At 44.4% G+C, this 288358-nt stretch overlaps 1 protein-coding gene and 1 pseudogene across 2 annotated transcripts; one reads left to right on the forward strand and one right to left on the reverse strand.

Annotated features, from left to right (window-relative positions):
• Positions 1 to 47784: 47784 nt before the first annotated feature.
• On the forward strand, positions 47785 to 197348 carry LMX1A (LIM homeobox transcription factor 1 alpha; the record flags this gene model as incomplete). The annotated part of the gene is made up of 8 exons (XM_081226197.1): positions 47785 to 47864; positions 50089 to 50271; positions 152867 to 153099; positions 189067 to 189239; positions 192170 to 192247; positions 193000 to 193069; positions 195022 to 195192; positions 197188 to 197348. 8 exons carry the CDS (start codon positions 47785 to 47787, stop codon positions 197346 to 197348), a joined length of 1149 nt encoding a protein of 382 aa, XP_081082323.1.
• Positions 122582 to 123040, reverse strand: LOC308612237 (small ribosomal subunit protein uS10-like; annotated as a pseudogene). The gene has a single exon. The product of its transcript is annotated as a small ribosomal subunit protein uS10-like (transcript).
• Positions 197349 to 288358: the final 91010 nt, after the last annotated feature.

A 288358-nucleotide genomic window follows, 5' to 3' on the forward strand; every position in this document is an offset into this window, starting at 1 on the left:
ATCAATTATGCTTTTTTTTCCTTTTGTTTTTCATCTGCATTTATTCGTGAACCATGATGAAAATGATTGGGATGAGAGGAGACTAGAATTTAATGCTGGGCTCCCTGACCTCTTCCCTCTGCCAGCATAACTCACTGGACACCTTCAGCTGCCTTATAGGTAACATGGGGCTTCCATGGAAACCCATTATGCCCCAGGTGTGGTAACCCGAGTTCCATTCCAGTATTTGATCCCTTCCTCACTGAACCCTAGCTCTTGCCTGGAGCAAAATTCAGGCTGATGAATGCCCAGCAGGGCGTCTGAACATAGATCACGTGGTGTCTCCTGGAATTGCTGCCACAGAACCCTCTGAGCTAGGCAGGAGCTGGGCAGGCATCTCTCCCCAGGCTGGTCCCATGACATTCGGGGTCCCTAAGGCCACCTCCTTCCTGACCTGGTCCCCCTCACACTCCAGGATGAGCAACTGAGTGAATGTTCAATATTCTTTAAGGCTCTGATCCACAGCAGCCACAAGAAGCTTCTAGAGCCTACAACCCTGAAGAGAGAATTTCCTCATTCAGCTCACGTCACCAACTAGAGGAGTCAGCTCATGGAGAGAACAGATTGTCCCAGCAATGCTGATTAATGTTCCCTGAGACTCACAGCCCCATACTCCCCAGGCTGACTTACACAGATAACAAAATCAGGGGAGTCAGTCTTGTGTTCCCAAGAGTTCTCATGGAGCCGGAACCCAAGGCTCCGGGGTGAAGAGTATGGATTCTGGACACAGCCAGCCAGAGCCTGGCTCCTGGATCCACCTGCTGGTGGTCTTGTGTTTGGAAGGAAGTTGTTTTACCTTTCTGGCTCTTCTTTCTTTCCCTTATTTGCAAACATCAGATAATAATACCCACCTCTTAAGGATAAAAGATAAAAAGATGCAGGAAGCCCAGTGTAAGAGCATGTATGTACCTTGGCACAAGACATACTTGAGTTTGAGTCCTGATTTTGCCATTCGTGATGGACATCAGTCTTGCCAAGCCTCAGTGACCTGATCTGTAAATTGGGATGATTATACTCTTTGCCCCAGGATTCTTGCCAAGATGATATAGATAATGTGTGCAAAGCTTTTATCATAGTATCTGCCATAGAAGATGGGTAAAAGTATTAGTTAATTTTCTTCTGAAGTGTGAGATTGTAGTTAAAACTTAATCTCTGGCTCTGAGATTACAGATCATTCTATTCCACATTCTGGTCAGGATCATCCAAAATACTGTGCAAAGAATCAAACCATTCTGGTTTCTAGTTTTGGTTTAACACCTGTATTCTAGTTCGTATGTTCATAAGTAAAATGGGACTAAGGACCCACTTACCTATCAATGCTGACACTACACATCACATGGGAGAGCCTTGTGTGAGCTGCAAAGGCTACACAAGTGGAAGAGGTTTGGAAACTGTAGAGCCTATGTTCTGAGTTACACGCTGGAAACTAGTTTAGGATGTTGCCGTGGTTATAAACAAGGGCTCTGGAGTCAGCCCAGCAGCTTCCATTAAAATCCCATCTCTGATCACTGAGTGACTTAACCTCCTGGAACTTAGTTTTTGCAAACTTAGACTTTGTAAACTGGGAATAATAATATTACCTCCTCACGGGGCTTATTGAGAGATTTAAGTGAGGGGATCTATGAGACACACAGCACACGGTCAGCTCTCAATTAATTTCAGTTACAGTACCTATTATTACTGATCCAGATATTTTCTACAGGATTCCTGCTCTGAAAAGAAAGTCCTAGACTCCATGGAAAACCCCCTCTCCACTTCTCTCCTCTGCACACTTATTCTTCAGCCTGATAGCTCCCCATATTAGCCTCCTCCTCTGTGTTTACACTTCATCAGTGAAACACAGTCCCCTACCTTCCTCAGATGGTGGCTGTGGAAATGGGTGAGATAATGTAATGTATGTAATGTTGTACGTTATGAGGGGTTATTAAAAAGATGTCACTTGCACAGCAAGCATTTCTTGGCCTTGGCCACTCCTGTTCATATCATTCAGTGAAACTAATCAAATGATATTTGATGATAATTTTATGTTACTTCCTTGCTCAAAAACTTTCAATGACTTCCTTTTTTCTGTTAGGCAGTAGTTCTCATCAGGAGGCAATTTTGCTACCTCCCTGCCCCCCAGGGGATGGGAGGTTTAACAATGTCTGAAGAGATTGTCACAACGGGGGCGGCGGGGGGGGGGAGATCTATTGGGTAGATGCCAGGGATGCTGCTAAACATCTATGACACACGGGGCAGCCCCCTACAACAAAGAACTATCAGCCCCAAAATGTCAATCGTGCTGACAGTGGGACTCTGCCCTCAAGCATCACTAATGGAACAGAAAACGGAATGGAATTTTCCTATTGTTTTACAATTTTGGCTCAAGCCCCAAGGTGAGGCCAGGAGGTCCCCTCATAGTCTAAAGAGGAACTACGAGATGCTTTCACACAGGACTTATTAAGATAGATGAGCTGATGTATGCTATTTGTAGGAATGCAAATTGGTGCAGCCACTGTGGAAAACAGTTTGGAGGTTCCTCAAAAATGTAAAGATAGAACTACCATATGACCCAGCAATTCCACTCCTGGGTATATATCAGTAAAAAACAAAAACACTAATTTGAAAAGATATATGCACCCCAGTGTTCATGGCAGCATTATTTACAACAGCCAAGGTATGGAAGCAACCCGAGTGTCCATCAACAGATGAATGGTTAAAGAAGGTGTGGTATATATACAATGGAATACTACTCACCATAAAAAGGAATGAAATTTTGCATATGAAGCAACATGGATGGACTTGGAGGACATTATGCTAAGTGAAATAAGTCAGACAGAAAAAGACAAATACTGTATGATATCACTTACATGTGGAACCTAAAATAAAACAAACTAGTGAATATAACAAAAAAGAAGCAGACTCACAGATATAGGGAACAAACTAGTGGCTACCTGTGGCTGTGGCAGGGAGCGGGGCAATACAGGGGTAAGGGATTAAGAGATGCAAACTATTGGGTATAAAATAAGCTACAAATATTAATTGTACAGCACAGGGAATAGAGCCAATATTTTATAATAACTATAAATGGAGTATAACCTTTAAAATTTGTGAAACACTATATTGTACACGTATAACTTACATAATATTGTACAGCAACTATACTTTAATAAAAGAAAAAAAATGTTGAGCTGATTCTGTGACTTTTACCCTATACTTCCTGAGCCAATATTCATAGAGGATTGAAATTTAAGAATAAGGGGTACTCGGGGGCAATGCTGTGGCTTTACCCCACCCCTTCAGGGGGCCCAGGAGAGGGAAGGGACCCTGATACCCAAGCCAAGTGAAGGGGACAGAAAAGAACCCCTTCACTGAGACTGGATGCAGGTACCTATGAGAAGGGGAGGCTGGTCCCTCATTCCTGGCTGGATGCTTGCTGAGTGACAGAAACACAGAGCCACATTGATGGGGGTGATAGAGTGCTTGGAGAGGAGATACCTGTGAACATACAGACTGATGCCTTCTTCTTGACTAGAGCACTCTGAAGACAGGAGTCCATCTTGAGGGTGATGGTGGGGTAGAGAGAGAGGGCAGCAGTGCATGCCTTATCCCCCGTACTTGGTATGGCCAGGATGCGTTATTTTCTTTCAGTCAAGTGAATATCCTGGAAGTCATGCTTAGAATACCCTAAAGGTACCAAGGTCAAGGGAACGGCCAGTCAATTTCAAGTGACCCCCTTAGTGAGAGGCCACTGGTTGAACTCCTATGGGCAGTGACTAAGGGTCAAACAGAGTTTGACATCGTCTCAAACTGGAGGTCAAGCTGAGCATGCATTGGCCATACCTGGTTACTGGGCAGCGTAACATCCCAGCGGGGCCTCTTGAAGAACTCACATATGCCCCTAACAAGAGACATCTGGCGGGGACTTGCTACACGAAGGCACTGATAGCACTCCATTCTTAAGAACTTTCTTAAGAACTTTCCCTGTCTTCCCATCCTTCCTCCAGGGCCCCGATTCCCTGGTGGAGAGAGAGAAGGAAGACCCAGGAGAGGAAGGAGGGAGAAAGGTGGAGGAAGAGTGAAAGAATAGTCCTCACCTTCCTCCCAGAGCAGGTCTCTGGGCCAGCGGTCAGGCCAATGGGAAGGGACTTTGAATTCAGTGTAAGACTGAAGTTCAGATTCGACTGGATGTTTTAACGACCAAAGTGAAATGTTCTAAGCATTGCCTGAGGCACCATCAATGGGCAAAGAAAGGAGATACCACAGGGCAGTTTGGAGGCTGTAGCTGGAAGAAAGAAAGCCCTTTCCTGTCTATATCCCACTGACATTAGAGGCTTCACAGTACCACCGCACTGGTCAAAACTGGGGCCAGGCCTGCACCACCTTGACTCTGCCTTCTTTGGTTGCCTTGGCAATGCCATGCCCACTTTCCCCTTGGAGTCAGCCCAGATGGCCCATCTGAGCCCTTCAGCTGAGTGCATCAGCTGTAATGATTTCATTTCACTTCTGAGAGGAGCCAAGGCTTTCCAGCAGGAAAATCAAGGTCCCCCAAGGCTAGGTCCCAAGGCAAAACTTGCCAGTTTTCTCTTTCTTACACGTCGCCCAGCGCTCACTTCCCCCCAGTGTAATCTTTCTCCAACAGCCTGCTGACTATGTCTTTGCTGACTATGTTTTGCTGATAATAGAAGACTATTGTCTTCTCTGCCTGGCACGACTTCTGCACCAGTTGCACTTATCCAAGGCCTACTCATCCTCTAAGGCCAGCTCAAATGCAACAACCCTAGGAAGCTTGCCCTGGTCTCTCTGTCTTTGTAATTTTATCGTTATTTGGGGCCTCCGCTTTGATTATAATAACATGGTGTTCTGCATTATTGGCCATTTGTATGTACTATCCACTTTACTTGTAAACTCTTTGAGAGCAGAGATCATGTCTGATTCAATTGTGTATCCACAACAACTCTGAGCAGAGTGCAAGGTGGTGTTCAAAGCATGTTTAGTGAGATTGGTACCTTTGGCTTCAATCCCAATAGATGGCAGCCTGTTGCAAGTAGAAGTTCCATAGCAAGCCCAGGAGCCTTCCCATTGGAGCCACGAGTCAGAAAACCAGCCTTGGGTAGACTGCTAACAGAAGGTATAAGGTCCCCACAGTCTTTTGAGTTACTCTTCATGGCATGGTGGGCAGTGACCAGGAAGTTGAGGCACGTTCTTTGCCTTCAAGGAACTTATAATTGAGAAAATGGAAAAAACAAGGATCACAGGATACTAAGAAATGAAATGTCTATAGCATTCTGGAGTTCACAAAGCACATAAAGGTCTGCAATTGTAATCTGGCCTCGGAGAAATAGGCAGGGGAGCCCTTGTTATCTCCACCTTAAAGATGAAGAAACTGAGACCCTAGAGATTCATAACTTGCCCCAGGACCTCCAGGTGGGCAGTATAAGGACCTCAGCTACCCTCACTGCCAATGCAGAGCAAGTGCCACTGAACTCCAGGGTCTCTGGTCCTATATCTTCAGCACTACCTTTGTATCTGATGCCCAAGAAATACACGTAGATTAAGGGATTGATACATACAATAAGCAAATATAAAATAATAAGGTGTTTTGTAATAAATGTGGAACTTGGGCAAACAAATCACATGTATGTTTGAAATCTTCGAAACTTTTGCTGCAATGATATATTCTTTGGATAGTTCTCTTTTACATTTGTCTTCAGAACCGATTTAAAGGTCACCTAAGAAAAATGGTCTCACGGTTCTAAATAAAAAACTCATTAAATGACAACTGCAATAACTACCAGCGGACCCAGATTCACGTCACCCCCATCTACCCAGAACCCACTATACACTAGGTTCTGGGCTCTGTACTTTCGTACCTCCAGCTTTATGTCATCCCTTATTTAATAGATTTGGCTGCTTCCAAAAAAATCAAATATACCCTATGTGAGTACTAATTTGTCACCACTGATGTAATTCAAAAGACTGGGACTCAGGCCCTGGAGGATGCTTCCCCTAAATGATCTCAAGGCTTCAGGCAAAAAACCAATAATGCCTTCCCCCCTGGAGAAAGATTGGGGCCCCTGATACAGGATTAATTTAGGGCGTTCCTGGGAGGGACTGAGCAGGGAACAGAATAGAAAGCACTCCCCTCCCCCTTTCCCCAAGGCAGGCAGGGAAGGAGAATCTGGGAAAGGACCCTCATCCCTCTCCATGGAAAACTCCATGGAAATATCTCTCGTGACAGTTTTGGAGCGCACAGCCATCTCCGACCACACTGAGCTGGCCCAGGTCCAGGCCCCCAGGGGAGGATCTTCTCGGTCAGCGCAGCTGCGGGATGCTTGTAACCCACTCAGCCCCAGCTGGACGTTCAGTGCCAAGATTGTTAGGCATGGGCTCCCTCTGCTGCCGGCTCGGAGCATCACAGTCACTTTCCGGAGAAAGCGGCTTCCAGGAGGGGCGGGATTTTTTAAATGGAAAACAAATAAGAGTTTGAAAAATGAACCTCAAATAGACTCAGAAGGTCAAATAGGCACTCACTCAGTGGAGGTTTAGCTTCCGGAGAAATGGGCTCAGAAGAGGAATCTCAGAGAAGAAAGAATGGAGAATCTCATGGAGGATGCTTAGAAACAGGAGTCCATCTAAGCTGGGAAGGAACAATCTTCTGGGTAAAGGAAACATAGACCTGTAACTGTTAAACCACAGATATTACATATGGAGTCCAAGGAAAAGGCCACATCAGGACTGGTTCAGTGCAACAAGGGACGTTCCCATGGCAACACTGACAATTAGACTTCTTTCTCAGAGGTAGAATTGGGGACTTTTGAAAGTGACTGAATGTGAGTTTTCAATGGGACTGTGTTCTAGGGTCTGTTGCTCTTTTCCTATAGAGGCCATGTGCCAATTGCAGTGTAGAGTGTTAAAGTGCTAGATCAACCCTTCCTAAATGTGCAGAGACAGACATGGACATTCAGAGCAAGCTGAAGTCGTGGCACACTTGGAGGTAGCAATGCTAATGTCAGGCTACCTGGTGGAAAAAGCAAAGGAAAAGGAGTCAGAAGACTAGGGTCCCCCTCTGGTCACAGGCAGCAGGCTCCATGTCTGACCTTGGGCAGTTACTGGACCCCTCAGGACTTATATCCTTCCTTGGCAGGGTCAAAGATTCTGACAAGAAGATCTCTAAGGTTCTCTCTACCTCACTGAATCAATAATGTCTTTTAGAAATTGATTGATATTTTATTCCATGACCTTATAAGGAAGCAGGGGATCACCCTGAGCTCTCAGCACTGATTCTAGAGAAAATTCTGAAAGATCCTATATCTTAGAAAGTCCAAAATTTAAAGGATAAAACAAATAGATTAAAAATTGTTTTTTGAGCACCTGCACCTACTATGCTATGGGTTAGTGTTCTGTCAAATGATAGAGCTATATAACTGGCTTCTAACCCCAGTGGGCATAAATGAGTTTATCCTTCTCAATAGATTGCAAAGAAGACCACTCAAGGCACTTCTTTTGTTTCTTTTTCCCCTCCATCTGCTATCTCAAATCAAAATCCTCCCAAAGGTACCCTCTTCTTATGTATTTATAGTAGGTCCTTGAAAATCCACCTTCCATTTGTTACATCTACATATCACGTCTATGGGAAATATATAGTATTGTTTTGTATGTTTTAAAAATGTACATGGATAAACAACAAGTTCCTACTGTATAGCACAGGGAACTATATTCAATATCCTGTGATAACAATAATGGAAAAGAATATATATATATGTATAACTGAGTCAGTACAGCAGAAAGTAATGCAACATTGTAAATCAACTATACTTCAATAAAGTTTTTAAAAATGTACATGAATGATGTTTTTGCTATCAATCTCCTTTTGATTCCTTCTTCTTTGTTTTACTCAGCATTATGCTTTGAGATCCATCAATGATGTATGTAACTCTAGCCAATTCCTTCTGATTGCTGCACACTATTCCTGTAGAGTCCTCAGTGGTCTAGAATCCTTTCCCATGACAGGCACTCTTGCTTAGGGTCTCCTTGTTTACCTGTATGGGAGTTTCTCTGGGGCGTATCCCAGCGGCAGGACTTGCCTAATTGTAGAGTAGTCACATGTTCATTTCACTCATACTTCCACACTGCTCTCTAAGAATTTCACCAATATATGCTACCACCAGTGCTTGAGCGGCCCATTTCTACACATCCTTCCTTGCATTTGGTCAAATTCTTAATTTTGTCAGTGTGTTGCACATCAAGTGAGACTTTTCTCTGAATTTCCTTCCTCTTACTACTGAAAAAGTTGGGTTCCATTCAGAGTTCTTCTTAGCCATTCAGATTTCCTCTTCCACGAATTTCCTATTTACAGTGTTCTAAGGGACTCAACCAAATTCTCTTTAGTGACCCAAAGCCCCCCAACATTCCCAAAATTGATTATTTTTTTCTTTCTCACCGGAAACCAATGGGCTCAGTAAGTTGTTCCTGTTATCTCTTTACTTAAATAGAATACAGCAAGATTTATATGCTTCCTCCAAGAGATAAATTTCACATCTTGGCAACAAACAGAATATATCATGCATGCAAAGATCCTATGAGAAATTTTGTTCAAAATGTGGACCAGCTTGCTGTTCATTGCAGCTGCTAAAGAACAGAGAGGAGGCTGCTTGTTTAATGAGCCTCAGGTGACCAATTGGATTCTGACTAATTGTTATCACTGCCAGTCATTGCCACCCTAAGAGGGTGCTGGAATAACCATCTCTCACATTCTGAAGCAGACACATAGGTACAGGTAAGGCCCCTAAAACTGTTTGGGGGAAGGGTCCAGGTTTGCTTGGGCACAAGAAAAAGTAAATCTCAAGAAGAAGACTGAAATACAAATGGTAAATCTCTGGGTTGAATGATAATGTGTTGGGTAGAGACTAAAGAGGAAACTGAATTAAAATTTGAAAGGATCTCGAAGTTTCTGCTTTGTTGCCTATCTTAATTAAAAATTAGGCCTGGCCTGTGGGGGGCAGGTGTTGCTCTTTTTTGGCAAGTGCCCAATATATATGTCCCTCGTCCAGGTTTCTATTGTGTTTCTTGACCTTTACTTACAGAGTGGCAGGAGTTCCTTAAATAATTTATGTGTTATACCTTTGAAAACTGTAGATGTTACAAGTGTGTTCTCCCAATCTAGTATCATTTATTATCTTGAATAGAATCTTTAATTTTCATGCAGTCAAATCCATCCATTTCCCATTTTATGGTGTGCAAATCTGGAGTCTTGTGGGAGAAATCTCTTTCGCCCCAAAGTTTTAGAAACATGTTCTCATTCTAAAGTATGTAGTAAATTAACCTCACCACAGATTCCAGGAGTCAAGCGAGGGTCCAAGTGTCTGCTTTGTAAGGGGTAGATTTAGACTGGAGACATGACAGGACTTTCTTCCTGAATTAAAGATGTCCAGATCTGCAGTGCAGGCTGACTTGATTCACCCCAGCCCCTTCCCAGGTGGAGAAGCTGGAGAATGGGCACCTGAAGTGGTGCGAGTGGCCCTGCTCGAGGGTTCATCCCATGGGTCCCTGGAGCACGTGGCTCATGCACTTGAATGCACACAGGACTAGGCAGCAAGTCAGGGCTGTGCTGATCCACATTGCCGGAAGGGTAACATGGCTGAGCGATTGCCTGCTCGCTCCATTCACACCAGTCAGACTAGTCACTTTCCTTTTCATGAGGAGGAACAAGTGACAGGACAGAGAGGGAAGCTGAATGGTTTTTCCAGTACTTCTATCTCCAGTCGAGAAGCAGAAGCCTTTCAGCTTTGGGCTGAGATGGCAATGTGAGATTAGGAAGAGAAGGGAAGTGTAACAATTCCTCTCATTAGGTAGTCTGAATGTCTTCATATTACAGTTGAAAAGAATGAGGCTCAGAGAGGTTGATAACTTCTCCATGGTCACACAGTAATAGTACAGCCAGAGTTCAAAACCAGCTCTTAATTTCCCCTCTGTGATCCCAAACAGAGGGATGGACTCTGATCCCCTCCATGCTCTATCTTCCTCAAATCATTGCCTCCCAGGATACTGGAGCCTCAGTGGTCACTTGTCACAGTGGCCTGATCTTACTGCTGAGAACCTAGAGAGTAAAGGGACTTGTCTGAAGCTGCCAGCAAATCAGAGGCAGAGGATGTGTGTCTTCCAAACATGTCATGAAGGGTTCTGCCTAATTGCTGGATGCTTTTAGCCTTGAGCTTCTGTTCTAATGAGACCAACGTAAACAACAGAGACCCAGCTCAAACTGACTTAAGCAAAAAAAGGGAATGTATTGTCTCCCCAAACAGAAAAGTCTAAAGGCAGGTCCAGCTCTAGGCACAGCAGGATCCATGCACCTGGATGGTGCCTTTTGAATTTCACGTGCCATCTCTTGGGTCTGCCTTTCTCTCTGTTAGAGCCATTCTTGGTATGTTTGACCAAAGAGGACTCACCAGCAGCTCTAAGTGGGCATCCTGGGAGACCAGCGACCCTGGCAGAAAGAGAAGACTATTTCTCTCTTCCCCTATTCCAGCAGAAATCCTGGAGCAGGCATTCACAACCTCTAATTGGTTGGAGTCTAGTTCCAGAACAACACATGGGGAGGGCGGTAGGAACAGTGACACCTGAATCACGGGGGCTGAGAATGTATAGTGGTGGTTTCCTAAGCTGAAATGAAAAATGAGGTATGGTCACCAGAAGAGGTGGGAATGGATGCTGAGAGGCCAAAAAAGCAAGATGTCAACAAAACTGGCAAATGCAAGCTGGAGTCACCTGTGTTATTCCTCTGTGGCTGCCTCTGCTGTACTCCCAGGCATCTATGCTGCACACACATGGCATGCCAGACGCTGGGCTCAGGGTTTTATATACATGACCTCACGCTATCCTCCATGCACTCCTGTGAGGTGGGTACCACCATGAGCCTCATTTTAATGATGAGGATAGCAAAGCTCAGGGAAGCTATATGACTAACTCAAGGTCACATAGCTAGTAAGGGACGGAACCCAAACTCAAACTCAGGAATGCCTTCACTTAAATTACATACCATTCACCGCTACGTAGACACTGTTGGAATAAGACAGCTAATCCCAGGGAAAGAAGACTGCCTGCATTCTGCAGATAATATAACATGAGCCCCCCCCCACCCAACCATTGTCAAATTGTAGAACAGAAAGCACAAATCCATACTTTCATTGCCTCTGATTTCTGTCTTGAAATTCTGGATTTCCACTCCACTCACAGACACTTCCTCCCTTGGAAAAAGCTGACCACCCATGTGGGAGAGCCGATGTTATAAGGGGACAGCTGTTTGGGGGTTGTCCGTGGACGGAGACACACTTTGTTTTAAAGCTGAAGAAAAATATTCTCCCCCCAAGCTGCCTGGTTCCAAACTGGCTAAAACACTTTTGTTCAGACTTTCCAAGCAATTTCATCCCTGGGGTGGAAACAGAGCATAGAATGATTTGGAGCAAAAGGACAATTTGGGGACAATTATGAGTGAGTGAAAACAGAAGGTTATAATGGATGTTGTCTTTCAACCCTTAACTCCGGCATTTTGTAACCAAGAATTCTGTCCCTCAGGTTTTGGTGGTGGGAACGTAATGCCGAGCAGTTGTCTGGAACTGCTTCTAGATGTTCAATAATTAGAAACAGGGACGCTGACTCAGGAGCGCATCAGTTGGGTTGCTGAGCACCAATTCACACACGAAAAAAAGAAAAAGAAAAAATGTGGAAATGTGCAAAGATGAAAGTTGAACAAAAATGAACAAATATTTCTTATATATTTTTAAAGTGACTTGTAGTTCTTTCAAAATTGAATTGTCAAATGTCTAAAGTAAATTAGTCCTATATGAGGAATGAGCTGGAAGCAAAGTTGAAAATTTTTCAGTAATGACGAGAAGGCAAAATCTTCTATTGGGGGCACATGGTCAGTGCAGGGAGACGGCGGGGTTTAGGAGAAAGTCAGGTGACACACTAGGATGTTGATTTGTCTGCAAAAATGTATGTTGAAATTTGGTCCAGGATGGGATCAGGCATGTTTCCATTTCCTCAAAGAGCTTTAAAAACTGGAAAACACCCAGCTATTGTCCATGACCTAGATAGTCTTCCTGGAGGCAGAGGAATGCTTTTTGGGGTGTCCCTTCTAACTCAATGATTCTTCAGGGCCTTTCCACCTTATCATGGGTGCCACAGCATGAAGCGTGTGGAGAGTCTGTGCACATGCACTCACTCGCACATACACAGGCACACAGGCACACACAGAATGTAATCATTTAGGCAGCGCCACAGGATGCAGTAGAAGAGAGAACAAGAGGCTTCGGTGGAAATAGGAATATTTCCCACAGCGTGGAGCAGGGCTGGCTTGGGTTTTCCACACATGTAGGAGTGCATCATTTGTAGCAGCTGCAGACGTCACAGCCACTGTTTTCTGTCTGAGTCTGTGCAGGGCAGATGAAACCATGTAACAAGTAGGATGCAGACTCCTGGATCTTTATCTGTCTCGTATGCCATTCTGCTCCGTTCTTAGGAATATTCTGTAAGTAGACACGACCAGAGCCTGGCACACTGCTAGTACTGGGTTGGCCAAAAAGTTTGTTCGGGGTTTTCTGTAACATCTTATGGAAAAACCCAAATAAACTTTTTGGCCAACCCAATATACAACCTACTCTGCAAATGTCTGTTAAGGGAATAAATGACACTTCTCAGACCAGGGTTAAGGGCTGGTCTGGGGCCATCCCAAATCTTCAACCCAGAGTCTTCTGCATCTCCAGGGAGTATTGAGTGATGGAGTGCTGGAGCCAGGGCAGAGTTGGCGGGAGGGCAGAAAAGACTCTACACATTGAAGTCTGGGTGCCCTTTCAGGAGGAGCCACCCAGACATCTCCCAGGCAGCTGACTGCTGCCTTGTTCAACACCCCTTCTTTGTACCCAAGGGGCTCACCAGAGCACATGCCCATTAACAGAGCGGCCAGAAGGACCTAGCCCTGATGCTCAGCCTTAGGGGGGCCTTTGGAGAAGTTTAAGAAATTTAATACTCATCAGACAGCCACTATATGTAGAACAGACGTTTACTCTATGTGAAATCCTATGCCAAGTAACAGGGTGATGCGTAAAGTACTATTCTATTTATGAAAAAATAACTGTATATGGGTTTATATGGTATATGTAAATGCATGGAAAAAGAAAGGATGTACATTATTAATGACGGTTACTTCTGGGAGCAGAGTGGAATTAGAGGTGGTACTAAAATGTACTTTTACTTTATAATCATCTTTTCTACTTCTTTTCACAATGAGCTTGTATTTATATATCACTTCTGAAATTCTCCAAGACATTTGTCATTTCTTGTCATTAAATACTTACAAATGTATGCGTATATGTTTATTTTCTGTCTCCCTCATGAAGACATGAAAACTATTTGGGGGATGTCAAGGACCAGGAACATCTATTTTGTTTACCTTTGAACCCCCAGGACCCCAAATAGTTTCTGGCACACAGTAAGTGTTAAATATATATTTATTGATTAAATGAATGAATTATTTATAAAATAAAAAAATTCAAAAAACATATGTGCTCCAAATGGAGGGCTTAAGTCTCTGGAACAGAGCCTGGCTCATGCTAAGTAATTAATGTGTGAATTTAAATTAAACACTTTGGTGTAGAAGGCTCGGTGCCTGCTCTTAGAGATTTTAAAATCCAGACATCCACATTTATAAGCATGTTACGAAACAGATTATGACAAGTCTCATAAAAAGGTACAGGCAAAGAGTAAAGGGGCTCAGAAAAGGGAGCTGCAGTTTCCAGCAGAGGTAATCAGAGCAGGCTTCATGGAGAAGGTGAGGTCTGAGAAGGACTTGAAAGATGATATCATAGTTCCTGGGTCTGCCATACAAATTACTACAAACTTGGAGCTTAGAAATTAGGGCTTCCCTGGTGGCACAGTGGTTGAGAGTCCGCCTGCCAATGTAAGGGACACGGGTTTGTGCCCCGGTCTGGGAAGATCCCACATGCCGCAGAGCGGCTGGGCCCGTGAGCCATGGCCGCTGAGCCTGCGCGGCCGGAAGAGGCCACGGCCGTGAGAAGCCTGCGTACCGCAAAAAAAAAAAAAAAAAAGAAAGAAAGAAAACAATAGAAATTAATTTTCTTGCAGTTCTGGAGGCCAGAAAACCCACATCAAGGTGTTGACAGGGCTGTGCTTTCTAAAAAGGCTCCGGGAGACCCCACTCATCGCTCTTCTAGCTGCTTGTGGATGCCTGGCAACCCTTGACATTTCCTGGCTTGTGGCTGCATCTCTCTGATCTCTGCATCTGTCTTTACATCACCTTCTCCTCTGTGCGTGTCTGTCTAATATTTCTCTGCCTCCCTCTTGCAAGGATACATGTAATTGCATTCAGGGCCCACCCAGACAATCCAGGATAAAGTGCTTCTCTCAAGATTATTATTAATCACTTCTTTTGCCATATAAGGTAATATTCAGGGTTCTGGGGATTAGGAAATGACTATATTTTTGGCAGGGGGGGTGGGGTGGTGGTGGATTTTTCTACCAAACATGGATGGAGAGGACTTCGCGATGTGGAGGAGAGAAGAAAGGTGTTCTAGGTGGAGAGATCAGTATATACAGGGCTCTGGGAACAGGAAATCACGAGTCATGTTCAAGGACTGGTATGTGGTTTGTTCAATGTAAACCTAGGTGTGTGAAAGGGAAGAGCGAGCAATTCCATGTCTTAGCACAGTCCACCCTCCATATCTGTGGGTTCCACATCCACAGATTCTACCGATGGTGCATTGAAAATACTGAAAAAAAATTCCAGAAATTCCAAAAAAGAAAACTTGAATTTGTCATATGCCAGCAACTATTTACATAATATTTATATTAGTTATTATAGGTAATCTAGAGATGATTTAAAGTACATGGGAGGATGTGCATAGGTTTTATGCAAGTACAATACCATTTTATATAAGGGACTTGAGCATCTTGTATTTTGATATCTGCGAGGGGTCCTGGAACCAACCCGCCTAGTATATTGAGGAATGACTGTGTACACCCCCAAGAATTTGAAAACAGAGACTCAAACAAATATTTGTATGCCAGTGTACATTGCAGCATTATTCACAATAGCCAAAAGGTAGAAACAACTCATGTCCATTAACAAATAAATGGGTAAACAAAACATGGTATATCCATAAAAAGGAGTATTATTTAACTATAAGAAGGAATGAAGCTCTGATACATAACTAAAAAATGATGAACCTTGAAAATATTGTGCAAAGTGAAAGAAACCAGACACAAAAGGAAAAATATTGTATGTTTCCACACATATGAAATCTCTAGAATAGGCAAATCCATTGAGACAGAAAGATTAGAGATTACAGGGCTGGGGGAATTGGGGAATGGGAAGTTATTCTTTAATTATCATAGAGTTTCTATTTGGGGTGATAACATTTTGGAAATAGTGGTGATGGTTGCACAATATTGTGAATATAATTAATGCCACTGAAATGTACACTTAAAAATGGTTACAATGTACATACATTTGTCAACACCAAGAGTGAGCCCTAATGTAAACTGTGGACGCTGGGACACATAATGGACATATAATGCTGTGTGGGTGTAGGTTTATCAGCTGTAGCAAATATACCACTTTAGTCGAGGATGTTGATAATGAGCAGGGGTATATGGGATATCTTGGTATCTTCTGCTCAATTTTGTTTTGAACCTAAAATTGCTCTAAAAAATAAAGTCTATTCTTAAAAGGGTACAACGGCACATTTTCTGTTATACAAGTTTTACCACAATTAAGAGAAAGAAAAAAAAGGAAGGAGTGGGTCTTATGGGTGAGTGGGACAGGGGCTTGCATACCAGGCTGAGGGAATGGAGTAGAAAAGGGATTCCCTGCCTAGAGGCTTCCTCAGGGTCCACACAGCCATCTCCCTGATGCTGGGAATATCAGGCACGGATGTCTCAGAGCTGCATCTCTCCCTGCACTGGAGGGGGTCGCCTTGCCCAGAGTTATGCCCCCTTCCAGATGGCAGACTGTGACCAGTAACTGGCTGACGTCTGAACTCTTGTCTTAATTTGGGACCACTCTGCAGAGCCATCCCAGATCCAGAATGCTCCATCAGATCAGCAGAGGCCTTTGTTACCATTGCATGTGGTCCAGCTTCCCCACTCCCCAACCTCTGGCCCATCCTGCCCTCATTTCCTTACAGGTCTCTCTTCTAAGAGGACTCCCCAGTAAACCTTCTGCATGCAGTTCTCCCATTCAAAGCTGTTTCAAGAGGACCTAACCTACAACAGGAGCAACTGGGAATTTTTTTTGGTTTTTAATTTAGGGGTGGCAGTCTGAGAGTTTTGACTTGGGGAGATCATCTTGGCAGAAGCACGTAGGATTAGTTGGAAGAGGAGAGAGCAGGGGCAGGAAGGTCATTTGGGATCCCATCAGAGGACCTAAGGACCTGCAGTAGGATGTTGGCAGGAAAAGGGAGAGAATAGGAAAAACAATTAGAGGCAGAATTGGCAGGTGAGGGCGGTTAACTGGATAGAGGTTATAAGGTGACGTTGAGATTCCGAGCCTGAACCACTGGCGGTGGTGGTTTTGACCATCACGGGGCATGCGGGGCAGGACAAGGATTGCAGTGAGACGATGGCGGGTTTGAGATGCTGATGGGGCATCCTTGTACCCCAGGAAGAAGAGAGAACATGGTAGTTTAAGGTCTCCCCCAGGATGAGAACAGAGGCTCAGGACAGAACTTTGGGGACTATGCACCTTTGAGAAGAAATAACCAGTGAAGGAGGTGAAGAAAGAGCATATACAGCCAAAGAAGCCCAAAGGGGAAGCTGAGTGAGAGAGTCAGATGCTACGGTGGGAACCAGGATGGCTGTGGGTGTGGCTCTGTATGTGCTTGTGTGTTAGCAATTTTTCTCAAGAACAAAATGGTGTGTCCCTGATTGAAGTGGGAACTGGCTCATTGTTTTTTTATTGAAGTGTAGTTGATTTACAATGTTGTGTTAATTACTTCTGTATAGTAAAGTGATTCAGTTATACATTTTTTTAATATATTCTTTTCCATTATGGTTTATCATAGGAGATTGAGTATAGTTCCCTGTGCTATACAGTAGGACCTTGTTTTTTATCCATTCCATGTATACTAGTTTGCATCTGCTGACCCCAAACTCCCACTCTCTCTCTACCCCCACCCCCTCCCCCTTGGTAACCACAAGTCTCTTCTCGATGTCCGTATTCTGTTTCTGTTTCATACATAGGTTCATTTGTGTCATACTTTAGATTCCACATATAAGTGATATCATGTGGTATTTGTCTTTCTCTCTGTGACTTACTTCACTTATTATGATAATCTCTAGTTGCATCCATGTTGCTGCAAATGGCATTATTTCATTCTTTTTCATGGCTGAGTAGTATTCCATTGTACATATGTACTACATCTTCTTTATTCATTCATCTGTTGACGGACATTTAGGTTGCTTCCATGTCTTGGCTATTGTAAATAGTGCTGCAATGAACACTGGGGTGCATGTATCTTTTGAAAGCATGGTTTTCTCCAGATATATGCCCAGGAGTGGGATTGATAGATCATATGGTAATTCTATTTTTAGTTTTCTGAGGACCCTCCACACTGTTTTCCACAGTGGCTGCACCAACTTAGATTGCCACCAACAGTGTAGGAAGGTAGAACCTGGTTCTTGAACTCTCATCCCTCAACCACCCTCATCTATTCTCTCCTATACTTTACCTACTTACACCTTCCTGCTTTTGAGGGTTCGTGCAATTTGAAACCCAGATTGCCATCCTTGGTTTGACCCCCTAGAAGCCATTTCAGGCCCCATAGAAGCCATAAGTATGTATCCATAATAATAAATACCCAGCCCAATCACTGCAAACTATAATCCTAAAATATATTACTCTACATATGGAATCTAAAAAAAAAAAAAAAGGTTCTGATGAACCTAGGGGCAGAACAGGAATAAAGACACAGACGTAGAGAATGGACTTGAGGACACGGGGAGGAGGAAGCATAAGCTGGGACAAAGTGAGAGTGTAGCATTGACATATATACACTACAGGTATTGAAGAAGGCTAAATGTAATAAAATAGATAGCTAGTGGGAAGCAGCCACATAGTACAGGGAGATGAGCTCGGTGCTTTGTGACCACCTAGAGGGGTGGAATAGGGAGAGTGAGAGGGAGATGCAAGAGGGAGGGGATATGGGAATATATGTATACACATAGCTGATTCACTTTGTTATACAGCAGAAACTAACACAACATTGTAAAGCAATTATACTCCAATAAAGATGTAAAAAAATAAAATAAAATTGAAAAAAATATATATAGTATTCTAGCTTCTTATAGAAATATCACCACAAAATGACAATTTATCATTGTTCTTTCTAGACAAATCCCTTTTGGTGAAACTAATTTGGGAGATACTATTTCATCATTCAGTGATATTTATACAAAGATCTTGAAAATAAAATGTTCTCATCATTTCAGAGGTAGGAAATGCTTGTCTTTCCACACCACCTCTTATATTTTCTCTTATAGAAAACTAAGGCCATTGTAATGTACCTTCATTCCTATTTTTTATGTTGTCCATCAGGATGCTTACGGTCAACTGTGGGAACACCTTCCATTTGGTCTTCTGATACAATCACTCTTCTTATCTCCCCCCTTCACCCCAGCCTTCTTCAATACCTGTCCCTTGGTCTCCTTCCTTTCTCTTAATAGTTTGATGGGTAAAAATGTCATTTATGGTACATCTCTTCAAATTCTTTTTGGAGGTTGACAAGATGTAGAAACTAATTAAGTGGGTGATGAAATCAAGTTTTGGTACCATGATGGGCAGATAACTGAGTTATTTGGGATCTCGGGCTTCGTCAACACTTCTCAAGTCACACCACAGAGGCAGTGGCCAAGATATAGGTGTGGCTTGTGGCACCAGGACTGTGTCCAAAACATGAACGTCCCTGGCACTGTGTAGCATGGAGGAGATGGAGGTTGCATGAGGTTGCTATGCCAACAAGGGGAGCAAAGGCATCCATTGGCTGATGGATGCCCTAAGTATCTTCAGACAAGAGAGACTGGCCTTGGAGAGAAAGACCACACTGCTGATACCACCCTGGATGTTCCTGGTGTGACTCAGGAGCCACAGGGAGGGATGTGGAGCCAGGTGAGGCTTTTCCTCTGTTATATTATGCAGTACCACCTGTGTTGATGATGAAGTAGGTGTTAGCCTTTGGTTGCCTTAATTGGATGGCTAATTTGCAGCATGATCCTACTAGACTCCTAGGAACCAGAATATACTCACACATCAAAACAGCCACACACTCTGCCCTCCACTGTGGGGTCTGGCACTAGGGCTGGGCAAGTACCCAGCAGCTTGGCTGTGGCATGTCAGCCAAGAGGCCATCCTGAGCTCTGCCAAGAGGCTGCGGGGAACTGGAGGTTGTCTCTGCTGGCTCACTGGCACTGCTGTGGTTTCTCCTCCAATGAACCCACAGCTAATGCCCCAGGTGTCAGGAGGACAGTTGTAAATGAAAGGAGGCCCTGGAGTAGGGCTCTATCGAGAGCCAGATCTGAAGAAGTTTGGAGGTTGGCTGCTAGTTTTGTGTGGGTCAGGAAAACATGGCCTGGAAGATGGGACTTGAGAGTGAGAGTGATGTCCAAGGCAGGAGTGCAAGGACCATCTTCATGATGAAATCTCTCTGGTCCAGAAGCATCACCTACCATGCATGTTTAGGTGCTATCCCCAGGAAGCCTTCTGCTTACTAACATTCCTAGCCCCACCAGCTCTTTGTACCCAGAAAAGGAGGCCTTGTTCACAATGGTATCACTTGAGAAGTGGGTTTGGAGCCCCTAGGAACCCCACTGCCCTTCTGGAGCCTCTGACTTTGAGTGGCCCCCAGAGTTCTGATGGACCTGTTTCTCCCAGAGGTCTGAGGTGGACTCTGGAAATGGCTGGAACACATTTGACCAAAAACAGACCCCAACAGTGCTAGTCCAGTGGCCTTTCTGAAATAACAGAAAGGTGTCCTGGAATGATCTAGTCCGATGATACCCAAATCTGCCCATGTATCAAGTCCTTTAAAAAAAAAAAAACCTTTGAAAACTATGTAGTCCTGTGTGCTGCCCGAGCCACTGAATCATAATCTCTGAGGGTGGCTGGATATTTGTCTGTTTAAAGCTCCCCAGGTTATGCTCATGTGTAGGCCGTGTTCAAATCCAAGATACTTCTTCCACTTCTGGGCAATGGGCCCAGAAAGGTGACTCACCAAGACTGGAGGGGCCAGGCCTGGAGCCCGAGACTTCCAGCACCCAGGCCAGTCTTACATCACCCGTGACTCTCAGGCTGCCCTGGCTGAAGCCTGCACGCCCACCCGCAATGCACCCTCAGGGTCCCCCCTGACCAACCCCCCGACCCCACTCAGCTGAACAACAGTGCTCTTCCATGGGTTCATGCTGTGCTTGCTCTTTAACCTGCTTTTTAGGAAAAAAAAATGTGTTTACTTGTCTCTCTGATTCCCTCATTAAATCATAAAGTCCATGAGGCCACAGACCACAACAAATCAAACTCTAAGTCATCATTCCAGGACAAGGGCTGAGGACCCCATGGGGTCTGGAGAAATATAAAAGTTGACTCTCCTCCAGAGTAGGAGACGTCATTGTATTGTGGAGGGGGAATCAGCTTTGGAATCAGTTTCTGAAACCGAGCTTTGAATCCCGGCCTTGCTGAGCTTCAGTTTCTTCAAGTGTAAGATGAGGCTCAGAGGGTTACGGTGCCATCACAGGAATTAATGTAGGTGGAAGCATCTGGCTTATTAGGTATACGATATTGGTCAGGATAGGCTAGGTTTGCTGCTACAACAAAATCTCAGTGCACAAGACAAGGCTTTGTTTCTCTCACACACTACCTGCTCAAGGAAGGGGCGGTAGATGGTGGGACTCTGTTGATGGTAGGCACTCTGGGACCCAAACTGGCAGGGTCTCCACAAGCAGCTCAACATCAGGCTTTGGGGTTCACAGTGGCAGGGAAACAAAACACGGAGAATCACACGCCGGCTCTCAAAAGTTCTCCCCTAGAATTAACATACATCATTCCATTCGCATTTCATTGGCCAAAGCCAGCTGCAAACACACATCTAACATTGAGGGATGTGCTCAGAAGGAGAAGAGAATCTGAAACCTTGATGAGCACTAGTAATGCCCACCCCTGTATGGAAGGACTTATTATTGTCCAGGTAGCAGAAAGAGACGTGACCACACTGAGGCTAGAGCCCAGCCTCCAGGACTCTCTTCAGAGGCTGAATCTCATTCCTAGCATCACACAGCTGTCGATGGGCAGTTTTCTGTTGCACGAACTCCACTCCCTTCTGAGTCGTTTGCTTCTCCACTAGTCAAATGCCAAAGAGAAACATTTCCAATGCGTTACCAAAATGTCTGAGCAAATAGAATGAAATTCCACTGTCAAGCCTTCCAGTTCAAGGATTGTTCCTTCTCGCAGGGTTCATAACTCCTGTCATATTTCTAAATGGCTTATGCTTGTCAGTAATAGTCCTTCCTCTGTAAACAATGGAATTTGAGGTATGACTTAACAAAAGATATATCGTTTTTCAATACATGCTTTTGACTTGGGGTGTAAGTTTACATTATGGGTCCCTGAGCAGTCATTTGCAAAGACTTCCTCTTACAGCCAGCCTCCTCCAGAAGAATTGTCATCATTCTCACTGGGGGAGCCCTGAATTTTGGGGGGTGTCCCAGCTCTGCAGAAGCTGCTCTGACAGCAGGTCCACTGAAACACTGATGAATTAAAATAAAATCAAAAAGCTCAGGGGGAAGAGGGGAGAGATTCAGCGACCGAGACTCTCCCAGCTTACATAAGATTCTTCCCTAGGAATCACAAACATACCTGGAAGTTCTTTTAGTGACTGCTTATATATGCATATTATATTCTGCTCCTGCTATAAGTCAGCTTTTGATTTAGATTTCAGGATGTGCCAATGAGTGAAACAATTCTCTGCTCTCATGGAGTTTACATTCTGAGAAAAGAATAGGAAAACAAACAGGGGCACCCATAGGTAAAGAATTCTATTTTATGTAGAGTCCATGAGGAAGACAATAGTGCAAGGTAAGGGAAGAGAGCATGACCTGTGTTGGGGGAGGGCAGTGCTATTTAGACAGAGTGGCTAGGAAAGACCTCCTGAAGAGGAGACGACTGATTAGAGAGGTGAATGAAGAGAAGGTGCCAGGAATGCTAAGATATGACAGAATATTCCTTTCAGAGGACATGTGTATGTAAGTGTGTGCGTGTGTGTATACGTAGCAGTGGTCACAGGCAGGGCAGGTTATAAGCCATCATATTTTGTGCAGGTTGGCACATTCTTGGGGCACTAAGTTGTACATGCCATACAGACAGGGGTGACAGCAAGTTTCAAGGCCCTGAGGCAGGAAGTAGCTTCGCTTGTTTGAAGAGCAACAAGAAGGTAACAGTGACTCAGTCACCTGGTGAACAAGAGGAGGAGAAGGAGGGGATGAAGGGCCATATTGAGGGGAGTGTGTTGTCCGTGGTGAGGCTCAAATTCTGATGCACCAAAATGTAGCCCTTTTCAAAGCCCACACAGACCTTCATCATCCAGCACCACTCTGCTGTACAAAGGGGCATGGTTGCCATAAACAACTGGGGAGATTCTGGTCATGGCTGCCTCTCTCCGGCAGGAGAGAGTGGAGCTCCATGAAGACCCTCAGTGTCTCCCAGAGGCATTTTAGCATGACTCAGTGGCTGGCGTGGGAGGAAGGCAGATGCCCTCCCCACTCTCCTCACTTCTACCTACCCCATTCCACCACCCAGCCTTACAATTCTCAGTGTTTTTTTTTTTTGTTTGTTTGTTTCCTTTTTTTTTATTTTTTGCTTTATAACAAATTTAATCAGTTATACATATACATATGTTTCCATATCCCCTCCCTTTTGCGTCTCCCTCCCACCCTCCCTATCCCACCCCTCCAGGCGGTCACAAAGCACCGAGCTGATCTCCCTGTGCTATGCGGCTGCTTCCCACTAGCTATCTACCTTACGTTTGGTAGTGTATATAGGTCCATGCCGCTCTTTCACTTTGTCACAGCTTACCCTTCCCCCTCCCCATATCCTCAAGTCCATTCTCTAGTAGGTCTGTGTCTTTATTCCTGTCTTACCCCTATGTTCTTCATGACATTTTTTTTTCTTAAATTCCATATATATGTGTTAGCATACAGTATTTGTCTTTCTCTTTCTGACTTACTTCACTCTGTATGACAGACTCTAGGTCTATCCACCTCATTACAAATAGCTCAATTTCATTTCTTTTTATGGCTGAGTAATATTCCATTGTATATATGTGCCACATCTTCTTTATCCATTCATCCGATGATGGACACTTAGGTTGTTTCCATCTCCGGGCTATTGTAAATAGGGCTGCTATGAACATTTTGGTACATGTCTCTTTTTGAATTATGGTTTTCTCAGGGTATATGCCCAGTAGTGGGATTGCTGGGTCATATGGTAGTTCTATTTGTAGTTTTTTAAGGAACCTCCATACCGTTCTGCATAGCGGCTGTACCAATTCACATTCCCACCAGCAGTGCAAGAGGGTTCCCTTTTTTCCACACCCTCTCCAGCATTTATTGTTTCTAGATTTTTTTTTTTTTTTTCTTTTTGTGGTACGCGGGCCTCTCACTGTTGTGGCCTCTCCCGTTGCGGAGCACAGGCTCCGGACGCGCAGGCCCAGCGGCCACGGCTCACGGGCCCAGCCGCTCCGCGGCATGTGGGATCCTCCCAGACCGGGGCACGAACCCGTATCCCCTGCATCGGCAGGCGGACTCTCAACCACTGCGCCACCAGGGAGGCCCTGTTTCTAGATTTTTTGATGATGGCCATTCTGACTGGTGTGAGATGATATCTCATTGTAGTTTTGATTTGCATTTCTCTAATGAGTAAAGATGTTGAGCATCCTTTCATGTGTTTGTTGGCAGTCTGTATATCTTCTGTGGAGAAATGTCTATTTAGGTCTTCTGCCCATTTTTGGATTGGGTTGTTTGTTTTTTTGTTATTGAGCTGCATGAGCTGCTTATAAATTTTGGAGATTAATCCTTTGTCAGTTGCTTCGTTTGCAAATATTTTCTCCCATTCTGAGGGTTGTCTTTTGGTCTTGTTTATGGTTTCCTTTGCTGTGCAAAAGCTTTGAAGTTTCATTAGGTCCCATGTGTTTATTTTTGTCTTTATTTCCATTTCTCTAGGAGGTGGGTCCAAAAGGATCTTGCTGTGATTTATGTCATAGAGTGTTCTGCCTATGTTTTCCTCTAAGAGGTTGATAGTGTCTGGCCTTACATTTAGGTCTTTAATCCATTTTGAGCTTATTTTTGTGTATGGTGTTAGGGAGTGATCTAATCTCATACTTTTACATGTCCCTATCCAGTTTTCCCAGCACCACTTATTGAAGAGACTGTCCTTTCTCCACTGTACATTCCTGCCTCCTTTGTCAAAGATAAGGCGACCATATGTCCGTGTGTTTAACTCTGGGCTTTCTATCCTGTTCCATTGATCTATCTTTCTGTTTTTGTGCCGGTACCATACTGTCTTGATTACTGTAGCTTTGTAGTATAGTCTGAAGTCAGGGAGCCTGATTCCTCCAGCTCCATTTTTCGTTCTCAAGATTGCTTTGGCTATTCGGGGTCTTTTGTGTTTCCATACAAATTGTGAAATTTTTTGTTCTAGTTCTGTGAAAAATGCCAGTGGTAGTTTGATAGGGATTGCATTGAATCTGTAGATTGCTTTGGGTAATAGAGTCATTTTCACAATGTTGATTCTTCCAATCCAAGAACATGGTACATCTCTCCATCTATTTGTATCATCTTTAATTTCTTTCATCAGGGTCTTATAATTTTCTGCATACAGGTCTTTTGTCTCCTTAGGTAGGTTTATTCCTAGATGTTTTATTCTTTTTGTTGCAGTGGTAAATGGGAGTGTTTCCTTGATTTCACTTTCAGATTTTTCATCATTAGTATATAGGAATGCCAGAGATTTCTGTGCATTAATTTTGTATCCTGCAACTTTACCAAATTCATTGATTAGCTCTAGTAGTTTTCTGGTAGCCTCAGTGTTTTTTAATCTACTTAACTTCTGGGAATTTTCCAGGGCTCTTACTGAGCCCTGCTAAGAGTTTGAGGATCTGAGGGAAACACAGGAGCCTCTCCCTCTTTGGATGGATTGTAGGACCCTAGACCTCAGTAAGTGGGGAGCTCTGGGAGCTTCCAGCCAAAGGTCCTGCTGGTCAGCCCTGAGGTGGAACGGGAGTTCAGAAAACAATCCCATATCCTTGTCCAGCGCATCCTCGTCCACCATCTGCTGACTGAGCTCCATCGGCAGCCCGGTAATTGTTTATCTTGGCATTCCGGGGTAGTAGGTCAGGTTAGATTCTTTTCTTTCAGATATTCTCCTGACATCAAAGTGGAAGGGATGTAAGGTAAAAAGAAATAAATCGGGGAGGATTCCGCGTGCTTCACAACTGCTTTCATGTCTGGGATGCGCAGGAATGCCGGGGTGGGCACAGATTCTGTTATCTCCCCCAGTTCAAGGAAGGGTGGTGGGTGGGAGTGTGGTGTCCAAGGGGAGAAACGATCTGGACAGATAGCAGGGCAGCAGGCTGCATGAAAGCAAGAGTCAAGGGCAAGATTTTTCAAATTGAGATAGCGCGGTGGATAACACAGGGCTCAGGCTGAGCCATAAAGCATGCAAACTGGTGGGAGGTGGCCCATGGTAGGAGGAATGCAGAGTGACTGGGAATGTTGATAGAGGGGGCTCTATGGCTTATGTGTGACCTCTGGAAGGGCCCAGCCCCTGCTGCAGCCCCCATTTTCTACCTGTGAAGTAGCATCTTTAAGTATGGCATTTTTGTGTATTCAGATCTTCTTGAATACGTCTGACTTGGGGACAATTAATTCTCTTCCAAAACAGCAAATGATTAACCAAAGACCTCAAAGCGAGTTCATTTTCCTAGCTTAGTTTTGGTCTTGGGCCTCAGAAGTTTACAGTCTGATGGAGGAGACGGTGGGAGCATGTGGCAGAGGTTGCAAACATCTCAAGCTACACACGGTGAAGAAGCAAAGTGTTCAGTAGAGAAGGGTGTTAAAGAAGGGGTCCCTGGAGGAAGCCATAGAGGATCTGTCTAGGAATACTCCACGGAGGAGGAAACTTTTAGGAGAGGGAGGGAGCTTGTGGAGAGAAGGCTGGGGAGCAGCCAGATGACAACATTTGAAAGGTTGGGAGGGTTCACTTCTGTCCCTGTTCCTGAATGTGCCTGTGACAGCACTGGCACACAGGGCTCAAGGCAAGTTCAATTTTTAAAAAATTTCTCCGTACCTCCTTCTTCCTTTAAATGAAATTTATACAGTTTTTTTTTAAAAAGTGCAACTTGGCAGTAGCCTCAAAAAACTTCAAAATGGTCAAACCACTTCACCGGAAAGTTCTACTTCTAGGAATGTATTCCAAGGAAATAATCAGAGTTAACAACCACCTAGGTGCAGGCATGATCAAAGCAATTATTTTATTATAATTTATTCTTTATTTAAATAAAATTTTTTTATTTTGTTCTCACAATAACCCTATATGGAAGATACTATTATCACCATGCTGTGTGTGAGAAGAATGACATCTATGAAAAGTTAGTTAATTTGCCTAAAGTTATAGTGAACAAGTGGTAAAGCCAGGATTTGAATCCACATCTGAGTGATCCCAAAGCCTATTTCCAACCTCCACAATTTTCTCCCTTTTTAGGGACAAACACCATGATTTATGTATAAGGATTGATTAAACCAATTACAGTTCATATGTCATATATTATAAAGATGTGAAAAATGACATTGTGGAACACTTTGATGTCATGGAAAACAATGTACAATATGTTATACTAAGTAAAAAATAGGTTATGAGACATTGTGCACAATGTGAGTCTAATTTTTGGAAAAAACAGAACAGTGGTTAGATCATAATAAAATAAAATGATATTTATTATATGTTAATATTGGAACTGTGGATGATTTTTATTTTCTTATTTATGTTTTCTGTAGTTGCAAAACTTTCTTAAAAGAAATGACAGAAAAGGTAATTTTTTTACCTTTATTTTTTACTTTTTGATAACTGTTATCACAAAACAGTTTGTTTCTTTATTATAAAATGAATATGTGATCAGTATTAAAATCTTGGAAACTACCTAAAAGCAGAGGAAGGAGATAGTTACCCTAATCTGGATACTTAGCTGTCCAGGGACAACTATATTGGTGTATTTCCTTTCAGTCATTCATCTGTGCATGTCTGTTTAATGGTTTATTTTACATAGCTGTGCTTAGGTTTAAATATGAGCTATGTCATTTCAGTAGCAATTGGGAGCAAGAAAATTTCATTTCTTTTTTTTTTAAACTCTGTAGTGACATATATATATATATATATATATATATATATAGGGTCTTCATTGGTACACACGGGCTTACTCTAGTTGCAGTGAGCGGGGGCTATTCTTCGTTGTGCAGGCTTCTCGTTGCGGTGGCTTCTCTTATTGCAGAGCACAGGGCTCTAGGGCGCAGGCTTCAGTAGTTGTGGCACACTGGCTCAGTAGTTGTAGCACACGGGCTCTAGAGTGCAGGCTCAGTAGTTGTGGTGTGTGGGTTTAGCTGCTCCGCAGCATGTGGGATCTTCCCGAACCCGTGTACCCTGCATTGGCAGGTGGATTCTTAACCACTGAGCCACCAGGGAAGTCCAAGAAAATTTTCTTTCTTAACTGTCTTGCTCACTTGACCCTACAGTCTGTGAGGGCGGAGGTGATTTTTTTTCTTGTTCTTTATTGTATTTGCAGCCCATAGTTCAGTGTTGTCACTTTGTAGATGCTCAATAAATACTGACCAAATGACTAAGTGGTGGGACAGGGGAGGGAGTGGCTAAAAAGTTTTGCATAATCGGAGCAGTTCTGCATTGGAAGAGTTTGGAGAGAGGGCCTCGAGGTGGGGCAGGCAAGATGGGGAGCTGTGGAGGAGGATCTGAATGCATGGTTAAAGATTGAGACTTGACATATAAGGCCACTGGGACCGAATCCGATCTTCCACGTGGGGATGTTACAAGATCAAAATCAGGCAACGGAAACGCGATTCTGGCAGCTGTGCCGTGGCTGGCGGGGGGAGGGGAGCAGCAGAGGGAAGGAGGCTGGAGGCAGGGAGGCAGAGAGGCTGTCCTCGCTAGTTCTAGCCAGAAGACTCTTGCCCAGATCACTGCCTGGGGAGGTTGGGCTGGGACTGGGACTGTGAGAGCGTGCATGGAGAGGAAATTTCACTCTGAGCTCTGCTTCTCGGGACCCGTCGGTCTGAGCGGGGGAAGGAAGAGTCCAAGAGGATGTGGGAGGGCGGGGCTCAGAGCTGGAGAAGCTCCGGTGCCAGCAGCAGAGTGAAAGTGCCGTTTAGGCAGCACCCCGATCCCCCCACCTCTTTTGGCTTCTCGGTTGCCTGGGTGTACAGAGGAACAAATTTGTGGTGTGGAAGGATTCCAGGCCAGTCATCCATCATCCACAATGAATACTCACTGAGCGCTCATCACACACTCTGCAGCCTCACCCTTTCCAAGAGAGAGTTCTGGAAGTGGTCCAGGGGTCTGCCCAAGGTGACTCGCCAGATTCTCCCTTGAACTTTGCTCCCTCTCTTGCTCTGTTCCCCGGTTTTCTTTTAATTCAGAAAAAGCAACAACAAACAGTTCCCATCGCCCTCCCTCCATCGGCCTCGTCCCTCCCTGTGGTTTGGCAGGAAAAGTGCCTTGGCTGTCCCGGAGATTATCTAACGCCGCGTGCTAAAGGCTGAGCGGCTGAGCCTGCGGGGCGGGGCCCGAGCGCCCCCGGGGAGCCCCGAGTCTCGCCAGCGCCTGCCCTCCACGGGGCGACTCCTCCCTGCAGCGTTCCGGGCCCAGCGCAGCGGGAGAAGCTGGGCTGCCTGCACTGGCCACTGAGCGCCAGCCGCCCTGAGCAGAGGGGAGGAGCGGGGCTCAGCCCACCAAAGGCAGATCGACAGCTCATCCAAGCCTCAGTTTCTTGATCTGTAAAATGTGAGTGATAGAACCCGGCCTACTTACAGGTTTGCTGTCAAACTCGGATGCAGGAAGACTTCTTGTAAGCGCTCTGAGTACTGTGATTTGTATTAAACAAGTACTAGTTTTTAATATTATTAATTATAAGTGGGAGTGTGCTCAAGCACTACCTTGAAAAGTAATATGAGGGGTGCAACGGGCGATTTTCTTCTCATCCATTCTTGTAATGCTGTGCTGGCTTGTCCTGACAATGGGCTTGCATGCTCCCATGTCTTAGAACTTTTTACGGTGATGTTTTCCATTGATTATTTATGCACTATTATGGACCGATCAAATAAAATATTTCATGTTTTAAAAAGCAATCACATTCAAAGCACAATAAAAACCCATAAAATTAGAAAGCCTTGCTTAATGGGCTTATCAAATTTAACTCAATAGACATATGGGACAGTTGAAAAATGGAGATATAATAGCAAGGAAGGGGATTTAACACAAAATGCTAGAAGGCAAAGCCATGCTTCAAGGATTCCATGAACAATTTTTTGAGGGTGTCATTCCATGCCACTTTGGGATGACTGAAAAGCACACCTGGCTGGGTCTTACTTGGAGGCATCACCCTATGCTCCCACCACACCTGTGTCCACCTTGAAGTACCCACTGCCCTGTTCTGAAACCTCTGCTTTCCTTGGCAGTCTCCTCCAGCAGTCTGTGGGCTGCTTGGGGGCAGGGAGGGGCTGGCATGAGGCAACCTTGCAGCCAGCTGGGAGCCATAGAAAGTGCCCCACCAGAGATCAATTTGCATACTGAATGGGTGGATAGGCGTGGCCAGCGAGTACAGTGGGGGTGGGGCACATTGTGGAGGTGGGTGGGATGAGAGGATCTTTTACCCAAAAGGTCCCCTCTCCTCTCCTTTCTTCTCTCAACACGCAGGAAGGCTGCAACATCTCAGCCACATCCGGTAAATACAACAAAGGTGAGATGTTTGCTAGTGCGATTGACTCAAAAGGAGACAAGCTCTAATTGTTGCCAGGCTTATCTTGTGATCCATTTGGGTAATTTCCTTTTGGAAGGTGATTAACTTGTGAGCGTTCATGAAATATGTTTTCAGCCCCTCTCCTGTCGGCTGATGGAGCCCACCCTTGATGACTCTCAAGGGAGTTTGGGAAACATATCAGATGATCACAGCCCAGGGGGATCTGTCTTAAAAGATGGGAACAAAAACCTGCTGTCAGTACTTCATGAACTGGGAAATCCAAGGGCATTCCACGCCCAGTAGCTGGGTTTTCTCACCTGAAAAACTGAAACTACTGTGTCTGGCCTTTGTGCATCTCTCAGGATGAGGGAAAACATGAACTTACAGAATTTCCCATGGGGAGCTTTATGGACAGAACATGCCAAGTCTCAGGCCTGTGTGCTTTGCCCTGCCAGTGACAGCCAGCCAGCCAGGAAAGGGAGAGAAGGTGCCGCCCCTCCCGCTTAGGTGGATGGAGGCGAGCAAGTCTGATGATGGACATGCGCGGAGCTGAATCACGGATCTGCCAAGTAAATAGGTCAATGTATGAAATATAAATATCTACTCTTAAATAACACAGACTTGGAATAAACCATTGGACATCTCTAAAACACACACGGAATCAGTTCATAGCAAATCTAAACTCTATATATTTCTTTTTACTAAGGAAAGTTGTTTTTCTTACTGAAGGTAATATGTACACATGAAAAATTCGTGTTCACAGAAAAGTAAATGGAAGGGAAAAAAAAATCCATCCTAAGTCGTCTAACTCAAACTTTAACCGCTGTTAACCTTAGGCAACCGAAGTCATATGCGAAAGTGTTGGAATGCTGCAAAACGTCACCAGCGTGATCTCTAAACCAAGCCTGAACACAGGACTTCATCTGGCTCTGTCTTTTGGAGGCTGGAATTCTTTGGGGGTCCCCAGCTGAGTCAACAGCACTCTGGAGAATGAGCTAGATTCTCTGGTCTCTGTTAGGCCTCCTGATGAGGACAAGCAGGTTTGAGGAAAAAGGCCATCTGCTACTGGAAGGGGTGGTGACACCCCAAGTTCCGTCCTTAAGGGGAAGGGGGTTTGAAAAGAGGACATAAGCCCCTGGAAACATCAGTATACATGGGCACCACGAGGCAACCGAGACTTTGAATATCCATGACTTGATTTGGCTCCAATGGGGTGGTGATGGTGGGAGAACCAATCCTAAATCCTGGCTTGTGATTGGAGAGGAGACTCCAGTGTGCTATGAAAGTGACGAGGCCCAGCTGGGCCCCTGCAGCCCTTAGTGATCCTGTCTTACTGCAGACCTGGTTTGCTCTTACCCTTGTCCTCCAAGAGCAAATGGATACATTTTAGCCTTGGGGTCTGCCCTGACATTGAAGTACTCATGACATGTGTGGGTGAGAGGCTTGGCTTACATAGGGTACTTTGGGGCCACACTATAAATTAAGGGAAGAACTGAGACTAATTTATGAATAGAAATAATAACTGAGAGTTGCTTCACAAGTTACTCAAAGAAATCTGGAGGGGAAAAAAGCAGTCCTGGGCAAGAATGTTCAACATGCCGTGGACCAGATGTAAGGGCTAAAAGGGTTTCTTTTAGGGATTGTTTAGGACACTTCCCAGGAATTGTAGGCTGTGCATCCCATCAGCTCCGTATGAACAACTTGGAAAGAACCATGGCGACCTAGAAAATTTCACTTGTCCTGCTTACAATTCCAGGCTGAGCGTTGACAGATTTTATGTAGGAGTGGCAAAAGTCCACTTGTCACACCCTAAACCTCCAAATTACCACCCACCCCCTGCCTCTGCTTTCTCCCAAAGCAATGGGGAAATTCACTTTTGAGGGTGGTTCCTGCTTGCAAGAGCTGATATCAGCTTTTGTCAGAGGATTCTGGACAGCCCAGGTTTGCAGGAGAAACACACACACACACACCCAGTCTCCTGCATTCAGAATTGGTGATCATGCAGAAACGTTCCCACGTGAAATCCACCTTCACACTGAAAAAAGAAAAGGAAATACAGGTGATTGGCGAGAATAAAATTATGGAGATTGCTTAAACTACTTGAGAGCAAGTAACATTCAAGGCATTTTAAGGATATTCTTTGCATAAAATAAAATGTATTGGTTACAAGAATTCAAAAGTTTAAAGCAGCTCCTCAATAACTTGAGTTGTCAACACATCTCGCTGAGAAATTGTAGACAAGTAATATTCTGGATAATTGGTTTATGAAAATTCAAACAAATTGAGTGCCCTCTCACCTTAGTAATCACTCTGGAGGTTTTATGGGAGAGGGCTGACTTAGAGACTCATTACTGACCTGTCCAACAGAATAGCAATGCCCTTAGAATTACTGAGGGGGCCGGACACTGAATGCCCCTCCTCTGAGCTTTCTGTGTAGTTGATGTATTCAATTTTCTTCCCCTCTTGGCCACCTGTGTTCTCCGTTGTCATTTCCTTTGATTGACAATGTGTTTCTAATCTAAATTGTCATTTCAACCTTTGTAGTCGTAACTATCTAAAATTTGGTTCCTTTATTTTCTCTTTTTTTCCCCTTAATTGCTATATTTTGTGCCTCAGTGTCCTCATCTGTAAAATGGGGACAATAGTAATACCTATCTGATTTGGTTGTTACATGGATTACTTATGTAAACTGTAAAGCAGTTGGAGTAGGGGCTGTCATTTAATAAATTCTCAATAAATATTAGTTGTCAATGTTGTTTGATGTTACTAGTATATAATTATTATGATATTTATTTCCTCCTGCTCTTCTTGATTTGGATGCTGGCAGAGTTTCACTTTATAGGCATTGACAGTCAGTGAAGCCCCCCTTTCTTTTGGTTAGCAAGATAACCAAATCTCAGCAAATTTCCTGCTTTTGGCTATTTGGGGAATATTTTCATTGCTGCTGATGCCTGAAGGACTCTTTGATTACCTCTAGGTTTGTGGGTTTTCTTGGCAGTTGAATTGCATTAAATTGAATTGAGAGATTAAGTGTCTGAGTGCTGAATAATGAGTGTCCCTGAATTTGAAAATAATAACAAAAGTATATTTCATTAAGAATTTTAATAGTCTGGACTTTCCAGTAATTCACTTATGCCTTATTTCCAGGGTAAGAATGGGACAGGCATGAAGAGAAGCAAGTGCAAGGGCCCTGAGGTGAGATTACGTTCAAGAACATATGGAAGGAACTAAGACACCCACATTTTCAAAAGGATGGGGAGGGATTTGAGATATCTACAAGGCCATAGTTAAGCAGATTTGGAACTCAGATTTGGAATAGTGAATGTTACAGATGACAATAAATCACACATTTATGTTTACATTTATGTTTTAAAATAGGCCAAGATCAGCGAGAAGGTTTTATCTCATTTGTCAAATCCAGCTGATTAGAAGTGGCTGTGTGGAGCTCGCTGTGGAGCAGCGAGTGCATGTCAGCTGAGTGCTGTGAGCATTTACTTGTGTGTCTGTATGTGGGTGGGTAGGATGGAAGGGAAGCCTCGTATTTGCCATCCCGGAAGTAGGATGGTCTCAAGAGAAGGCATTTATGTTATATTCAGGTTTCCAAGAGGTCTCTTTGTTAGCTGACACTGGAATAAGAGCTGGGAGAGATAAATACCTACAGCTATTCCTGTCCTTTCAGCCCTGACCGTGTCCACCTCACCCTGATCTGGCCACCGCACACACCTGCGCCCTCTAATTGGACAGCCAGAGTGAAGAGGGAGAAAGGAGGGCAGAGGAAGATCAGAGAGGTGCTCAAGAAATATTTGCCTCCCCCAAAACTTCTTGGGAAGGAGACTCAAGCAAGAAAGTTGAATTCTTATTGTTCATTAGAAAATGAATTCTTGAAACAGGGATCCATACCTAAGTCTGCTGGGGATGGGTTGTATTTACCCAGGCACATACCTCTTCAGAAGAGGTGAGAGTGGTTGACCAGTTAGCTTCTCTGGTCGGTCCTAGGATCTTGGAGCCTGAGGTCAGCTGAAGAGTGGGCCTGGGATGATTTACCCAATGTAGTTTCAGTGCCCTAGTCCCTAGGGTTGGTTGTCTTCTTACAGGCCTCTAAAACCTCCAATAATACAACCCCTCCCATCAATGACCCAAGAGCTACTCTTGGTAGTTGTAGGAGCCAAGGCTTGCCTGGGTTAAGTACTCAGCCTTCAAACAAAAAGGGGACTGAGGTGGGTCAAGCAAAGCAGTGGCCAGATGGAGAAAAAGCTGGATAGAAAAATCAGAAAGAAGAGGGAGACGAAGATGCTAAGATTTGCTTAACTCCATAGGAATGTGGGAAAAGAGCATAGAGATTTGGGTAAAGTAACTTTCATCTTCAGTGCAGCTGAGTGCTCCAGTGGGCATGGAGGCTGGGAAGATGGCCCTCATGCCTTTGCGGTGATCTGCCACCAGGGGGCGCTCTAGTTCACAGCAATGTCCAGTGCTGCTAGAACCTGGGTGGGAGGCATTCTGGGAAAGGAGGGGCAAAGACTTCATTAAAAAGAACCCAGTAAAGTACTTTGGTTGAGTCTGTGCTTCCCAGCGAGGAGGTTCTGTTTTCTAAATGCCATTGGCAACACTGTCTTTTCAGTGGCTCCTGAAGAAAGGGTTTGACTACGCTGGTGGCGTTGATCTGCGAAGAGCCCAGCTGGGTTTTAAGTGGAGACACATCAACCATGACCTCCCTTTCCTGCTCAGTCCCTGCCGGCCTCCTTTTCCCACTCTTCCCCCGGCACTGATCCAAATCTGCTGCCAGGCATTGTTATTTCAAGTTTTATTTTTCACTGGAAAATAATTTTTAATTGAGATCCTATCCGCTCTAAAATCTGCTCCTGGCATTAAGCTCCTCCTTCCTTTGTAGTCTGGTCTTTCTTAAATGGTAACCACTAGACAGGTTTAGTCAGGTTTGAGCAGGTAGGGAGTTCTGTGCCCCCTTCTCCCCTGCCCAAGGTGGCTGCTTGCTCTTTCCTCAGTTATGGTGCTGCCTGGAAGGAGCCATGCCTGAGAATTAGGGCTCTCTGCCAGACCGGAAACAATTTCACAGCGAAAGTTCGACTCTCTCACACCAGGCCATTGTGGGGCGCTGGGTACTTTTATTTTTCTGGGTTCCTTTGTCAGGATGGTGGGGTTGGGTGGGCTGGGTGAGCCTGAGCAAGAGGGACAAAGGCCAGCTAACCTGCATTCTTTAACTCCACATCCCCCCCGCCCCCGGCACAGTCACAGAGCCGCCCTGCTGGACAAGGGCAGAGAGGGCTAGGGTCCCAGGCAGTGTGGAGGGTCCCAAGAGTATGAGACCTCGGACACCTTGTGGTGCCCATTTCTCAGCTTCAGGCCCCGTGTCTTTCCCATGTAGGTGCATATTAGGCATTTGTAGACTTAATTTTTCAGGTGGGCCTTAGGAACACGTCTGTGATCTAATAATCACAGTTAAATGTCTTGTTAGTTTTAGACCTGAGAAGAGTTATGTATCAGTCAGAGCCAGTTAGGACACAGAAACCACCCCAGTTACTTGAACAGTGAGAATTTAATATAAAGAATAGTTAACTAGGCATCACATTGCTAATTACATCACTGAAGAGGCAGGAAGAGAACACTAGGTTATCACATATGTAGCAGTTGCAAGAAGCTCTACCACCCATAGGGCTCTGGGGACAAAGGGAAGAAGTTGGAACTATAAAAATTAGAACCTTGGAGGAGAGGCCTAGGGAACCCAGGCCCCTGACCTTGGAGGATGCGGCACGGCCAGCTGGTTTGAGTGTCTCTGAAGTGGACACGGGTAGCTGGCTCTGTGATGTGGAGAAGATGCAAAGTGGATTCTGCTGCTCTCAGGGGAAGGCATCATTACTACCAGGGTGAGGAAGCATTGCTGGGGTGTCCCTTAGAGCAACACGGAGGAGAAAGGAAGCCCAAAGAAGCAAACTTCTAGGATGAGGTGAATCCCTTCTTCTACTCTCCTGACCTAGCAGAGCCTAACATGGAAGCACCTGGAAAACAGAAATGTGGTTCGCAGAGTCCTGGCCCCAGCATGACAAGGCTGAGTTTAGATCTGAGAGAGAACAGCCTAAAAACGGGTACAGTGTGCTTGACTGGAATAGCAGAGGGGGGTCAGGAGTGGGCAAGATGGGAGAGGGACTCAACCAGAATTTTTTTTTTTTCGTTTCCTTTTTTTATTGCTGACACTTCAAGACCAGCAGGTTTGACGATCAACCAATAAGACGTCAGACTGGCTGCCTGGGGCCAGGAGGCTTATGTGGGTTCCTGCACTGTAAGATGGCCCCATTCTTGACCATCAACCTAGAGAAAGTTCTGTGGAAGCTGGCAAGGCATTGAGGTCTCTGAGGGCTGCTCTCCAAAGCTGGGAAGGCCATCAGAAATACTGCAGACAGGAGAGGGCCGCCCTCTTGTGGAAACCTGTGGTTCTGCAGGAGGGTGCTGTGACCTGTGGTCGGCTGGCGACTTCACCTTCCCATCTTGAACTCCAGGAAGGACCAGCTGGGAAAGGTCAATTTGATCCCCTGATGCAGATGAGAGGAGCGCTCACCACTGATTCATGGTGGCGATGCCTTTCTTCAAGAGGAATAAAAGTCTCATCACTGAGATCTGGATCTACTGCCCAAAGAACCTAATGGCCTGTTTGTCCAGGTATAGACACTCAAAACTGAGAGAGACAAGACCATCTCACACAGATGTCTGCTTTGGGTCTTGGAGCATCTTTTAAAACAGAGGTTGGCAAGCTTTCTCTCTAAAGGGCCAGATAGTAAATACTTCAGGCTTGCGACTATACTGTCTCTGTCTCAGCTACTCACTTCCACCATCGTACTGTGAGAGCAGCCATTGCCAGTCACCAAATGAGAGAGCAGATTGTGTTCTGATACAATTTTATTAGGGAAAGCGAAATTTAAGTTTCATATAATTTTCACATGCCACAACATATTATTCTCCTTTTGATTTTATGAAATTATTAAAAAATGTTAAAACCGTTCTTAGTTTGCAAGGCTTACAGAAATAGGCAGTGAGCTGGGTTGGGCCCATGGCTAGAGCTGATGGGTCCATGACTTACAGCCTTTAACAAGTCATTCATTGGGTGGTGCCATTGTGAGCTAAACTCACTGAAGCAGCTTCTGTGTTACCTTGCAATTCTAGGAAGTAGCTGTGTACCAACAGGATCCGGCTCCTGGGCTCCCATGGGCCATGGGGCCAGCCGTCTCTTGGTCCCCTGTTTAAAGGTTTGAGGGGGTGTCCGTGGGAGAGACTAAATTTTACCCTTTTCCTAACTAGACTGAGATCCTCATTCTCCTTGAAATGTGTCTCTGGGTTCTAACAAATCAAGCTGTTAACAAAGCGGAACCTAATATAGTTTGAGGAGTGCCACAGTACTCAATTTCCTGATTGATAAGAAGAATCACACCTGGATATCTTTAAATAATATACCCCTTAACCAAAAATATGGGTTTAATGACAATGTGATTTTTATATGGTTTACTAGGAACTCAATCCTTTTGAAAAGCAACCTGCACCTGTACTGTAACTTGCATTAAACGTGTGGTTTTGTTTCGTGGCTATTGAAACCTACAAGTTGGAGATTTAAATGGAGACAGGATGAATATGAAGAGCTTTGAAGGGTTTAAAAGGATTTCTTGGTGGAAAAAAAAGTTTCGAGCAGTATTACCTTTTAGGTAACAAAGGGTGGAGTTAAGGATCTGTATCTGTGTTTTGATGTACTTACGTAAAGCAACTCTGGAAGGATACAGAAAAACTGAATATCTGATAGATGTTGGGGAGAACTGTGGGAAGGGTGTGCAAGGGCAGCCTCCCTGCATCTGTTTTTATTCCCTGATTTTTGAACCCCATCAGCATCTGCCTTTTCCATTCTTCCTCCCCACCTGTCAGCAGGGCCTGACTCTGCCAGGCTCTGAGGACACAGAGCTCCATAGGACACAGATGTGTGTGTTTCCAGTGAAGGAGGCAGGCATCTAAAGAAAAACTGGTCATGTCATATGATAAATGGGAAACAGCCTGTGAAGGGACCCAGAGGAAGTGCTAATTACCTGTCGGAGAGCATCAGAAGTAGCTATTCAACAGGCCAGAGAAGAAAGCTGGGTGGAGGTGTTCCTGACTGAGGACACAGCCTGCACCCAAGCACAGGGATGTGCTGGGGTGATGTCCGGGCAATGTCTGTCTGAGGCACGGGTGGAAGCAGAGAGTTAGTGCATGGAGTTGAGTGGGAGAGGAGAGAAGAGAGCAGGGCAGAGGGAGAGATGATGCTAGAAAAGTTGATTGGGGCCAGAGAAGAAAAAACTTGAGACTTTTCTTGGGATGGGGGATGCATCAGAGGACTCCACGTGTATGTCTGAACACCAGTGATGATGGCATGGGGCAGCGGCTGCAGCCCGGAGGTGCCCTCATCTTTGAGGTGGGAGGTGGGACTCGCTGAGCCCGGTGACCCTTCCTTCAAGGGCTGACTTTTCATGACTAGGTCAGTGTTTCTTCTGTTTATGTGATTGCCAACCCTGTCAGCTGAGGCTCTGCCAGGTGCACGCAGAGCCCTCTTGTTAACACCCTACCTTCTCAGGGCGTGAGAAATACTATCTGCCCTGGGGCTCCGGGGAGAAGATGCAGCCCGGAGTGAAGCCACTTTGCTGTGCCTGGGAGTGAGTCAGTGATGAAACCGAAGCCCGCTACCCAGTGGGAAGAAAGATGAGACGCTGAAGAAACTCTAAACTCTGATGGCTGTGCTCCGCCCTCCCCACCCTGCCCAGATGTTCTGGGAGACTCTGGCTGAACTTTGGGGCACACCCATCCGTTTTCCTGGCAAGCATGGCAGCCCGGGGTGTTTGCACTACTACCTGGCTTTGAGCTGCTGCTGGCCCAGAACCAAGATGGTGACTTAGTCCTGGTGAGGACACTGGGCTGCCTGGAAGGTGTCCGGCACCTGCAGGTAGGTGCCCTGCTGTCGCCGTAAGGATCCGAGGCCAAGGTTTGTCCTTGAAACTTGGCAGCTCCAAACAGGGGCAGCGTAATTTTTCAGGCTGACGTTTAGGGTGGGTCTTACTCCACTTACATATGAAATCAATGAGATAATGAATGTGAAAACATTTTGAAAAGTCACCAAACTTCTTATTGCACCCCATCCAGCTGCTTTTCCTCCTGCATTTCCCACTTCTGTCTCACCATTACCCCAAGCTTCTTCCATTCCTTTTCTCCTTCCTTCCTCCTCACCTCACAATTAAACAGACACTGAGCTTTTCTGACTTGGCTTCTGAGATGTCTTTTACATTCATCCCCCCACCTTGATTTCATGTCTGCTGCCCCTGGTCCACGCCCTGGATTTCTTACTTATACTAGAGTAGTAAAGTGTATCTGTCTACCTCCCCTTTCTTTTTCCTTTGAATTATCAGCCACACTGTTACCAGATTTAGTCATCTTAGACTATATGCCTAAGTATTTTACTCTACCAGTCCCAAACTTTCAAAGGCTATTACCTACAGAGTAAGAAATTCTAAGGTCCGGTATTCAGCCCTCCTGGCTTGCCTCACTTCCCTGTGTTCACAGAGATCTTCCAACTCACCTTGGCTTTTTGGCCTTTGCACTTTCACTCAAGCCCTGCCATCTGCCTGGAATGCCTTCATTTTCAATAACCTCCTGACAAATTTCCCCTCTACTCTTTAAGGTTCAAAAAGGATTGTAGATAAATTATTTATGGGATAAGAAAGGTGGAAATGACTATATTTTAGATGCATCAAAGAATCTTTCTTTTTAATGGTCTTGTTAACATATTCATGCAGGAAATATTCATTTTGTGTAAGAAACTGTGCTGAAGATTAGGGTGGAAAGTTTCACTGTTTACCCACTTGGGCACAGGGATCTAGAGCTATGAGGATTAAGGTTACAAACAAACCCACAATCACAACTCTAATACTGGTGCAAAAATATCTGTAGAGTAGCTGTTTCCCTTTTTGCTCTAGCTACCAGGAAGCTCAAAGGCAAATTTGACTCTCAGTATTCATTTGCTCATTCAGACAGTCACACATAACAGGTGCCAAGAATGTACTCAGAACGATGTTAGATCAAACTCGGTGAGCAAGAAATAGACATAGCTGCTGCCGGCAAGATGTGACCATTAACTCATATTCAGCATATCAGCATTATCCATTTTCTCTTCCCAGGCTTGTAGTTCTATTTTATTTGTTTGTTGTACACAGCTTCAGTTTTATGTTAAATTCTTTTCGGAAAAAGAGAGATACAATCAGTATATAAAGGTAAAAATGTTCCAGCACTGTTAATAAGGTCACAGATTTGATCTCTATTGCCATGAGCTATATAGTTTTGTTCTTTTATTATAGACTTTCTCCTAAAGCCAACTAGACATATAAATATAATTGATACACAGTTAGATGTGATCAGAGCAATTTTGTAGGGCTTTACTTTTCTCTGTTTCGCCTTGTAAACTCAAAGTGACATTTAACATTCTATCACGATCAAAATATTAGCCCCGGGTTATTATTTTGGGGGTGATTTGCTTTTCTGTTCCCGGTATATAATTTTAATTTTTATAAAATCCATTTCAATATTGATAGTATTCATATGCAACCTCAAATCTTTTTTGGAAACCACATGGGATATATTATGTAAATAAATTAACAGTTCAATAAACAGGGCATATTCATCAGAAGAAATGAGAGAGTATGTAGGCTAAGGGGTAAGGGGTGTCCTCAGTGTTCTGGCAGCAGCCACTCTGGCTTCATATCCTTGATGGGTGAAGATGCAGGTGGGGTCCCTTCAAAATACCTGTAAGTAGCTGGGGTCTTACTCCTGGGTTGGTGGAGGCGGTCTCTGCACCTGCTTATTGCAGAGCTGCCTCTGGGCATTGCCTGCCTGAGGGGCTTGTTCAGAGCTGTTGTACCCTAGCACTGGACACCCCAGTGCTGCAAAAGGCTTTAGCCAGGCCCCCCAACTGTTCCCCTGGGCCTTGAGTCCAGGGCTGTCCTCCCAATCCACATACACATTCACCATTCACTGCACACAACTGAGGTGAGGTGGGCAGGGGAACCAGGCGCAGGATGCTAACAGACACGTCTCTTCACAGATCCTTCTCTATTTAGGTGCCTGGGGAGTTTACTCCTTGTAACCCGTCCCCCATTACATCCAAGTTCCTGGTACCTAGTGTGAAGTATCACATGTAGATGTCAAGAGGGGGCTTGTCAGAGCCCAGGAGTGAGAGGCTTATGCAGGAAGCCTGCAGTCTGGGGGCTTGTTAGGAGCATGTGGGATTGTTGCAAACGAAATCCCTTCTCAGACTGTAGGTGGAACTGAGAGCCAGACAGCACCTGAACTTCCCTCAGGGCCAAAGACTGTCTTCAAATGAATTCAGTATTCAGTTCAGTTTAATTCCAGTCATATTCTTTGGATACCGCTGCCTAAGTGCTAGGTACTAGGGCCACAGATGTATATAAAACACAGTCCTAGAGATGCTTGTTGTCTGATGATGGTGATGATGATGGCAACTGAAATTCACTGAACTCTTACTACGTGCCTATTACTTAGGTTGCATGTAGTTTTCATTTAACACACAGAGAAAAAACTCAATTATTTTATCAGTTTATTAAATGGGGAAACTGAGGATTGGAGAGATGAAGAAACTTTGCCCAAGGTCGTCCTGAGTGGCAGAGTCAAGGCTCAGTCTCAGGTCTGTGTGACCCCAGGACTCATCCTGTAACCACCCTTGCATCCTCCCAACCAGAAGGCACAGCCTACCCCAGGCACAGAAATGCCTCAATTACTCAGTGACAACTATTGTCATTAGACACATGGGCTCTGTCTAAATTCTGGCATGGCTCCTGTTCGCTCATGAGAACAGGGCAAAGCCAAGATAATTTTCCTTGAGAAACTATATCTGCTCATTCATGGGGAGGTTAAAGCGAGACAGAGAGGATATCTGAACTTCAGGTTAACCAGACAGATAGTTAGATGTTTCACATCCATCATCTCTATTAACTCTTGAGGAATATTTTATTCCTTTCCTTGTACAGGTACGGAAATTGGAAAATGGAGAGGTTGGGTGATTTAAGATTAAACCATTTACAAATGTCCCAGCGGGGATTTGAACTCAGACCTCTCTGTTCCCAAAGCCCAGGCATGTTCATTCCAGTACACCCAGTTATGCCATGGAGTAGACTAAAACTTTAGGGCATTCCCCATGGAGTCAACACATATTCATTGGGTCTCTTTGGTATGTAAAGCATCTTGCTGGGCACAGGAGAATCACAGATGAATTCGACATGGATCCTTTCCTGAAGGAGCTCACAGTCCAAGAGGGAGATGAAGTGGGCACATAGATGAATCGACTACAAGATCCAAAGAATGTGGTGCTTTAAATGGTGCCTTTGTTAGCCAGGATGAGTCTCCTCCGTGCCTCGGGCTGTCCTTGACATGTTGGTGGGAGAATCTGGCATAGACATCACCTGATTTCCCTCCTTTTCAAGCAGCTGGTTTGGGATACCCCCTTTCACCCCAGAAATCCCCAAGGCACCTTGTCCTCCAGTTCCTTCGAGAGATCTGAATGTCAACGCAGGGCCAGGAGGTTCCCAGGAAAAGAATCCAGAGGTCAGGAGAGTTTGTACTCCCAGTGTGTCCCCCGCCACACGAGTCTTTAGCCACCCCCGTTAGCGTATTGCCTTCTCTGTCTAGGCAGTAATGTGTCTGCTTTTTTTCCTCTCGCTTGAAATGCACTTTGACATTTTTTAACAAATAACACAATTTTCCCTTTGTGTTTCCCTTAATAAAACACAGAAATGAGAGCAAGAAAAGGAAAGTAAAAAAACATGTTCCTGTCATCTCCACTCTGTAGCAGGACGTCCTTTTCCCTCACTTTCTGTCTCCCTCCCACCAAGCATCGGTCTTCCCACCCCTCTCCCCAAATCTCAGCCACAAAGATTCATGAGTCTCAGGGTGTCGCCTCTCTGTTTTCTGCCATAGAAAAGGGGTAGCTCCACAGCTGGTCTACATGTCTCGCCCGCCATCTTCCACAGGTCGCTACTTGACCGGAGACAGATGATGGGAGAGAACTTGAATGGGATCAGGGCGCCTCCCACTTGAAGAAGTACCCCCCCAACCCCGGTTACGAGGTTCCTGCACACCCTCTTGGGGCTCCATGGTTACTCCTCATTCGTTGCCTTTGCCTGTCCTCCCATGATGGCAACTTCTGGACCAGCCTGACAAGGACTCCACATTTTCTCCTTAAAGCGGAGTACTAGGCTTAAGACACAGTCCCTGGATCTCTTGGAATCTGCTTGAAGTTGCAAGATTCCTGACGTTTGGAACAGCTGCCTATCTCTTACCAGGGATAAATGGAAGTTTCCACACTTGAGGCCAAACACCAACTGTATAATTGCAATCTGGGGAAGATGTGGCCTACCAGCAGCCCGTGTGAAAAAGGACTGAGCAGGTTTTGTTAATAACATGTACAATGTGAGTCAACAGCGGCCAGCCACCGAAAATGCTAACATAAAATCAGACCATGCTAATGAATGCTTTATGGCCAGAGAAAGGAGAGGAGGCCCTGAACACAGGATCACTGGAAAGTTGCAACAGGTCTGGCTGCCATAATTTATGAGAGATAGAGAAAAACTGGAGCGGGTTCAGAGAAAAGTGAACAGGACGGGGGAGGCCGCTCTGCCCACATCTGACAGATCTTGGAACTAGGATTTGACATTGTGAGTGTCCAGCCCTGAGCAATCAATGGACCTGAGGTGGCAATCCTAGGGGAATGAACTTGACCATATAAATAAAATAGTTGTACCAGATGAGCTTTAAGGTCACTTCCAATTTTGAAAGTCTGTAATTTGGGAAGTCTCTCCTACAGCCTGTTTACCTCGCTTCCACAAATTCTTGGAATAAAATACTTCTTTCTGATAAAAGGGAGAACACGGCTTATTTTTCATAAAGAGCTTCTGGACGGTGGCTCTGTGGTAACTTTTTTTCATTAACAAAGGTAAAATAATGGTGTTTGAGTTAAAAATGGAAAACCATGAGGCATGATCAGGAGGATTGTTCACAGATGGAAATATGCCTGTTCACTCATTCATGTCACTGAGTTGACTAAGGGCCAAAGTGAAACAATAAGGGGTAGGAGTGGGATTCATGATCCCTAATTCATTGGTAGAGGTAAAATAAATCACAGAAGATAAAACTCTGAATAAACAAGGTGTATCTATATTGGTTTAGACACATCACTTGGACACATCAGCTAATCCACACCCAGACAAATTCTGCAAAGCACATAAGGATCCACTGGTTCTACTGGCTATCCCATTGTCCAAAGGAAGTCTGATTCTACAAACTTTAGACTGTGGGGGGCCTTACAGACCATATAGTATAGCCTTGTCATTTCAGAGGGGAAGTATTGCTGCCCAGAGAGGTGAACGGATGGCCTGACTGACCCAGTGGCAGAGATGGGAATGAAACTGAGGTCCTTTGATTCCTGACACACTGTGTTTTCACCTTTACTGCAGTGCTTCCTCCCTCCCCCCCAGACAGTGAGTGCATCCCTCATCCATCAGTTAAGTAAAGGGTTCTTGTTGATCACATATATGTGCCTAGCTCTGCACCGAGGACCCTATGACTTATAATGTATCATGAGATACAACTCTGTCCTGGAGGTGCCCAAGGGCCAGCTGGGGAAAGACATTCCTACCAAACCCTTGTGTAATTTACACTAATCAGGCTGCCTTCCAGATGCAAGGACCACTGGAAAAAGTTGGGTCCCAGCTCCAATGAGAATCTACCCACTTTCAGGATATTCTCTAAAAGAAGCATTCTCACTACTAGTTAACACATTGCATAAATTCAAGACCTTCAGTGAAACCAAAACTCTGCTGGACATTTAAAAATATTCTTTATGATTGTATTTGCCTAACTCTTTTTTTCTTGCCTAACTTCTATTTTATGTATTCTCCTAAGAATACTTGTCATTCATATACATTTTCTTCACACCCTGCTCTACCTGGGGTGACAGAAAGGACAAAGGACAGGTGTCAGGGGACATGCCACTAGCCATCTGGTCAACATCAGAGAAATCTCCCAGCCCTGCTAAGCCCCCCAGAATCATCTGAAACAATGGATAAAACTATTTGTTCTGCCTACCTCACGGGTTTATTGTAAAGATCAAGCAAAATCATGTATGTGAAAGTACCCTGAACAGTATAAAGCAGCGTTCAAATGTAAAGTATTAAACTCTTTGCCCTTTTCCCTTGTTTCTCTGAAGTGATATTCAGTGTTTGGCTTGTGCTTGCTGGCATAAAGTACTGAAAATGGGGTCACTGCCCCTAAGCACATTGCAGCAAGTGCTGCCAGTACTTTTTCTTTAAAAATAAGCAAGTGGTCCTGTCCTTGGAGCAGGTAATAGAAAACGCTTGCTCTGTGGCATGTCCTCTGCTCAGGTTCACCTTGCCAAAGTGCGTGGGAATTCCAATTCACTTCTGTTCGGTTCAGGAACTGAGGGGCCCCCAGAGAACCCCAGAGAACTGAAACTTCCCGTAGTATTCAGGTGCCCTCTGTGCTCTGTTTGCCTCACCTGTAATATTGGGATAATGTCTTCACCTCATAGGGTTGCTGTAAAGATTCAATGAGTTAACTATGTAACCAAGCCTGGAACAAAATAAATGTTCCATAAATGTTAGCCAGTGTCATGATTTTTTTTTATTGAGCCTCCACTTGAAGCCCAGGACAGTGGTAACCTCCTGGGATACACAGGAGACCCAGTTTCTGCTCCTGCAGGGGCTAATGTTCTATCACTGGAGGCTAGGGTTAGGAGGTGTAGTGAGTTAACATTTCCCCCCAGATACTTTGCTCCCCTTAGAATGTCCCCTTAGCTGACTTCCAGCGCAGTGTTACTTCGAGCTCACCTCCTGGGGGTCAGATCCCACCAAGCCGCTACCAGGAGCCTGATTCAAGCTCTGGCCTTGGATCCTAGGCATCTGCATCTGTGAACGGCTTTCGAACTGAAACGGTGAACGGGGTTTTGAGGCCAACGGAAGTTGGAAACTTGCGGGAGCCCTGGGTGACCAAGAAGGGGTTTGAATAGCTCGGAGCTGCAGGCTCCCGCAGCCACGCGCGGCAAGTAGCTTCTTGGCCTTTCCGGCGGCCCGGGTGAGGTTTGCGGTGCTTTTATCACTCGCAGTGGTTGGAGAGCGTCCAGGGAACCAGCGTGCCGGCGCCGCGGTCCAGGTGGCGTGGAGATCTCTGCGAAGGCGCAGCGGGGACTCGGGGCCGCGGGCGGCACTGGGGCCAGCGCTCCCGGAGGTAGCGATTACACGTGGAGGGGAGGAAACTTTGCGTGCCCGGGAGGTTGCAGCGGCCGAGGGGCGCACCCGGTGGTGGCCGCGAGGTTGGGCTGCTCAGCCAGGCTGGGAAGCGAGCACCACGGGCCCTCCACGGGACGCGCTCCCAGCCCCCTCCCTGCGCACCCCACCCCCTTCCCTCCGCCGCGCACGCAGCGCCGCGGCCCCTGTCAGAAGCGACCGGATCCGCCCCAGCCAAGCAGGGCCCGACTCGCACCCAGGACCGTGGGCCTCCGCCTTCCCTCTAGCCTGGGAGAAGCATCGGGCCCTCCCCTCCTCCCGAGGAGCGACGCGGGCGGGCAGGACGTCCCGAGAAGGCCGGCCGCCCGCGGCCACGTCCCGGCCCGGCCCGGGCGCGCCGAGGAGCGGAGCCAGGGGCCGGCGCTCGCTCCGGCTCCCTCCCGGGCGCGCCGGAGCCGGGGGCGGCCGCTCTGGCTGCAGTCTCGAGGGCCTACGCCTCCCCCGGCCGAAGCTTCCCGCGGCGCTCGGCAACTTCATTCGGCTCCTGACACCGGGAGCGAGCTCACCCATCAGGTAAGGAAGGCTGCCTGTTCCTAGGCTCCAGCTCGGGCGGGCGTGTTTCTGTAAGTTGATTTGAAATGCATCCAAGAGTGAGCAGGGCCAGCCGCGGCTCCTCCCCGAGGCGACTTCTTTGCTCCTGCAGACATTCCCGGCACCGGCCGACCGGCGGGAGGACCTCCCCGCGCGCCCAGCACGCCCGCTCCTGCGCGCCCCCAGCAGATCCCAGTGCCCTGAGTCCGGGAGCTGGCGGGACGCTCTCCGGGTCGCTTACTCTGCCCCTCCTCGGTCGGGGCAGGTGAGGGACGCAACGCGGCCGGTCTGGGCGCGGGCTATAGACCTCGTAGTTCCGCGTGCCTGGGCCGGGCCCCGCGAGGGAAAACACCCACTCTTTTTAATCTCCATCTTACCCCAGTAGTTGGGTTCCCGCAGAGGCGTCCCTAGGGCCCCCACTAGTATAGGTTGGGGCGGAGTCGAACTCGGAATGGGAAACCTGGGCTGGGGACCGGGTGGAGGGGGTTGGGGGGCAGGGGAAGGAGAAACGCAGTTGGGGGGCGGAGGCCTAAGTACTTAACGCGTTGACTTCGAGTGAAATCAGATCAGTCAGAGCAGTTCGCTGTGACTCGTTTCTCTTCTCCCACCCCACATTTCTCTTGGCTGGACTCTACCCTCCCAGCTCATTCTGGTCACCCTGGACACTCCCTCCGTCTTTTCCCAAGAGTGCGGCGGCTACGGGCGCCGCGTCCCAGAGAGCACAGACGCCTAAAGCGTCGTCTCCTCTCCTCTACAGGTCCTCCCGGCCCGGCCCGAACATGCTGGACGGCCTGAAGATGGAGGAGAACTTCCAAAGCGCCATTGAGACGTCGGCCTCCTTCTCCTCGCTGCTGGGTGAGTATTCAGGCCATGCGCCTGGGCGCACCGTCTTTCCGCCAGGCCCCAGCTCTGGAGCCCAGCTTGCTTGGACCCGGTCGGCAATAGGGGAGCTAGCGGCCCGCTTCATGCACTCAGTTGAGCCCACTCCCTGTCTAGCCGTCAGTTTCTGTGGGTCCTTCCTACCCTTAACCGACAAGCCACCCCAGGCCTCACGCATCGGGCACCGAACTCCCCAGAGCCGCGAGGGGCGGGCGAGATTGCTTGCAAGCGTTTGAGTGGCAAATCATTAAAAATACCCAGGACTGGGTTTTTAATCACAGAGCTGATCGACGTCTCATAAATGCCGCCGTCTTCTCCGAGGCTTAGGGACCAGCACACAAACCCCAGTCACGGAGCACCCAAGTTCGAGGCGGCTTCTCGCCTCCACCAACTCCAGCCCCAGTCTCAGCCTCAAGCACCGCGGAGAGGCTTTTCCGGGCCGGTGGGCAGAGCAGCGCGGGGATTAGCCCGCGCGGCAGGGCCCTTGCCTCGGCTTTAATTAACTGGAGCCGGATCTCGGGTCCGGCGTGTCGCCCTCCCTCCCGGGTCTCCCCAGTCTCTTCGCAGTGACCACGGAGGAGCGGCGAGCCCAGGGCCTCGACTCACACGCGCGTCTAACCGAGCTGAGGCCAGGGATTCCCACCCTCCATCCTGCACCCCGACCTCGATGCTTTTCAAGTTTGGTGAATGGGTGTTTTAATTTTTTTTAGCGGGAGGGGTTTTCGTTTTGTCAGTTAAGCCTCTTGCCTCTTTCCCTAACTCGGAACCGCTAGAGCGGGGTGGAGGCGGAGGATGAGGCTGCTCGGCTAGAGAAACCAGACCGAGGGAGGAATCCCCCCCAGCTCCCCAGATGAAACGAAATCGCGTGCACCGCTTTCCCCTTTTTCAACCGCCCTTTCGGAAACTTACCGACCCAATACAGCCTCGGAAGATCCAGGGCGTCCGAGCTGGCCCAGACCTGGCGTTCAGCGGGCGTCGCGGCTCGCCCGGTACTCCCTGCCCGGCCCATGTCCGCTCTCTGCGCCCGGGTCGTGGCCCTACACGCCGAGACCGGGCAGAAAGAATCGGGAATATTTTAAAGATCTCGCTACTTCTAGTCCTCCCTGCCTGAGCGCCAAGGTGACCGGCCCCGCTCCTGAGCCGGTGGCTGCGTCTCCTGAGGGGAAGGCGACCGAGTAGCAGGGAAACTGGGAAGGGTCAGGCCCTTTGGGACACCACGCGCAAAGGTATTGTTACCCGGGGGAATAGGCCTTCTTTAAATAGCTGTGAAACGTGCCGACATAGCGACAAAGGTGGCTGAGCATCCCACCACCCTCAAAAAAAAAAAAAAAAAGCCCCCGCACCCGCAAACTAAAGGGACAAAAGTGACACAAGTGCAAGGGTTGGGACAGAGAGGAGTCCCTTTCGCGCTGAGTCGCTTTGGGTGCGGTTTCGCCCTCACGCGTGGCTGCTGAGCTCGCCTGATTCCCGGAATCCTGGCCGGACACTCCGCGGCGTCTCCGAGTCCTGCTTCTTCCTTTTTTTTCTTTTTTTTCTTCCCTCCATTTTGATGCTTCTTAATTATGAAAAAAAAAAAAAAAACATCTGTAATTTGCGCTCCAGCCAGCAGTTTGGGGTTCATTGGTTTGAGCAATACTTAGTTTGCCTAGAGCGAGAACAGTATTTTTCTGCACGCACGGGACTTTTCAGGAAGCAAAGAAAATGTAAAGTTTTCCTTCAAAAAATAGAACAGAATTGCGTTTTAGCAAAAGACAAAACCAAACAACAAAGTAGAAAATTCTTTTTGCACACTCACAGTTTTAATAATAGACAATAGAGACAAGCGTAGTGAGTGATTTAGTGATTACGTGATAAACCTGGGAGCACAAATTTATTTGCAGGCCGATTTTACAGGATGTGCGCACGTTTGCACGCATACCAGGGTAGGTTTGATCATTAAAGGCCACTTATTGATTTCTACCCCCTCCCCTGGTAGAACTGAAACCTTCCCACATAGTCCCTGTTTATTAGAAATGCCATTTGGTTTGATTTTGCTCTGTTCTCCAAAACTCAGCTTGGATGTTTTGCAGGGGGCTTCCCAGGGTGGGAGGACGTGGGGGTAAATCCGTGGGTGTGGAGTGATCCATAGCTGGTCCGGGCCGGGTTTGGCCGGGATGCTGGGCCGGCTCGGCTCACAGGCGGACGTCTGTTGCTGCTGTAGGCAGAGCGGTGAGCCCCAAGTCTGTCTGCGAGGGCTGTCAACGGGTCATCTCGGACAGGTTTCTGCTGCGGCTCAACGACAGCTTCTGGCATGAGCAGTGCGTGCAGTGTACCTCCTGCAAAGAGCCCCTGGAGACCACCTGCTTCTACCGGGACAAGAAGCTCTACTGCAAGTATGACTATGAGAAGTAAGTGCCCGCGCCTCGGAGCGCGTCCCACACACTGGATCAGCGGGCAAGGGAGACTTTGTCCTTCTTCACCCCCTCATATGCTTCTGGAAGGAGCAAGATGCACCCGAGTGCCCAGATAAGCAGGTGCCCATTCACCCGCATCCTCTACGCTCCCCAGGGCGGCAGAGGACTGCGCGGGTGCACGCAACAACGGCCCAGGCCCCGCAGGAGCGCAAGGGATGGCTCCCGCTGTGGTCTGCTCGCCCAGTTTTCCCGACCTGGCCATTCCCCGAGGACACTCCTTTGTGGGTACTCCCACCCCATCAACGTTGTTTCTCCCCTCCCTGCTTCACGAGGGTGCCCTTGGGGGCGACCAGTGGCTCACCTCTGCTCGCCGGCTCCCCCTCTACCTTACCCACCTGTCTGCGCCACCCACGCGCTTATGCGCAGAGCTGAGGTGGTCCTGATTCCATAGCTTGGGTCCCCTGTGCTCCTACCTCGCTTGGCTTTGTCCACTGGGGTCCCCAACAGATTGGGCTCAGAAACACCGCTGCTGCCCCTCTGATCTCCGCGGCAGCGCCCACCCCTTTTGCTTTTTCTCTCAGTGTATTCTCCCCAGCCCCTTCCCCGTTGTCTGCAAAACCCTCGGGCCATAAGAGCAGTTAGGCCAGGTCCTCCATCCTCCGCCTCCTCCCTAATTCCCATCTGGGTATGCGTTTCTGCCACGCCGCAGGTTCAGTTCCCTCCCGTCGACGCGAACGTTCTGGTATGTTTTGAGGAGAACTAGGAGACAGGTATTTAAGAAAGTGGACTATTTCGATTCTAGATCTCCATAGTGAGATCTAAAGACTGGATGAGGCTGGGGAGTGGGAGTTTGAAGGATTTCCTGGTTCTGGCCAGGCAGGCCCGGAGTTGCTTAGTAGAGCTAAGAGGGGGTAGGCTGGGGGGGTGGGGGGGCTGCCTTTCCTGGTCAAAGTAGCTCAGTAACAGGGACACTGACTTCACCGAGCTGTGCGGGGTATTGAAGCAAAGAAAAGTGGCTGAAACGGAGGCCTCTGTTTTTGTACCCGAGGACTGGATAAGTGACGGAGTGCCCTCGGGGCATGGGCAGGAGAATTCTGCATTTGTCACTGGTGAATGAAAGGGACAGCACTATATGAGGATAATCAAGGGAGGGTTAGTGTTCCTGAAAAGCAGTTCCTATCATGTTATTAAAAACACACCATGAAAGGAGGTGTCCAGGAGAAGTCTCAGTATAACAAAAAGCTCCGAGAGAGAACAGAAATTCTTCTTGTCTGATTTGCCTGGGCTCTGAGGTTTACTACAGACTGACAAAGCAATCAGATCCAGTGACCACACACACAAAAAAATTCTTTCTGCTGCTCAAGCTCCTTTGCTATAGCAAGCTTGAATTTTACCCCCATGTGGATAGAGTACTGGGCATTTTGTTTTGTTTTGAAAAGATAATTTTACATCTTTCAGCACACAAAAAAATAAGTGTTTGATTTTGGATGAGTTGGGCAATACAGAAATATATAAAGAAGTGAAAATGCATCACCATTACCCAAAGTGGTGATTACGGTTTCAATTTTTTAAAAAAGAAGATGTGGTTGTATCTGTTTTTGATTGTTTAGTGCTCTTGTGTCTGAGCGAAAAGTGCTGTTTTTGGTAATTAAGCAGATTTTGTGCACACAACTTCAAGTACCACCTTTGGATAAAGCTTCTGGTTGATTGCTCTTTTTTTCTTCTTTTCCCCTGTTGCTTTTCGTCTGAAGGTTTTGGGATTGTGTAGTCCCAATCTTTATCTTTGTGCTTATAGATTACTGAAATGTCCACATCTTTCAGGCACAACACTAGCAAATTCAAAAGTATGGGAGCTTAGGAAAGGATTTGGGTGGTGAATTTCTATTGTTTGTGAAAAAAAAAATCACGAATCAAAGAAGGCTTAAGGGTCAACACAGCTGTCTGGCCAGTCAAATCTTCTTTAAGGAAGTCAGGCTGTGTCAGGAGGAGAAGAAACAGTTGTTGTAAAGTACTTAACACAACAATGTCCCCTCCATTTCAGCCTCCCAGGTTTGGAGCGGTTTGGGCTTATTAGCCCACTAGGGTCAGTTCTCCCCGCACAAAGCTATTTCTGCAAAGGGAAAATTGCAGGGATCAACTTGCCAGCTGTTGGCCAGAACCAAGCAGATTTTACAGAGTAGTGTGAGCTACATTGTTTGGAGAGGTGTTGATGCTACAGTGAGGGTTTTTAATTTTGATTTTAACGTATATTTTGGAAACACAGATGGCCAAAATGGAGTTGCTTGTCTCTTTAGTTCACTGTCAGCCCTTGTCTGTGCCCAGAGCCTCCACTGTTTTTTTCTGATTAATTTTATTCTGTTTTTCTCTCCTCTGTTCCCCATCCCAATCCCATTCTTCTTTAACCAAGCAGGGCTGTAATATATTTAATAATCTTAATGGCATTCATCTGCGTGGTAGTTGCTATAAGAGAAGAAAGCGTGGTTTGTTTGTTTGTTTGTTTTAAAATTAGGCTCAAGACAAATTCCTTTATTCAACAAGCTCTTTGAGCTTCTACAGGCAAGGCACTAGGCTAGGGGATAGGAGGACACTGAGAAAAAGTCTCGGAGCCTGCCTTCAGGAGGCTTATATTATAGCCTAGCACTTTTTCCATCTATATTATCCTAACTATTGGGTATTTCTTGAAAACCTCTACTGAGACTGCAGGACTAAGTATTGAATAGAAGTTGTCTGGAATGACCAGAAATTTATCCTCCAGGAGGATGCAATTCAATTTTAGATAATAGTCATGAAACAGTCACAGAGAGCACATTTCCTCTTTAACGAATACATTTGTAGAAATAATTTTTGCTTCTTTTCTTTGGATCTTTTTAAAAATTTGAGGCCCAGCCAAGGCAAGTGGAAAGGAAATTCAGATGGAAGTTAAAGTGATAGGACAATGGTGGTGGTAAATTATGGAACAGTTCATCGAAAATGAATATTCAGGCAGTGCCCTTGTCTACAAAATTCATGGAGTTCAAAGGCTATTTTTACACATCAAAATAAAAGAACATGTAGCTAATGTACAGTCTTCAGTGAAGTTCATAAACATAATATTAACAAAGTGGGCTTATCCCGTTTATGTTAGCCATTTGTATGTGCATTTCTGGCCATTGAGCACTGTTGCATTTGAATTATTAGCTGCCTATTCATGGTGTCAGGCAGCCAGTTAAAAAGTGAAAATTCTACTCTGTCAACTAGCTGTTACACCTTCTTGATGTCAAACACCGTATTTGTCTAACTTTAAAGAACTGAATTGACAGTGGCGTCTTAGACGCACAGCCATTCATTTGAAGACTTCAGGGTATTTTGTTAAATATTTGTCTCATACACTGTGACACTCTTAGGAATAATTTATCTCCTCAGCATCCAAAACAAATAAGCATTTAAGGCTGGAGTGCAGAAAACTGATTTATCAATGTCCAGAAATTGGGAACTGGAGGTGACCTTTATGGTTTGTGACGTGCCGTCAAAGAAAAATAACTAGTTTGGTGGGATGGTACACGCACAGAATTGATGAAGGGGCATCATGTCATGTAAAACATCAGGATGCTATAGGTGTGCGCGTTTAAACGTTGGACTCAGCTGCCTTCAGTGTTCCCCAAAGTTAGCAGACAACCAAAGTATTTTCCAGCCTGGGGGACTTCTACTTACATAACTCTTGTTCCCTATTTAACTGAGTCCTCTAGGATCTGGTTCGTTTGGAGTTTTCCCTGAATTTGTTCCAAACAAATACTGTAGTTGGACATATACGTTGGAGAAAGAAGAGGCTGCTGAATAACAGGAATGTGGTAATACAATAGATAATTAAGCCTTCTGGAAGGGATCCCACATTTAAATCAAGTTTATATTGTTTCTTTCATGTGCCTGGCGGCTCTGTGTGTCCGGCGGGGCCCTCTCGCCTCACGTGTGAAGTTTATCATTACCTCTTAGATTGTTCTGGACATCCTAGGAGCAGTGTGGGATAGGACTGCTGTCATCAGGGCTGCTCTTATAACATCATAACTTCCCACGTGTCAGCAAAGTGCAGGCCTTGGGAAACCTTCTCTCAGAGGGCCAGTCCATGTTTTCTCCCCTTTCTTTTGGAGCAGACCAGTTTTTCTGAAGAAAGGGACTCCACTGAAGCAAAGTACATATCCCTCACTTAGAGCTTTCTCTGTATTTTTCTTTCGACCTGCTGATTGGCAGCCCCGAGGAGAAAATGGCCGAGGTCATGATTTCTTTTAGGATCAGTAATGAACGAATACTGCATTTTATCAAGGTAGTGTAGGCTGTACGTGTAGGGGGGAGGGTTAGTTTGGTTTTATTACTGTGACATTACTAGGAGATCAAAATTGGACATCAGTTCCTCATAAAAGAAGCCCACAGATGAAATTACAGAGGCAGTTGTTAGATTTTTACTCTATCTTTTGTTGGCCTCACTCCTGGCATAATAAAATTTAGGAATATAAAAATCAAACACAGCTAGGTAATAAATTGATGTCTGCATTAAATTGCAGGGGGGCTTAGCTTGGGATAAGCACCGTCCATGGGCTGTGGCTGGGTTTGTGCAGGCTGACTTACCTCTTTTTTTATTTAGAGGGTGATTGGAAACACTCCTTGTCCAGAGGTGTTTTCTCTTTTTATATGTATTGGTCCGTAGGTAGGACTTTCTGAATCTCAGACTTAAAATGTTGAAATAAAATTAGAGAGCAGGAGTAGATATTAATAGTATTCTGGGGATTAGATATGAACATTGCCTTTCAGAGTAGACTTGTGGGATTCTTTTGATCCTTAACGTAAATGGAGCACATTAAAAAAGTTATTTATCCAATCCAGTCTTACGTATTGTAGAGTTCTGGGATTTTGTCATCCACCTGGCTAAGGAGTTGCTTTTGCCGTTCAGATTTCAGTGACAAGAGCTTTTCTGATAGTTCATTGTTTGTCTTGCTTTTTAGTTTCATTTTTCTTATTTATAACTTTCGTGTGACCTAAAATACTGTTACTAATTTTAGAGAGCCCTCTTTATTGTTGTTTTTTAATTCTGGGGAGGTTTTTTGGAATTAATGAGTAGGTACTGTTTCTCTAATGAGAACAATTCCATTCATTAAATTCTCAGCTAATTAATTTTTATGGTCAAAGAAATTATTTGGGTCCTACTGTTCAGAAGTGAGAAAATAGACAAGGATTTAAAATACTCATTATATTGCCGGGAATTTATTAAAGCTTCTTAAATTGATATACAAAATGTCATTGTTGCTTTATATCAAGATCGAAGTAAACCATATTGAATCACGTTAATCTGATTGTTAAATATAGTTGTACAATACTGGGAAGTGAACTATGGGGGAAAAAGTGCAATCACACCCACCATAGAAAGGTTTAAAAGTAATTTCCACCTTAACTATGAAATCTTAGCTTTACTTTAATGCTTTGCCATTTTTTTTTATACCTTTCTAACATGGAAATTTAAATGCCCATATCTTCAGATGGGAGTTCTTGGTAAGCCACTTGCAGGGTGGGGTATGGAGGATTGGGGGCTGTATGGGGTGGGCAGTGCCACCCCTCAACCCACCCTGCACAGAAGCAGAAAGGGTCCTATGTGGGAGAGCCCTGTCCAGTTTCCAGCATGCCTGAGGCTTCCCCCTAGGAACGAATGCCCTGTATGTTTTTCTAAAAGTTTCTTAGCAATGTGTAGATCAGCGTTGCCAGCAGCCTTTTCAGATTCAGTTTGGGGAAGCTGGTAATTTTAGGAACAAAATGTAGAAAAGGTTCTGGAGAAAAGAGGCCCTTTTCTCCTTTGTGCCTGTTTTCTGGAACCCACAGAAAAACTTGGTACGCCTCACGATTTACGTTTTCTCCTTCGTCTTCCTTGACTAGTGCGATGGGGGACAGTTTAGTCAATTTATCACAATTAGAATTAGTTATGTTATCATTGACCAATGTCAGCGGCAGCTTTGTGTCTCTTTGTCGTATATTAAATGAAACCCAGCCAACTGTCTTGCTGAAATGAAGCAAACACCTTCCAAATGTCAAATTGTTATTTTAGTCAAGCACAATTATCTGTCTCTATATTTTTAACCAAGATGAAATTAATAAAATTGCTGTGGCCCTGGCATTAATTAGCAGGAGGATTAGAGCTATATCAGCTAAAAAGGAGGTGTAAACACTATAATCTTGCTGCATGTTTGTTTTCACACTACTGAAAATAAATAAAATGAGACTTAGGATAGGGATTAAGTTTCTTTGGGCATTAGACAGCAGATGCAGTTGGAATGCAGCAGAAACAGTGAAGTATTAGTGAAGACATTATCAGAGGAATAAAACTGTGGCCCAACACTGGTTTCCTACCAATTTCTGGTAGACTTGGTCCCATTGCAAATAGCCCCATCTGGGCAGTTAAAAGAGGATTTTAAAAACCTACTTCCGTGCTGTACTTTTCAGTTGCGAACGAAGGCGACCAGATCATCTGTAGAGCTTGTCACCTGGCTGCCATGCTCGGGTTCGCTAGAATTTAATGGAACCCTTGCCAGATCCCCCATTATTGCACCGTAATGTCATAACAACTAAAAATACAAAACGGACTGTGCTTCTCTTAGTCCTTAACTGAAGTCACATGAAAGAGTTTGGTCTCTTCTAGCCTTTCAAGATTCCAGTTGGAGGATCCTATTTTTGGATAACAGTAAATATGTCTGGCTTTTCTGACTCTCTAGGCCTCCAGTGGCTTTCTACCCTGATAGATTTGTATTTTATCATCATTACCCTATAATGGACAAACCCTGGTAGGTATCTGGCCACTGTGGATTGGACTACCTTGTCTCATGGGCCAGTTAAACTCTCCATATTAAAAAAGATCTTTGACATCCAGCAGTGCTAGGAATGGGCCACATGCCATATCTGACTTCACATCTAGGCCCATCCCATTCTGCCTCCCCCTCGCTCCCCTATGTCCTGTGGAATTCTACTAACTTGACTCTTGCAAGCACATGCTATTACTTAACACCATCTCATCAACTGCCTCATTTCTCCCCCATGCCAAGTTTATGGACTGTTAGTCCTCTTTTAATTTTTCTCACTTGGAGGAAACAAATTCATCTTTTAGATACACAACATAATGGTCTACCCAGTTGTGGAGCAGGGCTCAGCTACAATACCTGGTGAGGGGCGTTACGCTCAGGTTTGCATGATCCCATGACCACACTCTTTGGGTGACCAACTGGGGCCCCTGAACATCTTTCTGAGTGTGCCTGGCACCTTCATGGATGCTGGGTTATGGTTTTCAGTGGATCGGAGAAGTGCCTGAGTCTGATGTTGTCGCCGGTAAACCAGGATGAGGAGTCATTTGGTGAGAAGCCTGGCTAGCACTCTGATAGAGTGTACTCACTCTCAACTTTTTTTTGCTGCTTCTTTGGGTGTCACACTTCTCCAAGCTGGAAAGAACCATCCCTTATCTCTTGAGCACCAGGGTCTGCTGCTGCAGTGAGAAGGGATCTTTGGAGCAGCCTCCTCTCCTAGTTCCATCTGACCCCTTCAGTTACAGGGTAGCCACTCCTTGACTCACAATTCTCTTGCCTGCTCCCTGTCAAGCCTCAGGAACTTTTAAAAGGATTTTTCAAAACAAAACAAAACAAAACACCCCCTCCTGAACTCCAGATTAGCCTCTTAAGCTCATTAAAGTTGCTTTAAATACCAAAATGTTGGGCTCCTGGGGACTCTCCCCCCAAACCATATTTTCATTCTTACCATTGTTGTCATCATTTGGTGTGCAGCAGATTAGGGCCAGCTCCCTCTGGGCCCATAAACAGTCCCCTCACTCTCTGTAAGAGGGTCCAAATATGTCTTTGTTTGAGTACTCAACAGCCTAAACCTAGTGGAAGCGGATGCCGGCTTGGCCTGGGGCCCCCAGCTCCAGGGTAGAGAAAAGGTTGATGTCACGGGGGACAGGGTGGGGCCCGGAAAAGGGAATGGGCAGGTGAGTGGACAAAGTGTGGCTCATACAGTTTTCAGGAGTTTGGTAGTCTTTGAGCCCTCTCCCAGTCGCTGGGGAGACCCAGTAATGGGCGAGATTTAAAGGCTCGTCCTTGCCCTAGAGAGTCAGCATGGCTTTGGGATCCCTTTTGACTAGGACCCAAGAGAAACACTAGAGCCCAGTTTCTGTTCAGCCGCCAGGCATTGCTGGCCATCATCATACAGAGGTGGATTTTTACAGCTACACCTGCCTTTTGCCTGATGGTCTCTCTTTTATTGCAGCCTCTTTTCCAAAGGGCCTCCTTAATACATCCCACCCCGGTCTCTGTCATTTCAGGCTTCCTTCCTTAAAGCTGGCTCTCGGGGAGAGCTTTCTGGTTTTGACAGTGGAACAAATCCTTTTTAACATAACCATCGAGAGTTTCCTCCCCTGCTGCTGGCTCTCCCTCCCCCCTTCTCCTCCTGTCCCTCCTCACATTGTAGCAGGGATTCCTGTTGTGCACGTATTCCCCAGTACCACGCGCAGTGACGGATACCGTCTTCCCAGGGATAAGGGCTCAGCTCTTCAGAGACATAAGCCATGCCATGCTAGTGCCTCATGGGCGGTACCATGAAGTAGACATTGGAAATCCAACGGGGAAGAACATCCCAGGAGACCCTTCCCTGTGTGTCTTTGGCTGGAGTGTTGCTTGGTCTCTGCAACTATCTTTCCCCTGGGTCTCTATGCACCTGGAAGCCCCGAGTTCAACCACAGCATGGGTTTTCCAACCCCATTTTCAGAATCTCAGCTCAGCCTTGCCTTCTTGCGTGTCTTATGCTCAGAAACCTATCTCATGACCTTTTAATTTTCAAATTATGCTGTGTGCAGGCTAGAGCCTGCTCTCCGCTAGCTGTCAAAATGGAGAGGATGTTATGAAATAATTCACATTGGGATGTACTGTGATATTCTTCCAAAGATACTTTTTAACTGGAAGGGTGTTCAGTCAAATTATTTTCTTTGTGTTCTGTTATTGGTTGGGTTCTTCTATTTTAGAAGTCCACGTCCATAGATGGAAGGGGTTGGACAGGTGGATATGAATGGTTTGGGCACTCCACAGCTCTCTGCATTACTGGAAAAATAATATGAAACACATGTCCTACTGTCAAGAGATATCCAAGCCACAATTTCCTCATCTATACAAAGGAATAGAATAATAACAACCTCATAGGGTTATTGTGAGGATTAAATAAGGTAATGAACTTGAAAAGCCTTTTGGTAAAATGTGGAGAACTATACAGGCTTGGGTATTATTATTGTTGGTTTTTTAATATGAGTAAAAGAATACATATTCTTAGAAGCTGTGTACAATAACACAGCCTAGTGGTTAAGAGCATAAACTCTGGAGCCAGAGTGTCTGGGACCAAATCCTTGCTCTGCTGCTTGCTAGCTGTGTTACCTTGGGTGAAGGTCATGCTTTCTCTGTGCCTGTTTCCTCTCTCTAAAATGGGGATAAGAATAGTACCAGCCTCAGAAACTGCCAGTTATAACATAAATAAGTACTAGGGATGTAATGCACAATATGATAAATATAATTAACATTGCTGTTTGTTCTATATGAACATTATTAAGAGAGTAAATCCTAAGAATTCTCGTCACAAGGAAAAATATTTTTTTCCTATTTGTAAAAAGTTTGTATCTATATGAAATGATGGATATTCATTAAACTTACTGTGGTAATCGTTTCATGATGTATGTAAGTCAAGTCATTATGTTGTACACCTTAAACTTATGCAGTGCTATATGTTAATTATATCTCAATAAAACTAGAATAAAAAAATTGTACTAACCAACATCATAGGGTCATTTTGGGTTAATATTTTTATAGCATGCAGATCAATGATTGGCTCATAGAAAATGCCATCAAAGGATGTGTTGAAAAAAAAGGTATCATTTTGAATTTTCAAAGAGCCTTCACAGATATTATCTTTATTGGACCTTACAACAATTTAAAAAGTTAGATAAGGAGAAGTGTTTTTTTGTTTTGTTTTGTTTTTTTCCCTTGCATTTTGTAGCTGAGAGAGAAGCTGGGATGCTATCCGAAGCCTCTGACTCCTGGTCCAATGGCCTTTCCACTAAATCACACCATCTGCTCCTTGAATTCTGGTGTTCACACCCCAGTGAGATCACAATTCTCAGTCTGTCCTATTGAACTAGCTCTTGGAAAACAAGTCCCCACCTGCTAGATACTTGAGCTTTCCGGCAGCCTTCCGACGGTCAGCTGTTTATATATTCTGTGGTTTTAAAGGAAGTTTTTTGGATTTGGGGAATGCCTGAGTGAGTGAGTGTGTGTGAGTGTGTGTGTGAAAGCTGCTAGTGTACACTCATCACTCCTGTTTATCAAACTCCTCCGCAAGCGCAAAGCTGTCCTACCCATCCCTCCTATCCCATCCCATCTGCATTGGTCTCCACTGTCCGCCAGCATCGCTGTTCTTCCACACCAGAAGAATGACACAAAGGGAGACAAGCATCCGTTTTCCTCCTCTCCAGCTCCCAGAGTTTGCTATTGGTGACTTTTGTTCTGGGAGCCTGTCTGCACATTTGGCAGCAGAACTGTTAACTATCAGATCTGGAGCCTTCTAGGCATACTTCCATTGGGACTAGCCAGCAGCTGTCCATCCATTCCTCAGATAACCCCTTTCCAAGTTTTCTTCTGAACTGTGCTGTATTTTCAAACAAGCCTCAGCCTCAGCTAGGAAAGTTCCCACTGTGCCCCCGTGTGAGGCTGATTTCCCAAACTATTCACTCCCTCTTGTTTATTACTTGGCCTGGCTGTATCGAAAAAGGGATAATGGAATCTTGGGTTTTGAGGAAATTAAGTGTTCCTGTATTGTATTATTTCTCTCACCACTGCCGACACTTGGTTCTCTTAAAGGTAGGTCCAGTCAATTTTAGAGAGATGAAATGTACATTTGAATTTAATCTCTGTAAACTGACGTTTAATGAAACTAGAGATTTCAGGTAATACACCAGCAATTGGAATGCACTTTACCTAGTTGTATGTGCATTTCTCAAATTTAGAACTAAATGGAATCTTATAAACAGTTGGTTCATTAATTAAATTACTCATGCATTCCTTTAATCATCAGACTTATTAAATTCCTGTATGTGACAGATACGTAAAAATGAATAAAACAAAGCACTGATGTATTAACAGTCTAGCAGAGATTGCTTAGAGACATGAATTAAACAGAGGCTTGAAAGAAGAGTAAACTTGTTTTAAGAGAGGCATGGCCACTGGGACTGAGTACCAGCTTGTCTAAATTCCTTGGTTCCCTATTGCTATGTGCTATTCATTATCTCTATAGTGCTTATCATAATTTGAAGTACATATTTATTTGTTGGTTTACTATCTGTCTGTGTCACAAGATCATAAGCTCAGTGAGGGCAGGGACCTTCCTCTTTTCGTTTCCTTTTGTTTTTTAACTCCTGTATCTCCAGCATCTCTCACGGTTCTAGACAGATAGTAAGCATTAGACATGTTGGCTGAATGGATAAATGCATCAATGAATGACTTGCTTGGGGTTGTTGAAAAGGCTTCGTGGAAGAGGTGATATGTTAATTGGCTCTTGGAGCATGAATGGGAATGTGAACCATTCAGGTGATGTCCAGGAGGCAGTTGTAAAAGAAGATCTAGAAACTGTCCTGGACAAGAAGCTTTAGGCTATGTTGTCATATAAATATGAGAAGTGCCCAAGGGGATCCTACACAGAGTGAGAAGAGGCCCAAGGGTGTAGCTTTGGGGAGCCCTGGGAGAGGCTGTGATGAAATGGCACGGATGCAGGAGAAAACGCCAGGGTGAGTGGGCTTCTGGAGGACAGGGCAGAGGTGGGGAATTTTAAAAAGTAGGGCCACCTATTTGCTCTTGGGATTGCCAGTTAGTCAGTGGTAACCTTATCAAGAATAGCTTTGTCAGAAGCTTGGAGGGATCAGGACAGCATTTTAATGGGTTTTACAATAAAAGGAAGAAGAAATGGAGTGATATGGCCAACGTTTTTGAGAGGTGGAAGAAAGATGGGAGGGGAAACAGTACCTGGGGTAGAGGTAGAATAAAGGGAAGATGTTTGAGGATGGGGTAGTTTTGAGGCTATATGATGGCTAAGGTGAGTTTTGCCAGGAAAGGGAGGAGGCTGAGGATCCGGGAGAGAGAGGGGCCTCCAGTTGATAGAGGAGAAGCTTGGGGAGGGTCAGGGATACATCTAGGGTCCATGTTGAACTCCTGCTTTGGTCTTTCCTAACCATTCATTCCCTTTGTTCTTTTGTGCATTTCTCTGTGGATTAGCCAGAACTGATCGTCACTGAACAGAGGCCAGCAGAAGGTGGGTCCATTTCCCATCTCTCCTCAGGATCTCTTGTAAGGTGGCTACTGCAGCTTCCCACGTAGCTTCTTTCTTGAGGTCACCCTGGTTCATGGGCCAAGGGCTGACGGCAGAGTGGGGCTTCAAGCTTGAGTCCTTCTTCAGATCCAGTTGTCTTGGTGTAAAACTTACTTATCATCTTCCTGTTTCTGCTCCTCGTCCGTGAAGATCTGTATTTGGTTACAGCATGGTCCAAGGTATACAGTATGCGGCTGATTCCCCAGGACACGTGTTCACATCTCCCCAGGCCAGGAACTAGTCAGTTGTGCTTGGCAACTAGACCATCCCTACACCTGTCCATTGATAGGCTTTTGCTTCCCGTGATTCTCAGGAGAACGATCAAGAGACGGGAGTCCAGGATGGGGGCACCATCCTCCTTATTGACCAGACCTCGGTGGCTTGGTCTCTTAACCCACTATCACTCTGTTTTACAGTCTTATTCATATGGTTGGTTCGTATATTTTCTTTCCCAGACTGGAGGCTAGAGTGACCTATAGTGGAGAACCGTGGGTTTTCAGAATCCTTGAGCTTCAGTAATTCCTTTGCCTCTGCTTTATCTGGGTGGGCCTGGGCAAATCATTTAACCTCGTTGAGATTCTCCCATTAGCCTCAGCGCCTTTACCACGAGCTCTCTGAGGTCTGGAGCCTGATCACAAACTGCCTGATGTGTACAGTGGCGGAGTGGGAATGCTTTTGACAAGGAGTGGGAGAGCGGCGTATGGTTGGGTGGGAATCCTTCCTTAGGTCTAGGGCTGCTGTATCTGTGTGACCCTAGGAGAGGAAAGGTGACGGCGTCATAAGAGGCCTGGCCACCTAACTTAGAAGGAAATTAAACTAAAATTGGTGCTATCAAGGAAGCTGAGTATTTTCCAATGGCTCTGCCTCTGTGGCCAGTAAATTCAGTGGAAAATATATCATTCAGTGATGTTATTTGATATCATAGACACCCAACCGATTCATGGGATGAATTTTTCTGCTTGTCACCTGGCTGTAAGAGCTCCATTTAGACCGAGCTCAGTAGTGCTGGAAGGGAGAATTGGGTGGAGAACTGTAATACAAACTGCAATACTTCATGATGTATTATTTTTCAGTTTCCCTCTTGACAGTGAAAGGGCAAGGGCCAATGGAATGTACTCTTTTAAATGGCAACATGGACACAGTGGGATTGCTGGAAAGCCATTAGTAGCCAAACCTGGTTAATAGCAGCTCAGGTAAATGCTCTTCATCACTGGCCCCTTTTCTCCAACTCAATTATTAAGGGAGTCCCCCAATGAGCTCCTTTAAAATTTTAATGATGTACGGTATTGCGGAGGTTGAACTGTTACGATGAGGTGATTTCAGCTTTACCCTGACGTTGCTGGTTAATTAGAGAGGAAAGAAAGTTCTGAAGCTCATATTACCTGTAACGTGGTGAGACCCACCATCAATAAAGTCGCATGCCATGGAATCCAGGGAGCTCATATTCCTGCCTTTTTACCAGATTGAGCTAATTCTGGGGACAAGATGGAGGGAGAATATGTCCTGCCTGTGGCCCTCCAATTGTTTGTGGCTTTCGTCCAGATAGCACTTATTCTTAGAATTGAATAGTGTTTTTAGGAGAAGCTAATGGAGACATTTGTATCCAGGGCCTTGGTTTGATGTTGTAGTTGTGCCTGAGGAGGTCGGTCAGTCCTCAACAGCCACCTGTAGCCTTCTTGAACATGAAGCATGTGCTTTGAGTTGCTCTTTTTTGGGGGTGGTAACACAAACACACATAGACCATATTCTGTCCCTTTGTGTAGCTGAGGACGTACATAAGTGGGATCACTGGGCAAGGTCAGAGTTGTAACTTGTGGCCAGATAACTGAGTCAATGTCTCTTGGTTTCCATGGAGACCCAACCCATGTCTTCAGACTTACCAGAACCAAGGGATAAGTAAATGAGCTGATCAGCCACAACCAAGCTTAAAATCCAAGGGCATCAGTACACAGTGAGTGATCTGCATTTTCAGGTCTGTAATGGGGAGTACAGCTGGGGGTGAGGATGGTGTGGCACAGTGGCTGGCACTTTCCAGGTTGGTGGCTTCTGTCTTACATGGCACGTCTCCATGTACCTCACTGAGAGCCTAATTGAAGGATCATTCAGCATTTAGGAGTCCTGTATTTCAAGGGTCATTTATAATTTTAAAACCCTATTTGGTATTGGATATCCTGGGGCTTTTTTAAAAGCCCATTTCTTATTTGGCTCTTTAAAAGTGGGAATTCAGATTATTAGCATTTTTCATGTAAGGTCAGTTTTCAGTTTTCCCTTCTAAAAGGTGACCCCCAACTTGACTCGGTTTCTTTTCTCTTTGCTTTGAATTTACTGTTTAATTAAGGAGGTTGATGATATATTCAGGGTAAGATTTAGGATTGTGGCCCATCCCTCAGTTTTGGTCAGCCTGAAAGTAAATTTTAACTTTCATTTACTTTACTTATTCAGCTCATATTTGTTGAACACCTGCTGTGGGCATTGTTATAGGCACTTGGGGTAGAGCAGTGAACAATAAGAGAATTCCTGACTTTACGGAGCTTACCTTCTAGAGGGGAGGAAACACAATAAACAAACAAATAAAATATGTCTCCCCCCAGATCTCCCCAAGTTTGACTCCTTCATGTGTTTACTCAGATATCCAGGTATTTAATATTGCAACCCACCCTGACACTCTTCATTATCCTATAACTTCTATATATGTCCTTTTACCAGCTGCTAATCACCTTCTAGGTTACACTGTAATATATTTCTTTATTATGCCAATATATTGTTCCCCCCATTAAAATCTAAGCCCATGAGAACAGTGATACAGGTTATGCCTCATTTAATCAAACACTTTGCTTTATTGTGCTCCGCAGAGATTGTGTTTTTTTACAAATTGGTTTGTGGCAACCCTGCATCGAGCAAGTCTGTTCGTGCCACTTTTCCAACAGCATTTGCTCACTTTGTGCCTCTGTGTCACGTTTTGGTAATTCTCGCGATATTTCAAACTTTTCCGCTATTTTTAGATTTGTTATGGTGATCTGTAATCAGTGATCTCTGATGTTACTATTGCAAAAAGATTACGACTCACTGAAGGCTCAGATAATGGTTAGGGTTTTTTAGCAATAAAGTATATTTATTTATTTATTATTATTATTATTTTTTGCGGTACGCGGGCCTCTCACTGTTGCGGCCTCTCCAGTTGCGGAGCACAGGCTCCGGACGCACAGGCTCAGCGGCCATGGCTCACGGGCCCAGCCCCTTCGCTGCATGTGGGATCCTCCCGGACGGGGCCCGAACCCATGTCCCCTGCATCGTCAGGCGGACTCTCAACCACTGCGCCACCAGGGAAGCCTGCAATAAAGTAGTTTTAAATTAAGGTATGCACATTTTTTTAGACATAATGCTATTGCACACTTAATAGACTATAGTATAGTGTATACGTAACTTGAATATGTACTGGGAAGCCAAAAAATTCGTGTGACTCACTCTGTTGTGCCAATCGCTTTATTGTGGTGGTCTGGAACTGAACCTGCAATATCTCTGAGGTGTGTCTGTATTTATTTTGTTCACTGATGAGAGCCTGGAACATAGTTTTGTTTACTAGTCTGATGCCTGGAACATAATAGGTACCCAGTGATCGTTGTGGAAGGCTTGGAGTAATTTGATTCATCAGTAAAGCTGTCTTAGACCCATGGTGGACAAAAGTGAAGGCAAGAGGATGATTCCAAGATATGCCACCTGAGCTGAGTACCTTTACTGAGATGGCCAAGATGTGAGGAGAGTAGGGGAGAGGCAACAGTGGGGGAGGCCAGACTTTTCTTGTGTGTGGACAAGATAACACATCTACTTCTTAGCTCCATTATTTTATTCCTTAAAAACTTACATAGAAACCAAAAAGGAGGGGGAAATGTAAAGGAAGTGAGTGAAAAACCCAGCAGTGTTGATGTTTGGAAACCCTATTTGGAATAGAGGTTTTTAAACCCAGGTTTTGCGTCACGATATTCATGAATCCCTTGCCTTATTTTCCCAGAAGAGAGAGAGAGAGAGAGAGAGAGAGAGAGAGAGAGAGAGAGAGAGAGAGAGAGAGAGAGGGAGGGAGAGAGAGTGTGTCTGCTTCTGGGGGAGAGGGTCCATAGACTTTCATCAGATCCTGGAATCTTCTTGTGGTCCCCAAATGGTTAGGAGTTAGTAATCTGAAAGAAAAGGAAAGTTTTAGGCAGATTCTCACATGGAGATGGCAGCATCTTAAGAATGGGTGGCAGAAAGACCCCCTGCTTCCCCACACGGACAAGGGTTCAAATCCCAGCTCTGTTACTTGGCAAATTAACCTCTGAGAAATCTTTCTCCTTATTGCTAAAAGGCAGAAACTATCTCTTTACCTATGTTATAGGGATTAAAAATTATGCATGTCTATCCAGCATCTAGTAAAGATCCTCACTAGATGGCAGCTAATATACTAATAATTTACTCACTAATGTTTGCACTGCCAGCCAATTGTAGATTATGCCCATATGGGCAGTTTTATTCTCAAACCAGTGGTTTGTTTCTTTCATTACTTTTAAACCTCAGCATTACTTTTCTAAGAATTCTCAGTGGATATACCTAATATTTTAAAAAGATATAAAGGCAGAGGGATTGCCTTGTGAAGTAAAAACACACATCAGATTCCAGAAGGAAAAATCAAGAGTAAGAAGTACTTGGTTTGAGAACAGGAACTTTAAAACAGGTAAAATCTACTTACCCTTGTTGGTTCATATGAACTGACTGATAAACTTAAGCTGCAGGCATCCAGTATTTATTTGTTACATTAATCCTAAACTGAAAGATAATTAGCAAATTTGTTAAGTAGGCTTATGTTTACTCTTCCTTGCCAACAATTATGATCATTTGTTGGCAACTGAAGGTTGAACTGAGTTCTACAGACTTGATTACAGCTGTCAGGAGGAAATAATGCATTTGAATTTCACAAACCTGTGAACTTTCCAGGTCTGGTATGATATTTAACAGAGGCTCAGTCTCTCTCAGAAGGTACCTGTAATGACAAGACTTATCAACTTATTGATCACCCTTTTTAAACAAGGCCATAGAATAAACCCTAATTAATCAGTTTGCTAATAGTAATTTTGTGAATGGGCGTATATGCCAATTTTCAAATGTATCTATGGCACTAATTAATTTATGCATATGCTGTGTGTTTTAGCTTTTATGAGAGAGTCCACAATCTTTGAATTTGTATTGTATTTAAAAAATCCCATATGATTTCTCTCAACCTTTCTAATATTTACTTGGAATCTACCATGCCAAACTAGTGACACTGGACTTTGAGAGCCTAAAAGAGAGAAAAGCCTAGAGAGTCTGTGAAAACAGACACTATCATGTGATCATCACCACAGTCTCATTTGAGATGAGGAAATTGAGGCTCAAAGAGGCTAAATGATGGTCCCAGTGTTACATGGGTTCTGAGCCATGTAGATGGGAAGCAGGCGCGGGCTTTCTAATGGCAAGTCCAGTGCTCTTTGCCATGTCACAGCTGCTTTGTCTGTGTGGCAAAGCCCTGGAGATGCTGCCTATTCTAATCATCAGGCTGTGTGGAAAGGTCATGCCAATTTCTTCTGTGAAGGTTTAAATTCAAGCAGTTCTGGGACAGTTCTGTTGCTGAGCAGATAGGTTTAAGTTGCCCTCCGAGAATAAGTGAAGTGATTTTTCTGGACACAGTAACGCAAAAATTCCATCTGATTACCTGACACAGTGAGCGTCGATTGAGAAACAAAACCAGCAATGATGCTGTGTTAACTTGGAAAATTGTCCTTTCCATCATTTCTTCTGGGTTTGGGTGCACGTATAGATTTGACCTTTATGTATCCTGAGTGTAAAAAAAAATTATATTATTATATATGAACTTACGTATATATGCATATACACTTATACATGTGGAATCATTGGATTTTAGAGATGGGAGGTACTTCATAGGTCATGGATAGTATAATAGTTAAGAAAAGAAGATTCCCAGCAGATTTCCTGATTTTTAATCTTTGTTTTTAAAGTACCACTCCTGTGGACGGCATTTACTGAGTCTTGCTTTTTTATCCATTCTGATAACCTCTTTCTTTTGATTGAACTGTTTAGTCCACTAGCATTTAATGTAATTATTGATATAGTTGGATTTCAATCTACCATTTTGCTATTATTATTATTATTTACTTTCTATTTATGCACTCTGTTTTTTTGTTCTCCATTTCTCCTTTCGTGCTTTCTTTTGGTTAATGGAATATTTTTTTTAGAATTTCATTTTTATTTACTTATTGGCTTTTTAATTATACCTCCTTAGATTATTATTAATTTTTTCTTGGTGGTTGCACCCAGGATTACAGTATGCATACATAACTATTCACAATGTCCTTAGAGTTAATATTGTACCACTGCACATAACATGTAAGAACCTTGGAGCTGCTGTATACATCTATTTACTCTTTTACCCTGTTCTTTTTTGCTATAGTTGTTAGTCTTTTTAATTTTTTTCTTTCTGTTTGTCAGATTGGATAATTTCTACTTACCTATATTTAAGTTCATTAACACTTTCTTCGTCATCTCCACTCTGCTGTTAGGCCAATCCAGTGAATTTTTATTTCAGATAGTGTACTTTTTAGTTCTAGAGCTGCTCTGCCCAGCACAGTAGCCACTAGCAACATGTGGCTATTTAAATCTAAATTCATTAAAATTAAATACAGTTTAAAAAATTAATTCTTCGGTTGCAGTAGTCACATTATATACAGTCAATGGCCATATGTAGGTAGTGACACATTGTTTTGGACAGAAAAGATATAAAACATTTCTATTATTACAGAAAGTTTTATTGGACAATGCTGTTAAAAATCCCCATTTGATTCTTTTTTATAGTTTGAATTTCTGTGATGTTAGTTCCTATCTTTTCATTCTCTTTAAGCATGTTTTTCTTTATGTCCTTGAGCATAGTTATAATAGATGCTTTAAAATACCTATGAGCTAATTCTAAAATCTGGATCATTTTGGGGGTGATCTCTGTTGATTTTCTTTTCTCTCGAGTATGGGTCATATTAATAATTTTATATTGTATCCTGGACATGATACATTATAGATAACCTGAATCCTTATGTTCCCTCAAAGAGTATTTGTATTTTATTTTAAGAAATTTCCAGTTGGTAGTTAACTTGGATGAACTCAAACTGCAAACTCTGTCTTCCCTTTGGTGGGCCACACATGGAATCTCAGTTCAGTTCTCTGATCCTTAATTGGCAACTTGGAGTCTACCCAGCACACATGGGGTTCAGGGACCAGCTAGAGATTTGGGGCTCCCCCTCTCTGGGTAGTTCCAGGTTTCTTTTCTCACTTTTAGCTGCTGTGGTTGCCCTAAATTCTGTCCTTTGGTCCTTTTGGCCAGTAAGACTGTGGCTTTTTCATTTGAGTTTCTGAGTCACTCTGTGTGACTAAAAGCTGTAAAAACAGGAAAATTACCCAGTTCTAGTCAATTCCTCCATGCACTGATTCCTCTTCAATGTCTGCCTGCTTTGGGTCATCATCTGGTGTCTTCACATAGTTGTTTCCTATATTTTGCCTAGAGTTTCTAGTTATCTGTGGGAGAGCTGGTTTGATGGGATCTACTTAGTCATTGCTGAAGAGGAACCTTATTTCAGATCTTGAATCAGCCACTTACCATATGACCTTATGCTTCAGTTCTCTTTTTTGTAAAATGGGAATAATAATACCTACTTTGTAAGATGAAATAAGTGCAGTAAGGGCACTTAGAGTTATTTCTGGCATAGAGACATTGCTCCAAGTTACCTGCTGTTAATATTACGAGGCCCACCTTCTCATTTAGCATCTGTGGAAATCATATAGCTGATCGGTGACAGAGCCAGCACTGGAACCCTAATCTCCACCTGGGCTGCACATACACTCCATGTACATACACAAGAAATATAGTAGTCTTAAAGATAACCATTTGCCCATCAGTAACATTTTTAATTATTCAGTGTGTTATAACTCTATAAATTATTTTGTTTCCATGAGAATGATTTTTTTTGAGAGGTGTTTCCATGGAAATGATTCTTTTGAGGGGTGGGTGAAAGGCCAGTCTGAGAGATCCTAGTAATAATAGCCTTTTCTGTTAGACTCCACCAACACTTTTGTTTCCCATTTTGTTCCCCTTTATTCACCTACATCACTGTGAGGCTTTTTGGGGGGAGTTATTTTGGCATATGGGCACTTACTACCTTCAACTACATTGTTCTGTTTTCTTTTCCTGTTTAATGGGACTGTTCAATTCCACTCTCTTTACTTTGTGCATGAATTAATCTTTCCAGACCCATGTCATGCTCGTTGCCCTTCACTGAATGGCCTTCAGGTTGCTGACCTGATTTAGGGACAGAGAAGCCCAGTCTTGCTTAGAGATCAAGCCAGGTCTTTGCGTATCCAGCTCTCAGCTCAGGGCTCTCTTTTACCTTGGGGTAAGGTCTTCCCTGATGCACGTTGATACAGTCATGCCCACCATTTTGTAATTTGAAATTTCTGCCCCAGAGAAATAAATTGCTTCTCTCCTGGCAATTGTACCATGAGCTGAGATTGTCCTCGGAAGCCATATTCTTTCCACATGGGCTTGAGATAAAACAGGAGACCCAAGAGAGTTGGGGAATACAGTATGCGTTTCCCTTTGTTATGGAGCAGGAAACCTAGTACACACTGAAAACACATTGGAAACCTAGAACACACTGGAAAGGTGAAGTCTGCCCTAATTGTGAGTATGACTTAATTGCATAAACTCAGTCACTTTGCAGAGCCTCATTCTCACAGTTGGGCCTCCAGCAGGATGCCGGCCATCATGGGCACAGGTGCACAAGCCCTAGAGCTGGCCCTGCCAGATGAATCACCTGTTTGTCTTTGCTGGGTTCCTGGCCAGGTGCCGGGACAGACTTGCAGTGGGGTGAGGGCACCGTGGAGGTATAACAGAGAGCTTGCTTTCCAGCCTGTGGGGCTTGTATGTTGGGCTCACTTGTACCCACTTGTCCACATGTGGGAGATAGCCCTGTGCCCAGCGACAAGATGACAGCCATGCACATCCCTCTGCGTCCACATGCTGACAGGCTGTTGCTGTAGCTGGGATTGACATCAAGACGGTGAACCCACAGTCCCCAGCACTAAACACAGGAGCAGATACTTGGCCCAGTAGGCACCTGGTCACAATACAGACGCTTCTGTGAGAACTTGTGAGAAAGAGCTGAATGGGGGCGCAGCTTGGCATTTTGGTTAATGAGTTTTCCTTTCTCCCACTTTGTGTCTCATGCTTTCCTCTCTCCTTCCTCTCTCATTGCTCTTCCTCTCCCCCAGTTTCCACCCCAGAGCCAGAATGAATGAAGCCATGCAATTTCCAGGCCTCCATGTTTGATGGAAATATTTTTCCATTAAAGTTCCTTGTTGGACTCGCTAAGTAGAGATGGTGGCTGCAGGCAGCTTTGGCCTCTCCTCACCTTTGAGAATTGCCCAGTCATGGCCTCTTAGGGAGAAGGATTTACAATTGAGACAATGCGGCTTTCACAGCTTTTAATTACACTTGACTCCTTCCAAAGCCTCCTGCTGGCAGTAGCTACCTTGTTGAAAAGGGCCTGGATTTGGGCTGAGAGCAGTGTGGGAGGCCCTCCCTGGCTGGGCCGTGTGTCCAGACCCTGAGTGGCCCCTGCCATCCAGCTGAGTTTCTCTCCCTGGCGGTGGAGGGCTTCAGGGAGAGAAACCCGAGGCTGTCGGTGGGGAGGTGAGCCCTAAGGGTGGAGTGTTCAGAGCAGCTGAGGAGGGCTGCCCTCGTGTCCTGTGTCCTTTTTTGTTTGTTTGTTTTGGCCGTGCCGCATAGCTTGTGGGATCTTAGTTCCCTGACCAGGGATCGAACCCGTGCCCCCTGCAGTGGAAGTGCGGAGTCCTAACCACTGGACCGCCAAGGAATTTCCCCCCATGTCCTTTGAGGTGGATGCTGGGATAAGATTTGGAATTTGGTGCTACACTCTGAGATTCAGCAGCACCTTGGTTGCCCTGCACACCCAGAGGGCTGGCGTGACAGTCCATGGCTCTCTCTCTGAAGTCAGGCTTGGTTCTGTTGAGGTCAGGAAGGCCTGGGGCCTCTTCTGGGTGTCTACATCTGCCGTCACAGCCCCTTGAACATGGCCTGGGCCTGTAGCTGTTTCTGGATCATGTGCAAAGGTTGAGTTAACCCAGGGTTTGGGTTGCATTGGGGTCTTTTCTCTCCTTGGGGTGCTGCTTCTTTCTCTTCTTGGTCCCTCTGTGGTCCTTTCCCATAGTCCTCTCTTTCTCTCTCTCTGTCTCTCACCCGCCTTCTCCCAACCGGTGAAAGCATCCACTCCCCTAATTGCAGCTGGCATCCCTTGGAGAGTGATTTTTGAATCCCAAACGTAAAAGCTGACCTCTACCTTAGTTTCTGGACCCATGTTTTCAAATTTCTAGCAAGGAGATTGAAACCAAGTGGTTGAACCAGTGAGTTCAGTAGGGTTTCTTCATCTCAGCCCTGTTGACATTTCGGGCTGGATAATTCTTTGTTGTGGGGCACTGCCCTGTGCACTGTAGGGTGTTTAGCAGCTTTCCTGACCTCTCCCTACTAGATGCCAATCTCAACTGTGACAATCAGAATATCTGTGACCATTGCTGTGTCTCCCCTGGGGGGGGCAAAATCTCCCCATGGTGAGATCCACTGGGGTGTAGTGGTACTAGTTACTGAAATGGGGACCACATGGAACAGAGCAGGTTTGGGGAAATAGATGAGTTAGGTTTTAGAGCTATGATAGCAAGGGTGTTGGTGGCAGACAGGTTGAGGAAGGCCTAGGGAGAGCTGGGGAAGAAAGATGCGGTCACTTGCAGAAAGAGGTCAAAAGGCCAGGGTCCAGACTCGGTGTTTCTCCTAACCAGCCAGCCTAGTCACTTGACTTAGTTGAGCCTCCGTTTCTTCATCCATAAAACGAGGAGTTGGCCTAGATGAATGTTCAGGTTCTGCTGCCCGGGGACTCTTTCTCCACTTGTTTCATTCCATTGACCATTTCGAAAAGGCTGCCTTCTTCATGGATGGAGCGATTCCTTCAAAGGGAAAGAAAACAGGTGAGGGAGGAACACACTTGCTGGGAGGCTGGAAGGCATTGTGGTTAATATTGCCCTTATTTGCAGGTATTCCTAGTTGATCCTAAGAGAACCACACATTGCCTAGAGGGTGCAGCGAAATCCTGAGCCTCAGAAGCCATCATATGGAAATTGGACTCCTGACAGCTCAGGCATGTCCAAAACCCAAATATCTTCCCTCCTATCTCATCTGCCCACTTCCCCTCCTCCCTCTCTCCAACTCCTTTAATCATCATTTCCATCCAGCCTCCTCCAGCCTATTGGAAAGATCTGGGAGGCCGGTGATGGATTTGACTGAACGGTGTGTAATATGAAAGGGCAGAGCTGAGCCTGAAGGGACTGGGGGCTGCCCGAGCTCCAATATTGCTTCCTCCACCAGGGCAGTGCTGGGGAGCCCCTCTGGGATTACTCACACGATATTACTGCCACCGGTGAGGGTGGAGGGAGGAAAGGGAGGCAGGCAGGCGCGGGGGAGGGGCTTAGGAGAGCTGCCGCGGAGGCAGAGAATAACAACAACACAGATAACGGCAATATTTGAATAATAGTAAAAATAGTAATAATTATGTTTTCCAGGTTTATTAACTTTGGGAAGTCTGGTTTATTAACTCTCCTGGCTTATTAACTTGGAGAAATCTATGCTGGTTGCTGCAGATGCCTGAGGCTGGTGGGTGTGTTTGAGTTCATCTGTCTCAGGCAATCCAAGAGAAAGAGGGGCACAGGAGAGAGGGAAGGAGGCAGGAGCAGTGATATTTGAAGTAATTAGAGAGACTTTATTGAAATCAAATGCACAGGCAAGAAATGGTAATTAACCGAGGGAAGAGGATGCTCTGTTCTCTTTCATCCAAGGACCGTGGGGCTGTCATAGATAATCCGCATCTTGGGGGCACTGGAGAGATTGTGTAAAGGCAGCGCTGGAAAGAATACTTAAAAAAAAAACCCAAAACAGAGATCTAAATTGAACAGAACAGGAAGGAAGCATACTTTTCCTCCTCTAGTTACCATTGGTACAACATGTCAAAAAAGTAAAAGTAAAATAAAAACGATAGAATGGTTTAATTGGAAATTCAAGTTCCTTCCCAGAAGTTATTCACTCCTACGAATAATCCAAGACTCACTAAATAAGGGAAGAAACTGATTATACAGATCTGGGAAGGTCAGATAGAAAACTTTTGATGAGAATTACAGTGAAGAGTGGGATCTTGGGGGGGAAATTTCAGTATTTTGAAACTGACATCATGGTATTGGCATTAGGAATCCAGAAGGTTGCATTTCCTTGGGTTCCCTTTGGGGGCTGTGCAGGTGCCTTTGGAGGGTTTTGGAGATGAAGGGGTGGTGGCCATCGGCGCTAACGAGTGGGATGGGCTCCTTGGAGAGACATTCAGCTTAACCTAAGGAAGACTTTCTAACATTGCTTTTGAACTTAGAGTCAGCCCTTTATTATGATGGTGGCATAGAAGGCACTACAGAATCCTTATACTGAATATATATTTATTATCTACTGTCTTTCAGTACAAAAAAGAACACTAGCTTAACTAGATGAGTTTGAGATCAAAAGAGCACTGGATTTGGAGACAGAAAAGCCAGGTTTAATGACACCCTTTGAACCTCAGTTTCTTCAGGTGTAAAAATGGGGCAAATTATGTCTCCGGCAGGGTTGGTGCAAGGATTGCAGGAGATAATGAAATCTGAATAACGCTTTGTAGGCTGTAAAGAGCTATACACCTTTAAGATTAGAAACAGTGATTGTTATTATTACTAGGTATTGTTGTTTTATGAATATGAGGCTCCATGGTTCTAGTTGCAAACACTCTTTTTCTCCCAGCATCTCTGGTGGTTTTGCTTTATGTTCACCGTCCTGGAGCTGGACTATAAGGAGCTGCTCTGTCAACATTGACACAGGGATTGCTCTGTGTCTGGATGTATTCAATCGGTAATTTTGCTTGCAGCTTCCTTTGTCAGTGCTTTGAGACTCATGCCCAAAATACACTGTGGACACGCAAAGTCTCTCCTGTATTATAGGGATTTACTTCTAATTAGGAGAGTATCAAGTTGAGAACTGGGCCCCTCATCAGGGTAGAGCCACTCTTGGGCTGTTGGAAGGAGGCTTAAGCTAGAGCCCTGGGTTGAGCTGTGTGGTCCAGGCTCCCATTAAGCCCAGACATTCAGCCCCAGGTGGGCCTTCATCTTCCCACGCTGACTAGTCTGTTCTCATCACTCTTACCTTCTGCAGGTGGTCTGTCCGAGAAGGCAGGGCTTTCTAACTATTCATCCCACTTATTCAGCATTTATTCCCCCAAATCTACTGAATGCCTGTTATGTGCCAGGCTTGAATCTTATTTTAACAAACCGTCCTTCTCACTGATTGGTGTCTGAGTTAGGCTGTTGATGCGGCCACACTACAGACTAGGAAATGATGTGGGTGAATTTTGCTCTGTCTTTAAAAGAGAGATGATAAAAAGATAACTACAGGTATTTAGTGGGCACTTTTCATTCATTTGAACCTTTATCCATTCAGCAAATGTTTGCTGTACTGTTGTTGGGCTTATGGGAGGGAATAAAAGAAACAAGATAAGATCCTTGCCTTTCAGTGTTTTGTGATCCAGTGAAGGAGTTGAAAGCACAGATGGGAAAGTATTGGGAACAGTGAAATCAACAGGTGCAAAAGTGATGGAGTATAAATTAAACATGCAAGGCCTTACCATTTGGGAGCAAAGGAGCCACTAAAATGGACTGAAAAATAAGTCAGGGAAGGTTTTCTAGAGGAGGTAAGTTTTGACTTATGTCTTTAGGAAGGCAGTTGGCCGAGACCAGTGCTTCCCAACTTTGCTGCCAGTGGCGGTACAAATGGTGGTTCGTCCATGCCATAGCATGTATCAGTACATTAATTCCTTTTATGGTACACCTGGCACGCAGTTGCACGTTTTGTATGGCAATAGGACTGTTTTTACTTTTAATGTGTATAGAAAGATGGTAACATCAAACCAAGGATGTCATGGTAGTGATATAAGGTTTCTGTTTTAAAATATATCTGTTTAAGTAAAATAAGTGAATTGATTACAAATAAAGGGTTACAGTAGTACAGGTGGTGAGAGGCTTGGCGTAAACCACGTCTGTGACATGAAAATTCTTGGAGCTTAGGAAACACTGGCAGAGATGATATTATCACCTTACATAGGTTTAGTGCTTTACAGTTCACAAAACATTTTCATATATTTTATGTGGTGTATCATCGTAACTGCCCTAATAGTCCAGTCCACTGACTGGGCAGGTAATATTACCCTGGCACAAAGTAGAATTTTAATACGTACGTTTATTAACTGAATTTTGACTAGCCATTTACACGTAAGGAAACGAAGCTTGGAGAGGTTGACTTACCCAAGGTGAGATACCTAGTAAGTAGTGGACTGGGATCAGATCCTGAACCTTTTGGTTCTGAAACAGTTACTCCATGGCAGAAGAGTAAGGGAGGTATTCCAGGTAATGGGGATGGCATTTGAAGAAATGGAGTTAGTATTAGCAAATTGTGGTCTGACCTAATGGGTACAGCAAGACACTGGTGTACTGAATTAGGGCACGATTACACATGCATTGAAAAATCAGGAAAGATAAGGATGGGAATAATTGGAGAAGAGTTTTCAAAGACTAGGTGTTCAGGAAACGTGCTGGGTTGTTCATTATTATTATTATTATTGTGGTAAAAGTCACATAACATAAAATTTACCATTTTAACATATACAATTCAGTGGCTTTTAGTACATTCACATATCTAATTACAGCACATTTCCATCATCCCCAAAAGAAACCTTGTACCCCTTAAGCAGATATTCCTCTTTCTCTCCTTCCCCAGCCCCTGGCAAACACTGCTCTGCTTTCTGTTTCTATGGATTTGCCTATTCTGGATATTTCATATCAATTGAATCATACAATATGGCTTCTTTCACTTAGCATAGTATTTTCAAGGTTCGTCCATGCCATAGCATGTATCAGTACATTAATTCTTTTTATGGATGAATAATATTTCATTGTATGACATACCACATTTTGTTTGTCATTCATTCGTCAGTTGATGGACATTTGGGTTGTTTCAATCTTTTGGCTGCTATGAATAATACCGCTATGAACATGCACGTACAAGTTTTGTTTGAACACCTGTTTTCAGTTCTCTTGGGTATATACCTAGGGGTGAAATTGCTGGGTCATATGGCATTTCTATATTTAACTTTTTGAGGAATTGTCAAACTGTTTTCCACAGCAGGTACACCATTTTTTATTCCCACCAGCAGTGTATGAGGGTCCCAATTTCTCCACATCCTCACCAACACTTGTTATTTTCCTTTTTTTTTTTTTTAATTATAGTCATCCTAGTGGGTGTGGAGTGGTATCTCATGGTTTTGATTTGTATTTTGCTGATGGTAATATTTTTATACACAGTTGACCCTTGAACAACATGGGTGTGAACTGCACAGGTCCACTTTATACGTGGACTTTTTTCAACAGTAAATACTACAGTACTACATGACCCTCAGTTGCTTGAATCTGAGGATGTAGAACAGTGGATGTGGAGTAACTGCCCATAGGGAGGGAGGGCTGACTCTAAGTTATAAGTGTATTTTCGACTGTCTGGAGAGTTGGGTCCCCTAAACCCTGCATTGTTCAAGGGTCAACCGTACTTGTTAGCCATCTGTATGTTTTCTTTGAAGAAATGCCTATTCAAGACCTTTTTGAACTGTGTTTTTTGTCTTTTTTTATTGAATTGTTAAGAAGCTTTATATATTGTGGATACTAGATCCTTATAAGTTATATGGTTTGTAAATATTGCATTCTGTGGGTTGTCTTTTCATGTTCTTGAACATGTCTTTTGATGCACAGAAGTTTTTAATTTTGATGAAATCCAATTCCCATTTTTTTCTTTTGTTGCTTGTTCCTTTGGTGTTGTATTCAAGAATCCATTGCCAAATCCAGGGCCTTTAAGATCTACTCCTATGTTTTCTTGCAGAAGTGTTATAGTTTTAGCTCTTATGATTGGGCCTTTGGGTCTATTTTGAGTGAATTTTTTGTATATGATGTAAAGTGAGGCATGATTAGGTTCTTGACTACAAAACGTTACCCAGCAGTAGTATAAGGAGGATTATTCTGGCAGTTATTTTTCGAATGAAATAGAAAAACTGGGAGAAAAACAAGGAAGCTGTTGTGGAGAACAGAGCATTCAAACCATGTGGTTTATTTTTAAAGTAGAAATTTTAGTGAGGTACAATTCACTTACCGTAAGATACGCTCTTTTAAATTATACAATTCAGTGATTTTTAGTGTATTCATAGTGTTGGGCAACTGTCACTCCCACTTTCATTTTAGAACATTTGCATCATCCCCCAAAGGAACCCTGTACCTATTGGTAGTACCTATCCACAACCCCCCAGACCGTGGAAAGCACTAACCTCCTTTCTGTTTCTGTGGGCTTGCCCTGTTGCAGACAGTTCTAATAAATGGAATCATAAAATATGAGGTGTTTTGCATTTGGCTTCTTTCACTAAGCGTTCAAAGTTTATCCATGTTATAGCAAGTATCAGTACTTCATTCCTTTGTATGGTGAATAATATTCAATTGCATGGATAGACCACATTTTGTTTTGTTCAGTTGGTGCACATTTGGGTTATTCCCAGTTTTTGGCTATTATAAATAATGCCGCTATAACCATTCATGTAGAAGTTCTAGTGTAGATGTAATGTTTACCTTTTATGTGATACTCAGTATTACATACTCAATAGTATTTTGTCATCACTTTCTACCTTTATCTTTCCTTATGATGTCTTTGACTAATCTGATGGAATTATTATTCAGGCACTCCAATGAGAGTTCCTGTTGCTCCACATCCTTGCCAGCATCTGGTGTTGTCAGTGTTTGGATTCCGGTCATTCTAATAGATATGCAGTGACATTCTCGTTGTTTTTCATTGACCAGTTTTTATTTACAAACATGTGATGATTGATAGTGTTACATTGCATTTTTAGATTACATATGTATTTGAAGAATTTTTCAAATGTTTAATGGCCCTTTGTACTTTTCTGCTTTTCTTATTCCTTCTTTTATAACATACTTTTCACTCTCTTTCATGTGTATATATAAATTAACCCTTTATTGTATTTAATAGATATACTTTCCCCAGTTTGTAATTTGCTTTAAAATTTTTATCATATACATACATTTTATCTTATAATGAAATATTCATTTTCTTTTGTGATTTCTTTCATGGCATTAATGCCAATTAGTTAGTAAACAAATATGTATGGCAGCCCTTCTCTATGCCAAGAACTGTGCCAAACACTCGAGAAATTATAGTGAAAGTCAGACGTGGTGCCTGTCTTCATGGAGCTTGGAGCTCCTGAGATCACTTATACTTAATTCTTGCCTTTAGGGTTTCATTTTTTACATTTGACTCTTCCATCCATCTAGAATTATATTACTGTATATTGTCAAGTGAAGAAATTACTTTTCTCCAATATCCAGTTTTCCTGATGTCTTTTGTAGAAAAGCTTCTCTCTTCTCCATTTGTTTATGATGCTTTTGTTATCATCAGTTGAACTCATAGCCATGAGGGAATTTTTCAAGGGGACTTAAACTGTTTCATTTATTTGTCTATCAATTCTAGGTCTGTCAGTGTCATACTATTTTAACTTATATAGCTTTATAATATATGTTTTAATATCTTAATAGAGCAAGACTACCCTTGTCACCATAGTTTTTTTTTTTTTTTTTAGTAAAGACTTTTTGGTTTTCCTTGATTCATTCCTTATGCTGTATGTTTTATTCATTTTGTCAAGTTAGAGAAAAAATATGATTATGATTTTGACTGGGATTGTTTTAAACTTTGGGAAATTATTGCCTTGGTAAACCACTCTTCTCATTAAGGAACAGGACATGTCTCTCTATTTATTCAAATATTTTACATCTTTCAGTGAAGTTGCATTTCATCATAATGATCCCACATATTACTTTTTAGGGTTATTCCTATATATTGTATGTTTTCCTGCTGCTGTGATTAAAATCCCCCTTTCTCTCTGTCATAAATTTTGTTACTAACAACATAGAAAAATTATTAATTTTTTACACATTGTCCTCTATTTTACTAAATTTATTAATTTCAAGACCTTTTCATTGCTCTCTTGGTTTTATTCACTTTCAAATAATGACTGTAGTATCTTCTTAATTCCAGCTGTTGTATGTCTCTGTGTCTGTTTTATCTACTTTTTAGACAGAACTTCTTTAGTGGTGGTAATAGGGAATATTCTTGCCTTTTCCATGGATTTTAAGGGGAAATGAATGCCTTTTGATTTTTTAAGCATGGTGTTGGCTGTAGGTGTAAGGTTGACATTCTTTTCTTTTTTAATATTATTTATATTATTTATTTATTTATTTATTTGTTTATTCATTCATTCATTCATTCATTCATTCATTCATTCATTCATTCATTTTTGGCCACGTTTGGTCCCCTTGCTGTGTAGGCTTTCTCTACTTGCAGCGGGCAGGGGCTACTCTTCGTTGTGGTGTGTGGGCTTCTCATTGCAATGGCTTCTCTCGTTGTGGAGCACAGGCTCTAGGTGCGCAGGCTCAGTAGTTGTGGCTCATGGGCTCTAGAGCGCAGGCTCAGTAATTGTGGTGCACAGGCTTAGTTGCTCTGCAGCATGCAGGATCTTCCTGGACCAGGGCTCGAACCCATGTCCCCTGCATTGGCAGGCGGATTCTTAACCACTGCACCACCAGGGAAGTCCCCTGACATTCCTTTTTTTTTTTTTTTTTTTTTTTGCGGCACACGGGCCTCTCACTGTTGTGGCCTCTCCCATTGCAGAGCACAGGCTCCGGACGCGCAGGCTCAGCGGCCATGGCTCACGGGCCTAGCCGTTCCGCGGCATGTGGGATCTTCCCGGACCGGGGCACGAACCCGTGTCCCCTGCATCGGCAGGCGGACTCTCAACCACTGCGCCACCAGGGAAGCCCCTCTGACATTCTTTATCATGTTAAGGAATAGTTTTATTTTCTATGAAAAGGTTGGTGGGCACTCGTGTGTGTGTGTGTGTGTGTGTGTGTGTGTGTGTCTGCGAGAGGGAGAGAGGGAGATAAGAGGTGGGGGAGAGAGAGAGAGAGATCTCAGCTAAATTACTTTCGGCTTCAAATAACAGAAACCCAATTAACCTGGCTTAAATGGAAGTGGAATTGTTTTTTTCCACATTATAAGAAGTCTGGGGGTAGGCAGTACTGAGACTGTGCCGCGGCTCATCAATGCCATCAGCAATCAGGCTCTTTCTCTATTTCTTCTTTCCATCCTTAGCTCATAGACCTTTATCCTCACGGCCAAGAAAGGCTGCGCAGCTCAGCCTCACAATCACATTCAAGGCAGGAAGAAGAAGAGGATAGGGCTAAAAAGGGAAGGGTAAGAGGCCAAAGAGTCAAACCAGCTGAGTCTTTTCTCCTAGGAGCCACCCAGGGGCTTTCACTTTATCTCATTAAGTCAGATGGATAACCCTTAACAGTACAAATTGGGAGAAGGGGCGTGAGCACGTGGGTTGGGTCAACCAAGCAACAGCAGTGCCGCAGCTTGGAAGCAAATGGCTTGGAGACCCTAGAGAAGAGAAGTAATAGAATGCCTTAGCATTCAATACTCTGAACCGGGGGTCATTGGCTTTTGTGTGATTTTGAACTTCTCCTCTGACCCTCTGTGCCAGAATGGGTAAGTTACTTAACCTCTCTGTTCATGGGGTGATGTCTGCCTTGGCTATCTAGGAGGCTGCCTGTGAAGTGCAGGTGAAGTCAAATCCTAAGAGTGCCCCTATTTTCATTCTTTTTTTGCATTAGGATAAATTTTTTTGTATTTATGAGTACACTTCTCTTTCTTCCTGATTTTTATGGTATTATTAAATTACTTTTGCCTGAACTGAGCCGGAAGGTGAACAGGATGTCAAAAAAGGTAACATGGACGGCTGTTAGCAACAGGGATGATTCCTTTGAAATGGAGTGGAAATAAGGTGCTAAGAGAAAAAGTCAGAAAGTCATACCAACTTCTGCCGAACCAGGGGAAGGAGGCGGATAGAACATTAACAAAGCTATTTAGTACTTTGCCCCAATCTGCTTTGCCACCCTTCTCTGCCTTGGGGTAAGAGAAGTGCCTTGCTTCACAGTTTTATTGGGAAAAGCACCCTCAATCATGTTGCTTTGTGGCAACTATTAATTGCTTCCTGAATTCAGACAGCATAAATAAAGTAGGTTGCCAGGGAGTGAATTACCCAGCGGATAAATGGTGGGTCATTAATGTAGTGTTGACCCTGAACCTGGAGGATGACGTGAGATCTACAAGAGCTCTCAGGAAATTTACCAGAACCCATTTCAGCTGGAGGTGATGTGTTTTAAATCCCTCTGTAATGCAATGAGGGGAATCAAATTAGATAATAGTTTGCAGAAATCTTCTGGGCCTGGAGCCCCACTCAGAAGGATTTTATCCTCTTGTATTATCATACTTCACATTTTAGGACTATACCTGTGTCCCAGTGTCTCCCAGAATGGCTTGATTTTCTCCCACATGGTGAAACTCAGAACTGACGCATCTGAAATGGCTTGCTCTGTAGGTGTTCTCTGTGCTCCTGTTTTTATAGTTATTTTGTATTAATAAGTAAATTCCAGTTTTGTCTTATTCTGAAGCTCAAGATTTTAACCAATACAAAGAGAAGGGTAAGTTTAATATGTAAGTTTATCCATCCTCCTGCCTTCTTTGTAGCTTTCTCCTGTAAGAATATGCAACATTTCATTCCCCGGGTAGGTAAAACATAGTCGGAATAGTTGCAGTGTGTGTATTAATTGTATTTCTGGGTATTTGTATTTATATAAGTCTTAAAAACTAGAATTGGAGCTGTTTGGGGGTTTCATCTCTTTACTCTCTTCACTCTGCCTGGGTTCCACAAAGTCAGAGCACCCTCGAGGAACAGAATAATTAACAATGGTTGAGGGCTGTGTGTGATGTATATGCTGAGTACATGGTGATGGGGTGGGCGGGGTCAGAAATATAGGAGAGAGGTCACTTTCTTCTTGGGCATTTACAAGCATCAATTCCATAAATGATCCTATCGGGTAGTTTTTTCTTGAGTTTTTTTCTTTTTTTTTTTTCTTCTTCTTCTGGTTTTTCTAAACTCACTTTCACTGAACCAGATCCTGATCAGGAATGTAAATACGCCAAAGGGGAAGGGGCACCTCAGTCCTGTTGAGGGTAGCAGGAGGGAAGGTAGAAGCCTTGCCTGGGTCCCGGGTGCACCTTGGGACCCAGGTGCTGACTCCTGCCGGCTGCTGGACTTCCCTCAGCCTCTACCTTCTGCACGTCCATTTTTCCTTGTGCTGTAAAAGGACAGACACATCTGGCTCCACTGCCAGCTGCATGTGTGGAACTCAGGTGTCCCTGGGAGCCCCACCTGCATGTGCATGCAATTGGGGGCAGATTAACACTAAAGATTCCTTCCTCTGGCTCCACTACCCATGTGGGACCTTTAGGACCCTGCAACTCTCCTCAGGCCCCTCCGCATCCCCAAGACACACACTCCAAAGTATTTCTGCCTGTGGCTGTACCGCCTGTCAGCCCCAGCCTCCAAGCAGAATTCTCCCGACCTTTCTGTTCTGTTCCAGCTCCCTCTGCATGAAGCATCTTGAGGGAGAGTCACAGGCCCTACTGCCAAGGGTGTCTACTGGGAGGCTGCTGGTGTGGGTCCCAAGAGGCGGTGCCAATCCTCGAGGTGACGCGGGGTGATGGTTTCTCGCAGAAGCGGGTGTTGTGCTCTGTCCCTGGGCCCTGAGGCAGCAACACTGGTGCTCGCAGCCCTCTCCACTCCGTCCTCACCCATCTCCCCGTCAGCTCTCAAAAGAAGTTCTTGGGGCTGGGAAGGGGCAGGCGCTGTGTGACCCCTTCTGTCTCCCGGTGTCTGCCTGTCTCTCTCTCAGACCTGTGTGTGGTCTCTCTGTCTCTTTCTCTCTGTCACACACACACTTGTCCATACACAAGACAAAAAACCCACCATAAATGACTAAGCCACACAACTAGATAAGAAGAACCTTCCTTTTTTTAATCAGGAAACGAAACACCCCATGCCGCCATGCCACACAAATAGACTGTGGGTGACGGGTGTCTGGTCATAACAGCCTGACTGATTCTGGCCCTGCTTTGAGAGACAGACAGCGGGTCCTCACCTGAACAGCTCTCATCTGCCTCCTGTGAGTGTATCTGAGACACTACCGTGGAGAATAGCCCTGTAAGAATTTCCATTTTCAGAACTCTTGATTTAAACCCACTACTGCTGAGAGGGGCACTCCTTGAATACTTTTTAGGCAATATCGTGGTGAGGATTAACTCTCAGCTGCTAGAGTCAAGGTTTTCTAGGAGAGGGGCAGAGGTACTTAGCGGGGGGGGGGTGTCACGCGTGTCAGGAGATGTGTCAGGAGCGCACGGGACTCTCCAGAGCCTCTTGTGCCTCCTTAGTGGTTTTGAGTTTCCGCCAAGGGCCCCTGCCAGCCAGAGGGGCCAGATCTCGGCGCTGTCAAGCGAGTAAGTACAGGATGGGGAAACCCTGCTCTGTGCTTCAGACTAACACAGAGTCAGGGTGACAAGGATTTAGTTTTACAGTGTTGGATTAAGGACCAAATACAAGTTGACTTGGATAATTTTCTCCTTGCTGGCTCCTTAGCTACAAGTAATTTATTCTAACCTTCTTCCATAATGCCAATTACAGCTGTTAGCACATACTTCAAAGGCAAGATTCAAAATACAAAGCTATGGTTAGGATTTCCTGCTCTGATATCCCAGGGGGCTTTAAACCAAGGTTGAAGTTGGTGGAGATGAAAGGGAGTGGGGCTTTTCCTCAGTGTTCTTTGGTTAGTGTGGATGTTGGGGGAGCTTAGGGAGGGTGGGTAGAGCCAGCCCAAAGAGGGTGTGGCCAGAGGCAGGACCAGTCAGGAGCTGTGGATGTGGCCTGGGCTGACATCGCCTTCCTAAACATAAAGGCTGTGGTTTACTAGAACGCTGATTTTCACTAAACAGCTAGTAAGGGGGCCGGTCTGTTCTCTAACCTTCGGTTACTGTACCCTGTCTCTTGTCGGATCATCAAACCAGGAGAGGGTGACTTAGGAAAAAGCTACCACTGACCCGGAGGTACCCTGCACTTAAAATGCAAGCACAAAACCAGGGTTGCTTGAGCCCATTTTAAACCATCCTGGGCCGTTTGATTCTTAGAGGCTGACTCAACGAAGCCCTGTATCCCTTTGGCCATGCTCACTACTTTGGCCTCCAAGGGACAAGCTGACAGTGTGTTCTGAAGCTCAGAAAAAAGCATGTGGTGTCTGTTCCTGACCCCCACCCCCCAAGGCATCTCCCACACAAATGGCTGAGACAGTATTTATTTCTCATGGAGGTGTCAGCTTGTGGAGATGTTTGCTGCCTCGTTTAGGCGCTGGCTTGTGTCCTCTCTCTGTTTGCTGTTAACCCTCCCTCTCGTGGCTGTGGGCTGAGGGCTGGCCCCGGCCAGTTCTGGCTTAACCCCTCACTGCCTTCATCGCCTCACTGCACAGTCCAGCCCTGGCTTCTGAGGGCAGAGATGGCAATCAAAGGATTCCTCCAGTGATTTTTTCTTTTATCTTAGATGAAAAAAAAAAAAGGGGGGGAAAATGTTGAGATTTTCTAAAGAAGGCTTTTCCAGCTTCCTAATGAATAAGAGTTAGCTGTCATGTATGCTCCCATGAGACTGACTTGTGCGTTCTGCCTCTGTGGACTCACCTGGCCTCTGGCTTCTCTTGGGTTTGACCAGAAAGAGGCGATGATAGAAGAACTGAGGCCAAAAGGAGGAGGAGGCTGGGTATCTATTCCCCTGACTCCATCCTTCTACAGTCCTGACATGTTGGCTCTGTCCTTTCACCAAAGCCATAGCTGCTGTCAGATGTGCTTTTCACACAGCTCTCTGGGTGCCCGTAACTGCTTCCTCTCCTCCGCCCGACCCCAACCCCCAGGCCTAGGGATGGGCATGCTCCCTGAAGCTCCCAGCCGTGGGCTACTGTGCCATCCTTGGTTGCTTTCCTTAAACCCTATCCCACACCATTGTAAATAGTCCTTCTAAAAACTCTTCTCTGTTACCTAGCCCAACAACAACAAAGAGGAGAGGATATGTGTTTGCCCAAGTATGAAGTTTGTCAATCATTTCTAAAATGGTTCCTGACACTAGGCAGCTTCTTCTGTCAGTTTTGTCCGGCTTTTTCTAAATGAAAATTTAAATGTGAGTTGGGGTAAGGAACGGAGGAGGTGGGTTTCTAGAGTTTAGGATATGTGTGCCTCTGATGTCAACCTGCTGGGCCATTCAGCTGGGATGCAGGGCCAGCTTCATGGGTGTGGGACCCGTGCAGTCAGGCAGAGCCCTGTGTTCAGAAGGGTCCCACCTTTGGTTTAACTCTTTGCTGTCCCATCTTGAAATTCTTAATAATTGTCTATAATTATAAGTCTTAATTTTTATAATTCCTGCATTTTCACTCCATCATGGGACCCCATAAATTATGCTGGTCCTGCTGGTATAAACTTGCCTATGGACTCTATCTTGTCTCCAACTGGCATAAGTTGAGCATGACTCATCCTCTGCCAGCCATGGGGATATAAGGCTGCAACTAGAGTGTCATTTCTTCAGAAGACATTTTTATTCCCCCCGCTGGTATGTAGCCTCTTTGAGACAGAGAGCAACCATTGAAAGATAATTCCTCTGTATTTTGTTCAGTCTCCTTTTCTCCACTTAAAAGTCTGAGTATAAGTTCCCATTATTTATTGCTGCATAGCAAATCACCCCAAAAGTTAATGGCTTGAAACTATAGCTGTTTGTTTTGCTAATGAATTTGCAATTTGGGTAGGGCTCAGCAAGGATGGCTTGCTGCTGTTGGATGTGATGTCGGCTGGGATGGCTCAGCTGGAGACAGAGGACCTGTTTCCAAGATGGCTCACACATATGGCTGGCAGGTTGGTGCTGGCTCTTGCCTGGGGGCTCAGCTGGGGCTGTTGGCTAGGGGGCCTGATTCCTCTCCATGTGGGCCTCTCCACACAGGGTTGCTTGGGCTTCCTAACAGCATGGTGTCTGGTGAATGATCCAAGAAACAGGAAGTAGAAGCTGCCAGTCTTAAAATCTGTACCCAGAAACTGGCATGCTGTGACTCCCATGGTCACTTTTACTGTCACAGTGCCCACCCAGATCCATGGTGAGAAGATATAGTCCCAGCTCTTGATAGGAAGAGAGTCAAAGAATTTACGATCAGATATCTTTTTTTTTTTTTGCGGTACGCGGGCCTCTCACTGTTGTGGCCTCTCCCGTTGCGGAGCACAGGCTCCGGACGCGCAGGCTCAGCGGCCATGGCTCATGGGCCCAGCTGCTTTGCGGCATGTGGGATCTTCCCAGACTGGGGCACGAACCCGTGTCCCCTGCATCGGCAGGCGGACTCTCAACCACTGCGCCACCAGGGAAGCCCCAATCAGATATCTTTAATCTTCCACAGTAAGCATACTTATTTTATATATGAAAAAATTCAAGGCAACAATGCAATGAAATCTTTCTCAGGACAACCGCAGATGTGGGACAGAGCTGGACTCAGTGCCTGTAAGCTCCTGATTTCCCAGACTGTGCTCTCTCTAGCATATCATACTGATATTTTGCATAATCTAATAAACCGTAATAACTCTTCTCTGTCCTTGTGGCCCCATTTTTCAACCTCAAAGCACATTAGAATAGTAGTAAGGGAGATATTCCAGTACTTTTGTTTTGAAGTGCTGAAACAGAGTCTAGGCATTTAGAAGACAAAGGAAAACACCAAAACCATAAAAACAGAAGCAGTTCTCATTTGTCTTGGTTGATTAGGTGATGTGGGGAGGATGTAACAGCACGTGGTAACCTCATGTTATAATGGCAGAGTGGGTAGACCAGGGCCACCTGCTTGAATGCCCATGATGGCACTAGGAGGCCCCTTGTGGGTCACTTTGAAGCTATAAGTTAAGACTAAAGGCTCTTGGGGAGCTCTCAGGCCTCATGAATGGCAGGCCACACACTGTGCCCTCTGAGAAGCTCCTGGGGGAGTCGGGCCTTATGGCAACAGTTGCCTCCCCATCCTCTTTCAAAGAGCTTGGGTACCTTTGTGCTGATGGAGCCCAAAGATGAAGAGCTCACTTTCCCAGGAGCCTCCGGGGCAAGCATACCTTTATCCTTCTCCCGCAGTGCAGGGTCTACAGATTAGAACTTTCCCAGCCCAGGGTGATAGCCCTTAATCTTTGATGACAATTCTGGGAAAGAGATTGATGATCTCCAAACTCTGGAGTGTACGGCCCTTTGTTATGGTACTTGGGATACCGTTTCTATCTTCAGGCATTTCTATGCAGTAACTGCAGGGCCATGAAGTAGTTAAGAGCTAGCTAGTGGACCTCCACATCTATCAGTTATAGTACCTGGGGTTCTAAAGGAAAGGGTGCTCCTGTCCTGCCATCTCTTAGGTGGAAGCAGAATGGGCTTGGGAACTTCCATTGGTTTCAGAATCCAGTTGAGTGTAGGTTTCTTGCCACACAAATCCACATGAAGCTGGGAATGTGATATAAGCATGACTGGGCCCAAGACTCTTTTTACACATAAAGATACTTTTCATGTGATTATGAACCTCTGATAAAGTACTTATCACTTCAGGCCTATGTGCCTCTCATGTTGAAAAACCCAGATGAATAGAGGCACTTTTATTCTGACCACTCTGATTCCAGCCAGGCATTCCTAGGGAAGAGTAAGGGACCCCGGGGAAAGAAAAAATGTGAATCCTGTTGATTGCAATGCTTAGTTCTTGGGATTCCATTACATCTGCGGAGGAGATTCCAGATAAGTCTTAAACTCCTAGAATGTCAGAGGAAGTGGGAAAGTCAGAATAGAAAGAGACTCCCAGATTTGGGGGACGTTATAGCAAATAATGTCAAAATGGCCGCTTTTGTATAAAAAGTTCTTTCCCTGTCCTGTGGATGATTAGATTTACCCAAGATTATTCTAGGAGTCATAATCAAATACAATATCCTTTCCCAAGTCCTCGTTCACATAGCATCCCATCTGTATTACCAAGTACCTGAGTCTGTGCAGATGAAATGCGCTGAGCTCTCCCAACTCTTGGTTCTGCCATTCAGTTATAATTACTTTCCAACCGACCTCAGGGACCCACACTGCATACCTGCATGACTCCCCAAATCATTTGCTAGGATGTGACAAGACCAAAAATACAGGGGCGGGGCTTCCCTGGTGGCGCAGTGGTTGACAGTCCGCCTGCTGATGCAGGGGACACGGGTTCGTGCCCCAGTCTGGGAGGATCCCACATGCCGCGGCGTGGCTGGGCCCATGAGCCGTGGCCACTGAGCCTGTGTGTCCAGAGCCTGTGCTCCGCCACGGGAGAGGCCACAGCAGTGAGAGGCCCGTGTACAGCAAAAACAAAAAAACAAAAAAAACAAAAAAAAACAAATACAGGGGCAGAGAGAAGGAAGGGCGGGAGAGGGAAGGTATGTGGGCCACATCTGCACCTCTGCCCTGTTGAGTGCAGGGCCCCTCCGTTAATTGTTCATTTTACACAGGCACTGATCTGCTTTGTCTCCAGTTCCCTCGGGGTTGTGATGATGTCCAGGTACCCTTGATAACTCACTTTGATGTACTGCTCCATCTTGGGTGCCCTGTGGATTTTGATGGAGGCAGCTTTGAGGTTGAAATGCTCCATCTGGTGACTTTCTACTAAGTAAGAAACAAAAGGAACAGGCAAAGGAGGTGCTTCTTATCCTCTTGCCCTCCTCATTTATTTTATAACTTGAAGCATGCCAACTCTTCCCATCTTGGAAGAGAGCTTCGGTGGGGAACAAAGTGAGGATGAGCAAGAGACCAAGTCTGGGTTGGAAAGCAAGTATCATAGTCACCCATCACTGGTGAAGAATTTGAATTTATACTGCATAAAGCTAGGATGAGTCAGTGGGGCATCAAGGGTCCTTGCCTTCATGGAACTATCAGGCCACTGTAAGGGACAAGAGTCTAGAGAGCCTGAAACTCTGTGAACTAGGCAGAGGGCAATAGCCTTTGGTCACCAGACCAGGATTCATATGATCACTGCCACTTACAGGAAGTAGAGCTTTGGGCAATGTCTTGTATTCCTGAGGCTTTTGTTCATCTGTAAAATGGGGAGAATATTTGTGCCATGAGAGTGTTGTGAATATATGACACATCTTTGAGAAATGACCATTCAGTGCAGGTAGACAAGCATTTTTCTCACTTCTGTTTCTTTTTGCTCATTGAGGCAGCAAGATCGGACATGTCTTCTCTCTGGGCCTTTGCAATGCGGTGATTTTTGCAGAGGTTGGATGCTGTGGTTTGCTTTGCCAAGACCAGCCCCCTACCACCAAGTTTCTAGCTCCAGACACAAAGAAGTGTTGGTTCCCATGGGTCATGGGGAAGGTGGATGGTTCACTGGTCTTCTTGAGCACCTGGCAATGTCAGATGCCCAGCAGTTTTGGATTCTTCCCTGGAGAAGCTTCTGAGAGCCATGCAGGGAGTGCAAATTACCCTGAGAGTTTATAGCAGGAGATGAACCTACAGGAAGAATTGGGTGGAACTTGGCTAGAGGCGGGGGAGGGGGGGTGCGGGGGTGGGGAGGGTTCCTCCAGGGAAAGGGGAAGAAGCCATCATGCAGACCATTGTTGCTATTGTTAGATCCAAGGCAGAAGCCCTGGGAGAAGATCACAGGGTGCCCTTGCATCTTGGACTGAGAGGTAACAAATGAGCTGACCGTCTGCCCTCCAGCCCCCCACCAGGACTTCTTGGTTTTGCCACTGGGAGCTCTTGCTAGGCAGCGATTCCTTCCCTGCCAGGTTTTTGTTATTAAAGTTGATCCCATGTATCAGAGAGTGGAAAGCAGGCCTTGGAAGTCAGCATCCAAGTGGGATTCGAGGCTCTCTATAGCAGCGTGTGCCAAGGGCTGGGGGTGGGGACGTGCGGCGAGCTCTCCGCTCAGCATCCAGGAGCGAGCCCTCAGCATCATTCACTCTGTCAGGGTATCTCGGTGGTAATCACTTCCAAATGGCTGTGGGGTGGGGAGGGGGCTCCCCTCCAATCACCCAAGGAATGCCTTGACTCAGGACGGAAAGGGAGGTTTTCCATAAGCAGCTCCTCTTTCCAAAGGGGACGGAGGGTAGAATATGAGACGCCTGGGAGCCTCTCTCAGTGTCATCTAGAATACTCTCCCTGTCATCAGAATGAAGGGGGAGGGAACGATCATCGAGGGTACTGTCAGGTCCCGTCATCTGACCTGGGAGGTGCTTTCAGGATGAGCAGCTCACCCCTCTAGAAACGACCACTACGTCTTGAGCGTCTTCTGGGTGGAGATTGTAAGAGTGTGTGCACAGACACAGACTCTGTCTCTACCTGATAGACAGGTGCTGTAAAAGTCGCCCATCATACACATACGGACCAGAGCTGGAGAACATAGTGCAAGGGAATCCAAATCACATATCTGGGTGACCAAACCAGCACTGTTCCTTACTAGCTATGTGATTTTAACTGAGTCACTTAACCTTTCGATGCCTCGATTTCTCTTACCTGTAAAGTAGGGAGTATAATGTCTGTTTGGTAGAATTGTTGCCAGGACTCAGTAACAACACTTGGCAGAAAGTGCAACTCACCAAGTGCGTGCTTAGCATAGCTTACAAACCTGCTGTGGGAGATTCAGTGCCTTTCCCAATGCTTTACCTTATACACCTTGCTGCCTGCAGTTCCTGCTGGGTGCTTGGCAGTGTCACACATGAACGTCAGATCCAAAACCTGTCTGGAGCTTTCTTGCATTCAACACTATTTCCTCTGTTTCTCGCTGCAACCCTTATCACTTCCATCTGCGGTGAGGAGACGAGAGGACCTGGAGGGATTTGGACATGTGGCTCATGTGTAGGATATCCTGGGTGTTCTCAGTTCTCCTCCCAGCCACGGGTCCTCAGAGGGCTGACCCTGGGTTCTCTGGAGTTCACTGAGAACCCACAAATGGCCGCCGGCCTGGCCTCCTGCAGTGAGGATGTGTTAGATGCATGTATTTCACACTTGGACTAATCCTTTCTTCATTAATATGCTGCCTGGTTTTTCCTCAGAACTCTTTCTTCCATGGGTGATCCTTTCCTTCTTTTCCCCTCACGTTGGCAAGCAGTCTCCAGAAGTCCTTCTCTGGCTGCTCAACCTCCAGAAATGGTTCTGTGTCTCAACCTTTATTAAGGAGGAAGGGGGAAGTAGCATTCCTAACCATGGTTAGTGGTCTTCACTGTCTTTTCTTGAAAGTTAAAATTTTAAATGTGCTGTTGCTCAGGGACTATTTTCATTTAAGGCCTGAGTCCAAATACCAACGGTGGAATGAGGTACGTGCTGTTAACTCACTGTACTTCTCCTAGGTCCTTCCACGCATGGGTCAGGCTCCTCTGGGTGGAAATCCCCAGGAGGTATGTGCAGAGTTCCAGGACCAGCTGACCTAGCAGAGGGTGGCTGCTTAGCCGCAGACTCAGAAGGATCTGTCAGAAGGGTATTATTGAGGTCCAGAGGTCACAGGCAAATCACCTAGTATCTCACCAGCGTCTTTATTAAGTATGTACACACTGCACTGCATATCACCCCAGAATTCCTTCTGTGCGTAGCATGACCCTGGGGATGCAGGTCCTGATAATCTTCTTTATTCTGTCTGTGACACAGGCATGTTTGTGGCTAATAACTGTCTCGAGTTGTACTATGGCCTTGGGCTTGTTCAAACCAACCCCTCCCCCCACCCCTTTTTAATTTCTATCTGGCACCTGCGCTATCCAAAATTCTTGTGGAATGGCAGTCCAGTTTTCTGAACAGCAGATATCTGTCAGATTTAAGCCTTTTTGGAACTAGATTCGGTGAGGTTTGGATGGACAGAGTTATGAGGGCCAGTGATGTAATATAGATTGATTTTCACACAAAAGTTAGAGTTCCTCTCTCACTTTCTTTGTCTCTCGTTCCCTATTATCTTTCCTCTTGCTTTCTCACCACTTCCAGATCTGTGCCCTGGCATTGCTTCCTGTGTTGGTCAGCAGAATGAATTTCCTGCCATTTGTTTCACTGTCATTTCTGGAACGAGAAGGGAAGTTTGGCTTGCCTTGCCTACACCGCCTGATTCCCTTGCATGAAGCCACAGGGAGTTCTCATTACCACTGCCCATATGCACAGGCACAGCATCTGTCTTCTGCCCGGGAGGACACAGGGAGAGTGACTGCCAGCAGCTCAGGCCTGAGCCCCATCTCCTGCTGACCACTTCACTCTGCATGCTGCCCGGGCAGGGGGACGGGGAGGAGAAGGAGGAATGTGGCATGGTACACCCAGCTTCCAATAAGGACTGGAGTGGAAATCCTGCTGATGGTGGGAAGTCGGGCAGAAGCAGCCACCACCAGCCACCTTATCTCTGGGCAGTATCAGGAGCTGTATCCTGGGTGTGAGATGGTGTGAGAGCCACCGGCAGGCTAGCGGTGAGGTTCAGAGACCATCTGCGCGGACTGCACTTGGGAAGGAGCCATCACCGTGTGATGTAGATAAATGGGGGGAGAACAAGCAGACGATCACGTTTAGCTTTTAGAGAGTGTATTGGTTAGCTATTGCCACAGGAACGCAGCATAACAAAGCATCCTGAAACTCAGGGACTTAAAAAACCAAGCGTTTACTTTTCTCCCTCGTGGGTCTCTGGGTTGGCATGATTAATTTGTTTCAGGCTTTGGGCCACGTGGACTTGGCTCCAGGTGTCAGTTTGGGTTCGGGTCTTGTCTACATTCCCTTTGGATCAGCAGGCACTCAGCTGTGTTCCCATGGAGGATGATGGCGGCCAAACCACATGTGCACATTTGCTCACATTCCATTGGTCAGACAAGTCTTATGGTGAAGCCCAAAGTCAATGGGGGAGGGAAATTTACTCAATCTCAAAGGGAAGTGGTGGGAGGGGAGTAAATATTTATTGTGTGTAGCTGGGGTACAGGTCCAGGTGGAATTTGGGCAATGAGGAAGTTAGCTTCTTTGTACGCACATCTGGGTGTGAGGGCTGCACTGGTTTCCCATGTGCCGTGGCTCTTGGCAGATCAGTCCTCGTCCTCCACACTGCACCTTATCTCTTAGGCCTGAAATCTAGTCTTCATGCTCACCCTGCTGTAGTTCTCAAGGAGCTGCCATTATGGGCTTTATGCCTGTCATTGAGACCAGTAATAAAGGTAGAAACCAGGTTTGAGTTGGATGCTGCCAGCACTTGGGTTAGATTTCTGCATCTTTGTACAGTTGGACCTCTGTGTCCGTAGGTTCTGCATCTGGAGACTCAACCCTGAGGATACAGAGGGCCAACTGTGCTGCAGCGTTTTATATAAGGGTCTTGAGCATCTGCAGATTTTGGTAGCTGCAGAGGGCGGGAAGCTGGAATCAATCCCCCGCGGATACCGAGGAATGACTGTATTTCTTTTGAACTACCAGTGGGTATCCAATTTGACCTTTCTGCTGTGGAATGTGTATTTGGCCAGCTCCACCCAGGAGCCGTGTCAGGAAGAAGAGTGGTTGTAGGGTCTTTTCTGCTTCCCAACACTTACCCAGCAACCTGGTCTTGCCTCAGCCCTGAATTGGAGGGGTTTCGTTTTAGGTGCAATATTTGGCCTACTAGGTCCTTTCAAACTTAAGCCTCAAAATTTTCCTCTTGGAGTCTTTTTTTCCCCTCGTGCTAGTTTTCTAGAACACTCCATCCCAGAGAGTGCCCCTTCTCCTCTCTTGCTTGCTCAGTCATGAATTTCTAGCAGAGGGACCCTTTCTCCAGGGCCCTGCCACTGCTGGCTGGCAATGAGTCCATCAGATCCCGTTACTTGTGCAGTGTGCTATTCATCTGAGTCCCTCCTACCTGTAGACCAATCCAACTGCATATTTCTATCTCCTTCCTTCCTGTCCTCCTTTCCATGAACACCTACTTTGTGCTGGCACCTGTGTCACACACACACAAGCCACACTCCTTGCTCTTGGGATACTCATACTCTGGAGGGTCCATGAGACAGGGAATAAAGATCAATATAATTCAAAGTAGTAAGTGTAGTTATGAAACAATGTACAAATCACAACTGGAACTTGAATTAGATGCACCCCAGCCTGCTGGCGGGGTTTGGTGTGGGGTGGTATTGCGTGGAAGGTGTCCAGGAGGAGGTACTGACTGAGAAGAATTGGCCAAAAGGAGAGGAGAAACTTTCCACGCTGGTGGGACAATGTAAGTTGAGGCATCATCAGGCAGGAGGAGTATGCCAAGCACCAAGAAGGAAGCAGCAGTTCAGCAGTGCTGGATTAGAGATGTCAAGAAAGATGGGGACTGGCAGGTGATGAGGCGGGGAAGGCTGATGGCAGATCACAATCCTTGGATGTCATGGAAGGAGGTCTGTTTGGGGACCCACTGAAAGTGGCATTTGAAGCAGGGGAGTGACATGGTATATAAAAGTGTTAACCACGTACAATTAGTTATAATTATCTTGGCTTGGGGGGTAGAAATAAGGCATAGACTCAGTAGCAAATAATTTCCATCTTTCACTGCACATCCAAACCAGTCCTGCATGCCTCAGATGACCAAGTTTAGAGGAGGCATATCTTGGTGAGATGGTCCCACAACAGGAAACATAACGTTTTTGCAAATAATGGAGAGAAGACTGAACTAACTCTAATGGCGATTGTGTTCCTTTTTCTCTCTGAGACTGAGCTATAATCTTGGAGGACAAGACTTTTTTGAGAAGGAGAAGCTAAAATTTACATGGCACTTGCCCTGAACCCAGCACATCCCATGGTCCTCTCGATCCCATGAGGTGGTTTCCGTTATTGTTCCCATTTTACAGATGAGGAGACCAAGGCATGGAGAGGTTAAGTAACTTTGCCAGAGTGACCTAGTTAGGAAAGAGTGGAGCCTGACTTCACCACCTCAGTTCTGACCCCACCTCCAGACCTGAGCTTCAAGCCAGTATGTGGCACAGGGTCTACCTGTCACCCTCTTCTCCCTCCAGGCCCAGAGTCTGTACAACTTGGATGGAGGGTGTGATAAACTCTGCATTTTAAGAAAATAACATCTGGTCTAGGATAATCCCACAGAGATACCAGACAGGACATCCTGTGTAGAAGACATGGAAAGTTTTATGTTCTATAGCTACTGCCTTGGAATCCCCCCTGAGCTCCAGAGCTTGGACCAAAGGCTACTTAGAGAGATAATTGTTAGGCAGAGGGGTCTTAGAATCTGGCAGAGCACCGAGTATGGAGGAAGTGGCTTCTTTCTCAGTCTTAACCTTGGCTCCTTACATTCCTTTCTGGTACCTGTCTGCTTCCCATCATGCTTTCCCTCCTCGGGACCTGGAGAGCTGGCTGTTGGAGGGGAGAAGGCTTGGGCGTAGGCGCTGTCTGGAGGAACAAGTCATTGGGCTGCTGAAGCCAAGTCCGTGACCAGCAGGATCCCAGGAGGGTCAGCAGTTTGTGGTTACTTGGCCACTCTTCCAGCTGAGGAATGTGCTTCCCCCTTCTCATCTGTCTTGTGCTTTTGTAAATTTTGACGAGGATCCATGAACAACCCAAAGCTCCAGAGTGGGTACAAGGTCAGCCAACCACAAGCATTCCCAGCCCCCAGCACATTTGGAGTAAGTCAGATGCCACTTGTGAGCCATAAAGGAGATGATCACGTGTATGGATAAATGCCACAGGGTTATGGAAAGATGGGTGCACAGGGAGCCTGTCCCAGATTTACCTTCACATCTGGGATCATCTTGGAGTTCTCTGTCTGTCTGTCTGGTATTGTAATCTTAGCACAAAAGGAATGTTCTCACCAGCTCTGCATTCCTGGTTTTGGCCCAAGATGTATGAAAATTATACATTATCTTTCTCCTCAAATCTTGAGAGTTTCATTAATATTATTTATATGATACCCTTCCAAAGATGATTTGAGGCATTTATAATAATATCAAATGCTATGGACCAAATGAATTTGGGGGAAGGGGCAGTCATATGTTGAACCTTAATCCCCGATGTGATGGTATTTGGGGATGGGGACTTTGGGAGGTAATTAGGATTAGATAAAGTCATGAGGGTGGGGACTGCGTGGTGGGATTAGTGCCCTTATAAGAAAAGGAGGAGACCTGAACTCTCTCTCTGCCATGTGAGGACACAGCAAGAAGTCTCCATCTGCAAACCAGGCAGCAGTTTCTCACTAGAAATCAAACCTTCCAGCACCTTGATCTTGGACTTCCCAGCTTCCAGAACTGTAGGAAACAAATGTTTGTTATTTAAGCCACTCAGTCTGTGGTATTTGTTATAGAGTCTGAAATGACTAGGATAATGATTCAATAAAATGATTGACATAAGAATAAAAGAAGGAGAACAAGGGTGGTGTGGAGCAAGAGGTATTCCATAGAACACAGGCTCAGAGGAGTCATTCAGGTGAACATATGAAACTTAGTTCTGAACATTGGAAGCCAGAGGAGAAAGCAACTGTTCTGAGTTACATGGGGCTCAATTGCTAGCAATTGGCAGCCTCCCTGGGCATCTGGAGAGAGAAACTTCCCCTGGATCTTTTCTCTAAGGAGGAGGAATCATAGGGACGATTATCCCAGGGTCACTGGGCAACTCAGTGGGCAGTGATTTTGTGAAAATACCTTTGCCACAAATTCAGTAAGAACCGCTACCTTATCCACCTTCATGGCACTCAGGTAAAGTCAAAAGAACTGGGCACAGACATTTTTGTTGGGTGATAGAGGACACTGAAGGCAAGGACATGCAATATCACTGTCAAGGGTAGTCAGGGAGTGAGGAGGAAAGGTGAGACCAGCATCACGGACATCTCAGAACATTCTCTTCTTTCGGTACGCCAGTGCGAGGGAACACGAGAAAGGCGGGGAGGGGTTGAGGGTTTCCTCTTGTCTCTGCTGTCAGACTGTCTGTCTGTGTGGTGTTGGGAAAGTCACTTAACTCTGGTCCAGCACAATGTGGGCCTTGCAGTCCCCTCTTCTGTAAAATGAGAAGACAAATGATGTCCTGAAGCTCCCTTTGTACCCCAGCCTTCTATGATTTGGTATTTTTTCCCCTTTCCTGAGAGCCATAAACTGGAACCCAGTGAAAGAAGTCATCCCACAAAGAAATACTTCACCTTGAAAAAGCAAGTGGCTTTCCAGGGATAAATAACTCGGCAACAGCTGAAAACAAAGGAGAAAGAAAAAGAACCGATTTAATCCGTGTTCTTTCTTTTTCAGTCCTTTCTGTTTTCACTATCCCATTGCTTTTGCTCCTGATTTTGTTTTCTTCTTTAAGTACCTCTTGGAACCTGGCTGTCAGTTTTGACACTGGGGGAGCGTATTTAGCAAAGCGTTCTCACCTTTTTTTTTTCCTTTTGATGCTGAATTCCATCAGGTTGGAAACCGCTTGTCTGTGTAAACAGGGAGGAGGGCAGTACTTCGGATGGTGTTGAGGAAGCAGAGAATGGTTACGTGAAGCGATGCGGTACATTCCCCAGCTCCTTCTTGTCCTCTGTGTGGGCATGTTTATGTAAACTTCAGGTCTTACAGAAATCATAGTATGTTACAGTATTGCATTGGCAGAAGAGTGTATGCTTGAGACGGATGTGTGTTGGACCCAGGCTAGTTTGGGGGTATGTGTATGTGCATGTATATATGTGGGGGACCTGTGGGGTGGCAGTATTCAACCATACAGGCGCCAGGTGGGATGACAGGCAGGTGGTTATAACACCCGATAGAACCCAAGCCGTAGAAAGTTCACTTGTTAAAGGGAAAGTGATATTATTATGGCCCATTGGGGGCTACCACAGATGGCACAAGGTAGCTGTCCCATGGCTTCTCACCAGGTTTGGGATTGTGTTAAGCCGGTCCTGAGAGTTGGCAGTTTTGAGTCAGCATCGTGCACATTTGCACAGTGGGCGGTGAGGAGAATTTTACCATGATTTCAAATGTAAGGAAACCAGATAACTGGGCTCTAATTTATTCGAGGGTCAGAACCTACTGCCATCAAACTCTTGATCCTCAGATTCTCTTGCCCTTAGATGCCACCCAGGAGCTTCTCTGGTTCAGTTCCCCAAGATGCTAAGTCCCTCTGTAATTTGCCTGGGTCCACAGGCGTCCTGGGATTCGTGGATGCAGAGAAGCAGGTGGGGTGGGGAGGGGGAAGGGAGAGTTCTGGGCATTTCTACGATATTATATGCAAGTGCTGTGCAAATAAAATGCAAATTAAAACCCAGTGCTCGAGCACTACGCAAAGGTGATGCAGATTTGCTTTTAATTTCTCTTCTGTGCAGTTGCGAGCATCGTGGAGGCATCCGTGGAGCAGTTGTGGGGCGGGGGAAGCAGGGAATGGCAGGGAGAAGCTGAGGCTGCTTTGTGGTCAGTTGTGGACTTGACAGTGGGTCTTCCTGTTTGATGCTTGAGTAAAGTATAAAGTGCAGCTCTTCTGAGAAGAGCTTGTGAGAACTGCTTTCACCCTGGAGTTTTCTCTGTACTTAGAAATGAGGGAGGCTTTGGAGAAGGGAGGAGAGGACTTAATTGGGGTCAGGTCAAGGTTCCGATGGGGAAGAAGGTTGTGTTGGGCATTTCTTGCATGTCTGGAGAACTCCACTGAGGAAGGCCCTGGAAGCTGCCTGATCCAAGAGAACATCAGTGATGGGAATGTCCTTTCTAGAAGGTCAGTGGGAGAGTTAAGACAGTGCTGCGTCAGGCCTAAGGTTGTGAGTACATTTTAGTTGATGGCAGCCTCTGATCGGCCCTGAGCTCAGAATGATTTGAGAACTCAGGATGTCAGCTGAGAATGGTGTGGGCTGGGAAGGTTGGATTGGTGAGGCGCTGGCCTGCTCCCATCTCTTGGTGTCAGGCTCAGCAAGCCTTCTGGTGAATCGGAATTACTGCATGACTAACTCTTCCCAAAGGGGCCTGGGGGAGGAGTCTTCTATCGCAATGTCCTTTGTCCCACAGAAGGTTCTAGGGCAGCCTGTCCTTGATGTCTAAACCAGTGATCTGACAGTCATGCTTGGTCAAGGCCAGGCCCCTAAGCAGGACTTAACATTTTCCTGCCGGGGAGGAGGTCTAAGGGGGCAAAGAAAGGATTTGGGAGATGAAGTTAGGCATCAGTCATGAAGAGCTAACTGCCACCTCTTGGAAGCTACTAATAGTATAGTTCCAAAAAGAATACTTTTCTTTCTTTCTTTCTTTCTTTTTGTTTTTTTTCAGTGTGTTTCTTCGTTGCCCCATTATCGGTCATACATGCAGGAGCTCCAAGAGAAATATGTTTTAACATCCTGAAACTGAATTATTAAATGGGGATTAACTTGGTATTGACTTTTCTTCATGGCTGATTTGCAGTATAAACTGGGTTTAAGGCATCTTTTGCTAAACCTTCTGGATTTTAGTAGATCGCGTTGGATGAGCCATTCATTAAAGGTTTCATGCTGATGTTATTTGTTTAGGCTTTGATGCCCTTTTTCTGTCTTCCCTCCCCTTTCATTCAATAATGATATCTTTCAGGCAGAGAATACCTTCCATCCTGTGGTATTAAGGGCTTTCCATGATGGAGAGCCTGGCCTCATGGCCAGCGGCTAGGCAGGAAGTCAGAGGACTTTGGTGCCCTCGCTGCCTGACCTCCTGATAACCAAGCAGCTAGGATTGCAAGGATGGAGTGGGTGCCAGACTCCCTGTTTGGTAGATGTCTCCTCCAGCTGCTTTGTAAAGACTGGATCCATTAACAAGGGAACTCACCTTTACATTTTGCTCTTAAATTTTACTCTTAAATGCCCAGAGAGAAATAATGGCTTAAATTCATATGGATATGTAAATGTCCATTACCGCATTCTGGTCAGGGAGCCGATATTGAAGGGAACAGGAAGGATAGGGTGTCTGGGGTTGACATATACCAGAAGGACACTGGCTTTTTAAAAATCATGAGTCTGAAACATGAGACTCTTTGAGACTCATTATTTTTTTCATCTACAAAATGCGAAAAATAAAAATCTCTTGGAGTTGTAGGGATTAGTTAAAATTATTCTTGTAACGAGATCAGCAGAGAATAGATGCTCAATATCCCCTTCCCATGTGCAGACACAGTTCACATAGCTGAAATCAGAGTGTTGGCATCACTTTACATATCAACCTTCCAAAACAAGCACCTTTTTTGATTCTGTAGTCCCTCTCTTTTTCATTGTGAGTTGCTGTGCAATATTATGTATGGTAATTTGCTAGACTCACTACCGTTGGTTAATTTGGCTGTTTCTAAAAGCTGCAGTCCCTTCTGTGGGCTTTGGAGCCTCCCTTTTCAGCGACGATTCAACCTCGCGGGGATTCGTAACACAAAGTGCTGCCTCACTTTACTCTGGAACACGGTGAAGAGAGGTGATCTTAGCTGACGTGGAAGCATTTCACACAGACCTCAGCCACATCACACCCTGGTCAGAGGTCAGCCACCAAAGTCCAGAATGGCACTTGGAATGTCATTCCCAGCCCTTTGGGCCCCACATTGTGCAGCTGAGCCTTCGGACTGTATGTGTTGGAGCCCCGGGCTGCAGCAGCACGGACATCCTGCTGTCTATTTAGAGCCCTTTGGCTGACTGTGCAGAATTCCTCCCTTTGACCCCACTGACAGCAGCCTCAGCCCCTGGGCCACACACCTTTCAGCTGAAAGTTGCACTTGAGCCTCCAGAGTCCTTTCAGCCTTCAAGTGATGGAGGCCCTCGCTGGCCATAGATCTTTGAGACGTCTACTCATTCATACAAGAAAGAATATGTGTGAGAGGGGAAAATGTCCAAGGCCTGGACCCCACTGTACGAGATCTGATTTAGTAACTTTGTGATGGGTGGCAGGCATCGGCTGTTTATCCTACATTCAAGGTGTAAAGAGAATGCTCTAAAGGCGCGTGGAGAAGAAACAGTTAATTCTGAATGGAGGCAGTGAAGAAGGCCTCGCAGTCAAGGTGATGTCTGGAGCTGGCTGTCTAAGAACCAGGCTCTTCTCCACTGAGCCACACACATGTATTACGGCGCTTGACCGGACAGGACGTTTGCATTTTGCAGATACCTCTCCTCTGAGATGGTAAACTCTAGCGTGCCCTCCAGGACCTTCCCAGTTTCCTCTCCTGCCATGCCCTGCCTCACTGTTTGTGCTCTGGTGTGCCTGTATGTACCTTGCGTATGCTCTTCCCTGTCTGTGATTCCCTTCCCGCTTTTTCTCAACTGACTGACACCTGTTTGTCGTCAGACTCTTTTTGCACCGAGATTTTGCTATAGTTGATGAACATCCTATACAAGTTTGACGCTCTCTGTTTCACTGTTTCTTTTGAAAAGAGATGTCTAAGGATGGACAGGATTTGACAGGAGGAGGTGAAGGAGGTTGGGAAATAGCATTCAGCAAAGGGGAAAGGTGTAAGCACCAGAGGACAGAGTTTTCGCAAGGACTGGCAGGCCCCAGCGGGCCTCAGGGCATAGGGTTCGGTCGGGGTGGTGTATGAGGCTGGGATGGGGGTTTTAACAGGCTAAGCTTGGACCTGGTGCTCTGGTGTGGGGTTTTCAGCAGTACTATGAAGTGATCAAATCTATTTTAGAAGAGAAAAACTGCACTTTCAATGGCAACGTGGAGCATCTGATTGCTTCAACAAATCTCGACTGGAAAGCCATTTTGGAACTAATTAAAAATAAAGAGAAGAGGCCATATTTTTCAAATGTGTGTCCTGTGTGTGCATGTGTGTGTGTCTCTGTGTGTGTGTGTGTATTTAAGCAAGTTAAAAGAACTCACAAGCAAGTTAGATTTTATCAGTTTCTGTTTATGTATGTATTTTGAGTGGGATTGCTAAACTGGATTTTTAGTCAATTCTCTCAAGGTTTCAACTATTTCCAACCAGACTTTTCTAGCCAAAGAAATATTTAGGTGGAGAGAAGAATAAACGTGCAATATTTTCTCCTGTTGTTCAGGGTGGTGCCCCAGACTTGGTGTGCAGATTTCAGGTCCATATGTTCGATTGGCTCCTACCAGCCACGTGAGCTTTATGTTTATCCCGGCTCTCCTCCCATCTGCCCCTGGGGAGGGAGTTTTCTCCTGGGCTTGCGGCTGAGAACCGCCACTTGGAGAATGTTTGCCTTAAAGAGCTGGGAACCCCTGCCTTTTCATTTATGGATTTGATATCCAGTGTTTCACCCCCTCTCTCGAGGAGAAAAGTATCTCCATTTTTACATACAAGTAGGTGGAATTTACTATTATCCACTGATCATGCACTTCGATTTTTTTTTTTTTTTCCCCAACACAGCACAAGCTTTATTCAGTGGCCAAAGAAATGGAGAAGCGGGAACTAAGTTCACAGGTCAACTTCTGATTTTGGTTTTGACGTGGATGCCCTTGTCCTTGGGAGGCCTGGGAGCTTATATTTGGCAGTGGGAGAAAAATGAAACTTCATGCTTGTTTAGGTGATATCATTAGATTCTTTCTTTTTAAAAAATCATTATATTTGATTATAAAAGGGCTTCATATTTATTATAAAGAATTCAGAGCACGTAAAACATCATGAAGAAGAAACTAAAATCATCTATCATCTCACTTTCCAGAAATCTCTATTAATGTTTGGATTCCAGCCTCCCATATCCCATGGTTTTTTTTTCCCTCTGCCTATGTATTTTTGTAGGGATCATATTATAACATTTTATAATCTGCTTTCGCATTTGACAATTTATCATGAACACTTTCTCGTGTCATTAAAAGTTCTTTCACATTTCCAACATTGTTTAAACGGCTGCATAATATTAAATTGAATTTATGTACCATATTATCCAGGTGTTGGACATCACTGATTTTCTCTTCTTTAGGGATTCGGAGCTGAAACTCATGGATAGATTTCAGATGGGCATCCATGAATCCTCTGTAATTGCATGCAAACATTCACGCACATTTGATTTTTATGGGGAGAAGGACCATATCTTTTATTAGAGAGTCAAAGGCTTAATTGCTGAAGGGTCAAAAATGGAGGAGACATTTACTTAAGTCAAATTCCTAGAAGGGAAATTACTGGGTCTAAATGGTCTGTACACTACCACCAGCAGTATCTAAGGGTGCTTGTTTCCCTGCACCCTGGCCAACCCTGACCAACCAGGACCAGCCCTCGGCATTACCCCATTGAGATTTGTTTGTTTGTTGGTTTTGTTTTGTTTTGTTTTGTTTTGTTTTTTGTGGGCCCTCTGGTGTGAGGTGGTTCCTGCTGGGTTTCTCACCTTTTTATGATGTGGGCCTTCTGGTGTGAGGTGTCTCCTGCCTGCTTCCCATCCACTTGGTGATGTGGGCCCTCTGGTGTGCGGTGGATCCTGCTGAGTGCCTCATCCCCTTGGTGAGGCCCTCTGGTGTGACGTCACAACTGCTGGGTTCCACACATTTTTATGATGTGGGCCCTCTGGTGTGAAGTCACTCCTGCCTGGTTCCCATCCCCTTGGTGATGTGGGCCCTCTGGTGTGAGGTGGATCCTGCCTGGTTCCCATCCCCTCTGTGATGTGGGCCCTCTGGTGTGAGGTGGATCCTGCTGGGTGCCTCATCTCCTTGGTGATGTGGGCCCTCTGGTGTGAGGTGGATCCTGCTGGGTGCCTCATCTCCTTGGTGATGTGGGCCCTCTGGTGTGAGGTCACTTCTGCTGGGTTTCTCACCTTTTTATGATGTGCCCATTGAGATATCTCATCAGGTTATTACTCATTGTACTGGCTCTTTACTTGTAATTTACCCTCAAGCATTGTTGAGTTAGTGCTGCAGTTGGAGTCACAAGCACCCCAAAATGCTGAGGTGTTTGCCGAGGTTCAGCTGAAAGAGCCTGGGTTTGTAACTAGAAGATCTGGGTTTGTGTTCTGTGTCATCATGGCCACTTCCCTTGCTGGGTGGGCCAGACAGTGTGGTGGGTAGGAACTTGGTCGCTAGGTTCAGACTTGATCGTGTTTCCACTTGGTGCCTCTGCTTCCAGCTGTGTTACCTTGCACAGGGTGTGTAAGCACTCTGTGTCACAGTTCCCTCATTTATAGAATAAGGGTCTAACATTAGTGCCCATTTCACTTGCAGGGCTGTAGTGAAGACCAGCAAGAAAACCCTTGTATGGCACTTAGCTTTGTGTCTAGTGTGTAGCGCGTGCTCATCATTCATTACCGATCACTGTGGGGTGTACCATTCTTCAGGTCATTTCCTCTCTCTGAGTCTTAGTGCTGATATTGAGCATCATAGCCTTTTAGAGTTGGAAAAGGTCTTAATGATCTTCAGCCCACATCTCTTTTTACAGATGAGATAACTGGGTTAGGCGTGGTGATGTGACTTGCCCACATTGAAACAGGGGTGATCATGCCTCCTTGTTCAGAGGGTTCAGAGGACCAAATGTCGAGTGTGAAGTTCTTTTAAACTCCTACACATTAATCCGGTGTTAATTAATAATGCACTGTCTGTATGGCCCCTGAAAAAAATAAAACTCAATAGAAACTGGCTAAGTGGAACTCTAATTGGTTAAATGGACGCTTCTTTAAGCCCTTTGTTCCCCTGAGGACACCTGCATATGGCTTTGACCCAATAAGTGTTTTTGATATTGCCAATGAGTAGGAAAAGGGCGTAAATCCCAAGACACCAGGCTGGTGTAGAGGGTCATCTCTATCCCTGGGTTGCATTTGCTTGTCTGTGTAAGTTCCTGGGTCTTGTTCATCTCTGAGAACCAACGCTTTGCACACATTTCGAGGGAATGAGCAAACGAATGATTATATATCTAGAAGAAATAAAGGGGAATGATTTTCATCATCAGGTGTTTTTTAAAGTACAAATCAATCAGACCTGTTATCTGGTAGGTGTGGATTGATGCCACAGTCTGAGCACTCCTGCTGCACAGGTGGCCTTCTAGGTGAGAGGCTGCCTGCTCTGCTCTGTATGGGCCTTAGAACCCCCTCACTTGTCTAACCTGTCTTTTACTTCCCTCTCTGCCTTTTGGTGTATAACAACTAATTCTACCGCTGATTCACTTTCCTGAGCCTGGCTTCCAACTTTTAACACAGACCCCTCAGTGCGGTTCTCAGAGCTTTTATTTATTTTTAATTTTAATTTTAATTGGAGTATAGTTGCTTTACAATGTTGTGTTAGTTTCTGCTGTACAACGAAGTGAATCAGCTATATGTATACATATATCCCCTCCCTCTTGGACCTCCCTCCCACCCCCTCCCCAGCCCACCCATCTAGGTCATCACAGAGCACCGAGCTGAGCTCCCTGTGCTATACAGCAGGTTCCCACTAGCTATCTGTTTTACACATGGTCGTGTATATATGTCAATATGAAAACAATGTTTCCAGAATGGGCAACTATGATTTAGAGCTGCTGTGAGAGAGATGTTCCCGGTAGCTGTGCTCATTTTGATTCACTCCACAGTGTTCATTGCAGCACTGTTTACAATAGACAGGACATGGAACCAACCTATACGTCCATTGACAGATGAATGGATAAAGAAGATGTGGCACATATATACAATGGAATATTACTCAGCCATAAAAAGAAACAAAATTGAGTTATTTGTAGTGAGGTGGATGGACCTAGAGTCTGTCATACAGAGTGAAGTAAGTCAGAAAGAGAAAAACAACTACTGTATGCTAACGCATATATATGGAATCTTAAAAAAAAAAAAAAAAGGTACCGATGAACCTAGCTGCAGGGCAGGAATAAAGATACAGATATGGAGAATGGACTTGAGGACATGGGGTGGGATGGGGAAGCTGGGGCAAAGAGAGAGTAGCATTGACATGTATACACTACCGAATGTAAAATAATTAGCTAGTGGGAAGCAGCAGCGTAGCACAAGGAGATCAGCTTGGTGCTTTGCAATGACCTAGAGTGGTGGGATAGGGAGGGTGGGAGGGAGGCTCAAGAGGTAGGGGATATAGGGACATATGTATGCATATGGCTGATTCACTTTGGTGTACAACAGAAACTAACACAGTATTGTGAAGCAATTATACTCCAATAAAGATCTATTTAAAAAAAGAGAAAAAAGAAAAGAAAATCCCCAGAATCCTGCAGAAACATGATGCCAAATCCTGCTTTTTATAGTTGGTTTATGTTGGTTGTCTTTCAAAGCCAAAAGGAAGTGTGACTGCCTTTGCAAGGCATCCCTGCCCATCTTAGTCAGCTGTGAGCAGCCGTACAGAAGAGTGGTTGGGAGTACAGGTTCAAATCCCAGTTCCACCACTTACTAGCTGTGTGATATCAGGAAAGTTATTTCTCCTCTCTAGCCTGTTTCTCATGTATAAAATGGAGATGATGACAGAACTGACCTTGTGGGGTTGAAATGAGGACCAAAATGTTTAAAACAGTACTTGCCACAAGTAAGCATTCAGGATTAAGCATCATCATTATTTTTAATAATAATAAGAGAAGCACACTTGGCCACACTAAAAGTCATAGATGATTAGATATTGTCCAGTTCACTTGCCTCATTTTCTAAATGAGTGATGGGCCCAGACTCAGTCAGCTGGTACATCACATACATGGAAAGAGGCAAGCCCAGGCCCTGAACCCTCCTCTTCACCTCTAAGCTAGGGACAGAGATCTGCTACTACTTTACATCAGTGTTTCACATACCTTTGATCGGTTTCTCCATTCTGATGGTCACATCTTTAAAGCCACCACCTGTGCATTATATCTCCGTCAGTGCCTAGGACCGTGCTGTAGACCAGAAGTTGGCATTCAGCATTAGCTGGCTGCTGGGCTACTCAAGCATGGGGCTGTGCAAATTGGAGTTATTGCTAAAATGGAGAGTATTAGCAACGTCTGGAGTGTGTAGGGTAACGATAATAAAATTCTTAGATCTTATATTAGTAACTTTAAACCATTTCTAACCATTTTAACTGTGAGCAATGGAACGGGCAGTTATATAAAATGGTGGGTTTTTTTTAGTTTTCTAAGAGTTTATTTGATCCATAATGAATTTGTGTTTTTTGTTGTTTTTTTACTTTATATAACATTATTTTATTTATTTATTTATTTTTGGCTGTGTTGGGTCTTCATTTCTGGGTGAGGGCTTCCTCCATTTGCGGCGAGTGGGGGCCATTCTTCATCACCGTGCGTGGACCTCTCACTGTCGCGGCCTCTCCCGTTGCTGCAGACGCACAGGCTCAGTAGTTGTGGCTCACGGGCCTAGCCGCTCCACGGCATGTGGGATCTTCCCAGACCAGGGCTCGAACCCGTGTCCCCTGCATTGGCAGGCAGATTCTTAACCAATCTCTTGTGGAATCCTGCTTACTGCAGTACCGCAGGGAATGCCATGCTGCACTGAATTTGTGTATTTTATTTTTTAATTTTTTTTTGCGGTACGCGGGCCTCTCACTGTTGCGGCCTCTCCCGTTGCAGAGCACAGGCTCCGGACATGCAGGCTCAGCGGCCATGGCTCACGGGGCCAGCTGCTCCGCGGCATGTGGGATCTTCCCAGACCGGGGCACAAACCTGTGTCCCCTGCATCGGCAGGCGGACTCTCAACCACTGCGCCACCAGGGAAGCTCAATTTGTGTATTTTAAATAATGGTTTCTTTTAAAAACATTTTCCTTTTTCACATTTATTACGTATGTCTTTAATTCATCTGGAATTTATATCTGAATATTTAGTCCATCTAGTCTTTCCTCACTGAATTGCATTGCTCTTTCTATCACATATAATGTTCCTATGTCTACATTGGTCTATTTTTGAGACTTTTTTGTTCATTTTTCTATTTTTCCAACTCTGTGCTAATGCCACACTTTCTTAATTGTTGTAGATTTTTATAAATTTTGCTAGCTGTTTCTATCACAAAAGGTAAGGTAAACAAGGAGTCCTGGTCATCATCTGATCTGGGTAAGAGTGCCCTTTGCCAGCCTCCAACCCTCTACTGTAGAAGTCAAAAACCTCAGTGCAACCAGCCTCCATCCAGCCATACAGCGTCTGTCAGCAGGAGCCCTGGAAATCTTCCCATGAGATGCAGTTAAAGTGGTGGTATTTAAGCAGAAGCTGGTTATAAATTTAGCAGAGATATTGGAAAAAGAAGGCTAGAATAAAGGAACTCCATAACCTTTAGTCCAGTGGTTCTCAGGCATTACCATGCATCAGAATCACCTTGTTAAAACAGGCTTGATAAAACATGGATTGCTGGGCTTCACCCCTGAGTTTCTCATTCAGAAGAGAGGAAAGGGCAAGAATTTAGTTTTCTAACAAGTTCCCAGGTGATGCTGATGGGCTGGGGACCACACTTTGAGAACCTCTGCTCTAACGTCTCTTAAGTCTGAGAGTCTGTAATCCTTAACACTCCTTGAGAGGCTCTTGTTGTCTGCTGTGTTCTCAGCACCTAGCACAATGTCTGACCCATAGTAGGTGTAGTGGTCTGAAGATGTCCCCACAAGCACATCAGGTCCTAAACCTTGCAACCCGCCAGTGTGATCTTATATGGAAAAAGGGTCTTTGCAGATGTGATTTAAGATAAGGATCTGAGATGAGGAGATTATCCTGGATTATCCAGAGGGACCCTAAATGCCATCACAAGTGTCCTCATAAGAGACAGAGAGAGGGCTTCCCTGGTGGCGCAGTGGTTAAGAATCCACCTGCCAGTGCAAGAGACATGAGTTCGAGCCCTGGACCGGGGAGATCCCACATGCTGCAGAGCAGCCAAGCCCGTGTGCCACAACTACTGAGCCTGCGTTCTAGAGCCCGTGAGCCACAACTACTGAGCCAGCTTGCCACAACTACTAAAGCCCACGCACCTAGAGCCTGTGCTCCGCAAGAGAAGCCACCGCAATGAGAAGCCCGCACACCACAACGAAGAGTAGTCCCCGCGCGCCGCAACTAGAGAAAGCCCACGTGTAGCAACGAAGACCCAACACAGCCAAAAATAAAATAAATTAATTAATTTTAAAAAAAGGAGACGGAAGGAGATTACACACACACACACACACACACACACACACGATGTGAAGACAGAGGCAGAGATTGGAGTAATGCAGCCATAAGCCAAGGAATGTCAGCAACCACCAGAGCTAGAAGAAGCTTTTTCCCTTGAGTCTCTGGAGGCAGTGTGGCTCTGCTGATACCTTCATTTCAGCCTAGTGAAACAGATTTCATACTTCTGGCCTCCAGAACTATGCGAGAATAAATTTCTGCTGTTTTAAGTCATCAAGTTTGTGCTAATTTGTCACAGTGGCCATAGGAAATGAGTATAGTAAGTATTCAGTAAACATCAATGAAATGAATCTAGATGCAGGTATTAGGATGCCCATTTAACTGATACATAAACTGGGGGCTTGATGTATCTGGTCCAAGTACTGTACATGTTTACTGCAAGGGAGACCCAGATCTGTCACTTGCTTCAGTTTCCATTCCTCCAGCCTGGTGGTTTTCACCCCCAGTTGCTCATTAGCACAGTTAAATTTGAATCCCTGGCCATGGGGCCTATGCTTTGTTATTTTTTAAAAGTTCCTCAAGTAATTCTAATCGATAGCTAGGGTTGAAACGGCTGAGACCAGGCTCGTCATAGAATCTGGCTGATCCTCACGATGACTATTAAGGGAGGCTCTGAGTCTGCAAAGTACTCCTATAAAATTTAACCTCCACCGCGGCCCTCTGAGGCAGGCAGGGTGGGTGCTGTCCTCTTTTTCCAGATGAATTATGAGGCCAAGGAGAAGTTAGATGATGCAGAGTGGCTGGTCCTCCACCCAGACTCAGACCTCTGACCCACACCCAGCGCTGCTTGTACCGTGTGGCACGTCACCAGCCCAAGCAGTAATTTATGATTGTGTGCACCTAATGACATATGCATGGATTGTTGGTCCTGAGATTCTGGACATTGGAAACAGGAACACTTTTGTATATTGAATCACTTAAAATGTGTGATGGGAGAAAAGGTCGGTGAGCTTTGAGGCTAGGGAAACTTAGTGACATTTCTTCAGAAGGCATTTCCAATTCATCCCACATCAGTTCCTGGGGCACTCTGAATCTGACTCTTTGGCCAGGCTTGGGTGCCCAATGGCCCCAAATATGTGTTAGCGTGCTCATCAGCCCTAGGATCCCATCTGGGGACAACTCGATCCGCAGTGCCATTTTGTTTGTATAAATATCAGGGCTGCTGGCTCTCGTTTTCCATCAATGATCAGAGAAAAGTGGTCGACCACACTTTTTAGGGACTTTGGGTCCGGTTTTTAAGGTGTATCAACAGTACCCCTCCCCTAACTCCAGATGGACACATAATCATAACTTCATAAATGTAACCACAAAAGATTAGATGAAGGCACAGGGCAAGGAGGCCAGAGTCTCTGGTGTGGGTGTTTTGAAAGACACCCCCTGCAGGGGGCCAGAAGCCTGTTTGCTCTGTCCACTTGGCCCAGCTGCCAGCTCCTATGATTCACTCTGCCAATCAGATATTACCTAGTGATTTTTATGGAGTTAAAGCTAAAGGAAATTTGAGGAAGAGATCACTTCCTCTATTTTAATTAGAGTTGTGAGACTGCACCACTGCACATCTGTAGCAGACTGACTGCTGGGCCAGCACTGAGGCCCCATGAATTTTAAATATCTGGAGAGGTTTATTTGAAGAGCTGGGTCATGACTGCCGCTGCTGTCTGAGCGTGTGTGAGCACGCGCGCGCGCACACACACACACACACGCAGGCACGGTGTACCTCGTACAGATGTTTGAACAGTCCCTGGAGAACACACATTTTGTGTTGTAATAAAGGAAAACACAGTCCTCAGCTGTAACCTAGGAGACATGGGATCCCACCAGAGATGGAATCTAACCGCATCTTGGCTGCTTGCAGGAGCAGCCCAGGAGGGCCTTTCCTCCTGCAGGCGTCCCATTGCCTTGTAGTTCCCGGTGGCAGCTGCCTGCTGTTCGCTCACACATAAATCCCTGGGGAGAAATAAGAGCTAAGTGGTTGTTACAAAGGGGCGAAGGCTTTGACTCCCACGGCTAGTCACAGAAATGTTTCTGGCTCTAACACACGACAGGCACTGCTCATAACAAGACACGTTTCTGCCCCTCACCTCTGAGCATATTTTGGAATCACAGGACTGGAAGGGGACTCAGGGGGTGGGGACCACCTACCCATTCCCCCAGTGCCTGTCAATTCTTCCTCTGTGTTGGCCCAGCCCGGGAGAGCTGTCCACCCAGGCCCCAACCTGGGATGGGCATAAATATTGTTATCTCCATTTAATAATGTGGTGCTAGAGCGTATTTGTTCCAGGGGAAATGACAGCGGTTTTAAGCCTAGTGACTTGGAGGTGATTTAACCCCCCTCATCTCTATTTGTTCAACACACTTCAGTTTTATTATTCGGTTTTCATACAGGAAGTTAATGAATAACTCAGTCTGGCTCTATGGCTATATAACCAAACAAGGGACCCTGGCTGGGAGTTCATTCTCAGGACAGGCGTACCTCGATTTACACAACAGTGGCATTCTTGGGAAATTGGCTCTACATCAGATATTTGAAATAAAAGAGTTTTTAGAGGAATTTAGTGGTCAATTGGTTTGTTGTTATTGTTACTTGTTTGCTGTTGTTTAGTAAAACCAAGAACATGGATAACTTTCCCCTAATTGACTTCTATAGATTTATTGGGAATAGAGTATTCCTCAACAAGACTCTTGTATTTTCAAGACTCAGGTGGCAGGTGTGGCCCGTGTAGGAGGTGTTGCCTGGGAGGTGAAGGAAACAATACTATTAGCGTCTAGAATTTTGGGATGGGAGACCTGGGTGGGAAGACCCAGCTTCACTCTTCCCGGACAAATAACTGGAGTCTACCAGAGCTCTAGAACACAAAGGAACAAAAGAGTTAACAGACGTAACTCACTGAGGGCCCAGTTCCAACTAAATCTTGTCACTGCCTCATTTTTGGCAAATTAGTTTCTGAATTTGGGCTTCTCTCTTTAGGAGAGGGGTAGTCCATACGCCAATTTACCTACTGTGTGGAGTGAGAAGGACTTCAGTGCTTCAGGCCCCAGGGAGAAATGAATTTCCTTGTATGTGAAGAGGAATTCTCAAGTCACTGATCATATTCTGCCACCAGAATAGTCTTTAGGGTCTGATGAATTGGGCTGAATCAGATGGATTTTATGGAGGCAGCCTGGCCCACGCTACCTGAGGCAGCTGCCTAGGCAGGGAGTAGGAGGTCATTTAGACAATTAGTAGTTTGCATTTTTAAAGTTTCTGTGCTTCCTATTATCAAGACAAATACAATGGGACATTCTTTTATTTTTCCTATTAACCTAGTCTTACTATTAATTCCCATTGTATGTATCTCCTGGATTTTAACCTAGTTGGGTGATAGGAGGGGGCAGAGAGATGGAGGATTTAAGGTAGATACACCTTGGAATCTTCAGTACTTAAGAATTGCTGGTTCCCTTCCAGCATCAAATATTCTTTGTAGACACAATCTTGCAAATGCTCAGAACACCTCTTAGAGGTAGTTAAAAATGCAAAAGGGGTTGTCTTCAGAGCTGGAGAGGCTGCAGTTGAATCCTGGTGCCACACGTGATCTGTGTGGTCTCTGGCAATGTGCTTTTGTAAACCTCAGTCTCCTTACCTGTAAAATGACTCTACAGTAATAACCCTGCAGGATTCTTGAGGATTAAAGGAAAGTATGGAAAGTGCTAAGTTTAGTGCCTGGTACATGGTGGGTACTCTCCCCTCCACCCTAGATACTCTTGTTCCATCTTTACTGAATCAAGGGAAACTGAGGCACAGAGAAGTCAAGGGAACTTGATCAAGGCAAAGCCGAGTGTGGAATCCTCAGATTCTGGTTTTTGAAGCTGTGTGCTTTCATTGCCCAAGTACACAGCGTTGGGGTAATTTAGACCTGTTGAGGGTCCTTCACGAAATGAGTCAAAGGAACTGGCAGGTCGACCCACTCTGGCTCTTCCCTAGCTCCTGTCTTCCTGGTGTGACCTCTGAGGTCCATCAGGGCACTTTCTGCACAGATCCAGAGCCTGCCAGGAGGAAAAGAAGGACACACATATTTACTGAGTGTCCACGTAACGGGTGCTTTACATAAGTTAACTCATCTAATACAAGAACCTTCCAGGGTGGGAATTATTGAACCTAATTTTATAGATGAGGATATTAAGGTTTGGGGGTTTTAGGTAATTTGTCACAGAAGTAGTGAAAGTGGTGACTGGAGGGGTCAACTCAACCCCCTGGACTTGAGACAACAGCCCTGCCGCCAACCTCACCTCCCCCTGCACAGCGATTGCTCAGGGGTCCTGCCTCCTCTTGGACTGAGCCTTTGAGTCTGGATAAGTCCTGTTTTTTTTTTTTTTAACTGGCCAAGGAGAGGGGCTGCCATTTCTCTAATTAGCTAGTCACACTCTGACAGACTCGTGAAAGCGGCATCACATGGCTGGCAAAGGTGGGACATCGCATAGCCCCTGCCCTTCCTCCCAGTTTCACTCCAGACAACTGAGCCACCTCAGACATACAAGGGCCCATCAGGCCAGAGGAGGAGTTTGAAAAAGAAGCTTACAGTGCTTCTGTTAGTAACCCGTTGCTGTGTTTAACAACCGTCCTGGCTAGAAACACTTCCCTACTTGCAGCCTAAGCCCAGCCCGTCAGGCGGAGCCCGTTCCCTTTCATTTGGTCCTCGTTGGAGATGGTGAACAGCTGTTCCTCACGGGCTCCTTACTAATCCTTCATGGGAAAGCCCATATGCATGCATTCACCTTGGAGATTTCAGCCTTCTCTTGTCTTCTGGGCAAGAAGTCTATCCTCCCTGGCAGCCCTGAGACACAGAGCAACTCTTGACCAGGAAAGGCCTGAGGCCTCTCGGAGCTGTCCCTTATTTCTTTTTAGAATGGTCCCTGGTTTTGTGGGTGTCATGGGAAGGGACAAGAAGAATTATAGAGTGATAGTGTTTAGACTGGAAGGAATGTGACCTGCTATCTCATCCACATCTCATTTTACAGAGGGACCTCATCCCACAGGTCCAGACTCACTCAGCTTAGGTAGTAAGTAGGGAACAGAGTTCTTGCACAACTTTCTCTCCCTGAGGATTTCCTTCCAGGTGTGGGATGGGCCATAACCGTGAAGTGGAGATGAGAATTCTTTCATTTTCCTCATTGGATCCCTGCATCCTGGCTGGAGATCCTGCTGCGCATTGCACGTGAACATTTAAATCTGAGAAATACATTTATTCTTTTTAAGAAGAGTACTCTGGGTGTGTGGCTAAGGTTTAAAGGACATTCTTCCAAACATCAAGCCCTTCTTACCTGTCAGGGCTTGGCAAGGTCAATTTCCATTTTTCCTGTCAACCCATTTCACAGATGGAGAGACTGAGACCCTCTGGTTCTCCTGAAGGCCATGGGTGTTTACCCGCTTCGGTAGCTTGTGGTGCTGGGGGCCATTGCAGGCCGGTCAGAAATCTGAACACTTTCTGCCAGGTCCCTACACGCTCTTCTCTGCGGGAAGGAAGATCACCCAGATGGAGCCTGCCTTTCTTCCCACCCGGGTGCCCAGGCGGGCACTGTGCGGCCAAGGCTTTATAAAGGGAAGGACTTGCGTGCTCTGGCAAACCTGCTTGCGCTCAGCAGAGGTGCCCATAAATCTTGCTGAAATCAAATGCTTTAAAAGAGGAGGAAAGTTTAAGAGGCCCTGTGGGCATATTCTAATCAGTGCTCGCTAATATCAGCCAGCTCGGATTTAGAATGTGGTGTTCCCAGTGGAGGGGGCCTGGGTAGGCACCATGTAAAATGCCGCCGGCTGTAATTAACTCTGACCTCCTCCGCCTGCCGGCTCCTGGCTCTTAATATTAGCTTTGACTCCCAGAATGAAGCTTCCGTGTTTGTTGTTGGGATGCGTTCTTTAAAATTCATGGTTAGCAGCCCTTCTTTCGCTCCCATCCTGACCCAAAATACACACACACACCCTGAGCCAAGGTGATCGATGGTATCAAATGAAATCAATAATCAGGTAGATCTTTGCAGTCACTGAAAATTCCATTTATCTCAATAATGCCAATAATCCCTACATTTATAGCTTATACTTTACAGTGTGCAAAGTGATTTCATTGTTCCTCATTACAACCCTTTCAGGTGGGTAGGGCTGGTAGTATGTTCATCCACCAGATGAGAAAAAACAAAGGCCAGAGAGGGGGACGGGTGTTTGGCATCCCCTGTGTAGTGAGTGGCTGAACCCCTGATTCAAACTTAGGTCTTTCGATCTGAAAACTGTTCCTTAAATACTGGTGTTCAGATGGACCATAGAGATAGTTTGTCATGACGGAGGTTGGGGTGAGGGGGAGCGAATTTGGTCTTTTCCTTACTTCCTGCCAATTGAGGCAATAATTATTCAGCAATTTCTTTCTTCTACCTCCTGGCAACAAAAGGATATTAGACATAAAGTAAGCATAGGCTTGTGGTGTGTAATATCTTTTGGACAATGAGAATAATGAGAAAATTCTATCTAAATGTCTGTGACCATGAATGTGTGTTTGTGTGTATTTTATTGGTTAGAAGAGCCATACATTTGAAAATGTTCTGAGAACCTGCTACATCCTGGGCTCTGTTCTGGCCACTCAGATGTGATATCTCTGTTCATTGAGTTACATTAGAGCTGGAGGAGACAAACTAGGAATAAAGATGCAAATAAGAAAAACAGTGCTATGTAAGGTGATGTATAGTGACCAGATGGGTACTTTAGGGTGGGTGATCAGGGGGCCTACTGGGGCTGAGATCTGAATGCCAGAGGGAGCCGTCCATGTAATGGAGGAGGAGGAAAGGGGGGGGAGGGTAAAGAGGGAGGGGAGGGGGAGGGGGAGGAGGAGGAAAGGGGAGGGGGAGGAGGAGGAGGGGGAGGAGGAGGAAAGGGGAGGGGGAGGAGGAGGAGGGGGAGGAGGAGGAAAGGGGAGGGGGAGGAGGAGGAGGGGGAGGAGGAGGAAAGGGGAGGGGGAGGAGGAGGGGGGAGGAAGAGGAGGGGGAGGAGGAGGAAAGGGGAAGGGAGGAGGAGGAGGGGAGGAAGAGGAGGGGGAGGGGGAGGAGGAGGAAAGGGGAGGAGGTGGGAGGAGGGGAGGGAGAGGAGGAGGAGGAGGGGGAGGAAAGGGGAGGGGGAGGGAGGGGGAGGGAGGGGGAGGGGGAGGCAGAGGTGGCAGTGGTGCTGGTTGTTCCAGGCAGAAAATAGGGCCAGTGAAAAAGCCCTGTGTTGGGAACAAGCTTGACCTATTTGAGCCCAGAAAGAAGGCAGTGAGGCTGGATCTGAGTGAAGGAGGGGAGAGTGGCATGATATGGGGTTGGAGTTGGTGTCAAGGATCAGACTGGAAGTTTAGTAAATCAGAGTAGGGATTTTGGATTTTATTCCAAATCCAATGGGAAATCCCTGGAGGGCTTTACACAGGGGAGTGAGCTCTGATTTACATTTTCATAAAGACCCTCTGACTGCCCTGTGGCAGAGTTTAGGAGGGCAAGAAGTGCAGGTACTGGTGGAGACAGTGAGAAAGGGAAGAGCTCTGGACATGATTCAGAGGCCTCATGGGACTGGTTGACTTAGATGGTAGGGTGTGGATGATAAAGTGACTCCTAGGTGGGTGGAGACCCCACTAACGGCCACGTGGACAATTTGGGGAGTAGACAGGGGCAAAGAGTTCGAGATGTGTGTTTTACATCCAAGTGGAGATGTCAAATAGCAATTGGATATAAGTTTGGAGTTTGGAAAAGTGTCAGAGATAGGGCTTTGGGATTCATCAGCCTGTAGATGGTATTGAAAACCATGGGGATGGATGGATGAATTGGGTAGAGTGTGTGGAGGGAGAGGAAGCAGAGGCCCAAGACCCAGGGTTTAGTCTCCAGCAAGAAGCAGGAGTGTCAAGGTAGGGGGCTGGGGGTAGAACACGTTATGAGCTTCCTTTTATCCACTGCCGGAACCCCACTCAGCGGTTTCACAACTGTGGGCTATTGATCACCATGGCCTGAGTGAGAGGTTGATTTATCAGTGAAAACCCATTGCGATCTCTTAGGGGAAGACCCTTAAATTATGTGGATAGTTTAAAAGTCTGTAGAATCATTTATCAGTCAACAGGTAACTTACTGAACATACACTATTGGTTAGGTGGTATTCTGGGCAATATAGCTTCATTTTCAGAGGACAATGCATTGTGGTTTCACACACACACATACACATTTACACACATATGTGTGTGGTATTATTACTTGTGGGTCCATGTGCCTGAGTGGGCGTTCTGTAACAGACAATCACTGTATACACATAAATGCAAAAATGCACAGTTGCAGCCATCATCCATAAAGCCTGCTTTCTGCTCTGTGTGGAGCCACCCTGAAAGTTCCCTTGTCCTCACCTCCAGCAATCCTAGAGTCTCTTCTGTCTCCTGGGGATGGAGCTGGACTCTGTTGTTAAGCTCTGTGTTTGACATGTTTCCTGGCTTCCATGTTTGCTGTGGTCACCTCTTAAATCTGCAGACCTGAATCGGTGAACATTTAGGTCACCGGTCCAAGCAGACTTCAGCTCACAAACTGGTTGGAGGTTCTGGTCTGTGCTTTGGGGTTGGGTGTAGTTTCTCAGCTGCAACTTTTCAGTGGAGATGAGGGTTCAGGGAAGCCACATGCAAGAATCTTCAAGAACTAGAGTCTTGGAAATATTTTAGGAAGTTTAATATCTTGCATTTGTGGATAAAAAATGTCACCTGCTATATCAGTAAACAAAGGATGTTGCAGCCATCAAACCATTAGCCACTGTAGCTGCCCCCAGCTATGCACCGTGAGGGGATTCAGGATGGAGGGAAAAGCAGGATGCTGGCCCTAGATAGTTAAGGTGCATATCAAAGGAGTGATTTTAATAAGCCCAGACTTTTGCATCTTCCCATACATAGGAAAACGCTAAATTCATTAACTTGAGATGTCTGTTTTCTCTTTAATTAATAGTAATCTTTTGATTTTCCGACTACCTGATTTTTGTTGCAAAAACTCCTATATATCCTGGCCCCTCCCTTACCTCTTCAGAGCGGTCCCTCAGAGCTATCTGAGAGACTGCCTCCCGGGTGTAAGTCCTCAGCAAGTTTTCTGAATAAAACATAATTTAAATTTTAGGTTGTGCATTTTTTTTCAGTCAACACATCTTTCTCAGAGGCAATGAAAATATTTTCTACTCCTTATCCCATTCACCCCTGAGAGAGCCCTGGAAGTTCAGTGAGAGTAGGAATTGTTATTCTGAGTTTATGGAGAAGGCCCCTAACAAAGAATCCCGTGTGAGGTCCCAGAGTTAGCAGGGGATGCTGGTGCGACTCTAGCCACCAGGGCCAGTTCTCCATATCTTGGAGTGAAGAGGTGCTTTCTCCTACAGGAAAAGTATTGCTCTCATGAAATTTTCAGAGTCCATATGTAAGGGCCCCAATCTAGTCTCCGGACCTTAAATTCCTGTTCTCCACCAACTGTTACAAAAGGGTCCAACTAATACACGAATCCTGGGGTATTTGGGTACAGGATAAATGGGATAACATGGAGGGGGGAGGGGGAGGAAGGAGTGAAAGCTGTACTAAGTAACAGTGGAGTTCAATGACGTTTATGTTTGATCTGAGATCTATAAGCCTGCTTCCATACCTTTTGCCCTTTCTACCTAGCCTTATACATTCTGCAGCAAAAAACGGACTGGACCACAAAAACATGCCTACTAGTTTATCAAGCTGGCTTTCTACTTGGGTACACAAATGCTAGTAATACTAATGATAGCCATGGCTTTAAAAATAACATTGACAGTGGCATTTCCAAAAATAAAAAGAACTTCAAGTTTGAACTTTCACGATCCTGGTCATAGAAAGTCTACGACAGCATTGAATAAATGTAAGAGGTGTCGTTTGAGGTGGAATGGTGAGACGTGGAGGTGAATCCGAGAACTCCACACCCTTCATCTCTAAGCGGTCAGCCTGCAAACCGCTGAGGACCGGCCTCAGAAGATGGCTCGTCAGAGCAGGGGGCTTTGGGGTGGGGGGCAGTTGTTCTTCAGGGTTGGGATCAAATTTAAAAGCACCACCATTTACCTTGGTTGCTAAGCCCTCCTGAGCCTGAAGTGAGGAATTCTGATTGGCAGAATCTGTAGGAATTTAGACAAGGGGAACAGCACGGAAAAACGGGAAGCTTAGGATGGGGACCCTGGCTGCAAAGCAACTCAGTGCTTCAATAAGCCCGAATCTGCTGAGAATACATTTTACGAACATGCAGCTAAGTTGGCTGCCTTTGTTTGGGGGTTTGTTAAGCATTATCTAAAGAATGCCATGGTTCAGCCTGCTCGGTGTGAAGTCTAATTCTTCCCCTTTCTGGAGCCACGGCCTGGTGTGTTCAATTTTTCTCTCTCCGTAGGGCTGCAGGCGCTCTGGTACTCCAGCCAAAAAAACACTCATATTTTAGCAAGCTTAGTCCCAGTCTGGTTGCCAGGCAGTAAAACGAGCACTTGCCTGCCCCAGGGAGAGGGGGACCGCGAGATGGAAAGGGGTCATGTAAACGGCTCACTCGAGCCCTCCCCCTAAATCTCCACTTGAGAGTCTTTGGGGCAGTTGATATGTTTATTGATGTGGAGAGACACTGCTGCATAGGCCCAAACTGTGGTCGTTTGTCAGAACTAATACTACAAATTATTTTTATTATTATAGAGATGCTAATCAGAGGATAAGTTTGCCCTCTGCCGCTTCTGGAGGGTGTTAGATACACTCATTTGACTGATGTGGTTCTGGATACGCAGCATGGACCCCATTTAACTAAAGGGCAAACTGAGGCATAAAGCAGCTGAGTTTCTTGCACTGAGAGAATAGATGAGTCAAACATCAGCATCCCGTTCCCCTCAAGGGAGGGCAGCATTGCAGGTGGAGTTCATGTATCTTCTCTCTGAGATCTTCTCTCCAGTTTCCCTGCGGTGCAAGAGGCTGCAGGAGAGATGCCCTCCAGTCCTGGAAATACTTCTCTGTGACTGATATTAAGAAGAGGGTGTGGGCTTCCCTGGTGGCGCAGTGGTTGAGAGTCCGCCTGCTGATGCAGGGGACATGGGTTCGTGCCCCGGTCCGAGAGGATCCCGCATGCCGTGGAGCGGCTGGGCCCGTGAGCCATGGCCGCTGGGCCTGAGCGTCCGGAGCCTGTGCTCCTCCGCAACGGGAGAGGCCACAATGGTGAGAGGCCCGCGTACTGCAAAAAAAAAAAAAAAAAAAAAAAAAAAAGAAGAGGGCACTGAGATAGGCCCTCTGGCTTTTCTTCCAAGTCTCCGCTGGAACAAGAAGCAGACTCAGGCCAGTGCTTGCTGACTGCAGTGCTACTTTCCAGGGACAAGACCTCTGCTCACTGGATGAAGTCCACACCCGTTTATTTTTCACAGACCGTGGAGTTCCCGTCAGGGAAGAACCGAGTTCAGCCACGACTGGACAAGTCTGGTGAGTTTGCGACCCACAGTGGAAAGGCTCCTAGTTCTGGCCTGGAACTCACTGACACAGGAAAACGTACTGAATGCCCACAGGATGTACAGCTGGTGGTGGACATTTAACTTCCAAGCTCCTCAAGCCCAAATTCCAGAAGAGGCCCTCACAAACAGAGAGGAGGCTGCCTCCTTTGTCTCCTGCCTGGTGCTCTCGGGGCTGAGGTTCCCCGTGGGCCTCAGATAAAAAGACTCATGCCTCACCTTCAGGACCCTCGGCACTGGGTCCTCTTTAACACTCTGATGCCTTCCTCTTGGCCTGCAGGTGAGTTTTCTCTGGGTGAAGGCTTTTTAATGCTGTGCTCCCCACTGAGGGCCTGTGTACTGACTTTTTTTTTAAACAACTGATTATCAATTTATTAAAAATGTTGATTTAAGCATCTGCAAGGGTGACTTCAACCTCAACTCCTGGCTCAATACTGATGGAAGCGATCTGCTTGACAATCTCAGGAGGCCTGTGCAGGTCAGTGAGTCGCCTGTGGATCCTCATCTGGAAACGATCCCAAGTCTTAGAACCTTCACCACCAGGAGTTTTCCTTGTAGTTATTCTCAGAGTCTTGGTAGGCATCCGAACCGGTCCTTTCACTTTGGGATTCTTTTCCTTCGCACCTCTGATCAGGTCAACACATACCTTCTCCAAAGACTTCACGTTGCGGCTGGTGAAGGTGATTCTAATCTGGTGAATCGCCATGCCACCTCTGGCTCCACGGAAGTCTTTCTGGCATCTTTAAAAGCCATGGCTGCGGCGTGGCTTCCTGGCCGACTTGTTCCTCAGTGGGGGTGAACAGCGGTGAGGCAGGGACAGGAGCTGGTGGCCCGAGGCTCTGCTGCAGTGGCGACCGCATCTTCCTTAAAGAGCCTGTGTACTGAATTTTATCTGGTCTTGCCACCTCCCATCCAACTGCCAGTCAAACCAGGAGGTAGTCCAGAATCAGGTGGTATGGGCCAGCTCCGGGGCGTATGGAACCAGTGAGGTTTGGAGAGACTGCAGGTGAAGAGGGAGGACAGCAAGAGAGGGGATGCAGCAAGCGGGCAGAGAGAGAACACCTGTGGCAGGGAAATTCCTGTGTTTGATGAAGAGCTTGGCGTGATGGAGGTGCCGGGAAGAAGTGAGGGGATGTGAGAAAGGTTGCTCTGAAAGGCAGGAGAAACCTACTGAAGGAGAGCCTGGATTATCGTCACTTTTCATTCTTTCATAGAGGGGCTGCTGAGTGTCTCCTGGGTTCCAGGTGCAGTGCTAGAGTCTCGGCATACAAAAACGAATAGGGCACAGCCACATGCTAGATGTTGATAGCTAGGTGCCTCCAAGACAGTTAAATGTGGTGAGGTTATGGACCTCTCTGAGAATGTGATGTAAACTGGGACAGTAAGGCAAGGTGGTTTCGTGAGTGGGGGCTCTGCAACTAGAGCCCCTGGTTTGAATCCTGGCTCCACCGCTGGTTGGTTCTGTGACCTCAGCAAGTTATTTAGCCTCTTGGTACTACTGTTTCCCCATCTTTAAATGGAGGATAAAAGCAATCTGTATCTCCTGTGTAAGGACTAAATTAGCTGCTATGGGTTAAGCCTTTAGAATAGCAACTCGTGCATGGTAACCGACATTAGGTATGGTAGTTATTCCCAGAAATTCACATTAAGCACCTACACACAAAACCATACAATTTCTGGGGGGTTCATAGACCTCCTGATGCCCAATCATAGACCCCTGACTAAGAATCCTAGTTATTTCTTCACTTATGTCACCCAACCAATCAGAAGAAGCTGGATTCTTGCCCTGAAGGACAACAGATCCCATTCTTTCTCTGCCATTCTAGCAGGAAGCATTTTAGGTGCTGTGGGGTGCCGTGGAGGGTGGAGGTAGGGTGCACCCAGCAGAAGGATGAGACCTGCCTGTGGCCACGGTGGACGGAGGGAGGCAGATTCCAGGAATCTGAAGCCCAAAGAGGGCTGATGGAGCAAAGGAGGACTTGGGTGTTCCTGGCAGCCGGGTGCTTTGAAGGATTCACGTGGAGCAGTGACAACCCATGTTAGATCCGTCTCTGATCCGAACATACACTTGCCCGCGGTGAGAGGGAGTGTGAGATGAAGAAGACCCAATGAGTGACGTTATTCCAGGTCTGGTTACCCTGTTTGCGGCCCCTGAACAGTCTCCCAGACGCTGCCACAGCCCTGGAATGCCCCTTCCTGGGCGGAAGATTTGGCAGAGATGCCCTCTCGAATGAAGCTGGCACTCCTGGTTGTGAGCCCTGGCGGAGAGTGGAGGGATGGGCAGATGCCAAGACAACTTCATTGAGTGGACGTGCCACCCACAGAGCGTTTCTGACCCCCACCTCCTCCTGTCGCCAGCGTCTTGCCACTCAGCCCTGCCCGGCCTTCGGGATTCCAGCAGCCCCAGCAAACTGGCCACTCCACCCCGACTTGACTTGCAGCTCTTACCAATGAGCCATGCAGGTCCCTTCCCTGGCACTCCTCATTCCTGTCTCAAACAGTCGAATATAGGTCCCAGAGCTGTTCCACAATTGCACCTTACTTGCAGCTCATTCGTACCCTCACCATACATTGCTAGGAATCATGAACACAGTTGTGGCATGCCTTGAATTTGGCTGATTAAAGATTTTAGTTCCGAAATCTTGGGCTCAGTGGAGGCCCTTACCTCTACCTTTCTATATCTCTCTACTGCTCAGTGCCCCGTTTCTCCTGAGGTCAGTTGGAGTTACCAACAAGAACGCTCACGACACCAAATGATGTGTATGGAGTTCCCACGTCCTTTGTAAAGTGTGCTCACGTGCGATATCTTACTAATATCATCCTCCGTCTTCAGTCATGAGTAAATGCTTTTTACCAACCACTCTCTTAAGAGCTGAGGAATTTATTTCAACCATGGAAGCCTGTCATCAGTCACACTTTAAAAATCTTTTTGCTTTTCATGACAAATGTAGAATAACACTGTCCGAGGTGATTTTAGCAGCCGAAATCAGGAGAGAGTGGTTATAACCTCCAGTTTTGAATCCTGTGTTCACCCTGGGTTCGAGCATATGGTTGTGGGACCACTGGCCATCCATCCTCTTTAAGTTACCCATCAAGGTGCATGTGCTGATTCTTCCTGGGACCCACGGCTGCATGCTGGGGCCGGGCTTTGCCAAAGACTGCATGGGGGAGAGTGGAGGGCGGCTGCCTCTTGGGCAGCGCAGTCTGGCTGGAATCTTTTTATGTTTCAAGAGCTCTTCATCAGCAAGGTTCTGATTTTAAAATGTCGGCAGGCTCTTGTTATCAGAAAAAGAGGGACTTGTCTTAGCATTAAAGACCTCTTGAAGGGCAGGAAAAGGCAGAGAGGGTTTTCCAGGACAGACTGTGACCGGGGAGTTGAAGTTTGGTGAGGAGAATCAGAAAATGCAGTCTCAGGGCGTGATACTGAGTGCAGAGGAGGGGCCCTAGCAGGGGTATATGTGAAGGAAGGTATTGTGATGTGGTTAGAAGTCACCTGTAAGTGAGGAGATTGCTGTCACCCCCGTCAGGTTTAGTGTGACATCCTTTGGCATTTTTTCCTGGGGTATTGCTCACAAATGCTAATGGGCAGTTGCATTGGGCTCTCTAGCAGAGCCCAGACTGCTGCTTGTTGGGGGGTGGGACTGTTATTCACACTTGCTAATGAATAACTTCCCTTAGTGTATTAACCAACCAAGTCAAACAGGTGACTGTGGGCACCTAGAAGCAAATTACTTGCCTGGTAGAGGCCCAGCCTGGGACTGAGATTGGGAAGACTTGAGTCCTGTAGCTCTTCAGTGGCAGTTTCAGATGTCAGTCTGGCTGTGTTTGATCAATGCGGAGGCTCACTGATTGGAAACCATAGGGTTCCTTCCACCATTAACCCCAGGGTTACTACAAACCCTGGTCTAGTGTGATTAAATTAAAAACTGAACTAAGACCCCAAACACTTCACTCTGGTAAGGTGACAGGATACTAGACCTCCTAAAAACAGGTAAGGAAATGGGAATTGCTATCAATTATTGAAGGCCTACTATGCTTCAGCCAGTGTGCTCTCTCTCTATTGTTGTATTAAATCCTGCCAACAACCTTATGAGGCAGGTTATCATCTCTACGCTACAGATAGGGAAACTGAGGCTCAGAGAGGTTAAGTAACGCACTCTTGCCCGTGAATGGGTTCCCACCAGTGTTTCACCTCTAGGGGAGTTTCAGTTTTTTGCCTCCATGGCACGTTACGTCCGTGACCGCCATGGCAACAATGCCATAAAGTTTCAAGGGACTTAGCAGCCCTGAGGCTGTGGCTGGAGACTGCGTCCCACAGCTCTTTATGAGGGTGGTGGCCATCCATCAGTCCCGCTGCCACTTCTGATTTCTGCAGTAAATACTCACCCCTGGAGTCCAGCTCTGGGTAGGTGGATTAGCTAAGGGTAGCGTAGTCATGTCTCAGTTCTTGGAGAGAATCAGCAATCAACCCTGACTTCTCTGCCCCAAAACCAAAATCCCATGTTAGTTCAATTCAGTTCATTTTAATTCAATCTGACAAACAGTTAAGTACCTACTGTACTGTACATGGCTAGGTACTATGCTATGTACTGGGGATTTAAAAAAAAAAAAGGAATATTGTTCCTCTAGGGACACAGTGTAGTGAGGAAGACAGATATAAGTTGATAGTTATAAATTCAGTGACATAGACCAAAGTAGATGCGTAAAGTGTTCTTAGACCATGAAGATGAGAGTGTAAATACATACGTGTGTAGAGGTCCTGAGGATGGGAATGGAGGATGGCCAGGGGAGGCCACAATTGGACCTGAAAAGTAGAGAAGAGAGAAAAAGTCATTCCAGGAAACTAGGCAGGTGCGCGCTGCCCAGGACTCAGGGGACTCAGGGCAGATACATCACCGTCAGGCTAGGATGAGATTACGCTCACTTAACCTCTCTGTGCCCAGTTGCTTAGTCTGTAAGATGGGTATGATCACGGTGTCTGACTCAGGGTGGCAATGAGGAATAAATGACTTCATCTAGCGCCTTGAGGAGTGTCTTGGGCATGTAAAGCTTCAGCGAGCGTAAGTTGCTAGTGCTTTTTGTTTCTTGTCTTCACGTGGTGCTACCTTGTGGCATCGCTCTGTGATCCTGTGTGTTCTCCCAGAGGTGCCAGATTTGTGGTCAGCAATCTATTGAATGTCTTTTTGCACCCTCATCTTATTTAACTCTTGTATCATCACTTAGCTTTTCTCATGCTTGTGCTCTGAACCACCAACTAGATGTTAGACTTCCCTGTGTAAGGAACAATCTATGTTTTTGTGATACTCATCACATGGAGTGACTCAATACAGTGGGTGCTTAATAAATGCATATTTATTACAAATAAGGTAATGTATGTAATAAGATGCAATGTGTTTGGTGGGGGCAACATTCATATCAGGAGAGACAAGATAGCAGAATTAGGCAAGTAGGTGCTCATTGTATAGGAGCCCAGATGGGAAGGTGAGATTTGCCTCGGTGGACAGGCTCCAAAGGATCCCTGATGGGTTGACCTGCCTTTCTTGAAAAATTTCTCCCCTTTGAGTCGATTGCACTTTTTTTTTTTTAAAAATGAGATAACAAATTTCCTTTTTTTAAAAAAAAAAAATTATTTATTTTTTTATTTATTTATGGCTGTGTTGGGTCTTCGTTTCTGTGTGAGGGCTTTCTCTACTTGTGGCAAGCGGGGGCCACTGTTCATCGCAGTGCGCGGGCCTCTCACTGTCGCGGCCTCTCTTGTTGCGGAGCGCAGGCTCCAGACGCGCAGGCTCAGTAATTGTGGCTCACGGGCCCAGTTGCTTCGCGGCATGTGGGATCTTCCCAGACCAGGGCTTGAACCCGTGTCCCCTGCATTGGCAGGCAGACTCTCAACCACTGCACCACCACGGAAGCCCTCGATTGCACATTTGTATCTGCTGGATGAATGGTCTTTGTATGGACACAGAGTATCTCAGGACTTGCTGTTAGGGGGGGCTTCTGGGTGGTATTGGGTTCCTATGAAGCTGTCAAGCAGGCTCCCTTCATTAGACCACACATGCTACTCATCCTTTGTACAGGGTGGGGGAATGAGTCCCTAGGCATGACAGGTCACTCAGGGGTGGTGATGGCTTTACACATCCCTCCTCCAAGAGCTTGCTCAGAAAGAGGTCTCCATCAGCTGGACACAGCACATTTGGACTTGCCTAGATGGCTAGTGCACAGAATCCTCCTCACACACCCTCAGGGGTGCTCGTACCTGTGCCAGAGCAGTTAGTGCTGTGGCTCCTCCCACCTTGTGTCTCCAGCTGGGCTGGTGCAAATCCAAACCACGAAGTGCTCCTCCCAGGACAGATGGGAATGTGGGTGCAGTGCATAGGCTGAGCTGTAGAAAGTCCTCTATTTCCTCTCCCCATGCTGCCAGGGATGTGCTTATAAATACCTCTCTGTGGGCCATAGAAGAATGTTCACGGAAGTCCTGCCTTCTTCACAGCCGTCACTCTGGGGACTTCCCCAGGGCTGCATTCACAGCTGAGGGCCTTGTCAGCCCTAGGCTCACCCTCACTAGCCTCTTCCTAAACCACACCATCAATAACTATCGCTCATATGTCCAGGCGGGCCCCTAACAAACTAGCCTGACTGCTCTGGGCCTCCTGGGGGCTTCTGCGTTTCTCTGTGCCTCTTATTTCACCACTCACCGAACAGTGGAACACAGCCAGCTCGCTTCCCAGGCCATCCTCATCCTTCCGCCCCTTCCTGCCATCACCTCTCCCCACCCACGCAGCCCCTGTCCTTCCAACTCCCCCACAGTGGTTTTCCATCTGTGCTGATGGAGGTGAGGGCTGTTGCACACTCTTGGGCCTGGGGTATGCACTTGTTTGAGCCCAGCGGAGGTGGAGACAGGCTGGATGGCAGGGGAGGGAGGAGTGGGTGAAGGTCCTTTCCACAGTTTGGTTGCCACCCTCACGTTGGCCCTGCTGCTTCTGATGAGTGAATGAGGCTGGTTGACGCTTTAGCCACCGGTGTAACCAGATCTCCCAGGGCTCTTGAAAAATGGAGTCCTCTTCAGCAGCAAATGTTTGCAATTAACTTTAACATATGGTGGAATTTGTTTTTGCATCCGTAAAGCATGATAGGCAGTGAGGGTCTGGCAGGGAATGCACCCAGCTTGTCACGCCCCGGGCCGAGCTGGTGGGCGGAATCTTTCCACTCGATTTACAGCACGGAGTCACTTGGTGAACTGAGTGGTCATCGATGGGTCAGCTGGGGCCCTGAGCCCTCCCTCTGGCTTGGTGCCTCCTCTTCCTTCCAGGTGTTTCTACCTGCCCAGCAGCAGGGTAAAGTGTGGTTCTCTTCCTTTTTTTGATGGGGTCAGCAGCCGCTGGTCTTAGTGACCCTTGCTTCTCAGTTTTGGCCACTATCCGGTTCCTGTGCTCTTGGAACACTGTGCCTTCTGCTGTTGGGCCATCCTGCAAGATCCACAGGCTTTGATCAGCATGCAATAGAAAACATAGGTCAGCTCTGGGACCAAATCCCAGGTGAACTCTATGACTTAGTAGGTATTGGGCTGCAAGTAACATGAAAATGAATAATCGTAGGTTTATACCAACGGGAGAGTGATTTTTACTTAAGCAGAAACTGGGAGGGATGCATTTCTGTGTTGGTTTGGCAGTTCAACCGTGTCATCCACAGTTTGGATCCAACCTCTCTCCAAATTCCTACCCTCTATCCTCCGTGTGTTGACTTCATTGTCCTGCTTGTCACCCAGTGCCTGTAAGGTGGCTTCACATCCTCATAAGATAGGGCCCAGAGTGAGAAGGAAAGGGCCGGGACTAGAGCTTTCTTCGTTGTTTGCTTCTGAGAGGAAAATCTTTCTTTGAAGTCCCCAGCAGACTTCCCCTTATATCACTTTGGCCACATACCCACCCCGCCCTCCAGGTTAGTCACCGGCAAACGGGGAGAGATTGGTCTGCCTGGCTAAGATCACTTGTGACTTATCCCTGGAATGGGTTACATTGCTGCCCATCAACATTGGGGTTCCCTTAGTGAGGTAGAAGTGGCGACTGGGAAGGCAACCAATGGTGTCTGCTGTGGTGCTCCTCCACTGGCAGAAAAGGCAAGGGTCACTGGGCTCGAAACTGCAGGAAGGGGAGAAGTCACTCCTGGGAAACAGAAGTGTGTGGGGTATGAGATGGCAGTGGTCCGCACCTCCCCAGGATTCTTTTGCATCTATCCTGCATGCTGGCCTGACAGAGTTCCTTCTACAGTGCTGTTTGTCTCTGCTCAAAAACGTGTGGACTCCCATTTCCTATGAAATAGAGGTCAGACTCTGCTTAGCATTCAAGGCCCTATCTCTCTGGCTCAAGACGGCCTCACATCTTGCAGGAAACACACATTTCCTATTGTATCTCTTGATACTCCTCTGTGCCAAGCAGGTAGCAATCAAGCTAGTCTACTTTTTTACCTGCTTACCTCACCTTGGGTTTTTTGTCTCTGCATCCTAACTCACTCTAGAGTCTCCATTTGGCATGTATGACACTGTAACAGGCCGTTCATATTTTCTACGTATTATTTAAGGTTCTCGTTTAAGTCATCATTTCTTTGGAGAATACTGCCTTGATTGTCCCCAACTGGAAGTTTCCTGAGTCTTCCGTGAGTTTCTGTAGCTCTTGTTTTCAGTGTACCTACATGAGCTACAGAGAGTGCCGAATGGGCAAGGAGCGGCGTTTGAGGCTTGAGCTGACCCTTAAAGGCCGGGCAGGATTTAGTTTGCTGAGAGGACAGAAGCCATGCCACGTAGTTGAGGGGCCAGGATGCAACTGTGAATAACACACCAGGGTCTTCACATTCCTGCTTTTGCCTCACCTTCAAGCATCTTAATACTTTCTCTAGGAGCATGTAAAATTGGCTCATGGCCACCATACTGGATAGCACATATATAGGGCATTTATATCATTGCAGAAAGTTCTGTTGGACAGTGCTTATCTGGAGGGTCGCCCGGGGAGGTGTCTAGTGGGGCTGAAATCCTGATGTCCTCTGGTGCAGGGACAGTTCCCACATTTACTCTATTAGTTTGCTGAACTCTGACCTGGCAATCTCTAGTGTGGGGATGGAAATACAGAGCTGTACAAACAGGCCTTTGAGAAGCTGGTTCTCAGCAGGATATTCCCATGTAGCCCTGCTCCCAGCACTGGGATAGATAACACCCTCTGGAGCCAGTCTCCAAATTGAGAGTCCAGAGTATCTCACCCTCTTTTGTCTCCAACCCTCCAAGGGACTGAAGTGTGCTTAAAGAGGTAATAGGGGTAAATGATGAAAGAGGAGATCCATCTCTGGGTAGCTCTTGGTGAGCCTTTGGTGGCTTAGCCAGGGATGAGGTAATGAGTCTAGGCTCTTGAAGAGGCCACACACCTGAGCTGTTGGGGATTTCTCTCTGTCCTGTTCTTCAACTTTGGGTCCAGTATATAGAAAGCATGGCTCCCTTCTGGAGATTCTTGTTGCCTGTCATAGGGTCTTTGCAGTTGCTTTCAAAAATTTTCATAAAAATATGAAGCACATCTAGATAGCTAAAACCAGGCTATGCACATGTACATAAAACCTGGTACGTGGACTGTTTTACAAACTGTTTTTAGTGATATCCTCTCATTTGCTGCTGAAAACTGGTGACGTGGTTTTCATTAACCCCATTTTTCAGTTGAGAGATTCAGGCTCAGAGAATTAGTTAGCTTGACTGAGGTCACACGGATAGTAAGTGGTAGAATGGGGTCTCAAACTCATGCCTTTCAGTGCTCTTCCCACTACACTATCATTTCCCTTTAAATTATATTATAAAAAGACATTTAGCATCCCTTCCACCTTACTTCCTATTTGTACATATTGCAGTAGGTGTGGGAATATTTACTAGCAATCCTACTGAGACAGTAACAATCTCTCTCAAAGCCATTCCTAAGGCCTCAGTATTTTGCATGTTGTGTGAGGTGCAGGGCTTTGTTTATCCAGTCTCTCTGCTCACTCTTGAGCCAGCTGCTCCACCATTCATGACTGTGGCTTTAACGTTAGCCCAAGAACATCACAAGAAGTGTAAATCTGAGGCAAAGGAAAATTACTTGGATAGAATTACCATATGACTCAGCAATCCCACTACTGGGCATATACCCAGAGAAAACCATAATTCAAAAAGACACATGCACCCCAGTGTTCATTGCAGCACTCTTTATAATAGCCAGGTCATGGAAGCAACCTAAGTGCCCATCGACAGGCAAATGGATAAAGGAGATGTGGTACATATATATAATGGAATATTAGCCATAAAAAGGAACGAAATTGGGTCATTTGTAGAGACATGGATGGACCTAGAGACTGTCATACAGAGTGAAGTAAGTCAGAAAGAGAAAAACAAATATCATATATTAATGCATATATGTGGAATCTAGAAAAATGGTACAGATGAACTGGTTTGGAAGGCAGAAATAGAGACATGGATGTAGAGAACAAATGTAGGGATACCAAGGGGGGAAAGTGGGGAGGGGAGATGGTGGTGGTGGTGGGATGAATTGGGAGATTGTGATTGACATATATACACTAATATGTATAAAATAGATAACTAATAAGAACCTGCTGTATAAAAAATAAATAAAATTAAATTTAAAAAATGAAACTATAATTTCAAAAAAAATTAATAAAGCCCGAGTTTTATCAATTGTCATTTAATCAACCAAGCAATCAGTCAAGATAAAAGTTACCTCAAAAATCCCATTTAAGGAAAAAAAAAAGGAAAATTACTTGGCATATTCATTGCCAAATATTAGTGCTTTGATTTATGTGGTTTTGACTTAAGCTTGGCTCTGCTTTTGATTAGATCAAACAATCCAGAGTGGTCCAGACTTGGGCTCCTTTCAGTATGACTTTCCAAGAATTCTACCTGTAGCACCCAGGAGGCTTACCTCGCTCTAAGTTAAGGCCAGTTCTTACTCCATGTGTGTGCTGCGTCCCATGGGATACCCACTCCTTCAGCTGGATGTTGCTCTAGCATGTCTCTCCTACCTCTGACGTCCATCCTGAAGATTCCCCTCATATCACATCATTCCTGTCGGCAAACATTCCATAATTACTCCCATTGAAACCATCCTGGACCCTATGTCCCCCTCCAGCTATCACTCCCTTTCTCTGTGCTATTTCACAGAACTCCTTGAAAGAGCTGTTTACTCCTATGTCCCCATGTCCCCCACTCTATTGCACCCCTCCCCCGGCCATCCACCCTCCCTCACCACATTGCCGAGCCCAGTGGTCAGTGCTCAGTTCTCATCTTCCTGGACTTGTCAGCAGCACTGGATGGGTTTCATCCCACTTGTTTCCTTGAAACATTCCCTTCACTTGGCGTCCACTACACTTTCCTGTTCTTTCCCCTGTCTCCTGGTCACTTCTTCTCAGTGTCTGTCTCTTCTTACCTGGAGTATTTAAAGAACCTCCTATTGGCTTTCCTCCTTTTGACCTTCCCCTCCCTACACATAGCTCTCAACACAGCACTGATAGTGATCCCATTAAAACTTTATCCCATTAAAACTTCATCCTTATACCCCAAAGAATTGAAAACAGGAAGCCAGTCAAGTTCATGGACATGCATGTTCATAGCAGCATCATTCCCAGTAGCCAAAAGGTGGAAACAGCCCAAATGTCCATCAGTAGATGAATGGATAAATAAGTGTGGTATATCCATTCAATGGAATATTACTTAGCCATAAAAGGAATGGAATACTGACACATGCTTCAACATGGATGAACCTCATAAACATGCTAAGTGAAAGGAGCCAGGCACAAAAGGACAATATCCAGAATAGGTATATCAGTAGAGACAAAACACAGATTGGTGGTTGCCCACGTTTAGGGTCAGGGGAGAATGGAGGGAGGAGAAACTGATTAATGTGTTAAGGGGTTTTATTTTGGAGTAATGGAAATGTTTTGGAATGAGGTAGAGGTGGTGCTTCTACAACACTGTGAAGGTACTGAATGCCCCTGAATAGTTCCCTTTGAAATATGTTACGTGAATTTTACCTCAATAAATTAAAAACGAAAAGAAAAACTTCATCCGGCAAATCACTCCTCTGCAAAACACCCTCCACTGGCTTCCGGAGAAAAAGGTGAAGTCCCCACTGTCATCTGCAAGGTCCTCTCTGGTCTATCTAGCCTCTCCCCCATAACTTCTCCAGTCACAGCTCTTACCACTCTACCCCTTGCCCACATCATCCAGGCACACTGGACTCCATGCTGTTTCCTGCTTCTACCCCAGGGCCTTTGCACCTGCTATCCTCTCTGCCAGGAAGGTTCTTCCCACAGGTAGTGGTAAGGCTCACTTACCTCACCAGCTCCTTCAGATCTTTGCTCAAACATCAGCTACTCAGTGAAAATTACAACTCCTCACCCTGGCACACTTCTCATCCTCTTTTATGCCTTCCTTTTAATCTACTGCACTCATCTGACATTCTATTTGGTGTCTGTTTGTTTTCAATCAAATGTAAACTCCAAGGGCTGGGATTTTGCTTGGTTTGTTCACTCTTATATTTCTAGCACCTAGAATGGTGCCTCGATATCAGCAGCTAGAATCGTAGGCACTACACAGTTATTTGTTATATGTGTGAATAAAACCTTTTCCATAAGGATCTATAATTTGAGTTTCCCAACTTCCTTTTCAGTATTTGCTAGTTGTGAAGACCTTGTGTCCCTTTGTGAGGAATGCTGCAAAATTCATTATTTTTTCCCCAAGCGTACCCATAAATTAGGTGGTCATGACCTTTATGTTGTTTTCTGGTTAGTCAAGATGTGTTGTGGTGTATGTTCCCCCTCTTTTTCTCTTCCCCTCCCATGGCTGCAGTTTGGGCAAAGAATTTTTTTTTTCCACGGGGCTACTGACCTGTTCTTAGAGGGATTCAGCCCACGACTATAGTCTAGGTAGCAGTATGTTTCAGCGACAGTAACAATTACCAAATGTTCTTCCCATGTGGCTCTTCTTGGTACAGTTGGGATGGAGGTTGATGCTAGTATATGCAGCTCCTTCCTCACAGTGAAGAAATAAGCAGGGCTCGGAGAAACACTCATGTTCAAGTGCAAAATAATTCTTGCCTTTTCCTTAGAAGTCCCTTCCTCCTGGTGGACTGGGGCAAGGTCTACAGGCCTTTTGAGAGGCATCTTTGCAAAAGCTTCTCTGCCTACTCCCTTGCCCAAATAAAACACAAACCCCTGTCTTTGTGCCTAGTTGAAGTAATCTGCCTGGCATCCAGTGATAAAGGCAGGCATTTCTCCTGTAACCGGCATGAGGTCCCTCCAGCCTTAGGTTTTGGCTTGGAAGAACTGGTCTTCAAATTCCTAATTGTCCTTAAAATTCTACCTGGGAACCTGGAGTCTCTGAGAAGCAGGGAAGTGGTGGACTACTTTATTAGCATCCTCCCGTTGATCCCTTCTTATAGACTCTGAGAGCTCACTGCCCTAAGTGGAACAGAGACACCCCTAAAAGCTCATGTTCCCTTCAAGACTTCCTCTGGCTTGGGGACATCCTAGCTGGTCGTTATTTTATTCCCATGGTAGGGAGGGGTTGTTATAAATTATTTTTTTTAACTTCTGACTGTAGCTACGAAACCAAAGTGAATCCCCCAAATCTAAGGGAGTGTGTATGCACTCACATCTGTCCACATAACTGGTCACTGTGATTCCAAGCCAGGAATCCTGTTTCACAGAGATTTTTGTGGTTCTTTAACTCCTCGTGTCTGTCCCTGTTCTCTAATCCTCTGAATGGGGCTGGCTGTGGGGATCAGAGCCATATGAAAGGCATCCAAGATGAAAATTATATCCCAGACTTGCACACGAATATTGTGGTTGGGGTGGAGGTTTGCTGGCTGGTGCTGCACACTCGCCACTGTTCCTCCTGGCTTTTCTGTTTTTCCCCAATTCCCACTCGCTTGTTTCTCACACAAGTTCCAAGGCTCTTCTGGGTTAGACCTGGCCTGGGCCTTTGATCTCAGTGCCTGGGCTCTCTCTCTCTCAAGAAGTGGAGGGCAACATCTGGCCTTTCCTTTCTAGGTATAACATTTCAGTAGAGTTTACTGATATTACAATATAGGTGTAGATGAACCTCATTCATCTACCTTTACCTTCTCTGGAGCTTGGGTTGATAATGGTGGTTGATAAGCATTGCCTTGTAGTCACATAGACTACATTTGTAAAGTACCATCCTACCATTTGATTAGGCAGCCCTCAGAGCTAAGTTAAACAATGATACAATGGATCTTTGGTGGGTTTTAGCATTGACAGACTTGATTTGAATCCTGCCCCCTGCCCCCAATTACTAGCTGTGTAAAGTTGAGCAAATTACTTAAACCTTCACAAGCTTCTATTTTCTCATCTATAAAATGGGAATAAGTTTTGAGCAGATGAGTGACATGCTCTAATTTAGTTCTTAATGGGATCACCCTGATTTCTTGTTGAAAATCAACCTGGCAGGTGGCAAGGAGAAGCAGATGGTCCATTTAGGAAGCTGTTGAGGTAATCCAGGGAAAATATGATGGAAGCACAGCCCACAGAGGGAGTAATGGAGATAAGTGATCAGATTCTGGTTATACTTTCAAGGTGGAACAGAAATGGCTTGTTGACAGTTTGAATATGAGGCGTGTGGTAGAGAGGAGTCAAGAATGATTATGAGATGTTTGTCTTGAGCAACAGGAAAGATGTACGTGCCGTTCATCAATAGAAGAGTGGAGACTGTGGTTGGTTGGAGCAGATTTGAGTCAGGGTGAGGTAGGTGGGAAAAGATCAGGAATTCTACTTTAGTTTGAAGTTTGAGATTTAGAAATTAGAAATCCAAGTGAAGGTACTGAGTGGATATATAAGTTCAATTTAGGAGAGTGATCTGGGGTGAAGATAGAAATTTCAAAGTAATTTAGCAGATACATGATACTTAAAGTAATGAGATTGGATAAGATCACCAAGGACAATGAGTCTAGGCAGAGAAGGGGATGAAATATTTCTAGGTTAGGGAGATGAGGGAAACTAGAAAGAAGACCAAGAAGGAGTGACCAGTGAGATAGGAAGAATACCAGAGAGTGAATGGTCCTGAAAGCCAAATGATCCCAATGTCAGATGCTGCTGATGGGCTCAGTGAGATGAGGACTGAGAAATATGGAGGCCATGAGTGACTTTTACAGGGAAGTTTTGTTAGAAAGAGTAGAATAAGTGCCTGATTGGATTGGCCATAAGAGAGAGTAGAAGGAGAGGAACTGGAGATAGAAAACAGAAGTAGGGGCTTTCCTGGTGGCACAGTGGTTAAGAATCTGCCTGCCAATGCAGGGGACACGGGTTCGAGCCCTGGTCCGGGAAGAACCCACATGCCACGGAGCAACTAAGACCATGCGCCACAACTACTGAGCCTGAGCTCTAGAGCCTGCATGCCACAACTACTGAGCCTGCGTGCCGCAACAACTGAAGCCTGCAAGCCTAGAGCCCCTGCTCCACAACAAGAGAAGCCCCCGCAATGAGAAGCCCATGCACCGCAACAAAGAATAGCCCACTCTGCTCCAACTAGAGAAAACCCATGCACAGCAACAAAGACCTAATGCAGCCAAAAAATAAATAAATAAAATAAATAAATTTGTTTTTAAAAAAAGAAAACAGAAGTAATTTCTTTTTGAAATTTTTCTACGAGGTTTGTCAAGCAAATTAGGACATAGTTGGTGGAGGAAGTAGGATCGAGAGAAGGATAATTTTTTTCCTAAACAGGAGAAATTAAAAATATATATATTAAAATGTTTACAGAGAGGGAAAATATATGACATAGCTTTTGAGTAAGCCTGAAGTGGTGAAGTCTAGTGTCTAAATGGAGAAGTTGCCCTAGATAGAGCTTGGATGGGATGAGGAAGTCCTTCATATAATACTTAGCTTCATATAACTGTATCCTGACTACAGTGGGTTAATTAAAAAGGGATTTTATTTTTCTCACTGAAAGGGAGTCAAGAAGTAGGGAGTCCGAGGATGGTGCAACTGCTCACAAAAGTCTTCAAGGATCCAGGCTTCTCTTCTCTTGCTTTGCATCCTTAACAGGCAGCTTTCATCCTTTTGGTACCATGATGGCTGTTTCATCTCCAGATGTTATATTTTAGTTCCGGACAGAAATAGGGAAAGGGTGAAGAGCAAAATGTACACACCCACTGAGGCTGTCTCATTTCATCAAGAGAACAATAGCTTTTCCAGAACTTCCTGTTCATACCTCCACCCCCAGTAGAACCCCATGTACTGCTTCACGTGGCCACTCCTAGCTGCAAGGGAGCCTGGGCAAGTGAGATTTTCAACTGGGAACACAGTCACCTAGATTTTGGTTACAGGAGGTAGAGTATGAACAATCATTGTGTCTTCCAGTTTTTTTAATTAATTTTTTTTAAAATTGTGGTACAGTACACATGACATAAAATTTACCATCTCAACCATTTTTAAGTGTACAGTTCAGTGGCATTAAGTACATCACATTGTTGGGCAACCATTACTACCATCCAACCACAGAATTCTTTTCATCTTTCAAAACTGAAACTTTTTACCTATTAAGCTATAACTTCTCAATTCCTCCTTTCTCTACCCACTGACAACCACTATTTTACTTTCTGTCTTCATGAATTTGCCTACTGAGGTTATCTGAGTGAAATCATATAATATTTGTCCTTTTGTGACTGGCTTATTTCATTTAGCATAATATCCTTATTATGTTGTAGTATGTATCAGAATTTCCTTCCTTTTTAATGCTGAATGATATTCCAATACATTCCAAAGTATGTACCACATTTTGTTTATCCATTCATCTGTTGATGGACACATGTGTTGCTTTCCCTTTTTGGCTATTATAAGTAATGCTGGTATGAATATGAATATACAGACATCTGAGTCTTTGCTTTAAATTATTTTGGGTATATACCTAGAAGTAGAGTTGTTGGATCATATGGTAATTGTATTTTTAACTTTTTATGGAACTACCATACTGTTTTCTGTAGCAGCTGCACCATTTTGCAGTCCATAGTGCACAAGCATTCCAATTTCTCCTCACCAAACTTGTTATTTTCCACGTTTGATAGTAGCCCCCCTAATGGGTGTGGTGTCTTCCAGTTTTTAATGGGTGAGGAGAGAGATGAAGGATAAAAAAGGGTAAAATGTTGAAGGGTAAAAAGAAAAAAAATAAAGTATAGAGATAAAAACTGTCTCCCTTCCATTGGGTCATACTTTGTTGAAACCTTTCTTCTGGAGCTCTCAAGACATATGGAGTCTAAGTCAAAAGGAAAGCAATGCAATGTTATGGGAAAGAGGCTGCATCAGAGGTTCAGGACACCTGTTTTTTGTTTTTTTTTTGCTCTGGGCTCCACCACTGCTGAATTTTGGTGCTGTTATACACCAAAAATGCCACACCCTGCTGTGATGCCAGTTTTTTGTGTGATGAAGATAATAGAATCAGATAATAAAATCTGACACCCCACCCCCTTTACTTCAGATCTGAGATGTTACATAAGATTGCATATGCTTTGAGATCTTTGAACTAAAGGCATTCTGGAAATTCAGATTATCCGGAGATATTTTCCACCCCTCACATGGAAAGGGAAAGTTCTACATGGCGCTCCCTTTGGCTTTTATGCCACAGTGGGAGATTTTTACTCAGATGGTCAGTCAGTGTTTGTCTTTCCTTGTCTCCCCTTCGCCCAAGAGTGGGTGATCCTTGAGGAGAAGTATTACAAGTGAGGAGGAGGAGGGTAGTAGTAACTGGCAATGTTTTAAACCAGGGATGCCCCCCCAATCCCTGGACCATGGATCAGTGCTGGTCCCCGGCCTGTTAGGAACCAGGCTGCACAGCAGGAGGTGAGCGACGGGCAAGTGAGCGAAGCTTCATCTGCCGCTCGCCATTGCCCCCCTTGCTCACATCACCGCCTGAACCATATCCCTCCTAACCCCATCGAGGAAAAATTGTCTTCCATGAAACTGGTCCCTGGTGCCAAAGAGGTTGGGGAACCGCGGTTTTAAACATTATCGGGTGCTGGTCACACTGCACCAGATGATTTAGAATATCATCACTGGTCTTCAGAATACATCTAGTTCCCAATATAGTGCAGTTGATATCAGTTGGTTCTATGAGGAGCTTTGGATTGTGACAATATGGCTTTTTCTTTTTTTTTTTGGACATATAGCGCAGTGGTAATAATGAAAAGTGATGGTGACAAAAAGCAAATGGGATTCATGGAGAGCTCGGTGTTACCCCTGCTGGGATCTCAGAATCTTTCCCATCAAAACATCATCAATAATGTCCTTGTCCTTCTTACTATTAATACACACACACACACACACGCACACACACACACAGAGCCCAGGAAACATACATTCTTTGTAAGCATATACATTATATTGGCCACGTGCCATCCAGTCAAGCCAAAAATTGTGGAACAATAGGAATCTGTGCCCAGAATATCAGCTAAAAATACCTCATTCCCTCTGCTCTGTTCTTTGCTGGGTATGTTTAAGAGTGTCCCAGGAGGCTAATGAGGATGAAGGGAAAGGAAAACTGACATTTTTCAAAGGAAACCAAACCTTTAATTCCCTAAAAAGGAAACATGTATTTTCTGTATGTCTGTTTTATGTTTCTTGCCATTTTTGAATATCTGTGTGACAATATGGAAAGTCTGTAATATAAATCGTGCCACCTTGGCTTGGATTATTGGAATCCATGCTTTTACCGCAGTCTTTTGCTTCATGGCCTGACTGGTAGACAGCTTCCCAGGTTTCAGCAAAGAAGAGGGAGAGAGGAAAGCGAGAGCTTCTAAGCAGGAGAGGCTCACTGACACACACTGTCTGCTCATTCAGCTGGTTAGGAGACTACTTAAGAGCCTGGGGGACACATTTCCATCCCTAGCTGGACCATGTTATAACCTCTTTTATTTCTTTCTTTCTTTTTTTTTTTTTTACGGTACATGGGCCTCTCCCTGTTGTGGCCTCTCCCGTTGCAGAGCACAGGCTCCGGACATGCAGGCTCAGCGGCCATGGCTCATGGGCCCAGCCGCCCTGCGGCATGTGGGATCTTCCCGGACCGGGACACGAACCCGTGTCCCCTGCATCGGCAGGCGGACTCTCAAGCACTGCGCCACCAGGGAAGCCCAACCTCTTTTATTTCTTGATCGTTAACCGAGCCTCAAGTTCTGGCTGGTCCTCTCAATAATCTGAACTTTCTCTGTGGTCAGGGGTAGTCACTGCTCCTTCTCTGGCCTTGGTTTCTTTCCATTTATAAAATGAGGGGAGAGTTGGACTGATCTTGGGGTGGGGGGTCTGACAGTTAGGGGCACAAGGCAAGAATATGGGCATCTCAGTGTAGGTCCATACAGTGATCAGCAGCCTCCATGAGAGGCAGTCATCTGAGAACTGAAGTGATACGGGCAAAGGGTCTGTTCCAAACATTTGTCAGATAATGTCAGCATTAACCAAATAGCAACTGTTGGCTCTGGTTGGTCAAACATGGAGCTGCCAACTTCCTGAACATATGTTGGGTGTTGGGCAATGAAAGTGGGTGTTGGTCGACACTGGTTGGCTAATGTCAATATTGACTTTGGGTTAGGGTAGACCATAGCCATGGTTGCCTGAATGAAATGCACCCTGTTTCCTCTCGAGTATTTGTCCTTTCATATTTGTCCATTTGTCTCTTCTCTGATAACATATGAAAGGCTTGTTGAAGTTTGATTTAATTTGTTATAATAATGAAGAACAGGGCCTTGAGATGCTCATGAAGTTCTATTTTTGGCTCAGTTGGCTGTCTTGAAATAAATGATCTTATACAAATATGTACATGGGCAGATATGTTAAATTGATTTCAATAAAGGGAGTTAAGAGCTGCCACTTACTGAGAGCAGCTAGTATGTATCAGATCCTTCTGATACATTATCTTATTTAAGCTCCAAAACATCTTGTGAGATAGTTATGATCTCATTTTTAGATAAAGAAACTGAGGCTCCAAAGGAGTCTATAGCTTGCTCAAGTTCTCAAAGGTGGAATCAAGACTTGAATCCAGGTTCTATCAGACTTCAAAAGCCAGGCTCTTCCCACTCTGCCTGGCTGATTCTGGAACAGATGCTTTGTGAGAACAAGAAAAGTACTTAGTCCACCATTTCGAGGTAAAAGCTGCCCATTGCCAGCAACATTTGCCACCAGTGATGAGCTGTTTGTGTTATCCTGCACTTCTCGGTGAAGCCAGAGCCTCACGGAGCCTCTGGGATGTGCAGACATCACACTTAGCAGTTCTCATCCCATTGTATGGTCCTTCTTACAGCTCCCCAGGAGCCCCAGGGAGACCGAGACTCTGATTGGCTCTGCCGGCCACTTATTGTTTTCCATTTTCTCCCCACTGCAGAGTCTTGAGACTGTCTCCTATAGAAGATCCTGCCACTCCTATTGTCCCTGCAGACTTTCCCACCGCCCCAGGACCACGGGCTCCATTGCTTATTGTGGTGGTGTTGGCTCAGCCTCAAGGACAGAGACCTTGAGCCAGCTGACAAGGTTGCTTGTGTCACTACTTCTAAGGCCACAAGCCATGCTTTTGGTTCCCAGTACTTTTGAATACTCTTCTCTCTCACCATCTCTCCTTCTTTTTAGCCACATGGTCTCCCAGACTCCCAGCAGCAGATTTTCCCGACAGACAGTTTTGGCATATGGCCAATCCCTGTCTCGGTGCCTGGATGACCTCAGTTACCAAGTCAACATGGTAGTTAATGCATGCTGCTATGCTGCCCCCTGGTGGAGAGGGTGGAAACTGAGTGATAGGCCGATTATTGCGTTCTTAAAGAGCTGTACAAAACCCCCCTCCTACTTTCTAGACCAAAGTGTTCATATATCTGATTAAAAATAGTGTTGTCAGTGTCTGTGGAAAGGTTGCATGATCTGTAGTTGTCTGCTGTCCAAGGCTAAAAGTGGCTCTGATTTCTTATTTTGGTGGGAAAGAACCAGTACCCAGTCAGTTGGCCTTAAGTTGGCATTAGGGTTTTTCATGTATTTATTTTGTTTTCCATCCTTCCACTTAATTGTCTATGGTGTGGAGGCTTTGAGAGGCTCCCTTTGAGGTCTGCAGTACTCTGGGTCAAGGTTAATGAAGACCTCAGTCTATCCAAACGTACTCTTGATTTAGGAACCTTCTACAGTATCATAATGCGGGCTCCCCTTATATTTCTGCTCAGCCTTCATGAGTCTCAAAGCCCTTACCCTGGGATAGATCTGGGTTTGCATGAGGCTGCCATGTTCTTTTGTATTTCTGTATGTTGGAAGTTGTGTCATCAGCCTGGAGAGTAGATGTAGGGATAACATGGCATCTAGTGTCTGGTTTCTAGAGGATGATGTGGCAGGAGGTGGGAGAGATTGGAGGGAGTCATGGGAATTCATGGGTAAAAAAATCAGATGCATTGATACTGAGAAGAAAATTAAGCCTCAATCAACCTCCTGGATTTTACTTTGATACACAGAGCAAGGAGGCATTTCATCCGGCCATGCCAGAACCGTTAGTTGGGTAAATCCAGACAAATCCTGTGTGGATAGGCAGCATGCAAACCCTACCGTGAGGCCATTAAACCATGTGGAAACTCATACCCTAGTTCCATTATATTAGCAGGACTGGCCCCCAAATCCACAGCCAGCACCACCAAAAGACTGACTGCTGACATTCTTGCATTGTTTACAGCCTTGGTCCTAAACTGTTTTCCCCAGTCCTTCTCTTTCCGTGCTCCTTTATCTCATCCTGATTCTCCCAGTCTCTGACATTATGATCCATTATCTCTTCTTTTTTCACTAATTTATCTCTCCTATTTCATATTCAGCTCTTTTTCTCCATCCTCCTCCTCCCCCTTCTCCTCATCATAATGGTTACCCTTTTTTTTTTTTTTTTTTTTTTTTTTTTGCGGTACGCTTGCCTCTCACTGCTGTGGCCTCTCCCGCTGTGGAGCACAGGCTCCGGACGCGCAGGCTCAGTGGCCATGGCTCACAGGCCCAGCCATTCCGCGGCATGTGGGATCCTCCCAGACCAGGGCACGAACCCGTGTCTCCTGCATCAGCAGGCAGACACTCAACCACTGCGCCACCAGGGAAGCCCAATGGTTACCCTTTTACAGAGGATTTACCATGTGCCAAGCACTACGCTAAGCAGTTCTAATGTGTCAGTTCAATTAATTCTTATTGTGTCTCTCTGAGGTAAGTCCCTTTATTATTTCCATTTTATAGATGAGTAAACTAATGCCGCCATAGCCTGATCAAGATCACATAGCTAATAAGTGGAGGAGCAGGGACTTGGATCTAAGTTTATTTGATTATACCATGTTGCCTCCTTGTCCTACAGCTCAGTCTTTCTGGATGGGCTTTCTTGGGTCTTTCTGGGTCCAACCCCCATGGCCTACATTTCTGCCTGTACTCTGAAAACAGTGACCCACCAAATCCCCCAGTGACTGGGATTCCAGCAAGAATTATCTTGTTTCCCAATCTTTATGGAATCAGAGTAGACTCTTGGGCATGGTGGTGTTGGGCCTAAGCATCTACTGGACACTGTTTGTTCTTAACCTAAATCCACAGAGGAGAGAGCTCTTTTGGGGATCCCTTCAGAAGGGATGAGTAGCTTGAAGGAATCAACTTGGTTCCTAACTCCTGCCTTTCACCTGCATGTGGGCAGCAGGGTCTCAGGACCTCCTACAAAGCCATGGGCCTATCCAGGAAACTTCAGAGGAGCTCAGGCCTCCGTCTTAGCTGCTTGATCTTTTTACTTATTTCTCCTGTGAAAAGAGTGCTAGAGAGGATGTATAAAGAAGAACCTATGGATCAGCCCTCCCAGAGTCTGTCTGTCTTGTGGAAGAGAGGCATCATGAACCAAGCTGAGCTGAAATATGGTGAGGTTCTCTTTGAGTTCATAAAATAGTCCTGTTTGCTCTTACCCCATAAATTTAGTGAGGTAATGAATATAAGAAGCACCACAGTTCTTGGCACCAAGTGACTATTCAATGAAGACCAATTTCCTTTTTTCCTATCTTCTACAAGCTTCTCTTTCTTTGTAGTAAAATAATTTGGGGGATGAAATATATTCTAACCATTAGGACCCCAATATTCTGAATGTGGAATGATTTTCTTGAGCTCACATAACCAGCATCGAAGTCCAGGTGTCCACAGGGGGTCCTGGCACATGGTCGTCTTTCTGCTATAACTCCTACAGTGCAGGATGTGCTCTTGCTTCCCAGAGGTCTGGCCTCTGTCTTGATTGCCTTAGACGTGTTCTCTAGGAGTTTCTCAAGTGTCAAGCCTTCATATCTGCTTTGGAAACATTCTTATCTCCTTAGCTACAGAGCAGGATCCCCAACCCTATAATAAAAGCATGAATCATAAAAATGGGAGTGAATTTAAAAAGTATGTAGCCTATGGGCTTCCCTGGTGGCACAGTGGTTAAGAATCCACCTGCCAATGCAGAGGACACTGGTTCGAGCCCTGGTCCAGGAAGATCACACATGCTACAGCGCAACTAAGCCCGTGTGCACAACTACTGAGCCTGCACTCTAGAGCCTGCAAACCACAACTGCTGAGCCCGCACACCCTAGAGCCCATGCTCCACAACAAGAGAAGCCACCGCAGTGAGAAGCCCGCGCACCGCAACAGAGTAACCCCTGCTCGCCACCACTAGGGAAAGCCCACGTACAGCAATGAAGATGCAACACAGCCAAAAATAAATAAATAAATTAGTTTTTTAAAAAAAGAAATTATCCCGCCTAATGGGTTTGAAACACGCCTTAGGAGCAAATTGATTTCTTCTTGTATATTTGTATAAAATATATCTATATATACATATATCTATATATGTATGTAATATAAATCCTTTCTGGAAGTACGTATATATTTGTACCATACAGATAGGAAGAAAGGGACTATGTGAATGAGTTGTTGGTTTTAGCTGGTGTGTATGTATGTATGTTTTGTGTGTTTGTGTGTCCGTTCATACATAACCTCATTTGGCCTTACCTGTTCCATATATGTATATATATGCATATATATAGGTGTATCTGTGAATGATATGGTTCTGGAAAATACCTTGTTTGGAGAATTACCATAGCAAGGCCCTGTCATGCTGAAACACCATCTGGAGACCTGGATTTAGGTGCGGGTTCGCGGAATAAAGACTCTCCCCTTCCACAGCCTCTAAATTCTTGATGTAACACACTGATCTAGGGCAGTACTTTTCCATTAAAGATAAGAAAACTGGGGCTTCCCTGGTGGCGCCGTGGTTGAGAATCTGCCTGCCAATGCAGGGGACACGGGTCCGAGCCCTGGTCTGGGAAGATCCCACATGCTGTGGAGCAACTGGGCCCGTGAGCCACAACTACTGAGCCTGTGCTCTAGAGCCTGCAAGCCACAACTACTGAGCCTGCGCGTCTGGAGCCTGTGCTCTGCAACAAGAGAGGCCACGATAGTGAGAGGCCCGCACACCACGATGAAGAGTGGCCCCCGCTCGCCTCAACTAGAGAAAGCCCTCGCACAGGGCTTTGAAGACCCAACACAGCCATGAATACATACATACATACATACATAAATACATAAATAAATAAAAAGCTGTCTGCCCCTTCTCAAAAAAAAAAAGATAAGAAAACTGAGGCCCAGGGAAAGATGGTGGCTTTTCTGAGGCCTCTTGGTAAAAGAAGAACCCATAAGCCCAAGTCTTCCTACATCAAGTCCTATGCTCTTTCCCTGAATCAGGTCACCTTTTCTTTTCTTCTTTGCTACCCTCCATGGCACCTAATACAAGAAACACTGTTTCGCTTGCATTATCTTGGCACATTGTTGTGGGAGGTTGTGCCTTGTCTAAGGCGTGTGCTCCGTGTGGCAGCCCTGCCAGCTGTGCATCCCCGGGTTCATCTCCTGGGTCAGTGCCACACTCTTTGGAGAGGAAGTCATGCCAATGTCAAAGCTGGGAGAAGTCAGCAGAAGGACTCCGGCTGCTGAGGAAGAAGTGTTCTCTCAGTGTAGGGCTCAGGAAACTTTTGAACACAGAGAGCCACCTTCGGGGTTAAAAAAAAAAAAAAAAATCCACAAAGGTCAAAAGACAGAGGCCAGGCAAATAAAAAGAACTAAAAATTGTGCTCTTCCTTATAGGTCACAAAGTCCTTATACCTGTTTTCATTTAGTCCCCAGTAATCCAGGAGTGTCAGCATCATCATTGCCTCTTCCATCTGAGCAGACTGAGACTGCCAAAGATTAAGTGATGAGCTCCAAGTCACACTGACTGCTTGGAAGTGGCAGAGCCTGCCGATTCCGGCTCTCTCACCAAAACTACAAGTTGTGCATATTAGAGCTTGTGGCTGTACTGGGAGAGAGGTAGGCAAGGCATAGAATGGAATTTCAGCCAGCCTCTGTTTCTCTGCCTGGTAGAGGGAATGGGAAAGGGCCAGAGGGAAGAAGAGAATAAATAGGTGTAGAGGGAGGGAGGGAAGGAAGAGAAAGAAGACTCGGTGACCTCTAGCCCAAGCCAAGTGGACAGGGCTCTGCTTTGGGCCATTCTGGCTAGTCCTCTCCTACATACCCCAAACACACCCTCCTATGGTCATTGGCTGGAAGCCTGCTGCCTGCTGGAGAATGTGAGCTCCCTGAGGACAGGGCAGCATTGTTTAGCACTCCATCCCTACGCCTGCCCCACGGAGAGTGCTCAGCAGAGAAAGGAGAGCATTATTAGAGAGCTTGGGCTCTGGACACTTCTCCACCAGCTGGATCCTGTTATCCCCATTTTACAGGTGAGGGGATCAGATGCAACAAAGAGATAAACAATCATTTGAAGAGATTTCAGGGGTGGGTGAATTTCTAACAGTGGGCAAAGTTGAGAGTTGTTATGTATGCCCAGAAGAGCTGGGTATTTCTGGAAACCGTGCTTAGCTTTCTAGGGCACAGGCAGGCTGCCAGGCTCTGAACCCAGAGTGAGGTCTCATTAGCATTCAGAGGCCAAAGTCACCGTGGGGGCCGCCATCTAGGGCATTGGGAAGAGACAGGCTGTGTTTTAATTACGACCTGGACTTTTGAACAAATCCTTTTCTCTGCTTGTCTGAGCCTTAGAGAAAACAACTTGTGGGAAGTGTGTAGTCAGCAGCTGGGTCCACAGTGGTACCCATACAGCTGTGTACACATCTGGCACACAGGTGGTGGACTGCGTGTGCCTTTTCTCCTTGGGTTGCCCTGGGGTTAGTGAGGGTAACAAGAGCCAAAGCAGTAAGGTGAGGTCAACCTGGTCTTTACCCAGAATGGGGCAGCCAGTGCAGAGAATGGAGAGAAATGGGACTGCCCCCCTCTTCTGGGTCTGTATCCCACCCCTTACCCAATCATGACCATTTCACGATCTGAGCCCAGACAGTCCTGCCACTTCCTCTGGCCGTTCCTGAGTCAACATGGTGAGATTTCTTTGTTGAGCTCACCCTAACCCTCCCTTCTCCAACTTGGGGGAAATTTTTGGAGTGGGGGATGAAATTAAGAAGGGAGGAGGAAGAGGAGGAGATTAACAGGGTAGAAGTTAGACAAGCACAGATGCCACCACCTGCAGCTGTGGATTCTCAAGAGCTTGTTGACTCCTGGGAGCGTTTGCCTTGAGTCTGTTTAACAGTTCATTCCTGGGGAAGGGGAGGAGAAGGAGGGCTTGGGGACAAAGGGCCTTTGACCAGCTCCTGTTAAAGTACTGATTCGTTTGCTCAGGTTGGCAAACAGTGTCTAGAGACTCCGGGCCAGGGATGAACTGGGTGGGTTTTCTGTCTGATGCACAACATCCAGCATGGGGGGAGGGGAGTAAAGGCAGTTGTTCAAGGGCCTGGGGTGCCCTGAGGTTCAGACATGGAGAGCAAAACCACCCTGGGCAGCTGGGGGAAGGGAGGGGGCAGGGTCAGGGCTGCTAGTACCTGGGGTTCTGTTTTGGGGGCTGTCACATACCTTGTTAGTGGTGAAAGAGCTGCACCAGCCCTTGAACTGTCTCCCAACCTCACCCCCCCTTTCTGAAGCTGAGAGGCAGAGGGAAGGTATATCAGGATGGGTGTTTTTAATGTGCTTCTGGCCCAGGGCAGGGAGGATTGGTGTTGGGGCCCAAGGCCCGGGTTAAGAGTGAGACCACACATGCACTTCTCATCCCGACCTGTGCTGGAGTCACCTGCAAGCTGGCCTCTGTCCAGGGAGGCTGTTCCCTAGTAGATTCATGGGAGGCGGCTTCAATCCCTTCTCCAAGCCTTGGCTTCCTTCACTCAAAGACTTTGAATGGCTTCCCTCTTTCTTGTACCAGTTCCCTCCTTGGGAATTCCTCCTTACCTGCTTTTCCACTCTACCCTCAAAACTCTTTACTTCATCCAGGAAGCTTCCAAGATAAACACACTGTGCACGTGTATAGACTTAGGCATCAACTAGTACAGCTTTAGAGCTAAGAAGTGATTAAATATTATAAACAGACTATGGCTTTATGCCACTCTGTTTTGTATTCTTGAAACATTGTTTTGTATCATTCTTATATTCTGTTTCCCAAAGGTCAGTCCCTCTGGGTAGACATTATTTATCTGTTTGTTTCTTTGTTTGCTGTTTCTCTCACTATCACATGAGCTCCATGGAGGACGGGGACTTTGTTTTGTATCATCTGTGCCCACGATACTGCCTGACACATAACAGACACTCCACATAGGCTGGTTTATGAACATGAATGTTGCTGGGTGGGGCTTTCTTTCCCCACCTCCCTGTTAAGACACAGTGTCTTGTGTAGTGCACAGCGGATTCTTCTGAATCAATGAGAGAATGAATGAAGACTAAATGAGTGAGTGAATGTATGAACGAGCTTTTGAGATAGGATTGGCCACACTTAGGCCATCATGGCGGATGGCCTGTCTATAGAAAAATGCTCTTCAGTTATTTGTTTCCTTGTCTCCTGCCGAGGTAGGGCTCATGAGCAGAGCAAGGTGCCTTCAGCCCCCTGATATCCTCTGAGTCAGCTTGTGTCTGCCTTTGTGATGAGAGGAGGGGTGTTTGGAGCTTTATGAATTCACTCTGCCTATTTTGTCTCCGCTTGGCACCATCCTCTCCCTTATACCATCTGACCTTCCCATGTCTAGTGACACCTCTGGTATGTGGAGACAAACAGAGAGTGTTTTTGAGAGAGATTTCCCCCCTATTGCGCTACTACTTTAAAAAAGAAAATAGCTCTTTATTTTGGAAATAAAAAAATGAATGCTATAATGAATGAATCCCAGAGATATTTTTAGAGTCTGTTATCTCTGTGCTTATACCCAAGGCTTTGACAAAGGCGATTATGTTATCATGAGGCAATTTTAAAAAGAGAAAGAAAAACGGAGAAATCTACTTTAGATTTTAATCTTTCATAGACTGCCCTGAGCTCTTACTGATCTGGGGTGACGGGGAAGAGATGGGCCACCTTTACTGGGAGCCTACTGTGTGTCAGCTCTGAGGCCAGGCTCTTTGCACATCTTATTTCAGAAGAGGGTGAGCAGGTGAAGTCAACAGGTCAAATCAAATCAACTTTTATTGAGTACCCACCACGTGCAAGAGGTTGTAGGGCATATAAATATTCCATAGGCCTAGTTCTTGGAATACAGGCTGTTGGCAAGATAAGTTATAAACATGGGAAAATTAAAAAATAAGGCAAGATTAAGATTTTTTTTTTTTTTTTTTTTTTTTTTTGCGGTACGTGGGCCTCTCACTGTTGTGGCCTCTCCCGTTGCGGAGCACAGGTTCCGGACGCGCAGGCTCAGAGGCCATGGCTCACGGGCCAAGCCGCTCCACAGCATGTGGGATCTTCCCGGACCGGAGCAGGAACCCGTGTCCCCTGCATCGGCAGGTGGACTCTCAACCACTGCGCCACCAGGGAAGCCCTAAGATATTTTAAGTCAGCATTAGGAAGCAATGCTCTTGGGACTTTTGGAGCTGGAAGAGATTGTCTGGCCTCACATCTTTAACAACAGCAAGGTTTTGCAGACAGTTGTCTGCAGAGCGGGCGGCAGAGCCCAGGCTTCCAGATCGGCTGTTCTTGTGTCTTGAAGCATCTCCATATAACTGCCCAGTGACCAGCACAGACAGGTCATGGTGAAAGTGTTCAGGGGAGGTGTGGCCACCCTCCGGAGGGGTGTAGGGGAGGTCCGGGCAGGATTCAGGGAGAAGGTGGGAGCAGTTGTGTCCTGAAGGGTGTGTTGTATTCAGGTAGATTAAACAGGGAAGAAAGGGCTTTGCAGGAGGGCGACAAGGCATAACAAGGCCCAGAGGTAAGAAATCAGGAACGTTGTGCGCAGGTGTGGTGACATATCACGATCCTCCAGCTCTGGCCGCCAGGAGCCTGGGAGCTGACCCCACGCTTCCCAGTCTCCAGGCCCTGGATCTGCCCCCTCCTGTCTGGCTTCCCTGCTGCTGCCTTAGTGCCGCCGCTTGTCACCACTCAGCTGCTCTCCCTCACTCATCTCTCCAACCCCAATTCCCCTCCACCTTTCATATTGCAAAGGGTTCCTTTTCTAAAACAGGCTCTTAGCGTGTTAAAATTGTTCAAAGGCTTCTGGTTGCTCCTCAGATGCTGTCCAGCCGCAGTGTGCAATCCGGTCATGACTTGCCTCACCTGTCACCCTTCTCCAGGCCCCCAGCCTCCAACCTGGTGGAGGACACAGCATGCTCCCAGCACAGCATGTACTTGCAGGACGTCAGGCCTTTGCCCAGGCTGTTCCTTCTGTGGGGAATCCACTCCCCAACCCCTTCAGGCCTGCTGCCTGCCCACCTTCCTGTCTTCCGTTTGACCAAGATTTATTGAATGGGTAATAAAATGCAAATCCCCCTGCTGACTCCCTGACAGTTAGTTGTCTTCTTTTCTGTGTTCCGGGACCCTCTAGTTATTTGGACATGTTTGTCTCTCCCATTAGCCTGAGCTCATTTCTGGAAGGGATTTTCTTTTATTCACCTTAATATCACTAGTACCTACTGCATCCGCCTGGCATAGATAGACACCCTCTTCGTGGTTGGTTGAAAGTAAGTGAAATGAGATAAGAGTTAAGTCCCGAGAGCTGGGCTGAATGCACTGAACGTCAGGATGGGAAGTTGGGATGCAGTTTATCTCTCAACTAGATTACACCTCAGAATGCCCTGGGAGCTTGTTAAAAATTCATATTCTGGGGCCCATCCTTTTGCATGCTGATTGGAGTGGACCTGGACCTTATTGTTATTTTGTTTACATAATCACCCCCCTGGGGATTCTGGGCAGCCTGCCTGGCACCAGTCTGTAGGGCATCCTTTGGGAACACTGTGCCGTGGACCACACCAAATACACGCTGGGCTTCAGCTCACCCTTCTTCCAGCACCTCTCACCCTGCTTTTCTTAAGCCTTTGAGAGAGTAACTTAACTGAATTCTCTGGTGCAACCTCCTCAGGGAGTAAATCATCTGGATTTAAAACCTATTCCATTCCAAGCCTCTTTGTCCCAGTTCTTGAAGTTCCTTTCGCTGTTGACTTGAGAGGAGACCTGGGACCCAGCCATCTTTCTCACCGACCTTGCTTTGCTTTCTCCCATGCTGCCAGGCTGTTTGCTGTCAAATGCGGGGGCTGCTTTGAGGCCATTGCGCCCAATGAGTTTGTGATGCGGGCCCAGAAGAGCGTGTACCACCTGAGCTGCTTCTGCTGCTGTGTCTGCGAGCGGCAGCTCCAGAAGGGCGATGAGTTTGTCCTGAAGGAGGGGCAGCTGCTCTGCAAAGGGGACTATGAGAAGGAGAGGGAGCTGCTCAGCCTGGTGAGCCCGGCAGCCTCAGACTCAGGTGAGTGCCGTGTGGTGGGCAGGGGGGGTGTGGGAGAGTGGGGTGCGGTGGCAGTCTGCATTGCTTTCTCTTTTAGGGGGCCAGCCACCAGGGCACCCTGGTCCCATGGCAGAGCAGCACTGTGCATTCCAGGAAGTTCCTTTGTGAGCTCGGAGTAAGCTCTTATCAGTCAGGTATTGCCGTGATGATGCTGCATAACAAATTACCCCCGAATTCTATGATGTACCACCAGAAACACTTATTCACACATCCACAAGTCTCTGGGTTAATGGAAGTGACTCTGCTTCACACTGAAGGTCTTCAAGTCACCTGGGATCTGCTGATCTCAGCCGAACTTAGCTCTAGGCTGTAGACCAGGTTCAAGTCTGCTCTGTGTGGTTCATGCTGGGGTCCAGGCTTGAGAAACAGCAGCTATGGGGCATAATTTCCTGGCAGTGGCAAAAGTGCAGGAAGGCATGCTCAACCATGCAAGTACATTTCAAACCTCTGCTCATATCATGGCTGCTAATATTTCACTGGCCAAGTCAAATCAGAAGATGAAACCCAAAGTCCAGGGAGGGGAAATACACTGCATGTACTTCGAGGCCCTGACAGGGTAAAGATACATAAAACTATTAAAGAGAATGATGGATTGGAACCAATAATTCCATCTGCCACAGTCACTGAACTACTCTCGCCTTTGTTTCCTCATCTGTCAAGTGGGAAAGCTGGAATCTCTAAGGCTTGGTGGGTCACATAAAGAAAGCATCTAGAATATACTTGTTCCACTCACCCAAGACCCACCCACCCTCCCTGGAGAGGGAAAAGAGAGGAGGTGGCAGAGGTTCAGAGTCCTTTTAGAGCAGGTATTACAAGGCCAGAGAAATTAAAACTGCCCAGGTGAAGCATGGAATGCCTTCCCAGGGTGTCTGTCCCACAGGGCGGCGTGTGTCTTAGCCTGGCCTCCCTTTTCCTGGAAGAATCTGGAGATCCAATTAGGTGATATCCATGTAAACTTACTAGTTTTTGCCACTGCCAATTACAGTCCAGTTCCAAACACCCTACCATGGCTTACAAGGCCCTTGGAATCTCACTCTGCCCAACTCTTCAACCTCGTGGGAGCCTCTGACCCCTCCCCTCTACACTCAGCAGACATCAGTGTCTCCACTCACTTCCACATCTTAAAAGTTTCTTCCCTCTCTGCCTCTTTCCCTCACTCTTTTGTCTTGCTTGCACATCTTTTAAGCTTCTTTCTAGGGCCTGCTTCATCGAGGAAGACTCCTATTCCCATGTGCCGGGTGAGTTTACCCTTAACCTCTCCTGCCGTGAGATGGATCCTACTTGATTGGAGTTGCTTGCCTGGCTGTTTGTTGTCCTTGCCAGAGTGCTAAGCCCCATGAGGGACCGTGTGTGTCTTTTTTACCACTGTATCCACAGGGCTTAGCACAGGCCTGGAACGCTGAGGGTGCTTGACAAAATCTGTGTTAAAGGGTGAATAAACACATGGAACAGAAGTCCTCTGGTGTGATGCTTGAGTCCGAGAGCTTTGGAGGTAGTCAGGTGGGCATTCTGACTGCACCACTTAGATCTGTGTGTCTTTGGGCAAGTTTCGGAACCTCTCTCAGCCTCAGTCTCCACGGCTGTAAAATGGTGATCATCGTGCCTACCTAATCATTTTATTTGGGGGAATAAAAGATAAATGTATGTAAGTGCTGGTGCTTATTTACCAAGTGCCTGCTGGTGTTGGCATCTTCATCACAGTTGTGTTTTGCTTTCTTTACCTCCCAGCTGGTTCTTCTTGCCTGACTCTGCTTGCAGCCACAAGTAAGCTGACACCAGGACAATCCCAACTTCTATTGGATTCATTAGACTTAAGTTTTCCTGGATGTTTTAATCTGAGGGAAATTTCTCCTTGTCAGTAACACTGCCACTGACAGATTGAATGTCTCACTCTTGGGTAACTGGGCCCATCCTAAACTGAGCTTCATGGCCTCCACTTAGTGGGTCATCTCATCCTACTTTTCCTTTAGGTGTCATGCTGTACCCACTCACTAGGTCTCTTCTGCAGAATATTGCACAATCTTCAAATTCCCAAGGGGCTTAGGTGCTATGGTGATCAGAATACCAGCATGACCTCAGAAAAACATGCAGACCCGGAAGGACATACCATTCTTTCTCACACAGAAATAAATGCTGTGGTCTAGCCTTTCTTGCTACACAATTGTGTGGGTCTTGACCAGTGTTTTCCAATTACAGATTTTAATTAGCTACAAACAGTATGAGTCACTAGTGTATTGCCCTCTCCCCATGTGCAAAGACAAAAATAAGTTGGATCTAAGGAGTATTAAAAGTATAATGTTCAAAGACTTGTTGTTGCCAAGGGGGAGGGGTCTGGAGGAAGGAGGGATTGGGAGTTTGGGATTAACAGATACAAACTATTATATGTAGAATGGATAAACAACAAGGTCCTACTGTATAGCACAGGGAACTGTATTCAATATCCTGTGATAAACTATAATGGAAAATAATTTTTAAAAGAATGTATGTATATGTATAACTGAATCACTTTGCTGTACAGCAGAAATTAACACAACATTGTAAACCTACTATACTTCAATTTTTAAAAAAGTATAATGTTCAGAGTAAGAAAACTGCAATGGGTCCACTTTTCTAACCACATTTTCAGCAATATGTTTTGTAGTTCCGGGCATTTCTTTCTGGGGCTGATATTCACAAACTGGAGCTTTCCAGGTCACTTATTCATGTATTCGTTCAGTAGACGTATCTTGAGTGCTTGCTTTATGCCAGGCATGGTGTCAGGCTATGAATGACAAGAATGGCATGGAGGTGGGGAGGTCTCCAACCCATGTCAGATGAAGGAACTGGAGATATTTAGGCTAGAAAAGTAAAGACTAAATAAGGACATAATTATTGCCTTCAAATGGTTGGACCAGACCTGTTTTTTTTTTCTAGCTTCAGAGAGAAGAATTAGAATTCATTCAATTCTTTAACAAAATCACTGAGTATTTATACTATAGATGAAAAGGCAAAGGGAAGTAATTTTGACTCAACATAGGGGAAGTTACGATGTCATTCTAATTATAAGGTCTAACACAGTGTAACTACTCAGGAGATACCCAATTGTTGTGATCAATAAGTACCTAATGAGTTGAGTTAAATCTTCAAGAAAAGAAGTCCACCTCATATTTACAGAAAACAAACAATTTTAGGATCTGTCCCAATACAGATACAATTTTTCCTCTCATTTCTGTCCTGAGTGTTTTACATATTGTAGGTGCTTGATTAAACATTTGTTGAGTGAATGATTGAATGACTTGTCATCTCTAACGTTTTTATCAATAGCTTGGATGAAGACACCGAAGGCAGGATTATTCGATTTGCAGATGACACAAACCTGTCAGGGAGTGCTGGTGTGGCAGCTGATATTCACGATGTTCAATAAGATTTTGACAAGCTAACAGAACAGTACAAAGTCAGCAAGATGAGATCTAACCATTGGGTTCCAAAATTCAACAGTAATTATATGCAGTGGGGCCTCAGAATTTCACATGGGGTTTTAGCTGATCATAAAGTCAATAGGAACCAAAAGGCCATATACTGCTTTACTAGAACTATGATGTCCCTAACATGTAATTACAGTTCCATTTTTTTTTTTTTTTTTGCATTTGTCAGAGTACATTTAGGATTTTTGGTCTAGGTTTAAACAATGCATTTTAGGAGATCACAAACAAATTAGAGAAAGTCTTGAGGAGAGCGATTGGCTCGTTAAATGATACATATCTAAAGAAACTCAGTATATTTAGTTTTGTAAAAATAAGACTAAGGAGATATGAGAGTCACACCCAAGGGTGTAGACCCATGTACTGGGAGTGAAATGACAGATTTTGGCTCAATATAGGATAGAACTGTGTCCAAAAAGGGTGCAGACTAGACTCCCTTTATGGGGAACAAACCTGCTTGTCTTTTAACATTTTAATTACAGTGGGTGGGTGACTGGGTTAGTGACCTCTAGGGCTGCTTAAATCTAGGATTTTAGAATATATGCTGCTGACTGTTCCAACTTGCACAAAAGCATGTGACACGTTTAGAGCTATATGGGACACCAAACTCAGGAGATACTCAGGTGCTGGATGTTCTTTTCTTGTGTGGCCAGAAAATCCTCCTTTTGGTCCCTGCTTTGCCAGTGGCCTTGAAGGACCCTCCCAAGCAGTGGAACTGTATTTGTAGCCAGAGTCAGACCGTTTTCTTTGGGTTTATTGGGCAACTTGGATGCCGAGGGCCTCCAGGATAGACCTGGCAACATTCATGCCTGTGCTTTCTTGATCAGAGAATCCTGGGCTCTGACCATAATTGGTAGGCACATTAGAGGTTATCTGGTTCAGACTCCCACCAGGAGCTCATCCAGCCTCTGTTTGAGCCTGTCTGACCATGGGGAGCTCTTGACCTCACATTCTGAGTGTGGATTGACAGAATTGTTAAATTGAGCCCCAATCTCTATTTCCATGTGTAACCTCGGCCTTGGCCTTGGTTCAGCTTTCAGAAACTCACAAAATACATCAGTCTCCCTGACATGTGGTAGCCCTTCGAGTTAGAGACAGAATCCCTTATGCTCCCTAAGTCTTCTCTTTTCCTTTCTAGTTCTTCCTCTTTCCTCCAGCTATTCCTTAGAAGAGACTCTTTGTTCTATCTACAAAAATACTATATTCTCTTTAGAATGTACCACCCAGAAGGGAATAAAATCTTCCATATGTGGTCTGAACTAGCACCATGTTATTATTACTACTTGTCATGGACATCGTATTCTATTGATGTCATTAGCTTTTTTGACCTAGGGAAGGGGGTGGAGACTTGGGGGCTGACTATAGGCCATCAGGGCTTCTGGCTCGTCCATGTTGCATTTCTTAATTACCTAGCCCTCTTATTTTCACATTTTCTTTTAACATCAGAGTTTGTCTAAGAATGTCTTGTGTAGTGATTTTTAAAGACTTCTAAAATTTTGAAATAAAATTTTAGATTTATAGAGCAGGTGCAAAGTGGGACAGACTTTCCCATATACCCTTCACTTAGCTCCTCCTAATGTCAACATTTTACATTTAAATATACATTTTGATAAACGTACCACGTAAACCAAGAAATTAACATTGGTACAGCTCTATTAACCAAACTATAGACTTTATTCAGTTTCAGGAGATTTTCTACTAATGTCTTTATCCATTCCAGGATCCAATCTAGGATACCATGTTGCATTTAGTTTTATGTTATATTTATGTTAAATTGCCTTTTCTCTTCATTTTTCGGATCACTAGAAATGCCTAGTCAGAATTTCATTTTTGCCTCTCCCCCAGCAATATCTGTTATGTTTTATTTCCTTTTAACATCTCTCACCATAGGATCCATCTGTTTTTTGCTTATTTGTTTTGGGGTTCGTTTGTTTATCATTTTAAGATTTTCTTAACTGAAGAAAGGAATGCATTTTAGATCGTGCCTAGGGTTTATTCCTTGGCTATGATTTTCTCCCAGGGTTCAAACCATTACATCCTCTTCGTACCAGCTCTTCCTTGGTCAGACCAAAGTCCAAGAATAGCTGGTCTTGCATTTCTTCCTTTATCTTCTTAGAGTTCAAACTGTCAGCAGCCTAAGGCAGGATTCTTTCTGATGCTCTGCTTTTGTAGAGGGATTTTCCCAGAAGAACCCTGGGTCATGAAGTCCCATCATGAGAAGCCTTTCTGCAAAGGAGGTATTATGTTTTGGACAACTACAGCAATTTAGTGGCCTCTGTTTATCGGGTTGTCTGGACAGCACTGAAAGGCTTATGCTGCTTCTCTCCTAATGGTCTGCACTCCCCTGGCCCTCGCACAGTGTCTGGCATGCAGTAGGCACTCAGTAAATGTTTGTTTATTGTGTGAATACCTGTTCACGTTAGCCTCTGTGGTCCTTAGCAGAGAAACACCAACCAGAAATATGACTTTCTTCTTACTGGAGCAGGAATGAAGATTATTCACGCATACCAGAGTTTACGAATCCTTCTTCCTTCTTAATTTTTCTTAGGATGTGGGATATTGCTGCTTTGAACGATCCAGATGACTCTCTTGTTCTCCTTGTGTAATACATCTCTCTCTCCTCCTCTTTTCATTACCACTGATATTTAGATACTGGTTTTCATTTCCTTCTACAACCTTGGAACTGATTTTTTTGTATTCATTACAGAAATATTTCAGCCTATCTTGGAACTCTTCTTGTTCTTCAATAAATTAGAATAGAGAGGCAGCAGTTACCTCATGAGTTCTGGAAAATACTTGACTGTCCTGCGGGATTATCTTGTCAGCTCATAGTCATGAATTTTAAAATGCAAGGAAAAGTCAGCAGGAGGTATGAGGAAGTCTCATTCTCCACCTGGTAGTACAAAGGGCTTGGGGTCTAAAGTTAGACAGATCTGAATTTGAGTCTTGCCTACACTCAGAAGCAGTGTGATCTTGGGAAAAGTTACAGGCACACCTTGGAGATGTGGGTTTGGTTCCAGACCACCTTAACAAAGAGACTATCTCTGTAAAGCAACTCACAAGAATTTTTTAGTCTCTTAGTGGTTAAAAAAGTTATGTTCACACTACACTCTAGTCTATTAAGTGTGCAATGGCATTATATCTAAAAACACAATATACATACCTTAATTAAAAAATACTTTACTGCTTTAAAAAACTGCCCAAACAGTTACAATAGTAACATCAAAGATCACTGATCCCAGATCATCATAACAAATATAATAATGACGCAAAAATTTGAAATATTGCGAGAAGTACCAAAATGCGACAGAGACATGAAGGGAGCAAATGCTGTGGCCAATACAGCGCCGACAGACTTGCTCAATGCAGGGTTGCCACAAACCTTCCATCTGTAAAAAAAAATGCAGCATCTGCAAAGCGTAATAAAGTGGTACACAATGCAATGAGGTCTGCCTGTACTTCTCATCTCCAGGACTCTATCTGTTAATCAGTAAAAAGTGGATCATAACACTTATTTTGTGGATTGCTGTAAGAACGCAGAGAGGTAATGCATATCAAGGGCCTGAAATTTGTTGGATGCCCAGTAAATGGCAGGTGTCATTATTATCTCCTGGTGCAGAGGCTAGCATACTTCTGGATAGCTCATGGCTCATAAGCTTATTTCTCCAAAGATCTATCATTTCACAAACATCTCATCTTCTGTCTTTGTGCTTCTATTTTAGATGCTTCTGGATAGCTGACCCTAGGGCATCTCAGGGTAGTACAGAGGACCTCTCATTTGGGGTGGCTAGGATGATGGGCTGGAGAGGGATCGATTCACTCCATGGGCCTGCGTGTCTCAAAGGTACTCTCCAGGCTTTGAACATTAGAGCTAGCATTGCACCCTGGAAAGTCAGTGCAGAAGACCAGGAGGTCTTGCAGTCGCTTCTGGGACTCAATAGGAATTTCAAGCAAGAATGGAAAGGATGTGTTGAACTTAGCTGCCGTTCTCTTCTGCAACACTCATCTTTGAGTTCAGGAAGGACACTGAACCTGACAGTTACCCGTTAGAGAATGCACTGTATTCCTGCAGAGGCCTCGGCATTGCTCTGTTACATGCCATGATCTATTTCTGTCCTTCCAGGCAGCCACCTAACCAACCTTTAATCCGAGAGATATTTCTTACAGACGCCTACCCCGTGTCAGGCTCTGTGCTAAATGCTGTGTTTTCGTTGCAGAAAAAGAAGGGCAGAGGAGTTAGAGAATACTGAGCAGCTCAGATCAGGAAAACATCTCGAAGTCAGCCTCCTAATATCAGGGGGAACAGAGAGGCCAACCTAGTTGATATAAAGGGGCTGAGAGCTAGGAAAAGAGACATAGTCTGGAGATCAGCCTTGTCATCTTTTCCTTTAAGAAACAAGGGGGTGAGCTATTATAAAAACAAATACAAAAACAAAAAACCTTGAGTAGATATTAAAATACTTAGATAAACATTATAGTTGTTAAGAAATCCATTTAAATTCTATTTTATATTTTCTTCTAAAGCAGTGTGTTCAAGACTCCTCTACAAGAGCATTTTCCAGAAAATTTTAACTGCAGCTCAGTAAAAATCGTTTTTAAATCATGCCCTAGCATACAAATTTATGTGTGTATATGAAATAAAAATTCAACAGTTATATTGATTTACTGCTTAATCTACATGCTGATATTAACCATTATATTTATTTTTTAATTCTAGTCTTAGCCACTCTGTTAATTTCATAATCCATTGATGGATCATGGCCTGAAGTTTGAAAAATACCGCTTCAAAGGGCAGTTACTTTCAACCCTATCCCCAGGTTTTGGAATTACAAATTCCTCAAATTTCAAGCTAATGAATATGTTTTAATCTTCTGCATATACCCACACTGTGTCAGGTGCTGAGACTAACACCAAAGACTCAGAAGATATCGTCTGGCCCCAAAGACTTGGCTCAATGCCGTGCGTAAACACGCAATAACTGTTATCTGTTTTCATCTTTGTTGGTATTATTAAGGAGACATGAAGAGCACACATATTTATATCATGACTAGCATAAAGGTCTTTGTGGACATTTTTTGATTTACTAATCTGGCATCTCTGGATAGTAGGCAAGAGGCAGTTATAATTGCCTGAGCCTCTCAAGTTTTTTCCAAAATCAAGTTTTGTCTTTTGTTAGTATCACAGCCACGAAATTGATAACCAGAATTATTTGTTGCCCTCAGTCTGAGGCTCAATGCTTCTTGCCTCTTCTGAACCTTTGTCTTCTAGTGTATTTGTTTTGTCTTCGTGTTATAGATGGAAAAATAAGGACACAGGATACTTGAGTCGGGGATAAGCCAGAATAAGAACTTAATTCTACCAATTACTGAGTCAGGATACTTGATACTCAGCCTTTGCTGTAATTATGAGTTGGGTAGAGTTTATCTTTGGTGCCTGAAAAGTTACAGGCAAAATACAGATTATGCATTATCTCTTTTCTGCTGAGCTGTAATTTAATTTTGGATATGTGCTCACACTTAATTTTGATAAAAACCAAAATTTAAAACTAGTGCAACGGTTTCAGAGTATATTTAATCTATAATGGTGTGTTGTGTGCGTTCATTTCTTTGCACAATCCCTGTAAGAAAAAAAATTGGTCAAGTGGACAATTGATCATTGTGATCTTTGCATGATGAAGATGATGTTAACAATTATGGAGCCCTCACTCTGCACAGAGCATTGCCTTAAGCACTTTACATGAGTGAACTAACTTAACCTTTATATCAAGCTGGTGAGGAAGGCAATGTTATGATTATTCCCATTCTACAGATTAGGAAGATGAACATGGACAAAGTATTAATTTGCTTAAGGTCCTACAGCTAGTAATGAAAAGAGCCAGCATTCAAACGCAGGCAGTTAGCTCCAGTCTGTTTCGTTAATAACTAGGCTGTATTGCCTAGTTGATAAAAATGTACACGTGTATTAAAATTGACCTCACGGGGCTTCCCTGGTGGCGCAGTGGTTGAGGGTCTGCCTGCCGATGCAGGGGACACGGGTTCGTGCCCCAGTCCGGGAAGATCCCACATGCCGCGGAGCGGCTGGGCCCATGAGCCGTGGCCGCTGAGCCTGCGCGTCCGGAGCCTGTGCTCCGCAATGGGAGAGGCCACAACAGTAAGAGTCCCGCATACCGCAAAAAAAAAAAAAAAAAAAAAAAAAATTGACCTCACGTTTTGTTCTCGTGTTTCACTGACAGCTCTCCCTGCTAGTTATGGCAGGGCTCCAGGTACTCTGTCAGACTTACTACCTGAGAGACCCCAACTGAAAAATCTTTTCACGTACAATTAAAGCAATGAAAACAAGGTGATTTGAACTGTCTCCACTCCCTTTCAAATCAATCACAAGTTTGCCTTCTGTTCTAACCTCTGGTTTCTCCTTAATAATTAATATAATTAATAACTATCACTATACTTCACATGCACACCTTTTATAAGGAAGTAGGAGGCTTTCAAGGATCCAAAGCCAACATGATGTATGAATGTGGAAGTACTTTAAAAGTATGCATAAGTTACTATTATTGTTTTTTGTTGTTTGGTTTTGTTTTTACAACTATTCAACAAACTTCTGTCCTGCTCCCTATGGCTTATTTGATGGCAGCAGGAAAAAACAGTTGCTCTTTTTGTCCAGATGAGAGTCATCAGCCATCCAAACCACAGTCCTCATTAATTAAATGGATAAAAGTACAACGGTGGAGTAAATCAGTACATATAAAAACTTTTTCTAACAGGCTTCTACAGGCTGACCTGGAATGTCCTGCCATCTGCTATAACCCCACTCTCAGGAGAACTGCACTCAGATTAGTTTTTCCGGCAGCAGTGAGGAAATTTATGCTTCTGTCTATCCATCTTTGTATCGGATCCTCTTTGGGTACAAGGGCAGGGCTTTGCAGTGTGACCGGTGAGTGTTAGGAGTGAAGTCTCTGGCCATGCAGAGCCAACCCATGACTTTGACCTTTCATGACCTGAGCTAAATAATCAGAGACTCACTTTCCTTTACTATCATGTAGTAAAGATGGGGGAGGAGGTGCAGAAAAGACGCCGGTTTTCTTACATTGACTTTCCAGCCAAGTCTATCAACTTTTAGATTTCCTACCAAGAGTTTTCATGATGGGTCTAAAGAAGCTTTAGACAGTATATGGAGCAAAAGGAAGAATCACCTCCAGTAGTTCGCTGTGTCCTGGTATCAGTGACCTAGGAAAAACCCAAAGTCCAGTTTACGAAGGATTGGTGGCAAACAAGGTTATGGCTTCCTCTGAGCACTTTGATATTTGATGCTGTAAAAGTATATGGAAGACTGAGTAATTTAAGAACCATTTGGATTCTTAGTGGTCCAAATCCAGGTTTGCACATTGGGATCCAGAGCTGTGCTTTTCTCTTCTTGGGGATTTGAGTAGCATGTGCATGTGTGCATTGGGTAGCATCAGTGGACCAAGCTGGTATTCAAAGTGAATGTCCAGGTATTCCTTCTTAGGAATCATAAGCGGGGGGGTGGAGGGGAAGCAGTGACTGAACCAACTCAACATTCATTCCATCCATAGAAATTTGCTGAGGGCCTGCATCAGGCAAGGACTGGGTTGGGGGCATGGGGGGGGAACATGTAGAAGTATATGAGGTTTGACTGATGAGCAAATATTTTAGAGCACAGACTGTGTAGCTGGCCTATTATAGGTGGTTGAGTGAAAACTCTGCACTTATGAAACATACTCTAATGGAGGGAGACAGTCAATAGCCAAATAAATAGATAAATGAGATTGTATGTTCAAATGAGAGTTACTCTTCAAAGTAGTCACCCTATAAAACTTATTCTATGTATGTATTTTAAAAAATACTTTGGACTCCTGTGGAATAGGCCTTGAGGATTTAATGGGTCTGCGGGTATAACCTGGGCTTCAGGGATTTTTTGGAAGATCCGTGGTTGACTCTGATGTACAGCCAGGGTTGAAAACCACTGATCTAGGCGAAGGTGAAGCTCAGGGGGACAGAGTTGGGGCACCTCAATCAGCTGTTTTTCCCAATTGCAGAGCTTTGGTGCTGAACCAAAGAGGTTCTAGAATTAAGACAGAAGGCAGCTCTTTCATTAGAGTGAGAAGGGTGGTGAGATTTAGCAAAGAAAAATCCAGTTAAATTTGAATTTCCCATAAATAGTGAATAATTTTTTTGGTATAACTATATCCTATGCCATACAAAGTTATTGTTTACCAGAAATTCAAATTCAACTCTGTGTCCTGTATTTTATCTGGCACCTCTAGATACGGTGAGCATCTAGTGGGGAGGGGGTGTAACCAATAGGGTGGTGATTGGTGCTGGAGCCTGCACAGGTGTATAAATAGATGATTGATTGACTGGTTGGTTGATGCTAGCTAGTTAGGGAGAAATGTAATCCTGTCCCAAGACACGCGAGTTCCCATTTCCCTTACGTGTGCGGGTTTGGCCCCAGACAGGCACAAGGAGGCTCCCTCTCTTGGGCCTTAGAGAAAGGCGGCGAGTGGGAATCTCCCGTTACCTTGGCAACTCCCTCCTGCAGTCAGTTCACAACCCTTTGAATGACGCTCCTGCTAGGTGCTCACCAGTCCGATTTCTTTTCTTTCTCGCTCTCGTTTTTGCTCCCAGCGCTCAGGCTGAGCCAGCGAGCCGAGGCGGGGCTCCCCGTGCCATCAGGCGGGGAGGGAGGGCGAGGTGGTGCCGGGCGCCCCAGCAGATCGGGGCACCGCATTCACCCGCTCCTCCGAGGCCCTTTAGAAATGTACAAGGGCGAGCGCAGAAACACACACGGACGGCAGTTTTATGAGAAAAATGCAGATAAAGAGCCCGGCGGTAGGGCCATATGTTCCCCATAATCTCCAAAGCCGTCACTTCAATTAGAGCCTCCCCTGAGTTCTAATGCCCGGTCCTGAGTAAACAAGCCGCTCTGAAAGCAGAACTCGGTTTCCAATTAAAAGTGTACTAACATTTCTCCTTCCCTTAATTCCCGCCGAGCAAAGCCCCGCGCGGGCGGAGGCGCGCCCGGGTCGCGGCGAGGTCGTCGCCGGTCCCCGCCGCCCCGCGCCACCGCGTTCCCAGGTGACGTCAGGCGGGCCCGGGATTAGGGCCCACCCTGCGCTCCCCGCGCCCGCCGCAGAGTTAATTAAAAGTAATGCCACGGTAAATCCGCCGCTCTCTTCTGGTGGAGCCGCCTTCGCCCGCGGGCCAGCCTTGGAGGGAGGGCTTTCCGAAGCAGGTGCTGGGGATTTGCGTGCGTGAGTGTGTGTGTGTGTTTGTTTTAAGAGGGAGGGGCGTGTTGTTGAGTTTTCGAGGCTGAGATGACCTTTCCCCCCTCACCCCGTGCCTCCACCCCTGCACGTGCACTCGGATGGGGACAGACAGAGGCACAGACACATGCCACCTGAACTGGGCTTTCCTTTTGGCTCCCAGGGGGCCTATGCATCCTGGATTGGATTTTGTTCCTGGGACTCAGGACTCCTGCACACTGGGCTACAGATATCACTTACTGATTTGTCTCCCCCCACCCCTTTCATGCCCCAACCTTGAGAATTCTAAGAGCATAAATAAATGGTGGCCAGATCTGAGCTTATTTAAATAGCAGGAAAGCAACTTAACACCAACTGGCCTTCTTTAGGAGCTATTTGGAGTGCTGAATCTGAACCTTGCAGGTCCTTCAACCTCTACATTACGGCATTCTAAAAACTTGGTTTCTATGGATGCTTTCTGTTCAGCACAACTGGTTGAAAGTTGCCTGGTTTCAGATGGGAGAGTGATTGCTAGATTAACTTTCTGGCCTACTCTCTATACTGTGAAAGAATCAAAGAATTGAAGCCATTATCTGAAAAATTCCAGAAACATCAACAAGCAGAAAATCCTCAGTAGATCATTCAAATGCAAATGGTTTCCTTCTTTCATGAATTAACGACCCAAGTAATTACTTCAGTTTTCAGCTTGGCCTTGATGGTGAAGACCTCAGAGAATTAGTCTCACTAAGTCCATGACTGTTTGTTTATTCCTTACTCTCTGATTGATGCTAACTAAATTAAATTGAGGCCAGTTCAGCAAACATTTTGAGGACCTATCTATCTGTCAGACTCTGGGTTAGATACTAGTGATTACAAGAGGAAGGGAAACAGCCTCTGTGTTGCAAGCTCTCAGGTTCCTCCGTGGATAAGAAACTCCAGTAACAAAATAATTACAGTAAAATATAATATGTGTGTATGTTATAGTGGAGGTACAAAGTGCTGTGATCGTAGAGATGGGATCAGTAATTCCTCTTGGGGTGTTTGTACGTTATTGGGGCAGAGGGATCAGGGGACTGTTTTTCTTTGTTGCTTGTTTTTTTTTGTTTTTTTTTTGCGGTACGCGGGCCTCTCACTGTTTTGGCCTCTCCCGTTGTGGAGCACAGGCTCCGGACACGCAGGCTCACGGGCCCAGCCACTCCGCGGCATGTGGGATCTTCCCGGACCGGGGCACGAACCCGTGTCCCCTGCATCAGCAGGCGGACTCTAACCACTGCGCCACCAGGGAAGCCCCAGGGGACTGATTTTTAAAATGCTCACAATGGATGTGGCATAGTAGAGTGGTTTTGACAGAGTACGTCATTTTCAGGTGATGAAAGGCAGATGAGTACATTGTTAGAGTGGTATAGCTTTGCATGTACAGAGTTGCAGAAATAGGAATGTACCTGGCATGAGAGGAGGGCTGGAATGTAGAGTTCCTCTGCGGCAGTGGTCCCCAGCCTTTTTGGCACCAGGGACTGGCTTTGTGGAAGACATTTTTTCCATGGACAGGGCAGGGGTGGGGGTGGGCAGGGGGATGGTTCAGGAGGTAATGTGAACAATGGGGAGTGATGGGGAGTGGCAGACCTCCTGCTCTGTGGCCTGGTTCCTGACAGGCCTCGGAACAGCAGTGGTCTGAAGCCCAGGGGTTGGGGACCCCTGCTCTGGGGGTTTGAGATTCTGGTGTTGGTGAACGGTAAGAATGATGCCAAAATGGGAAGTGTTTTGTGTAGCATTTTATCTTATCCTGATGGTCATTCAAAGTCTGATCAGAACTTTGTAAACACAGTAGTGACGTTACTCAATTTGTGCTTTCAACATAGAAGTATGGAGGGTGGGTTGGAATTGAGGTATGACTGCAGTCAGGGAAGCTGGGCAGGAGGTTATTACCATGTTACAGGTGAGGGATAAGGCTTGAACCAAGGCACAGATTAGAGAGAGGTTTCAGAGAATTCTTTCCTTCATTTATTTATTCAATACCAAGTGAACCTCTACTACGTGCCAGGCATCATTCTAAGTTCTGGGGACATAATGGTAAACAAAACAGGCCAAATATCCACCATTGGGGGGCTTAAATTCTAGAATTCAATGATGTTAAATATAGGAAGAAAAGCTGAAGTTGAGGGTGACTTTGAGGTTTCTAAATTGAATGAATGTTGTTATCACAAGCAGAGATAGAAAGTTCAGAAAAGAAGGAAAGATCTAGATAATGAATTCGGGTGGGTCGTGTTGAATTTGAAGGTTTTTATGGACCACGTGCATGTGGATGTCTGGTGGGCAGTTGAACACATCTCTGGGATTCAAGAGGGAGGTCAGGTGTGGATTTGAGGATCACAGAAAAGCTGAGGGTTTAAAACTAGGTAGTTTTTCACCAGTGTCTCCACTGATGCAGTTGTTTGAGTCTGCATGGCTATGGGAAAACAAATAAACAACAAAACAATAACAACAACAGACATCAAGTACAACAGTGGTTCTCAAAGGAAATATATCCCAGGACCAGCCGCATCAGCATCTCCTGGGAACTTGTTAGAAATGTGAATTCTTAGACCCTACTCAGACCTCCTGAATCAGGCGTCCTAGGCATGGGGTCAGAAATCTGTGAGTCTGTTGCCCTGTAAAGTTTGAGAACTACTGAACTAGAGCAGCCCGTACAGCCTACCAGATACAAGCCACGATGACTATAGCTCACGCATGAGCAGTACTTGTTAGGACTACTGTCTACAGAAACTGATGTCTCTACATCCAGGACACCTGTGGGTTGTTCTGATTCCCCCAGGGAACATGTGGACACAGACATTAATTTACACCCTGAAGTGTTATGCCTTGATTCCAGCTTCTTTTTTCATTCTAGTGTAATCTATGATATTGTGGGGCTTCTACCCTGTCTCATTCACCTCAGATTCTGATGAATGCAGTCTTCTGTTTGTCCATGTTTTTATTATATCCCCAACCATACTATGAATGAACAGATATGAAAGGACCTAGGCATCAGATAAGGCTTGACAAAACAGTTTCTGAAATTCCTTTTAACTCTGATTCTATGGTATGAATGATGCTCACACACACACACATACACACACACACACACAACCATTCTACAAGTCCCTCTTTATTACCGTCACCTCCAATATCATTCATTCAGGCAACACTTGAACCCATCCTCAGACCGGTCACTCAGGGAACATAAAAGATTCAAAAAACACTGCCTCCATGGTCCAAATGGACCTCAACACACTCGAATTGACCAGCAAATAATACATTATTGTCTGAATTAATTGACAGTGATTTGATGTACGTTCTAGGTGATTGAATGATTTTAGAGAAGAGAGAAATTGATGAGGACAGGAGTAGTCAGTGATTCAGTTAATGCATTGTTTTCAAACAGAAGCTGTGCACACCTGGATTTAATTTCTAGTTCTTCCACTTGATAGCTGGCGACCTGGGGTAAGCAGTGGGAGCTTCCCTTCCCTCACTTGTAAAATGGGCTGTTGTGAGGCTTGTATAGGATAATATGTATAAAGTGTTTATTGTGGTGTCTGGCACAAAGTAAGTGCTCAATAAAGAGAATTTGTCATTGTACATATGCATGGGGGACTTTTGCTTGTCCTTTGGACATCCTATTCATACACTGGCAAAGGAGAGTGAGGAAATCCAAGAAGTGGTGACATTCCAAGGACATCTTCCGACTCACCACAGTGCCCTTTTCACATGGTTGAGAAGCTGTGTGTTAGGCGGCCTGACAGTGATTCGAGGAACCACAGCTGGCATTACCTCATCTAACAGCTGGGTGTGATGAGAGGGAATTCAGGCCCTCAAAGGAGGGACAAAGGACACCAGACGCAATCCCTGAAAAGTGGAACGTGCCAAAGGGAGTGTGACATTGATTCTAGCACTTTCCCCAAGAATTCGTTTAGATTCATGTATATGGGGCAGTCTGGTTTGAATAGTGTTTATTTTCTTCATAAACGAACTACAACTTGGGAAGCTTCTCACCTTTGCAGAAGTAAGTGCCTCCCCCAGCGCAGATGAGACAATGATATCAGACGTTTCCTACCCTGAGAAAAGTACAGGGAAGTGTTCACTCTCCATCACTCCTTCCTTTGCTCGTGTCTCCTGGTTTTCCGGGATGCTGTAAGCCTACTCCATACTATCTGTAAGAGAGATCCATGGAGACTGGGTTTTCCCTCCAAAAGGCTGGTAGAACCATGCACTGGCATTTTTCTGGTGCTTTTCCTGGGTTGAGAAAGGGAGTGGAAAGGCCTCCCTCTCTTTGATGAACCCTGGGTCTTTGAGCCAGGACACAGTAATTGCCAATTCGAAGGGCTCAGGGCAGAGCTGGACCTCTCCCCAGAGTGTCAAGGCTCCCACAGGCCTCTGCACACCCTCATCTGGAGCCTTTGCTGCCCCAGCACAGGGGCATTTCCCCAGCTTTCCCTACACCATGAGCCATGGAGGCAGGTTTTACAGAGTGTTCCCCACGCTGTTCATTTTCTTTGACTTTGGGTGTGCCCAAGGACCAGAAGGAGGTTTTTCCTTCTCCTTGTCTGAGAGCTCGTCCTTGAGAGTACTTGGTCAAATGCATACGACAGACAGACTGGTTTCAGTCACCGTAATGCCCTAAATGCATTTGGATAGTCTATGTAGGCAAATTCCCTGTAACAACAGATTTATAATCCTTACGGTTCCAGAAAGTTGGGTGAAACTTGTATCTCAAAGGCTAGAATTCTCAAGTTATAAGCTATAGAATTTATGATTTTCAGAACAGGTTAAAATGCCTATTGCATTAGTGTAAGTAGGGGGGAAGGATTATTCAGATATAATAACAATGGTTATAATTTTGCATCAGACATAGGTTCATGTAACCCAACTAACTTGAACTCTCAGTGAAGCAGAATGTCATTTGAAGTCCTCCTGTAGTATAAAGAATGAATTAATCAGAAAATAAATGGATATTAAAGATTTATTTCAAGCAACAACCTTGAAAAAGTGTTTGGAGTTAGTCCCCACTCAGCCCAATCTTCTAGACTTTCTACCCTTGCAGTTGTATAAAGCAATTTTTTATGTTTAAAACAGTATCCTTCAGGACTTACTAAAAAAATGAGAACCATACAGAAAAGACTAATTCGGTCTATAAACTTAGTGAAACAGAAAGATGGAATAATTTACATTAGAAAACTTTATATCAACAGATGTTAGGGGTGTTGGTGCTCACCCTTCAGTTTGAGCACATGGCGTTAACAAGAATAGCACTTTTCTACAACATCAGTCCTGGGGTTCCTGCCCCAAAATCCACAATTTAAAACAAATAATGAGGAAACATCAGCCAAACTCAAATTGGTAGACTTTCTATAGACTATCTGGCCTGTATTTTTCATGAGTGGAGCCTCACAAAAGTAAAAGGTTGAGGAGCTATCCCAGATTGGGAAAGGTTATGGAGGCACAGCAACTAATTTCAGTGTGGGTTCCTGGGTTGGATTGTGGACCAGCAGGAGGCCATGAGAAGGACAATTAGCAAAATTTGAATGAAGATTCAAATTTGTATTGTATTAATGTCACTTTTTAATTCTGACAATTGTACTGTGGTTATGCAGAAATCTCATGATTCTTAGGAAATATTTAACTACTTAGAGGGGGAAAAAACAGTAGCCCATTCCCTGGGCAGTGGGTCAGCAAAGTTTTATGCTGAGGTGTTCACCTATCAGCTGAGCAGGAGCCTGACTCAGAACTGTCGAGGACTTTCCTCCTCTCACTACCTATGATGATACTTGGTGTGAGGAAAAGCACTGGACTCTGAGCCAGGAGACTGGGAGCCTGTAATGCAGGCTGCTACTACTAGGTGTATGATCTTGGACACGCTCCTTCACCTAACTGGGGCTCAGTTTCTTCAACTGTAATGTGAAGCCATTGATCTAGATGTTCTCCAGGTTCCTTTATTCTTTGATGGTGACCTGATTCTCAGCATGTTCCACCAAGGGGCAGCTGGAAGGTAAGTCATAACGCTGTGTTTATGTGCTGAATTGTGAACAATGTGACATGGCAGTGGAAACCTGTTGGTTTCACTTAACTCATGCAGGGAGTTATTGCCTTATATGTAGGGCTGATCCCATCACCAGGGAAAGTGAAACTTGAAAAGTTTGTGGGAGAATGTTAAGATTTAGATTGTCATCTAGAGAGAAAATTGGGGGGTGTTGTCCTTAGGCATTGCCTAAGTGACAGTCATGTTCTCTCCCTTCTATAGCTATTGATATTAAGTCGTTATAATAAAATTAGAAAAAGATCATAATGGAAACAGAACATAAGCACAGAGGTTTTTTTCACCATCATAAACACCTTCTCAGAAGGTCTCAGTCAGCATTTTTCAGTGTGAGCACTATTGGCATTTTGGGTCTGACAGTTTACTATTTTGCATCTATGGCCTTCATGCACTAAATGCCAATAAGGCCACCAGTTGTTGTCACAACCAGGAAAAAACTGTACATTTGCAGATGACACTGTGGGACCGAACGTTCCTGATTGAGAACCACTGGTCAATTGAGTGATCATAACCAGATAGCAGATTTGCTAATATTTTCTTTTTTCGTTTAAAAACATAGAAGATTGTGTTGAAAGGAATCTAAGACATCACTTCATAGTTGAGGAAACTGAGGTTAAGTGACTCATCCAAGGCACTGTAATTATTGAAGGAGGCATGTTTAGTATTAGGCTGTCTCTCACCCACTGCAGGGCTCACCCATTGACGTGGTCAGAGAGATGTTTGGGACCAATAATTTAAATGACTGGAGGGCTATCTATAACTTCTATTAATGGATGCCCTCCTCAAAGTCCTGAGCCTGAGGGTTTTCTAGAATGACCAGTTCTTTAACCAGTTTAGCTGGGAAGAAAACGTAGGTGTCTAAGCAGAGCCAATGCTGTATTTCATATTCTAAGACACTTGTACTGGCTGCATTTTAACATATCCCTAATTGGGACATGACTCACAGTTGATGTGATGAGAAAGCATTGTGTCAGAGTTTAACTTGTCACAGTTTTTCCTTGGTGGTCCATAAAACAATGACATGTTTTCTGATTAAAAGCATCTTATATTTGATGAAATATGGTAGATAATTTCCAGGACAGCTTGTAGAGATCATTTCAGTTTTATCTATCCCTAAAAGAGTTGCAGCATGTGGCAAAACCTGTCCTTTTAATTATTTGGTCTCAATGTGACACAGTAGTACAGGTATTGGAGACAAATTGAAGAGAGGCTCTACAAGTACAAATGATAAGCTGTCCAATTTCTCTCTCTTGTCCCTGGAATAAAGTTCCATTGAAGTCATTTCTGGCCTCCAGTTTTTGTCTGTGGCCTTTTGGATCTGGCCATGGTGCTGACTGCTCATAGGCCTTTACTACTGATTTCCAGCAAATCCTATACCTAAAATCTAAGTCCTGGGGCAAATAATTGCCATGTCTTGTTACTTAATTGCTACTCTGTCATGAGCCTTCAAAAGTAGTTCCAAGGAAAATAACAAAGGAAGTGAGAGTGTGATTTAAACTAACTTAGGTTTCATTATGGCTAGTGAAATGGAGTGTCTGGAGATACTCACTCACCTGGCAGATGAAGGGACAATTGCCAAACCTGTGAAATTGCTTGTCAATCTTGAGATCTGTATCAGCCAGGGACCAGCCAGGAGGACAGAACCAACTGTCAGCATTTAAAACAGAGTTTGATACAGAGAATTGGTTACACGGTGATGAGATTGTTGGGATGCAAACAGATCGGGGTGGTGAGACAATCTACAAATTTGCAAAGGAGAGAAGCCTCAGAGTGACAGGTGATGTGACTTCTGTGGACATCTGGTGGAAACAAAAACTACAGTGAGATTCTTAGGTGTGCCTTGGAGCCATGCAGGAGATGCAACAGCTACCAGAAACCACCCAAGGCAGAAGGGGGTCGAGGGAACACCTTGGTTTCTCCCTTTCCTCTGTTTTCCTTGTAAATGCCTCCCATTGGCTGGACCCAGGCAGATGTAGCAGCCTGCAAGGGTCAGCCCCCAGGTGATACATAGGACATAGAGGAGAGGCAAGGAAGAAATCTGAGTGCCAAGGAATTGCACTTAACCTGTGAAACCAGTAAAACAGATGAAGAAGAAAATTAGAGACATCTAAAATGGTGGAAAGAAAATTTAAAAATCAGTGTGTGTTCACAAAAGTGGAGGCCTTCTTTTGTGTTGAGGAAAGGCATGTCTCTTGACTTCCTAGAGACAGGGAGCAAAGTATAGAAAAAAGCCCTGAACTAGGAAGGTAAGGGACGGGGACTGTAACTCTACTTCAGTCTTTGCCACTGACTCTCTACGGCTTCCCATAGTACTGAGAACAAATCCAAAGTCTCCATCATGCCCTGTGTGCCCTAACCTGGTCTGCCTCTGCTTCCTCACCTCATCTTCTACCTCTCTCCTCTTCAGGGACTAGGACATGGCCCTAACAGCTGAGTCCACCTGGCTCATTCTACTCCTCTGCTGGGGACATTCTGCCCTGAGCTCTCACGTGGCTTACTCTTTCTTGTCACCTTCAAATGTCACTTTCTCAGCAGGAGCTCCTCTTATCTAAATGTCCAGGACCACTCTATCTAAAATGTCATCCTTAACTGTGGATCTCTCCATCACAGTCACCCTGTTGTAAATCTCTTTTCATTACTTTTCACTATTTAAATTCTGGAATGACCTAGTTCATTCTGATTTGTTATGTTTTCCCCAAAGATAGGTAGGTTCCCCAAAAGGAAGGAGTCTCATCTGTTTTATTCCCCACTGTAGTCCTCAAACCTAGAACAACAGTGGCCAAAACATTATGTGGCATCAGTAAATGTTTGCCAGAGTAGTGAACCAAAGAATGCCTTTAAATGACATTGAAATTAGCTGCTTGTATGACGATCTCCCTAGTTTGAGACTAAAGTGTTTTCCCCTTTCTTCCTTTTTTTTTTTAAAAAACAAAAAATTTTGGCCTTTCCTCATGTTAGTAAGACCCTCTTGGATAGAGTATATGATATTAGTTTATGATTACGTAGTTGTAACTGAGAAAATTAACATTTAAAATTTCTTAAATGTTTACTGTGTGCCCAGTACAGAAAACTGAGATTTGGAGAAATTAAGTAATTTGCTTCCAAAAGAGCCAGCATTGAACCTAGGTCTCTTTGATTTCAAAGCCCCTACTCTGAATCATTTCACTGTGTTGCTTCTGCATTTTAGAAAACTAAAATGCAAGAGCCCTCTTGACCAGCTCCACTTACTCTTTCGCTGTCCATGCTCTGCTCTCTCTCTTGTGTCTAGAATCTCCTTGCCTCTTCCTCTTTTATTTTAAATGTATTTTTGTTAAATCCAGCCTATTCTTTCCACAGTCTTCTTGAGTAATCCCACCCTGATCCCCAGTGACCACATTTGCTGCCCCTCCACTGAATTCTGCCCAGCCTCACACTCTGATGGGGAATTCTCCCTATCAAAACACTTCTCCTGCTGCTTTGTAAGTGCCTGATCACCTGCTGTCTCCTCCACTAGCCTGTACATTCTTTGAGCCAGGACTCTGTCTTGTTCATGGATGTATGCTAAGTACTTTGCAAAGTAAATATTTTAAAAATAGAGAGTAGAATGCTGGTTACCAGAGGCTGGGTGGTGGGGGATTTGGGGAGATATCATTTAAGGGTACAAACTGGGAACTAGTAGATAAATAAATCTTGGAGATGGAATGCACAGCATAGTGATTATAGACAACGATACTGTATCATAAACTTCAGAGTTGCTCACAGACTACACTTTGTTTCCACACCACAAAAAAAGAAATGATAATTATGCAACATGATAGAGGTGTCAGCTAATGCTACGGTGGTACTCATATTGCTGTGCACCTTAAATTTACACAGTGTTGTATGTCAATTATATTTCAATTAAAAATTGTTTTAATTAAAATTTTTAGGTGAATGCATGAATGCTGGAAGTATTAGGATCCCCCTGTATATTGAAAAATATTTATTTATTCCTTTAAATGAAGAATCTATGAAACTGAGAACTCTTCTTCACTGAGAGGATAAAATTCAGCTTTGCATAAAGAGTTTGATCCATGCACAACTTCTTAGGTGCACATTCATTCTGTGGAACAAGATGTGTGATATAAAGAGGAGCTATATTAGCTTAGAACCTGATAGCAAGGTTAAGCTGCAGCTGCTGTTACAGCCCATTAGCCACCTACGTTTTCCCGAAGCTCAGCTGTATCTGTAATGGTAGGGTATTTCCACATTGTCAAGCTTCCCGATAACCTCTTGCCCCAGCTCTCACTGGCATCAGTAGCGATGAAACAGCTGACTGCAAGGGAGGACTCATTTAAAGAATTGGTCTAGGACATTAAGCTCAAGGGACACATCTGATGACATCCGTGTTTTGTGAGCAGTGCATAGCTTTGAATCATTTGGGTGAGGCAAGCAGAAGGGCCGCCCAGCCCTTTGCTTCAATCCTGGAAGGGGTGATTCTGAATAGAGGGGAAGAGAGCAACTCCACACGAGGGTGAGGGAGAGCTGAATCATCCCCCTGAATCCTTTCAGGGGCTCACTGCTCTCTTACCAGCTTAGGTGTCCCTGGCTTTGGTGTTTAGTGGCCGTGACACTTGACAAAGAGGCAGATCTGACCCCCATGCTTGGTAGGGTACTTCAAGACGATGCATACCAAGGGCTGTCCCTGCTCATGTCAACCTTAAGTCACTGCACACTCAACCCCACCTTTCCTCTGTGTGCACCATTATTATTTTTTAAATTTGTTTTAGTGAGGTCGTTTAACTCTCTTAGCAAGTTTCAGTTATAAAATACAGTGTTATTAACTCTAGTCACCATGTTATATGTTAGATCCTCAAACCTTATTCATCTGGAAGTTTCTACCCTTTTACCGGGCTCACCCTATTTCCCCCACTCCCAACCCCTTGGCAACCACTTTTCTACTCCCTGTTTGAATATCTGGTCGTTCTTAATGTTGCTAATTCATGTAACAACTTAAAAGCAAAAATACTTTGAGGGTCAACACTGTCAAGGCCGAAGTAGCTAGTTTGCAACTTCTGGTTTACACTTGCACACCATTATTTTTAAAGAGGGAAACATTTTTAATCATAATTTTATTCTCCCCTAATTAACAAAACTGGCAGGAATTACTCTGAAGATTTGGAGTAATTGAAAAGATGTGAAGGCCTCTGTTAGCTGAAAGTAAGAATGTGTTATGATTGCCAGACCTCCCTGTGTATGCATGCAAGGGTAGGGGTAGGGGTAAGGGGGAATGTTCTAGATCAGTGATTTTCAAAGTGTGATTCCTGGACCAGCAGTATCAGCATCACCTGGGAAATCATTAGAAATGAAAAGTCACAGACTCCATCCCAGACCTACTGAATCAGAGACTCTGGGTGTGGAGCCAGCAGTCTGTGTCTAACCAGCCCTCCAGGTGATTCTGAGGTGTGCTCAGATTTGAGAACCAAGTTTAGACTTGAATTCCAGTGGTCTTAGGTTCAGTAAGACCTAAGTCAGTAACAGTATTCTTCCTCTCTTCAGTAACAGGATGCTTCCTCTCATCCTCATTTCAACAGTAAACTCCATACTTTACAAGTAACGACGGGATTGCAAAGAAGTGTTTTTAGGGTTAGAAATTCAAGGCTAACTAATTACACGAAGCATTCATGATGGTGCTATTAGCAATGACTTCATCAATATCGAAACCATCTTGGGACACACAACTTCACTTACGGGTAATAACCATAACTACTCTGCAAATTGTTTTAATGGAGTTCACTGCACACAGTTATACTCAGTTGATAGTTAATTTAGGGAAAGCTCTTCCTGTGATAAATATTTGTTTTCCTCACCCAATCTGTGTTCTTACCCATGAAGAATCACGGCTATGGAAATGTCTGCTGAAGATCTCTCGGTTAGGAAAGGCAGCCCAGCTGGAAGGAGCTGAGGGCCTCCTGCCCTAGGGCCCCATCCTTCCCACAGCCGTCCTTGGAGACTGTGCCTTCCAGTCCCCTAAGGAATGGCTGGAGGACAAATTGCATGGTACCTGCCCCACAGTGTCGTCCTCCCTCTATCCCATTTCCATTTTCTTTTCTTTAGTTTCCTTCCTTCCCCTTTCTATCCTTCGTTATTGTATTTTGGGTGTTTCTTTTTCATGGCTCACTTTCCTGTTCTCCTTGTGGAAACATAACTGGATGGGCACTGATGAAACAGTGGGCCATCAGTGGAATCAATATCAACATGAAAGAGAAATACAGATTGTAGTGTAAGGGAAGTAAATTTCATTCCAGCTGAGCCCCAAGTATGGAAGTAGCTTGTAATTCTATAATAATTTCTGTAACCACTGGAAGTTGGTTGGCATTGGCAAATCTGTGAAAAATGGAAAGACAGGAAAGACTCTGCAGCATGCCTGTCAGTGCAGTGAATCACTTCATTCTGTCTTAACTGGATACCAACTACTAAAACTATTAATCTCCTGAGTGTTCAGCGTGGTGTTGTATGTGGAAGATACAAAGATGATTTAGATTTGATCTTTGTTTTCTAGAAGCTTATTCTGGTTATATAGAAGGTACACAAAATTATAATGATGATAGTTAGCCAGCATTTGTGAAGTTCTTATCATGAGCTTAGTGCCATAAATACTGCACATAACTTGTCTATATCATTATTATAATTATCCTATTGGGTAGGTGCTATTAACCCCATTTGACAGATGGGAAACCAAGACAATGCAGAGGCAACTTGGCCCAGACTCCTAGCTAATAAGTGATGGAGCAGATATTGATATTTAAGCCCAAAGCACTGCTCTTAACCACTCTGCTGTAGCGCCTCAGGGAGTACATCATAACGGAATTTCTATATTAGTCCAGTGCAATTTTTTTTTCAAAAAATCTTAGCGCTTGTAATATTGTTTTTGGCTAAAATAGTTGGAGAATAATGTAAGGCAACATATAAAATTGTCTTCTAATTTGCATATACTTGAGTAATGAAAACAGTGGAGGTAGACAAACATGTGCTCCAGGTATGTGGAAAGGGAAGAAATTGACATGGGAAGGAATTGAGAGAGGCTTCAGGAGAAGATAGATTTGGATCTTCTTGGTGGTACAGAATTATGGAACCGAAAGAAGCTCCTCCCACTGCCCCCAGTCATTCTTTGGCACATTGCTCGATTTTATTTTATTAGCATTTAACATGGTTAAAGAATAAATTATGTGTTTCTTTATTCCTTGTCTCTCTTCTCCCGCTAGAGGTAGGAGAGCAGAGGCTGTCTGGACCTTGTTCACCCCTTATCCTGTGTCTAGAAAGGTGCCTGTACGTAGTAGGCACACTCATGATGTAGTTGTTGAATGACAGGAGTTCTGTATGAGGAGTGTGAGTTTCATAGTCAGTGGAAACATACAGTAAGTTCATGAGCACTCAAGAGGCATAATGAAAATAAAAATATTTTAAAATCTTACATTTTTATGCAATTTTACAAAATTTTTTCAAAGTGCTTTTACTTACTCCGACTATTGAGTTCATAACCCTATCAGGGTAGCTTGGCAGGTCTTTATTCCCCTGATTTTACAAATTAGGAAGGTGGGGTTCAGAGAGGTTAGGTCATTTGCTTTAGGTCACACAGCAGGTGAGGGAGTGGTGGACATAAGAACAGAGGCTAGGTGTCTGACTTCACTTTTCCCTTCTCTTTTGAGCCTATCAGCAGTTTGTGGAATGGTCTAGAGTCTGAAGGCACAGACTTGGCTGGGTATTGGCCTCGGCTGCCGTTCCAAACCAGCAGAGGGCCTGCAGAACCAGGACGTCTCCACCAAGGGGACAGGCATTCAGATCAGCTGTGGTCCTCTGGGCAAATTCTCTCTGTGGTCAAGTCCAAGGTGAATTTGTCCAGGGAGGACTCACTTCTGTGATAACATTTAGAGTGTGAACCAGTTCACCCCAGCTCTGCAGTAACCTAGAGCAGGGGGTCCCCAAGCCCCAGGCCGGTCCTGGGCCTGTTAGGAACCAGGCTGCACAGCAGGAGGTGAGCGGGCAAGGAGCCATCTGCCACTCCTCATCGCTCATACCGCCTGAACCATCCTGCCCCCCCACTCCCACCCCCCCACCCCCCCCACCCCCCACTCCCGTCCGTGCAAAAGTTGTCTTCCATGAAACTGGTCCCTGATACCAAAAAGGCTGGGGACTGCTGCTGACTTAGAAGATTGTTCGTTTGGGTCTTTTTCACTTTGGAAAGATAATTAACCCTTTGTCTCCCATCCCAGATAATTTTATCCTCCTGAAGACTAGTGATTAATGCAGCAAAGTTGGACTATTCCAAAGAGATATGGTATTGATCCACTTAAGTCAGTTCCTAAATTGGAGCAAACACACTCCAACCTCATTAATATGAACCGAATACAATGTCATGCATGTCACACCCATGCCTAGTGAACCATCGGGCTGGCGGCTTAATGAGCTTTTATTGAGCCTGAGAGCAGAGCCCCGAACATCTGATTCATCTTGTTATGAGCTTCCCGGTCTCCTTCTCTGGGGCTGTCCGAATCAAAACGAACAAGTTATGGTTTTTATTTAGTATATGCATCCATGCTTGATTAGAATACAGTGATGTAGGTGTAGAGGTGTCTTCTGATATCTCGATTACCAGGATTTCCAGTATATGACAAAGCTATGCATAGGTACTTTGAGCATTTACACCTCTGCTTATCAGTTTGGGCTGCATGTGGCCACGTTTTCATTAAGAAGGGGAGGAGAAAGAGATGGAAAAACTCAGAGAGGAAAAGATGCAGAGTGTGTGTGTCTGTGTAGAAGGGGGGAGGGAGAGAGGCAGGGTAGGTGCCAGCACAAATCCTTTTTGAATGCGAAAAGACCCCAAACAGGCAAATTCACAGTAATTCCACCAGTCAGTACCAATACTGTCTCTTTTCCCTACAAACCTCCCAGGCACAAGGTTTCCCTTTCAGGAGCACCAGCCAGCCGAGAAAAGCAAAAGGAGAGGGGTCCAGGCTGTGGCAGGCGCCAGCACTCCCAGAGTGGAGACCCAGCTCCCCTCGGGGGGCTGCCTGGATGTCGGAGCTGGATGCCCTTGCTCTGACCTGCCTTCCCCTCCCTCTGCCTGGCACAGCAGTCTCCATCCACAGTGGGCATCGCTGAACAAAGGTGTCTTTCTTGGGACCCTTTACCCACAGCCCGACTCAGAAGAGCAGCTCGGCTTCTGTCCGCCCTGCTCTTGAAATGCCTAGTGCCCTGTGATTGGGGATTGTCTCTGTCCCTGAGTGGGGTTGCAGTGGCAGGGGGTGCCTGGGGAGGGTGGGTAGGAGTGGGGGGAACCTGGATTTAAACTAAGCTCTGTCCCTTTTGGACTGAAAAGAATGGCTTTTCCAGCAGGAGCTCAAGAGTGTGAGTGGACGGTCCATACCCCTCAGAAAGCTTTCCCTTTTCTTTCCTCACTCTTTAATAACAGGGATGCTGCCTGCAGTTGGGCCTCACCTGATGTTCTGCAAGTCACAGGTATCCTTGGATCTTCACAACAACCCCAGAGGCAGCTTAGGCAGGAGAGGGGAAGTGGGAGTGGAAGATGGAGCATCTCATCTGTGTGCCCTTGGGCAAAATATCACCCACCTCCCTGGGGCCTGGTTGACTCATCTCTCATCTGTAGTAAAAAAAAAAAGGGGGGGGGCGTTGGATAATAACACATTTCCTGCCCCCTACTGTTCAAATAGAAACAATGAAACAATGCAATTGTAAGGTGAAGCCCAGTCAACTATTAGCTAAGGGAAAGGGCTTTTTATTTCATCTTGTAGATGAAGAAATTGAGTCTCAGAAATGTGAGGAATTTCATTTAGGGGTATATAGCTTAGTAGCAAAATTAGAACTAGGGTGTAGGTCTCCTATTTCATGGCTAAAGTTACTTTCCACCACTCCATATGTTCTTTGGATATAAAGAGTGATCTTTTCGTGGTCTTTGGCAACCTAGCATCTAGATTGCCTCCACTCTTGGGCTGGGACGTGCACAGGTGACTGTCACTTGCTTATGCCTGATTTGCTGGTTAAAAAGCCTGTTTCTCTGCTCCCTGTAGGAGTGTCTCAGGCCTGGGCTTGGACGCAGACAAGCTTTGCATGAAACCTGGCCCTCCCACCTAGGCCCTGTGTGTTGGGGGAGGTTCCTGAAACTCTCTGAGACTGTGTTTATTCCTCAGGTAGGAGAGGAGTTCCGCCACTCCCTGCCATGCTGTGTTGCCATGGAGATGAGATGAAATGTTTACCCTGGACATGGGGCCTGGCACACAACTGGTGCTTGGGATGTGGGCATTTGCTTCTTCTTTTTCAGGGCCCTTGTCTAGTGCTGAGGCCTGAGAGACTCCCTCAGCCCAGTCTGCAAAGTGGACCTGGTGGCCTGGTGGTGTCACCCACACATGGACACAGGAGTCTAGCAGATGGTGCCTGTGCTTTCCTGGTCCATGGTGCCCTGCACTCTGGGTCCACAATTTTCCTGTGTAGCTCCAGCCACAGAACTCCCGCCATGTCCCACCATTGCAACAACATTGGCTCTGGAACATCAGGACCCCTGGAGTAAGCTCCACGTGGCCTCTCCACCCTGCATTTCTTCTCCCCTCAGGAGTGCACCCTCTGCCAGGGCCTTGAGGTCTCCCTCATGCCCATTCTCTCCCCTTTTCTCCAGTTCAAGGCTGAACCATTCTCAGAACCTCTGCCCTCTCCCCTCTGCTTTTCCAGATCCACTTCTCCCTCCTCTCTTGCATTTAGGCTCCTGCCTTTACTAGCTCCTCTGGCTGCTCTTTGACACCTCTCTTTCCTATATGCCTACATTTTTAAATTGAAGTATAGTTGACTTACAATGTTGTGTTAGTTTCAGGTGTATAGCAAAGTGATTCAGTTATATATATATATACATATATATATATATATATGTATATATATATACTTCTACAGATTCATTTCCACTGTAGGTTATTACAAGATATTGAATATATAGTTCTTTGTGCCATATAGTAAGACATTGTTGTTTATCTCTTTTATATATAGTAGTGCGTATCTGCTAATCCCTAACTCCTAATTTATCCCTTCCCCCCTTTCCCCGTCTATATATACCATGCCTAAAGAGCATAACCAAATACTATTTTATATTTATTGTTTCACACGTGCTAACTCTAACACAGTTTTCTGTTCCTTGAGAGCAAGGGGTCATCTCAGATTTCACTCATCCCCTTGTGATGCAGTGCAGGGAGCTGAGTACCTGATGATATTCAAGGTACTATTGGATGTACCTCATCTATTGGATGAGCCTCACTTCCCGGGTCAAGGTCTTGCTCCCATGCTGTTAGAAGTTCTCTCTGGACCTAAAACGCCCTCTCTGTCCTTTCCTGCCTGGCAACTTCTGTTCATTGTCTGTCATTCACCTTCACCTCGAGTGACACCTGTACTATGTCACCTTCCCAGTCCCCTCCTCCAAGTCCTCTAAGCAGAGCTATTATTTTGGCATTGTATCTTTCTCCCCTATTAATCTGGGATCCGTGAGAACAGAGGGCAAGTCTTAATCATCTCTGTAGCCCAGAATTGTCCTTGTTCAGTGCGTGATACACGAGCCCACGATAAATGCTTACTGAGCAGATGATTACGCGAGCAAGGTGCAAGGCAAATCTTTTCCGGGAACTTGATTTGGGTCTGAGTTGAGACCTCCTTGAAGAACTCTGTGTGAGGCATTTTGAAAACAGTAGCTGCAGGGACTTTGCTATTCTAGAGAACTTTACCTACTGCCTCTTGAATGTGAAACGCTGCCTTGCATCCAGAGTTATGCTCCGGGAGAATGGAATTCTGATCCATTCAGTGCAGGGCAGCGACGGAAATAGTTTCCTATATATTCTGTCTACATAAATTCCTCCCTTACTTCTTTCCCTCCCCCCTCCACCGACCACAAGTCCCAGACCCTTCCTCTTACTCCCCCGGCCTGAAGGACATTTATGAGGCCCATCACGTGGGAAGCATGTGAGGCCTGTTCCTGCCTCTCCCTTCCCTAGCATGAGGGTCTCTGGTCCTCCTCCTTCACCGTCGCCTCCTGGGCCAAGCTCTGATATCTCTTGCCCTGTTTATGAGCTGTTGGGATTTTTCCAACAACCTGAAATGAATCTGTGAGGCCCCACAGGTAGTACAGCCTGTCTCGGGGCCATAAACCATGGCTGGGTCTTTCATCTGCCATTGCTTATGTCATAAATGAGTGGGAGGACCAGGCAAGGGGGAAGCAACAGCCCCCAAGCCATTCCAGATTTTTTTTTTTTTTTTTACAAGAGATGGGAAAGAAAGACCCTGAGAAACATGTTCCAACTTTGTGCCAAGCAAATTCATTTCACCCTGGTAGGCTGTGCGTGGAGACTTACTCTCTGGACTTTCCCTCTAGGAGTCAGATTTATGCTGCGTTTGTGTCTAAATGGCCTCCAGGGATGCTGACATTTGTTGCTGGAGACAGCAAGTGGTGTTCCTTTCATCTCCGCTGAGGGGTGTCAGCTTAAATTATGAGGGATCGCTCTGGCCTGCATCTGGGTGTGGGAGCCTCTGACAATGCCGAGGGGCTGCCCCTCCTTCTGCTTCCGTGATGTCTCTGCTGTTGGAAGTTTTTTCTGCATCTCTTGCTCTCCAGTACTCCTGCTGGCCCTGGGAGAAATCTCCTGGCTCGTTTAGAACTTTCCTTTCTCTTGGACAAATCAGTAAGTGTATATTTCAGGCACTGCCTGCTTTCACAGAGAAGTTGGCATCAGAGTCAGGCAGCCCTGCCCCTGCCGAACGAGGAGATGGGAGCCTCCCTGAGCAGTCTGGAAGTTCCCCGAGGGAGTCAGAGGGCACTGCTATGCTCGTAATATTTACAATCCGGCAGACCGAAGCTGGGTGACGGTTAGCGGTGGTCTGTATTCCCCTTGGCAGCTGGGTCGTGACATCTGTCTGAACTTTGGGAAATGCCCAAAGGCCCTCCATTCCTCTATCTTCAGAGTTTCTCTTGCTCAGATTTGCCAGGACACCTGAAATTCCATAGTGGTGACTGTTTGGTTGGAGGCATTCCATGTCTATGTGTTATTGACTGTGGGAGAGGACACTTCAGACCCTGCTAATCCCTGACTCAGTGTAGCACATGAGCAGTGAGTGCTTCCTGCCCCCAGAGTCAGAGCGTGAAAGCCTGGAACACAGGATATGTAAGTTTTGATGGAGAACGGGTCAGGAGAGGTCTAGGGCAGGGGCCAGCAAACTATGGTATGCAGGCCAAATCTGGTCTGGTGCCTGCTTTTTTTTTTTTTTTTTTTTTGCGGTACACGGGCCTCTCACTGTTGTGGCCTCTCCCGTTGCGGAGCACAGGCTCCGGATGTGCAGGCTCAGCGACCATATGGCTCACGGGACTAGCCGCTCCGCGGCATGTGGGATCTTCCCGGACCGGGGCATGAACCTGTATTCCCTGGATCGGCAGGCGGACTCTCAACCACTGCGCCACCAGGGAAGCCCAGTCTGGTGCCTGCTTTTGAAATGTAGTTTTATTGGAGCCCAGCCATGCCTATTCGTCCTGTCTACGGCTGCTTTCATACTACAGTGGCAGAGTTGGGTGGTTGCAATAGAGGCCATAAGGCCTGCAAAGAGTAAAATATTTTACTCTCTGGCCTTTTACAAAAAATAGTTTGTAGATGCCTGGTCTAGAGCATCTATTGCTTCTTGGAAGGCAAAATGGGGCCCTTAGCAGACAGAAGAGAGAGATATTGAACAGCAAAAAAGGAGGAATCAGAAGAAGAAAATGCACCACAAAAAAACGATAGAAACACTCCAGAGACAAATCTTATTCTCGTCCTCCCTCTGCTCCCACTTCTGCCCCTCCCTCTTCTGAAAACAAATGTTTTCGTCTCTTTCTTCTCACAGGGATGCAGAGAGAATGAATGAGCAGTCGCCTGTGATGCTCTTTACATCCTCCAAAAATGGGCACCAAGGGCTGCCCTAGGAGACGGCTCTTTCCCCCACTGCTCCTTTCTGCTGTTCTAGGATGGGATAGCAGGTCTTGGGGAATGTGCATGTGTCTTAGGCAGGGGTAAGTCCAGAGACAGTATGAAGACATCAGGGACCTCAGCCATCCACTTCTAGGGCTCTGAACAAACTTCAGCAATCACATCTTCCTTCTGGAACCAGCCCCCCGACTACCACCCCCCGCTTCTTTCCCACAAGCGCTCACACACATACTTTCTATAAAACCAACTCTTAGTGTGAGCTAGGGTCGTGTCTGCAAAGAGAGAGGAATGAACGCTTGTAGTGTAAAACCTTAACTTCAACTCCCATCAGTGTGCAACTGTTAATAACAGAAAACATGGGTCTCAGATTAAGATCCCTTCTTTTGAAATGATGATGATGATGATGATTTACTAAACATCTATCACACTCTAGACAGTGCTAAACCCTTTCCATACATCATCTGATGTAATTCCAACAACACTGTTACTTTCTCCAATGAGGAAATTGAGTCTTGGGGATTTGTTCAGAATCACACATCATAACCAGCAAGGCCAGAATTGAAACCCGAGTTAGTATGGCTCCAGAGCCCATGCTTGTGGACACTGTGCCATCTTGCTTTCCTGAATGTTGTCAACATAAATGAGCCATTATCATGGAATCCACATTATTTTAGATTTTGCATTTTCATTAGTTACATCATCCTAGTCATCAGTATACCTTTGCATCAAGCTATGTGACTGTAAAAGAATCAGACTGACCCCGTGAGATGTTTGCAAATACCATTTTAAGGACAAAACTGGTATAAGACAAGTGGTTTCTGAAGATGATACAATTGCATTTTAAAGTAAATTCTGTGCTTTGGACTTCTCACTTATTTGTTCTAGACTCAGTTCCTTATAATCACCTGCCTTGCAGGAGATCTACACAATCCTTGGCATGGGGTGTCAACCACGTTTCCTCAGAAATATTACTGAAGGCATCACCAGTACCAGAGGAGCATCCTTTTGACCCCAAAGAATCCACCAACAGAGAGAATTACTGACGTCACTAAAGACTGGGCTCGGGGGGGTGGGGTGGGGTGGTCTCTGAGTAGCATGAGGTAGGGCCCAGCAAGGATGAATCTGCATAGTCAATGGCCTCCTTTTTTCTACCTTTCTTCTCTTGTGGGGACTTCTTGGTTCCCTAAGGCTTTTAGTTCTTACATGCTTATTTTTTCCTTGCCATTCTGAAAACCTCCTTCTAGAAAGATCCTAAATACCCTTCAATACTGAGGTCTGACTGAGACCAGCTTACTGAATGCCCCCCCCCCGCTCCCATCAAGGAAAGAGCATCCTAAGAATTGAAGATGCCAGAGTGGCCACTCCTTGTCATAAGGATTCTTCTTTAATCTCTTCTTCATTCATCTTGTGGGTTTTTTCGTCTGTACTATCAAGGGGAGTGAGGCAGAGGGGGAAAGACATCCTTCCCACAACATCTAGTAAGAGCCTTCTCTGTGCCTCTGTTAGTTGCTTTGCACACAGCAGCACTACTCCTATGCTACCCCCTGGTGGGTATTCTTGTCTCCAGTGCAGGCTCAGTGCAGGACTTCCCTTGCACAGGACTGTACTTAAAACAAGGGATAGAGCTGAATGGAGACCTAGGTCTGCCTACGTCAGACCCTGTTCAAGTACACTGCAAAGCTTGTGCCCTCAAGGAACTCAGAGGGTCGTCTTCCTTCACGTTCAAATCGTATGCCTAAAAGTTCATAGAGGAAAGAATCTTAGCCATTGTTCTTTCAGATAAAATAAGGTTTTTTGGCTCTGGCAGAGCCAAAAATTAGAACTCAACTAAAGTCTAAACTAAAACATCATATGCAAAGAGCATCTTTCCAGAGGAGGGCGGGATGAAGAACAAGGATGTGTAGCTCGCACACGGTGGGTCGCCTCATCTTGGATTTCTTTTTTTTTTGTGGTACGCGGGCCTCTCACTGTTGTGACCTCTCCCGTTGAGGAGCACAGGCTCTGGATGTGCAAGCCCAGCTGCCATGGCTCATAGGCCCAGCCCCTCCGCGGCATGTGGGATCTTCCCGGACCGGGGCACGAACCCGTGTCCCCTGCAGTGGCAGGCAGACTCTCAACCACTGCACCACCAGGGAAGCCCATCTTGGATTTCTTGAAGTGGCCAGAAGGAGATCAGAATCAGGGGACTGGAGCTGGGGAAGCTCTTGGGACAAAGGTTTCTACTGGAGGAAAGAGGGCAGCTGAGCTCTGTAAAGACCCAAAGAGAAATGAGGGTCTCATTAGGGTAATGTGGGCACACAACTGCCTATGGCTTTTCATGCTGAAAGTAGGAAGGAGTCTCTCTCACATGGGTATTTCCCAGATCCTAGAAGCATCTTCTTAGGAGTGTGCAGTCTGTGGGATACAAGAGGTAGCCTGGGAAAGAATGTCATATATACTGAAGGCTTTATTTCCTTCAAGTTACTGCTTGTATTGATCACTGCTTATAGAGTTAAAATATTTCACGTAAATATAGATAAATACAGTTACTTTAATAGAGAGTTATTTATTTTATAGACAGGCAATTTTGACTAACTGCCTGTGTTATCTGTACCTGCACGTAGTCTAATGTTGGTCTTCTGTGGCCTCTTAAACAGTATTGTTTTCTACATCCTGGCAGTGGCTAGAATTTCAGACATAGTATCTAGGAAGTTATATATAACTTATCCAGGTCTAGAGTTGAAAAATGACATTTCAGAAATATTAACCACCAACACTTACTGGGCATTTATTATAGGCTAAACAGCCTTCTGAGTGCCTTCTTGGTAAACTCATTTAATCCTCACAGCAACCCCAATGAAGTAGGTACTCCTGTGTCTCAATTTTGCAGATAAGGAAATTGAGCCATAGAGAGTTGTCACTTGCCCAAGGTCACACAACTAGTAAACGTGGAGCTAGGAGAGCCTCCTGAGAGAAAGTCCTGAGCTGTGATGGTGGACTTCCTGGTTCCTGTCTCCATGTTTTAGAAGTTTTTCCTTAGCCCTTCCTGGGGGCTTTGGGATCAGTATCCCACAGGGTGTTGCATTCATGTCTTAAGTCATCCTTGGAACGTGGACCCAAATGTCTTGTTATGGAATAACAGACAACTCCAGGAAGTTGCCTTAAGGGACTCAACACGTTGTTTTCTGCTTCTTTCAGGCAAAAGTGATGATGAAGAAAGTCTTTGCAAGTCAGCGCATGGGGCAGGGAAAGGAGCCGCTGAGGATGGCAAGGACCATAAGCGCCCTAAACGTCCCAGAACCATCTTGACAACCCAACAGAGGAGAGCATTCAAGGCCTCGTTTGAAGTATCCTCCAAGCCGTGCAGGAAGGTATGGTGGGGGGGGGGTGGGGAAGAAGGAAGGAAAGGGGACGAGGCCCCTCTTCTCTGTGTGCACCCTGGACTCCTCTGGGGCATCACTGGGCACCTGGGGGTCAGGGTGGGAGATGCTGTTCAGACAGAGTCTGGGCAGGTGGCCTTGAGCCCCGTTGGAGACTCCAGGGATCACTGCAGCTGTGGCCGGGGTCATGGTAGAATCTCCCTGTGCTTTTCGGTATGCATACCCACTCCAACTGGCTACTTGCTCATACCTTTCATTTCATGGAGAGCAATGGGGAGAATAACAATAAGAGGTTCCAGTTGGTATATAGATCGAAATGTTATAACAGAGTAAAAATACAGTGGCTTGTAGCATGTATTCTTTTTCGGTCCAGTTTATTCTGCTTGAGGTGGTGATTTTGGCATTCATCCATGTTGTGGTTCATCCATTTTTGTTGTTGCATAGTATTCCATGGATATACCATGGGCTGTTTGACCATTCACCTGTTGATGGGCGTGTGAGTTGTTTCCAGCTTGGGGCTGTTACAGATAGGGCTGCTGTGAACAGTTATGTAAAAAAAAAAAAAAATACAGTGACTTAATGAGATAGGAGTTTATGTCTCTCTCACATCACAGTCCGGAGATGAGCAATCCAAGACTGGCCGAGAAGCTCTGTTATCCATCACATGGGTCCAAGGGGCTGCTCCAGGTGTCACCATTTTTTCCAGCCACCACCATGGTGGAGAAAGAGAAAGTCAGGGCAAGCAGCTGCCCTTTTAGGGACATACCCTGGGATTTTTTGCATCACTTTCACTCATGTGTGTTGGCTAGGGTTTAATCCTGCGGTTATACCTCTTGCAAGGGGACTTGGGATATGAGTCTATCTGGGTGTCCATATGCCTTGCTAAAACTTGGGGATAACGTTGCTAAGAGGAGGAAGGAGAGAATGGATATTGGAGACAATTAGTAGTCTCTGCCACAAATAGCTGTGTCCGCTTATTAAGTACCCACCATTTATGGACTCCCTGCCATATGCTGGGTACTGTCTTTTATGCAATAAAAATAAGAAAAGCAAGCTTTCTTGAAATTGAATTGAAATTCATAGAAGAAAGACATTTTCAATTTCTTAGCATCCATCCCTAGCATCCCATCCCTTAGCATGCCTCCCTCTCTGTATGAATCGGCTTTTGCTGCAATAACAAACAAAATCTTAGCGGCTCCCAGCAAACATTTATTTCCTGCCCCTGGGCTGTGGGTTGGCTGTGACCCAGCTGGGCTCAGGTTCAGGCCTGCCCCACCGGTCTCTCATTAAAGAGTCCAGGGCTGTGGCCACCTGGGGCACACGGGTCTCATGACGACGGCAGAAAGCAAGAGGCCAAGTCACACTGGTCAGTCCCACTGAATGGCTCTCCTTGAATATCACCCACTTCACATCCACTTACATTCCATGGGCCAAAGCAAGTCATGTGGCTAAGCCACTGTGAGTACAGGGGGAGGCATACACCCCTCCATGGAGGAGGGGCGGGAAGGATGGATATTTGCTGAACAATAATACAGTCTCCCACCACTTCTGCCTTTTGAAAAAAGTTCTCCCACCTGCAGAAGACTTCCTTTCCCTGCCCTTGCTGCCCTCTAAGCTCTGGGAGAAGAGCTGGTAGAAAGTTGAACCAGCCCCAAGGTAGACCTGCACAAGGACCAGTTCCCACTTCCTCATTGGCTTACTTGTTCTACATGTACTGAACTCCCAGCCTCTGTATGGCCTGTGCCCAGTGCTTGTCCCTGGGCAGCGTCTAGGCCACCAGAGGGGAGGAGATGTGTGCACTGGAACACTGGGGAGAAAGCTCTGAGGACCAGAACAGAGGGGCAGCCAGGAGCAGCCAGAAGAGAAAGGTCGCCTCTGTCTGGGGGATCAGGCAAGGCTTTGTGGAACAGGTGGGTTTTGAGCTGGGCCTCTGAAGGCTGGATAGGGTTTCAGCAGGTGGACGTGGGCCCCTGGGCATACTGCTGTTTCAGTTGGCGTTGCAGAAGGATGTGCCTGTAAAATCTTCTCTAATTATCCTGCTTCTCCTAAGCCTCAGCCCCAGTGGCATGATAAAGATGAGCACTTCCCAAGGCCTCCAGCTTGCTCTACTTATGTGTTTATTCAAGGAGCTCCTACCATCTCATCTCCTCCTCAGAATCTAGCCAAGAGGGGGCAGTGTCTCTCAGGACCACTCTTGGGAAATCTGTGCTTCTTCCCCCTTCCCTTCTAGCCACTTTGCCAGCCCCTCATCAAATGCCTGTATAGAGGGCAGATGTTGAAACACGACTCTTCATAATAGGGACCCTGATTGTCCTGTCTCTTCACAGTCCCAGTGCATGTGCCTGCATCAGCGCTGTCTCTCTTGCTCTGTTGGATCCCAGATGGCTCTTGTCTTATTTCCTTTGGGCAGGGCTCACAGTGAATATGAATATTCATGAAACACCCAAAGTGACCTAAAGCTATGAGGAACAAAACCAAAAATTTAAGTCAGTGAATTTAGACAGGAGAAGAGAGCAAGAGAGAACCAGTTGTTTTTGCAAAGTGATTTTCACCCTCAGTTCTCCTTAAGTAGGTTAATGCATATGCCTGGCATACAGCTAAAAACACAACAATAGATTTTGCTAATATCTAAGAACCACCTGAAGGCCTAATTTCCAGAGGAAGAGAAACCCAGGAACACCTCTTGGAATGCACATCAAAATGAATGCTTATTCTTCTCTTCATTTACCTGGGTAAGGACCTTCTCTCCGCCTGAAGGAGAGCAATGTTCTTGTGTTTGGGATTTTGCTGAACACTGAACACTCGCCAGCTCCTATGTAAGATGCAGCCTGTTGGCCTCCCCGTGCACCATGTATGGAATGTTCTGCCTTCTACTCTAGGATGCCAATGTTTCTATATTTCTAATGTCCCATTTTTTCAAGGTGAGGGAGACTCTGGCTGCAGAGACAGGGCTGAGCGTCCGTGTCGTTCAGGTGTGGTTCCAGAACCAGAGAGCTAAGGTAATCTGCTTCTTGCTTCTGTCTCTGTGGGGCCGGTTTCCTAAAACAATAGTAGGACATTGTTTTTGCCAGCAGGTTTTCTAACCTCAACTCATTGGGTAGAATAGTTCTCGTGATTCAAAAATTTTATGCTCAGCAGTCATTTCAGCTATAGCAGCCCTGCAGAAGGGGAGAGATGGGGCAATTGTACTCAAAATGTATGTTAATGTCTCATGGAACCCTAATGTTCCACAGAACACACTTTGAGAAACATTGGGTTACAATGTTCCTTCCGGGAAGTTTGTGTGTTAACGAGGTGCTTTGGGAGTCAAGCTCCTTACGTAGAGGTGTGCATCTCCTGGTAGGAGTCTCTGCCACAAGGGCCAGCAGATAGGGGACTAGGGGGACCAGCCTCATCCCACATCATACCCTGTCAGCAGGCCCTTGCTGCACATCTAAGCTGGGCTGAAGGCCCTACATCCCCTCACATAAAACTGTCACAACATAAGCACTGAGAGGAAATCCCTCTTCCTGCTAAGACCAGCCACACTGTTGCTTCCCAGCCAGCTGTCTTTCCACGGCTGCGGTGTAAAAAGCCCTCAGCCGCCATGCATTGGGCTCAAGGCGCTGTTCCTGAAGTGTGGCTCCTTTCCTGAGTAAAAGCAGGGGAAGGGGTCCCTCTGCTTTACCCACGAGCCATTTCCCCCTGGCCTAGCCGCAGGAACCTGCTGCAGGCCCCCTGACTTCTAATCCTGTGGTCCTCCCCTCATCAGATGAAGAAGCTGGCCCGGCGGCAGCAGCAGCAACAACAAGATCAACAGAACACCCAGAGGCTGAGTTCCGGTAAGCTGGAGCCTCTGCCGGCCAGGCCTCTCCCGCCAGGGGCCTCCAACCACCCAGCCCTTGGAATGACATTTCTGAGCTCCGTGAAGCCCAGTCCACACCTGCTTGGGAGATGGGACCTTCCAGGGAGGACCAAACCATGACAACTGTGAGAGGGTTCTGCAGGCCCAGAACTGCGGATTGGAGGTGGCACTACCCTCATGCAAAGCCCCTTTGTCCGGGCCCTGCTGCAGTGTCAGGGCCCTGTGTCAGGCCTACCTACAGAGTCAAAGACATGCCCAGTTTCTCATCCTGCGTGGCCCTCCTCCTTCCAGGCAACCACGGTCCTAGATCAATAAGAGATGGAACTGGGGCTGGAACCTGACTCTCTGATTCTGAGCTCCGCTCGGCCGCGCTGCCTTAACTCACCCTTACCTCCATGTACCTTCATTTGCTGTTGTTGTTTTCAATAGGGGTGGTGTGGGGATTGGGGAGGGTGTGAAGAGGGACAGGTTGTGGGACCCTTCAAGGAAGTGAAAAGAAAAAAAGCAAGAATAACTATATTAGAACAATCATTCTTAAAGGGATATGCACTGCCCCCTCCCCATCTCAGCTGTCCAGCAGAATTTCCTGAGTGGTCTCTTTGTAACCTAGAGCAGGGATTCTCACCCTTTAACATGCACCTAAATCACCTGGTATTTGGTAATGTATAGATTCTGATTCTTAAGGTCTTGGTGGGCCCAGAGAGTCTGCATTTTTAACAAGCTCTCATTGCTGCCAGCCTTGGACCACACTTGGAAGGCCGTGGAATGTGACATTGGTTGTCTGGCCTCTAAACAGAGCCCCTTGTCCTTGCATGGACCTTACCTTGTACTTGATACCTGGGCTAGGCTCCAACGAGAATTTGACTCTTGCAGTCAAGGGTTCTTTTTGCTTTTGCCCTTCTAGGCCAAACAGAATCTTAATGGCAAGATAGATGCTCTGGGAGAGAAGTGAAGCAAGGGCACGGGCCCTGGGGCAGGGTGGAGCCGCGAGCTGGTCAGAAGACCTGAATTTGCCCCAGTTCCACCTTCCAATGCTGTTTGGAGATCTGGGACCTGTCTTTCTGTCTCTTTGCACCTCAGGCTTTCATTTCTAGGGTAGGGTAATGGGGCCTGCTAGTCCTATATCGCACAGTGCTGTGCACCTCAGAGAGGGTCACAGATGTGAGAGGGCTTTAGGAGGAGCCATGTAAGTTGACTCCATATAGGTCAACACACTCAAAGGGAGGAGAACTCATGAAGGCATTATGAGAACACAAACTCCTAGTGCTTGGAACTTTGAAGAATTCTATGGGCAGCTCCTAGGGTAGACTTAAGAAGGTGGCAGATTGAGTCCCTGAGAGTTAATGGAACTGTGTTCAGAGAACCACAGCAGGATGTGGAGGCAGGAACGGAATCCTCCTTTTCTCATAAAATTCTGTACACGAGTGTAGCGAGTTGTCATTCCAAAGCACATACACACGATTTCATGGAGTCTTCGTATCAGCTACACGAGGTCCGCTGGGCCAGTGTCATGAACCCCACTTGATAGACGGACTCCTAGTGGCATAATGCTGGAAGGATCTTTAGATGCATCCACTCCATTGGCTGCCAAGCCTGTGTGTAGCATCAAACGCCTTTGTTTTAATGATGTAGTTCAAGGAAGCTCTCCAAGTACAACACCCGCCATGCCTATCCTTCAAGGCAATCCCTGATGGCCCTTGGTAGGGCACAGACTGGGAACCACTGATGTCACCTCAACCCTTCCGTTCTATAAATGAGGAAACCAAGATCCAGGAAGTAAAATGATGTAGCCATGGTCACACAACTTGTGTGGTCACAAGCCAGTGGGGCATGTGAAGTTCAGAGCTTGTTCTGTGGTCCTCCCTCCCTCCCAGCCTGTGATGCTGGGCTGCACATGGAGAATGATCTGCCTTCTTCTTTGTCCCACAGCTCAGACAAATGGTGGCGGGAACGCTGGGATGGAAGGGATCATGAACCCCTACACTGCTCTGCCCACCCCACAGCAGCTCCTGGCCATCGAGCAGAGCGTCTACAGCTCAGATCCCTTCCGACAGGGTCTCACCCCACCCCAGATGCCTGGAGACCACATGCACCCCTATGGTAAGAGGGACTCAAGCCGCGCAGAGACCTCACACGACTTGGTTGCGTGAGTTTTTCATCCCCGCCCAGACACCTCTACACAGTTCCTAGATGCTCATTAAAGTTCCAGAGCAGAATAAGTGGCCCACAAAATACTGCTAGAATCACCTAACTGACGGCTCCAGAAGAAAGACCAGCACACATACACATTAATCATGCTTCCATTTATGCTCCTATTCAAAGCTGCTTTTTTTTTTCCCCCAAAGCTTCTTATTTGTTAGTTTGAATAGGAGGTTGTGTTTTCATTGTAGACCTGTTTGTTGGGATTGAACTTCCCAAGTCTTTCATTTCATGCCAGGTACCACACTTACATGTTCATAAGCATTATCAGCAGTGATATAGGCAGAGGCCTTAATTATGCAAACTCTCACATAAGAAAAAAATATATTGAAAAGCACAGAAAACAGATGTTTGAAATGGACCCTCCTATTATGGATACTAGTAGGTGTTCTAATGTAATTCCTGAAACATAAACTGACTTGTGAAGTGAAAAGTATCTCCTCCCAGTCTCACCCCAGCCAAAACGGAGCTGCTTTAAACGCAGGGAATGGGGACAGCTGAGACTCCCCCATTTTCCCAGTTTGCTGCTTAAGCTGAGGTACAGAAGTTGGGGCCTGGGCACCCTGATGGGATGGGCAAGCTCTGGAGTGGAAGGCTGAAGTTCAATCTCAGTGCCAAACATAGGCCACTGCATTTTTATACAGAGAAGGTAAGTGGCCTATGTAATACATTCATCTGTACTGTGAAATCTGCAATTGTTAACCCTGATAGCTAAAAATAACATTTTATTCCGCAAGCCTTCAAAACGTTAGTATCAGAGATATATACCTCAGTGCACAGATTATCAACTTCTTTTTTGCCTTCATTAAAAAAAAATTATAATGTTAAAATCAGCCCTATCTTCCCATGTGATGCATTCAGCAAACACTTATTAAGATCCAGCCATTTGCAGGAACGTCATTGACCAACCTCATTCATTCATACACACACACACATATATATATATATATATATATATATATATATATATATATATACGCTCCAGTGACGGCCATCCTCTTTGCTCCCTTAGAAGACTCACATAAGGTCTGTACCTGTCTTCACCACTATGCAAAAACAGGGCAAATGACTTTTTGGGTTTTTTTGCAAATTCTTACATTTTCAGAATCCTAGGGGTCTTGTTACATAAAGGACTCCTGTGATGAATCCTTCAGTAAAATGAATAATTAAAGCCACATGACAATTTTTATAAACTGCAGTTTTCATCTTTCCTATTTACTTGAAGTAGAGGTGAAATGTACATCCTCAAGGTTCCGGTCACAGTGGTCCCCCAGCTGTTGCTCAGTTTGCCCTCCTGTTTTTTTTTTTTTTTTTGGTCAGAGATGTAAATTAGTTGAGTCTGGGCACCTAACCTCCCTTTCCTTTGCAGTACAAATTTGGGAAAACAGCCGGCACTCAGTATACTTGTGCTATCTGAAAGGACTGGTGTTACCACCGGAGGTTTCGTGTGCATCATTCTCAGAGCTGATGTTTGTTTTCTTACCATCCCTCCTTCAAGAACCATTTTTGTGGCCAGAGTCCTCCAGAAGCCCTTGCCCCTGTCTCTTCAGCCTGTGGTGCTATGTCTTGCCCACTCCCCACCCTCACTGTCTAGACATTCTGACATTTGCTTATGCTGCACTCAATTTAGCACTTTGTTATATCCTAGTTCATATTATTTTCAGTTGTTGCACTTTAGACGTGAGCCCCCCTAAGGAGATCTTTTGTGGACAGGGATTATGCCCCCTCCTACTCTTCTATGTAGCTCTACCCTCCCCCACACCCTCCCCAGCACCCAGTAGAAAGCGCCCCCTGGGGGACGTGCTCAGACCATGCTGGTGAATTCAACTGAATTTCCCAGCACTGAATGGGTCCCTTCTTCCAGACCCTCATGCCAGTGTTTCCTTTCCATTTCAGGTGCTGAGCCCCTTTTCCACGACCTGGATAGTGATGACACCTCTCTCAGTAACCTGGGTGACTGCTTCCTAGCAACCTCAGAAGCCGGGCCCCTGCAGTCCAGAGTGGGAAACCCCATTGACCACCTGTACTCCATGCAGAATTCTTACTTCACCTCTTGAGTTCACCCCTCGAGTTCTCCGGCTAGGCTTCCATTCTGGAACAACCCCATTACATGAGGGGTCAGCTGGCTTTAGGATGGGGAGGCAGGGAAGAGGTGGGTTGGGGAGGGAGTTGTGTCCGGGATGCTGTTGTATAATGATATGGTGTAGCTCGGCATTTCCAAAGACTGAATACATTACGGATTGCATAGTTTAATGTTTCTAATAAGAGTCTTAGTGTTAGGTATGAAGATGTGTTTATCGTTAAGGACAGGGATTTTAAATATAGGCATTTTCTTGCAAACTAGATACCTAGAGAGCCCTAACAACTTCCCACCATTTTTGGGGAAGCTCTTTTCAAGAGGTGCATATGTCTACCCATCCACACACCCACAGACAGACAGACAGACAGGTAGATAGATGTGTGCGTGAGTCTGTAACCTTTCATACTTTATCATCAAAGTTTATTCCTAATTATAACAGACACCAACTGTACAGCAAAAGTAACTTTATTTTCAGTGTGAACTATATTTAAGGAAATGCTTGATGCACTTAAGTTATAAAATGAGATAATTTACTTTTATAAACTTTATTTTGAGTTTGAAGAGACTTGTGGGCAGGGCAGAGAGCGCTGCTCCACCGAGGCCCCGTAGCTTTGAGTGCTTGAGTTAATTCTGTTTTCAGAGAGTGTCACTGAGGTCTGGAGAGCAACTCTGTGTGGCTGACAGTATTCACTGGTGGATTCTTGACTTGCTCTGTTTGAGGTGGAATCACTGGGCTTGGGTGGGACAGAACAATCCCTGATCATGTCCTTAGAAAAATTAAAGCCTAGATTCTTCGGCTTTCTTTGAAATTCAGACATGTGGCTGATGGGCAGCATTGGGAAAGTCAATTCTGCTCTTGAACTTCACCATCTGCAAGTGTGAGACGAGGCTGATAGTATGTACCTACCTCACTGGGGACGCTGAGGCTTCATTCAACCCCAGGACACATGAGCAGGGCTGAGACTAATATCTGATATTTGCTTAAAATACAACCAGACCAGCCACTTGGCAAAGGAGGATACCTGGAGCTGCAGAGCAGGAACCTGAGGGCAACTCTGCCTGCCACGGTCCCTTCTGCAAAGCCTGTGCTGCAGATACTGGCTCAGGGCAGCTTGGGGAGATGCCAGAGGCCTTCGATGGGAAGGAGGCTGTAATGGATGGGTTGGACAGGGCATCATCATGTTCTAGACCAGGGGCTGGCAAACCACAGCCTGCAGGCCTGTGTTTTATGGCCTGCCTCCTAAGAAGATTTTTTACATTTTTAAAGGGTTGTAAAAAGCAGAGGAGAAGAATATGCAACAGACTGTATGTGGACCAGAAAGCCTGAAATAGTTACTATCTGTCCTGTCTGGCTCTTTTCATAAGAACTTTGTTGACTCATGTTCCAGACGCTCTGTTTGCTAACAACCTCTTGGAGTTTGCAGAGGCGGAGGGGGTCCAGTTGGAAAGCCAGGGCTCCTCCTTCCGGCTCACTTTCCGGGCCGCTGAGCACAGAAGACCCAGCTGCCATTGTACACAGGGACAGTTCCACACCCTGTCCTCCAATTGTGGTGCTAAGATGGGCTACTTCTGTGATAGGAGGCCTCCTGAGAAACCAGATGGGGAAGACGGAGGACTCCTCCAAGAGAGGCTGGGACAGGTTTGGCCTCACTCCTAGAGATATCACCAGTCATCAGAGCTTTGGACACAGCTACTTGTCCCCATCATTCTCTGCACGACCAGAGGGAACACGCCCCCTTATGGTAGAGTTGATGTTGTATGATTTTTGTGCTCTTTTTTATAATTTATGCAAACCACCCAGAAACCCAAACCAGTCTGTTGAGTAAAAATCATGCAGATGCTATATGGCTCCGCAGGCTTCCGTGGTGAGGATCAGTTGGAGAAAAGTAGCAGATATTTTGTGAGGGAAAATGAATAGAGATCCTATTCCACTCCTTAATGGCATACCAAGATGAAATTAAAAACCTCTTACAAATGAGCTGGTGTTTATTCAGGGGCAGGGGTGATGGGCTGGGGACTGGGGGACCAGGATGTTTTGTCAACAGTGGGGGAAGCTTTGCATGAAGGGAAAGTGTGACTAAGTGACGACAGCAAAACAGAAGGAGAAAGCGGCTTTTACCCTCCTGCCAAGATGGACTCAGAGACCTCACTCCTTACAGACACCCCTCCAGAAGGAGGCACTGGCAACACTCCATCCTCCCCGGCAAGTTCACTCAAGGCAGAGCAGCTGTGATACGCATTGTGGGAGCATTTACTTGGAAATCAGAGCAGAGTCATGGGGCAGGAGAAAGATTCTTCATGCAGGACTGAAGGCAGATGCCTTGCCAGGGACAGGGTCAGAGCAACAGACGGTGTGGCTCCCCTGATAGATTCTCCCAACACTCTCAACAAGTTTAAATGTGATGTATGGATAGGCAAAGATTATGCTTATGGAGAAAAGAAGTCAGGAAACAGTGTGACTGGAAGACCAGCAGACATACTCAGAGGGGAGGCACCATTGTTCTGCATGTTCTCTCACCCGCCTGCAATTGTTCAGCCCTTCCACCCCTGTCCCTGGCTCATCCACCCCATGGTAGAAGCTGGCTCTTCTTCTCACGAGGGCCTGGAAGGAGAGAGATGTGGACAGGTGGAACCCACTTAGGAGGCTTCTATCTCAGACCTCCACTAGGCCAGCCCTGGTTTCATCTCCAGCTTTCCAGACAGAGCTTAGGGATAAGACCTTCACCCCTCATATTTGCCTACTTGACAACTACTTATCCTTTAGCATCAGCCTAGACTTGGCCTTCTCAAAGGAGTCTGCAGGGCTGGATTAAGTACCTGTGTGGAGGAAATGGGCTAATGCTACCTTCTGTGATCACCCCTCCCAATTTTATAATAGCTCCAACACAAGAGAAATTTCTATTTTTGCTCATATGAAAAGCCTGGGAGGGAGTGCGTGTGAGAAGGGCACCTTTCTTCCATCCAAGATTTCACTGGGGAATGGTTGTTTCCATTCTTCTTTTCTCTCCCCTTCCAGCTGAAAGTGGGTGTGTCTAGATCCAAATCCAGCTCGTCCCCTTACTAACTGGATGGCTTTGGGCAAGTTACTTTCCCTTGCTGAGCCTCTGACTCCTCATCCAAAGGACAGGCAGGGTCCTTGTCACTAGCTACCTCAGAGGGGTGATGAGGATGAGTGAGAAAACACATGCAAAGCACTTAGCCTTGCACTGGGCACATGGTGAGTGCCCCGTGTGTTAGCTGCTGTGCCAGGGACCAGACTCTGCTCTTGGGGTTTGGTCACTGATGAAAGGCTTCTGGGAGTCTCAGACCACATTTGAGGAAGAAGAAGAATACATCCAGTTTCACTTGAGAGGGAGGCTCCTAGTCAAGCCTCACTGGAGCTCCTTTAAATGTCAGTGTGGGTCTTCTATAGCCTGACTTACAGTTGTCGGGGAGTGGTTTGTTTTGTTTTTTAGAAGCATGAGGATAAAATTCCAATTCCAAAGACACATTAAGAACTCTGACCCGCAAGGAGAAGCAGTCAGGTCATAGGTGATTTCTCCAGCCATCTGTCCTCTGGGGCCTTAGACATTAGGGCTGAGATGAGAGTGAGAGACCACAGCCACAGTCTGAATAAGAGAGTTCTGAGTTGACCTAGCATGAGTGAAAATGGGAAGAAAGTGGAATGAATTTATCAATTCCAAACTCAAAGACAAAATAAATTTTTAACTGAACCTCCAGTAAAATCAAAGTACTTCTCTCCTTCTCTCCGCTCTCCCATCTCCTCACATACAAATCCAAATATATTCAGTCAATCCAAGTTGACCTGCGAACTGACATGATTTCACTAGAATAAAAGCCAAGTTAATACCTTGTTTTCCTGCATCCCTTTGTTTTCCATGTTGCAACATTCTGTTCAATGACAAAAAGGGGAGAGCTATCTTTAGGGCTCAAAAAAAAAGGCCTTGAGACATTTATGCTAAAAATACAGTCCCTCTACACATGGATGATGTGGACAATTGGCGATTCCCTAACCTTGAAGTTTATGCCATATTTGAAGTTCCCTAAATAACCTTGAGCAGGGCTCTGAGGCTCCATTTCTTCATCTGTAAAATAGTGCCAGTGACACTTGCCTGTCTTACAGGTTGGTCACGGTGAGCATCAAAGGAAGTAATTACGAAAGCTCTTTGTAGACCACAGTGCTGTAAAAACAGGAGGGCTTCTTAGTATCTTGTCTCAGGAGGCACCTGCAGATGGACCACTTGGGGATCATGGCATCCAGGGGAGCAGTGCTCCTGCTTGGGTGGATGCTCCCAGCAGGGATGGCCTGGAAGGAAGTCAGGGTGATGTTATCAGGACAGTGAATGGAGGATCAGAGTGAGAATATCTTATTTCCTCTCTCAGAAGCTGTGGATTACTTCTGCCACTGCCTGATGGGTCTTCTCCCCTCCAGGGGTGGATTCTGGGGAAAAAAAACAAAAAACAAAAAAAAACCTAGGGTGGCCCAGCCCCTAATGGATGGTGCATTAACTAATCTGTCACTATTTTTAATCTCCCCCCCATCACCCCATGTGCCTAGGATGGGAAAAGTGGAACCTGCCCCTGATTTGTGGTGGGAATGACCCTCCCTAGATAGTTGTGCAGCTGATCACTCTGGCCTTTATAGCACCTTATTTATTCATGTATTTAATTCAGTCAGTAAGTATTTACTGAGCATCTAGAATGTGCCAGGCTCTGGGATGGATCATAGAAATAGAGGTGAGCAGAAAGAGACATTGGCCCTGCCCTCGTGGAGCTTACAGCTTAGTGGAGGAAATAATCAATAATCAAAAATGCTAATAAATTTAACTTGCATAGTATCAAGAGCCACCAAGAATACTAAGAGCTATAAGAGAGCAGAATGCAGGGAGGCGTGACCTAGTCAGGAAGGTCAGAGAAGGCTTCTGTGAGCCAGTGATGATAGAGCTGAGACTTTTTTCATCTCTCCTAGTGCCTTCCCCCCATCAAGTATGTAGCTCTGCATCTCCTTTCTGTAAGGTCTTACTCTAACTACCATGGGTGGAAAGAATCTGATGAACTAATGCCCTCCGAGGTGTTCACTGATAAGGCCTAAAGAAGTTGCTTATGGTATCTTTAATGCAAAATGTCTTCAGAGTCAAAGGAACGGACCACTGTCACTCAATCAACACTGTTATTAAGCTGATGGTGGACATTTTCTGCTTTTTGGCCGTCCAGCCTCCATTCACTCTACTGATAACATCACTCTGATTTCCTTCAGGACTTTGACCTTTCTCCATCAGGGTGACTTGGGTTGCTGTAACCAAGAAGCAGGGACATATAATCAAAGCTAGGCCAACAATTTTCTCCCAGGATTGACATCTGCGAGAGTGGCACAGAGTTGGAAACTTGTTTGGAGTTAGTTCATTTCTGAAGGTGCTCCTGATGAGATGGCCAAACAGTTCCTGTTGTCTGGTTCCCAGAGTTGCCCTGCTCCCCATCTGTTGCCAAGACTGAGTTCCAGATACTTTATGATTCTGTGGACAATCTTTCCTGCTCTTCCAATGAAGACCCTTTTTGCCCAGGTTAGCCTGGGTTGGTTTCAGTTGCTTGCAGTCAAAAAGCCCTGACAAACCTACTTACCTACAATTTGTGTGGTGTTTTGCCTTGTACAAAGGGTGTGTGTGTGTGAGGTCCTTACCACAACCCTCTGGATTAGCCTGGGCTGGTGTTCCTTCCTTTTATAGGTGAGAAACCTGTAGCTCAGAGAAATTAAGTCCAAGGTTGTAGAGCTAGTTATGGTCGGAGTGCATTTTCTAATTTATTTTTCCCGGATTTCAGTTTTCTGCTGTTCCCCCAGCCCTGACTTCTAAGTGTCAAGATACTCAGAAGTTTAGAAGCACATTCATGACAGGGATGGTGAGAGGTACAGAGAAGTTATGATACCTTTCCTCCTACAAGGAGCCTACAATCTAGTTGAAAGTAAAAGATGTGCAAACAAACTCAACATATATGCCTATATATTCCAGGTATCAGGTTACTGGCATAGGTAATGTGTGCTTTGGGCATTCTGAAAAGAGAGAAGTTATTGGGAAAAGGTAAGGAGAGAAGAGGCTTTACCGAGAAGGTGGGGCTTGCACTGAGCCTTCAAAGATGGATAGAATTTAGAAAGGTAGCAAGAAAGAGGGAGGACATTCTAAACAAAAGGACCAGAGTGGGTACTAGTACAGAGGAAAGGTTGCAAGGTGTGTTCAAGTACAGATGCATAGAGACCATTCTGGTTGGAGTGGAGGGGTGACTAATGGTGGAATTTGAGGCATTAAATGAGGTTGATGGTGAAACTGTTGGTGACAGGAGCTTGTTGCCAGTGATTTACTAACACAGATCAAAGATATCCTATTTCAAGGTGTGGCTGAGGCTGCTAGTCATTTCCCTTAATCTATTCTCTCCTGAAACAATACCTTCCATTTCTAGCTGGTACAAGGTAACTTGGAATAAAGCCTACATTTCTCAAAATCCAGTGCAGTTAAGTGTGTTCATTTGGTTGAGTCTTGACCAGTGAGATAAGCAGAAGTGTCATATGGCATCTTTGAGGTAACTTTCTTAAAAGACAACTGGTATGTGCCCTTCCTCTCTTCTTCTGTGTCACTGTCTTCTTCCTGGCTGGAACGCAGATATAATGCCTGGAACTGGAGCAATTGTCTTGAGGTTTTGAGATGAATTTGTGAATGGAGGCCACACATGGTGACACAACAAGGTAGAAAGAACCTGGATTCCTGAGGACTTCTGAGAGACACACTGCCATTCTAACCCTGAACTATCTATGTTCTAACATATATATGAGAGAAAAATAAACTTTCTTTTTTTAAGTTACTGTAGTTTTGTGTTTCTTTGACTCATAGTTAAGTCTAATCCTACCCCAGTTAGGAAGAAATCTAGGCTCATTTTGTTCCGCTCCTGTAGATAAAAAGTGAAATGTCCAGACAATATATTCCTAGGTAATGGGAGTCAACTGAGGCAAGGCAGATAGACGGTGCGATGATAGTCTTATGATTTTAGAATATACAGATGATCTAAAAAGCACAGACTTTAGAGCTGGGTCCTCTTGTCCCTTGAAGAAAGGGATGTCAAGGTGGCTTTTTTATCTGCTCACCTCATCACAAATTTCTCTAAATATCTTACACATATTTGGGCATCTACAACCAATGTGGAACTTGTTCAGATTACCCAACCTCCTGAAGGAGAATGAACAGGCAATTCTATACACTGTTTCCTACATACCCCAGTTTTAGCCATCAGTGTAGCTGTAAAAATCATTTATATATATATATATATATATATATATATATATATATATATATATATATATATATAATCATTCATATTCATGACTTATTCACATATATATGTATACATACATGCATATATATGTATGTGTATAAGTACCTATATTTACATATGCATATGTATGTACATAATATGTATACACACACACATATAACACATATTTATGAGGATATTTGGCCAGAAGTCACACTCTCTCATGGCTGGCCAGGTATTTTTTCTTAATCCTAGCCCTAAGCTATAATTTGGACAAATCCTAAGAATGCTTATATCTGTGTGAGTTGGGGACCCAGAAGACATGAGAGTTGAAAAGAAGCAAAATGCTCTTTTAATTTCCTGTGATACCCAGACTGCTTCCTCCAACCATCTGCTATAATCTGGGTGAGAAAGCAGAAAACAGGAGGCTGAACTAATTAGTCTAAGGAAATTTGCTCCTACTCTGAAGTAGGAAAAAAAGGACGTAAAGACACCTAAGGCATCTGGTCTACCTTATTCTGCCTTGGACAGATAGGCCTGGGTGGAGGACCAATCTAATATGATAAGAGAATTAAGGCATTTGGGAGGCCAAGTGGAGTTGATTGATCACAAATCATACATCATGCCAATAACAAACAATTTATTGATTTTAGAGAGGAAACTTTGTTCCCCTAGTCTCATGTTTCTGTGAGGAGAATTCCACTGGAGAAACACTTCTGACCTCTTTCCTCCCCTCTAACTTCCTTCTCCCTGAAGGAGTTGCATGAAGTATCTGAATGATGGTTTGGGGAAAGGAGCTGAGCATTCATGGCCCAGCCCTGCTGAGTCTGTGAGTCTTTGCTGTCTCTCTGTGGCCTGGACTCAGCATTAGGTGTTCCTGGTTCATCCATGTGGAAGTTTCCTGGGACAGAAATGCAGTTTGGGGAACAGTTCCATTTAAGGCAATTGTGTTATGGATCTCGAATGTGGCTACAGATCTAAACTTCATCCTTTAATTAGATTTACCAATAAAGCTGATTTTTAAAAAATCTCCATTTGGCTGATTCCTTTGTAATATTTGCTGGTTAGTCACAAACTTGGGAAACAGAACCAATGATGTTATTTATTATTCCCCCAAACTCCAACAATTAAATACCCATTAGATGTACCATAAACGTTTAGCAATTGCGTGGCAAATCTAAATAAATTTATTCATTCATCCACTCAACATTTTAGGCAAACTTTTTCAGAGCTATCTCTGTGCCAGTCACTAGGCTAGAATAGTGAGTATGAATTTTAATTTGAAAACTCAGCTTTATAAGAAGCATATCTGTCTTATTTTCTATATGGCAACCTAATCTAGTTTCAATCCCTTTTCCTCCAGGTTGGGTTTCCCTCTCTTTGGCCATGTTATAGTCTTGGGTCTTGGGCAGGGTCAGCGTAGCCAAAGATTAAGAGAAAGGGGCCCATCTGTGTTGGCCGTCATCCCAAGGTGCCCATCACCATGGTCAATGCCATCTACAGTTTTCATAGCTGTCAGGGTCCTGACCCACCTTGCAGTGGTTTCTGTTGGGTCTTCTGATAACATTACTAGGAAACCTATGTGGTATCCCACCCTTTTCCTTCTCCTAATCAAGCCAAGGTGGTATCCCACCCTTTTCCTTCTCCTAATCAAGCTTTTTTTTTTTAACATCTTTATTGGAGTATAATTGCTTTACAAGGGTGTGTTAGTTTCTGCTGTATAACAAAGTGAATCAGCTATACATATACATACATGCCTATATCTCCTCCCTCTTGCATCTCCCTCAGGGATCCCTTTTTAATATGAGAAAAAGCTTTTCTTCATTATGTTTTCAATCAAGACATTACCCCCCCATGTCCTGAATCCTTACTTGTTTGCCTTTATTTAATTCTGCTGCAATAGAATAAAATAATATTTTAGAGTCACATATTTTCCTGCCTCACTAGGTTCTGGAAATAATTAATCTTTCCCTACAGAGCATAATTCTAGCTGGTGAGAAAAGGTTTGTAAATAAATCCTTATGATATAATTGGACTTTTTGCAAGGGTGTGTGCAGAGTTCCACAGAGGCAAAGTGAAGAAGGAGGGTTAGGAATGACATCATGGTGGAGGTGATATATAATTGGGACCTTGAAAGATGAGGGGAATGCCAGGAATAGAGAGGAGGACAATCCAGAAGGAGCAGAACACAGTGTTGGGGGGACTGCTATTGTGGCTAGAACACTGCAGGCAGGGGAAGAGGGGTTGGGGAATGGCTGACCCAAGGCTGTGAAATTAAATTATGGCCTTGTGGGCTGGGAAGGACCTCAGCTGCTTCCTTAGCAGATGGGACCTCATCTACCAGGCATTAGAAGTTTTTCAATTCAACAAACATCTCCTGAGCATCTACGAGAAAGAGACACTGCTATGGGATGCCATAAAGATTGACATAGCTTCCATTCTTATAAAGCTTAAAGGTTAGTAAGGAGGCATGGCATATTATTAAGAATTTTTAGTATATTTATTTAAGAAAATATTTGACAGTTTATTTAACAATCTATATGAGACAAATAGATACAAAACAAAATACAGTCAGCAATACAAAACAGAGACCTAAAGTATAGATCCCAAGAAGTCAGGACTCCAAACATGTCAGCCAGCTGGGTCCCTACATCCCCCAACAGTCAGATGTTTGGAAGACCTAGGGTGGTGGACTAAACTTTTCACTTTTCATTCAGACATTGACCAATGGAGAAACAGACACAACTTAGACAGATATGACCTTGGTTCTCTCTTTCTCATTCCACGGAGATGGGGAAACCAGTGTAGAAAGAGCACAAGAGCACTTTGGATTCAGACATGCTTGCTTTGTCATTCTGCCACTTCTAGCCACATGTTTCCCCCCCCAAACCTCTGTTTCTTATCACTCAATGGGGATAAAGATGCCTGGTTGCCAGATTGGTATGAGGTGTAGAAGCATGAGATCAGTAGCAGCATTTAATCTGGGGGCAGTTGTGGTCTCTCTGGGCAAAGTAATGGCCTGGTGTAGGGGGATGGGAAAGGGCAGAAAGGGTATAATGGGGGAAGGATTTCGTGGCAGAAGTCACAGGACTTGATCACTGATCAGACAAGGGAAGAAGAGAGAGAGATTAAAGACCTTTTGGACCTGAGTGACTAGAAACATGGGGATGCCTTTTAAAATTGGCAACACCAAGTAAATCTTAGCACGTCCTGTCTTCCTTTGTGGAGGAAGATTGCCTTTGATGAATACAAACACAGAACACGGAACTGGGTTCGAACCAGCCTTTGTGGGATGTCAGGCTCCTGTCTGGGATCCAGCCCGGCCAGGGGAATGGCTCAGAGGGAGTTTTTCCAGGGAGGCTGCTCCATGCCTGCCATGATTCCAGGACTGCTGCTGACAACTCTGGCAGAGCAGTAAGCTGGAGAGGCTCAGAAATGGGCGTCTTCTGGGAGGAGATTCCAAGGGAAATGAAGGTCTCCTCAGATGCAGGAGGGTGCGGCGAGGAGAAAGGATGAATTCGGGATTGACCTTCCTCTGGGGATTGGGACATTCCATCAACAACCCCTCTTTTGTCCTCAGATCTTGCCTGATGGCCAGGCTGAGATTGGCTGGGAGATTATCTTTCAGGTGGGGAGTTCCACGTGATTTTATCAGGAGAAGGCAAGAGCCTGCTCTGAGTGATCTTATGTTAATTACCTCGCTTTGCAAAGGCAGGCAGAGACCTTGGCTTGGAGTTAAATGGAGGGGTTTCTAGCCAAGTGAACAGTCATTATGGGCCAGAGAAATGACTCGAACCAGGGCCTCTGCTAACCTGAACATCAGACGGTGAAGTGAGGCTGCAGTGTCCACTAGGAATATAATATGAGCCACTTGTGGGTTTTAAAATTTTCCATTAGCCATGTTTAAAAAAAAAGTAAGAAGTAATGGGTGCTATTAATTTTAGTAATACATTTTATTAAATCCCATATATTTGAAATATTATTTTTCAACATGTCCCACTAGCCATGTTTCAGCTCCTCAATAGCCACATGTGGGTAGTGTCTACTGTATCAGACAACACACATGTAGATAATTTGGGCGAAAAAAATTTCAAAAACCAAGTGAGCAGCCAAAAGGAAGATGCTGTAGTTCTAGCTTGAAATATCTGAAAAAGCTTTTCCATTGCAAATGCAATGTATTAGCATTTCCCTCTGTTACTGGCTAAGGGCACCGTAAGTTGAATTCTCTAATTTTCTTGCATCATCTCTCTCTTTTCTTCTTTCTACCTCCTTTTACCCCATATTTGTCAAAAAGAAAATGCTAAAATATTGAGAGAACAAGGACTTGGTCATGTTTATGTATCTTTATTCAAGAGGAATCATAGCACGTAGTTGTTGAATCTGGATAAATCTGACCATCAGCCAGCATAAAATCTCTTCTACATTTCATTCCTTAGGGTAGCTACCTACAGTTTTTGAATTCACGGGGTAATTGCTTGCTCCTTGGCCTATTTATGCAGCTTACTGTTCTATGTCAACTGATCCTGGATGCCCTTAACTAGGGAAGACATATCAGGGACAAACATAAAAATGACCAATTATTTCCTGCTAGACATCGTCTCCACACCTCTTACCTCTAATTCCTAGCACAGTGCCTGGAATATAACAGACATTTGAAAACTATTCGCTTGGCCTTTGCCCTAGAAAAATGGAGAAAGATATATTTCATTCAGATGTAAAGCCAGCAGGGGAGCCTGCTCAGTCACCAGAAGAGATGGGTGTCACTGGGTCAGCTGTTCATTTATTCCTTCAGCAAACGTATCTGAGCTCCAAATATGTGCCTGGCATTACATTCTGCGTCAGTGTATAATGATGAATCACATGAGCCCCTGCCCTTGTTCAAAAGAGAAGCGGGTACACAAAATTACAATCAGTACATGACACACATTGAAATAGAAATTTGTACCAAGGAACGTGGGAATGTAGGAGAGGGCAAACTTAAATCTGCTTGGGGACTCGGGGAATGCTTTGCAGAAGACATTCAAGCTGTGTCTTGGGAGGTGAGAGGGAGTTGGCCTGGAGACCAGGAGAGGAATGGTGTTCTGGGTTTAAGCACCAGCATGATCAGAGGTAGGCAAGGGTGCAGGGAAGGTGAAAGAGGCTCGAGAGAGATGACAATTATCTGCTGTGGCTAGGCCAGCAACTTTCAAATCTTTTTGTCTCAGAGCCCATTTCCACTTTTAAAAATTATTAAGAAACTCAAAGAACTTTTGTTTATGTGACTGTATGTATTGGGATTTACCATCTGAGAAATTTAAACCAAGAAAAATGTAACATATTTATTAGCTCCTTTAAAATAATAATAATAAACTATTACATGTTAACATAAAAACCACATTTAAAAATAAATAACTATATTTTCCAAAAGAAAAATAATTTGCCATTACCTTTGTTTTACACTCTTCACATCTCTTTAACAACTGGCTTCACAGTGACAGCTGGACTCTCATATGTGCTTCTGCACTCAGTGGCCAAAGCTAGAAAAACTTAAGCAACAAAGTTAATAAAGAAGTACTGGATTATAATCCAAAGTATAAAGTAAGTATGAATCCATATTGATATATATACATGAATGATTGAATAAACAAATAAGTGGAGGAGAAAAGATAAATCTCCCGTGTGAACAATTTCAAATAACTTATATGCGTACTCTGCCTGCTAGGAGGGGGAACTTAACTCCCCACTCCTTAAGTGTGGACTGCAGTTAACGATTTCCTTCCAATAAGTACAGTATGAAAATAGAGAAAAGAGTAACTTAATGGTGGAGAAACCTTACAAACACTACCTCAACCAGGTGACTAAAACGAACCTAACAGTCACACATCAGGTTGACAGTATATACCTTTGATACGATGTGATGAAAATACCACTTCTGTGGCTTTTATCCCCAAACCCATAACCCCAGTCGAATCATGAGAAAAATGTCAGACAAATTCAATTGCGGAACATTCTGCAAAATACCTGACCAATATTCTTCAAAACTATCAACGTCGTCACAAACAAGGAGAGACTGAGAAGCCGTCAAAGCAAGGGGAGCCATAGTGACGAAATGTAATGTGATATCCTGCATGGGGTCCTGGAACGGAAAAAGTTAATTAGGTGAAAACTCTAGAAATCTGAATAAAGAATGGACTTTAGTTGATAATCATGTGTCTTTATTGGTTCATTAATCATAACAAATATACTATGCTAATACAAGATGTTAATAATAGGGGAAATTGGGCACAGGTTATGTAGGAACTTGCTGAGCAATCTTCATAATTTTTCTTTAAATCTAAAACTGTTATAAAAAATGAAGTTTTTTTTAGACATAGAGAACAGACTTGTAGTTGCCAAGGGAGAGAGGGGGTGGGGGAGGGATGGATTGGGAGTTTAGGATTAGCAGATGCAAACTATTATGTATAGAATGGATAAACAACAAGGTCCTACTGTATAGCACAGGGAACTATATTCAGTATCCTGTAATAAACCATAATGGAAAAGAATATGAAAAAAGAATATATATATATATATATATATATATATATATATATATACATATAAAACTGAATCAATTTGTTCTATAGCATAAACTAACACAACATTGTAAATCAACTATACTTCAGGGAAACAAACTTTAAAAAATAAAGTTTATTTTTAAAAATTTATGGGTCTATCTTGCACTTTGAATAGATTTTTTAAATCCATGGTTCATTTTGTAACATCGTTCATTGGTCTTTTGGAAACTATTGATTCTCTGAGCTAGACAACTCTTCCCAGTGTTGACACATTTCATTACACCATATTCAACATCACATTTGTTAATATCACCACCGATCTCATCAGAGCAGTCTTTGAGGACTGGGGAGCTGTCAAGCTCTCAAGCACATGGGAGTTTTCAAGGGTCTCATTTTCTTTTGAATGCTCGAATTTTATCATTGGCAACAAAAATTGTCAGTTTGTTCCCCTTGAATTGACAAATTCACTTTGCTCATTTTTGAGAAAATGTCTAACAAATACCTAAATTGGCATAACCATTGTTTGTCAGTCACTTTTTCAAGTAAAAATGGTATCCTGCAAGAAGAACAGCTTGTTCAGCTCACACCTTGAACAATCACATAAGAGCTTTGTGTGGATGCAACATCATCCATCAGTAAGCAGCTGAAGCACTTTGTGTGTACTTCCCATAGCATCACACCAAATCTTTAAAAAGACCTGTATTCAAGGGTTGAAATTTAATAAAATTAACCATTTTTACTGGCTCATCTATTACATTCTTTTTTTGTTGTTGTTAAATATCTGTTAGATGAAATCATCAACTTTAAAAAAATAATTTATTTATTTATTTATTTATTTTTGGCTGTGTTTGGTCTTCATTGCTGCATGTGCGCTTTTAGTTGCAGCGAGTGGGGGCTACTCATTGTTGTGGTGCACAGGCTTCTCATTGCGGTGGCTTCTCTTGTTGCAGAGCACGGGCTCTAGGTACGCGGGCTCAGTAGTTGTGGCTTGTAGGCTCTAGAGCACAGCCTCAGTAGTTGTGGCATAAGAGCTTAGTTGCTCCATGACATGTGGATTTTCCCAGACCGGGGCTTGAACGCGTGTCCCCTGAATTGGCAGGTGGATTCTTAACCCCTGTGCCACCAGGGAAGTCCCTCATCTATAAAGTTCTTAAATGAAAGTGGCTTTTAAACAAATGGGAGTGTGAGGAAGTGAAGAATGCGATGACTACTAGTTCAATGTGGGGCTACTGCCTTGATTCAGGTTAAGGTTTCAGCGGTGTTACCAACCGTTTCTTTAAGAGCACTAAGCAGACCAGTGACATGAGGGGCTATGTTTTATACCAGATACCTCTGACAGCAGTGGGGAGGATGGAAAGCGACACGAGACACAGCTGTCCCAACAACAGCTCTGGGCTTGCCCCCTGCCCTGGTTGGACCTGCCAGCCCCAGGGTGGTGCCTGCCTGTGGATGCTTCTGTCAAGGGCACATGGGTCAATACAAGGCAGGTTGTGGGTTCTTGTCCCATGAGCCTCTAGCCAAAAGACCTGGTCCATCTTTCTCCAAGCTGTGTGCTCTAGGGCCTTGGTGCGTCCTGTAGTGCAGTAGAAGGAGGCTCTGCCAGGCTTCTCTAGACCAGGGGGTCCCCAACACCCTGTTAGGAACTAGGCCACACAGCAGGAGGTGAGCGTCAGGCGAGCGAGCGAAGATTCATTTGCCGCTCCCCATCGCACCCCATCATTCTCATTACGGCCTGAACAATCCCCCCGCACCCCACCATCTGTGGAAAAATTGTCTTCCACAAAACCAGTCCCTGATGCCAAAAAGGTTGGGGACTGCTGCTCTAGACACTTCCCAGACTCTACTTTTAAGCCCCACCCCTGCATCCATAATAACAATGGTGTTTATCCCATTGTCCATGCAAGCAGGGAAGGCTGCTCTTTCCCTATGTGTGCCCTGAAGCCAGAGTGATCTTTCTAAAGGCAAACTGGACACCATCGCTGTGGCTTTCAGCACCCACAGCCTTGTCTTCTCCCGCTTCCCTGTGCCTCCAAGTTCTTTTCCCCAGACCTCCAATCACCCAGCCTGCTGCGCCTTCCCCTGTCTCCAGGTTTTTGCCTAGGTTATTTGTCGTACAACATTCTACTACCACCGCACACATGACTAACTTACTCATCCTTCAGGTTTCAAATTTGATGTCATGTCCTCCAGGAGGTCCACTGCCCGTCCTTCCATGTCCAGGCCTCTGCCCTTTTTCAGGCTCTTGGAGCCTCCACTGGACTGTGTCATGGGCTACAGGAGGTGGGACCCGGTCTGTCCTCCACTTTTGTACGTCCGACCCCTAGCTGGTGCCAGGACTTACAGGGGTTAATATCTGCCAGAGTGAAAGGGTTTGGCCTGTCTGTCTTCCAGCTCTGCCTTGGCCTTGGCTTCTTAAGAGCTCAGGGCCTGACACACTGTGGTCTCAGATCAGAAAACCAACCACAGAAACAGATTTCTGTTCTCAGTGGGCATAAGAGCAGGAGGGAGTGAGCAGTAGAGAGTCAGACACCCTGAGCTCATAAGACTGGCTCTGGACTGGACTCCCATGTGACCTTGTGAGACTCTCTATGCCTCAGCAGAATGGTCATAATGCCAGTTTCTGTACCTAGTGACTGCAAGAATTAAAGAACACAAGCATGTAAAATTCCGGGCACATAACAATCATCCAAGAAAATGTGGTTCTTATCTTTTTGTTATTATTCATCACTGCTATCTCTTTTTGACCCTTCAGTGCACTCAGGGCTGACTCCACCCTCTAAGTGTCACTATATCCCACCCTCCTGGAGACTTTCGGCTACAGCAGTTGTTGCTGTGCCACCCACAGCAGCCTGAATCCCATTGATCCTAGAAGTCTCTCAGCCCTGTCCCAGTTCCCGGCCCTTTGGGTCTGAAGCACACATGCTGACCTGAGACTGGTGCCGCCTGGTAGCGGGGAGGGGTGGTGGGACCGGTGTTCCAGCAGTGTCTCTGCCAGCCGCTGGTCTCAGGCAGACCGCCTTGGGGCATGTGGGCTTCTCCTGCTGTTGTGACCCTGGGAGGTCTGCCCCAATTCTTCTGACATGTATGGATGGAAAGGCCATCTTCCTGTCCCTGTGTCCCTAGCGGCCCAGCTGCCTGCTACTGTGGCTAAGCCCAGGTTGGATAACATTCCTAAACCTCCAACCTTTTAGACTGGGTTCAGGGGGGAGAGTCAGAAAGGGAAGGCCTTTCTCCTAAGGTGAACAATGGGTTTAGATTGCTGCCCACCCCCAGCCCCCAAGGCCCTCTCAGTTTCTTGACCTGGGCCCATGCATGACCTGACTCTGCCCCCAAGGGAAACAGGTATCTCTGCCCCATCACAGTCTTCATTCACGTTCATTCAGCGATACAGGACCTGCCTGCTCCCCTGAGGCCGGTGAAGCTTATTGTCAACACCCTTTCTGCATCCTTATCTTTTCAGGAGAAAGATTTTGTCTGCCATTCAAGAGGTACAGACAGTAGCCAGAAGGAGGGGAGGGGTTTATAGCCCTAGAGGCCTCTGGAGGCAAATGATCCAGAAACATGTTTACAGGGAGGTCTAAGACCTTGGGGCCAAAGCATTCGGGGACCAACTAACATTTGCATAAGGCTTTAGTAGGTGAGCAGCCACTTTCCAAGCAGAGCTGCGCTTGATCCTCACCACCACCATGTGATGGGGTCTGTTCCCTTTAAACTGGGGAAATGGATTCCCGCTGCTTAATTGACTTGCCCAAGGTTGTAAAGTTTAGGGCCTGGACTTGTCTCAGGATTTCATCTCCACAGACTACAGACTTGAGATTTAAGGCCCTAAACATGCATGCACCTAGGACATAATCTGTGCTCTCAGTCTTTCCTCCCTTCCTTTCTCTCTCCCTTCCATCAAATATTTAATGAGTATATGCTAAGTGCCAGGCATTATAGGTGCTGAGAATATAATGAGAAGAAAAAAAACACCATCCCTTTCATGGAGTTTATTGTGTAGAAGTTCTCAGTGGTGGCAGGGAACCCCTTGAGAATTCCATTTGGGAAAGTAAAAGTATTTCCCAACATAATTATACAGGCCATTTGCATTTTACAAGTTACATGTATCTTATTCAGAATGCTAATTTTTTGAAAAATTGGCTAATAGTGAAAAAGTTTTTGTTGTGATTTTCATTTCTCTGATTACTAATGTGCTTAAGCATAATGTTCACATGTGTGTCAGCTGTTTCTGTTTCATCTGTGAAGTGCCTAGTTGAGTGATCCTTTTTAAAAATTGTTTTGTACTGATATGTAGAGTACTGTTAGGAATCTGGATATAATCCTTTGTTTATATACATTGCAAATATATTCTCCCAGTTTTGTGGTTTTCTTTTCAAGATGAACAAAAATTTTTAATTATTTTACAGCTTTATTGAGGTATGACTGAAGACAAAAAACCCACACATATTTAATGTATACAGTTTAATGAGGTTGGACATTTGTATACACCACCAGACATCATTACCAGAATCAAGGTAATAAACATCTATCACCTCTAAAATTTCCTTGTGCCCCTTTGTGTGTGTGTGTGTGTGTGTGTGTGTGTGTTGTAAGAACATTCAACATGGGATTTACCCTCTTAAATTTTTTTGGTGCACAACCCTGTATTGTCAGCTAGAGATACTATGTTATAAGGCAGATCTCTCGAACTTCTTCATCTTGTATAACTTTAGCCTTACATCCACTGCACAACTCCTTATTCTCCCCAGCCCCTCTCCTGGTAACCACCTTTCTATTTTCTACTTCTATACTTTTGACTATTTTAGGTAACCCATATAAGTGGAATCATGCAGTATTTGTCCTTCTCTTACTGGCTTATTTCACTGAGCATAATGTCCTCCAGTTCCATCCACATTGTTGCAAATGGTAGAATTTCCTTAATTTTTAAGGCTGAATAATATTCCATTGTGTATATATATATATATACACACACTACATTTTCTTTATCCATTTATCTTTTGATGGACATTTGGGTTCTTTACATCTCTCGGCAATTGTGAATAATGCTGCAATGAACTTGGGAGTACAAATATTTCTTGAGATCTCAATTTCAATTCTTTTGGATACACACCCAGAAGCGGGATTGCTGAGTCATAGGGGTAGTTCTATTTTTAAGTTTTTGAGACACCTTGAAATTGTTTTCTATAGTGGCTCTACCGTTCTACATTCCCACCAAGAGTGCGGGAGAAATTGAGTCAGAACTCAAGGTGGCTCTCCTCAAGGTTTCCCTTGAGCTCTCAGTTAACATCATTTCTTTTTATTCCTAAAGGTGTTCATTCTCACCCTCCCAGAGACACTGTCCCTTGTCAAAATTCTTGCTTTGTCTCACTTTTCAGAATATCTCCACCTTTATAACATACAATCACATTTTCGTTTTCCAGACTTCTCAGTGGTGAACAAGGCTCTCACCATTGCTTTTGTTCATAAAGAGCACAAAATGGAAAATGTTGACACGTTTTTAAAAATTTGAGATATTATTGACATATAACATTATATGAGTTTCAGGGGTACAACATAATGATTCAGTATTTCTGTATATTGCAGAATGATCACCACAGTAAGACTAGTTAACATCCATCATCATATATCGTTACAAAAAATGTTTTTCTTGTGATGAAGACCTTTAAGATCTAATCTCTTAGCAACTTTCAAATACACAATACAGTATTACTAACTATAGCCACTATGCTGTACATTACATCCCCATACCATAATTATTTTATAACTGGAAGTCTGTACCTTTGGACCCTCCTTCACTCATTTCTCCCACCCCCTCTCCCCACTTCTGACAACCACCAATATGTTCTTTGTCTAAGAACTTGGTTTGCTGTTGTGTTTTTTGTTTAATTGTACATATAAGTGAGATCATATGATATTTGTCTTTTTCCATCTGACTTATTTCATTTAGCACAATGTCCTCCAGGTCCATCCATGTTGTCACAAATGTCATGCAAGTTTTTATGAGATGTGACAAAGGGAGAATTCATTCCAAGTGAGAGGATGGTATTTCAACTGGGTCTTAAATGATGGGTTTCGATAAACAAAGGATAGGTAAGTACATTTTAGGCAGAGGGAACAAACTACTTGGGCAAAGGCAGGGAGAGGTGCAGAACATTAAAGGTGAGAGGGAGCTTGAAGGCTGAGTATGGTTTTGCACTGTGATGCAGTGAGAGGAGAGTGGCGTCTGCCCTCAGACTTGTACTGATGTTGGAGGGTGTGGTGAACTTAGGGCTTGGCTCTTCACACTGAAATGGAAATAGCAATACTTCACTTATAGTATTGTTGTGGGTATTCAGGGAAGTTCATATAGCAAGCAAGGCACTTAAAAAGCACAAACATTGCCTACAGTGTAACCCCTACTCTTAAGAGGAAACCAAGATTTAGAGAGGTTGTGACTAGTTAAAGCCTCCTGATGGGTTAGAGGCAAGACTTCTTTTCGCTATATTTTTGCTGTTAACCCACACTACTTCCTTCTTCAGAAAACCTGTGCTCTTTTTTTTTTTTTTTTTTCCTGCGGTATGCGGGCCTCTCACTGTTGTGGCCTCTCCCGTTGCGGAGCACAGGCTCTGGACGCACAGGCTCAGCGGCCATGGCTCACAGGGCCCAGCCGCTCTACGGCATGTGGGATCCTCCCGGACCGGGGCACGAACCCGTGCCCCCTGCATCAGCAGGCAGACTCTCAACCACCGCGCCACCAGGGAAGCCCCTGTGCTCTCTTTTGTTAACTTGCACGGTGACTGTCTACACATACAACTGCTCAAACATGTTGACCAATGGATGGGTAACTGGTTGGATGTTTGGTCCGGCCACCTGTATTACAGGCAGCACTTTAGGATTTTTCTTAACTGTGTCTCCTCTTTACACCTGTTGTGAATTCCCTTTGCCTGAGAGAAACTGGGCTGGATTTTTGTATGCACTGTTAGTGTTAAATGGAATAATGACTTTCCTTAGAAAAACCCTACAATATCCAGAAAGGTGTGCTTGGAAGCGTGACATGAGCTCCACGTTTGGAAGGCACATGAGAGCAGGGTATCCCATTTTGGCAGGCAGGCAGGAAAGCAGCAATAGGGACAGGGAACCAGATCCCTGGTTCCTGTATTAGTTTCCTGTTGCTTCTGTAACCATTGATCACAAACTTACTGGCTTAAAACTACACAAGTTTATTCTCTAGCAGTTCTGGCAGTCAGAAGTCTGAAATGAGTCTTCTAGGGCTAAAATCAAGGCGTCAGCAGGGATGGTTCCTTCCAGGAGGCTCCAGGAGAGAATCTGTCTCTTGCCTCATTCCACCTTCTAGAGGCTACCATCATTCCTTGGCAATCCTTTGTTCATCACATCACTCCAGTCCATCACTTCCCTTGTCACATCTCTTACTTAGGTAGTCAAGTGGCCCTTTGCTCCTTCTTGTGAGGACCTTATGAGTACATTTAGGATCCGCCTGGTTATACAGGATAATCTTCCCATCTCAAGATCCTGACCTTAAACACAGGCTCTTTTGCCATATATGGTAACATTTACGGGTTCCAGGCACTTAGGGTGTGGGTATATTTGGGGCCATTATTCAGCCTACTGTGCCCTCCAAAGTGCCTCCTATCTGGGTACATCACCTCTCCTAGGCACAGGAGGATAACATAAAATCTTCCTCTTGCAGGTGTACAACCCTGGACAGTGTTCCCATGTATCATCTCATTCCATCCCCACGACAACCTTGTGTCACTTCATACATGAGGAGAAGTGATGCTCAGGGAAGTTACATGGTTTGCTCATTGTCACATCATGAAGTCAGGGATCTTGCAGCCCTTTCTTCTACATTTTATTGAGCAATTAGGTTTACAGCTGGGGCTCCCTCCCCTCACTAGATCCGTGACATAACAGGCCTGGTGTTCAAATGTTAGGTGTTTTCAGAACTAAGAAAAACCACAGGTTCTTGGATCTCAGCTCTTTGAGAAGATTAAGAAAAAGGGATTGTGAGATTCCTCAGTTCTCCTACTCTTACAAATAGGAGAGAGATTAATTTTTTCTAACATTCTCAAGATCTAGTCTTCGACCTTTCTGTACGTACATGTTCCTATGTAGAGGCAGTTCAGTTGCAGAAGTAGAACACGATCTGCCTAGGAACTCAATTTTCTAGACAGAAACAAAATAATTTCCAAAAGTAAGAATACTCAAATTAATGTGATTTAGGCATAAGTTACTGGACCCTTTTCTCACTTCTATGCATCTCTTGCCTTCAAGTAACCATTTTAGAATAGTTTAGACAAGAAGCTGAGATAAATTATAAATAGTAATTGGTTTCTATCTGCATCCTAATCAAGTCAAATAATTGATTAAAATGCCAAGAGTTTGGTTAGGAACATTCATAAATGGACTTAGTGCATTTTAAAATCAAATTGATTGGTATCAGTATAACCCCTGACAACTGGTTGATTGTTTCAATCCATAAGAAACAAAACGAAGTCAAACTGATTCACCTTAACTCAATGGGAAGCCCATCTGGGTACCAAACAGTGCCCTGTTTTGATTTTATTCCTCACTTTCATCCAATAACTTGGTGTCATGTTGGCCCAAGTGCAGTAAGGCTCTGAGCTATCCATTGATGTTTTACCACATTCCCCACTCACCAAATATTTGCACAATCTTTCACTTTCTATCTGAACATAGCAGGGCATCAAAATGTGGGACAGTGTGTTGACTGGGTTAGGAGTACAAGCTTTGGAGTCAGCCCCCACTGGATCTGAATCCCCAGCTATATTCTATATTGTTAAAGGGCTGTATGACCTTCAAGAAGTTACTTTATGCCTCTGGATATCAGCTTTCTTAATTATAAAATGGGTAATAATAATAGTACTGTACCCACATCAGAGTTGTGAACATTAAAAGTGATAACCCATTAAAGCACTTTAAATTGTGCAGAGAACATTAAAAAAATACCCTCCAAAAAGTTACTTATTAAACTTAAAATGTGTATACTTCTGAAGCAGTGCGGAAAAAGAGTTACCCATGAAATTCAATAGAAAATAAGCAAGTAATTCTTAGACTTACTTAGACTAGTGATGTCAGAGACTTCCAGGCATTGTGATTGGTGATGTAACTATTTTCCTCCTTCCAATGGTATTTGTGCCTCAGCTCTGAGCAAATGGTTACCAATATACCCCAAACAAGATATTTTTTATACCCACTAAAACAGTAGGTACATCCTAACCAACAAACTTTGAAATTTTCTCTCTTCCAAATTATGGTGAGTATGTTGCATGTTATCAAAACTTTATCAAATAGGTCTGGGTTAGGGGAATCTGGAAATCTGAGGATCAGAACAAACCTACTACTTGTGGCTTTTCGCTAAGAAAGTTTTCTATCCATCAATCTATTCCTGGTAAGTAGGTCAGTCATTAAGATCTCTATTGTTCTTATTTGTGTCTACAAGATACTAAGTCATTCGGTTAGTACACGTCTCCTCTTGGTTTCCTCAGACAGCAGAGCTGAGTGAAAGACTTAACAGAGGAGAAGAAAGGAAGCAGGAAGCAGGAGTGAAGCACAAGCAGAGCAAAGCATGGGTGGAGTCAGCTGGTCACCAGTACAGGTGACCCAAAGCACAGCATCAACAAAGAAGGAGCTGGGAGGTGAGTGGTGAAGTCTGAGGTGAGGGCTGTCCTGTCAGACCTCCATGAAGCCGGTTGCAGCAGTTAGGGAAGAGGGTCTGAAGAGAGGCTAAAGGGGGTGTCCAACAGAGGGCATTAAACACACATACCAGTAAATGTTTTTATTGTACCCAGGATGCAATGCACCTGGGTTAAAAGGATGGAATGTTTTCTTTTCAACCAGTTCTTTTGACACTGCATGGTTGGGCTCTGAGAAAATGTACGCAACTAAATGTTGATACATTTGTATGTTTTTTCTACTAGTGGACTTAGTACTGAAACTAAATCAAACTCCTTAAGGCCGTTCTTGCCTCTATTGTCCAGTCAATGTGTCTGTTCTATTAAGTGGCTACACCCAATGCAGTGCCAGCTGATTTGAGTTGGTTTCATGCTGGGTTCATATTAGCACTCTTCTTTCTTGATGGGGCCCTGGTCTCCACCTTCCCATTCCAGTATACTGTGCCCTGGGCCTCTGGGTCGTGCTTGATGGACAGTTGTGAGTGCCCCACCCCCAGCCCATCTGGTAGGTTGCTGGGATCCATCCAGACCCCTCCCTTGCAGAGCACACTTTGCTCTCAGGATGCCATCCTGTGCCAGCCTCTCATGATGGAGAATGATGTGCCCAGCATGGCCCTCTGTTCCAGGTGCGCACACAAGACATTCCTTGCCACCTCTGTGCCACGCTCCAAATGTGCTGCCCCTCCGTTTGAAATGCTCTTCCCACAGTCTCTGCCATATTTCTTGAACCACCTACAGACTCTTACTTTTCATGATGCTGTCCTACTCGGACCTCAGCATGCAATGATTCTTCCTTTTCTCTGAATACCAGCCATACTTGATAGATGTTTAGTCTCTGTTTATACTGTGTCTGAGGAACCATCACTTCAGTCGTAAAGCTGGTTAACCTGCTGTCCCTTTAAAAAAAAAAAAAAAAGAAAACCCTGATTTGTAGTGCTTGCTGATTTCCATGAGGTAAATACTTCCTTTATGGCCCTTCAAACTGCCAATAGTATAACAACGAGGTAGCAAAAGTTCTGAATATCTTACCATGGGCTCTCGACAGAATTCTCTCTTTGTCTTTGACTTTTGAGAATTTGATTTTAAAGTTTCTTGGCAAAGTTCTCTTTATATTTAATCTATTTGAGGTTCTTTGGGTTTCACAGACCTGGATGTTTTTCTCCCTTTCCAGATTAGGAAATTTTTCTGTCATTATTTCCTTAAATAAGCTTTCTGCCCACTGCTCCTCTGGGGCTTGCAGAATGAGTACACTGTTTTGCTTGATCATATGCCATAATTTCTATAGGCTTTCTTTATTCTTTTTCATTCTTTTTTCTTTTCGTTTTTCTGGTTGAGTAATTTCAAATGATCTGTTTTGAGCTCATTGATTCTTTATTCTGATAATTGAGTCTGCTATTGAGGTTCTCCATGAAATTTTTCAGTTCCACCATTGTGTTCTTCACCGCCAGAATTTCTGTTTGGTTCCTTTTTATGGTTTATATCTCCTTGTTAAACTTCTCATTTTGTTTATATATTGTTTTCCTGATTTCGTTTAGTTGTCTGCATCACTGATCTTCAAAATAATTATTTTGAATTGTGAGACAATTTGTAGATCTCCACGTTTTTAGGGCTGGTTACTTGTGCTTTATTTTATTCCCTTGGTGGTGACCTATTTCCTTGATTTTTTATGACTCTTATAGCCTTGTGTTAATGTCTGTGCTTTTGAAGAAGTAAGCATCTCTTCCAGTCTTTACACACTGTCTTTGGCAGGGAAATCCCTTTACCAGTCAGCCTGTCCAGATATTCATCTGGTGGTATCCATGACGTGCTTGCTGCTTGAAGTTCTCAAATGGGCCAGTCTGGTGCCTGGGTCTGCAGGAGCAGGCCTGGAGCCTGGGTCCACAGGGGGCAGCTAGGCACCAAGGAGTACTGGGGTGAGCCTGGTAACTGGGTCTGTAGGGGTGGACCTGGAGACTGGACCCACAGAGGCAGGTCTGGACCCTGGGTCTATGGAGGTAGGCCTGAAGCCTATGTCTATGTGAGCTGACCTGGAGCCTGGGTTCATGAGGGCTGGCCTGGTCCTGGGCAGGCCTGGAGCCTGGGTCAGTGGGGGGCCAGCCTAGCCTTGAGGTCTGCTGGGGCATGCCTGGACCCTGGTTCCCTGAGAGCCTGAGAGTACAGGGGAAGGTGTGGCACTAGGGAAGGCCTAGACCCTGGGTCCGCAGGGGCTGGCTTGGAGGCATGGTCTGTGAGTGCTGGACTGATACTTGGGTGGGAAAAAAGCCTGGAGCCATGGGAACTTGCCTGGAGCTTGGATCCATGGGAACCAGCCTGGCGCTGGGGCTAGCCTAGAGCCTGGAACTGCAGAGGATCTCCTGATGCAGGGGTGAGTCTGGAAACTGGGTTTGTGGGTGCCTGGGGCGATGGGGACCTCATTCTGGGGTCCACAGTGAAGTTGGGTGCTCACTGCACTCTCTTTCTCCCATGGGGTGGGTGTCTGTCTCTGTAGTGCACTGCCCAGGCTTGCAGGAGGGGTGATGAGTGTTACATGATACTGTCCTTTCTAACCTCTTGAATTGTCTTTTCTTATTTCTGTACTCCACCCATGTGCTGTAATCTCTCATCTGGAATCCTTAGCTCTTGTGAAGATATTTTTGGGCATGGTTAGTTGTTCAAATTGATGTTTTTGTGAGAAGATGAATGTGGAAACTCCTATATCTCCATCTTGTTGACATTACTCCTTTTTTTAATTTATTTTTATTTATAAAAAAATTTTATTGGAGTATAGTTGATTTACAATGTTGTGTTAGTTTAAGGAGTACCAACTTATGGTTACTGGGGGTAAGGGCGGGGGAGAGATAAATTGGAAGATTGGGATTGACACATACACACTACTATATATAAAATACATCACCCCTTCTTCTGATTAGGGACTTTGACTCCATCTGCAAATCCCTTTTGTCATATACTATAACTTAATCACAGAAGTGACATCTCATCAGATTCACAGGTTCCACCCACATTCAACAGGAGGGCATCCTATAAGGTCAAGAGTCATTGGGGTTCTCTTAGAATTCTGCTTCCCACAATGGGGCAAAAAAGAATATCTTCCTCAAAAGGTTATGAATTATATATGAAAAGCATTCAGAATAGTTCTTGGCACATAGTAAGTGCTCAGCAAACTTTAGTCAAAAAAGCGTTACTAAATGTGAGAGTTTTTCAAAGAAGGTTTCTTGGATTATTTACCTTGACTCCAGAGCCAAGTATCATTGGGAACTCAACAGGTGTTTATTAAGTGAATGCATAAATCTACCTCATACAAGTATATAAAATAAAATTTCACCAGTATAAGCAACTTGGGGGTCAACTGGTCCAACATCTGCATTTTAAATGTAACAAAATTGAGCCAAGATTGGTGAAGTGATGGTACAAAACCACTGACTAGGGGCAGAATGTCCTGTAGGTAACAGACCTCATGATTCTCTGTCTAATATCTTTCCCTGTATTCAACTGCACTGCAGACATTGACCTGGAATTACTCTCTCAGTTATTTTATCCAGTAAGACTCTCAACTGCCTTAGGGTCAGGGCAATGGTTTCTACTTTAGTGTCTCCTAATAGCACCCAGTGTAGTGCTAGGCGAACAAAGGGTAGGTGGACTGAGTTACTCTCTAGGTGACATCATGGGAGTTATCTGACTATATAATCAGTTATGGTGCAAAAGACCAACTCTATCTTTCCCTACGTACCAGCGAGATTCTCAGTATGATTTTTCATAGCAAAACAGATGACTTTAAGAGCAGATAAGCCTTTAGACACTTTCCAGTAGAGGGATGCCCAGGTTATATTTTTGTGCAACATCAGGTCCAGAGATATTAATAAGAATTATTCTTAAAGAATATTGGTCACTCACACCTCCCTTCTACCAGCTCTCTTCCCTGGTTTATTTTATTTCATAACACTTTTCATCATCTAATATCCTATATACTTTTCAATTTTTTATGTTGCTTTTAGTGTCTCCCCCATTAAAATGTAAGGTTCTGTGGGAAGGCGTTTCAGTGTGTTTTTTTTCCTGCTTAATCCCTAACTCCTGGAACACTGCCTTATACAAAGTAGATACACAATAAATAATTTTTGAATGGAGAATGAAATGGGCTTGGGAAAAGTTGGGTTGAGAAAAGTTAGACTAAATTCTTTCCTTCAGAATTTCTCACGGCCTTTATTACAAGAAAATGTGTCAAGGTTCTCTGAGATGGGATGTGGTGTATGGCAGCATTTCCCATGAATGATCACTAACATAAGGCACATCACTGTGCAGAACACAGTGCATGAAGCATTCAAATTTTCTGTCTTATTTTTTCAATGAGGGAACTGAGACCTGGGAGGATGAGTGACTTACCCAGGGTTCCAATCTCATTGTTTGGGCTGGAACCTCAAATCTGCTGACATTCAGACCATTGCTCTTTCAACTTCACTCTTCCTGAGACATCATTAAATTAATTTCTCTGCCAGATAATAGCTATGTTTTAAATGATTACCTTAGTCCAAAAATCTTTTATCAGGTGGAAGCATGAAACTTGATAGAACAGCTCCCAACTATAAGGAAAAACATAAGATACTTAAATGGACATATAGATCAAATCTCAGTATTAAGAAAAAAATGCCATTAGTCATCTAAATTCCTTCTCCATAATGGAATTTAATTATGATTATACTCACCTGAAATTGAATTTTCAAGAATTTAAAAAGAACATATCAAGCATTTAACCTTCATGATGAATTTGAAAATAAGAGAAAATGTAATGAGTGTAGGTAGTAAAAGAGAGACATCTCCTTCTCTCTCCCTCTCTCTCTTTCTCTGTTTCTGTCTCTCTGTCTCTCTCTCTGTCTCTGTCTCTCTGTCTCTCTGTCTCTCTGTCTCTCTCTCTCTCTCTCACACACACACACACACACACACACACACACACTTATTTTACTTCTTTTGCCTGAAGATTCTGGAACTCTTTTCTTCAGTGGTGAGAACTCTTTGAAAGAAGGATTGATGGTGGTTGGAGGGTCAGACAGCACGGTGCAGTAGAGACAGACCTGAACCTCCTAGCAGGGAATTGGGTTTCCTTCTGTCTCTGTCACTAATCAGCTGTGAGCCTCCTGGCAAGTCATTTCTTGGGTCTTAATGGATGGCGGAAAAAGGTTATCTTCCTGCTATGAAGAGTCAGTAAGAGCTTATGAATGCTTTTCCCTTTGTTGCAATAGTTAGTGTAGGTACTAAGCTTAACCTGTAAGACTAAGTTTAACCTGTAAGACAATAGCTCTCATGAGACTCACCGGGAGTGCTTGGCAAATATTGGCTTCCAGACCACATTTCCAGAGATCTCTATTTAAGAACTCTGGGATAGGGCCCAAGAATCTGCAGTTTTAGCAAAAGCTCCTAGAGATTCTGATGCAGCTAGACTGAATACCATGCTTTTGGAAGCATTGTTCTAAAGTTGTGGAATTTCCATTGAAATTGATCAGGAAAAGCACCTGTGTTTACAATACCAGGCTGCCATGTTACAGACTTATTGCAACCTAATTAAGAACACTATTATAGGGGGAAGAGTAAAGCCAGGGAAAATGAAAAGATAATAGTAAAAGTGGCTGACAAGAGAGATTAATGATCTCCAGTCCCCATAGCTGAGCAATGCCCAAGGGTTCACTGAGGGCTCTTGTTAAGCCCAGATAAAGATAGAGGGGAAAGGAGAAATGGTTTGCTGTGACCCAACCATATCAGCCAGGCTACATTGAGTCTTGCAGCTCTCTGCTAGGTTGGTATAACTTATTATTCCCACTTTCCAAGGGAAAAAATAAGACTAACGACTTGTCCAAAGTCACATGGGTACTAAACAATAGAAGCTAGATAAACAAAGCTTTTGTGCTCTTCTTCATATACCACACAGCCACTATGTTAAAGAATGCCTGTGAACATATGTATGGGTGTTTCTCCGGGCTTGGGGTAGATGGATTAGAGAGAAAAGAAGAGAAGAAATCGAATGAAAGAAGAGAAATAATGGAGGGAGAGAAGTAGAAAATGCAGAGAAAGAAAACAGTATCCATGGTGAAGAGTATCATAGGATTACTAATATTTCTAGTTGGGGCAGGGGCAAAGGCACTTGGAAAAACTGAAAAGGAGGGGACAGTGACTTTGGGGCTTGAAATCCTCTTTAGAGTACTCCCAACTTCCCTGACTCACGTAGCAAATCCTGAGGTCAGGAGTGGATTATACCAAGTAATATAAAGTGTAAATGATGGATACGGTTCAAAACACAGGCTGCCAAGGATATTTGTATTTTAACAAGGAAGGAAATACTAAGCCAAAGGAATGCATGTCTAACTGTGGAATTTCAGACCATAAAGGACAATTAGGAGTGAGTAAAGTGACCTCCCCATTGCATCGAAAAGAAAAAATCCCATGACAGAGCCTTCCTGCTCTGCTTCTGCCTATGCATAGGAGAACAGGGCTTTATTCAAGCACAGATTAGACACTTCTCCAAAGAAAAGTGGATTTGTTGGCAACACCCTGAGCTTGAGAGATGAATTTTGGAGTTGAAAGAAGGCTGACCTCAGGCCATTATCTTCTGATTAATGACCCATTTATTTCCTCCACTTCTATTCCTGTGCTCCCACAGCAGGCAGAGTCCTTCTTCCTGTTCAGAGTAGCCCCAGGCTGGCCACTGAGTGAGCACCACACCTCATACAGCCACCTGCAACTCCTTTATGTGGCTGGTTACCCAGCAATCAGGGAGGCCTATGTTTTCAGGGCACCTGTCCCTGACCTGTAGAAGGTTCCTTCATTTAGTCCAACAACTTCTGCAAACCTTTTGAGGTCTGGGATCAATGACTCTAGCAAATGGTATCCATGCTCCTTGAAGAGGTGCTTTTAGGGAGTGAGGCTTTCACCCTCTGTCATTTGATAGGAGAAAGTTTACTTTGCTCTTAAGCCAGCCAACTGCTCAAAGATGCATCCCAGAGGGTGTTGCCTTATGCTGCTTCTTCCAGATGCCACTAAGGGATTGCAGGGTCAGCTTTTTTTCTTATTTTCACTTGTATATTCATTGACAAATAGTTATTGAACACCTAGTGTTTGCTAGTCATGGCACTAAGTACTGTGAGTCCTCGAGGAGCCCACAGGCTAGTGGGGGAAGACAGATAAACGAGCAGGAAATTACAATCAGCGTGCTAAGTGCAGAGGTAGAGGAAGAGCAGGATGCTCTGGGACATGTGGGGGTGGGGTGTACCATGGACCAGGAAACACGTAGGACACAGACCAGGGCTTCAGAGACAATGTCCTGGAGGAGGCGTCAGCTAAGCTGCATCCTGCAGGACCATCAAAAGGTAGTGAGCTTCCCTGGTGGCACAATGGTTAAGAATCCACCTGCCAATGCAGGGCACATGGGTTCGAGCCCTGGCCCAGGAAGATCCCACATGCCGTGGAGCAACTAAGCCCGTGCGCCACAACTACTGAAACCCGCGTGCCTAGAGCCCATGCTCCGCAAGGAGAGAAGCCACTGCAATGAGAAGTCTGTACACCGTAACCAAAAGTACCCCCCGCTCACCACAACTAGAGAAAGCCCGTGTACAGCAAAGAAGACCCAACGCAGACAAAAATAAATAAATAAAATAAATTTTAAAAAGGTAGTGAGGCAAACAGGGGGAATGTGGGGATAGGAGTCTTCCAGACAGAGGGATTAGCATGAGAAAAGGCCCAAAGGCCAGAGAAGTGTTGCATGGTGGAGAAATTCCCTAGTGGTTCAGCAGCAAGAATGGAGTAAGGGGGTGTTGGAGAAAAAAGTTTTAGAGGTGAAGTAAGGTGGGAGAGGTAAGCAGGGCCAGCCCATAAAGGGTCTCATAAGCTTTGTTTAAAAATTGACTGCTATTCTGAGGGCAATCCAAGGTCCGTTCAGAGACTCACTTGCTTCTTTGTCCCCTATGTCATAACCAATGAGTATGAAGGACACATCCACTGCCACTTCCGTCACCAGATCTGCCATGGGCATGGCAACTGTTTGCTGGTTTTAAAGAACCTTCCCAGCCATCACCTCACACCATTCTCCCAAGAGCCCCAGGAACGTTCTCTATTTTACCCTCACTTTACAGATTTTCAAACTGCAACTCAGCAAGGGTAATAGACATGCCTCAAATCACATAGGTAGTGAGTGGTAAAGACAGGACATAAATGCAGGATAATGGTAAGTGACAATATAATAGGTTAATCAAGAAAGGTAATATAAAGGGGGCAGAGTTCCTGTGAAGCTAATGAATCTGCAGTCTTAATACAGCTCACTTCCATGGGCGCCTTCAAAGAGCCTTGGAGAAGTTCTAGGAATGTGTTCAAGTGGTCATGGGCTTTTGTAAAATTTGCACAATGAAATGGAATTAAATGGAATCAATTAAGACCTTCTCTTCTCTCTGCCTTTCTTTCCATCCTGTCTCCCTCAATGTTGGGTGGTGCTACAAGAGCAATTTTGAGTTTTGGTTAAGGAGCAGTGGATTTGGGATTACAGTTGTTTGGGGATTAGTTCTGTCTGCGGTCACTTCTGTGTACAGTTACTCTAGCCAAGCTGGTACAGAAATGGCTCCCACGAATATGCCTACTACCCACGTTCCAGTTCATTGATGAAATGAAGATGCAGGGCCAGAGATCACATCACACCTGGCGCCAGAAGTGTGTAGATCGTGGGATTGAAAGAAGACTTGAAATATATGGACCCAGAAACTAGTCTTTGGAAAATCCTTCCAAACATCAAATTGGAAGTGGGGGATTTGGCTCTCATCAATGACTAATCAAAATGTAATTTTCCTCAGGTCAGGAACATAATTAAGGATGGAATACATGCAATTATAAATACACCCACACCCGCTATACATATATAGGTAGAACGTGTGGGTGTGTGGGTATGTGGGTGTGTAATGAGAATTACATGATATAGAATCTATTAGAATTCCTGATTCTTGGGCTTCCCTGGTGGCACAGTGGTTGAGAGTCCACCTGCCGATGCAGGGGACACGGGTTCATGCCCCGGTCTGGGAAGATCCCACATGTCGCAGAGCGGCTGGGCCCGTGAGCCATGGCTGCTGAGCCTGAGCGTCCAGAGCCTGTGCTTCGCAACGGGAGAGGCCACAACAGTGAGAGGCCCGCGTACTGCAAAAAAAAAAAAAAAAAAAAAAAAAGAATTCCTGATTCCTGTGTTTGTAGGAACAAACTGTAGTGGTAGTACAATACTGAGTAAATCTGTGTGTGTTTATATGTTTTATGCATCCCACCTTTCAATAGTAACAAACTTTAATTAACCATGCTAAAAGAAAGATGAAATTATCTTTTTATTCTCTTTGGTAGAAAACATTACAAAAATATGTATGCATACAAAATAGTATGTAGCTAAAAATGTAGGGAACATATAAAAATGTATCAGGCAGTTCATTCACAAAAATGTGTTTTTTTCTGGATTTTGCAATGTTTGTTGTACCTGCCAGCTTTTTAAATTTTATAATTCATTATTTCTTTCTTCATTCTATATAAATATTTACTTTCCTATCAAATTTGAATTATTATTTTGTGTTCTTTCTTTTAAAAAGCCCCTCTCTCCCCTCCACCTATCCTAAACTGTATAACCTGATCTGCTCTGGCTACATGTATTGTGTAAACACTGGGCTATTATGGTCCGGGGGAGTTGAAGCTTTGGCTGAGGAGGTGTTGTTTGAGCTGGGCTTTGATGAAGGATGAATTTTTTTGTTAAATGTCCTAACCAGTTATGTACCAGTGAGTTTTAGCCATGAGACCATTTTGTAGAATCATAAGAGGATCCTATAGAAAGAAGGGGATTCTAAACAGCCAGCATGGTCCAATATAGCATAAGGAGATAGTGAGTCTTTTATCCATGTGCCATGTGAATGTCTCGGCTTTCCTCACACATAGAATTGAAGTCAACTGCTGGTAATCTTTGTCAGTAGGATCTTCAGTGCTGCTTTAAGTGGGAAAGGTGGTCTAAGGCTCAATAATCCAAGGTTATATAGTTCCAAATCTGCCCTCTTTCCTGTAAAAGACACTATTTCCCTCTATGATGACCAAATCTTTTCTTGTCTAACCCTGCTCTATCAAGCTTTCAGTCCTATGGTTCGTCCACACAAGGTTTGCTCTGCATCACGAATTATGGTGTGCTCAGTGTCCTGATGGGCCCACAAAGACTGAAGACAAATAAAGCCACATCATCTTTTCCATCCAATGTCAACTCCAGGGTTGATCCGCATCCTACAGAAGCCTATACAGGGTTTTGGCGCTGGAAGTCAGGAAAGAAAATGCTCTAATGACTGCAGTGTTAATAAGGAACCAGCCTAAATATGATTTGTCCCTCACAAAGGCCACTCTGTCCTCGGTCGGCCGCATGGGAATCCTGTTTCAGCTCCAGGTCCGGCCACCCTGGCTCGGCTGCTGTCTTAGCGTGTGGAGCAGGCCAGGCCCGCCTGATAACATCACGCTGGCATAGTGGAGCTTTGTGTACTTTCAGGGCTCTGGTTACCTGGGGCAGGCAGGATGCAGGCTCGGTGCCGGAGGCCAGGAGGGAGGCAATGACTAAGTAAAAACAAGCATGAAAGGGGAGTGTTTTGGAAACCCCAAAGGAAGCTTTCTTCCCCTCTGTATCCTCAAGGTGCTTCCCAAGGAGGCTGTTCGATCATTGCCATCAAACTCAGCCAAGAAAAGGAATTTGGGCAAGATGTTTCAACTGTCAGCTGCTTTGGGTGGGTGCGTGTGTTCCTACCCACAGCTGGATGTGTGCCAGCTTGCTAAATCAGGCGCTTCTCCTTAGTCCCTGGAGCCTTCTCCGTGTGACAAATCACAGGCGAACTGGCTTCCAAACTAGGGTTGGGTTGCCTGCGACTTCTTCATCTGAAGCCAATAGCCCTTTTTTTGCCTTCGAGCACCAGTCAGATGGTTCTTCAAGCTTTCACTTCAGATAAATGCAGCCTGAGAACGCTTTTCATAAATCATTTTGCTCAGCCCAGGGCCTATTCCAAGGAGACTGAGTTGGATCAACAGCTCTTTTGGGGAGAGCCAGAGTCCTTCCTGGGAATGAGGTCCATTCTCTGAGCTTTGGGCCAGAAGCTGCAGTGACATAAAACTGCAGGAATATCGAGTGCAGGCCATGGGGACTTAGAAAACAAACTTATGGTTACAAAAGGGGAAGGGGGGTGCAGATAAATTGGGAGTCTGGGACTGACACTACTATACACACTACTATATTTAAAATAGATAACCAACAAGGACCTACTGTATAGCACAGGGAACTCTGCTCAATATTCTTTAATAACCTAAATGGGAAAATAATTTGAAAAAGAATAGATATATGTGTATGTAGACACACACACACACAAAACAGCTTTGTAGAACATATGTGAGTTCAGAATAAAGACCCCTGGTAAATTCATGCAATATGCTTTGTACACTAGTAAAATTCATCAGGGTCTCTTGGAATGCAAAAAATTAAATAAATAAAAAAATAAAAATAAAGGCTGTCATTTCCTCAGTGTGGAAAAAAAAATGTGTAGGCTGTGGGGTTAGCTGTCATCACCCCTCAAGGGCCCAGGCCCTGCCTACCTCTTCTTGTCACCTCTCACCCCAGGTTCCCATGTCCTCCTGTTCCCCAGAGTATTCTGGTGTGACCCATCTGCCACATTCCGTGCCCTCCCTGGGTCTGCTTGTCACAATCCCCTTCACCAACATTTCCTAATGGCTCCATTTCCCTTCCCTGTGAAACATGAAAATGTCCTACGTCTCAGAGCTTTGAGGTCCAGAAGAGCAGAAGAAGCAAATATAATAAATATAATGCTAAATATGAAATATAATGCTGAGGTGTTATATGAGTTTCCTGGGATTGCTGAAACAAATTACCACAAACTTGGTAGTTTAAAACAAAAAAATCCTATTTCCTCACAATTCTGGAGGCAGAAGTCCAAAATCAAGGTGCTGGCCAGGGCTGACATTCCCAAAAGCTCCAGAGGAGGGTCCTTCCTTGCCTCTTCCAGCGTCTGGGGGCTCTGGGCATTCCTCTCTGCCTTTGTCTTCACCTGGCCTTCTCCCTTGTGTGTTTGTTTTCTCCCCTTCTCTCTCTTATAGGGGCACTAGTTTTAGTCACAAATTCTGGGGTTAGGACATGAACGTACATTTTGGGGGCCATGATTCAACCCACAACAGGCGCAAAAAGCAGATAACGCACTAAAGGGTTATCAACACTGTGCCGTATTTGCATTTTTTAAAGTGACACTTTGCTATTTTAATTTGAAAGAATGTTACATGGTGGAAATTTCCAGCATCCTCATAGGGAGGCCTGTGCAGTAGTTTGGGGCAGGTTTTTTTGCTTGGCTGTTTATTTCCTCCGATCACACCAATGCTCTGCCTTATAAGTGCCACTTGAGGAGAAGAGTTTCAGGGTTGCCTGAGAGTGAGAGAATGTGGCCCCTGAACCAAGAGGGGAGTAGCCAGTGGGAAGCTTGCTTTCCTAGGTTGCTTTGGAAGAAGTGTCGTCATCCTCCGAGGAGCTGGAAGGGGATGGTGGGGCTGTTAACAAGGGCTCTGCACAAGAGATCCGCTGGAACTGAGGGCCTGTTTGCAGCAGTACTCTTGAAAAATCGCTGCCCGCAGACAGGTGGTTACATTCCAGCTGGTCCTGGAAGGAATGAGGAAGAAAAAAAGGGGTCCCATTTTCCTAACTCTCAATACTTGGTCTTTCCAAGACAGAGCTGGCCAGGCCTTCACACTTCTAACGTTTCTAAAGGAAGCAGACTTTGGGAGGACTTTTAGCCCCTTTGGAAATGTGTACAGAATGCAGTTCATGAATTCAGAGAACGTACTGTTCTTCCTGCTTCCTGGATTGCCTGTCTCCCAGGCATCCACGTGGCTCTAGAGTGACCACCTTACCAAGAATAGCATCTTTATCCTCTTTCCTGCTCATTTTTTCCTTCTAGCACTCACCATCCACCTTGAGGATAAGACTTTGTCTGGAGCTGTAGAAGTTTGGGAAATACTTGTGACTAAATAAATAAATTATGTCCAGACAATAATGAATATGCACTATATGATTCTATCAAGTAAAGTTCTAGGAAATGTAAAATACTGTATGGGGACAGGAGGAGGAGACTACCGAGTGTGAAGAGAAAAGTTTGAGGGTGTCGGATGTGTTCATTATGTTAATGGTGGTGTTGGTTTCTTGGCTGTATGCATGTGTCAAACTTATCAAATTGTTTTCTTTAAATATCTACAATTTATTGTATGCCAGTCATATCTCAATGAGGCTGTTAAAAAAGAATAAAAATTACATATAGAAAGAAATAAATGAACTGTGGAACTGGAAGGGATTCATAAAACCATCTATTTGATATAGTCACCTGCCATCAGAAAGGAAACATTTCATTGTCATCCTTATTTTCTGGTAGAGGAAGGTGAGACCTGGAGAGGTGTGATCCTTATTTTATGGTAGAGGCTTGAGATCACAGTATTTTAGGACACGAGGAAATAAAGCTTGAATCTTGTGATTTCCAGTTCAAGGATCTTTCTACTAACCATTCAACCATTACATCAATTTCTCTTTGGTTTAATTCAACCTAACTCTCCATCTTCATTAACAATTGGTTTTCCACTGGGGATGAGATAAGGAAAACTGTAGGGATAGTGGGAACATATGTGTAGAGGTATCCTTCAGACAACGAATGGATACCAAGTGGAACTCAGCGTGCTGAGAGCAATTCTCAAATACTTTGATTTGAAACGTGCTGTTATGATGATAATGATGATAATAATATCAGCTTCTGGTGTGTGTCAGGGGGGAGGGGCGGGGGGTACATGAATGTGTATTGGGAGGAGACAGTATAGAGAACGGAGTAGTCAAATGTTTTCATAGTAAGCTAGTAATTTTATTGACTCTTCCCTGCCTGTCTTATCTTTGCAAGGATCACATTTTTTTCCCCAGCAGCTTTATTCCCCAGGCTCTTTGGAAATTAAGATTTCATTTCTTCTCTCACTCCCCCTGGCTGGCCAGCCCTCGTGCTCACTGATCCTTACCAGGAGAGATGACCTGCAGGGAGGCAGCTAGCATGCGTTTCCTTCTTCCCTCACTACAGCTGCCCACGAGCAGATGCATGTTTATTTCTCTCCTAACTCAAGAATCACTCTTTATATGAAACTGTTCCTTAGTTGGGCTTCAGAGACTAAAGATTAAAAAAAAAAATCCAGAGAGACCTGTGGAGTTGATGAAAGGCTTGGATAAGCACCCTAGAAGAAAATGGAAAGAATTGGTGCTCTTTGCCCCAGGGAGAGGGGAGCCTGGAGGAGGCGATCCAGCAGGGCTGCACAGTCACATGGCAAGGTACCTGATGAGGCCTTGACTTGGTGGGTGAGGTGGAAATGGGGCTGGACAGGCGGCCAGGTCTAATTCCAGCCACCGAACACGGGCAACTTCCATTAACATTCCCAGATCTTGATTTCCTTATTTTTAAGGTCTCTAAACACTCTTGCAGCTCTGTCTTCCTGTGATTCTAGACATCCCATTCATCAATCTTAAAATTAAAAGCAGGGAAGGAATGTTCTAATTTTTTTGCTTCTTCCCTACCCAATAAAGAAATAGTGACATTTGCAGTGTTTGTGCAGATTTGAGTTGAAGTGCAGTGTAGTGCCATGAGTGTGGACTCACCTATCAGGCAAACTCAGGTGAAAATCTTGGACCGACCTCTTACTGGGGAAAAGTACTTAAATCCTCTTAGACTTGTCTTCTAGGAAATGGAAATAATGATGCTTCCTAATTAGCTTGTTGGGAGGATTAAATGAGATAAGTGATAACAGCTGGTATTTATTGTACTAATTTAGGTACTGGGTTAAATGCTTTTTATGCGTTTTTCATTTAACCTTGTGAATTTAAGTTTTATGGATGAGGGAACCATTTAAGATCAGAATAATGCCTAGGTTTATCTGGATGCAAACCCCAAATTCATAACCATGATGCTACGGCAACCTCACTAACCTCCCTCTCATTAGGAATTTACCATAAATGTACATTAGATTTCTTTTTAGCCTCTGTAGGCTTCTGGGTGACATTTTATTTTTACAACTCTTTCCATAAAAGCAAAATAAATAATTTTCTTTGATTATGAAAATAATAAATGCATAATATTTATGTTTTTAAAAAATGCAAATCTAAAAAGCCAAAAGAAGAAAATGGAAATTATTTAGGCCCATTTCCTAGAGAAAGCCATTGTAAACATTTTGTTATATGTTCTTCCATTCTATTATGTATATTTTATTACATATATGCACTATTTTCCCCCAAATAACATCATTTTGCTTTTCTGGTTTTGTAACTGGCTCTTTTCCCACAACGATATATTATGAATAAATTTAAATGGCAATTTTTAATTCAACAAATTTTCTTGAATATCTATTATGTGTCACGTGATACATCATGGAAGTAAACAAATTAAAATCATACATCTTATGGAGTTTACACTGTGTTGTGCCATGCAACCAACAATAAGCATAGTGAAAAGCAAATCATATAGTCTCTAAAAAGATGATATGTACCATCAAAAAGAAAATAGAGCAGCATTTGGGTTACATTTTTAACCAAAGACCTTATTGAGAAGATGGCATTTGAGCAAAGACTTGAAGGAGGTGAGAGATTTAGACTGTGGCTGTCTGAGCTTTCCAGGTGGGGAAAACAACCAGTGGTGGCATAAGAAGGGGCAGAATGTGATTGGTTTCTGTATATGCATGAAAGCAAAACCAGCAGCATTTTCTGACAGATCAAACGGGGAGGCGTGAGAGAAAAAAAGCCATCATGGAAGACCCCAGGGTTTTGGTGTCAGCAAATGGAAGTTTGGAGAAGACATCAACGGAAATGGGGGAAGGTTGAGGTAGAATAAGTTCTGGGGGAAAGATCAGTGGTCAGTTTCTGACATATTGGATCTGCAATGTCTACTGGGCATCCAGCTGAAGATGTAGGATGTACACTCTGTAGTCCAGGAGTGAGAGTGGGGCTAGGGAGAGACACAGACAACGGGAGTTATCAACATATACACGGTACTTAAAGTGATGTACCTGCCTGAGATCACCAGAGGAGAGCAAGTACAATAAGTAGAGAAGAGAACCAGGGTTGAATCCTGGGGGACTCCAATGTTGAGAGTTTGAGGAGAAGAGGAAGAAAGCATAAAGGAGCCTGAGAAGGAGGAAGCAATGAAGTAGAAGGAAAGCCAGGAGAGTGTTGTGTCCTGGAAGTCAGAAAGTGTTTTAAATGTTTAGAGGAGGAGGGAGGAATCAACTGTGTTGAATGCTGCTTCTGAATCAAGTAATATGAGGGCTGAGAACTGACCATGTGCCTACAGCTGTAGTGAGTGCTGAGGGTGAAGGAGCCTCCGAGAGCTTCTCTGGTTCTTAGTTTATTCAATGGATTATAACCCATTACTATTATTATTAATTTTAAGGTTCATGTTGTTCTAGATTTGGCCATTGGGAGCCCCTTCCAGCTGGCTTCTGTGTCCTTTTCACAAGTCCATACTATTCTTGGAGCTCATACTTATTTTCTAATGGACATTTCCAATTGTCCACTATCATAAGTGCTCTACTGAATATCCTTGAACAAACGTCTTTGTATCTTAGGCCATTTGTTAAACTTGCTCTTATTTCAGAACATATACTGACTATTTTCTTTTAATTTTCTCCCATGCATGCTTTTTATTAGTATTGTCTACTTCATTCCCTTATAATGAGCATCTGTGTTTTTTTTTTCAAAACAAAAGTTGCTTTATTGTTTCTGATTTTCATGCTTACTGAAAATATGTCAAACAAAATAGGAAAATAAAATTTGAAAATGGAAATTCACCAGACTGAAATAACCCACTAATAACTTTTGGTGGAACACTCTTCCAGACATTTATTTCTCATTGTATAACATGTAACTATATCTGGTGTGATGTGTACATCCATAACTTTGGGTAATGAGATCATAATCATACCAAACAGATGTTCTGTAATCTACTGGTCCCCCACTCAATAGCACAGAACATGCATTTTAATATATACTAAAACAGAATATAACTAGCTTTGCAAGTAGAAAGATAATGACAGTAGTTTCCCCACATGGGTGCTACATTTTCTCGTTTTATTTATCTGATAAATATTTATTGAGCATGTACTTTGTGCCAGCCTCTCTGACACCCTCTCCCTACTTTGATATTAGGTGTGAGTGAGTATTTGGGTAGTCATTATTGCTATTCATTAATGTTTAGGTTCTCCTCTCCTCCCAAACATATAGTAGGATCACATGTCCCCATGGAGTTTGGGTGTCGTCACTGGATTTGCTTTAGCTAATGAAACGTGATCAGGTGTCACTTCTAGGCCAAAGCCATGGTACCACTGCAAGACTTGCCACCTTTTCTCCTTGCCATGGGTCTCTGGAAGCACATGTTAACATAGAACTTCTATCAGCCTGGCTCAACAAATGAACCAAGTTCCCTGCCAAGTCCATTGAGGAAGAAGTACACTTTTGCAACATTAAGTCACTGGGGTTTCATGGTTAATTGTTACTGCAGTCTACGCTCTCCTATGCTGACTGATAGTGTCTAACCAGCTATTAATTTACCTAGTTGTGTTAATAAGAGATTTTGACATTTGCCTTGCTGAACACCAGATATATGATATTTATAATTTGTCACTGATCTACCAGGCTAATAATTTTCTGGGTGTGAAATGGCAAATTACCCTGAACTGAGAGCATGATGGGAAAGAAGGCTGCAGGTTAGTCACTGTTCATCAAAGTGTGGTATGAGGAACACCAACATCAGATTCACCTGGGGTGCTTATCTAAAAATGCAAGTTTCCTGACCCCACCAATAAAAGAGTCAACAGCTCTGTGGTGTGCATTTCTAACAAACTCTCCAGCTGGGATTCAAAGCCACTAGTGTGAGGAGTGATTAAGGTCACACACTGACACAGCAATTTGGGGACTGTTGCAAAAGGAGTTCATTAGTGCCAAATGAGTACTTCCTACGTGTCAGAGATTATGCTGGATCCTGGAAACACAAAGACTGACAGAGTTCCTGCCCTCGGGAAGCTCAGAGACGATTACTGTGGGAGACATTTGTATAAATAAATAACTTTAATCATGTGTTAGGTTGGAAGCTTCTATAAAGATGCAGTGCAGGCCCCAGGGTAGAAGTGGTGGTCCCTTGAGGTACAGTAAGGCACAGAAGTGATTTAAGCTGAGGGGAACAATTGTGTTTTGAAAGCTGTTATCAGTAACATGAGCTTAATATGATGTGGAGTGAGGAAGGAATCCTGGGGTGGTTTTTGAAAAGAAAGTTACATGGTTAAGGAGTGGCTGGGCACTATATTTTCAGCTTTGAAGAGAGTGACTAAAATCAAATACATCATCTTCAGAGATTTGTCTGTGGAGATGGTAAGGAAGGGAAGCACTTGGCTATTTGGGTGCATTTTGGTGGAAGTGAAGAGAGGGAGCTGGATCCAAGCAATCAGGTTTGATTTGGATACCCATGCCTTTGCTTTCTGTGTCAGTTCCCCCTCCCATTCCACCTCCCCCCAGAGATGTCTTGGTGTTCTACAGAGGAAAGAGACCTGATACGAGAGATGCACAGATATATTCACGTTCTGGCAGCATTTTGCAGAGAAGATTCCTACTTGAAAATAACTGAAACCATAATAGATCATAGATACAGGCAGGACTAGAAAAAAATGCTGATTGACCTACAAATAAAAACCTGGGCCTGAGGATTCAACACTAGTGACAATAATCTTCTGAGGATGGGGTGTGTGGCCCTTTGGTCCCAGGTTTAATTTTTTTTAATTTATTTTTTATTTTTAAATTTTTAAATTAATTTTTATTTATTATTTTTATTGCTTTACAATGTTGTGTTAGTTTCTGCTGTACAGCAAAGTGAATCTGTTATACATATACATATGTGGGATGAATTGGGAGACTGGGATTGACATAGATATACTACTATGTATAAAATAGATAACTAATGAGAACTTACTGTATAGCGCAGGGAACTCTACTCAGTGCTCTGTGGTGACCTAAATGGAAAGGAAATCTAAAAAAGAGGTTTAATGTTTCATTAGCTGGGACATAATAAGATCTTATAAGATCTTATAAGATAATAAGATCTTCCCTTGAGATTGGCTTGAAGGAAAATCAGATGTCCTACCAAAGTACTGTGGCTGGTACTTAGGAAAAGTGTTGACCTCTTTTCCTAAGCCTTTGTACCTGCTCTCTGTAAGATTGAGAAGCTGTCATGTGCTGTCTGGTGAGCCATTGCATTCCAAGGACAGATAATAGAACTCACCACATGGTTCTGAGTTTCCTTAGCTTCTCCAAAGTAAACCCATGCAGAACTGGGCAGATGGAGAGCTGATGTCCTAAAGCCACATCAGCTGAGGAACTATTGCAGAAACCAGGGAGGGTTAGCCTGAACAGGAGAGTATCACCAGAGCCATGAAGACTGCAAATATCAGAAGGATGGTTAATGAAAGAATAAATGGATTTTATGTAAAGTTGTCCAGCAGAGTGTCTAGCAAATAGTGGAAATATGATCAGCTCTAGTTTCCTGTTGTCCCTTTGCCCAGGGGCAGAATAAGGACCACTGTGTGGAAAATGCAGGGAAGAAGACATGGGCTCAACATAAGGATGGATTTTTAAATAATTATAGCTGTTTAAATATGGTATGAGCTATCTAAGGAGAATGCACTCATCTTCATAGTCAACGACAATTACTGAAACATCATCTAAGTGTCAGGTGTTGTATTAAGAACTGAGGATACAATGATGAATAATATGTAGAGCTCACTCTCTCAGAGACCAATACGAGAGACAGATATGGATGTAAACAGATAAATTCCAATGCAATAGGCTCTGATGGACTGAAGGGAAAGTGCTGAAGGATCACAAATTATGAAGTAACTGATCTGCCTGGGGGAGTTGGGAGAAGTTTTACCAAGCAGATGACACTTGATCAGGATCTTGAAGGATGAGTAGCAGTCTGCTATTCACTGATATGGAGTGCCTTATCACTGGAAGGGTTCAGACAGAGACTGAATGGCCGCCTGTCAAAGGTGTTGCAGAGGGATTTCTGGGGAGGTGGGAGACTCGCCTGGGTGACCTCAAGGTCCTTCCAAATCCAAGATTCTATGAAAGAGCCACAGTAGTAGAACATTAGTGTACTAGCATATATGTTACCATCCATCAACACATAATTCCCTATTCTCTACCTCATGGGGCTAGAAGGGAGCTGCTGTCAACCTGAAGAGGGTTTCCGATGGGATCAGGAAGGGGCAGGATTTATCTTTTCAGTGCCCTAAGGGTATGTATCTCTTTACACTTCTCAACTGAGTGTACTGAAATGGGACAGTAAGATGGACTGAATGAGAAAACAAGGAGAGCTGGGGATGGAGGAGAAAGCTTTGCCCGTCTGCACACTTGGCAGAGCTGGGGGGTGTTCCCTCATGCCCAGGTGGGCTTATATGACTCCTGGCTGTACAGAACAGCTGAAGCTGCCTCCTTTGCTGTAGCTCTGCTTGCCTGAGCCAAGGCAGCCATCTGAGGCACTCCGCCTGCCATGCAGCACAGACTGTGTCCTGCTAAGAAAAGCAATGGTGGCAAAGGAGAAATTCCCAAAGAGAAAAGTGCATCCAGAGTCTCTCAGCCTCGCAGCTGAGTTTCTCGGCTGGAGAATACTTGAATTGTTCACATTCTTGACTCCGCTCAGGTGAGCACAGGTGCACTCAGGTGGAGCCACCGTCCTTTTCCTTCACCTGTGGGGCTGAGAGGCCCCACTGACAGGAGGGCAGACAGACCTGCTATTGTCGCCTGCACGGGGTGGTATATCAAATGCATCTTAAGAAGGGCTTGGGGCTCGAGACTCTTGGGTCTCCTAAGCACAGCCCTATGGAGAACCCTAAAAATGTAGGCTTTTTTCTTGGGGTGGAGCGGGGGAAGAACACTGAAACAACTGAGTCTAGCCACTTTCTGAGTGACTTCTCATGGTCAGTCAAATGTAGAAATAAATCACTTTACTTCCAGCTTCTCAAACACAAACCTTGGCTTTCACACTCGTTAAACTCTGGAACTAGTTAACACATCAAGTTTCTTCTGGGATGTCTGTCAAGAAGGATTAGCAGCCAGCTGATGGATGTGGGTTCAGACTGCAGTGAACTTGTAATATCCAGTCAGCTCACAAGAGCTGGCTCTGTGTCCCCTGCTGACCCCTGCAGGTTCCTCTGAGTCAGTAGGAAATGCAACCTGATCTGATGGACTGACTATATGGTGTGCACCGATTGTGTCTTTCCTGTAAGCCAGTAATAATCCTGCTATTAATTTTTCTAAGGAAATATACATGCATCTGCTTATTTTTTTTTGCCAAAAGAAACACAGAAAGAGTAAACCTCAAACTCACGAGATTAGTTATTTGCAGGGAGTGGTGGGAATGGAGTGCAAAGAATTGGGGAAGGACAATTTAAAAATACCTTTTTGTATGATAACTTTTGGAACCAGGTCAACGTTTTACTATGCAAAAAAGTTAATCAGGAAGGATGGGGAAGAAATGGAATAAAATGGAATACAAACAGAAACAAATGGGTCCATTTACATTTCGTTTGAAAAACATAATCATACCAAAGGAGGAAATAAAACTAATCCAAGTGACATTTGACCACAGTATTTTCACTATATAACCTCAATCTAAAGTAGAAAAGAACCATAAATAAATATTGAACTCTACTTAGCAGGTTTGTTTTTCATAGTGGTATGGGTTAGTATTTTTTTTTCTTTTTTTAAAATTGAAGTATAGTTGATTTACAATGCTGTGTTAGTTTCAGGTGTACAGCAAAGTGATTCAGTTGTGTATATCTTCTTTTTCAGATTCTTTTCCCTTATTACAAAATTTTGAGTATATTTCCCTGTGCTATACAGTAGGTCCTCGTTGGTTATCTATTTTTTTTATACTGTATGATTCCATATTTATGAAGTTCAAGAAGAGGCAAAACTAGTCTATTGGGTTAGATATCAGAATGATGGCTGCCTTTGTGGAAGAGGACAATTAATAGGAAAGGGGCACAGGGAACTTTCTAGAGTTATGGCAATGTTCCTTGTCTTGAACGTTTGTCAAAATGCATCAGACTACCATTTGTTTGTTTCGTTGCATGCCACTGTATCTTTTTTTTTAACACGAAAAATTTCAAGCTTTTATTAAGCAAGTACTTTAAGATAATTGATTCTGTACTCAAAAATTTCAAAATTTCTTGCCTCAAATACATCCACAAATACAAATATTCAGTCCCATTTTTTTCCTTTTTTTCTTTTTTCTTTTTTGTAGAGATATGGATGGACCTAGAGACTCTTATACAGAGTGGAGTAAGTCAGAAAGAGAAAAACAAATATCGTATATGAACGCATATAAGTGGAATCTGGAAAAACTGGTATAGACGATCTTATTTACAAAGCAGAAATAGAGACACAGATGTAGAGAATTAACATATGGATACCAAGGGGGAAAGGGGGTGGTAGTGGAATGAATTGAGAGATTGGGATTGACATATATACACTATTGACACTATGTATAAAATAGATAACTAATGAGAACCTACTGTATAGCACAGGGAACTCTACTCAGTGCTCTGTGGTGACCTAAATGAGAAGGAAATCCAAAAAAGGGGGGATATATGTTTACGTATAGCTGATTCACATTGCCATACAGTATAAACTAACACAATACTGGTGATCTATTTTATATATAGTAGTGTGTATATGTTACTCCCAAACTCCTAATTTATCCCTCCCCTCCCTTTGGTAACCATAAGTTTGTTTTCTATGTCTGCGGGTCTATTTCTGTTTTGTAAACAAGTTCATTTGTATCATTTTTTAGGTTTCAGATATAAGCGATATCATATGATATTTATCATACTAAGTGAAGTAACAGACAGGGTTAGCAATTTTGAAACTACTGTGTGAGTGTTTCAAGATTGGGCAAATAATTATTTTGTGAATGGAAGCCAGGTTACTCACTGTCAGAGAAGGAAGTTACAAATATGGGAAGGGGAAGGGCTAGAATGCACTGGTAGTATAGATTTAAATGGAAGTACCAGTATAAACTCATGTTTTCTCTATATGTATATTATGTTTAATATATACACAGCTTACCCTTGGACACCACAGGTTTAAATTGTGCAGGTTTATTTATATACAGATTTTTTTCAATAGATACATACTACAGTACTATACAATCTGCGGTTGGTTGAATCTGCTGATTTTGGTAATTGTACTGGGGTGATATAAGAGAATGTTTTTGTTCTTGGGAAATACATAGTAAGTGATTTAGGGATAAAGGGACATGATGTCTGCAACGAGAGAGACACAGAGAGACAGAGAGACACAAAGAGAGAGAAAGCAAATGGGGCAAATTATTACCAATTGTACATCTGGGTAAAGGACATACAGCTTTCTTTGTACTTTCTTATAACTTTTACGTAATTTGAAATTATATCAAATAAGAGTTATGACATAAAGGGATAAATTTTAACTATTATGGTGATGATTATCCTTGCTCCATCTTGCACTGGCTTGGGGAGAATTAAATATCGATTACATTAAAAGAATTTCCATTTATATTCTATTTCTGCATGTGCAACATGCTTTCACATTTGTTCCTTCATTTGATTCTCTCAACAGTCTTTTTTTTTTTTTCTTTTGTCCTGGTACTGAATTTTATTTTATGTTTTTAGCAAAACAGCATCCCTTTATATGTGAATTTTGTAGTCTCCTTGACATAAATGTGATAAATGGTACGAAGGTTTTGACATAAATGATGAGATTTCTGGTTTGATTCCTTAGTAGTTATTCTTATTATTTAAAAACGTGATTCTTGAACTAGGCATAAAGGTCATGTTTTTTGTTACGGTAGATGAAAACAGTAAACCAATCATACATCCTTTGAATTATGCATTTTCCACAGGAAACATCTCACAGATTTTCAACTCTTTCCTCTGGTCAGGCTTGAATTATCTTACTCTTCTGTAAACCTTTTCCTAGAGCTATGGCAAAACTGGATAAATTTGACTTCCTCACAACAGTCTTTTGATGTAAGCAAGGCAGATATTTTACAGGAAACCCCAGTTAGATACCTTAACTGCATTTCTCAACATCACAGAACTAGAAAATGCCGAGGTCCAACTAAAAGTTGGACCTAGGCACTCTAACTTTTAGTACCCAGTTTTCCTTGCTGCACCGAGGTCATGCCTTTGACCTCAGCAGCATGCATGCTCCCTACCCATCAGGCATGGAGGGCAATGATTAGACTGTGATGATGTTTGGACACTCTGCCCTGTGTCGCTGCACCTGTCTCAGATGAGATCTTCCCACAGTGTAGCACAGTGTCATATGCATTGTGCTATTTAATAATTGTCTTGTAGGTGGTCATACCAGTATCAGAGCCTGGACTTTACTATACATACAGATTCAGGTCCCTTTCCCCTCATACATGCCCACAACCTTTTTGCTGTCTATTAAGTAAAAGACTGGCAGCTTGGGATACATTGAGCTTCTTAAATTCTATGGCTCCTTTCTTTCAAATTGTTCGATCCCAAGTAATAAAACTCTGCCACTGAGGAAGGGTCCTAGGCATGTGGACAGGTATTATAGTATGGACAGGAGGTGAGCCAGTGGGAAAGTCAACAATGGGCCTTGGTGATTAGTTAAAGGTGCAGGTCTTGAAAATATTCATGTTATAGTTCTAGGCTCTTTTGCTCAGAAGAGTCAAAATTAGAATTTCAGAGGGCTTTCTCTCAGTGCTAAAGGAGGCAGGGAGTGTCCTGGAATAAGACTTTTTAAACTTGTAACCAAAATCCCCAGATTTAACTCCATTGAGGCCTATTGCAAGCCTCGATTTCTCTGTATAGCCGTTCATGGTCCAGCCTGTTCCACAGTGTCTTCCTGTTCTGAATATTTAACTCTCTGATCGTCTGAGCCCTTCGTTTATTTCTGATCACATGTTACCTGTTCCCAGTCTTTTTGCGCCACCATTTATCTGAAGCAGGCCTTCTTAACCTTTGAGGCTGTGACCAGGATGCAAATACGCACATACACCATTTTACTTGTAATTTCAATCACCTCCTTTTTCTTACTCGTTTCTAGTAGGAGTATTAGGCACAGGTGGTGATTTGTTTGTTGTTTTTGGTTTTTTTAACCATCTTACCTGACTAAGTACAAAGAATCTCAGTGCTTGGCTTCAGGCCACAGCACTGGGCATCGTGTGCATTGTGTTCGGCCTAGAAGCAGCCAGCAGGTCGCCCACTTCTGTTTGTCCCTGACCAAGCTTGGTTCTTGGTGGACCTTGGTTTAGCCACTATCCCATCACACTGGGCTTCTATGAAATATTGAATTCTTTGTTCACTTGAGAAAGGTGGGCAGATAAAAGGTAGAGACAGAAGCATGTCTCCTGACTCAATTTTCACCTCCAGATTCTTTTCTACTCGTTCAATCCAGCCTCAAAACACCTGGATCATTTTTCTCTGTGATGCCAAATACCAAAATTGAATGCTGAGTTCTATGAATTGATTAAATGTTTCAATACCAGGCAGACATAACTTTAAAAATTATACTGTGAGCTTCTGAAGTACATCCTATTTCCTAGGGATGTTTGGAGATAGATTACACCCTATCTGGGAATGAACTTGGAGCTTCTTGGGAGAAATTATTACCTAACCCTCTTTTGAAAATCTTGTCCAGATTTGCCAGGTGGCCAAAATTTTAGTCATCCTACAAAATTGATGTTAACCCCCCGCCCCCATATTTACCAGTGTTACATGTTAATCACCGGGTTGTCTCCTCCTGCTTCTCCACATTTCATGAGGATGAGTGAGAATTCAAGGCTTCTGACTCCATGTCCAGAGTATTTTCAGGGCACAATGCAGAATGAACAATAATAATGTGGATACAAAGAAATATACCCTACAGTTCTGCCTTGAGGAATGTACAATGTAGTTTGAGAGGGAGATTTGTGTGTACCATGTCTAATTCTGTGTGTCAGCATTTTCTAAAGTAAGTTCCTTGGCATTCTAATTTCTCAGAAATCTGACAGATGCTACATGGGAGAGAAAACTCACCCATTTATTCATTAAAAAAAATTTATTGAAGTATAGTTGATTTACAATGTTGTGTTAATTTCTTCTGTATAGCAAAGTGACTCAGATATACATACATATATATTCTCTTCCATTATGGTTTGTCACAGGATATTAAATATAGTTCCTTGTGCTATATAGTAGGACCTTATTGCTTATCCATCCTATATATCATAGGTTGCCTCTGGCTAATCCCAAACTCCCAATCCTTCCCTCCTCACCCTCCGTCCCCCTTGGCAACCACAAGTCTGTTCTCTATGTCTGTGATCCTGTTCCTGTTTTATAGATATGTTCATTTTAGATTCATATTTTATGTGGTGTATTTTAGATTCCACATATAAATGATATCATGTGGTATTTGCCTTCCTCTGTCTGACTTACTTCACTTAGTATGATAATCTGTAGGTCCATTCATGTTGCTGCAAATAGCATTATTTCATTCTTTTGGATGGCAAAGCTCAACTACTTTTGTACTTGGTGACACAAACAAGCCAACCATTAGCCAGCCACTCACGATCAAGGGCTTTTAGGAAACGTTGGCACATGATAGAAACTCAGTAAAAAATTGTTGAATGAATGCATCAATAAACAAAATCCTGAGTGAAACAGAGTTAAATGGTATGGTGGGTCAGTTGCCCCAGAAGTAGACCCTGAGGTGAGGCCATATGGGCAGGGATTTATGAAGGAAGTGCTCCCTGCAGAAGGCAGTAAGTGAGGCAGGAGACAGGACACAAGTGGAAGAAGTGAGGCAGGGTATAGTTTCAGGTGATGTCTCAGCCTCAGTCTCAACCTCAGAAAACTCTGAGGCTTACATTACTTGGCAGAATTTGTCTTACTCCAAGGCAAGGAGCTAGGCTTCCAAACTCCTGCCCCAGTCATCACTGGCCATGAGCCTCCCAGGGGAATGTGAACTCAGTACTCCAGCTCTCAGGGCCCCTATCAGTTCTCTGAAGAAATCTGTGAGGGACACAGAGGCTGGCGATGAGCATGAAGTACTGTAAAGAAATCTTGGAGGTCTGGATAGAGCACTGACAATGCAGCTCCTCAAAGCCTTTACTGTAGTACATTGATGTAAATTGTAAGAGTCAGGAGAAAGATCAAACGCTCAATGTTTTCCAAAATTATTTGGCCAGGAAGTCCATTTTGTTTTTCTCAGTGCTTCTCTTACTGGTTTTCTGTGAAACATTCTTTGGGAAATGCTGCTTACATTTTGCTCTCTCTTGCAAATTCTAAGGGTTTAGGGAGACATAAGATTAAGATTGTGTAAATGGGTTTGGGTTGGCCAATAATTCCCTAATTTACAGTACTTTCCAACTGATTAGCCTGCATGTGGTTGATTTTAGGTAATATTGAATACTTTTGAGGATGGAAGATATTTAAGGTTGCCTGAGGAAAGTGAGGGAGTGATGGTTCTGTGGAATTTCAATGGCATTTTCGTCTTCGATTTCAAAGACCTAAAGAACATGTGTACCAACAAAATGAGTAGATATAAAACTTTTATACATACACAAAATTAAAAATTATAAAGTACTACATAACAGGATATTTAAAAGATCTTTCAATTCTAAATATCCAGCTGAGGAAGGGCTAGTAACTTTTTCTCTTTGTTATACCACTGACCGCCATTAATACAAGGCTGAAGTCTGGCTTTGTCCACTTTTTCTGGAGAGCTGAGAATTAGGAGAGACTGTTCTGATTTTGAGAAATCAACCTCAGATTGAAAGAAAGAGAGTAGAAAGAGAGTAGAAAGAGAGTAGAAGGGAAGGAGAATGGGAGGACAGGAGGGAGGAAAACCCACACTGATGATCATGGGACAAAACAACCCACCACTGTAAAGGCAAGTTACACTTACACCCCTGTCCTGAGGGTCTTCCACTTCCAGAAGCCTGTGAGTTTATATTTTTAACCCAAAACATTTCCACATTCAGGAATGGAGGGATTTTATCTTAGTTCCTCCAAGTGCCAAATGGTAGAGGCAAGAGATGTGCCTTGTACAAAGTTATTCTGCAAGTGTAAAATTCACAGATTGGTTTCTCACATTGAGATTTGCAAAATGACAGCAATACATGCACCCAACTACAATAATGGTCAACTTTCAGATTACAACAGCTTTTCATGTGAGAGGATTCACATGAAAAGTCAAACAGTGAAACATAAATGAACTCATTGACTAATGTCCCAGAAGGGATGGAGATTTTCAAATGTTTTTGGTATAGTTCCTCTCCCGGAGATGGATAATTTGTTCACTAAGATCCTGCTGCCTTAATTAGAGGGTTACCTCTCTGAAATGCTTGTGAAGCACGGTGTTTTGGTTTACTATATTTACTGGTGGAGGGCAGGGATGGACAATTTCTGTGCCATAGGACTTCAGCTTTTACATTTGCATGGTATCTGTGTATACACACATTAATCTGCTTTAAGTGTGTGCCTGTATATATCCGCACATAAATGTGCTGAGATCCAAGATGACCAAGAAGGGAAATTTCCCCCAATTATGAACAATTTCACAAGTGGGAATAGGGTAGTTCCCATGGAATCTGTCATATAAATCTTTGTTTCCAGACATTTCTGTTACCCCCTGTTTAGCATTCAGTGATTCAGCATTGGATGCTAAAAATGTATTTTGATCCTTGCGCTCTTATTTCCGTGTTGTTTTCTGGGGTATGTGAGTGCCCTCTGGTGGGCATTTGGCTGGAAATGTTGAGCTGAGGATGCTTGGCAATGGAGGACAGACATGCATGGAACTTCTGTGAAGAGCAGGGGCCAAAGACAATGGGATCCAGCGCTCCCTATTCTTCTCCACTCCTGCGATCTCTCCACAATCGTTCCAGAAACCATGCATTGTCTAAATCATAGCTGTCCAATAGAACTTTCTACAGTGATGGAAATATTCAGTTTAGCTGGGCTGTCCAGCATGGTAGCCCCTAGCTACTGAGCCCTTGAATGTGGCTACTGAGCACTTGAGGAACTGATTTATTTTTTATTGAGGTGAAATTCATATAACATAAAATTAACAATTTTAAATTGTGCAATTCAGTGGCTTTTAGTCCACTGTGCCACCACCACCTCTATCTAGTTCTAAAACATTGTCATCACCTCAAAAGACAATCCAGTATATATTAAGCAGTGGCTTTCCATTTCCACCCTCCCCTCAGTCCTTGTCAAACACCAGTCTGCTTTCTGTCTCTATGGATTACCTAATCTGGATATTCCATATAAAAGGAATCACATGATACATGACTTTGTGTGACTGGCTTCTTTCACTCAGCATAATGTTTTTAAACCTCGTCCGTGTTGTAGCATGTATCAGGACCTCGAACCTTTTGATGGATGAGTAATAGTCTTTTAAATGTATGTACCACATTTTATTTATCATTTCATCCATTGATGGATGTTTGTATTGCTCCAACTTGTAGCTATTGTAAACAGTGCTTCTATGAATATTCGTGTACAAGGATCTGTTCAAATACCTGTTCTCAATTTCTTTGGATACATACTTAGGAGTGGAATTGCTGGGTCATATGGCAATCCTGTATTTAACTATTTGAGAACCTACCAAATTGTTTTCTAAGAGGTGAATTTTTAGTTTCATATAATTTTAATTAACAATTAATTAAACAATAATTACATCATTTAAATCCCAACTTTTCAAAAGCCCTAATGATTCTGCAGCACCTTGATTCTTTTTGCACAATAGAGCAGGATGCTTAAGAACTATCCAGGCAACATTTAAAAACATACTCATGCAGGGAAAAAAATTCCATAAATATCCACAGTCTTAGCTTTTTCTGTCCTCTCTGCATTGTAGGGAATTAGATCACAGGTCAAAGAAAATCAGGATTGAAAGTGACCTTAGAGGACAATTATCCCAGCCCTGGCATGTTACAGATGAAGAAACAGAGGCCCAGAGAGGTGACACTTTGTTCATAAACATTTGATGGGCACCCCACTCAGGGCAAGCTGGGGAGCTTCTGAGGCATCATGTGAATGCTGGATGGCAGCTGAGAGCAGGGGGGCAATAGGAGGAAAGGGAGGATGGAGGTGGTTGATGCAGTGAGACCAGCCTACTCTATTGGCCAGAGTGTGGGCTCTGGGTGTGGGCTCACCTACCTAGGTTTAAAACTAGACTTCACTGTATCCTAAAGCCAATCCTATTGTTCCTACATTCAGATATAACCTGAATCCAGCCAGTCCTCACTACCTCTATCATTACCAAGCCTAATATACGGCTTTCCACTTGAATCACCAGCACACACCCCATCCCTTTCCACTATTGTCCATTTGCAGTCTATTCTGCCCCAGCAACCTGATATATTCTCATTGCACTTAAATTCCCAGGTCCTTGCCATGGATGTGGCAAATGTATGTATGTGCTCCAGTTACTCTTCAGCCTCATCTCTTATCATTGTCCCTCCTGTTCTCTGCTCCAGAAGCAGCAGCTTCCTCAGTCTTCCTCCAACCCACAAGTGCATTGTGAACTTGCTATCCTCTTTGTCTAGGATACTCTTTCCAAAGATATCTTTTCTTTGTAAAGTTTTTTTTTTTTATTGAAGTATAGTTGATTTACAATATGTTACTTTCAGGTGTACAGCACAGTGATTCAGTGTTTTATATATGTATATATATATATTCTTTTCAGATTCTTTTGCCTTATATGTTATTACAAAATATCGAGTACATTTCTCTGTGCTCTACAGTAGGTCTTTGATGGTTATCTATTTTACATATAGTAGTGTATATATGTTAATGGTTCCCTCCGGCCCTTCATTCAGGTCGGTGCTCAAATGTCACCTTATCAGAGAGCCTTCTCCTGAGCATCTGTATTAATGGATGCCCTTTCACCACCATCATCACCCTCTCTCCCTCTCTCAGTCATTATGATTCTCCATAGCTCTCATTACCTGGAAGTATGCTATACATATTATCTTCTATATAAAGTTATATTATTACTCGACTAGACTGTGAGCTCCATAGGGATCAGAACTGTCTTTTTGTTTTCTGTTGTGCCTAGAACAGTGACTGACACACAGAATGTAAAGAAACGAAGTGAAGGAAGAAGAAAGGGAGGAAGAAAAAGAAAGAAGGAAAATTGGCAAATGAGTTAATCTCCCTTAAATCCCAGTTGTCTCATCTGAAAAATGGGATTAAGAATCATACCTATCTCATTTGAAAAGTGCTCAGTAAATACAACTTCTTGTTATAACTTTCCCTTTGGAGGTCGTGTCCTCATCCCCTGTGCTCTGTGCATCATCTCTGCAACAGCCCGGGGAAGCGCACTGTTGACCTTTATTCCTTCCACTTCATTCCTACCCAGCTTGACCCGTCTGACCTGCCATTTTCTGCCTCTAGATGGCGCTCTTGACTCCGCCTCTGTTACACCTCGTTCCTTCACCGCTTTGCTCAGGATTCCTGGTTCCTTCAGGTTCTCCACTGATTGCTTACCACGTGGTACATTAATGCACTGCTGGGACTGATTTCATATTTAGTATACACACGCACTTCTCAACTTTTCAACTTCTCAGCACCCTTTAGATCCATTGAGGGAATTCCTTGGCAGTCCAGGAGTTAGGACTCCGAGCTTCCACTGCTGGGAGCCGGGGTACACTCCCTCGTCGGGGAATGGGGGAATTAAGATCCCGCGAGCCGCTTGGCATGGACAAAAGCCGCCCCCCCCCCCCAAAACCAATTGCATCTCTGATTTATATAATAAGGTAATATCACTTTATTACATCTGCCTCTCCAAACAGTAAGAATGAGGCTAGGTGATCTGTCCACAATAGACAGTGACTGGGGCCCCAATTGTCTAAGATTAGCTACGATATCTACTAGGGGGTCTCCGTAGGTCAAAGTTTCCTGGGCTGGTCTCTTACTCTGAAGAAGAATGGGGCTGGTGGCCCGTCTTCTCACCAAGACATTTGTCCTTTGTGACCTTGTTTCCCGAGCTGGAGGACCGGTCCTCTGGGGTACAGAAGATTAGCTCCAGAATGAACATTGCAAACCTTCCTGGAGCATCAGTTTTCAGGGTATAAGTAATTTAAGTCATTGTTGGAGGTGGAGCACAGATATATTAAGAAGTAGACTGTAATATCCTCATAAATTTTCAAGATCAAATATTAATCTTCACAGAAACGTCTTACTTGTGGGGACTGGCTCAGCCTACATTCCCAGGCTCCTGGCATTCTTCTCGTCCCCCAGAGGTACACGTTCTCACTCTCTTCTGCTCTTTGAATATTTCACTGGAATAATCTGAGGTGCATTATTGAGATAATATGTGCTGCTGTAGATATCTGCATGCTTTTCACAATCACAATGTGAAAAAGAGCGGCCCATTGCCAACAATTTATTTGATTAGTGACTGTGGCTCCTATGAAATAGGGCCTAGTAATCCTTAAACCAACACCTATTCCCATCTCCCAAGAGCATTATCAAATGAACAAGCCTGGAGTTGATGTACGTCTTTTGTTTTCAGGGGCAGGGAGAAGCTTTATTTATTTTGCGATAATTAATATTGGGAAAGAATGTTGCATTAAACACATCTTTAGTGTTTTTAAGTGGGGCCTGGGTGTGCTTAGCTTTTAAGGTTCTAATGATGGATGTTTTACATTCTTTAGGATCCTATCAAGGTTTTTGGGCATTTGGAGCCTTCTTGACCCAATGATCACCCAGGAGTTCATAATCCCTCAATTGGTAAGATGATTGTGCATGAAAAAGTATAGCTTACCTTGGTGGTACCTACAGCAGCAAGCTCAGGTCCTCTGTAGGGGTCCTGGAGCTTGTGCTTGGGGCTGGTAATTACACTTAATAATAAGGTTGGTTCAGGGATTGTATAGTCAAAAATGCAGTCTGGAGAGTTCAAAAATTCATCTTGTGGCTGCTTCCCTGTTCTTCATTCCTGGACCAGCTTTCTCAAGTTACTCTTCTTTTGACCAAAGAAAATCATAATCACAGGGAAGGAACTTCAACCAAACATCTGCTGGGGAAACAAGTAGAGCTATTCACCTGCATAATCAAAGAGGTTTCTAAATTACATGGGGCACAGCAGTGACCTGGAATCCAACCACAGGAGCAGCCATACTGGGGGTCCTTCTCACTAATAGGAAGAAATTGACTGACGGGGAAAATTGCTTGTGGAGGGTGCTTAGGCCACATAACCCCCAAGTTACCTTAATTCAGAGTCCCGGGCTAGCACAACTCCTCTCTTAGGTAGAATTCCACTTAGGGAAGGGGGAGGAGTGGGTCGTAAGAGACTGAAGGTCGTAAGAGATTGAAGAATGATGCTTAATGGAATACACCAATGACAAAAGAAAGTTGAAATCCATTTCGGAACTGGAATCACTCCTTTGATCTTCTAGCTGTTGAAAGTTTGCTTTTCACATAAATGATCTATTCAGATAGATTGTTTGCTGGGCTTTGAGACAGTGGTGCTTTGAAAAAATTAGTCTTCCCATTACTCACTGGCAGGGTGGTCCTAGGTTAGCTTTCATAGCAGGATAGGATACATTTCCTTATGGGGCTGCCCTTTTAAAGCTCCTTCCTTTCACTTTATAGAAGCTAGCTAATAAGCTCTGGAAAAGGGGTGATGGTTCTTCTGGACGACACATTCACCTCTTAATTCTGGCCTTCTGAAAAGGAGTCCTGATCTTTTCCTAACCCATGTGTGAAGCCTGTTATGGGACTGTGAAGTCACACACCAACCTGGTGGAGTGGAGGCAGCACAGATGAGGGGACTTTGGGTGCCTCAAGCCAGAGCAGAGACCGATCAGCTATCCTCTCTCACAACTAGGGGACATTTGTCCCTGAGTAGAAAGAGAACCAGGCAGATGGTCAGCCATACACGGTGTGCTTGGAAAGAATATGGGAATTTTCCCTGCGCTGAAAGAATGTCTTTCTGCTGTCACCTGATAGCTGCAGTGCTGGGCACCCCTCACGAGCTCCTTCTAGGGCTGTCACGTGCACACCATGGTGTTCGGCTGACCTCCCTGTCACCCCTTCTAAATGTCCCTCTTCCATCCTCCCCCCTTGTAGCCTGTGCCATCCTTCTTCCCTTCCTCCCTCCCTTCCTTCCCTCCTTCAGTTATATCCTTCATTCACTCATGACACAGGATTGGTGGGTGAGAAAAGTAGGAAGCAGACTTAGATGACCACATTGAGAAGTGATGATTGCTTTTGCTGCCCGTCTTCAGGCTGTCTGCTCATTTTCAAGTTCCAGTTCAAGGAGTTAGGTCTTGTGAAGCTTCTCCTAAGTGCTCCCAAGGAGAGCCACCTACTGCCTCCTCTGATTTCCATTGTCCTTGTTCAAACTTCCTTCGTTGCAGTTGCTGCTTTGTGGTATTATCTTATTCCATGGAGTCTCCCTACTGTCCAGTGAACACTTAAAGGGCAAGGATTAGTCTTACCGATTTCTAAGCCTGCAAGTGAACTCTGTTCTTGGCCCACAGTATGGGCTCCATAAGTGTGGATTAGATAGATGAATGAATGAAATGCATGACTGATCTCCTATTATCTGGAAAATAATGTCAGAATTCCTTAGGACAGCCTGCAGTACTTTGCTAGGTCTCTTCTCAACCTGAGACAAACCCTCTGATTCAGCCAAGATAAACTGTGTTGCCCTTCAATATACTACATACACTCCTACCTCCTTTTCTTCCTTCCTCCCTTCCCTCCTCTCTCTCTCCCTCCCTCCCTCCCTCCCTCCCTCCCTTCCTCCCTCCCTCTCTCCCCTTCCTGCTTCCCACTTTCTTTCTCTCTTTCTTTCTCTCTCTCTCTCCCTTTCTTTCTCTCTTCCTTTCTCTCTTCCTTCCTTCCTTCCTTCCTTTTTCTTCCTTCCTTCCTTCCTTTCTTTCGTTCTTTCTTTCATCTCTGCCCTTTTACCCTCTCCAACTGTATAATATTTACACATGTTTTACTCTGAGTTCCCATCTTGCTCCTTAGTGGAGACTGTTCAATCTTCTGCAACCCTACTTTCCTACTCTGAATTACTCACAGGGCCCTTAATCACTTGTACCTTGTAGCATCTCTTACAATAGTTTTAAAATTGCTAGTCAATGAAAAATAACTTCTTAAGAGTGCCTTCTTGTCTCCTGGAAGCTTCCTGAAGACAGCAATGATGTCACATGCCTTTGAGGGTAGAGCTCACCCCCTCTGAGTCCATCGCATTACTGGGAACTCAGGAGCTGCTCAGGGCTGCTACTGAATGAATGAATGAGGCCAGCTCAGAAAAGGAAGACTTGGAGCAATCAAGTCATTTCCAGTTTGAGAGTAGTTTTCCTCTTCTGCCTCAGCTGCCCTAGATAACTGACAGAAGCTACAGCGGTGTGTTGAGTACCTGAGGAAGTGAGAGAAGGTGAAACGGTGTGGAAGAGGAAGGCTTGAAAGACCCCCAGGGACTTCTCTCTTTCACAGGTGCCTAAGTCAGACTCCAGTGGAAAATGGAATCAGAATTACTTTGTCTATTTCCTCCACCTAATTGTGCCGTTGACAATGACTCTACTTCTTTCCCTCTCTCCTTTCATATTCATCCACGCTTCCTCGCCCTCAGTTTCATGGATTTCCATTCCACAGTGTGTCTTCTAGACATGCACAGCCATTCTGCCTCTGTCTTAAAAATTTTTTTTTTAACAGAGTAATCCTTTCTCTGCCAAATTCCCTTCCTAAACTGCATGTTCCATCTATTCTTAATGATAGATACAAGATACCTTTACTTCTTTTTGTTAAAGTTGCAAACCCACTCTGCTGATTCCCCAAATGCTCTGTTGGGTTTATTTGATACCAGTGGGCTTTATTTGATCCCATTTTGTTCTAGATAGTACTTAGATTGTATTGAACTGTTCAGCTGAAGTCTGTTATTCATCTTTGTACCTTCGGCACTTAGTATAGCACCTGACTCTTGTTGAACTGTATTAAATTCAAATGAATATCATTTTTGATGGTGTTGAATGTAAGACTGATATTTACTGTAAAGACCAGTGGCCTTCAGAGTGTGCACCCTGCACCAGCAGCATCAACATCACCTGGAAATTTGGTAGAAATGAATCAGATACTCTGGGGGAGGGCCCAGCAATCTGTGTTTTAACAAGTCTTCCAGGTGTTTCTGATGCATGCTCAAGTTTGAGAACCACTGATGGACTCTCCTTAGCAGTTGAACTTTTTCAGTAACTAGTTGTTATATATTAAGGGATGCAAGAACTCAATGCAGGTTTGTTTAAAGTCCTGCTATAATATGGTTCTAGTACATTGTATGTAAAGCTGCGGGGGGCAGTGTGGCAGCTGGAGCTTGTTTTCAGTCTCTGATGTTCTATCAGTTGGAGAGAGAGTTGCCTGTCTGTCACCACACACGCCCTGGGCTTTCTTTGCTGCCCTCAATTTGCACTTAGCTGTTCTGTCCTCAGCATCCAGGGGATAAGAGGAGTAATAAAGACAGTGCTTGATTCGAGCAAGCCTGCCTCTGGCCCCCTGTGCTATGCGTGGCATTCCTATAACCTGGCCAAGCCGCCCAAGCCCCTGTTCTGCTGAGATTCACCTGCACCAGGTAGACAGTGAGGGATTGTTCAGAGTGAAACACTGTGCAATCAACTGGAGATAACAGAGCACAGGGGTCAGGCGAGCTGCCCGGAGCATCTTTCATCTTTGACTTATATTGGTAGGGTGTAAAGTGTGGCATCGGCCTGGACTCCTCAGCGGTCAATGACGGCCTTGTTCTGCCCCCCACTTATCTGCCATCGCTCTGATGTCACAAGTTTCATTTGGGTAGCTGACTTCAAAGGGTCTTTTCAAATTTTTTTAAATTTTTCTATTTCAGGGATAATAGCCCAGCTTTTCAAAAGCATTTTGCTGTGCAATCAAATCAAATATTCTTAAATGCATGGGGCCAAGTTAACCCAGCCCAGGCACAGAGGCTCCCAAAAGGTTGCCAAGAACTTGGTGCCAGTTCTGACAGATGGACAAAGGGAAGCTGTGTTTGCCGTCCTCCTCAACTCTATTCTTCTCTCAAATCCATCTGTGTGCTGAGATTTAAAAAACAAAAGATACCCCTCACCATTCCCTTCTCTCTGTGCAAACCGATGCAACTGGGCTATTTTCCACCAGAATCTGCAATATACTTACTACCCAGAAATAACTGGGCAATGGAGTCAAATAATTGAATGACTGAGTTTTTCTGATGGAATGACCACTAGTTCTATAGAAAAAGTCAAGTTGAGTTCTGGCCCTCATGTCTTATAGACTCAGCTTTCATTTGAGGTCATATCTGTAAATGGACCACAGAATCTATCATTCTGTAGTCTGTTCCTTTTCTTATTTTCTTCCATTGTCACATTAATGGCCGAATGCTCCATGGTGGGTTGCCTGGACCACATGGCAGCCTCACCTGACTTTTAGGTAGGCTGAATTACCAGACACAAGCTCTAACCTTACATGGGAGGAACATATTTCCAGTGAATGATAATGACAAACATTAATTGACATTTGTTATTTTATAGGCACTGAGCTAAGTGGTTTCTAAGTATCATCTAATTGAATTCTCATACCATCCCTCTGTGACAGGTTCTGTTAACCACATGTTACAGATGAGAAAATAAGGCTGTTAGACACAGTGTTTCATGGCTCCTGAGTCCTGCTGCAGGTGGAATCTGAGTAAAGGGAAATACAGAGATGAAAGAAAGAATAGGACCATGATTTTTAACCAGGGAATTTTTTCTCTGAGCTTCTCAGCAATAGCAAGGGATAAGTAGAGCCATCACTTTTGGGCTTTCAGCCCCCCAGGGTCTGCCTTCCCTCTGGGGCTAAGGAGAGCCCTCCCTGGGGGAAGGGAGGAGATTCCTTTGCTACTCTAGGTGCTGGGGATTGGAGAGATGTTAAGCCAAAATCATGTCTGAAGAGCAAGGACCAAACTTGACTTTACAATCTCTAAATTGTGGGTACCTGACTGTTCACGACACCAAAGAGCATAGGGCAGAGTTAGACACAAATCTTATACTTTAGGAATATAAACTGAGTGGTCCTCAGGGAATGTATCTGCGAGTTCAGACATAAAAAGCTCTGGAGATAAGTACCTAAAAATAATGATGGACAGAACGCCATGCCATTGACCTCTGGGGGGGGGGCAATTTGCAAGTCAACCAAAATGCATCAGATGATAAAAATACTTTTAGAATTAGAATTTGAGCGAGAAAATCCAGTAACAAAGGATATCCTTCTGCTGAATGTCAATGTTGAAAAGGAACAGGTCACAGAGAAAACAGAGCTCCCCAATACCTACTTTGCTTCTATACTTTTTTAAAAAGAAAGATTGTACAACTGTGAAGGTCAACATCAGCATTGTTGGGAGGAGATTTAAGCCCTGGAGACGGGGAGAAGCAATAAAGGAGAAACAAGGGGCTCTACATGCATGCAAGTCTCCCGAGAGGAACGGACTGCTTTCAGAGGAGGAGAGAACTTGCATATGAGCTGAATGGAAGGACCCTGCGCAATCTGAAATCTGAGGAATCCAGAAATCAAAGGTCTTTGGAAAGCTGGCTTCTGAGCTCTTGGACAAGGAAGCAGTGAACCCTTGGATCCGGCGTAAATGTATTGAGGACAAGTGATGCTAAAATAGACTCATCTCCTTTCTTCTTGGGATTTCTACAGGTATTTAATGAAACATCTGACAAACTCATATGGTTTCAATCTAGGCACAATGACCAATATGCTAAGTGAGAAAATTAGAATCCCAATGTTATTGGTGGACCGGGCCAATAAACCAAACTTCACAAGATAAATATAACATAAAATCAATAATTGTTCCAGTACTGACTAGGGTGAAGGTGGCTTGCTAGGCCTACCCTTAAAAAGACTTTAGGCTTTTAGGTAATTATAAACTTGATAAAAGTATCACCTGGGATGTGATATTTTTGCCTAAAATGTGAGTTCAAACTTGATCCACGTGAATGGAAATATAGTGTTTAGAACTAGGAAAAAAGGAAATCAACCTATTTTAATGCCTTCCTTCTGCAAAATATTTTCAAATGCATTATCTCATTTTATTTATTTTTTTCACAACCTATAAACCCCACTTTTTATAGCTGAATTACAGACCAAGACACAGAAAGGCTACTTAAAATTTTTAAGACCATGTAGCCAGAAAATAGAAATGTTAGAGTTCAAACTCAGGTGGGTTTAATTCCAAAGCCCTGCTCTGTCCATTCTCCCATAATAAGTCTTCTATAGAATCATGTGGGGCTCTGTTTACACTGAAGCATTGGGGATGGGAATACCTATGCTCAAGGGAGGAATTAGCAATCTAGGGCATTTTTAGGGACTGATTCCCCCGTATTCCACTCTGGAGTTAGTGTGCTGTTCAGGGCACCAACTTTTTTTGGGTGAGGAGGAGGACAAAAATATAATGTAGTTACAATGATAAAGCATTGGAAAATTGTCATACGAAGAAACACTGACAATATTCAATTAGCAAACTAAAGATTTAGGGGGAATTTGAAATATGTCTCCAGTAGTTGAATGTCTGCTCTAGGAAAGAAAGAAAAAGATGTGTTTTGATTTACTCCAGAGGCAGATCTAGAGCCAATGGTGGATGGTTACAGGAATGTCAGTTTCCACTATGTGTAAGTTTCCTATTGCTGCTATAACAAATTACCCCAAATTTAGCGGCTTAAACAGTACAAATTTATCATCTTACTGTTCCATAGGTCAGATGTTCAACATGGATCCTAGTGGACTAAAATCAAGATGGCAAGAGGGCTATGTCCCTTCTAGTGGCTCTAAGGGGGAATCTATTTCCATCTTCTAGAGTTTGCCCACATTTCTTGGCTCATGACTCCCTTCCTCCATCTACAAGGCCAACAACATTGCATCCCTCTGATCACTCTTCTGAAGTCCCTCTGATACAGCTGGGAAAAGTTCCTTTCTTATAAGGACCTAGGTGATTAGGCTGGGCCCATCTGGATAATCAAGGATAATCTCCCTGTGGCAAGATCCTTAAACATCTGCAAAGTCTCTTTTGCCATATATTCATGGGTTCCAGAGATTAGGACATGCACATCTTAGGCGGGCCATTATTCTGTTTATCACACATTCAGCATAAGAATGGATTATGTAGATAGATTCCTAATAAAGCTATACAGCAGTGAGTGAGCTGCATTGACATGCCACTCCTGGAAATAATCCAACAGAGAATGGACCAACTTTTGATGACAGTGCTGTAGATGGGATTCTAATACCTGATAAGAGGTTGATTAGATGTCTTTATAAGGTTGTTCCAAACCTGAGACATAAGAAATCTGTCACAAATGGTGTAGTGGGTTGAACAATGTCCCTTCAAAATTCATGTCCACTCAGAACCTCAGAATAAGACCTTTGAAAATAGGGTCTTTGCAGATGTAACTAGTTAAGATGAGGTCATACTGCATGAGGGTGCGCCTTAAATCAGGTGACTGGTGTCCTTATAAGAAGAGGAGAGGAAACACAGAGATACAGAGGGAAGAGGCCTGTGAAACTGGACACAGAGATTGGAGTGATATAGGTACAGGCCAAGGAAAACCAAGAATTGTTGGCAGCCACTAGAAACAAGGAAGAGGCAAGGAGGTATTCTTTGTAGAACTGTAGGAGGGAGCACGTTTCTGCTGACACCTCGATTTCAGACTTCTGGCCTCCAGATTCTCAAAGAATAAGGTTTTTTTTTGTGATAATTAGTTATGGCAGCCCTAGGAAACCCATACACATGGGAAGATCTAGGGACTCTGCTTGCCCTTATTTCGACACGTACTGTCTCAAGATTTTTAACTCTAGTCCTTTTGTTTTTTATAGACAATTTTTTTAAAGAGTGGTTTTAGGTTTACCAAAAAAATTAAGAGGAATTTACAGAGATTTCTCACATACCTCCTGACCCCACACATGCACAGCTCTCCCACTGTCAACATCGCTCACCAGAATGGTACGGTTTTACCAAGGATGAGCCCCCATCGACACCTCATAATCACCCACAGTCCATAGTTTACAGTTCACTTTTGGTGTTGTACATTCAGTGGGTTTGGACAAATGTATGATGGCGTATGCCCATCATTATAATATCATACAGAGTATTTTCATTGCCTTAAAATCTCTATACTCTGCCTATTCATCTCCCCCAGAAACCACTGATCTTTTTATTGTCTCCATCATTTTGCCTTTTCCAGAATGTCATATAGTTGGACTCATATAGCTTTTTCAGACTGGTTCTTTCACTTAATAACATGCATTTAAGGTTCCTCCATGTCTTTTCATGGCTTGATAGCTCTTTTTTTTTTTTTTTTTTTTAGCAGTGAATAATATTTCACTTTCTGGATGTAGTACAGTGTATTCATTCACTTACTGAAGGACATCTTGGTTGCTTCCAAGTTTTGGCAGTTATGAATAAAGCTGCTATAAACATCCATGTGCAGGTTTTTGTGTGGACCTAAGTTTTCACCGCCTATGGGTAAATACCAATTGCTGGATTGTGCTGTAAGAGTTTTAGTTTTAGTTTTGTAAGAAACCACCAAAATGTCTTCCAAAGTGACTGTGCCATTTTGTATTCCCAACAGTGATATATAAGAGTTCCTGTTACACCACATACTTGTCAGCATTTGATGTTGTCAGTGTGATTTTGGCCATTTTGATAGGTGTATAGTAGTATCTCATTGTTTTGTTTTAATTTGCATTTCCCTGGTGACATATGCTGTGGAGAATCTTTTCATATGCTTATTTGCTACCTGTTTATCTTCTTTGATGAGGTGTCTGTTAAGGTCTTTGGTCCATTTTTTAAATTGGGTTGTTTTCTTATTGTTGAGTCTTAAGAGTTCTTTGTTTATTTTGGACAACAGTCCTTTATCAGATGCATCTTTCCGAAATATAGTCTCCCAGTCTGTGGCTTGTCTTCCAATGCTCTTGATACTGTCTTTCACAGAACAGAAGATTTTAATTTTAAAGAAGTCCAGCTTATCAGTTATTTCTTTTGTAGATTGTGTTTTTGGTGTTATAACCTAAAAGGCATCACCAAACCCAAGGTCATCTAGACTTTCTCCTGTTATCTTCTAGGAGTTGTATAGTTTTGCAATTTACATTAGCTCTATGATCCATCTTGAGTTAATTTTTGTGAAATGTGTCTAGATTCATTTTTTTGCATGTGGATGTCCAGTTGTTCTACCACCATTTATTGAAGAGACTATCTTTGCTCTGTTGTATTGCCTTTGCTCCTGTGTCAAGTATCAGTTAACTAGATTTATGTGGGTCTATTTCTGGGCTCTTTATTCTGTTCCATTGATCTTTTGGTCTATTCTTTCACCAATACCACACTATCTAGATCACTGTAGCTTTATGGTAAGTCTTGAAGTTGGGTAGCATCAGTTCTCCAACTTTGTTCTTCTCTTTCAATATTGTATTGACTAACCTGGTCTTTTGCCTCTCTATATAAACTTTAGAATCATTTTGTCCATATCCACTTAAAAACTTGCTGAGATTTTATTTGAGATTGCATTGAATCTGTAGGTCAAATTGGGACGAACTGATATCTTGACAATATTGAATCTTCCTATCTATGTGCATAGAATATCCCTCCATTTAACTCCCATTTTGTTCATCAGAGTTTTGTAGTTTTCTTCATATACATCTTGTATGTATTTTGTTAGATTAATACCTAAGTATTTATTCTTGGGGGGTTCTAATTGTGTTTTAATGTCAAAATCCACTTGTTCATTATTGATATGTACAAAAGCAATTGTCTTTTGTATATTAACCTTGTATCCTGCAGCCTTGCTACAGTCTCTTATTATTTCCAGGAGTTTTTGTGTCAATTCTTTTGGACTTTCTACATAGACGATCATGTCATCTGTGAACAAAGACATATGTCTTCCCAATGTGTACACTTTTTATTTCCTTTTCTTGTGTCATTGCATTAGACTCTACCCCTTTTTAACATGCTGTTAAGGTCTTTGGTCCACTTTTTAAATGGAGATGTCCTCTCTCATGCTGTAGCTCTATCGTAATGGCCAAGTGTACAGGCCCTGGAAGCTAATGGCTCAGAGCTGAGTACTCAAGTCTCTTTATGATTCAGTTCTCTTATATTTTTAAGGATAAATAATATTACCTACTTTGTAGGCATAATAATATTACCTACCTCGTTGTGTTATGGTGAGGATGAAATAAAACATCAATATTTTTAAAAAGAACTCAGTAAAGTATATTCACTCATTCTATGATCATTTATGGAGTCTGTCCCATTTGCTATGTACTATTCTAGATGCCTGGGATATCACCACGCACAAGTCAGGCAAAAAGTCTGGCCTCATGGCATTTACATTGTATCAGGGAGCAGAAGATAATGAACAGAAAACTTAATAAATATGTAAATTATGTAATAAGCTGGAAGGAAATAAGAATTATGTAAAAAAAAAAAGATGCAGAGTAAGGGACATCGGGAGTATATGTGGAGAGTTTCAGGCTGAAATTCTAAACTGAGTAGTCAGAATAGGCCTTATTGTGAAAGTGAGATTTGAGCAGAAACCTGAAGCAGATGAGGGAGTTAGTCATGCAGATATATGGGAAGGAGCATTTAAAGCATAGAGAACAAGCTGTGCAAAGGCCCTGAGGCAGGAATATTTCTAGTGCTTTGAAGAATATTTCTATTGTGTTTGAAGAATGTTTCTATTGTGCTGAACAGAGATATAGTTATAGAGTTAAGGGAAGGGAGTGGGTAAATGAGGATTCAGGAAGGGGAAAGGTGACAATCTAGGGATTTGGCTTTTATCCTGAGCAAAATGGTAGCCATTAGAGGGAAGTGAGCAGAAGAGTGATATGATTTGACTTACTTTTTAAAGAAAGTTCTCTAGCTACTCAAGCTAGGTATTAAGAATAAATCACACAGGTTTAAGAGTGAAGCAAAGAAACTACTGCTGTTGTCTAGGGGAGAGATAATGGTGGTCTGGTCCAAGTGGTAACAGCAGGGGAGGTCAGATTCTAGATACATTTTAAAGGTAAATCCAATAAGAGTTGATGATATTGAGAGTAAGAAAGGAGTCAAGAATAACTCCAAGGGATGAAGTGAGAGAGTAGCATTGACATATATACACTACCAAATGTAAAATAGATAGCTAGTGGGAAACAGCTGCATAGCATAGGGAGATCAGCTCAGTGCTTTGTGACCATCTAGAGGGATGGGATAGGGAGGGTGGGAGGGAGGCTCAAGAAGGAGGGGATATGGGGATATATGTATACATATAGCTGATTCATGTTGTTATACAGCAGAAACCAACACACCATTGTAAAGCAATAATACTCCAAAAAAGATGTTAAAAAAAAAATGACTCCAAGTTTTTTGACCTGAGCAATTGGAAAGGCCATTTACTAAGATAGGGAAGATTGAAAGTTGAGCCTGTTTTGGGGGAAACATAGGGCATTAAATTTTGGATATGGTAAGATAGTGATGCCTATTATATATTTAAGTGTTGATGTAGAATAGGCAGTTAGATATAGAAGTCTGGGTTTAATAGATAAGAAATAACTTTGTAATATTTAAAGACATAAAATTCTAAGTTATTGATTTTGTGGAGTATAAATTACAGGAGGGTGAGGACCATGTAAAATTCACATCTGAATCTTCAGACTGCCTAGCAGAGAGATTCACAAAGTTTATTGTCCAAAAATGTTAACTGAATAATTGAACACTTATACTTTACTGAATTTGTTGAGTCTGTAGCATAAATATAGTACTGATGTGCCTAAAAAACTGGGCTAGATGATTGTTTTCTCTGCTAATTATTACTTAGTAGCAAATAAAAAGAGCAGATTATCTGGTTTGCTTACAACTAAGAGTCACTTCTCCTCTACATCCCTGAGTTTCATCCTTCGTGACATTTTGTATAACACTGTTTCCTAAATGGATGCAGTAGAAAAATCTAGGATGCAGAACAGTTTAAGTGATAGGTAAATTTCCCATTTGTTCCCTACAAATGATTGCAGACAAATCATGCTACTTACTTTGCTGAAATTTCTTTGTTCTATTTAATTCTTACTTTTTTAAATCTTAAAATCTAATCCCATCCTCTTTCTCCCATCTCAGCAGCTGCTCTGGACCCTGAAGGGAGCCTTTTTTTTTTTTTTTTTTAATCTGAGAGCCTCAGAGAAAGATGAGCTCATGATCCCTTCAGAGGCTTAAACCCACTTTGTAATCTCAAGTATTTAAATCCAGAAGAATCAGCCAACTGCTCAACATCTACATTTCATCTTGAGCTCTAACCAGGCAGGATTTTCTGACTTGAATCTAGACAGAGAAGGACTTATTTTCAAATTAGACCCAGGCTAAACTCACCCTGAAGCTGACTAGAGTCCCCTAGTGTAGTAATTCTGAAGCCTGGAGATGCACGACAATCACCAATGGGAATTTTAAAAACTACAGATTTCAGGACCACATCCCAGATCTACTGATTCAGAAACCCCCAGATCTTGGGCTCAGGAGTTTGTATTTTCTAAAGTCTCATTGCTGATTCTGGTACAGATGGTCCATGGATTTAGAACGTGCTACTTCCTTCTAACAAGATAGGACTCACAACATCTGAGACATCTCCCCTATTTTTAAAGGCATCCCCAAAAGGAATTGTTCAAACTGCCTCTGCAAAAGAGCTATGTTTCTAATGTCTTGGTAAATTCTCTTTTAGAAAAATGAGATTGGCCATGCTCATTATTTATTCATTTTATTAACATTTATTAAGCAGTTTGCTAGCTGCTGAAAATACAATGAAAGAAAACACAGTCCTTGCCCTCTTAGAACTCTGCCTATAGTTGGTGGGGGGAACAGACAAATAGGCAATGCATGGTGGGAGGTGCTCTTAGGAATAGATAGATGATGTGGAATATTAGTAGGCAGATACCCCGATGGACACATCACAGACACGCATCACAGACAAGCAAGCAGGTATTTCTTGTGTGAAGATAAGTTTGTGCACATATCCTTTGTGCCTACATCATCTTCAACCTTCAGGTTGGAATGAACTGGCCTGATTTATGTTTTGTCTCTTTTTCTCGGACCCCTGTTGAATACTTCCTTGTGTGTCTTAGTCTTTTGGGGCTGCTATAACAAATACTGCAGATTGGGTAACTTATAAACAACAGACATTTTTTCTCACAGTTCTGGAGGCTGGGAAGTCCAAGGTCAGGGTGCCAGCATGGTTGGATAAGGGCCTTTTTTGTGTCGCAGACATCTCATTGTGTCCTCACATGGTGGAAGGGGCAAGGGAGTTCTGTGAGGTCTGTTTTATAAGAGCGCTAACCCCATTCATGAAGACTCCACCCTCACGACCTAATCACCTCCCAAAGACCCCACTTACTAATACCATTATCTCTGAGGGTTAGGATTTCGACATATGAATTTGGAGGGGGACACAAACGTTGAGACCATAGCACTAAGTAACCACCACAGCTGCCAGTAAACACATGGGATGCATGAACGCTGATGTCCATGAGGACAACAAACAGAACTGCCTTCACAAGCAAGAACGTGGTATTTTCGTTGTAGTTTATCAAATGTGATTCCACGCCCCTCTACTGTACTCTGGAAATTTGTAGCATCCATTAGGACATATTAGGACAACCCTTCTATATAACTTTGTAGTATATGTACCCCCTTACTCACACATTGCAAAATGGTTACCTTCCTTACACATCATCTTTTTTTTAAATTAGTTTCTGCTTTATAACAAAGTGAATCAGTCACACATATACATCTGTTACCACATCCCTTCCCTCTTGCATCTCCCTCCCTCCCACCCTCCCTATCCCACCCCTCCAGGCGGTCACAAAGCATGGAGCTGATCTCCCTGTGCTATGCGGCTGCTTCCCACTAGCCATCTACCTTACGTTTGGTACTGTATATATGTCCATGCCTCTCTTTCGCTTTGTCACAGCTTACCCTTCCCCCTCCCCATATCCTCAAGTCCATTCTCAAGTAGGTCTATGTCTTTATTCCTGTTTTACCCCTAGGTTCTTCATGACATTTTTTTCCTTAAATTCCATATATATGTGTTAGCATACGGTATTTGTCTTTCTCTTTCTGACTTACTTCACTCTGTATGACAGACTCTAGGTCCATCCACCTCATTACAAATAACTCAATTTTGTTTCTTTTTATGGCTGAGTAATATTCCATTGTATATATGTGCCATATCTTCTTTATCCATTCCACATCATCTTTTGTTTCAGATATTCCAAGGTCCTGCAAATGGAAATGCATTTGCTTCAACTTGAACTTATTTCATAGAACTGAGTGAATATTCCTAGGGAAGAAGGGCAGGCAGTGGTTCTCTTTAAGCACTGATGAAGAATTCTTAATAATGAAACTAATAAAAATTCTTTGCCTGTGTGTATATATGACACATGTGACTACCTGCGTGCATGGCCATCTGCATATTTTTACTTTGCCTTCACCACTTAGGTTTAGGGTGCTTTATTTACATGATCTCATTTCATCTTCACAGTCCTGTGAAAAAGACAGGGGCTAGTGATATTATATCCATTTTGCCAAATTTAAAAAAAAAGATTCAGAGAGTTTATGTCTTATTCAGGGTTACAGCTAGTGAGAGCAGGAGCCTGAAATTAAACTCAAGGGTCTCACTCCAAATACAAGGCTCTCTTGCATACAGTATTTAGGGTGCTTAGTGCATTCTTTGGCAATTCACAGCCCCACAGCATTCCTAAAGAGTGAGGTTGTTGCTTCTATGAACTTGCCACTGTTGGAGTTTCTTCTTGGTGTGAAGTCCAAACTGAGAAGGGTGTCCTGTTATTTTCTCCTTGAATATTTCATATTGGCTCTTTGGGTGGAGATACCCACCTGGCCATTTATTAGTGCTTGAATGTGGCACTTGTTACAAGAACTATCAGTAATGCTGATGGTCCAAGGCCATTGCTGTCTTTCCTCACTTTATGCTTACTATTGACAATGGCTCTGTCTGGCTCATAGGATGACTTTTGTAAATTGCTTACACTGTCCATATAAGACGAGTCTACCATTAACATAAGGGATTAAGAGTGTGATCAAAAAGAAATATACTTTGCTTGGGACAAATAGGAGAGGGATAAGATCAGGACTCTAGGACCCATATGGCTCTGTCAGTGGTGGAGGTTGTCATTTACAGTAATGATTTACATGGATTAAGCCTAACGGCTTAGAAGGTGCTGGGTTGGGATAATTTTGCCTTTATGAGTTGTCACCCTGAGGTCAGGAAATAAATGTCACAGGCACCTAGAAAAGCAAGTTGAAAAGGTGAGGGACATGAAGTCATGCCTCCAGGGTGACTGAAGGGTGTTCCCAGCATACGCTGCCGACAGCCAGCACTGTTTGTCCTCATCTGCAGGGGGATGAATTCCCTGGAGCTTGTGATGATTAATGGCACACCAGCTGCTCTATCTTTATTGCTGTCAGTCACCGTGTCTGCCCTGCTTGTCCGCAGAGACGTGGCTTCCGTGGTCAGAGTGCAAGGTGCCGATCAGTGTCTGCCTTCTTGCTGTCCTCGCCTACCTTCCACACCAGCTCCCGCTTTCTTAACAGTTTCCTTAATTTCATGAGCTGCTTCAGAGGCATCTGATGGCCAACTGCGCCACCTGCTGAGCCCAAGAGCAGCATTTAAAATTAGGATTCTGTGCACATCTTAATGGAGCTGGCTTGCTATCCTGCCTGTCCACTCCACCTCTGCAGCTGGGTAGCTTAGATGAAAAAGATATCTGAAAATACAATTTGAGGTAGAGACAGTAGGATGGTGGTTGCCAGGGATTGAGGGGAAGGGGGATTTGAGAGTTATTGTTAACAGGTGGAGAGTTTCAGTTTCACAAGATGAAAAGAGTCCTGAAGATGGATGGTGGTAATGGTTGCACACAATATGAATACACTTAATACTACTGAACTGTATACTTAAAAATGTTTATGATGGTACATTTTGTGTTATGTGTATTTTACCACAATAAAAAATCCATAGAACTGTATGAAGGAATAGAGTTTTCAGTAAATGAGATATTTGATCATCAAAAACACATACAAACATACATAAATAACATACATACAATTTGAGGATCTTCCATGCATTCAATACCCTGTCTCCAGAAAACTCTTTACATCTCATTAATCCTGAAATTGATAATGAGAGGACACAGTCATTCATTTAGTAAAGTGACAGAGTAATGATTGGAAATGACCCCATCTCTGAGACTTGGGTTCTGATCCCCAACTCTATAACCAGCCATTCCAAGAACTTAGCCTTTCTGAACTTATTTGTCAACTCATTGATTAAAAGAAAAAGAGATCTAAGATTTCTTTCAGCTCGAAGGCTAAAAAATTCAAATATTTCCCATGAAGGTAAAAATTTGACTCAAATTCTCAATAGGTTGGAAATGAATGAAACCTTCTTAAGTGCAGGCTTTAGTTAAGGAGAGAGCACAAAGGAAAAGAGCACTTTAAGGCAAAAAGGTGACACAGGGAAGACGGGGCAGTTTTCATATGGAGGGTTCTAATTCTTTAGTGGATCATGAAAGCAGTTTATCGGCTTTCAATCAACATTTGAAAAAAAGGAAATAGAACAGAACATATCTGACTTTGTTGCATGTATCATGGTGAGTGTAATGTGAAATTTTTATATTATTTCTGTATGTATGCTATTCTCTTCTAGTTTGTGAGCCTGGGAAGGACAAAGCATGTCAAAAATTCCAGAGAGAGGTGGGCTTGAGAAGTCATGAGTGCATTCTGAGGATCCAACACCCAGGCCACATTCTTTGATGGGTGGACTTCCAATTCTGTGTGCCATGTCACATCAGATGGTGTAGCTTTTCATAAATCAGACATATCTGAAGGCTTGAAGGGCATGGTGTGAAAAGCTAAACAGACAGTCAAACTATTAGGGCTAAATTTTCCAGACCTTACAGAGTATTCCTATTAAAAATGTACATGTCCCCAATGGTCTCATTTGCTAACTTTTCCAACATTCCATTCAGTAAACTAAGCAATTGCATTTGAGAGACTTTAATTTCCAAATTATGCACAGAATGTTTGCCAAAATGCACTTAATTTGGGATTGTTCTCATTCTTTGGTGAGAGTCTGTTGTGTAAAGAAGGTTTTTCAGATCCCCAGAGGGAGGTTCTCACAAATCCCCAATATTTTCTAATAAAGTTACATAACAATGTAATAAGATCATAATAGTGGGAACAGTTACCTATAATAAATGAGAATTTTATCCCCAATCCTATGTATTAAGTATTAGTCAGGGTAGGTTAATTGCTATAGCAAAACAACCCCCAAACTCTGTGATTTAACAAAATAAAATATTTCTTCTTGTTCACATAAAATCCAATGCAATGCTCCTGGTTGGGTGGTTCTCCTGGCAGGCTCTCCAACAAGTGGTGACTCAGAGGTGCAGGCTCCTTCCATCTTGTGACGCCACCATCTTTAACAGGGTCTCCAAAGACAAAACAGAAGGAAAGAAAAATGGGGAAGGATATTAACAATCTTGGCTTGGAAGTAACACACATCACTTACACTCACATTGCTTAGACCAGAACTGGTCACTCAGATGTCGAAGCATGTAGTCCTGGCTGGGAAACACTTTCCAGCAACAACCCTACACCATGGAAAGAGGACACCAGTCTCTGATGGTCTTCTAGCTGCCACAGACACATCCTGCACTTAATATAGTCAATCAGAGGTCCACAATAAATATCTGCCGAACTTACAAAGGGATAAGTGAATGAATAGTAGAGACTATTTTATTTCTTAATATTTTATTATTTCCATGACCAAAGCTTCATTTCCTTTTTTAAATCATTTTAAAGAATAATACAGAGCAAGCACTCATTTTGCTGGTTTTCCTGGCAGGTCTTTCAAGTGATTCTATACCATGTCTCAGGATAGCTTAGGTGGAATTTTCCTTAGGAACTAATGTAGGGGTCTGATAAATGAACTTCAAATCCTTTCCAACTTGGACATTTGTAAGTTACACAAACATCACTTTGACATTGCCCATAATCAATGACATATTCTCTTGCAATGATTCTAGTTCAGCTAGTTATGGGACTTGGTTGATGAAGCCAAGGCAATGGTTGTAGCCAGGATATGAGAAGTGTCCCCAGAATTATTCGAGACTAAGAAAACCAACTGAACTGCAAAACATTCAACTTTACTATAACTTGTCTCATATTATACATTGGGCTTATGGTAACTTTATTTTTAATTAATTAATTAATTAACTTATTTATTTATTTTTTGCTGTGTTGGGTCTTCGCTTCTGCGTGCAGACTTTCTCTAGTTGTGGTGAGTGGGGCTACTCTTTGTTGCAGTGCACAGGCTTCTTATGGGGGTGGCTTCTCTTGTTGTGGAGCACAGGCTCTAGGCACACAGGCTTCAGTAGTTGTGGCATGTGGGCTTAGTAGTTGTGGCTCGCAGGCTCTAAAGTGCAGGCTCAGTAGTTGTGGCTCACGGGCTTAGTTGCTCTGCAGCATGTGGGATCTTCCTGAACCAGGGCTCGAACCCGTGTCCCCTGCATTGGCAGGTGGATTCTTAACCACTGCACCACCAGGGAAGCCCTTATGGTAACTTTAAAAACCAGACTGGAAATTTAAAAATCATCAGCAGATTTTAGTACCACCAGAGAGAAAATAAAATGATATATCCAGTGGTTCCAAGAATTCTATCCACAAGATAGATGTATTGTACTTACTGTGGAATAGAGACATTTATTAAGCCTTTCTGTAACTTGAATAACATTTCCTGTAACTCTATCTAATTTACTTTGTTCTAAACTTCTGCTCAGTCCAGATTCTGATTACTCTGCAAATGCTCTTAATTGATTACCCCTTAATAAATATGTTGAATTGATCAACACTTTCTATTCCTTCCATAGAACTTACAGACTGATGCCCACAGTGTCTTTCATGGAACAGAAGTCCAGAGGCAAGCAGTCCAGACTCAGATGATAGTATCATGAGGTTGCTAAGGATCCAGCCACCCTCCAGGTTTCTGCTTCACTATCCTTGGAAAGTAACCATCATCCTTATGGCCCAATATGACTCCCAGAGTGCCAGTCATCCACCACTTTCTTTTTAAGAGACTTCCAGGAAGTATCCCATATACACTGAAATGAAATGTTCAATATAGTATGCTTGTATCATTTTAAAATGATTATCCACTTTAACCAACTCATTTAGATTAACTACCAACTACCAATCTTAATAATATCTGTTAACAGAGCTTCTAATTCAGTGTCCCATGATGTTGAATAAGAAGAGGATGCTCGGTAGAGAGAATTAAACATTCCTGTTTGGGGAAATGTATAGTAGGTAGTAGGAATGGCAAAGTAGCATTTGGTTTTCTCATCAGTCACATGCACAATTGGAAGCCTAATTCTGTCAGTTAGAGTACAGTCCAAGCAGATATAACAAAGAGCCCCCCAAAACACGGTGGCTTAAATTGATAGAAATTTGTTTTTCTCTTATGTCACAGTCCAGTGGTAATTATAGGGCTTGAGACTTGTAGAACAGCTCTGTCCTCATAAAAGGTGTCATCCCTTTGTGGGCAAAGGTGTTTGCTCCAGTGTTTGCTTCTTTCTCAGACAGCTGAAAAATTTTTTAAAAAGGGAAGGACCCAGAGAAACATGCACCCAACCCTTTTAAAGCTACCCCGAAATGGCATATATCACTTCCATTCCGCTGGCCAGAACGTAATCATATGGCTACACCTAGCTGCTAGGTAGGCAGCTACAACTTGTTTCCTGTGGAAGAAAGGGAAACAGATGTTTTGGGACAACTAGCAGTCTCCCACAGTAATTTGTTGCTATTGAGTCTAATCAGCTCTAGCTCATCTGATGGGATCTCATTTCTAAACATGTATGTCTTAGAATCAGACCTTGATTAATAATAATAAGATGCTATGAACATTCCTGCACTTGTTTGTGTGTGGACATAAGTTCTTATTTCTCTTGTGTATATACCTAGGAGTAGAATTGCTGGATCATATGGTAACTCAGTACCTTTTGAGGTACTGCCAGAATATCTTCCAAAGCAACTGCACCATTTTACATCCCTGCCGGCAAGGTATGAGGGTTCCAGTTTCTCCATATCCTTGTTTTCCATATCCTCATCAACTCTCATGATTGCTGTCTTTTTGATTATAGCCATCCTAGTGGGTGTGAAGGTATTGCCTTCTGATTTGTATTTCCCTGCTGGCTCATGATGTTTGAACACATTTTCATGTGCTTTTTAGCCATGTGTATATCTTCAGTGAAATCTCCATTTAGATCCTTTGACCATTTAAAAAATTGGGTTATTTGTCTTTTTATTATTGGGTTATAAGCATTTTTTATATATTCCAGATACAAGTCCCCTATCAGATATATGATTTGCAAATATTTTCTCCTATTCCGTGTGTTGTATTTTCACTTTCTTAATGGAGTTGAAGACAAGTTTCTTGCCTCCAATTAACTAGCAGACAAAGGTATTATGTGGATACAATACAGGGAGAATTTTCCTGCAACGAATTTTTTCTAATGAAGTAGAGTTGATTTACAATGTTGTGTTAGTTTCAGTTGTACAGCAAAGTGATTCAGATATATATATATATATATATATATATATATATATATATATATACATATATATATATATATATATTTTTTCAGATTCTTTTCCCTTATAGGGTATTACAAAATACCTAGTATAGTTCTCAGTAGGTCCTTGTTGGTTATCTATTTTATATACAGTAGTGTGTATATGTTAATCTCAAACTCCTAATTTATCCCTTGCCCCCCCTTTCCTCTTTGGTAGCCATAAGTTTGTTTTCTAGGTCTGTGGGTCTATTTCTGTTTTGTATATAAGTTCATTTGTATCATTATCTTTAAGATTCCACATAAAAGTGATATCATATGATATTTGTCTTTCTCTGGCTTACTTCACTTAGTATGATAATCTCTAGGTCCATCTATGTTGCTGTAAATGGCATTATTTCATTCTTCTTTATGGCTGAAATATATATATATATATATATATATATATATATATATATATATATATATATATATATATATATATATATATACCACATCTTCTTTATCCATTTAGGTTGCTTCCATGTCTTAGCTATTGTAAATAGTGCTGCAATGAATGCTGTGGTGCATGTATCTTTTTGAATTATGTTTTTTTCTGGATATAGGCCCAGGAGTGGGATTGTAAGATCATATGGTGGCTTAAAAATCACCCCAGATGGAGGCTGTGGTTGATTAAGAGAACAAGTGTCCATGAACTCCTCAGGTAGTCTGTGTAAATTCTTTTGTGACCAACTATTTAGCCCATAAATTCAGTCAAAATAGCAGTCAGTTCAGTCAAAATAGCAGTCAGTTCAGTCAAAAAGCTGGCTTGGCTGAGTTTTCTTTTTTACTGGGCTGACCGAATGTTGACTGAACCAACTGCTTATCTGGTAGTGAAAAAATGTCCAAGGACTTCACTGCTTTTTATTCCACTTATTGACCATAGAATCTACTCTACTTGGTTAGAAGAATTACAGCTTGGAACCAACAGATCCAAGGGATCCAGCTTGTACACGAGGAAGTTAAGACACTCATCCTGGTCTCATAGTGCCTGGTAGTGAGGACGACCAGAAGCTGTCTCCCTGAGCTTTAGGCAGGCGATCTCTCTCCCTACACCCCTATATTATTGCCCCTTCTCCCTGCCCTTCCTGGTGGCCTCTTAAACCTTCTGACTCACTTTCCTAAAAAGCAAGACTGGGAAGTGAAAGTCTCCGGGCAGTGTTTAGGGTCTTTAACAACAACTGCGTTGCTGTTGGGGCCCAGGTTTGGAGTAGCTGGGCATATAGATTCAGTCCATTTTTTCTCTTATTGAGCAGATAGAATACTCCCAGTAGCTAAGGGCTTCTGGGCACAGAATCTGCCAGTGAGGCATCCTGGCTGAGGGTTGATCTAGCACAGGAACAGATGACAGGACGGCAGGCAGTCTGTCCCCTTCTAGGGAATAAGGCAAGGATTCCTTTAACACAATGTGACAACTAATCTCTCTATAGCATCTGACTGAGAGGTTTTAATTACTACTGTGATATACACACGTGATTTCTTTATTCACACAAACAGCCAGGGTGTTTATGTGTTTCTCCATTATTTTGCAGGGTGTGTATCAGCACAGAGTGAGCTGATTCTGAATCCTTCTCCTTCTTTTCTCCCTGTCTCTTTATTTCCCTCTTTCCTCCTGTTTTCTTTTCACCCCCCCTTTCATTTCTTCTTAATTTGTGCGAATGAGCTTATTGATTTTCTGCTTTGAACATAAGGCCGAGTCCTTCAGCTTTCCTTCCCCTCCCAGATATGGCAGCAAACCCAGTGGTCACAGGGAATGGAGGTGTTTTCACAGCCTGGTGAGCATTCAGATGAAGACCTCTTTGGGAGAGTGTGTGTGTGTGCTGGGATGGAATTGCATTGTGGAGAAAGGCAGGAATCACAAAAATGAATTTGGGGGGAGCATCTAGATCAGACTTTCTTCTAGCTTAGAGTTAAACTGTGATCCAGTTCTGAGCCTGTGTCACCATAATACCAAATATCTATAGCATTTGCCATGTAACAACATAAATGTCTTGATTTTACAATAACAGATGTCTAAATAGTTGAAAGAATCAAGACACTAACTGAGATTATTTGTTTATATTCAAATATAAGATGATCTAAATCATCAGTTTGGAAGAGTATTTGAAATCTCCATTTGTAAATCTCCCTGCTTTTACTAGGCAGAACAATGTTGAAAAAGATGCCAAGAAAAGTTTTAGAAAATGGAAATATTGATCAGACATGGTTTGAGGGCTAAGATGTTCCACAGTGAAGCACTTCTCAGTGGTTTAAATATATATATGGACACTTGTTTCATTTAAAGAGAAAGAATATGAATTAAAGAGGAAAACTCTGAAATCATCACTGTTATGCCCCAATGGGCAGAGTGAGGATAATACTCGGTCATCCTTTGCCTGCTCTGGTGATTCCAGGCCTGTGGGTGGTAATTTTCACCCCAAGGTTCACTTCACCCCAAGGCTTAGAAGAGATTTTAGGGTTTTTAACAATTCTCCCTTAAGTTCAGTTCTTACCAAGAACAAGACTACAGCCACTTTGGAGAGACAAACTGATGATGCTTAACCTGATTTGATGGAAAGGACACTTTATCCTTCCTGTTCTCTACTCCAGGAACCATCAAATTAATGTCATTCACTGTCTCAACATGCTACGTTTGGTGGACTCTAGCAATGATTCCTAAATTTCTAGCATCTCAGCCCTCAGTTCCCTGCTATGCTGCCCTCATCCTTCTGCAGCAGGCCTTGCTTTGGAGTGGATAGTGTAAGGGCCTCTACAGCTCCTGTGTATGACTCAAACCACACCATGCTGACCTAGTCTAGCCTTTGGTCTGACTCTTTGGGCTACCCAGGGTCTTAGCTACCTACTTTAGAGGGTTAAGTGCATCACAAAATTCCCTCCCTCTACCAAGTATCTGACCAAGAACTGGACTATTTGCCTGTTATCCAAACTTATTCTGTACTTTTTCATTTCTAAACCTTTGTCTGCTGTTCCACCCTCCTGGGATGTCCTTCCATCCTCAATGTCATCAAAATCCTACACATTTTAAAAGATTCAGCCTAAATGCCTCCTTTTCCAAGGGCCTTTCCTCTGAGCCCTCATAGCACTTTCCTTGCAACTCTTTGGGGCTCTGATAATACTCTTTGTGGAAAAGGAGGAAGGGCCTTGATTGGAAGACAATGCATTTACTTCAGCTCTGTGACCAAAAGGTGTGTGGCCTTAACTGTGTTAACTGTGTTCCTCAATCTCCTTGAGTCTCAGTTTCCTCATGTGTCAACATGATGAGTTGAATTATATGGCCTCTAAGGAGCCTTCTGTTTAAAGCTCAGTAATTATAATTATATAATTATGTACTATAATTATATAATTATAACCCTATGATTATAATTCAGAGTCTACATGTTAACTCCCCTATAACCCACTAACTTCTTTAGGGCAAGATTGATACTTTATTCACTTAAACTTTCTTTTTCTGTTTGGTGCAAGAGTATCTTACACACAGTACATACCCAATAAATCCTTGTTAAATGAAAGAGTGGATGACAAAATGCTTGCTGCAATTTGATCTCACATCTTATTTTGTTTTTAGATGTGATATGGAAAAGAGTTGATGTGTACTGTTTATTTAATAACTGTTTCCTACCTCCTGTTGTTCATACACAGTGCTTGCTTTAGCTAAAATGTTGTGTACCAGATATCAAATTTTGATGAAAGGAAGGTGGCTCTCCTATCCTTCTCTGACTATCTTTGTCTGTGTGCATAAGAAATTTTCTCTTTCTAAATAAATTGTATAAGATACGTATTAATTTATCTGAGGGGATATTCTTCACCCTCTGCCTTCTGTCACAAAAGAGGCATGCTTTTGATTTTTGAAGAGATGCCCAGTGCTTCTATATAACCGCATGGCTACTGGAACTCTCTGAATTGGTTGGCTGCATAAAGTGGGAGGTCACCCATGTGATGTGATTTCAGATGTACTAGTGGGGCTACCATCTGCCTACCCATTGGTTGTCATGAAAGAATTACTCCTTTGGTTCAAGAAGGCTTTGTATCTTCAAGAGTAGCCTGGTAAAATGGTATACCTCAGACTATCACTGAAGATCCCTTAGGCCATCACCCTTTACCTCAAGCGCATTCTAGAAAACCCAAGTTCCAGGTGAGGCTAATAGGTGTTACATAAAATGGAATCTCTGTGATGAAAAAATTGGGGCAGCTACAACATTTAAAATTAAACAGGATTTTGGGCTTCCCTGGTGGCGCAGTGGTTAAGGATCCGGCTGCCTATGCAGGGGACACGGGTTCGCGCCCTGGTCCGGGAAGATCCCACATGCCGCAGAGCAACTAAGCCCATGCGTCACAGCTACTGAGCCTGTGCTCTAGAGCCCGTGTGCCACAACTACTGAAGCCGGCATGCCTAGAGCCCATGCTCCGCAACAAGAGAAGCCACCGCAATGAGAAGCCCGCGCACCGCAACAAAGAGTGGCCCCCGCTCACCTCAACTAGAGAAAGCCTGCGTGCAACAACTAAGACCCAACACAGCCAAAAATAAATAAATAAAATAAATAAATTTATTAAAAAAAATTAAACAGGGTTTCCTGATTACAGGACTTCTCAGAACTCTGAATAGGCCAATGTGCAAGGGGAATGCAGTAGTCACAGTTCCCAAATGTATGTGACAGAACCAGAACCCTCTCCAGTACTTATTTTATTTTATTATTTATTTTTTAGATTAAGTGTCCCAAGAGTCTAGATTTTCACCGAATATACTCTGAGGAAAGCTGCCTTAGGAGCCATGAGAGCTAGCCCCATGCCAACTTCAGAGAGGCAAGCAGGGCTGAAGTGAATAAAAAGATGCATCAAAGACACACTGCAGCCTCCAGCAGCTCAGCCAAACTCAGCATGGCAGGTGAGGGCCCAGAACAGGTGGTGGATGATCCCAGTTCTGCCTGAGCCTCAGGTGTCACCTTTCCTTTCGCAAAGTGGCACCTGATTCAGCTTTGATCGGCTGTCCTCACACTTCCACTGGGTGACCTTGAGGGTTCAGAGAAAGCTGTGCTGTTTCATCAATGTACTTGCTCAATGCTGGGCCCTGCACTTGGCAGAGCAGAGGGCAGCTATGAGAATCCTGACCCAGGACTTCAGAAGGCTCTGCCCATCAGATGCCAAAATTACTGCTTAGCTCACTAAGTCAAAAATGTAGTCTGTTCTGCTTGGGGAAGTGGTTTCAATGGGGGGGGGGTGGAGTGATTGGACATCAGTAAAGCTTATATCTTGATAATGCTGAGTTAAAAATAGATGATGATTATTTCCCCTTGACTTTTCAAAAGCTTCTTTGCTGTCTGTATACAAAGTTCCTAAGACAAACAGGTTGACCACAAACTTTGAAAGAAAAGACTAACCATTCTATAGCTAAATCAAAACCTCTTACGCGAGTGACTGGGCTGCCATGTGGGAACTGAAGGAAGCCGCTGGGATGGACGTGGGAGGAAGAAAAGGGGGTGAAGAGCAGCAAGGATGCCAATTCCAGGTGAGAAGCCGTGGTCCACCCTGAGAAGCCCCAGACTGGGGCCCACGGCTCTTGTTACGTTAGAAGGAAAAAGCACAGTGAGAGGAGAGGCTGCAGATTCTGTAAAGCCCTCCTAGAGCAGGCACTGTGTCCAGGCTGTCCCGCTTCCTTCAGCTGCTGAAATCTAGTGCACTCTCCCCATCACAGCCCCACCCCATCCTGTCCTACTCAACCCCCCACTCCTCTACCAGCTCTCTGTCCTGATCGGTCTGTCCCTCACCTGGTGCCCCTGCTTCAACTTTGCGCTCTGCCTGGAATGTCCCAGGCTTCGGTCCTCACCTCCTTGCTGGGCTGTGACCCCCTCAAAGGCAGGGGACACACCTTGTGGTGGTCTTTACAGCCCTAGTCAGCAGCGCACAGCAGGCTCCGAGGATACTGCCAACCTCCAGCTCCTCCGTTTCTTTTAAATTCATTTATCTTGTTCCTCTCGCTACTCATTCAGCATCAGGACGCCTCTTGCATTGCTGCACTGCTTTTTTCCTTACACACCATGATCTCACTCCTCCCTATTAGACTGCAAGAATCCAAAGAGCACCCTTATTCCCCAGTGAGGTGTCTTGCCCATCCTGTGTGGTCAAACCCAGCAGATGTGAGCAACTAACCGCACTCAACCGAGAGCCAAGGGTCGGGGCCGGCTTGGCCGCTGGGGGGCGCCGCCTGGAGCGTGGTACCTCCAGGCTTAGCAGGGAGGTCAGAACATCTGGACAAGGGAGCTGAAGATGAAGCTGATTTCCTACTTTCTCTACCCCTAGCCCCTATGTCCTCGCTTCAGAGTCTGGAGGACCCAGAAAGAGGGGACAAGGTGACCGCCCAGTGGTTAGGGGAGCGGCAGGACAGTGGTCCAGGAAGCAGAGCAGGCTGAAGATGCAGCAGCTCTTCCTCATCTGCCCTGGTGGCAGCCCAGCGGGGGGCTAATGAGAGACGAGGTGTGAGGCAGGAGCTTCAGCGGCAATTACAGCTGCTCAAAGTGCTGACAGCACGTGGTGCCACCGGCGCCTGCCGCTACCTGTGCCGCCCCGCCCCTCACCTTCCTAATGAGGTTATTACTGCCCCAGCGGCTGCGGGGGCCTCCAGGCCCTCCCCACCTCTCCGTCTTCCCACTTGTGGGTGCGCAAGCAGCCCTCAGTTCTCTAAGAGGAGGATTGTCTTAAGGGTGTCCCTATACCTGCAGGGGGAAGTGTCCCATTAGCCCAGCTGGCTTTTCTGCTCACGGCCTTCCCTGGCTTCTTCCAGAAGGAGGAGAATGAAGCAGGGGATTGCTGTGGTGCCCCCAGCATTAGCGACCTCTGCCTTCCCCGGGCTTAAGCTTGGGTCTCCCTCTGCGGAACCATGACAATGACACCGGTCTAATGCCTGCTCGTTTTCAACACTCAGCTCAGGAGTTCCCTCTTTGGGGAGTGCCTCCCTGGGCTTCCCTTGACTCTTGCCTCTGACCGAGAACCCTGCCACCGCCCTTGCCGGGCTCTCTTGCACGCCTCTTGCCCTGGGTTGTAACGCTCACTCCCTTTTGCTTTCTCAGCCTCATTATCAGTTCCTCCAGCTCTTCTGTATCTCGGTTCCCATCACGGTGCCTGGCAGAGTTGGGTTCTGTAAAAGCTGTTGAATAATGAAACAAAGGAATCAATCATTCGAATTCACCACCTAGCTCAGCTCTGGGTAGCAGGATCTGGAGAGGCCAAGGAGCCTGTCCCCACCCCCTCTCCCAGGGGTATAGCAGTGCTCAGCATCCTTCCCGGAACACAGTCGGGGCTCCATAAATATCAGGGCTCTTCCCCTCCACTCCCTCCTCAATCCAGGCAGCAGCACTAATCATTTTGTTAGAAAATCAGAATGGCTTCAGGACACATCTGCTGCTGAGTAGGAATGTATTCTAAAACAGGCTTGCAAGACTTTTTTCAAAAGTGTATTCCTTCTTGAATCATATTTGTCCCACAAACGGGACACAGACCTTTGCACTTTTACCAACACCAGGCCTGTCCCCCTCTCCAAGCGCTTCTTTTTCTCCCTTCTGTGCTCCAGCCAATTCCTGGAGGTACAGACCAACCTCCTAACGCCGGCATCTGCCCCCTGCCCGTGTCCGATGTTTCAAAACCACCCCTTCTTTCTTCCTCCCCGCCGCCCACTCCAGCTCATATATTCTCTCTTTTCCTTAGCGAGAATAACTCTGATTGAATTTATCTCCCAATAAGAGAAAGTAAGAGGGGCACAATGATTTCAGTCCAGGAGGGGAGGGAGATTTCTGGGTGTTGGCGGGCAAGGATGCTTCCTGATGCCCCATATGAAACCTGAAACTTCCTCCTTTCCTCTGTACCCAACCCCCGGCTGTGATCAGGAGGTAAACGACGAGAAAGAAATGAGACACTAAAGCCCACAGCCTCTAGCCCGCCCCGTTCTTGGAACAAAGATGTGGTCGGCTGGCAGGAAGCAGCGTGCGTAGTCCACAGGCGCGTCCACCTGCCCACAGCCTCCCGTCCTCGAAACGCCCGCCGTGCTCCACCTCTCAGAACAGCTGGCCCGCGTGTCACAGCCAATTAGGCTTTGGAGGGAGTGAGAGGGAAAGAAGTGACACCGCATACTGACCCCTGCTGTCACGGGGCAGATGTGGAGGCCAGCACGCGTCCCCCGCTCCGCCACGCCGCTAATTAATCACCTCGGCCACCGAGTCGTGACAGCGCTTTGAGCGCGGCGCGAGGCGCACGTGGAGGCAGGGCCCGGGCACCTGCGGAGCGAGCTGCCGAGGGGGGAGCTCTGGGCGCCCAGCCGCCCCCTCTCTCAGCTGGCCTGGCAGGCCTGCTGCTGGCAAGTTTTCACGGAAGCTGCTGGGGTTAAAAGGAAGGGTGGAAAACAGGGAGGAAACTTTTGAAAAGCCGTAAGTAATTACACAGAGTGCAGGCTAGTGGAGCGAGAGAGCTGGGCATGGAGATGGGAATGGGGCCGGAGCCAACCAGAAGACAGACCATCTCTTTAGGGCCGGTGTTTGGGAAGAGTTTGTGGGATGCTCAGGGGTTTGCCTGGAAAGAGCCTGGGACCAGGAGGCCCTACAGTTTTACCTTCTTCCTCCTTCTACCAGTCTCTTTGTGCATGCTATTTAGATCCTGTCCTTTCTCCGTCAGACATTTAGGGAGTGGATCAGGTCCTGCACCAAATACAGAGGAGCCTTAACTCCTGCACATCTGGTAAAACTTGACTTAGATTTTACTGCCTCTAGGATATGGCCCCAACCCCTCAAGTCCACTGTGGGTAGCCTTGTGATGAGCACCCTGCACCCTGCATTTTCCCAATCACAGCACTCAAGTAACAGAACTGTAATTGTCTATTTAATGAGCTCAGGGACCCCATCAGTGCTACTCACCTTTGCCACTCCAGTCCCTAGTACAGTCTCTGGTGCCAACTTTGCATTTACCCATATTTGTTGAATAATTCCTGAATAAGGCATAAGCATACATTCAAGGAACATAAGGTCTGCTGGGGAGGTAGGCACATACCAGGTCACTGCACTGCAGCCTGGCCAAGTCTGTGGTGTTATGTACTAGGGCACAGGGTGAGGGGTGAGGGCAGAGAAGAGGAACGCCAGCCCCAGTGCCAGCCGCAAAGCAAGTAAGTGACCTTGTTTGATTGACAACTGCTTTTGTGAGATCTTGGGTCAAGTCTGCTCCATTTCTATGAAAGCTCAAAATAATGGCCAAAGCAGTCAGATCAATCACTGTATAGCTTATTCTTAGGCAAAAACTCCCCTTCTGGGAGATAAAGCTTGTCCTAGCCACTCATAAACTTGAAACAGGCCAGGCTGCTTCAAGTGACATGAAACACCGCATGGGAACATGCTATGTGCATCCACTTGGATATAGATCATTAAAGGTTCATTTGTTCTAATATTAAGACTCATGAGCCATTTATGCCTATGAAATCAAGCCTCGAATCTTTACTCCTTAGCGTGTGTGGAAAGGAAGCTTTTTGGCATCCAGCCTCAATGACAATTTCAATGTCCTCTCTTGCCCTCTCTCCCCAAACACAGCACTGCAGCTTTGCAAGCATTTTCTCTGCTGAGGAAGCTCTCTGCCCTTGGTCCACCCCTGTGGTAAATGTCAGCTCCCCTTCAAGATTCCCCTGAAACCGTCTCTCCTCAGACTTCCTTTCCAGAAGACAGCCTAACAGGAGAGCTGGAAAAGTCAGTCACAGAAGTCATTCAGTGGGGTCAGGCTCCTTCTGTTATAGAAGAGCAGCTGAGAGCAAATTGGAGGATTCCAACAAAATTCTCTTCCATTTTTTGATTGGTTGAGTGGATAAAAGAATCTATAAGCAAACAAGTGAGGGAACTTTCAACCTCTCCCTCAATAGCCGTGGAAATAACAATTGATTTTATTCATTCATTTATTCTCTCATAAAGACATTGATTTATCTATGGCTCTGAATAAATTAAAAAATTCTTAGAAAAGAGCATTTTCACAGAAGTGTCTTAACGAAATGTTTAGATCTTGGGATACCCCCGAAGTATCTCTGTGTTTCTAGAGAAAAGTCTAAGAAAAATAGACAAAAACAACTAAAAAGCAAGTGGTTTAAAAGTTTTAATAAATGATACTTTGAAATGTCAAAAACTGAAATTTGTAGCTTAAAATATGTGGGAGGGGCTTCCCTGGTGGCGCAGTGGTTGACAGTCCGCCTGCCGATGCAGGGGACATGGGTTCGTGCCCCGGTCCGGGAAGATCCCACATGCCGCGGAGCGGCTGGGCCCGTGAGCCATGGCCGCTGAGCCTGCGCATCCGGAGCCTGTGCTCCGCAATGGGAGAGGCCACAACAGTGAGAGGCCCGCGTACTGCAAAAAAGAAAAGAAAAAAAAAAAAAGTGGGAAAAAAGTTTTTAAATTAAGAAGAGAGAACCATGCACAGGAGTGGCTGCTGCAGGCTGTAGATTGCCTGAACACCCTCTGACCCAGACCTGGCCTTCATTGCTCACAAGCCTTAGAGAGCTAGCATTTGGGGGACAATAGGATAGCTCTGGACCACCTTCCAGGGCATTAGACCTTGCCACCTCTCTGTATTATACCTTTGGTCGTGAACCTCAGATGGCAATGGTTGTATTGGAAGGAATATATACTTGAAAGTCAGGCTGGCACTGAGTTCAAGTGTGCCCTCTTAACTTGTGTGCCTTTGAGCCGCCTTCTTTTATTCAGCGGATACTTCTCTAACACACGATCACTCTTGCACTCACACCATATTCTTATATTTATTTATTTATTTATTTTTTTGCGATACACGGGCCTCTCACTGTTGTGGCCTCTTCCGTTGTGGAGCACAGGCTCTGGACGCGCAGGCTCAGCGGCCATGGCTCACGGGCCCAGCCGCTCCGCGGCATGTGGGATCTTCCCGGACCAGGGCACGAACCCATGTCCCCTGCATTGGCAGGCAGACTCTCAACCACTGCGCCACCAGGGAAGCCCCATATTCTTATATTTATATCCTGAGTAAGAAGATAGGGAGTCAGATACTCCACTCGTACTAGGGATACGAGTGGGATGTCCCAGACATGCTCCCTGCCACAGAGCTCTCAGTTTGGTGACAAGTGCCATTTAATTCCTTCAGGGGTTGGTGCTGGTGTCTTCTTTGTAAAAAGGAAATGATAGTGCTTATCTCAAAGCCATGCCATCCCTTGTCTGGACGGTTTGCTTAGAGCAATAACCAAACTTGTGTGCATTTTGCTTTGACTTCTGATACTTGTTTTTGACATATGTCATGCCATAAATTCCACTTTTTGACATTTATAACAATGTTGTGGTGAGCAATAAATAGACCAGTATTTGCTCTTTCAAAAATTAATCTACCTGGAAAGAAGGAGCTAATCAGTTAAATTTTTTCTTCTTCCTGTTTCAAATGTTTGTGTCTTTGTTTTTGCTTCTCCTTGTATTTAATGCCCAGCAGTAGGTACTACTGGAGATGCAGGCAAACGTTTTCTTATTTTCCTATTTTCTTCCTATTTTCTGTTTTCTTACTTGGGGTGTATATGGAAGTATGTGTTATAAGTGGTGAGTGAATGTGTGAGTATGTGTATGGGATGGTATATAAAATGTGAGTGTAACAATGAGTTAGTGAGTGTGCATTTGCATATGTGTACGTATGTACACGTGTGTAGGTGAGTGTGTGTGCATGAGTGAGGGTATATGTATGGGTGTATGTTTATGTGAGAGTGTATGTGTGAGTGTATATGTATGCATGTGTGAATGTGTGTGTCCATTAGTGTATATGTGTAAGTGTGTATGTAAAGTAAGTGTATGAGTGGATGTGAGAGTGAGTATTCACACATGTGTGTGCACACATATGTGAGTGAGTGTCTGCATGTAAGCATGTGAGTATGTGTGTCTGTGAGTGAGATTGTGCGTATGTGTGAGGCTGTGTGTTTATGTGTGTGTCTGTGAAGGCACCGTGATGACTCCCTAACTGGACAGACTCTGAAGACCAGTCGCCTGCTCATAAGAGCAGGACAGGGAGTCTTAGTATAAAGTTAAAAGGCAGTCAGGCAACATGTTCCTCGGTACTGCTCCAAGGGGCTTTTCTTGGACAGATTTTTCTCTACTTAATCAGCCTTTCAGTATGAAATCAAAGTAAATAGGATATTTTTAAAATGGCTGGGGAGTTGGCCTGAAAACAGAATGGAAAAATATCCCCCCAAAACCAGAAACCAGCAGGGATCAAAACCAGAAACAAACCCAGAAACAAACAAGCAAACAAAAAAACAGTTGACAGTATGAACCTTGTTGGTGAAATGTAAACTGAGCAAAAGTGACGAACTTCAGCCACTTCGGGAAGGCAGCGTGCAGCCCCGGCTCTGCTCAGCGATGGACAAGGGATGCCTGCTTCAGGACTGCCCTCCCTAGCCTTTCAGCGTCTTCCTGAAAGCTGGGCCAAGGTTTCCAGTGTAAAAGGCGAAGTCTCCATCTTGTGGTCAAACACAAAGCTGCAGCTCCTCAGGAGCAATTCCCAATGCACGCACTTACCAGCTAAGAGCACAGGGCTGGATCTGCAGCCACATCTGTGAGGCTGGCGAAGTTGTCTGCATCACGAGGCCTGGCTTTCTGCAGTCCCTGCCTTTCCCCCTGCGACATAATAGAAAAAATATATATATTGGTCTTTGCCCCTGGTTCCCAGCACAGCGCTCCTAAAAACCTTGAAGCTTCCTAACTGCTAAGAACACTTAGGAACATCTTTTGTTCAAATATTTGGTCTTTGACCCTGTTCCCTGACACAGAGCTCCTAAATTCCTTGGAATTTCCTGGGTGATAGGAGTGTCTTTTGCTCTAATGAGGCAACCTGGGTGGGCTCCTGGGTGGGCTTCAGGATGAGGGCTGGTCACCGGAAAGAACAAGCCATTATTAGAAATTTGGAACTTTCAGCTCCATCCCCCACTCTCTGGAGAAAGAAAGGGGGCTGAAGCTTGAGATAACTCTCTATCATGCCTATGAGGTGAAACCTCCATAAAAATCTCTGAAATAAGGGGTTGGCAGAGCTTCCGGGTTGGTGAATACATCCATGTACTGGCAGGGTGATGCATCCCAACTCCACAAGGCAGAAGCCCCTGTGCTGGGGAGTCTTCCAGACCTTGCCCTATGTACCTCTTCATCTGGCTGTTCATCTGTGTCCTGAATGATGTCCTTTATTATATAATAAATTGGTAAATGTGTTTCCCCCAGTTCTGTGAGCTGTTCTAGGAAATGATAGAACCCAAAGTGGGGGTAGGGGAACATCCAATTTGCAACCAAGTTGAGCAGAATTTGTGGGTAATCTATACTTGTCATTGGCATCTGAAGTGGGGGACAGTCTTGTGGGACTGAGCCCCTAACCTGTGGAGTCTGCTCTAACTCCAGAATTCAATTATCATACAATCAGCTGGTGTAGCAGAGAATTGCTTGGTGTGGGAAACAAGCCCACACACCTGGTGTCAGAGGTGCTGTGAGTGTGGTGTAGTGAGAGAGATTAAAGGAGAGACACGGGAAGATGCAAACTCCCTCCTCCTCTCTTCAAAGGCTGCCACTCTACTGCCTTCCATCAACCAAAGCTGGCTAAATATCTACCATCATTTGCTCTCTTTTCCCCCATATATTTTTCCTTTCTAAGGCAATGTTACCACTTTACAA

This window comes from Mesoplodon bidens, assembly GCF_964165515.1.
Source record: "Mesoplodon bidens genome assembly, chromosome: 2".
Classification (NCBI taxonomy): domain Eukaryota; kingdom Metazoa; phylum Chordata; class Mammalia; order Artiodactyla; family Ziphiidae; genus Mesoplodon; species Mesoplodon bidens.